The sequence below is a fragment of the Dreissena polymorpha genome, chromosome 4 (genome assembly GCF_020536995.1).
Source record: "Dreissena polymorpha isolate Duluth1 chromosome 4, UMN_Dpol_1.0, whole genome shotgun sequence".
Taxonomy (NCBI): Eukaryota; Metazoa; Mollusca; class Bivalvia; order Myida; family Dreissenidae; genus Dreissena; species Dreissena polymorpha.
In genome coordinates, this window is record NC_068358.1 from 108,600,264 (window position 1) to 108,853,061 (window position 252,798).

The 252,798-nt window shown below is 35.8% G+C and overlaps 11 protein-coding genes across 23 annotated transcripts; 7 read left to right on the top strand and 4 right to left on the bottom strand.

The window, feature by feature from the left end:
• The first annotated feature begins 542 nt into the window (after positions 1–542).
• Positions 543–28,379, top strand: LOC127880165 (calcium/calmodulin-dependent protein kinase type IV-like). 2 transcript variants are annotated; one of them, XM_052427399.1, is made up of 13 exons: positions 543–719; positions 1,813–1,891; positions 3,024–3,086; positions 3,844–3,926; positions 5,022–5,094; positions 6,055–6,093; positions 7,561–7,612; positions 8,447–8,521; positions 10,564–10,639; positions 12,144–12,261; positions 14,157–14,315; positions 26,812–26,909; positions 27,496–28,379. In XM_052427399.1, the coding sequence occupies exons 1-13, from the start codon at positions 640–642 to the stop codon at positions 27,521–27,523; spliced, it is 1,023 nt and encodes a 340-aa protein (XP_052283359.1). In that variant the 5' UTR covers positions 543–639; the 3' UTR covers positions 27,524–28,379. The 2 variants fall into 2 exon arrangements, with proteins under 2 accessions (XP_052283359.1, XP_052283358.1); XM_052427398.1 differs by lacking the exons at positions 26,812–26,909; positions 27,496–28,379 and adding an exon at positions 23,257–24,275.
• A 4,121-nt stretch (positions 28,380–32,500) lies between these two features.
• Positions 32,501–39,224, bottom strand: LOC127880168 (NADH dehydrogenase [ubiquinone] iron-sulfur protein 4, mitochondrial-like). The gene is made up of 5 exons (XM_052427401.1): positions 39,109–39,224; positions 37,736–37,829; positions 37,355–37,530; positions 35,485–35,558; positions 32,501–32,806 (listed from the first exon to the last, which is right to left on the bottom strand). The coding sequence occupies exons 1-5, from the start codon at positions 39,168–39,170 to the stop codon at positions 32,703–32,705; spliced, it is 510 nt and encodes a 169-aa protein (XP_052283361.1). The 5' UTR covers positions 39,171–39,224; the 3' UTR covers positions 32,501–32,702.
• LOC127880166 (ADP-ribosylation factor-like protein 15) lies at positions 39,219–46,484 on the top strand. Its single transcript, XM_052427400.1, has 5 exons — positions 39,219–39,377; positions 40,265–40,409; positions 41,318–41,377; positions 42,251–42,459; positions 43,686–46,484. The coding sequence occupies exons 1-5, from the start codon at positions 39,324–39,326 to the stop codon at positions 43,839–43,841; spliced, it is 624 nt and encodes a 207-aa protein (XP_052283360.1). The 5' UTR covers positions 39,219–39,323; the 3' UTR covers positions 43,842–46,484.
• Positions 46,485–48,963: 2,479 nt separating this feature from the next.
• LOC127879455 (enkurin-like) lies at positions 48,964–53,460 on the top strand. The gene is made up of 4 exons (XM_052426303.1): positions 48,964–49,142; positions 51,138–51,283; positions 51,490–51,719; positions 52,542–53,460. Exons 1-4 carry the CDS (start codon positions 49,075–49,077, stop codon positions 52,857–52,859), a joined length of 762 nt encoding a protein of 253 aa, XP_052282263.1. The 5' UTR covers positions 48,964–49,074; the 3' UTR covers positions 52,860–53,460.
• Positions 53,461–75,669: 22,209 nt separating this feature from the next.
• LOC127879975 (protein fem-1 homolog C-like) lies at positions 75,670–202,629 on the bottom strand. 3 transcript variants are annotated; one of them, XR_008049369.1, is made up of 3 exons: positions 201,960–202,629; positions 193,817–200,136; positions 75,670–75,767 (listed from the first exon to the last, which is right to left on the bottom strand). XR_008049369.1 is itself a non-coding variant. In XM_052427125.1 (2 exons), the coding sequence occupies exons 1-2, from the start codon at positions 202,501–202,503 to the stop codon at positions 198,812–198,814; spliced, it is 1,869 nt and encodes a 622-aa protein (XP_052283085.1). In that variant the 5' UTR covers positions 202,504–202,629; the 3' UTR covers positions 191,888–198,811. The 3 variants fall into 3 exon arrangements, 1 of the variants encoding a protein (XP_052283085.1); XR_008049368.1 differs by having other exon boundaries at positions 75,733–75,831; positions 193,736–200,136; XM_052427125.1 differs by lacking the exon at positions 75,670–75,767 and having other exon boundaries at positions 191,888–200,136.
• On the bottom strand, positions 91,836–101,083 carry LOC127879979 (uncharacterized). The gene is made up of 6 exons (XM_052427133.1): positions 100,314–101,083; positions 98,290–98,375; positions 97,920–97,995; positions 93,691–93,781; positions 92,934–93,013; positions 91,836–92,413 (listed from the first exon to the last, which is right to left on the bottom strand). The coding sequence occupies exons 1-6, from the start codon at positions 100,363–100,365 to the stop codon at positions 92,175–92,177; spliced, it is 624 nt and encodes a 207-aa protein (XP_052283093.1). The 5' UTR covers positions 100,366–101,083; the 3' UTR covers positions 91,836–92,174.
• On the bottom strand, positions 106,527–118,569 carry LOC127879978 (TCF3 fusion partner homolog). Its single transcript, XM_052427132.1, has 6 exons — positions 118,411–118,569; positions 112,229–112,299; positions 111,319–111,388; positions 108,857–109,150; positions 108,151–108,234; positions 106,527–107,681 (listed from the first exon to the last, which is right to left on the bottom strand). The coding sequence occupies exons 1-6, from the start codon at positions 118,492–118,494 to the stop codon at positions 107,535–107,537; spliced, it is 750 nt and encodes a 249-aa protein (XP_052283092.1). The 5' UTR covers positions 118,495–118,569; the 3' UTR covers positions 106,527–107,534.
• On the top strand, positions 118,694–142,992 carry LOC127879973 (E3 ubiquitin-protein ligase ZSWIM2-like). Of its 4 annotated transcripts, XM_052427121.1 has the most exons (15): positions 118,752–118,845; positions 118,989–119,094; positions 119,758–119,913; positions 120,879–120,996; positions 125,327–125,555; positions 125,793–126,032; positions 126,367–126,451; positions 127,482–127,609; positions 129,493–129,664; positions 131,114–131,238; positions 131,508–131,759; positions 132,902–133,044; positions 133,364–133,831; positions 139,240–139,418; positions 140,892–142,992. In XM_052427121.1, exons 3-15 carry the CDS (start codon positions 119,764–119,766, stop codon positions 141,102–141,104), a joined length of 2,502 nt encoding a protein of 833 aa, XP_052283081.1. In that variant the 5' UTR covers positions 118,752–118,845; positions 118,989–119,094; positions 119,758–119,763; the 3' UTR covers positions 141,105–142,992. The 4 variants fall into 4 exon arrangements, with proteins under 4 accessions (XP_052283080.1, XP_052283083.1, XP_052283084.1 ...); XM_052427120.1 differs by lacking the exon at positions 118,989–119,094 and having other exon boundaries at positions 118,694–118,845; XM_052427123.1 differs by lacking the exon at positions 118,989–119,094 and having other exon boundaries at positions 118,694–118,845; positions 139,282–139,418.
• Positions 143,928–154,202, top strand: LOC127879976 (uncharacterized). Of its 6 annotated transcripts, none has more exons than XM_052427126.1 (6): positions 143,928–144,235; positions 147,095–147,676; positions 147,988–148,084; positions 150,594–150,617; positions 151,922–152,064; positions 152,436–154,202. In XM_052427126.1, exons 2-6 carry the CDS (start codon positions 147,200–147,202, stop codon positions 152,604–152,606), a joined length of 912 nt encoding a protein of 303 aa, XP_052283086.1. In that variant the 5' UTR covers positions 143,928–144,235; positions 147,095–147,199; the 3' UTR covers positions 152,607–154,202. The 6 variants fall into 6 exon arrangements, with proteins under 6 accessions (XP_052283086.1, XP_052283091.1, XP_052283090.1 ...); XM_052427130.1 differs by lacking the exon at positions 143,928–144,235 and adding an exon at positions 145,957–146,082; XM_052427127.1 differs by lacking the exon at positions 143,928–144,235 and adding an exon at positions 146,048–146,133.
• LOC127879980 (kielin/chordin-like protein) lies at positions 165,415–171,031 on the top strand. The gene is made up of 6 exons (XM_052427135.1): positions 165,415–165,522; positions 166,078–166,252; positions 167,080–167,196; positions 168,394–168,522; positions 170,235–170,279; positions 170,646–171,031. Exons 2-6 carry the CDS (start codon positions 166,081–166,083, stop codon positions 170,783–170,785), a joined length of 603 nt encoding a protein of 200 aa, XP_052283095.1. The 5' UTR covers positions 165,415–165,522; positions 166,078–166,080; the 3' UTR covers positions 170,786–171,031.
• A 5,313-nt stretch (positions 202,630–207,942) lies between the features above and the next one.
• On the top strand, positions 207,943–237,047 carry LOC127879981 (HAUS augmin-like complex subunit 1). Of its 2 annotated transcripts, none has more exons than XM_052427137.1 (9): positions 207,943–208,049; positions 208,769–208,943; positions 214,044–214,176; positions 223,465–223,599; positions 225,059–225,182; positions 228,876–228,941; positions 230,824–230,895; positions 232,663–232,710; positions 236,046–237,047. In XM_052427137.1, exons 1-9 carry the CDS (start codon positions 208,029–208,031, stop codon positions 236,094–236,096), a joined length of 825 nt encoding a protein of 274 aa, XP_052283097.1. In that variant the 5' UTR covers positions 207,943–208,028; the 3' UTR covers positions 236,097–237,047. The 2 variants fall into 2 exon arrangements, with proteins under 2 accessions (XP_052283097.1, XP_052283096.1); XM_052427136.1 differs by lacking the exon at positions 207,943–208,049 and adding an exon at positions 208,158–208,268.
• Positions 237,048–252,798: the final 15,751 nt, after the last annotated feature.

Consider the following 252,798-nt stretch of genomic DNA (forward strand, 5'->3'; position numbering starts at 1 on the left):
GTCTGCTGATCCAGAGTGAGACGATCGCCGTTATGGCGGAATTGTCCGAGGAATCCCGATTGGTGAGAGAAAGGAACGACAACTCTGCGTGGAGATTGCAACGGCGATATAGAAACCGAACGATTTTACACTAGCGACGTTTTTTGGTGGAAATTTAGTTGGACTTTGTCGATTCACTATAGCTATAGGACTCACTTAGATTTATTTAGTAAATACCTTTCCGTTGTTGGTGATTTAAAATTCCCGTAAACTAGTTCCGATAATTTATAGCATAATTCGTTTTAGATAAACATAACAAAAATGTAATTGTAACGTTTCTGGCATTTGCTGAGGTGTATCGACCAAACTAGCAAAAATATTTAGTGATAATTTAGTTAAAATCTCATTGACTTATTCACTTATAGTAATAAATCGCATACTGTCAAAGAGAACCTGGGCACGTGACATAAGTTGCTGGAATTAAATATATATTTTGTATTAAATTATCATTCAACAAAAATAGTACGGAAACTAAATTTTTCAATTCGGCAAAAACAGCACAGTCTTTAATGCTTCCCTAATTGGGTCGAGTTGTGTACACTGGTTGTCAACAACTTTTTGTTATAGTTGCATTTATCTTTTTCTAAATTCTGCATAAAAATGCCGGAATTTTGGATAACGGAAAGTGTTAAAGATCGTGCATTTGAGGATATGTACACCGTCCAAAAGGAATTGGGCAGGTAAATAGATCAAATTATCTTGCTAATTGGCAGCACCTGTTTCATTCTGTTTAGTAGTACCGGTAACCAAAGTATACATGAACATGTCAAATATTGTTTTATTATTGGAAGTCGTATTTATAATTAAAAGAAAGAGTTCAGCAAAACATATTTTAATATGTTGAAAAAATGTTGGGTAAGTTTCTGTGTGTGCTTTAATGTTTCTAATGAGTTAAATACTAGTATCATGTGCTGATGTGTTATCATCCATCTAAAATACACAACTAATTCCTATTAAAATATGATTGTGCTCAAAAACACTCATGACGTTTAACTAATTCAGGTAATAAACTTTTCAAGTGATTTTGTCATCAAAGAAATCAATGCAGATTGGCATCAGTTTTGAATAAAAGATTTTTTATTTCCGAAATACTTTATGAATTTTCTAACCCTGGCTCCCTTTGGCTCAAAATTTTCTGTAGCAGAATTTACCTTTTTATGTCATTATTTTTTATTCTTATTATTTGGTCATTTTATGGGGGATGATGTAGAAAACCTTGTTGCCAAATTGTTTTTTGGTCACCAAATTTCTTTATTTGTAGCTGATAGCTATTTTGGCAGAAGGCAGAGTACTTAAGCCCTGCTAACACTACTTCTCATTGTGGATTTTTTTTAAAGGTATAATAACAAGGCAAATATTGAAATAGTCCATGCCCTTGTAGTACGTCTTTAATGAGATCTGATGGTAGTTTTTACAAGATGTTGGTAATACACTTGTTTGCCAAATAAACTATGAAAATGGTTACAAATGCTTTATTTTTTCTGATTTCCTATGAATTTGGTCCAAATGGGACCAACAAAAAACTGTCTTTGTTCTTAATTTTATAAAAAAATCAGTTGCTGACTTAATATTAATTTAAGAGTTTTACTTAATGTGCTATTTATTCTGTGTTAGACAAGATGTGAAATGTATGCTTACAAAACTAGTTCTTTGTGAATGCGTTGAGCTTTTATGAGTACATACATGCAACCCAGTGACCCAGCAGGTCAATATCTGGGAGTTGGATTATTGCAACTACTTACAAAACATACGCATAATATAAATCCATTGCAGTGGAGCAACTTCAAAAGTTTTCAAATGCACTCACAATGGAACTGGCCAGCCGTGGGCAGTGAAGATCATTAACAAAAAGGTATTCTGTTTTCTCAGTGAAGTTTTTTGCTGTGCATCAGTACATGTATATACACATTGAGCCACGTTCTGGGAAATATAGGCTTAACGCATGAGCAGTGTCAAATCATATATTAGCCTGTGCAGTTTGCACAGGCTTTTCAGTGACGTCAATTAGGTATTTAATTGTAAACTGGGGTTTAACCCTTTCAGTGCTGGAACCGAATTTTAAAGGCCTTTGCAAACAGTTTGGATCCAGATGAGACGCCACAGAACATGGCGTCTCATCAGGATCCAAACTGTTTGCTATTCTGATAGTATTCTTTGAAAAAAATAGAAGAAAATGCTAATATTAGAAATTCAGCAGACGACATTTTAGCAGACGACAAATTTCCCAGCATGCAAAGGGTTTAAATAAGAGGAGACTTCCTGTACATAAAAATATTCCATAAAAGCAGAAAGAGTCGTCACTTGTTAGCCTGTGTAGACTGTACTCGCTTATATGGGACGACACTTTAGGCACACTCTTTAAGCCCAATTTTTCTGTCTGAAGCATAAATTGAAGTTTAAAGCATTTTTTTTTTTTTTTGATGACATGTCAATGGGCAAGTATTTCATGATGTACACACATTTATAATCAATTCAACAATTGTGTATTATAATTATAAAAATTCAAAGAATAAACATCAGGCATTACTTCAATGTTTCTGGAAAACATATGTTTTTATAAACTGAAAAATTATTTAAAATTATTTAAGCGTATTTTTCTGAATATAAATAATTTCTTGTATCAGATTGGATTGTAGAGATGTATAATAACTGACAAGTCTTGCATAAGTTGTAATTTCATGCCATATTTAATTAAACATGTTCAGGATTTTTGTGAAAGCCAGTATTTCAAAGCTCACTAATAAAAGTATATGCTGGACAATAATGAAATGACCATCAGTGTCAGATTGATTATTTCATGCTTTTTAAATGATGAAAAAACTAGTACAAAAACATCATCAGCTGGTAAGTAATACATATACAAGTTGTGTTGTATGGCCTTGAGAGCGTATCTATAAGCGTGAGGCTTTCAAGGCAATCAAGCTAAAATAAATAGGTTTGAACTAAACTAAGTTGTGTTATTTGACATGGTTTGTTGAATCCAGGTTGACAGAAAGGTTGTGAGCACAGAAATTGGAATACTTCTGAAAATCAAACATGAAAATGTGGTAAGTACCAAGGAATGCTTTTGATTTAAAATTCATCTGGGACTAAAATATAAAGTACTAATTACTATTTTTGTCATTTAAAATGATTACAATAAATGATCAGTGGAATACTGTATTTGACTTAAGATTGATATTTTTAGCTTGGATGTTTTCGGAGAAAACCCAAGGTATTGTCATATCCAGCTCGTCCGCTCAACCCTTAGATATTGGTGAGCAGCAAACAGCATATAACCAAAACAGACTGTGAGTTACTATCAGGCTGTTCTGGTTTTATGCTGTTTGCACTTAGCCTTTTTCGCTTTGCTTCTGAGTGGGAAAGGGTAAAGGTGCGGGTCTTACTTCAAGGTCAAAAGTTTGAGGCTTCATGTTTGTGTCTGCTCCATATCTCCTATACCCATTGAAGGATTTTTACAAAAATTTGGCAAATGTTATGGTCAATATGATGTGTAAAACGCATGAGTTACTCACCCCTGCTCAATGTCCAGGTTATACTTCAAGGCAAAACATTTAAGCCCCTAATTTCTTGTCCAGTCCATATCTGCTTTACCCATTGAAGGATTTTCATAAACGACTTAAATTTTTAGATTTTTAAGCTGATGTGCTTCATCAGTCAATATCCCTGGCTCAAAATAAAAGCCACTACTTCAACCCCAAAAAATATCAGCTGGGCAAGTTGCTGTCTCTTTGACTGCCTTGTAAATATTGATCATAATTTATATTTATATACATGTACTATCAATTGTGCTTTTTCTTTCAGATTAGAATGAAGGAAATTTACGAGACCCCTACCCAGATACTGCTTGTTTTAGAGCTGGTAACTGGAGGAGAATTGTTTGAAAGGTATGTAATATATGCCTACATATGGGGACAAAAATGTTTACACCTAAAATTAAAAAGTGATTATTTACATCATGTGTGTGAATCATGTATTTTTCAGAATGAGTAAAAACAATCATATAGTTAATTATTGATTTCAAACTTATGTATATTGATAAACAATCTTAACCCATTTATGCCTAGTGTACTCTCCCATCCTTCTAAATTGGATCAATTTATTTCCAAAAATTAGGGATGTGTAGTATATTTATTTCTATATTTAGAATATTTTTTACAGACATTCCTTAAAGCAAACAGCGCAGACCCTGATTAGACGCTGCATCATGTGGCGTCTCATCTGGGTCTGCGCTGTTTGCCAATGCCTTTTTAATAGATGCTAGGCATAAATGGGTTAATTCACACAGTACCGTAATTACTCTATGTTTTCGGACACTCTAAGTTTTGGGACACCCCTTTTTTTAAATAGCAAAAATTATTATTTTTCGTGACTCTTAATTTTTGGACACACGAGTTTTCGTCCATAATTATCATCTCTTAGTTTTCGGACAGTTTTTTTTACAGCGATATTTTACCAAATTTCGGTCCTGTTTTCGATATCTAATGACACTTCGATCATGGGGTAAAACATAATTACACATCACTATAGTGACTCAATTGGAACTTAAATTTGTTTAATCAAAATGATCATGCTCAATGATCCCAAAGTTCCATAGTTATGTGCCTCTAAAAATTGTTATGAAATCATTGCAAGGTATATGTCAGGTATATGACAAAGCTTTATTGCAGGAAAACTTGGCTATATGCATGTATGTAAAATGTCATCTCTGATTAGCCTGTGTAGTCCACACAGGCTTATCTGGGATGCCACTTTCTGCTTTTATGGAATTTCTTGTTAAAGGGAAGTCTCTTCTAAATGAAAATTCTGTCTAAGCGGAAAATGTCTTCACTGATTAGCCTGTGCAGACTGCACAGGCCAATCTGGAATGACACATTACGCACATGCATCTAGCCCAATTCTTCCAGAGCAAGGCTCTATATTGACAAGTGTATTGACAAGTGTATTGACAAGTGTATTGACAAGTGTATGATCTGCTTCAGGATCGTTAACAGGGGGCACTATTGCGAGAGGGATGCTGCCTTGGCCGTTAAGGAGATGTTAGTCGGTGTCAAGGTGAACACACAGTTTTATCAGGGTTTCATGGTCTGCTTGGCTTGTTGCAGAGTGCTTTGTAATATCTGTTGGATTTTGTGAGGTTTTTTAATGTGTGTTTGTTTTTTTATCGCAAGCAAAATATATTTCTAGTTTGTTTACTGAATTAAAATACTGTCAGCGCTCCTTTTTACAGGAATATGATGTGTTCTAAATAATGTTAATAACCTGTATATGATAATTGTTTAAACACGGGTGAACATAATTTATGTACTTGGCTATTGCAAACTCATACATAATGTATATTTTTTTTAGTGTTTACATTGTTTCACAGAGATTTGTCCATTTGTTCCCCATTTTTGTTACTAATGTTAAAAACGACCAATAATCTGATATCAAGTAAGGTGTATTATAACAGTTTTATTATTTCAGGTAAATCCTTAATAAAACTGTCTTTGTACATGGATCCAAAATAAAGCTGTGAAGAAGTTAAGTTATTCAATAAGCCTTTATAGGAATTATTGATAAAATTGGTCAGTTTTAAACATTAGTGACACAAATGGGGAATAAAGGGATAAATCTATATGATACCTGATATAAGTTAAATGTTTGTCTTGAAAGTCCTCTACACAAAAGGCAGCTTTATGTGATAATCCTATTATATTGGATGCTCTATGTTTAACTTTTTCCCACTTAGATACGTATTATGATGCATTTGTAATCCTTAGAAAGTTCAATTTCATTAAAGACCTTTCTTTCTAGATTCAAGTTTTACAGGCTTAATTTCCTTAGATACTGATGAGCAGCAAACAGCATAAAACCTGAACAGACTGCAAGTGACTCGCAGGCTGTTCTGGTTTTATGGTGTTTGCACATAACCATTTTCACTTTGATTCTGAGTGGGATATGTTTAGACATACTTATAATTTACACTTTTGAATCAACATCACTTCAATCACATGATTTTGATTTGAATTTCAGTATCTGCATGAAAATGGGATTATTCACAGAGACTTAAAGGTATTGTTTTCTTATTTAAAAAAACATAAAGTTTTCCTCATAAAACCAATCTTATCAGCTCTAAGTGATTCATTAAAAAAAATCAAAATTTCAGATCAAGGTGTTCAATAACCTTCAAAAATTGTAAGATACATACAGTAAAACGCTGTGTATAACGTGCATTTATGTATAACGGGAATCTACTCTTTAAAGCAAAACAATCGGGGAAAAAAAGTTTTTAAAGCATAAAAATCGGGGGGAAAAATTCAGTACTGTAGGCTAACTGAAAATCGTTTTATTTACATTGCCGATCTCACGCATTCTTTTTGAGCATCTTTTCAAGTTTTTAAAATTAAATTTTGGGGTAAAAAAGTGCGAGTTATACACAGCGTTTTACGGTACACATTTGAGCCTGTCTCTGTGAAAACTGTTCCTATGCATGCGTGTAAAGTTTCCCAGATTATCCTGTGCATTACACACTGGCTAAGCAGAACCAACACTTTCCACCTCTGTGCATTACACACTGGCTAAGCAGAACCAACACTTTCCACCTCTGTGCATTACACACAGGCTAAGCAGAACCAACACTTTCTACCTCTGTGCATTACACACAGGCTAAGCAGAACCAACACTTTCCACCTCTGTGCATTACACACAGGCTAAGCAGAACCAACACTTTCTACCTCTGTGCATTACACACTGGCTAAGCAGAACCAACACTTTCCACCTCTGTGCATTACACACAGGCTAAGCAGAACCAACACTTTCTACCTCTGTGCATTACACACTGGCTAAGCAGAACCAACACTTTCTACCTCTGTGCATTACACACTGGCTAAGCAGAACCAACACTTCCCACCTCTGTGCATTACACACTGGCTAAGCAGAACCAACACTTTCTACCTCTGTGCATTACACACTGGCTAAGCAGAACCAACACTTTCTACCTCTGTGCATTACACACTGGCTAAGCAGAACCAACACTTTCTACCTCTGTGCATTACACACTGGCTAAGCAGAACCAACACTTCCCACCTTGACTGGATTTCTGTTTAGAAGAGACTTCCTGTTTGACCTACTGCACAGGCTAATGTGGGATGACACTTAACGCATTAGCATTAAGCTTTGTTTTACCAGAGACCATGTATAAAATGAGCCCCGCTCTGTGGAAAAGGGGTTTAATGCATGTGGGTACAGTGTCATCCCAGATTAGCCTGTACAGTCGGCACAGGCTAATCAGGGATGACACTTTCCGCCTAAACTAGATTTTTGCTAAGAAGAGACTTTCTTTAAACAGAAAATATCATAAAAGTGGAAAGTGACATCCCTGATTAGCCTGTGTGGACTGCACAGGCTAATCTGGGACGACACTTTACACATATGCATTATGCCCGGTTTTCTCATAACACGACTCAAATATTTATTTAAAAAATCTTCCGTGTATGATTACATATTTTTATGTGTATTATGATGTTGTTTATTTTACAGCCAGAAAACTTGTTGTATGAAAGCTCTGCAGCCGAAGCAAAGCTGAAAATCGGTAATCACTCTTTTATTACACGTAATATTCTGCACTGGTGAATGCTACTCGTGTTATTCTTATGACCCTTGCCCTGGGAAAACTGAGCTTCATTTGAGTCGCGTACATAATGCTTGTGCGTAAATTGTCATCCCAGAATCAGGGACAACACTTTCCGCTTTTTGACATTTTGCGTTTAAATGAAGTCTCTTCTTAGCAAAAATCCAATTTATGCAGAAAGTGTCGTCCCTGATTAGCCCGTGCGAACTGCACACTTTCTGCTTAACTGGATTTTCCCTTAGAAGAGACTTCCTTCATATATAAAAATAGATACAAGCGGAGAGTGATGTTCCTGGTTAGCCTGTGCGGACTGCACATGCTAATCTGGGATGACACGTTACTTACATGCATGTAGCCCAGTTTTTCTCAAATGTGGCTTTTATGTAAAGTAAAGTGTCTCTTACCATGTATACCAAATCACATAACTTTTCATTTAAAATTGTTTTGTATTGTTGTTGTCCCCTACTGGTTTCACCGGAGAGGACTTATGGTTTGCACTCTGTGTGTCCGTCAGTCCGTGAGTCTGTCACACTTTTCTGGATCCTGCGATAACTTTTCAAGTTCTTCATATTTGTTCATGAAACTTGAAACATGGATAGATGGCAATATGGACATTATGCATGTCATTTCATTTTGTACCTACATCAAAAATTCTGGTTGCTATGGCAACAAATATATATATATAAATGAAAAAAATCTGACAATGGTGGAGCCGGTAGGGGACATATTTTGCTTGGCAATAGTCTTGTTATACTTATTTTCATAGCAAAAAATACATTTCCATTTTCATTTCAGCTGATTTTGGGTTATCAAAGATAATTGGAGCTCAAGTAACCACGAACACAGTGTGTGGCACCCCTGGATACTGTGGTAAGGGTCTTCTTTCTTAATTTTGTCCTTGCTAGGCTGTTAGTTTAAACCTATTTATTTTAGTTCGATTGCATAGAAAGCTTAAGACTTATTTGAAACGCTCTCGAGTCTTTTTTCTGGGCCTAGAACCAATATTTGATGTCAATGGGGAAGATCTAAAGAACGCTCCCACAGTGGGAATCGAACCCATGACATCCCGGTTGCTAGGAATACACCATATCCACTAGGCAACAGCGACCTGTTGTGTGTACTAATGTTATGGATCTTGCCTGCTGGAATTTGGTTTGAATTACGTTTCAAGTTTTGAATGATCTCAGGGATTTCAATACGTTTCAAGTTTTGAATGATCATTAAAGGGATTTCAATAGTTTTTGAAAACCAGGAGTCAAATGACCTTGTGCTTGAAATTTTCAGGGGAAACTTTTCAGGGGTCAAAATACTGACATCTAGATATTTTGTTTATGGATATAAGTTGATTGCTCTACAAATATTGCTTTGTATAACTTTAAGTATATCTTGCTTAACAAAAAAAAAACTTTTGTATAATAGAACATACATTTCTTGTTAGTTTCATTGTAACATTTGCTTAAATATGATGCAGGGAAGATAATTTGGAGGCGTCAAAAGTGATAAAATTGTGAAAAGCTTGCATCAAAAGCATGATTCTGCTTCAATTGAAATTCCTGCCAGGTCTGGCAGAGTATAGGAGGTATCTACCTGCCAGGTCTTATCTGGCCAAGTATAGGAGGTATCTACCTGCCAGGTCTTATCTGGCCAAGTATAGGAGGTATCTACCTGCCAGGTCTTATCTGGCAAAGTATAGGAGGTATCTACCTGCCAGGTCTTATCTGGCCAAGTATAGGAGGTATCTACCTGCCAGGTCTTATCTGGCCAAGTATAGGAGGTATCTACCTGCCAGGTCTTATCTGGCCAAGTATAGGAGGTATCTACCTGCCAGGTCTTATCAGGCCAAGTATAGGAGGTATCTACCTGCCAGGTCTGGCAGAGTATAGGAGGTATCTACCTGCCAGGTCTGGCAGAGTATAGGAGGTATCTACCTGCCAGGTCTTATCTGGCAAAGTATAGGAGGTATCTACCTGCCAGGTCTTATCTGGCAAAGTATAGGAGGTATCTACCTGCCAGGTCTTATCTGGCCAAGTATAGGAGGTTTCTACCTGCCAGGTCTTATCTGGCAAAGTATAGGAGGTTTCTACTTGACAATAAATAGGTGAATAGATCCAAATGATGGGAAGTGGACTGCACAAGAGCCATAACTCGGGCATTTATAATTTCACATGAATTGCCCATGGGAATTTTACTACTGAATTTTGTTTATAGCTTATCTCAACTTCAATTTGAGGTATCAAGGGAAAATATCATAGGTTTGAAGCTTGCCCTATTGGGAAACTAGTTCTTAACTCTTTCCAATTCAGAAGCAAAGTGCAAACAGCATTCTGTTCAGGTTTTATGCTGTTTGCTGCTCATTAGTATCTAAGGGTTGGAAATGCAGCATTTAAAATTAGAATTTAGTCAGAAAGTTATTTAATTAAATGTAACTTTCTAAGGGACTTCAAATGTGTCAAAGTGTGTTTATAAGTGTTAAAGCGTTAAAATAAACTGTCAAAGCTGCCTGTCAAAGACGCATGATAGGGTATTTCAAACACTACATGGACAGTTTGTTTAGGGTATCAGGCTCTTGCCTTATATAAAAAGCAATTGTATGTAAAAACATATTTCTCTCATTGCAATGTTTTTTGGTCTGTGCTATGTGAAAAGGTGTCGTCCCAGGTTAGCCTGTGCAGTCCGCACAAGGTAATAAGGGACAACAATTACAGCCTAAACTGAATTTTTGCTAAGAAGAGATTTTCTTGAAACAAAAAATATCATAAAAGCGGAAAGTGTTGTCCCTGATTAACCTGTGCAGACTGCACAGGCTAATCTGGGAAGACATTTTAGACACATGCATTAAACTCCCTTTCACAGAGCACGGCTCATATAAATGCTTAGATTGCTCTCCATGTGGATTTCTGTTTCACTGATAGCCCCAGAAGTTGTGAAGGGCCGTCTGTACAGCACCCAGGTGGACTTGTGGAGCATTGGGGTCATTGCATACATTCTGTAAGTTTGAAAGGGACCTGCCTGCATGGACGTGATTTTTATTATGCCCCCAGTTGGGTTGCTTATAGCAGTCTGCTAGTCCGTCCATCAGTTTGTCTGTGTGTCTGTTTCCTGAATATAGCTATTAGATATTAACATAATTTTTTGGTGTGTGATTCCACCTACATGACTTACAAATCAAGTTCTTGTCCATGGATTTTTTACAAAGTTAAGAGGAATTTTCTTCAAAATAGCACTTTTTTCCTAAACACATTCAGATACTGACCTTACTTTTGGTCTACCTACATAACTAACAGGTCATGTTCGAGTTCCTTTCTGGCCCATCGAGTTTTCACAAAGTTACTGCTGCTGTGCGACTGCAAACTGCAGTAGAGGGCATTGTTTTTCTTAAACACAGCTTTTGTTTATTTGAAAACTATGGGTTTTTTAGCTCACCTGAGCACAACGTGCTCATGGTGAGCTTTTGTGATCGCCTTTTGTCCATCGTCAGTGGTCCGTCATGCGGCGTCAACATTTTGCCTTGTGAACACTCTAAAGGCAACATTAATTGTCCAATCTTCATGAAATTTGGTCAGAAGATTGGTCTCAATGATATCTTGGATGCGTTTGAAAATAATTATGTTTGCTTGAAAAACATGGCTTCCAAGGGGCGGGGCATTTTTCCTTACATGGCTATAGTAAAGTCTTGTTAACACTCTAGAGGCCACATTTACTGTCCGATCTTCATGAAACTTGGTCAGAAGATTCATCCTGATAATATCTTGGATGAGTTCAAAAATGATGCCGGTTGGTTGAAAAACATGGCTGCCAGGGGGCGGGGCATTTTTCCTTATATGGCTATAGTAAAACCTTGTTTTCACTCTAGCGGCCACATTTATTTTCCGATCTTCATGAAACTTGGTCAGAAGATTTGTCCCAATAATATCTTGTTATCTCAGGTGAGCGACTTTGGGCCTTTCAGGCACTCTTGTTTAAACTTCTTATTTGCAAGAGCCCTTTTATCCACCTCTGTAAGTTGCCCATGTATTATTATGTCCCCCACCACTATAGTGGGGGACATATTGTTTTTGTCCTGTCTGTTTGTTTGTTTGTTTGTTTGTGCAAACTTTAACATTGGACATAACTTTTGCAATATTGAAGATAGCAACTTCATATTTTGCAAACATGTGTATCTCATAGAGCTGCACATTTTGAGTGGTGAAAGGTCAAGGTCATCCTTCAAGGTCAAAGGTCAAATATATGGGTCAAAATAGCTAATTTAATGTACAATTTTGCAATATTGAAGATATCAACTTGATATTTGGCATGCATGTTTATCTCATGGAGCTGCACATTTTGAGTGGTGAAAAGTCAAGGTCATCCTTCAAGGTCAAAGGTCAAATATATGGGGACATAGTGTTTCACAAACACATCGCTTGTTTTTACTTGGTTCAGCTTTGCAGTGATGTTCTTAGAAAATGGTTATTTAAAAAAACAACTTTTTATATAAAATATTTTTGTCTAGGTTGTGTGGTTATGAGCCATTCTACCATGACGATGAACAACAAATGTACAAGAAGATTGTGAAGGGAGATTATGAGTTTGACTCTCCGTACTGGGACAACATCACCACCAATGCTAAGGTGAGACACTTGTCCGATATTCATTAACCCTTTACCACTTAGATATGTATTCTTACACTTATGAAGTTCCTAAGAAAGTTTAATTTGATTTAAGACCTGTATCACTAGATTCAAGTTTTAAAGGCTTCATTTTCAAAGGTAGATACTGATGAGCAGCAAACAGCATAAAACCTGAACATACTGCGAGTTACTCGCAGGCTGTTTTGGTTTTATGCTGTTTACACATAGCCATTTTCACTTTGCCTCTGAGTGGGAAAGGGTTAAGTTAACATAAGTATGAAAACCAGGGTAAAATTATATGCTGCACAGTTTGTTTCATTTGTACATCTTTAAACTCTGCGGAGTTCTTTTTAAGCTCTGTGCAGTATTTTCAGATATATGTTCAGTATTTGCACAACTGTTCAGTATTTTATAAATTCTGGTCTGTATTTTGTAAACAAACTAATGCATATGGGCTCTGCGAAAATTGGGCTTAATGCATGTGCGAAAAGTATCGTCCCAGATTAGCCAGTGCAGTCCACACAGGCTAATCAGGGATGACACTTTCCACCTAAACTTGATTTTTGCTAAGAACAGACTCTCTGTAAACGAAAAATATCATAACAGTGGAAAATGTTGTCCCTGATTAGCCTGTGCAGACTGTACAGGCTAATCTGAGACAACTCTTTATTTACATGCATCAAACCACCTTTTCACAGAGCGCAGCCTATATATGATAAGATGATTTTATTATAATTTCTGCAGGAATTGATCATGACCCATAATCCATGAGCTTGATAAAGAAAAGTTTCATCATAAAGTCCCATGGCGTTTCTTGTTAAAGTATTTTATATCACATTTTAATTTGATCAGTATCTTGACATTGGAGGCATACAGTGATGGTCCAGTTCAATTTAATTTTAATTTGTATTACCCTGAAAGTTTCCATTCACAAAAAAAGGTGTGTTTTTTTTGTTTTTCTAGATTAAAATATATGTGTTCTGAGAAAACTGGGCATAATGCATGTGTGTAAAGTGTCATCCCAGATTAGCCTGTGCAGTCCACTTTTTCTATTTGAAAGATCTTTCTCAAACTTTCACACTTGAATGACCTAAATGTGTACATGATTGTTTAGAAAGAAATTTAAGCTGTGACAAGTTTTGCCAGGATTATGGCTAATTGTTTGCTTTTATCAATAGAATATATAGTTCCAAGGTTTTGTGTTCGTAACACTTCTTTAACTTTCGGTTGATCTTGCTAGAACTGTCACAGCAGAATAACCTTTATGTTTGAACGATTGTTAATAAAGGAGCTTTGGCTGCAATGAGTTTTGGCAGAATTGTGGTCGTTTGTCAGTTTTTCTGCTTACAGTAGAATACGTAGTCCCAAAATTGTGTTTTTTAACTCCACTTCACTGGGTTAATCTCGCTCAACTTTCATAATTGAATAACCTCAATCTGTTTATGATTTAAAAGAAATTATTTTTGACAGCAATCAATTTTGGTTCAATGATGGCCCTTGTTGTTGTTTTTCGACAGCAATCAATTTAGGTTCAATGATGGCCCTTGTTGTTGTTTTTTTTGTCCATTGTAGAAAAAATACTCCCCAAATTTTGTCTTATTATTTAATTGCTTGGTGAAGGTTGTTAAACTTCCTCCTTTAAACTTATTCAATGTGTATATAATAATTCTGGGTAAACTGGGCCTAATGCATGTGCATAAATTATTGCCCAAGATTTGCCTGTGCAGTATTGAAAGGCTAATCAAGAACCTCACAATCTGCCTAAACTGGACTTTTGCTAGAAAAGACTTTCTTTAAACAAAAAGTTTTGTCCCTGATAAGCCTATGCAGGCTGCTTAGACTAATTAGGGCCGACACTCTAGGCATGTGTGTTAAGCCTGTTTTTCCCACGACAGGATCTGATCAGTAAGCTGCTGAAGGTGAACGTGAAGGAGAGGCTGACTGCCGATGAGGCGCTGCGTCACCCGTGGGTCCGGGGCATCGCAGCGTCGGGCGAACACATGGACTATGCACAGAACAACATCAAGAAGTTCAATGCCAGGAGGAAAATGAAGGTACTGTACAGTAGAGTCACGTCTTTTGCCCAACTTATGCACGAATATTGCACTGGCAGCAATTGTTTCTCATTTTTTAAACAGAGAGTTGACTGGTTCAGAGAGTTATTTTATCTTATTCATTTTATTGTAACATTGTAGAATTGTTGACTGAATGTGATTTATGATATATAAAAATCCAATATATTATGTGAATATGACTAGTGAACATCTTTGTAGTTAATATTTTTAGATTTAAATTAGGTAAACTTAATAAATTGAAATCCTTTACTGCAATTCATATATCATAAGGTCTGGTTATGTAGGCAACTGCATAAAAACTGATCTCGAAGAAAGCGTTTTATTGATGATGGCAGTGCACTTCAAATATTGCTCACCTTAAATTATTTAAGTCAATAAAATTACAATAAACAGTTAAACTGTCCAGCATGCTTATATGATTTGTGTATGTGTATGTGCACCCTTTAGTTATTCATTTTGTTTTGCTTAATTGTGTACTTTTGCCATTCTGATTTAATATTTCTACATAAAGAGCATGCAAATTCATCAGATTTTCAGAAACCAGTAAACTATTTAGATATTAAAAAACTGTACATACTTCAAATGATAAATTGTTTACCACTTAGACACGGAGTGTATATTGACAGGAGATGAATCGAGTATTTAACCCTTACTGTAGTAAATTCAATCTTATGCAAAAACTATTCATCCGATTTTATTGGTTTATACGTTATCTTGTTGCTTATTAATTCCTCTTTCAAAAAAATATAACTTTTAGTATATTCCCGTTGTTATTAATGGATTTATAGCGAGTTAAACACAAGAAATACACATTTTATGTTTTACCACCGCGCGTTTTAACGTGTTGTGGCTATCGATCTTTTACGATTAGCGTACAGCGAAGTGCGGAGGTTATACATTTTGATGTACCCACTCACGTCTTTTGTTAAATTATAGTTTCATTTCTCGGCCGATTTTGACAAATTATATATCATTAGAAAGCTTACGTTACGTAGTAAACAGATATATCAATATATATTAAGTTTTTCTTCTGATTTCGACAGCCCGGCGAGTTATAACTTAAACTTTTGCAAATATCATACCGTTTTGGAGTTTTAGAATCTAGATTTACGGTTGACATGTTCGTACTTAATACCAATTTGTAGCGTTTATATTTGGAGTTCAGTTTTAAAAATTACATCTTGCTTAGGAGAATAGAATTCTGTATACGATAGAAAAAAAAATTGTTTAAAAACGAAAGTAATTAAGGAATGAAGGCGGGAAAATGTAGCGCGCGTTCCTAACGCACTGAACTGATGCTACGGTCTTGGCGATTATGCTTTTGTTTAGAAACCGGCCATTTAATTTCTTTTGCCATCTTATATTTTTTAGGGAATATATTGTAGTATTTTGTTCACGAAACATATCAATAAAGCTTATTATAAATGAATCTTAATAAATTAACGATTTCAGCTCTTGTTTATAACACAGAAAGGGTGTAAAATTTATGATGAAACAGCGTATATAGCGGACCCTCTCGATATTATTCGGCTTTGCATGCATACTTGAAATAAAATGGGTGTCAAAAACATTTATCGTTTGCTGTTTATTATCAACAAGGTAATTATGTATAATTATTTGAAATGTTATTTACCTTAAATTATCAATTTATTAAAGATTCTTGAAAATCACGGTCCGTGTTACGCGGGTCATTTCGTATTTTGACATCAGGGCATCATGTCCAACTATTGAAAATCAGATTTTTTTCACCGGGACGATGACGGCTTGGATTTAGACAGGCAGACAGATAGTTTATTCAGACTTAAACAACAGTACATCGTCTTCAACTCAAATATATAAATTATTTTAAGACGAATTGTTAGGTGATTACACATATAGCAGTGATGATTCTGAGAATGTTGCCATGTTTTTTATCCGTGTAATCTAGAGTCCATGGTTTGAGCATTTTTATCGCGGTGTTCAATAAAAGATATCTCAATAATCTTGTTTATTGATAGATCTGTGGTTTTATTGCCCCTGTGTTCAGCACAAGCCAATTATCTCGTTATGATCAGATACTGTGCCGACCAATACTAAATAACACTATGGTGTCATACGCCACAGCAGGGACCTATACTTGTATATTGGTCCCTAACCACAGGTGGCAGTGTCTGGTCAGTTTACACTTTTTATGATACCTCCATGTCTTCTCGTGGTATTAGTGGTCATTTCTTGGAGTAATGTAACGCCAAATACTCAATTTTGCGTTTATAAGATATGTAGCGTATTGAAAACATTTAAAGTCATCTGCCCATACAGATTGCCATAAACTAAATACTGTATAGATGTCAGCCAGCTAAATCACAATAATTATAAGTGCTTAATACCTATACATGTACATTTTAAACATTTAAAAAATCTAATACTAAACATTTAACGTATTTAGCGGGTACCGGTAAAAAAACTCCGTCATTTCGTAGTCCTATAAAGAGTGTATGGTAGTGTACGGAACAACATAATTAAAAACAGCATTCTCATTTGACCACAACGGGGTTAAATAATCTTTCCGAAAAATACAAATAATACAGAGTTTTAATTTAGAATTCTATATATTTATAACTCTGTTAACTTATAAAGATATTTCAATATACATGCATAGACAGTTGACCGTGATTTTCAAGAATCTTTATATAATTTTAATTAATTGATAATTTATGGTTAATAACCTTTCATATAATTTTACATAATTACCTTTTTGATAATAAACAACAAACGATGAATGTTTTGACACCCATTATATTTGAAGTATGCAAAGCCGAAAAATATCAAGAGGGTCCGCTATACATTTGTATACGCTGTTTCATCATAAAATTAACACCCTTTCTGTGTTATAATCAAGAGATGAAATCGTAAATTTATTAAGCTTCATTAATACTTAGCTTTATGGATATGTCTCTAGAACAAAATATTTCAATATATTTCATAAAAAATATAATAATCATGGCAAAGGAAATTCAATGGCCGGTATCTAAACAAAAGCATAATCGCCAAGACCGTAGCATCAGTTCAGTGCGTTAGGAACGCGCGCTACATTTTCCCGCCTTCATTCCTTAATTACTTTCGTTTTTAAACAATTTTTTTTTCTATCGTATACAGAATTCTATTCTCCTAAGCAAGATGTTATTTTTAAAACTGAACTCAAAATATAAACGCTACAATTATGTATAAAGTACGAACATGTCAACCGTAAATCTAGATTCTAAAACTCCAAAACGGTATGTTATTTGCAAAAGTTAAAGTTTTAACTCGCCGGGCTGCCGAAATCAGAAGAAAAACTTAATATATATTTATATATCTGAAAACTACGTTACGTAAGCTTTGTAATGATATATAATTTGTCAAAATCGGCCTAGAAATGAAACTATAATTTAACAAAATACGTGAGTGGGTACATCAAATTTATAACCTCGGCGCTTCGATAGAAGATCGATAGTTACGACACGGTCACGTGACTTAGACACAACAAGATATTTGGCGTAACGGTCCCGTTTCATATCCGTGTAATCTAGAGTCCGTGACTTAGATAGGTATATTTACACATTTTTTGTCCCTGAGAAAGTTAAATTTAATTAGAGACCTTTCTTACTAAATTCAAGTTTAAAGGCTCAATAAAGGTGAAGATCAATAATTATTTACCGATTTTTAAATATTTTTTTCATATTTTATTTATAAAGGTTATCAAAAAACAATATATATATGCTATTGGACATTACAATAAAAAATAAGCAATACAACTTGTTTTGAGCTCAAAATGAAGTGTCCTCCAAGTCAATTGTGTTTACAAACAATCAGTTTATTTACATCGCTGTTTACTCGGAAAAGTGAAAGTGAAAGTGACTCAGGTCACCAAAAATATAACTATGATTTTTAACGTTTTCCGGTATCACCCACAAAGCAGGTCTCTTCTTAATGGTTAAAACGTTTGTAGTGATCTAATAAGTGATTTTCTGCTGGTTAAAAGTTTGTTTAAACAGAATTAAAATTGAATTTTCTTTCGGCTATTTTTAGCATATGTCACCGCTCTGAGGCTACACATCACAAATTTACGTTGCAAAAATGTAAACATTTCTTCCAATTATGAAACGGGTTTATCTTCCATTATTCTTGACAACGTTGTACCTAAGCTATTTTATTAGCAATTTTTATGCAAGAGTAACTGAAATCCGGTAAAAATCAGACCAGTTGATATGCATAATAATTGGATTTGTCACCTTTATAGAGCCTTTAAAAGGCTTAATTTCCAACTCTTAGAAACTGATGAGCAGCAAATAGCATAAAACCTGAACAGAATGCGAGTTTCTCGCAGTCTGTTCTAGTTTTTTTGCTGGTTGCAAAAGCTGTTTTCACTTTGCTTCTTATGGGAGAAAAGGTTAATTGTTAGTTCCAGAACACTGTGTCATAGCTTATACATATTTCATCCTGTTTTAATTATTTAATACTGTGCTTATCCACTCATTCCAATGGATTATTTACTTATTTTAACATTTGTATTAATTGTTTAGAATGACGAAATAGTTACTATGTAAAGCTTGTCATGGATATACGTGTCTTGTTCTGTGAAAACTGGTCATAATGCATGTCCGTAAAGTGTCATCTCAGATTAGCCTGTGCAGTCCGCACAGGCTAATCAGGGACGACACTTTCCGCCTAAACTTGATTTTTGGTAAGGAGGGACTTTCTTGAAACTAAAAACACCAATAAAGCGGAAAGTGTTGTCCCTGATAAGCCTGTGCGGACTGCACAGGCTAATTTGGGACGACACTTTACGCACATGAATTAAGCCCAGTTTTCTCAGAACAAGACACATATTATGTATTTATTATCATGCTCATTAAATTTAACTGAGGCGTATAACAATCCAGATTAAATACAGTTAAGTCTTATTGTCCCCTACGGGTGAAACTGGAGGGGACTTATGGTTTGCGCTCTGTCCGTCAGTGAGTCTGTCAGTCTGTCTGTCACACTTTTCTGGATCCTGCGATAACTTGAAAAGTTCTTCATATTTTTTCATGAAACTTGATACATGTATAGATGGCAATATGGAGATTATGCAAGTCATTTCATTGTGTTCCTACGTCAAGAATTATGGTTGTTTATGGCAACAAATATATATTTTTTAAAAATTACAATGGTGGAGATTCACCGGTAGGGAACAATATTGCTTGGCAATCTCTTGTTTATAATGCCTTTGGTGATAAAAATCTTACATATGTTCACATATGTTCATGTGATGCATTACATGATGTTGCAATTTTGCACACTGAGATCACAATAAAAGAGTAGTAAAATAATTATTTCAAAACATACTGTGTTTTTATTGTTGCACAATACACTTATTTTAATTTCAATGTAATAATGATAAATATATTTGTTGTTTAGTATACAGTTATATAGTTAACTTGAATATTGTTATTAAATCTAAAAAACAAAGTATCTACAGCTGTGAACTATGATATTATAATACCCCCCCCCCCCCCCGCCTTACATTATGAAGTAAAGGAGTGTGTAATGGGATCAGCATGAATGTATGTTCTTCTTTCTGTTGACACAAACTTAGAATCTCTTGAGTCATACAAGCTTCAAACTTGAAGGCATCCTTCCTCATTAAATGTTGTTGTGCATGTGCTTTTATTTTCTTAAGTTAAAAAGTAACAAAAGTTATGCCCTATTCTTTTTAAACTTAACATTGCTATGTATGACGTACAGAAAAATTCCTTGTCACTATTGCGACATTCTAAATTTATGCAATTTAAACTATTGTATAAATTTTTTGAACGGTTCTCTGTGAAGAAGCGGTTTAATGCCTGTTTGTAAAGTTTCGTCCCACTGATTAGCCTCTGCTTTTATGATATGTTTCGTTTCAAGAAAGTCTCTTCTTAGCAAAAATCAAGTTGAGGCAAAAAGTGTCGACCCTGATAAGCCTGTGCAGACTGCACAGGCTAATCTGGAATGACACTACCCACATGCATTAAACCCATTTTTCACAGAGCGCATCTCATTTATATTATTTTTAAAGAGCTTGCTGAAAGAATATATTTACCTTTCAGAGAATAGAACTACTGTGCATACATTGTACATTTTGTCACTGCAATCTGTCTCACAAATACTCAAAACTGCATGTATATGTTTTGAAGTGTGTAAAGCCTCAGCAAATTGATCAAATAATTGTCAGATTTGCAGTTCCTTAAGTGGGTAAAACAAAATTTTATAAAAATTACATCATTTTTACGCAATTTATTTTCCTTTTCCATTCATTTTGGTTAAGAAGACACTGTTTAAAACAAAGACTGTTTTATTTTTCTGTAAACAGTAAATGCAATGTAGTGCAATATGGCAGCATTTTTTAGCTGACTGTGTTAGACACAAATGTTCAACAAATATGTATGCAATATTTTGATTTGATTTTGCGCTTGCCATTGGTGATTAAGAAAATGGACTGAAAACATTTGAGCCTTGCTCTGTGAAAATGGGTTTTAATGCATGTCCGTAAAGTGCCGTCTAAGATTAGCCTGTGCAGTCAGCACACGCTAATCAGGGACAACGCTTTTTGCTTTTATTGTATTTTTTTTTAAAGGGAGACCCTTCTTGACAAAAATACAGTTTAGGTGGAAAGTGTTGTACCTGATTAGCCTGTGTGGACTTCACAGGCTAATCTTGGACAACACTTTATGCAGATGCATTTAACCCCCCTTCCACATGGCACAAATCATTTATGTTGTCATAGCCCTTGCTTGCTTGTCAAACATTTGATCAATTAGTTGTGGCATAAGGCATGTATATATTTCAGATGTATTGTTCATTATTAAATAGTCTTCTTAGAATGCATTATGGTGTATTGATATCTATTTATTTGCTTGCGGCTGCCTTATTTTATTGTAACTATATGAGTCATGTTCTGAGAAAACTGGGCATAATGCATGTGCGTAAAGTGTCGTCCCAGATCAGCCTGACACTTTCCGCCTACCGGTAAATTGGATTTTTGCTAAGAAGAGACTTCATTTAAACAAAAAATGTCATAAAAGCGGGAAGTGTCGTCCCTGATTAGACTGCACAGGCTACTCTTGGACGACATTTTAGGTACATGCATTATGCCCAGGTTTCTCAGAAAGCAACTCATATTTTAAGATATTAAACACGAGCCTTGCTGTGGGAAAATGGGCTCAATGTGTCAAGTGTTGTATGCACAGGCTATGTCAAATGTTGTATGCACAGGCTATGTCAAGTGTTGTATGCACAGGCTATGTCAAGTGTTGTATGCACAGGCTATGTTGTATGCACAGGCTATGTCAAGTGTTGTATGCACAGGCTATGTCAAGTGTTGTATGCACAGGCTATGTCAAGTGTTGTATGCACAGGCTATGTCAAGTGTTGTATGCACAGGCTATGTCAAGTGTTGTATGCACAGGCTATGTCAAGTGTTGTATGCACAGGCTATTCAGGAACAACACTTTCTGCTTTTATGGTATTTTTTTTTGAAAGAAGTTTTGTTTGCTTAATAATGTAAAGGGGAAAGTGTTATCCGTGATTAGCATGTGTGAACTGCACAGACAAATCTTGGATGACACTTTACAGACATGCATTAAGCCCTGTTTTACCAGAGTGATCTCAGGATTATAATGGTCATACATATTACACTATTATTGCATACACTGATGGACAGTTAAATAAAGACATCATCTTGGTAAATATGCCTTTGAAATATAGATTTTATAACGTGCAAAAATATGTGGCTTCACATGGGTATAAAATTACAATGCAGTATCAGTGATGTTTTAACTTTTCAGATGTTTAAAGCAATGTTTCAATCTTTGACAAAATAGTCTCATCTTCACATTAGGCATTCTCACTCTTGGTGAACAGAACTCATAGATTTCATATGTCGCTTATTGCTTCACTAAAAAAAAAATCATTAAATTAATATTGAACGAGCCTCGTTCTGGCTTATCAGAGACAACACTGTCTGCTTCTATGGAAGGTTTTGTGTGTAGGAAATCTCTTGTCAACAAAAATTCAGTTTCCGCGTAAAGTGTGGCCCCTTATTATCCTGGACAGTCTTATCAGGGACAAAAAGCCCAGTTTCCCAGAACCAGGGTCAAGTGTTAAAAAAGATCGCCGTGGTGTAATGGATATAGTGTCCGCCTAGCGACCGGGAGGTCACGGGTTCGATCCCCACTGTGGGAACGTTCTTTAGATCTTCCCCAAAGACTGGTTTAAGGCCCAGGAAACGGACTCAAGAGCGTTTCAATAAGCATGAGGCTTTCAATGCAATCGAGCTAAAATAAATAGGTTTGAACTAAACTAAGTGTTAAAATGAGTTGGTGGGGAGCTGGAAGTACAAAGCCAAAATTCAATGTTGGGCATGACCAAATAAGTTGTCTGGGGAAGGGTCAAGAAAATATTTCTATGATAAATATCCCTTTACTTTGGTACTCAAGTAGGGCAGTTGTCAGGTACTGGCAAAATTATGTGTTCTTAGTACTCGTAAACCAGCTAAGCTAAGCAATCTTTAATCCATGTGCAAACAGCATGAAACCGGAACAGCCTGCGAGTAACTCGCAGTCTGTTCAGGTTTTATGCTGTTTTTGCTCATCAGTATCTTAGGGTTGGAAATGAAGCCTTTAAAACTTAAATCTAGTAAGACAGGTCTTTAATTAAATGTAACTTTCTAAGGGACTACAAATGTTTCAAAATACATATCCAAAAGATTAATTACCGCTAGTTTCATTTACCACCTATTTGCATGTGCCTTTTCAACACCTACTTTCTCTTCTCATTTGTCATTCAGCTGGTTACCTAACATTGGGCTGGTGAACTAACACATCATGTTTGGATCTCTTACAGATTTTTGATTTTCAGACTTTCAGGTTTCAATCTGTTGCAGGCCCTGACCACTATAGGCCTGGTGCTAGGAGAGCATTTCGGGGACAACATCAGCACGATGACACTCGTGCCCCACTCCACCAGCGATATCTCGATGGATGTGCAGAGAAATCCTGAGAAATATATGGAAGAATAGTCACCATCAGCTATGGAAGAATACCCCCCCCCCCCCGGTATACATTTGTATGAGGTGTAATTATTGACTTTGTTATAGCAAGCTGAGATGGTTGCATGCATATAATTCTGATCTTCCACCCACATATGTGCTGACTGGTGTCAGTGATTTGTATTGAAATAGTTCTGTGTGCTGAACTTAAAAACAATTGATTGAAATACTTATTATGTAATTGTGAGACAGATTGTATTTATTTGCTTCATTTTATAACTATGTTGTTTTACATGCATAGATGTGTTTTCTTTTTTATTCTATCTGTTATGTGTGGTTTCAACATGCTGACATATTTCAAACAATTTTTAGTTCAATTAATAATAAATTATTAATTTTAATGTTGAATGTCTTTATATATACAAAATATATTGTGATACTTTTATTCACATCAACTTTAAAAATGCCCACTTCACATAAATGTTTAATAGGCTTTATGGAATTATTTTGGTTTCACACCAATTTTTTTGTAAAACTATTCAAAAGGTTTACAACATAGAGTTTGTGATTTTTGTAATTGTTTTAGATAATACAGTAATAAACAAATGTTGAAACTAAATTATTTCTTTTTCATATATTGTGCCACTTGTAAAAACTGTGATATTGTCATAATATGTTGTAACCATGTACCCAATATTTTGTAGTAATTGATTAATGAATGTATTACTTAATATGTAATTATGTTTAAAAATATTGTATGGTATTAGTTTTAAAATCTGAAAATTGTTAAATTTATAGTTTTAGTTACTACAATTGTTTCACTTTTGACAGCATTTATTACGTTATTTAGTTACTGGACATCACATGCTTGAGGTTTTATATAAATGTGTGATAAGCTATTTATCAGAACAGAACATGTGTTTTATTATGACTTGCACAACGTACATCATCAGTATAACACTCACACAAAAACAGTGCATGATTAAGAAGGTTAATTCAGTTTATTTCACTATTCAATATGTTACTCAAGAATAATTAAAACTTATGGTGTAAAAAAATAGGTGGTATCATGTAACATAACCACATAAATTAGGGATGAGATATATAGGGAGGGATTTTTTACCAGGTTTTCCGAAGGAAAAAACTGGTTATTTGATTGGCGAATGTCGGGGGGCGGGTGGGCTTGCTGGCGGGCAGGCGGAACACGCTTGTCCGGGCCATAACTTTGTCGTTCATTGTGAGATTTTAAAATCATTTGGCACATTTGTTCAACATAATTGGACAGTGTGTCACGCGAAAGAATTACGTCGATATCTCCAAGGTCAAGGTCACACTTTGATTTCAAAGGTAAAAAATGGCCATAAATGAGCTAGTCCGGGCGAAAACTATGTTGTTCATAGTGAGATTTAAAAATCATTTGGCACATTTGTTCACCATCATTGGACGGTGTCGATATTTCCAAGGTCAAGGTAGCCACAACTAAAAATAGATTGATTTTGAAACAAGGGGGTAACTATGAACATTATCAGGAACAATTCACATTTTTAGTTTGAGTTGTCTCCCTTTATCAGACTTTTTTTCAAATGGAAATCAAGGTCGCCAAGAGTAAAAATAGATTGAAATTGAAACAAGGGGGGTAACAATGCACATTTTAAATTGTCTCCCTTGATCAGACTTTTTTTTATTATTGAAAACCTGGTTTTGTGACAATTTTGTCCCTTGTTGTTCATTGAATTTATGGTGAACTTCAAAGGTTCCAAAGCGCAATGTATCTTGAAAACATTTTAGCATTATAATAAAACATTTTTTAAAGAAAATCAACAATAATAAAACTTTAATTCAAAAAGAATTAAATGCAATGAAAAAATCTGGACACTCATTAAATGTTCTAGGGTCGATTAATAAGGGCAGGTCACTGTTTCCTGAAATAGGAATCTTTTTACAACTTAGTTGTAAATGATTATCGATGCATATGAGTGAATAACATCACAAAAGGCTTTAATGCACCGACAAAAACTGGCTTGGTATTATTATTCTAAAAATAATATGCATATTTTCTTATCTAAACAGAAGATGACAAATAGATGAAAAAAACATCAAAATTACATTTCCCGTAATAGTATCCTGAATACTTGTAGTTGTATGTAAATTTCATGTTTTGGAATGTAGTTATATAAGCCACATCATGGGAAAACGGACCTTATGTGTTAATTGGCCCACATAGCTCAAGGCAAACATTTGCAGTTGGGCAGTCTGGTAAGGAGCTACCCTGTGCAGTCTGGTAAGGAGCTACCCTGTGCACTAATAGGACCACAAAATCTTGTGTGAATTTATAGTTTACAGGGAAGCTCCTCACCTGACTGTGTGGACACACAGGCTAGTCTGGAGCGACGTTTGTCGCATATGGAACAAGACCCATCTTTGCGTAACGTGGCTCATACATTGAACATTTACACCAGCCAGTGTATCACAATAGCTGGACCAGTTTGATCTGCTTATCATATATGGTATCAGATACAATAGCATCGCTGTTCTTTGCCTGAATCATGATGGCTCCTGCATAGCATAGCTCTAAACCCTTTCCTACTCAGAAGCAAGGTGGAAATGGCTATGTGCAAACAGCATAAAACAAGAACAGCCTGGGAGTAACGTACTGTCTGTTCAAGTTTTATGCTGTTTGCTGCTGATCAGTATCTACAGCTTTGAAATGAAGCCTTTAAAACTTGAATCTAGTAAGAAAGGTCTTAAATTAAATATAATTTTAGAAGGGACTACACGTGTCAAAATACCTTTCTAAGTGGTAAAGGGTTAAATACGTATCTAAATGGTAAAGGTTTAAATACGTATCTAAGTGGTAAAGGTTTAAATACGTATCTAAGTGGTAAAGGTTTAAATACTTATCTAAGTGGTAAACAGTTAAAAACATATCTTAGTGGTAAAGGGTAAAACACGTATCTAAGTGGTAAAGGGTTACACATTAACCTGACAAGGGTGTTGATACACTGAATATAAGTATTAGTTACCATTCTGGAATTTGGTAAAAATTGTCATCAGTTAAATATTATCACTGAATTACATAAATGCTTTCACCGAATTGAGCAGTATAAGCAGAACAAAAACCAGTATGTGTAAAGAAAACAATACAATAATTTCATTCATGTTTAACTCTTAACTTCTTAGATACACACTTAAACATGTGTGTAGTCCCATAGAAATTCACATGAAATTTAAGAACTTTTTATTAGATTTAAGTTTTAAAGGCTTCATTTCCAACACTTTGGTACCAATAAACAGCATAACACTTTAAACAGTCTGTGAGTTACTTGTAGGCTATTCTGGCTTTATGATGGTTGCATATAGCCATTTTCACTTTGCTTCCGACGAGTGCCCCAGTATCGGGTGAAGGATGGCGAGCTGTGCCTCTGTCATGTGCTGCATGACTGGTTTCAGGCTCTGACAGACGCTGCGGTGATGCTTGGGGATCAGTTTGTACCCATGACAACCAGCAACATAACCGTGCAGGTCTCCGAGGGGCCTATGCCTATGGAGTAAATACTTACCCACACTTTACACCATAGGGTGACATGATAATGTCTTGAAGACATGTTTGAATAACACGAACTTGCGTGGTTATTGTGCTACTTTTTGTGGTGATGATAATTAATTTTATTATTAATACATATTTAAGTTTAGCAAACCTTGGAGGAGTTCATTATTTTTGTATTTTAGCCTCACTCTTGGAAAACTGGGTATAAAGCATGTGTGCAAAGTGCTGTCCCAGATAAGCCTGTGTTGTCTGCACAGGCTATTCAGGGACGACACTTTCCACATTTGTGGAATTGTTTGTTTAAAGGCAGTCGCTCCTTAGCAAAACACAATTTAAGCGGAAAGTGTTATCCCCAAGTCTGCATAGGATTTATCTGATACAACACTTTACGCACATGCATTAAGCCTGGTGTTCCCTGAATGCCGAGTTTTAATATTCTCATTCTATTTACACATTATGCAACATACTCATTCTATTAATCTTATATACCAGCATCACAGCTGAAATGACCTTGCAAAATTTACAAATTTATATTGTCTTTATGCTAACATGTCATTGTGTTACCATTTTGGTTTGCTCTGTTGTAGTTGGAGTGGTGAACTTGGGGCCATGTGAGAAATCAAAAAGAATCCCCAAATCCATGGGGATGAAAATCATGATTGTGATTTAGAGAGTGGTGTTATGTCTGACATGAAACTAAATTAATTTTACAATTATTGTGTTACAAGATTTAATACTTTTAATGCATAGAAACTACTTAAAAAAATGCATTTATTGTAATATAAAGATTTGGTAAGCTTATTACAGTTGTATATGATTTTCTTTATATTAAATATGCAAGTCAAATTTGAAATGAGTTTCAATGTGAATAATTATAGGACAACATTTTTGAAATGTAGATCAGTTTTGAGTAAATATTTGAAAAGATTCTTTTCATCTTCTGTTATTTCATAATATATTTCCCCCTTATAGTATTTCCGTGACAATTATCCGTATCAGACATTGCAATATAACAATGCTGTTTATATGTAATAGTTATAAATATCTTATTTATTTATTTTTATCACTTGTAGATTTTTAGTGAACCTGTAAATGTTTGAATACACAAAATTGTCCAAATTATAAATTACAACTTCTGCAAAAGTTGTCATCAGTTTATGGGATAAACCTCAGGCATAGTTTGGTTACTTTCTTGGCAAGATTGTTAATGTATAAACACTAAAACAGTATCCTGTTATCAGACATGTCAATGATGTCATATATATAGATATATCTGATAATGTGCTGTTTATTAGATTACACAAGCAGCCCAATGTTATATCAGTTTTCTGTAGAAGTATTTCACTAATACTTACTTTTAACTTTGCATCTGGTTGTTTGTTTTGAAATATTTGAAGTGTAAACTAATCAGTTTTGTCTGTGATATATCTACATCTATGTGTATTTTTACTCCTTGAATACATTTGGCTGGAAATAACTTGGTTGCTTGTTTTTTAAATACTAAAACGGTAGCACTAGACATGCAAATCAAACTATTAAATTATTAATTATGAAAAATCAAAAACAAGAGGGCCTGAAAGGTCCAAAGTCGATCACCTGAGATACAAAGGAACTGACCTCTTCTGTGCACCCCAAGATATAATGTAAACAAATGTTCAGACCAAGTTTCATGAAGATTAAAATATAAATGTGACTTTTAGAGTGTTAACAAGGTTATAAGGAAAAAATGCCCATGGCAGCCATGTTTTTCAACAAACCAAACTATTTTCAAACTGGTCCAAGATAACATTGGGACAACTGTTTTGACCAAGTTTCATAAAGATCATACAATAAATTTGGCCTCTAAAGTGATAACAAGGTTTTTACTATAGCCATACATGTATAAGGATGAATTCCCCGCCCTCTGGCAGCAATGGTTTTCAACCAACCAGGACAAATGTTCTAACCAAGTAACATGAATATCAGGAAGTAAATGAGGGCTCTAGATTTTTAAAAAGGTTTTACTATAGCCATGTATATACCTGGCGCCAATGTTTTTCAACCAGCCGGAACAATTTTCCAACTAGTCCAAGATATAATTGTCACAAATCTTTTGACCAAATTTCATGAAGATCCGACAATAAATGTGGTCTCTAGTGTTAACAAGGCAAATGTTGAAGACGCATGAAAGACAAAAGGCGATTACAAAAGCTCACCATGAGCACATTGTGCTCAGGTGAGCTAAAGTCATTAAAACTATTCATGTCTCATTTTTAGTGTAGGAATACAAGTGATGTTCTAGTTCTATTAGCGCTCTGGGAAAATGGGGCTAAATGCATATGCGTAAACTGTGTCGTCCCATATTAGCCAATGCAGTACACATAGGCTAATCTGTTTAATGGAATTTTCATTTAAATTAAATTTCTGTCTAGACGGAAAGTACTGTTCCAGATTGTCCTGTGGTGACTGCTTAGTCTTATCTGGGACTACACTAAGCACATGCATTAAGCCCCGTTTTCCCAGAGCATGCTTATTACTATTTATAGTTTCGATGTAACTATGGCGTCATACCCAAATGTACTGAGACATGACTTGTGTATTAAAGTTGAAAGGAAGGCACCATATACATGTACATTACATCTAGAAGAAATGAAACAAAATTTACTTGGTATGCAAAAAAACATTAAGGAAATCAGCATTGAGTATTAAAATATCATTTGCCAGATAAAACTAGTAGTCCAGTGATCATCCTAGAGGGGGACGTAGGCGACATGGGCGCCCTACGATGCTTGATATCGCTTTCTGATTACATCAAAGCTTAAACAAAATCGCCGACATTTTCCAATATTTTCTGCTTTGATAATCTGCAGTGTGTGTGCGCAATGCCGTCACTAATACTGCCATTGTTTACGGTGTGCAATCATCGGTTATCTGATCTACTGATAGCGAGAGGATTTGCTAAGAATTACTGACCGCTGATGCAAGTTGCCTTGGTTTATTCCAGTCGAGACATTGTGTACACGCCAGTCTTACCGACAATAGTGTATTGATGTAACCATCTATGTATAGAATGCCAGTCGAGGCTCCCGACCTCGTTTACAGTTTTTCAATCGGCTCTTGTTATTTGTCAAGGCTGCCGGTAACCAATACAGCCATTGTTCACATGTTGGTCATTTTTTGTTATGCTTGACATTTTGTACAACTTAAAACAGTCCGAATCTCACTGCTTAATTTCAGTCATAATAAATTTGAGTACTGAGCTTAACAAATATCACAAACAGAATAACAGACTTACAAATTAAAAGTTTAATCCAACAAAGCAGTAAAAAGCACGCGGGAACATTCCATTAAAAGTCAATGACGTTATTCAAACATTAGAATTACCGGCACAAACACTCGGTTGGGAGAATTACAATTAAGGTTATTTCAGAATGTTATGGTGTGTTACATCAATTTTAGTATAATCGAACAAAACACAACAACAAATCTTGAAATAATTCAGCTATGGCCGGCATAGAACATAAACATGTATTGTTGAAGAATCTCCCACGAAATGTTCGGGAGGTTTTTAAGAGTACACGTTACTCTCTGCTGTAAGTCTAATTTGCAAATTGAGACTGGTGCATAATGCGGAATTAATTGGGATAAATTGCCAATTTAAATTCAGTTAAAAATGTGCATATGCAATAAAAATCGAAGAGAAATAACCAACTGCTTTACAGTGACTTATTGTGCGCAAAGGGGATAAAATATAGCATTAAGAAAATATAGTATTTGCATTGTTATTGTTATGTGTTTTATCATATCACCATGAGACATTACCCGGTCTTTTATTGATTGATTTCTGATTGGTAAGCGGCTGGCACTGACATGAGCAGTAACTGATGAAACCTCTTCGCTACTGTCCGAAAACCGTACAATCTATGAATGTTGCTAATGTCCGCCATCTTGCAATTTTAAACTTTCTATTAGCAAAGTAAAGCACTGCAATATTATATTTTAAAGCAATATGTCAACCAAATAATATATTGATTGCGTATTTGCTAGGTTACAGGTTACTGGTTTTCATTTTCTGCAGTCACACGATATGCATATTTTATGTCTTTATTTATATGATCATGTACTTGAAACTATTTTACCCCATGCATATGAAAATTAATTTTAAAATAAAGTAAAACATAATGTATCGTGAAAGCAGTTGCCATATGTTTTCATGGCTGCATCCATGCATTATTGAGGCCTAGTCTGGGAAAACTGGGCTTAATTCACATGCATAAAGTGTCGCCCTTTATTAGCCTAAGACGTTGGGTTCTCTCGGAGCTGGGTTGAATGCATGGGCATAAAGTGTTATCCCAGATTACCCAGTGAGTGCACAAATTATCATGGACAACACTGGATTTTGTTAAGAATACTTCATTTAAACAAAACAAGAGATGTGTTCGTCAGAAACACAATGCCCCCTACTGCACCGCTTTGAAATAAAATTTCTATTTATCATTTGGCAGGTATAGAAATCATCTCCCTTTAAAGCTTATTACTTCCCTTGGATTTTGTCCAATCCAACCGAGGGGTGGTCTGTAGACAGTCAAAAATGACCAAGTCAGACATCACTGACAACCAAGGCCTGTGGTGTATCAAAGAGATCATAGCCAGAGTTCATCATGTATCTTTGGACATAAGTCCACAGGTATGTAATGAACCCTACCATTCACAAATTAGTACAGGAAAGAAATGATAATTATATCATTTAAAAAAAAACTTTGACAAATCAATCATTTGAGTTATAAATAATCAAAATAAAAAATCTGTACAGTAACTGTGAAAAGAACTTAAATTCTTGGTAAGGAAATATATAATCTGAGATTTATAATTATATAAATTACTTCCCTTGAAAATAATTGTCTCTAAAAAATCTCTATTTTTAGTAGCAAGTAATTAAAAGCCACTACCGTGACTGTAGATTCACCACTCAAAATGTGCAGCTCCATGAGATACACATGCATGCCAAATATCAAGTTGCTATGTTCAATGTTGAATAATTATCTCCCTTTAAAGCTTATTACTTACCTTAGATTTGTATTTTTGACCTTAGACCTTGAAGGATGACCTTGACCTTTTACCACGATGTGTTTGTCAGAAACACAATGCTGCCTACTGCGCCGCTTTGATTTATTTAACAAAAAACAAAAATTTGGCAGGTCAGATAATTATGTCCATTTAAAGCTTATTACTTCCCTTGGATTTGTTTTTTCGACCCCGTGACCTTGTTTTTGACCCAGCATGACCCATATTCGAACTTGACAGAGATATTGTCTAGATACAACTTCTGACCAAGTTTTGTAAAGATCGGATGAAAACTATTTGAACTAGAGAGCGGACACGAAAAGTGTGACAGACTGACGGACAGTGCAAAAACTATATACCCCCTTTTCTTCGAAAGGGGGCATTAAAATCATAAAAGTGGAAAGTGTAATTGGCTGATTAGCCTGTGTGGACTGCACAGGCTAATCTGGGACGCCACTTTGTTTAACCCCAGTTTTCCTAGAAGGAAGCTCACATTCTGCCAGTATATCATCCCTGCTAATATCAAATCAATTATCACAAACACAAGTCTTTACAGTTCACTTGTATTCAAAATTCACAATGTAGAATATCATTTTAGAATATTACCATTGATATTCTTGACAAATATCATCAGAAATAACCACAATCATACTAATTGAAACCGATTAAAAACAGCAGCAATGCAACAAACGTTGTTGTTTTTTAATATTCAAACTATATTTTAGTCATTTATTGTTGTAGAGGCTTCAGTCTACTTGGTGGACACTCTTGTCTTCTTGTTCCAGCTGAAGTTTGCCCCGTAGGACTTGGGTTTTATTGTCGTCTTGATGGGTTCATCCACATAGCACTCCCAACCTGCAAGAGCAAGATTGAACAGTGTGCCTCCAGCAGGAAACTATGGTTTTCTTTAAAAGAGACAAATCGTTCCCTGCCCTGATGACACATGACCTAATATGAGCCTTGCTATGAGAAAATCCATGTGCGTAATGTGTTGTCCTAAATTAGCCTGTCCAGTCCCCACAGGCTAATCAAGAGAGACACTATCCGATGTAATAGAATATTGTGTTTAAAGGAAAGCTCTTCAAAACAAAAATTCAGATTAAGCAGAGAGTGTCATCCCTAATAAGCATGTGCAGACTGCACAGGCTAATCTGGCACAACACTTAATGCACATGCATAAAGTCCTGTTTTCCTAAAGCAAGACTCATGCACTATGACAGCAGATGTAAAATTCTAAGTTAAAACTATAGGATAATAACATTTGGTCATGCACAATATTATATAATAAGGAACGAAGCATGGTCGTTCCAAACAAATGTATCAATGTCAAGAGAAAATAGCTTATTATAAAACTAAACATTGTTGTACCATAGATAAAATATAGATCTATTATGTCCCTATACATTCAGTTGTCATTCACAGGTGTACATGTGATATAAGCAACAAGCGATAATATTAAAGTGAACATTGCACTTAACTAAATAGGCCTGGTTGTTAAATTACAATTAATGACACAGGGTTGTCATTATGATTGTAAACAAAGGATTATTTTGGAAAAGTAACCAATTCAGCCGGGGGTCAAGGGGGCCGCCTATGCCCCCTTGTAGGTCCAGGGCAAGGCCCTGGTAGGGAGGCCAGGGGCAAAGCCCCCCGACCGAAAACGAATTCTAGACATTTTAGGGACAAAATACTGCTATTCTCACAGCATAAAAAGTTAAAATGAGGTCTAAAAAGAATAGAAAATTTAAAGATTTTCACATGTTTAGTATACTGTACAATGTATATACATATAAACATATTATATTGATAGATCTTTGCATGTTCCAATTCAATCCATTACTCGATAATCCAGTATAATTACGATTTCTTTTTTTCAAAACCAAATTACGGCAAATATTGACAATGAATGTCATCCGCCATTTAACGCAAGTGCATATACAAATTGAATTGTGGGATTTGGGAATTCCCATTTAACATGCGTGAATCACGCGACGCGATTTGAGAGCATTGAAAACCGTTTATATTTAGTAATTACAACAAATCGACGACTCAATCTTAACTGTTACATGTACCTCCTTTCAGAAAAGTTTGCGAAAAGTGAAATTCTGAGAATAAAAACGCCTCTTTCTTTAAATTAAACCAAGTACTTTTCATTCCGGATCGTGATATAACTTGTCAGGTCATTCATGCATGTTGACCTATACTTATGCATAGTTTGGCAATCTCAAAACACGTTATTTACCTACTCATTACATTATGTGTTATGCCCATTTGTATAACAAAATGCATTATTTAATTGACGTATTTTCAAATGCGTATAATTTAATGTGTTATCCGTAATCATTTCCAGATTTCATTATTCACGGAAAATTAAGAAAATTCTAGCAACAGAGACACATTTATCGTGTTTTTCATGCACAGATGAAAATCATGCCAAAATTAGACTTCATGTATAACATCACGTCATTCTTCCTCGGGGAAAGAGTGGACTTTAATATTTAGATGCTGAATAACAACTTCGTAACGCAGAGGTCGCTAATATCTTTTATTTTGGTAGAAAATTGAAGAGCATTTTTTAATATGTGGAAACCTTTTCTCTAACTAAAAAATTTAGTTAATTACGCTCTACAGTGCTTCATTCGTTGAGATACGGTCAGTAATAATCTGTGAAATGTACAGCTATTTGATACAATTTCATGTGGGGTCGGCGTGTATTCGGCTGCCTGAGCGCTGATTGGTTGACGTGCTTACCAAGAAGAATTTGATTGACAGCTGGAAAAGTCAATATTGGCCACTTGCTGAGAGATTCATTGAAAACAGTAGCTCTTAGGCGGAGTTAATGAAATGACTAAATGGGCGTTGCTCTACTATACTACGGTTATTCCTCGTCAATTATTGTCGGTTTGCGTGATCAAAACATCTGATAGCAATTTTTAAGATTCAGGAAAAACAACCGATTTTCTGGCGATTTTAACCGATGAATTCGATCGGCAATCGGTTAATAATGACAACCCTGATGACATACAAATACTGAATTGTTAAATTAAAAGCACATGCCACTGTCAAGATTGAATAAACTGAACTAAAGATTTACTTTAACTGAAACAACAAGAGATGTGTTTGTCAGAAACACTATGCCCCCTACTGCGCCGCTTTGCTTTATTTTATTTGTCATTTGGCAGGTACAGAATTTTTTTACAAGGGAAGTAATATTTTTTAAAGGGATATAATAAATATTATTACTTCCCTTGTGATCTGTACCTGCCAAATGATAAATAGTAATTAAAGCATGTTACTTCCCTTGGATTATTTCAACCATGAAGGATAACGTTGACCTTTCACCACTCAAAATATGCAGCTACATGAAATACACATGCATGCCAAATATCAAGTTGCTATCTTCAATATTACAAAAGTTATGGCCAATGTTAAAGTTTTCGGACGGACGTACTGACTGACTGACAGACAGACGGACAGACAGTTGAACTGCTATATGCCACCCTACTGGGGGCATAAAAACCTGGTCAGCTTACCATTTCTCTCACAAAAGTCTACAGCGTCCTCTCTGTTTTTGAACTCCAGATGCATGTTGGAGAGTGGGTCACCACTGAAACACATATATTATTGAAAGTGTGAGGAAAAAAAAGTTTTCTGTTGGATAAAACTGTTAAGTCCGAGGCCTGTAACTCTGTCAAAGATCAATTGACCGGAACAAAACTTGAACATGATCTGTAGGTCAAGTAGGTAGACTTACTACCCAAAACTGTTATGGTAGAAAAAAAAGTTTGAGGCCCATAACTTCGACACAAATCAATTGACCAGAACGAAACTGAAACTTGATCTGTAACTCATGCAGGTAGACTCACATACTAAAAATCAGGTAAATATCTCAAAGAGTTTTGGGGGAAAAAATCCAGATAAGTATCATTTTTAAGAAATTCCTCTAAGTCCAAGGCCAGTAACTTCATCAAAAATCAATTGGTCATATGGACAGTCAAACTTGATCTGTAAATCATGTAGATAGACTCACAGGCAAAAAATATATGTAAATATCTGCAAGTGTTTATCAAAAAGTCCGGAAAACTGTTATTGTAAAGAAAATTTGCAAGGCCCATTATTTCGCAAAAAAATCAATGGACCGGACAAAACTCAAACTTGATCTGTTACTCAGGAAGGTAGACTCATTTCCAAAATCAGGTAAATATCTCAAAGCGTTGAGGAAAAACAGAAGGGCAGATGGAGTGTGACTGCTAAATACCCTTCTGGGAAGCATAAAAATTATTATGCCTTTTTTTATTTTGTTACAAATCCTTTATATGTTCAACAGTAGACAAAAAGGCACAAGGTCATAATTCCGCCAAAATTGTTACTATATAGTGAACCAATAAAAAACCGAGGGCCTTATTCTGCCTAAACTTGTCTAAGCCAAAATTCCTTTCTTAAGGAAGATCTGCACATTAAACTGTAAAAGTTTGAGCCAGATATGACCATTGTAGCAGATAATGGAAAACACACAAAGGTCATTATCCTGCAGAAAAACGTTGCAGCCTTAATTCTTTTCTTATTTCAATTTACACATGATCAACTGTGAAAGTTTAAGCATGATCCACCAAGTAGCTAAAGAGGAGTTCAAAACACAAGCTTCAACGTGTACAGACTGTCGGACAGACAAGTGCAATATTTTAAGCATCTCTTTCTGTAGAGGCGTAAAATTATCAATTTGAAGAGCTTTCAAAAGTAGATTTTTGTCTGGGCAATGTGGTTTAATAAAAACAATTACACAACAAATAATTATTATAGAACAGGAGAGTCAGTTTTCAACAAGAGCTGTGTTTGTGAAACACAATGCCCCCTACTGCACAGCTTTGAAGCCATATATTTGACCTTTCACCACTCAAAATGTGCAGCTCCAAGAGATACACATGCATGCCAAATATGAAGTTGCTATTTTCAATATTGCAAAAGTTATGACCAAGGTTAAAGTTTGTGACACATACAATGACAGACAATAACAGACAAACAGGCCAAAATCAATATACCCCCGATCATTTGATACGGGGGAATAAAAATAGATGTTCATAGCCATAAGCTCTGAAATTGCCTTTCTAAGGAAAGGGTCTATTTGAGCTGAAGTTTAAGTAAACGGGGCTTAATACATCTGCCTATAATGGCGTCCCAGAGTCGGAGGTGCAATCTGCAGAGACTAATCAGAAACAACACCTTCAGCCTAAACTGGAATTTCTTTAAGAGACTTCCTGAACAAAAAAATAATGAAAACAGAGAATGTCGTCAGTGATTAGCCTGTGCGGACTGCACAGACTAGTCTTGGAAGACATTTAACACACATCCATTAAGCCCTGTTTTCCCAGAGCGGGCTCAATTTCAAGATGGAAGGAAGCATACCTTGACTGCCAACCCATGAGAGGGTTCTCCCAGCGTTCCCTCGTGTCAAAGTCCATTCTCCACCTGTTCAGACCAAAGGAGCCGCTCTGCATCGAGTTCCTGGCAGGCATGTAGATTCTCACTCGCCTAGTTTTAATATGCTCCTCGGGTACACCAGTGATTGAGGCTAATACTTCCTTAAATTTAGTAAATAACTTGCATAAAGTTATGTACAAGTTCCAATATAAATGATTTATGGAATCTAACCATTAGGATTTTAACCTTAGTTTTAATATTTTCTTGACAAAATAATATAACCTGTGGTCTTTAATAATATTAAAAATAAAGACTTATAAATAACTAACAATTTTGTTCTAAAACGGTTAACAAAAAAAACCTTACATTTCTGTCAACAATAATGGTGTCTCTTTCTGTGTGACTTTCAACTATTTTTTCTTCATGAGGGTCTATAACTCGTGTTTCATTTGACATTGCTCTGAAAAAGATGAACAAAAGAGCATTTGACTGGTTGGCTACAAATCATTCTATTTTATTGTAAAGTGTCATGATTTTTTAGCAAATAAAATTGAAAACAGTACATTTTTCCGACAGGTGCATTAACATTTGGTACCAAAACAACCAATTTAACAAATGAATTTTTATCAGACACAAGGGCTGCCAGTTTCAGAAATAAGAAACGACCTGTCATTTCTTTTGGGAAAGTCCAAGGTTCAACTTCAAAGACTTTCGCATCTTGAAATGACGTTATTAATTGATGTGTAAGTCAACATTGTGCCCTTACAATGAAAATCAAAACAAAAAGTGAAATGTGATTTGTATGCCAGCAAATACAAGTCTGTTGTGGTCTTATACGTATATTAAAAATAATTGCAGCTTTCAAACACATAGTAGTATACAAGTTGGCTCCTTGTTATAAAAAATTACGACAGTTTTTACCGAATGGCATAATGGTGAAAAATGCCAAATATGTCCCATTGAATGCTACATGTCTCTTTATCGTGTAAGTACCTGTTATCGAACAGCACCTATTATCTGACGTTTTGTTTAGGTTCTGCATGCGCATGCGCAAAAGTGCGCATGAGGTCACATTGAAAAACAAATGGTCGTTCATGAAGTCCATGACCTACTTGCCTACTTAGTTTGAAACAAATGCGCTAAAAACAGGTTAAAGGAATGCATTTATTGTTATTTACATGGTTTTAAGTGTTTTTTGCTATTACTTTTTTAACGCATTTATAAAAACGTGCATTTACACACCAAAATGCATATTTCCGTTTGCAATTTTGATTGCAGCAGACGCAGATTTTTTTGCAGAGTCCAGGTCATGTGATTGTCATGTGACTTTGTATATACTGGAGTAGTATTTATGAACTGTACTGTAATAGGTCATGTTTACATCGGCCGCAATTTTGTTTCGCCTGCTAGAAGTGACAATAACCAGGGATTCATTGTTGGGAATTCTTGAAGGATATTTGCTGGACAACTTTACAGATAAGTTACTAAATGATTGAACTGTTAGTCATTTGTTAAACTAAATATTTTTGTTATTTTAAGTGTTTCAATTTTAACGTAATTTCTTAGGTGTTTGATAACTGGTTCGTCCACCATAAAATGAAATGTCCTTCAACTTCTTGCTCATATATTTTATGGTAAAACTGAGTTAAAAAGAAATTGCATGCCGTGAAATAAAATAGAAAGGGTCCGAAGAATATTTACTTTTTAAATAAGTAGTAAACAAAACAATCAAGTGATACCTCATAACATTTTTGGACAGGAAATTGCATTTATTTCTGAGTAGACGACAAACGGTCGCCATTTTGTTTTCTGGTTACAGGACACTACAACATTAGTGTTTTGTAGCCATTTTTGCATTTCCGCTTGTAATTTTTGTCCAAACAAGTTTTGTTTCAGTTCTTCATTTAAAATTGTGTATGTTTACATTTATTGCGTCTTGACAGCATCCGGAAAAATGTGTGAAAATATTCAGTTAATTTTTGCGGTTTTTCGTATGGGAGTTTATTCGGTAACTACTAAATAACTTGTTCATTTCAGAAAATTACTAAAAGACGAAAGACTCAAATGTGAAATGATATTATTAATAATCAATATAATCATTGTGGCTTTGGGAAGTTGCAATAATCTAACTCCCAGCTATTGACTCTCTAGGGCTCTGGGTATGTACGCAAAAATGCTCAAACCATTAAAAAAGAACTATGGCTTTGTGTTCACTCATTTCATTTATTATATTTCTTATAGTAACATATTTCTGTAATTTGTAAAGTACAGACTCCATGAAAAGGATCATGAAGATAGCTAGTAATGCCTGTAAACAGGCTGTTCTGATTTTATGTTGTTTGCTGCTCATCCGTATCTAAGGGTTGGAAATGAAGCCTTTAAAACTTGAATCTATTAAGACAGGTTTTTAATTAAATTTAACTTTCTAAGGGACTACAAACATGTCTAAATACATAGTGGTAAAGTGTTAAACGCAGAGACTGTTTGATGAACTAGATACATTTGACTAATTATATTTATTGAATGTGGTCTAATTCCCCCCTTAAGAGCTAAAAAGTTTTTTCCAAATCCAAACACTGTATATAATACAAAAGTACATCAAGTAACCTGCAGACTGTCATCCGATATCAACTCAAATTCCCGTTTGTTGAGAATATCTTTATGTTTAAGGCCCAGCCTTCCACTGCTCAATGCTATTCTTACATAATAATTTATTTTAAAAATTTGTGTTTGTTATATATTTCATGCCTTATATTTACGTTTTCTTTTTTCATATAATGCTTTGATAGCACCAAAATGGTATAACACAATTTCAGTCAGTCACTAAATTCCTAGTTACATTTAAAGTTTATGGTTTGAGACTTTTGAAAAGTAATTGTGCCTGTTTGTTTCCAGCTGTTCAGGCGGCTATGTTGTGGTGGACCACCTCCAGCCAAACCCTCCTTCACCGTGATAGGCCTGGGTATGGGAGGCTCAGGGAAGAGTTCCCTGCTGGCCACAGTTAGTGGAGAGGCTGCAGATGATATTCCTCCAACAGTAGGCATGTATCATGTGCCTGTGTTAATTTCTTTGCATTTGCCTTATAAATGATTAGATGGCCAGAAAAACTACATAATACAGCTGTTTGCAAAAGCAGTTTTAAGGATTTTGGATAAAAAGCAGTTCATACCATAATAACTGTTATTTTTGGACAGCCTAAATTTTCATACACACTCATGTTATCCCAAAAGTTATTTTTGTTGCCTTTTTTAGACATCTAGATTTTTGCCTATAAAAAAATCAAAATTTTCTGACATTTTATATCACATTCATATTTTATCAGAATCTTATTTGTTTGTGTTAATCCTTTTACATATGAAACTTAAGTTTTTACATAAAACTTGTGAACCGTTACATAAGCGTTAATAACCATGTACAATATACAATTGTTTCACTTGATTGGGTTTACTGAAATGTTCATTACTGCCAGTAATAATACTCGTGTGAGAAATCGAAAGCTATTGTGTACTGTTATCAATAACAATTTAAACTTTTACCACTAAGATATGTATTTTGACGCGCTTTTTAGTCGCATATAAACTTAAATTTAATTTAAGACCTTTCTTACTAGATTCAAGTTTTAAAGACTTTGTTTTAAACCCTTAGATACTGATGAGCAGCAAATATCATAACAACTGAACAGAATGTGAGTTACTCGCAGGCTGTTCTGGTTATAATGCTGTTTGCACTTAGCCTTTTTATCTTTTCCTCATTCATTGTTGGAAAAGCAGATTGTTTTGTATTGGTATTCATATGTAACTAAAAAGATGTGCTTAATTAACTGTTGTTAATGATACCATTATACTTTTACACACACACATGAATTTTGCCCTCATTTACATAAACATTTATAATTAAAAGTTACAGAATTAACATGTTTCATATAATTATGGAATCATATACTTTCAGGCTTTAGTATCAAGGCATTGATGTTTGATAACTGTTTCGTGGATGTCAAAGAGCTTGGAGGTAAGGAGATTATCAATCTTTATCCACATACATATCATGGGTTGTGTTCTGTGAAAAAGGGGTTTAATGCATGTGCCTAAAGTGTCATCCCTGATTAGTGGTATTTTCTGTTTAAAGGAAGTCTCTTCTTAGTGAAAATCTAGTTTAGGTGGAAAGTATGGTAACATACCTGATTTGCCTGTGCAGACTGCACAGGCTAATTTGGGAAGACACATTACGCACTTGCATTAAACCCCCTTTTCACAGAGCACGGCCCATGTCCGTTTTTTTGACTTCATAGGGGAATATCATACATTTATACCAAAACCTGTGTTCTGGATTAATGGAAATGGCATTTTACAATCAGCAGCTGTTCATTCTGTTTTATTAATTTTTCTTCTGAAGTATCCTACTTAAAGCAGTAAGATCAATACTTAAAATCATTATTTGTGTACCACTGTTACAATTCAAGTTAGCCTTGCTATTTGTGACATCATACTATTCATAAAACTCAGATGTAATGAAATTGTAATTTTAAAATCAGCTGTTCATTCTGTATCCTTACTTTGTTTACTTTGTCTTCTGAAGTATCCTACTTACAGCAGTACTCAAAATGTTCATACCTCTATTTAACCCTTTAAGCGCTGGAACCGAATTTTAAAGGCCTTTGCAAACAGTTTGGATCCAGATGAGATGCCGCAGAACGTGGCGTCTCATCAGGATCCAAACTGTTTGCTATTCTGATAGTATCCTTCAAAAAAAAAATCAAAGAAAATGGTAATTTTAGAAATTCAGCAGACAACAGTTTAGCAGAAGACAAATTTCCCAGCATGCAAAGGGTTAACTTCTACTAAGTGATGCTATGGGTCACTTCACACTTTTTATAAAACTCAGGTGGTGACAATGTGCGGCCTTACTGGAACAGATACTATTCTGGCGCTCAGGGTGTGATATTTGTGGTGGACAGTTCTGCGGATGATGTTTCGATGGAGAAGTGCCGTAATCAGTTTGAAGATGCCCTAGATGATCCAGACCTGGACGGCCTGCCATTGCTGGTACTTGCTAACTTCCAGGATAAGGCAAATGCCAGGAAAGAACAAGAGGTATACAGTTATATTTGAGACGCCCTCTGAGAAAAGGGGGATTAAGCAGTCCGCAAAGGCTTATCAGGGAGGACATTGTAATTTTGTTCAATGGAAGAATCTTCTTGACGAAAATTCAGTTTAGGCGATAAGTGTCGTCCCTGATTAGCCTTTGCGGACTGCACAGGCTTATCTTGGACGACAATATGCACATGCATTAAACCCCCTTTTCACAGAGCAAGACTCATTTAGATGTGTACTTGGTTTATTGTGGATGTCATATTTAGATTGAATATTGTCAAATACAACTGAGACATTAGAGTATTCATGAAGTTTTACCAGATATGTTCATGTCTAAGTATCACAAACAATATCATGACTCAACTTTGAGTTTTCCTCAATTTTTTAGATAAGTTTGATCATGATGCTAAATGTTTTTGTTCGCAGAACATTTATTTAGTTTTGAGTCAGACTCAACCCTGAGATTAAGGGTGACTGTGTTTAAATTGTTATTGTTGAAATTTGAGACTGCGATTAGTCAGGTGAGTAGAAACTCAGATTTCATCTTCTGAGGTGAGCTCAAAAATTAAGAAGGTTCATAAGACAAGGTCCTTGCCATCATTACATGTACTTTCCTTTTTTGAGCTTGGCAACTTGTCAATTATCAGGTGAAAAACAACATAGTGAGTACAACTAATATTTATAAGACTTACAATGATGTCAATAGTAGTCTTTGATATAAGAACCTAAATCTGGGAAATGTTAGCTTAATGCTTAAAGTGTAGTCCCATAGTAGCGCTGGATTGGTCATTGTTGGCTCAGGTACTACTTAAATGTACCCCACGTACTCTTAAGTATACTTGAATGTACCCCGGGTACGGAAAATAGTCACAGGCTAATTTGGGACGACACTTTCAGCACATGCATTTACCGGTAACCCCATATGTAAGAGTGAGGCTCAGATTTAACCTTTAACCCTTTCCCACTCAGAAGCAAAGTGTAAATGGCTTGTGCAAACAGCATAAAACCAGAACAGCCTGCGAATAACTCGCAGTCTGTTCAGGTTTTATGCCGTTTGCTGCTCATCAGTATCTAAGAGCTTAAAATGAAGCCTTTAAATCTTGAATCTAGTAAGAAATGTCTTTAAATAAATGTAACTTTTAGAAGGATCACAAATGCCTGAAAATACTTATTTAAGTGGTAAAGGGTTAATAAATTTAATTGCTTATAAATATCGTTAATTGCAGATTCGTGATATCCTGGAGTTGGAGACCTTGTCTAGGCCCTGGCTGATTCAGGCTTGCTCTCTGGCCAATAGAGACAGCATAATGGAGGGCTTTAAAAGGTTCAACAAGCTTCTCATGTCCTCACAGAGGGGGGCTGGGGAGTTTGACAAGATATAGCAGAACTGTATCAGGGAGGTGGGACCAGACATACCAGTTGAAATACCAGTTGCCTGTTGATGTTGCATTTCGATGCAGAGAAAATGTGCAGTCATCGTTGGAATTTGTTGATGTTTTGGATTGTACTGTTTTGTGCTGTTGATTTGTGTTGACTGACATTAGAAGCATTCAGGATTTTAAGGGTGGAGCTTGTTTTTGATGTTTGTAAATTGTGCAACTATTCACAATTATGTTTGGACAGGGCTTTTTATTTCTTTATAATAAAAAGTCCAATATAAGTTTACCGTAAGATAAGTTATCAAAATCAAGAACCATTTGAAATTGCATATCCATGTGTTATTGGATTTGCATGTAACTTGTTGTTGTGTTTCAGTTTACTGTAGATGCGGAAGATATAGATATTATATATGTTTTAAATTTTGTATTTAAGTGCCGTCCATTTAAAATTGTATTATTGATGCTTTAAACCAATTAACTAACTGTTACTTATATCTTGTTCTCTTTTTTGTACAAGTCATGTAATTCCTTATCATACCTACGCATAAAAATGTTTAAATATTTTATTAATTATTTTTAAATCTGCTTTATTGAAATCTTAGGACATATAGTTTACTCTTGAGGTTACTGAATGCCCATTGGTATTATCCCTACCCACATAAGAAGCAAAGTGAAAATGGCTTTTGCAACCAGATTAAAACCAGAACAGCCTGCGACAAACTCACAGTCTGTTCAGATTGTATGCTGTTTGCTGCTCCTCAGTATCTAAAGGTTGGAAATGAAACCTTTAAAACTTGAATCTAGTAAGAAGGGTCTTTAATTAAATTTAACTTTCTAAGGGACTACAAACGCGTCAAAATATACGTTTCTAAGTGGTAAAGGGTTAAGAGCAGCTCCTATATGTGTATACAAAATAATTTGAGCCATATTATTTGAAAATGTGTGTAACACTATATGTGTGCATGTCAGCAGTCTGTTCAGGTGCTATGCTTCTGCTAATGAGACCAACATACCTTTCATGACTTTTCACCAGACAGCATTTCTCCTGACCAGATTGGGTGACTGCGCAGGCTTTTCTGGAGCTACATTCACAGCATATGGCATAAGACCCACTTTTGAATGACATGGCTCATGTATAGTTGTTTTATATATGGTTCAAAATCATTCCATCTTAATCAACTACAGCTTGATTGTAAACATTGTGTGATTAAAGTACCTGTGTTTATTTGCATTTATACTTGATGTATGTTTTACATGGAATCTTTATTGAGTTTATCAATCTTTGTGCTGTTTTTTTCTCACTTAAGAATTTCTTTTTGGACAATCTCTCAATAAATTTGCACCAGGAAGCTTTTTGAGAAGACATATCACAAGCTTTTCATTTCCATTTCATGAAACAATTGCTGTTGGTCCATATTCAAAAGAGAATGCATAAAAGAAACTTTACCAAGAGTTGAAGTGTTAAAACTTTGATTAAAAAGTTTAATATTAAACATGTCTTTCAAAGACACAGATTGCAGCATAATATATCTTAAAGCATCAAGTGCCTTAATGTTTTGTTATGCCATTCTTTACACGAATATTTCAGTTTGAACAAAAATATATAATGTTTATGGCTTACATATTCATAAACAAAATTTCTCTTATAACTACTTGTAAATACCAAGTTCATAAAATCTTGCATAACTTCACAAAATCATTTTAACTTTTATGAGTTTTCATTGATGTTGTCTGTGATATTTGTTTACTTTCTCATGTCTCATTGTAACTTCATTATGTGGTTACTTTGCAATTGTTTTGCAAAGACTCCATTTAATAATCTCAAGTGTGTATATACATGTACATGAAATAACATTTACTTTTTGACATAAAACTTAATTATTTTTACATTATTTATATGCTTCTGTCTTTATAAGTATGCATATACCTGAAGGCTGTACATCTGGATTACTAACATGTTTCCAGTTAACTTGAATTCATTAAATATGAGAAGTGTAACAATTAATAATTTCAAGTATTAAACTACTGGTAATGTATATATACATGTATGTGGGATAAATCAAATGCATCAGTAATTTAGGCAGCATATATGGTTACTGACTCTGTATAACAATTTGCTTTTTAAATGTTGGTGTTTATGTATGATGTTATTTGAGCCACTCTCTGGGAAAACCAGGCTTTATGCATGTGCATAGAAAAACTAATCAAGGGCACTAACTCTTAACATATGGAAGCACGAGTTAAGGCTCTTGTGAATGTAATATCTCCTAAATGGGCAATACGTACACAAGTTTCAAGTTGATAGCAGTTTTAGTTTTCCGGATATGTTCCAGATAAAATTAAAGTACAAACATGAAAAATGGTCAATAACATGAATGTTGAACGATGTTAAATTAAAAATGTACCAGAATGCTTCTGGGCATTTTTTAAGAGACAGACACATGGACAAACTTTCTCTGCATTTCCAGTATACCGTCCTTGTTAATACCTATAGTGGGGGTATGACTATGAAACCAACTTAAGTTATGAACCATGTTTTACAAGTTTGTTGATGATTTTATGTTTTATATGCTATTGTGCAGACCAATTACATTTTAACAGTTGATAAGGAATAATTTATGGAATAAATATTTGAGAATTTTGGTATTTGTGCTGTTGTTGTTGTTTTTTATTTAAAACTGAGCACATTATGGGAATTTGATTTGCGTAATCCTTCTGGACGTTTAAATTCTAGTCAATTCATTGGTAAATGACGAAAAGCTTGTATTTAGCATGGTTACATTCCTTGTTTGAATGTATAAATGTTCAGCTTTAAATTTACATGAGATAATGAATTTTAAATATGTCTGTGTGGTCATTATAAGAGGTGACTTGACAGTTAAAAAAGTACACCGTTGAAACGGGAAAATAATCAAGCTGTTTTGGGACAGCTGTTGTATGATGTCGTTACATTTTTTTAAAGTAAGTCAAAGATCTATAAATACACAGATAGATCTGTGAGTTAGTGAAGAACGTCCTAAGAACAGAGCAGATTGCACCATACATGCACTTGCAAGTATTACAAATCACATTATGAATGTTGTGCATGAAGGAATCGAAACATAGGTACGTGTAAGAATTATCAAATGTTCGGCATGAAGATTGTTTCACCCGATTCAACAGTTTTCAGTCAATTTATCTGAGTAAGCAGGTTTATCAGTGCAAGTGTTTCTTTAACCACTGGTTCTGTCTGGAACACAAATCAAGCAATCAATTGACGGATTACAATCAGATCATGTTTCTTGGCGATGTATTGAATTGTTCTACTTTGTAATATGGAAGTTTGTTATACTTATATAAAAATTTAAACCAAATGTTATTCACACCTCCAATTACAGAAGACCACAACCAATCCGTTCCTACTTCACGCTTAGATGTCTTTGCTTCACGTGACAAACTCCTTTTCGTCCCATTATTTCATGAAACTTTATTTGTCTCTACAACAAACGCACTACCATAAACACATATGTAAGGTTATACCACCTATAATGTACTTGAGAAATAATTCGTGTACGTTATAGTTTGTTGTCGAATAACCCACGGCCGGAAGTTTAGATGCGTAAGGATTAAATCACGAGTGGGAAGCACGAGTGATTTGAAACCAGGCATCTGACTATAACGTTCACGAATTATTTCGATTCTAAAACGTTTTTTACTCAAGATTAATACTATGTATCTTATTTTTCTTGTGTTCTATTTTATGTGAAGTTCTTTCATAAATACGCCCATCGTTTGTTGTCGAATAACCCACAGCCGGAAGTTCTTTGTTTATATAAAAATTTGGCACGTGCCGTGTTAGAATTATTTATACACTTTCGGAATCAGTTGCGACAATTTGTGCGAATTAATACCATATCTTCCCAAAAAGTGGTTTGTCTCAACTAACCCGACCGATCTCAATAGTTAGAGGACGACCGTATTTTTGTATCCTCGTTTGAATGGGATCGTTTTCGGTTAGTTTTTTTTATATCATGGACATATACACACAAATTATATAGGTCCCCCTGTTTAAATAAATTATGCGAATTTATTTTGATTCCTATAATTGCATATCCTGTGTAAAGTGCGAATACCGGTAACTCGGGTTTAATAAACAAAAGTTAACAAAAACGTGGGCCGACATGTGTACTTGTTGTAATACCAATTTGGCAGATACCAAATTTTGTAAATGTTACCAGGGACCTATTTTAGCTTGTATTGGTCCCTGCTGTTACCGCACTTCATAAAGATTCAGCATATGTTCAGCCTTCATTATTAATTACGAATATACGTTGTCTTCGGTACACAGCTAAGTGTTTTAACATCCTGTGAAAATGTACAAAATGTAAAGATTATCTCTTCTGACATATTTAAATTATAAATTTACTGATTTAATTTGGTGATTATTATTAAATAAATATATTTTGTCATAGATAGTGCACACATTGCAAATATAATAATAGGCGAATCTTTATGATTCTTAAATAGCAGCCCAACATTATACGGACCTATCATGGTTCCCCCAAGGTGTTCACTGTGGAGGCAGTGTGATGAACCAGATTCAATGACTAATTAAATCTAATATTTGTGGTATAATTACCCCCCACCCCTCAAATACTAGGATTGTTTTTCCAAATGCCAACACTGGATACTAGTATGATACATATATATCAAGTTACACGCGAACAGGATATCAGCTCAAATGCCCGTTTGTTGAGTATATCTTTGATGTCCAGCCTTCCGCTGCTCGATGATATTCATCTATAATAATTGATTTTAAAACGTAAAAATAGATTTTAAATGGGTATAATAATTAAAAGGTCGTCGTGGCGTAGTGGATATGGTGTACACTTAGCGACCGGTAGGTCACTGGTTTGATCCCCGCCGTGCATGGTAGCTTTCTTTAGACGCCAAATACTGTTTTACCCAGGAAATGGAATCGAGAGCGTTTCAATAAGCCGCAAGCTTTCGATACAATCGAGCTAAAATAAATAGGTTTAAACTTAGCTATGTTATCACTTTCTAGCCTAAGGACTTACGACGCCAAGTTGCCGATCGGATCGATTTAGAATATAGTTCTTTGTAACCGTCACAAAAATATATCTTTACACCGCTTACGTACTTCCTGGATACCGTTGCTTTGTTTACCTTTCGTGTTTGATAGTGGGATATAAATCGTCTATCAAAACCGTCTATTGGACGTCAACAAGCTGCAAACATGACGGAGGTTGGAAGCATTTATAACCTCATCCCACAAGAAGAGGTTAAGGCACAAAAACAGCCGAGGTAATTTTGTGAATTATTGAACGCTTCCATTTTCAATGATCTTTAAGTTTAATTGTATTCACCGAGTGTGATCATCGAGTATCATTGACAAACCATCTTTCGAACCTCTTAATTTTTTACACTTCAAATATAGTGACGATTAAGATTGAAATATATTAATTGGAAATCTTTTTGATAAATATCTTGTTTCTACATGGCTGGCAACTTAATTTGTCTTAAAATGTTATGTTAATCCTCTTTTGATAACAGATTTTTTGCAAGTTTCCAGCACCACCATATCATGTAAAATTTTCAATGCCGCCAAAAGAACGAGTACCTGCTTTTGAACCCTTCAGTGTACACCATTAAAAGTTAATTTGCCCCATGATTTGACCATGGTCATGTGACTTATTAAGCAGCCTATTTGTGTAAATTGTCAAGCAAAGTTGAGATCAGAAAATAAGACCATGTTTTTATAAGTTTTTTTTATGAAAATCATTACATATGTAAAAAGAATTAAGGAATACTACGATTTGTATGCTTTTTATGATTAATCTACTTAGTCTACAGGTTTTTGACGCATTTTTGTTGATTTGCCGCTACATGCGAGTCGGCGTAAACAAATTACTTATACACAAAAAATGGTGCTGAAATGCCTGGGCGCGTATGCGTATCAAAATGTAAACAAATGAAGGGTTCGAAAACAAATTCACTGAGAATGTTATTTTGTGTATTTCTTTATGTGCTTATCTGTAATTTATTTGAATGTTCTCCAAGCATTCCTGTTACTAATGTCTGACACATTTTATGTTACTTTGGACGAAAAGTGCATAGGTGCAGGGCCCAAACTAACAACCTCATGAGCTCTGGCATGGCACTCTAAATACCAAGTGTTTGGTTTTTACAACACTAAATAATACCAATATGTGGAGGATGGGGCATACAATTCTGCATGTAAATCTCCAAGAGCTTATAAAAAGCTCAAATATCCCTGTTAAACTTTCTATTAATCCAGATGCCTATACAGATGGCCACTGTCAAGTAAATAAATTAAACTTAACAAATCACATGAACTTGTTAAAATAATTTATAAGTCCTGATAAGGGTATCTTTGTGATTCACAATGCAACAAAATGTTGTATTGATGCTGATAATTTTCTCCCTCTTTTCCAAGAACTCAGATAGGAAGGTGAACAGTTTAATAATGTGTATAATTTAAAGGGGCTGTCCAACAGATTTTGGCATGTATTGAAGCATGTCATTAAATGCTTTATATTGATAAATTTAAACATTTGACCTAAAAATCTCCAGTAAAAAAACAAGAATACAATTTAAAAAAAGGGAAAAAAGTAACCCTCAACAGGGCTCAAACCACTGAACCCTGGTGTACTGGAGTAATAAGTCTACTGCCAAACCACTTGACCATCCATGCTCATGCTTAGAGCGGATGTATTTTTTACCTCTGTAAGCAATACTCGTAATTTCCCAAAATATAACTACACCAACAGAACTTTCCAAACTATTCAATAGATTTGCGTCGCACAACGCTTGATAATTTTCAGGTTTTCAAATCATCAAAAGATGCATATAATGGATATTTAAGAGCATGGTAAATGGTCAGTATTACTATTTCCGCAAAAATATCATTACAAAAACGAAAATTTCCGAATCTGAAACAACTTTTTTTAAATTTTGTCAATTTACCAATCTGTTGGGCGGTCCTTTTAAATCACTGTTTTCTGGTGCCCTTTAATCAAATTGTCCTTCTGGCCATTTAAGTAATAATTAAAATTTGCAAAGACTAACCTTAAATATAAGTTAGAAGGTCAGAGCATTGGGTCAGTATTAAACACGCATCTTGGCTTAATGGAATCTGGCTATAAACTCCCTGGCCTCGTGTTGCACCCAAAAAAGTGAATACATAAAACCCTTCATCACAGTGCCGCAACAAACTGTACTGGGGCTTTTCACTTAAAAATTGTATTACAGTTTACAATATTATTTTTGTAATTTCAGGTACATATCAAAGTTCAAGGAGCCTGTAAAGACTGAATATGTATCAAACAAAGCTGACCATCGAACCATGGGCCAAGCTAAAGTTCCAGTTCCAACAACAGACAACTTTCTGAAGAAGCATTCCAAGGAACCAGTTCTACCTAACAGTAAGTATTGTCAAATTTATTATTAGGGAAAAATGTCTGTGCTGTTTTGAAGGATATTTTATAATCATTCTTATCTGCCAATAAACACAATTAGTTATTCAACCAGGATTTGTGTTACCATGCAGCTTTAGAAAAACTGAATATATTTCAATTCAATGTTGTGATTTAAAAAACACTTTTCAAGATGTTTGTGCTTCTTATTACAGAAAACGAGTTTCATTACCCCGATGAAGAAAGACGAAGACCCAAAGTACCAGAGAAGGAGGACCCTCCACTGATGGGCCTTAAGACTACAAAGAACTTTCTCACCACAAATGCTGTGCAAAACATAACATCAGTACCTAAAAAACCCGAGAAAATCTATGTGGATACACGAAAGGGTGACAAAAACTATCTAGAACCATCTGGGCTTGAACCAGTCTTCATTCACAAAAAGGTACATTTCTTAGTGCCCAAACTGTATCTCTCATTCACTAATGAATATCAGCTATTTACTAATTAAAGATACCAATTAAACTGAAACAATTTGAGACAAACATATTGAATTCACATATTTCTATTTTTCAAGAGAACAAACTGTTTTTATCTTAACATTTACATTGCTGTAGTAGCATATTTCAATCTTATGATAATTTAATTAGCTGAAACATGCCCTCATAAACTTTGTTATTATATAACAAAGCAGTCAGTTTTTATGCTCCCCCAAAATTTTTGGGGGGAGCATATAGTCGCCGCTTTATCTGTCTGTGTGTCCGTCCGTGCACAATTTTTGTCCGGGCTATTTCTCAGCAATTAATGACCGAAATTCAATGAACTTTATGGGAAGCTTCACTACCAACAGGAGATGTGCTTATTATCAGCCGGTTATGGTCGGATGATTTTTCACAGAGTTATGGCCCCTTAAAATTCTATAAACTGTACATATAGTGCAATTCTTGTCCCCCCAACTACTGACTGGAATTCAATGAAGCTTTATGGGAAGCTTAACTACCTTGAGGAGATGCGCATGCTATTTGTGGGTTCTGGTTAAATGATTTATTTAAAGAGTTATGGCCCTTTGAAATTTTTAAGTTGCTAAACCATCCATCGTATTATTTTGTCCAAAGTTATGCCCCTCAAGATGTTTCCTTTTATCTGAATATATAGTGCAATATTGTGACAAAAAAATCTTTGGGGAGCATCACCCGTCTCCGACGGTTTCTTGTTTTTTAATTGAGTGTAACCAAAGTGTAAGTATTTTTTCATTTTTTTTTTCAAGGAATATGGATCAGCACCCAAGTATTTGGTTAGAAGAAAGGAAGAAATGCAGAAAGCTCAGGAGGAATACAATGCCTACGTGGCAGAGCATTTCAGACGTGGGGCCATGCAGCAGATTTCAGACTCCGAGAGGCAGTCAATCTTGAACGGGCTCAAGAAAAACTGGGAGGAGATTCATGATCAGTATCAAGGTCTGTCAGTGGTGACCGATACGGCGCCCAAGAAGAACAGAAAAGAGCGAATGGAAGCCGAAATGAAGCAGTTGGAAAGGGACATTGAAACCATTGAAAGGCACAAAGTGATATATATTGCTAACTAAGGCTCTTGAATCTCTGATGAAATAACTGAAAATTATTAATACCAGTAAAAAATATTATATTGCTTTGTTACCAAGAAAGTTTCTGATAATCAACACTGTGAAAACAGTCAGTAAAGTGTTATTTGATTTCATAAATACTGTATATAGCTTTCATTTTTAGTTTTGTTTTTTATTTCAATTATCTGAGTATGTTCTCGATGAATTGTAGGACAGTAATCTAACATGTCATATTGTTTTTCTGGTGTTTTTTGCTATTGAACAGAAAACAACGTATTTGTTAATATTATTCCACTCAGTAAAAGATGTAAACAAAATATAATAGGAACTTTCAGCAAGTCTAATTGTCACGAGTCTATTAAAAAGGTAGACAGTTCATGGTGAAATAAGAATCCAATCATTCTAAAAGCACTTTGCATAGTTGCTTTTTAATAATTCTTTATCAAAAAATCACATGAACAGTTGCCACTGTAACAATAGTGTATAAACAACTTGTTAAAATTCAGTTCCTTCTATTCTTTATTAATTCAGTTTGTGAATATTTATAGACTTATGTATTGAAATAGATCTATATTTTCAAAAATATATGAAAACACAAGGAAAATGTCTTTGTTGTATTTGATATTAAATCAAGCAAGTGAATTGTGTAAAAATGATAACATTTACAATATATGTGAAACAACCATTAGCATCAAATGATAATGATATACTCTAATTTATTATACATTGCAAATTAATGAAATACCTTTGTTTGTATTCACACATCTAAAAAAAATAACTTTAGTTGTACGTAAATTAAACTTTAAAATCAATTATGTTATATCAAATTACAATTATTCTATTCAAAACACAGTGTTTTCTGTATATAAAATCAAACCACTTATCAGTTAAGCAGTTTGTTTTTTCTAACAGAAAGGCCTAGGCAAAAATAAGTCTTAGACTATCAAGGAATTTGAGGAACTTCTTTTGGTATTGTCTGCAAAGCCTTATGAATATTTTGCAGCAAAATTTGAATTTAAAACTGAAGGTTCCCTCTAAACTGTGAAAAAATCATCTCTTGAAGATTGCTTTTATATTATAATAGTAATGCAGTAAATGTATTGTGACTGTTTTACAACAGTGTGCAGACTGCACAGGCGAATCTTGGACGACACTTTACGCTCATGCATAAAGATACTGTTTTCACAGATTTAAGCGTTAGCAAATTATTTATTTTAAAATGTATAAATTATTCAATACTGATTGCTTAAACTGAATGGTACAATATACATACTAAATTCTGATGATGAAAACCACATACAATAGTGTTAAAATAACACATAGTTACATAAACACAGCAGTTTGTTTGTTGTGTGTTTGTTGTGCTTCTTGCAACATAAAACTTTTTTATATTAATGACATATGTGCTTTAAAATACACTCAACACAAGCAAGATACATATGATAATTCTTTTTATACGCCAGTTTAAAACAAGAGTTTCGCGGTCGGAGACATATGCCCCCAAAACAGGGCTTTGAACTAGTGACCCCAATTTCAATTGGGGTCATCTACTGTCCAAGGCCAATACCCATGTGAAGTATCAAGCCAATCGGTAAATTCGTTGATGAGTTATTGATGCGAAACAATTTTCACACTTATTGTGACCTTGACCTAGTGACCCCAATTTCTATAGGGGTCATCTACTGTCCGAGGCCAATGCGCATGGGAAGTATCTAGCCAATGGATCAATTCGTTGATGAGTTATTTAACAGAAACGCTTTTCCCACCAAGACCTTTGACCTAGTGACCCCAATTTAAATACTGTAGGTCTATTCTACTGTCCAAGGCCAATGTACATGAGAAGTATCAAGCCAATTGGTGAATCAGTTGACAAGTTATTGATCGGAAACGATTTCACATTTAGTGTGTAACAGTGACCTTGACCTTGTGACCCCAATTTCAATAGGGGTCATCTACTGTCCAAGGCCAATGCACATGGGAAGTATCAAGCCAATCGGTTAATCAGTGAGTTATTGATCGGAAAATATATTAATATATATTAAATATATTACGCATATTAATATGCAACAGTGATTTTGACCTAGTGACCCCAATTTCTATGGGGTAATCTGTCCAAGGTCAATTCACATGTGAAGTATCAAGCCAATCGGTTAATTCGTTGACGAGTTATTGATCGTAAACGATTTTCACATTTAGTGTGAAAGTGACTAAGATCTTTGACATAGTGACCCCAATTTCAATAGGGGTCATCTACTGTCCAAGGTCAATGCACGTATTAAGTATCAAGCCAATCGGTCAATTGATGGATGAGGTATTGATCGTAAACGATGTTCACAGTGATAGTGACCTTGACCTTTTACCTAGTGACCCCAATTTCAATACGGATCATATACTTCCAAGGCCAATGTACATGAGAAGTATCAAGCCAATCGGTTAATTCGTTGACAGTTATTGATCGGAAACGACTTTCACACTTAGTGTGATAGTGACCTAGACCGTTGACCTAATGACCCCAATTTAAGTAGAGGCCATCTTCTGTCAAAGGCCAATGTACATGTGAAGTATAAAGCCAATCGGTCAATTCGTTGACGAGTTATTGATCGGAAACGATTTTCACACGTAGTGTGATAGTGACCTTGAACTTTGACCTAGTGACCACAATTTCAATAGGGGTCATCTACTGTCAAAGGCCAATGTACATGTGAAGAATCAAGCCAATCGGTCGATTCGTTGAGGAGTTATTGATCGGAAACGAACTGGTCTACCGACAGACCGACCGACAACCAACAAAACAATATAAGTGTGATAGTGACATTGACCTTTGACCTAGTGACCCCAATTTCAATAGGGGTAGTCTACTGTCCAAAGCCAATGCACATGTGAAGTATCAAGCCAATCGGTCAATTCGTTGACGAGTTATTGCTCGGAAACGAACTGGTCTACCGACAGACTGACCGACCGACATCCAGCAAACAATATACCCCTTCCTCTTCGAAGAGGGGCATAAAAGGGTCATATTCTGGGAACAGCTGTGGTACACGGCAGGCGGGTGGCATACAGGGAAACAATGTTCACTCAGTAACTCAAACATTTTAAATGGGATCACCATGAAACACCTGATACTTTTTGTGGGCAAGATATATCGACCAAGTTCAATAACCGACAAGATCGCTTGTGGCAATTCGGAATTATGGCCCTTGATTTATAAAAAATAAAGTCACATCAACATTGTCCAACCTCTATCTCAAACCGTTAAAATAAATCGGATCATCCAGAAACTTGGTGATTTTGTTTGTGGGTATGTATTAATCTCTACAAAATTCTACAACATCACATATCGCATGAAACACTTTAGAATTTAAGATATTGGATTATTCAAATATTATTTTATATATAACGCACATAATATGGATTGACAATGCTCAGTCGTAAAATAATATGACATGCGGATTCACCATGTACGATTAATTATTGCAATATACTACAATTCGATGTCTTATAATAAATAGTTTACTATTCTAATTGACATACCTCCGACATATCTACATTGTGTAACTGATGCATGACTTTGATATACGATCGAAACATCACGTACCTTATAAAGTCTAGATGAATACGTTCCGATTCCTTAAAAAATTAGCATATTATTTGTCTGGTGGGACGTATGTGCTTAATGATGTTCTCATAATAAGATTAATAAGCTTAGTCATAAGATAATATGACATTCGGATTGACCAATCGTGTTGCTGATTGATTATTGCGATTTGTTAAATGTCGAAATCAGACAAATTCCGGCGTTTTTAACGACTCATAAACGACAGAAGTTCCGTTTAAGTTTGTTTGTTTTTTTCACATTTTTATGCTTAATGCGCATTGCGAAATGACATTGGCATGTTACTTATTCCATACTAATGAACTTAAATCACCAAAAACTAAACTACTTTGGTTTTTGTTTTTGGTTGTCACTTTTTCCAAACACCATTTGCTAGATAATGAAGAGGTGTATTTCCTCGAAACGTAAACGCATAACGAGCACATTGGGTAATCTTTGTTTAGCCCTATATTTTTCTGAAACAAAAATCACCATGGCTAAATTTCGGCCATTTTGTATAAATATAGTGTTTTTTAAATTTAATCTTCTCGTTTATCACTTAACATGAAATCTCCCATATTCGTAACGGTTAGTAAATTATACTATACAATATTTACTATAAAATAAGGATACGAAAACATATTAAAAAATAGAGTAGTCCAAAAATTTAGATACAAAAAATAAATGTGATCGATTATTTTCTGACGCTTTACAAATATTGCGTTGACGGTCGGATACGGGCATGCACTTCAACGAATAATAGCAATTGATCGTAAAATACCACGCCATATAGATAACTCTTATACATGTAAATGTTTCAAATAATGCCGTTTGGTGAAACCATTGGTGCTTTGCTTCTCCGATTTACTGTTTACATTACTAGTTCAGCTTGTTATCGAATTGCCTTGGTTTCAGCATTTCCACATATGCATATTACTCATGATTTCAATTACGAAACCTTATTGCGCAGTTATAAGAGTATAATATACACTTTTTCTTCACACCAATCCGTTCACAATGCACAAATGAACTATCAAAAATGAACAGGTAAGAATTTTGCCATGTAGCCTAATTTGGTGAAATAAAGACGCAAACAATTCGAGGAACGTTTTCATTGTGATTAAAACTGGAAACATAAATCCAGGATTGCCCTTGCAGGAGCCCCAACTTAAATAAGTATGATCTTTCGAACTGTCTGGAATGTTCTGTCCTCAATGCTTTATTTCAACCAGGATATATTCTTAAATACTCAAGGGAATTGGGAAGGATACAGCGGAAATGTGACGAATGCAACGAAGATGAGACGAATACACATCAGAAATAAATTCATGTAAACACAAATGTATGTCGATGTGTGTGTATGCGTGCGTGCTTGCTTGAGTTTGAACGTACGTACGTGCATGCATGACGAAATAACGTAATAACAAACACTTAATGTCATACTCCACGAAATTGCGACCTTACGAAATTTCTCATACTTATATGTTGACAAGACTGCGAAGTATAGATTGTAAAAAAAATATTTAAATATTGCAATTACTGCGACGTGAATATTAAAACGTTTTTGGTGTGAATATTTCAAAGACTGCGATGTGCATTTTCGAAGATTACAATGAGTATATTGCAAAGTTTGCGACGTGTTTATTACAACTACTGCAACAGTCCTAAAAGATAACATACATTGTATATCAATCAAGCCAATTCAACAACTCGTGACTTTGGAACCATCAAACGCCATCATATTTTTTCCCCAAAGTGTCCGTGATAACACGAGAAGTAATACATGTATATGCTGATTTGTATTTTAGCAGCAGCAGTAACAGGTAAAGCTTTTCGCATACCTACACACACATATATTTCACTTCTGTGATTTTAGATTTTGTTGGACAAGGATCCGATCCAAAGAAATAATTGCTACTAACTACTGAACAACTTCTACGTCCTTCGCAGGTCGATTGGATTGTCTGAAAAGCAGACGGATCACTGCAAATGCCACTTAGTCCATAGAAAGCAGCAATTATTTTGATCTTTCCCGTCAAGCACGATATTTCCTTTATTTCCCACTCTGCAAGCCTGATATCGACAACTGCGTGGAAATATAAATATAAATTCATTTTAGCAATAAATAAGCAAATCGCATTAAATGTAGAAGATTAGTGTTTTATGCGAAACTTCAGTTATATGTTGTGAATTTAACAAATAAGAATTCCTTCAAGTTTAAATTTCAAATGCGTATTACATTATACAGAGAATGACTTATGCTCAACTTGCATTCGAACCATGTAATGCTGATATTATCAAACGTATGCAGTATGCTTAAGACCTAAATAAAAGTTGTTTGGTTACATTTACACGACCGAACCACCTTTTTGGTCGAGACCCTTAAAGGGATCTTTTCACGCTTTGGTAAATTGACAAAATTGAAAAAAGTTGTTTCAGATTCGCACATTTTCGTTTTAGTTATGATATTTGTGAGGAAACAGTAATACTGAACATTTACCATGGTGTATTATAGCCATTATATGCATCTTTTGACGATTTTAAAACCTAAAAATTATAAAGCGTTGCAACGCGAAACGATTGAATAATTTGGAGAGTTCTGTTTTTGTCGTTAAATTTTGTGAAACTACGAAGATTGCTTATATAAGGTATAAAATACGTCCAGTATGTGTACTCGGCGGAATAGCTCAGTAGGCTAAAGCGTTTTTACTTCAGGACTCTGGCAGGACTCCAGGGGTCACTGGTTCGACACCTGCTCCGGGCAATGTTCTTTTCCTTTTTTTAATTTTATTCTTGATTTTTTACTGGAGCTTTTACGATCCAATGTTTACATTTATAAATATAAAGCATTTAATGAATAAGTTAAAACATGCCAAAATCTGTGAAAAGGCCCCTTTAAATTTTGTGTGATCGAATTTTCGATCATTTGTTGCAACATTAACTTTGCTTTTAAACATACAGAAATTATTGTTTTCAGTTGTAATTGGAAAGAAAAATCTTATTTGGCCTAAGTGAACTAAAATGATTACCGTAGCACTTACTTGCTGTTTGGCATTCGACATCTGGAACCCACGCTCCGTTTAGACATTGTATAATAGTCACGTCATCCTTGGCAACATACCTTAATGCAAATACAGTGGTTTAGTTATAGCAAAACACATTTCAACAAAAACTATTTCCCTCAAGTAATGATTTCCATACAACAGAGTTGTCATGGTCGTATGGTCTTTAATACGAGTGATAACATACTTTTAACTCAATCGATGATATTAAAATGGCAGATTAGTTAACGCTTGCGACAAAACTGCATGTAAGCATATATCTTCGTAATACGTTTAAGAAAGAGGCATATGCAATTTAACATAAGTGTTTGCATGCCCAGCTTCATGAGACAAGATGGAGCATTTGAAATAATGCTAAATTACAGTATAGGGTGTTCGCTTAAATTAAAATTTCTGTGTACATGGGCTGACTGATTGAATGGTACTTTTTTGCATCAACTGTAAGTAGATTGCCATTGACCTGCACCAAGGTAAATACTCGATTCGCAAGAAAGAGGTTGGATTTCACGATATTATTTTTAAGCAGTGGTACTTTGTATATGGCTCGGGACACAATTGTATTACTTCAAAGACTGTAACACAAAGTAACGCCTTAAATCAACAATAATATAAAAATGTTTATTTACTAGATGCATTGATTTTCGTTCTCATGTATATCGAATAAAGAGATCAAATTCCAAAAAGTTTTCCTCTTACGTAAAAATATTCTAGACATAACTTTAAATTAATTGCAGTGATAAACGAGTGCATCCATCCTTAAGGAACGCTTAGAAACCGGAATGAAAATTGTCTGAAAATAATTGGACATTTGAAATAAATGTTTGGCTTTAGTTGTAATTTCAATCATGCGAATATTATAATTGACAAAAACAAAAGTATTCGAATTCAAACACATTTAAGTTGTTGAAAAAGCTCTGACTTGCGACAAGTAATAAAACCCTCTACCCTAGACACGTTTACTCTCTGGTGAAGCATTACTGAAAGTGAAAATCGAAGCATGCTAAGGATAATTATGATTATTTTGGAAGCTCAAACGAGTGTTGTTTATTTCAGAGTGTTTTTGTATTAAGACAATTACCCTGTGTTGCATTTGAGTTGTCGTCTGTTCAAATGCCTGTTCATGTTCATGTTCCCCAGAAGTTGGCCATCTTTTATCATAATGTACGGTGCGCATTCTACAAAATATAGCATTTTCACCTCAAACCGGAACTCATTCGTTTAGAAAAATGTATTTTCTCGAAATATTACGTTCAAAATAGCTTCCAGTGCCACAACACGACTTACTACCTACTTAACAAATTCATGCTAATAACGCTGTTTATATTTGAGCTTCGTTCAGAAGGGCCGGTGTTGATCTGATGCGTTTTGTTGTCCGCCATTCTTGGGTATATTGAGATGCTTGTGAATCATGAAGTAGATTGTTCAATTGAGTTCGGGATATCTGACATTACTGAACTATAAGCGTTTGTACCGCTAAGACCAGCATTGGCTGTTGGCCTCAGTTCAAAAGGTTAAATAAATAAGGAGAACAAGTAGCAATACGAAGCCTTTATTAAACGTTCCGAAGATAACTCCATAGAAACCCGATTCTTACAAAAATCTTGATAAACTTTCAGGGATGTCTGGCAATCTTAAACGACTGTAAATGTCCATATTGACGAAAGCGACCAAACTGCAGTGTTTTAAGGATTACTTGTGTTTCAAAAATTTACGGGATATCCCCTCTCCAAAATATACACGTTTTCCTATTCTTCAAATTTTCTTTCCGAATTATAATCTTTACCGTATATTGTGAAAACTAACTCGACCAAACATCGGACAACAGGTGAATACGAGTAATGATGTGTAAACAATCCCATAATAACTCCGCCAATGACGGTCCCAATCAGTGCTGAAAAAGATGGAGGGTTTGGCGAATGCCAGCTACACTACCCTGTGAAAAATCCGCTAGCAACACAAACGCTAAACAGACACGATCCTGGGTGAAAATAGACCTACAGCTGGAGGTCAAATGACGACGAGCGGTGAAAACAAAAGTCAATTGGAAGACCATCATCTCCACCAGGACCACCACCACCATCGGTACATGGATTGTGCGAACAATGTGCGAGACCGGGAAGTAAGCACAAGCAGCCGCAGAGATGAGAACGTTTAACCTCACCTCACCATTCTGATCATCACCGAATCAAGATGGACTGGTGCTGGGTAGAAGCGACTGACATCCGACGAGTTTCTGCTGTTCTACGGGAATGAGCAATACATGTATAAAGGACGCAGCACAAACCAAGAAAGTAGCCCTGAAACGTTCCAAGTCGGAACAGAGAGCGCTAATCGGGTGGGAGGCGTAAGGACCACGGATCATGACGGCCTCAAAGAAGAAAAGGATCAACGTGGACATAATCCATTGCTTCGCCACGACGAACGACAGTAAAGATGATGAGAAGGACTGCTTTTGCAATAGAATAATCATAGAAGAAGGCTTAAGCGGAACATCATCATTTCGATGATTGGCTTCAACGCCAAGATCGGATGTGACCACCAATAATATAAATGGGTAATGGGGCAGAAATGGCTAGGCAAGATAATGAACGAAAACATAGAGAGATTCGCAGACCTGTGCGCCACAAGTAATCTGTTCATCGGGAGCGACATGTCAAGGGAGAACCAAATAAACTACATTGGGATAAAGTTTCATCGCTCTCTTCAGGATGCCCTTAAGACGAAGAGCAGACGTTGTTTCGGACCATCATCTCCATGTCGCCCTATTGAAACTGAGATTGAAGACGAGTTGAACAAGGCGGGTCCATCCAACATCAGCGTTAAAATACCTCTAAACAACTGTCAATAACAGAAGAACAACAAAAATAACACAAGAATATTACACAGTGAAGAATATGAATGTCAATGAAAGTCAAGCAAAATTTAAGATCAGATAATTGGAACTCCCTAGAAACGCTTGAAACAGAAGCGAATGGGGCAGCACACCAGAACAGCACCAATGACATGTACTCTGTCACCAAGATTATAAACGTAACGTAAGCCAAGCCGGAGAGGCCAGTAAGTGTCAGAAATGAAGAGCGATACCATAGTTTCAGCTACAATTGATCTTCAAATCAAGAACCGCGCTGCCCCGAAGAATGAGATCTGAGAATAAGAATAAGAAGAATGGCAATTCTGCAGAAAAGTAAAAATAAACAAAGCGGAAGAGGGCTACCTGATCAAGCTCCCAGAGAAAGGTGATCCCATTTTCTGATCATACTACCAATGGATACCCTATCGACTATCACAAGAAAAGTGTTTAATCGCATCCTACTTAACCGAATGCAAAACACTATAGACCCGCATCTATATGACCAGCAGGCCGGCTTCCAACAGGAAAGATTGTACAAGGATCAGAACAATCATGCGCATCATTCTGGAACAACCCAAAGAGTGGAAGTCACCTCTTTCCAACAACTTCATCGAATCTGAAAAGTCGATCGAAAGCGTTTCCCTGCAGTTCCGTTTAAGACTGCTGAGTTACTGCGTTGAGCCAGAAAAGATAACCAAACATTGGGAAGTCTTATGAGGGGATGACATGCAGAATCTTTTCCGACACACATCTCACCAACAACTTCAAGAACCTCACCTGTATCTACTTGCAATAGACTAGGTCATGTATTCCTAAACGAACCAGAACCAAACCGAATCCAGTTGAGTCCGTATACACAGTCAGGCGACCTCGACTTTGCCGAAGATCTGGCTTTCTTCTCCCAAACCTAACACAATGTGCAGGAAAAGACCATCATTATTGCTGACAATTCAGCTAGACTGGGCCACACTGTCAACAGAGGGAAAAGCAAGGTGTTCATGACAAACGCATTTCATTCCAAAGCGAGGCGCTGGAAGTGGTGATAAGCTTCATCGATCTCGGCAGCACCCATGACAACCATGGAGGAACGGATGCAGACGACAGAACCTGCATCGGTACAACGGAGCATGCTAACATCAACAGAATATCTTGGAATCAAGTGCGATAGGATTTAAAACCGAGGCTTTTTAACCTTCGTGAAGCAAATAATTCTGTATGAAGCAAATAACTGGAGAGCTACCGTCACATACATGAAGAAAACCCTGGTCTTCATCAATACCTGCCTCAGAAAAATCCTTAAGATCCGCTTGCCAAACAAGATGACCAACAAAGAATTATGGAGAAGAACAAAGCAGATTCCCGTTAAAGAAGACATCCTTCAGAGACGATAGCGATGGATCGACCACAACCTTCGCAAGCCTGCGTCCAACACAATATAAAGAAGTGAAACTCCAGCTGCTGGAAGACCTGTTGCCGAGATCTGGGTACAGATGATAAGCAGATAGACAAGACGCGGGGACAGCCGATGAGATCTGCCCCGAATCGAAACACCTGGACGAAGAATGGTTTGCTCTAAATTATCCATTTTATGCACCTTTTGACTATTTAAAAACAAGAAAATTAAAAAGCATTGCAATGCAAAACGATTGAATAATTTTGTTGTTGTCGAACATCACTTATTGTAATAGCACGGATGGCCGAGTGGTCTAAGCATAAGACTTTTACTCCAGGGATCAGTGGTTCGAGTTGAGGGTTACTTTACTTATTTCTTTCATTTTATTCTTGTGTTCTTAATGGAGCTTTTAAGTTCCCATGTTTACATTTGTCAATATAAAGCATTTAATGACAAATTAGTGTTAGTGTATCGTATGAATAGATATCGTTGTGGGAAATTAAAATGGAATATATTGTGCACAAAACATAAAAAGAGTTTTATTTATCTCTTTAAATATATGTTACCATACCACATATACTGTTAAAATGATGGCCACTGCTATAGCAAACACTGATTTTAATGGCTTAATTTTATTTTACGAAATATTTTGCTAAATATTTGTTGATTTTGTGTATTTATGTTACTTTAAAGCGGGCGTTCTACCATTTTAGTCAACGCACATTGATTGCACTTATTTGAACATCACAATAATCTTGTCTCCGACATTAATGCTCAATTCGATTGCTGTTTCAACATCGGTCTGACGTTAAACAACGTTTGACGCATTTATTATATTCTTGCGACGGCTTGACCATAGACCTAAGAAACAAGTGTTGATGTGGTACCCAAGGTATTGCTAGATACATGTAGTTCCCGATTCCGTTCTGATTGGCTACGGATAAAATCAAACATAGAATAAGTATTTGGTGCTAATTGTATTTTGTTGTATATTTATCTAATAAGGCAAAGGTTTTACCGTAATATTCGTCCCATTATGATCACGCGATCCACTTCACCAGGGTGCAGGATCACGGTACTTTGTGGGGTTCACAATTAAACTTTAATGGATGTAAACACAACGGTAAGTGGTGCTTTATTTCAAATATCTTTTTAAAGCATTTTTTTTTAAGAATATCAACAAGTGCATTAAAGACAGTTTTTGTTTTATGCCGCTTATGGCAATGTGACAAACATCAGAATTGCTTTATTTAATAAGATTGTGTCCTTGGCCAAATATTCGATCTATACTGTATTCCTGTATACAGTTATGCGGCATGCAACGTGAAAGTCGTATTCAAGGATTTATTCTTTAATCTTAAGATATCGGCCCAAAGTGCAAGAAAAACTGTTTTTAATGCACTAACGATTTTTGCAAAGGCATTTCAATAACTCTAGATATTTGCAAAAATGAAGTTCTTTACTGTTGTATTTTGTTTTAATTCTTTCCAGCCCGTTTGAAAAACCCTGAAACCCCCGTTGATCATGCACCCCATTTACTGATACTGCCGTCTCCAATATTTAAACTGCGCAGAAGTTTGGCAACGTAGAACTAATGTTCTTGAGTTAATAAATCAAGAATGAGGTAAATGATGGTTTTGTGTGAGAATTATGATTAAAACTAAGCACATGTAATGATGATGTATTTATAATTAGTGTTGTTATTTTTATCAGAATCAATATTTTTTAAGTTAGTATCAGAAGAAGGTAATCAAACAAATCGTTAACACGTATTTGTGAACAATCAAATCATTTTTCCGCAGTATCGATGGCAATATTTTATCTCTCCTGTACTTTATTATCATGACATGAGACAAGTACTGATTTGCGTTATGCATTATACAAAATAGCAATTAATTGATAATGTTTCTAAATGATAAAGTTGAATTGAATAATCGGTCCAACTAAATGTGTTCATGTCACGTTATCTAGAGGAATATCATTATGATTCTAGTGTAGATTTTTTTCTTTATTTGTTAAATATGTAGTATGTCGGGATGGTAAATATCTTGTGGTGATGTGACGTTGGCGTTATAGAATGCGCTGATTCACATAAAACTTTTTTTTTAATATTTCAAACATTTATTACGATTACCTTCACCCTTGCAAGTCACATTTCCTTCTTCAATGTAGCAAACATCATAACTTGAACAGTTACATCGGCTTGCGAGCTGTAAATTTAAGATTAAAGCATGATGAATTCGAATGTATGCTTTGTTAAAATAAAAAATAACAGTAGTCTTTTTCATTTTAAATGGAAATTCAACAAAGAAGAAACCATTTAATTTTTGTAAATGTGATTTTGGTAATATAATGGTAATACATTTATTTGGTAATAAATGTTATAAAAATTACATTTGGTTAATGTAAATAATGGTATTTTTCTTAATGTAAATATTATAAGAAGTTAAGACTGGACGCATCCTACTGTAAATAAGAATGATATAATACCAACATGCATGTAATTACTAAGTTATAAACATACATTTGACAAACCATCTTGAAAGTCACGCTTCGTAACGTAAATGCAATCATTCCTCTGTTTTTCTGCGATTTCCAAATCTGTAATATTGAAAAGGCTCGCATAAGTCTCGGGGGGGTTAACTTCCTATATACGGGTATATAGGGGTGTGCCGATTTCATGGGGTGTGTTTTCGACTAAAATTATAGATATGGGTATGGTTTTGAGCATCTAAGTATAGATATGGGTATTGAAATCAGAAATTTGCTTGTATATAAATGCATATAGATTTGAAAGTATCAGTATCAAAATGGGTATGATAAATGTCATTCTTGTATATAAATGGGTATCAAAAAGTAAATTTCAGTAGCGGGAAAGATATAATAGCATACTAGTATTCAATAAGTATACTGTATTGATATGAAAGACATTAAAATTCTAGTATGAAATTTGTCCACTTTATCAAATTCTAGTATTTACTAGTTAATGGGCCCAGTTTATCAAACTTCTTGTATTGAAATGGGTCCACTTTCTCAATGGTATCGTATACAAATGGGTATGCTTTTTCAAAAATCTTGTATCAAAATGGGTCTACTTTATCAGAGTTCCGGTATAAAAATGGGTCACATTTTGGAAGTCCCAGCGGGACACCCATACCCTAAAATTTGGGAAGTTACCCCCCCCCCCCCCCCCCCCCGGGACATAAGTGGTAAGTTACGGTAGTGTAAAATGCTTATGGTTTCATCCTACGTCATCGTAAGATCGGAACAAAATCACTATTTGTGCCCAGCGTGATATTGAATGCCCCGCATTTTATAATGTCGACGTTATATGGTTAAAGAAATATACTTTGTATTGAGACCGCAATATTTGATTTGCACGTGATAACATTTTTTCCGAAAAGCTGTGTTTACACATCCTAAGAAAGCTTGCATCCTATACGACAAGGCAATCTCTCACATGGAACTAAATATACGAACTTAATGAAAAATACAGCTACTTTTTCATCAAATGGCTAATGGTACACGATGGCAGCATAAACTTTTTTGATCGCATCATCGAGTAAAATGTCGTGTACCTAAAGTTGCTCAATAACACTATATAGATATATCACCGAACCAGCTTAACGTGCTTCAGACGCTTCTTGTGTGACGTAATTTCTGTGACGAAACACGCCAGTTTAAGCTCGACTCTCTGGAGATACATGGTTAGCATGTTCGCGAAAATAGATGACGCGTGGCAAAAATTCGAGTTGCATAGGTGTCCGTCTAAAGAAATGTCATAAACTTAAATGTAATAGCGGTCAACCACGCCGGGTATGCGGATACTTTGATAACAGATGGCACTTCGATAACAGAGAACAACAAAAGCCACGCATGAGAGTTAAGTTCTTCAGCTTTTTTGCATTTATGTTCTGTTCATTTGGTTTTCAGACACGTAAAATTGTTTGGTCGATTAAAGGTATAGTACTTCGTATTGCGGAGCAAGAAAGTCGTGAAAAAACAGTGGATTATAAAAACAAGAGATAATGCTTCATCGATAATCGTCATGAATTCGATGATCAGTACGTATTTCAACATAATAAACATACTTGGAAATAAATCAAGAACGTGCCAACTAATCGAAATAAAAGATCAATATGTCCATTAATGTTACATGTTAATTTTAGTTGAATAACGTATTTGAGGAAATTCAAATGTTTTAAGAGTCGGATGCCAAATTTTCATGGACACTTCTTTTACCGTTCATCCCAAAGACATTGGCATTTCGATTCCAGATAACTCAACATTTTTTACCAGATATAACACACTGTATTTACTGAATCAGAAATGCAGAATTCGCTGTGGAATACTGTTATAGTAAGCAGGCAATCAATTCAAATGTATGTACTGACGTAAATTAAAAACGAAATACCGAAACATGTTCTTATCCCTTTGGAATATGATAATAAAAGGAATAAGGGAAATGTAAAGCTCAATATAAAGGGAATTTTCCAATCTCTTTTACATTTTGTGGCTACGCATTAGTATCTTGATGATACGATTCTAATGAGCACCAATGACAAAGGATTTTATGAGGTGTATTGGCCGCTCTAAAACCCCTTGGTCCCCTTATCTAGAGTCCTGCTATAAGTTCAAATGAACACAGGCGTGTTGATCCACATGATCCGTTGTGTTTTTAATTCTCTTAATCTCAATTTACCACTTAAAAAACAAGTTTATTATTTAGACTTTTATTTTTGGTCGTCACTTGAAATATATTACTTCAGAAATAATTAAAGCATTTGACTGTGAGTTAACGGCTGGACAGATTTTTTTTAAGTGAACTTTTTTTGAAAGGTTGTCCAATTGTCCATAGGAGGATCAATGAATACTTTTGATTAAAGCTACTTTTGACATTTTTGCAACCCGCGAAGACAGGTCTATGATAAATTCTAGTTAATGACCTTGTTATGATTCCAATATCAGAGGGTGGGGATTTTTTTCATGACTCTTTGTCAAATTTTTTCTCATTAAACATGATTTTATATATTTATTTGAATATATTGGGCTCCTAAAAAAATAAATATAAAAAATACTTTCCTGGGTACGTTACTTCCACCTGTGGTATCGAAATGCCGTCTGTTATCAAAGTATCCGCATACCCAGCGTGTCAACGACCGCCACTACGCGGTGGGCTTTTTTCCCGAATTATTTGTGCAGCGCGAATGGTTTAAATGCCAAACAAAAGGAAACTGGATTGTCGGTATAGAGGAAAAAATAAAATTTGCACAAAAAGTACATGGTAAACAAATTAATGATCCTTCAAAAATGTCGAACATATGTATTTCAGTTATGTAAGATAACAGAATGGAAAAACTGGTTGCTGAACTATAATTGTTGTCCCTTAACTGACATTCTCGGTTCATTCTTTTTAAAGACGATTTTAGCACGGAATCTTATTGTCTGCTAATTATGTCAACGTATCATCGGGCATCATTTAGTAAATTCCGTTGTGGTGTAGCGCCTCTGCGAATACAAACCGGGCGATACGAGCGGCTGGACGTACTAGACCGGAATTGCCCCTTTTGCGATAATGTTGAGGATGAGAGCCATGTTATTCTTGATTGTTACTTGTATCATGACTTAAGACATATGTTATTTGACAAAGCTGTAAGTGTAAATCCTAACTTTCTATCTATGTCTAAAAACGAGCAATTAGTTTTTCTCTTCACAACCCCATTCATGAAGAGAAGTTGTGCCAAAACCTGTTATGATAATTTAAAACGTCGTCTTTTATATGCTTGCAAATAATGTTTTTTCGTTGTTTTAAGTACCAATAATGTATTTTAGAGGCTTCTCAAAAGTTGTTGCTAATCAGGTCATTTACGATCTGATCGGGGTGATGCCCGATTTTCTGAACAATTTCTTAATTTGCGCAATAGTGCTCGTATTTGAACTCAATATTTTAAATCAATTATTTTAGCGATGTTTTAAAAAAGGATTAGCAACAGCCTCTTAGGTATATAATGTAATATAGAACAGATATGTGTACAGAATTGGAACTCTGGTAATTTTATACATGAATACATATGGGTTTACATGATAAGAAATGCAAAAGTCTCTGATATTTCTAATTTAGAAAGGTTACATACAATTGTCTATTGTATATATATAATTGAATGTTTGTATTGTTGTATTGTAGGTATTTGAGACAATAATAAATAATAAATATTATCAAATATTCATATTTTAAGCACAACATATTGGTAGTTTGTAGCGATCACGATATTCAATGACAGCGTTTATGCTGTAAGTTACTTCCAATATGAAAACGTTTGCAGTTAAAATTTGCAAACGGTTTTATTAAGCGTAAAAGATGTTATCGAAGAATTAAAAGTATTTTGATATTTCGCTGCAATTGTAGGGGGCAAAAAATACGCCGAACAACTGATGAACTTGCTGTTGACTAATTTGAAAAAAAAAAACAACTTTTAATACAGTATCAAAATAATCAAAGCAACGCCTTATAATGGGGTTCAAGAGCAAAAGTCTTTGGCTACAGTGCAGACGAGTTTTTTCTTCGTTACAAATTCATCTTAAAACTTTTATTACAGTCTAGAAATAACGAGAAATATACCTTAATTTCTAATAAAATGCAAGTTTATGTTAGAGTATTATACTAACGCAATAAATAAAATTGTCAAAATATTAACATGTACCGAATACCTGTTTTCGTATACAAATCACAACCGAGAATCAGCCGGCGGTAAGCGACCATTTGACACCATGACCTCCTAGCACACAGCTCCATACATGACTGCAGCGTGGACCCAACCTCGAACATGTACATGTGCTGGTCTTTATCCAGCGACATCGCCAGACAACTGTCGAAACGATCAACCAGTATAGCCCCTCCAATCTCGATACAAAACAACGTTCAAGCGAGTAAAAACATAGTTTTTGAATAAATACGATTCATTTTCAAACGCTAGAAATGCAACAGCCGTTATATTGTGATCACTTTTCATTCGACCTCGTAATATTTAAGTTTTATGGTATTCATAACGTATGTATCTCCAGTTTCTTCTTTTATGCATGTATATTTCGTTTATTAGACCTGTAACAGAGCTGAACTTAAATTAGAAATGAAATGCGTGGTATCCTCAAGTAAAAATCACATTAAATACTCTCATAATACCAGCTTCCAATCAAATTCTAATCGATATTAGTATTAGCAAATCAGCGCGCTGAATTGGGTATCCTTATCGTAACCATGAACTGTCTGCAATTTCCCTCGAAAAGGTATGAATCCTTTTAATAAATACATTATTTGCTCGTTTTCGTAAATGATGATTTTTATCGGCGCCTTCAAAAGAGTCAGGCAATTTTCCATTTATTATGAAATTATCAAATATCCGAACGAAGAAATATATTTTCGTTATTAATATTGTTGTATTAAAATTATACTCTGAGATGCTAGTTTATGGTAAAGAAACTTATCGAATAACAAACATTAAGAGTGTGCAGAGATTTGCAAAGACAAATATTTAGGTTTTGAGCGCATTAATTGTTTTGGTTTGATTCGTTTCGTACCCACGGAGATGTAATATAATTTAAACACTACTATTTCTCAACTGATTAAATCCCAGAGTTTTACATCCATCTGCTTAATCGCTTTGGTTTGGTTTCATTTGCATACTCAATGGCGCTAGATTACAATTTTGAGTGAAAGCATCTACCAATTTTAAATATACATGCTGTTTGTAAGAAAACATAACCCTAAAGTAAACATGAGCATCTATCAAAGCTGGTCTGAAAATGTTTTGTGTTTTTTTCTAAGTTCTATCTCAGGCTTCTGCTGCATGCAAGCTACATGAACGAATAATATCCGTGTAGCACATCCTTAGAAACACAAACACTCGACATAAGCTTTGCCCTAGGTGTACCCCCTACCAAGCTACTACCACCTCCAAAAACACAAACACTCGACATAAGCTTTGCCCTAGGTGTACCCCCTACCAAGCTACAACCACCTCCAAAAACACAAACACTCGACATAAGCTTTGCCCTAGGTGTACCCCCTACCAAGCTACTACCACCTCCAAAAACACAAACACTCGACATAAGCTTTGCCCTAGGTGTACCCCCTACCAAGCTACTACCACCTCCAAAAACCATCAAAATTGTCCATTTGTGATACACAATAACACAACAATCAAAAGTTAGATTTCCTTTACTTAAATATATAAGTACAAATGTTTCGACGACAAGTTTTTGCTTTGTTATTGTGTATAACAAATCGACAATTTTAGGGGTTTGGTGGGGGAGCAGCAGGGAGGAGGGGGGTGTCAACAAATGCCGAGTTCATGTGCTTAAAAACTTAAGTGCTTGAGCGGGAATCGTTAGTCCATTTTGGTATCTTTGACCTTGGCCTGATCAGCCCAAAATGCAATCACAAGCCTTCATTTAATGCAATCACAAGCCTTCATTTAATGCAATCACGAGCCTTCATTTAATGCAATCACAAGCCTTCATTTAATGCAATCACAAGCCTTCATTTAATGCAATCAAAAGCCTTCATTTAATGCAATCACAAGCCTTCATTTAAGCTTCCCACTCTTAACAAATGATATCTCTTGCTACTTTTTGAGCGCATAATATCTCGACCAAGTTCAATAACCACTAACCAGCCTGATCGCTTGTGGCAATTCGAAATTATGGCCTTTGATTTATAAAATAATGTCACAGTAACATTGTCCGCCCTCTAGCTCAAACCGTTTAAATCCGATCATACAGAAACTTTGGTGATTTTGTTTATTGGTATATATTAATATCGACAAAATTCAACATCACAGATCGCATGAAACACTTTAATTTGATTTAAGATATTGGATTATTTAAAAAAAAGCAAAGTTAACATTGTACGGCCTTTCACAAAATTAGATTAAATCCTATCATTATCAAACTTGGTCACATTGTCTGTTGGTTCAAAATCGTTGGCAAAGTATGGCGAACGGCCAGACCGTCTGAAGCTCTTCTGAATTATGGCCCTTAAATAAGCCAAAATTTGCTAACTTAAATTTGATCGCTCTCTAACTCATAAAGATTTGATATTAGCAATACATTTGGCATTACCGAAAGTTTTGGAATGAAGTTGGTTAACGAAATTCTTCCAACCAAGAGAATGGACATAGAGTACAAATGCCTGTGGAGGTACATGTACAAAAACAATACACGAGTGATTTACAAGTGGAAACTCTTATAAAATGAAAAATGTGTATTATTTTTTTAATCGTCATAGACGCAGAACGCTTTTATTATAAAATTACATATTCAATTTTGAATGCAGTATTTATTACTCTAAGGTCTGTTTGTCTTAAAAATAATTATTGCTAATTAGCCCCACATTGAAAAATCGGAATACCAACTTAGGCAACTGTATCTAAAGTACTTGATGAACTACTTAAGTGCACCATTTTATCTTATTAACAGTTACCTGAGCGTTGATATCCAATGAAAAAATAATTATTGTACAAATGTCATTATCCTCAAATTACCGTGTATATGTACTACTTTTTTACGTGAAACACCAGTAAGTGACTGATAAGCCATTTAACACACCCGAGCGTGGTGTAATCACAAATCGCATTGCTTATCTTGACTTTGCTCATTAGTAGGCATTATGAACAAACATATTCATATTTCAGTGTTAAAGGTCGACACAATTTATATGACACTGACATGTATGCTAGAATGTATCGAAGTAACGTTATATGTTCGTGTAATTTATGCATATATATCCTGATATATGCAAATCTTGCTGATATTGTATTTACAGCAATTTTAATTCTATCTTGAAAAGGAAGGCCATTATATCGAACTGTTTACTTCGATTGTATTGACATTTACGGTGCAAATTTGTTTGAAAATTATATATTTATTAAGATTATTTTGTTATCTTTGCTAAACTATCCATACGTACATGAGTATACAATAAAACATATTGCTATGCGCATGTGAAAGTTGCATATAAAAACAAGCCTTAGAAGTCATTTCATTTTCCTTCCCTCGGACTCCGAACCGCCTCCTCCACCTCCCCCTTTAGTATGGACGGACTTTGGTAGTCGGTTTCAGGTCTTGCATCGTTCTCAAGAAGACTGGGGTCTGGTTGAACCGGGAAGTTATAGAGGTCGCTGCAGTATGAGGTCTACCTGTTCAGGACTGCGACACCCTCGGTCATCTCTGTGTTAATGTTGATAGATTGCTCCTTAATCCATTCTTCGTTTGCCACTTTCGTCTTCCTTTCCTCTGCTTTATGTTTAGTCTCTCGTATTTTGTCCGAGAGTCCAGACTTGTGTAAGGTATCTTCTCTATTTGCCGCCGAAGTCCGTTAGATCGATAGATATCCGAGGTTTGTTTTAACTTCTCTTTCCCAGTATCAAATTTAATGTTATTTTTCATAGTTTATTAAGCATATGACGCAAGCGTTCGATTTTAATTGCCGTAAAATCCACCGATTCTTTTTTCGTTTTGCAGCAACTGTTTTGTTTTATTTTTTTAATAGAAATTACAATACATTAAATCACAGTATCGTTTATTATTATTAATTAATTTATTGATTCGATACATATCTTGGAGGTTAGTAATAGTACTGACATTAATCTTTAAAAAAATAACATGCTATGTTTGATATAATGCGCGCTTTCTATAATTGGATAAACACAGCATAATTTAAAAATTATGTGTAGTAAATTGTCATTTAGAAAAGAATTCATATATGGTACACGTTATTAATCAGACTAGGTGCTATATATTTTGGAGAGTTCATGCAAAAATACAAAAGTGACGAATACATGCTCGAGTCTGTCGTATTTGCGGCAATCTGGCTTGTTAAGTACATGTTATTTTACGGCGTTACAGTCGGTTAATATCACGTACTTTTTCAGTACGTAGCGCAACAGGGTGCAGGATCACGTGACTTAGTGGGAATCCCAATTTAACTGTAATGGATGTATACACAACGGTAAGTGGTGCTTTATTTCAAATAACTTTTTAAAACAATTTTTCTTAAGAATTTCAACTAGTGTATTAAAGACGTTTTTTTTGTATTTCAATAACTTGAGATATTTGCAAAAATAAAGTTCTTAACGGTATTTTTACATTCTTTGAAATCATGAAATAATACGCAAAGGGATCGTAAATGGAATGTTGCTGTACGTACGTATTGTCTTTATTTTCAAACGATGTACAAACGTTTCATTTTATGACATCCGGATTCACCATGAATGTTGCTGATTGATTGTTGCACCATACTACAATACGACGTCGTAAAATAAGTATGGCACTATTTGCATTGACAGTATTACATACCTTAGGCATATCAACATTGTGTAACTGACGCATTACATTGATATACAGATAAGTATTGATGCAAAGCATCAAAGGGCGTCGGTAATTTCAGTGTAAAAAGCACTCAATGAAGTTACATGGAACGATTTTTTTCTACTGTAACAAGGGCTGTTTGTAAAACATGCATGCCCCCCATATGGGCTGTCAGTTGTAGTGGCAGCCAGTGTGTGAATACGTTTTTGTCACTGTGACCTTGACCTTTGACCTAGTCACCTGAAAATTAATAGAGGTCATCTGCCAGTCATGATCAATGTACCTATGAAGTTTCATGATCCTATGCGTAAGCATTCTTGAGTTATCATCCGGAAACCATTTTACTATTTCGAGTCACTGTGACCTTGACCTTTGACCTAGTGACCTGAAAATCAATAGGGGTCATCTGCCAGTCAAGATCAATCTTCATATGAAGCTACATGATCCTAGGCGTAAGCATTCTTGAGTTATCATCCGGAAACCATTGTTCTATTTCGAGTCACTGTGACCTTGACCTTTGACCCAGTGACCTGAAAATCAAAAGATTTGCGAGTCATGATCAATGTACCTATGAAGTTTCATGATCCTACGCCTAACTATTCTTGAGTTATCACCAGGAAACCATTTTACTGTTTCGAGTCACTGTGACCTTGACCTTTGACCTAATGACCTGAAAATCAATAGGGTTCATTTGCCAGTCATGATCAATGTACCTATGAAGTTTCATGATCATAGGCCGAAGCATTCTTGAGTTATCATCCGGAAACTATTGTACTAATTCGAGTCACTGTGACCTTGACCTTTGACCTAGTGACCTTAAAATCAATAGAGGTCATCTGCCAGTCATGATCGATGTACCTATGAAGTTTCATGATCCTAGGCCGAATCGTTCTTGAGTTATCATACGGAAATCATTTTACTATATCGAGTTACTGTGACCTTGATCTTTGACCTAGTGACCTGAAAATCAATAGTGGTCATCTGCCAGTCATGATCAATGTACCTATTTAGTTTCATGATCCTAGGCCTAAGCGTTCTTTATTTATCATCCGGAAACCATCTGGTGGACGGACCGACCGACATATGCAAAACAATATACCCCCTCTTCTTCGAAGGGGGACATAAATATTAATATATTGGCAGATTATTTTAAACAAAATAGAAAAAGATACTGGTATAACCATTATCTATGATTTTGTGTTATAACCCCCAAATAACCATTATCTATGATGTTGTTTTATAACTTATAACCCCCAAATAACCATTATCTATGATTTTGCGTTGTAACCCCCAAATATTTCATAGCTCATTTTATTTAGATTGGTTTCCTTTTTTTTACTGGCATCCTTGTGCAGTTTTCATTAATGGAACAGAACTGTGTAGGTTTTAAAAAAAGTGCTTCATCTTGTAAGCGTAATTCCATTTTTTTTTTCAACTTCAAGAGGAGATGATTCTGAACTTATTCTTACGTTGCTCATTTACGATAGGGTTTGAGTACTCATTGATATGAAAACACTGTAAAAGTTGTAATATGTTTACGACCCCCCCCCCCCCCCCACCCTCTCACACATATCTTTCATGGGCATAATAAAAACAAAAAATGGTTACAATAAAACTGCATATTTATTTAAACTAAAATGTATACATCAAAACAAAAAGTTAACATAGAACACAATAAAATAATTTGATTCTACTGGGGCTCGAACCGTGGGCCTCTCACATGTGAAGCGAGCGTGTAACCACCGCACTAAGGAACCGCTTGAAAAATCACCTTCTAACTAAAATATAAATAAGTTATTAATAGTCGGTTTAAATGTAAACCCGGAAGTTTTAACGCTGGATAGTGAGCAGGGTTAAAGGTCCATATCAAAGGGTCCATACCACTGGCAAGGTACGGGTCAGGCCTGCGGCCTTCTATATGTGGTTCTTAAAAAAAATTGTAGGAGGACTTGATAGTAATGAGACTGGGGTGTGGTGATGGTGCTCCTTATTGATAAGCGGCTGCTTCCTTTATCAAGAATCATTATTACAATTAATAATACGTGTCGCGCTTCGCGCTTTTTAGCGCCTTTATTAGTAACTAGGTGGTTGCTAGGATAGTGGAACAAAGAAGGTTTTAATGTGTTTACGAACCCCCCCCCCCACCCTCTCACATATATATTTCATGGGCATAACAAAAACTAAAAAAAATGTTACAATAAAACAGCAATTTATTTCAACTAAAATGTCTACATCAAAACAAAAAGTTAACATTGAACACAAATAAAATAATTTGATTCTACTGGGGCTCGAACCTTGGGCCTCTCACATGTGAAGCGAACGTGTAACCACTACACTACGGAACCGCTTGAAAAATCACCTGCTAACTAAGATATTAAGGTAGTGGGAGCCTTATGGGTACTTTTCCAGAAACACTCTTTGTTATTATATCCACAAAGTAAATTGTATATCACAATTAATTGCAAAATGTTAACTTTTTATACTTGGTTGAATACACCTACCCCTTGACTCGGTTGGGCGTTTTCTATGGATTTACCCTATATCCAAAATATGAAGTTTTTTGTAATGGGATATACATATATTTTGACAATTAACTTAATAAACGTACTTGACTGGATTTTGTTAGTAGATACAGAATTAAAAAAGTGTCATTAAAAGCGAATTGTGCGTTTGATGTATATAATATATGCACTTATCTGGATAAAATGGCAAAAACGACAACAAATGGTTCAGTGACAAGAAACTTTAATTACGTTTTATGTCACTTGTAGTGTGATGAAATGCATATATTGTACATATTTATTTAAAAAAAACAACAAATTTTCTACACACTGAATGAATTTCAGGAAGTTTTACCTTGCTTATCTCAAGAAATTTTACTTTGAGTATGCCTATCCCAATTCATTTTCACGCAATGAATTTAAGTATAAATGTGTATATCACTTCTTTTTGGGGGTTTTCTAGTTGCTTATTAAAAGCTACAGTTATAAACCATGACATGTGAAGAAATTTAGCTAACTTTGATATAATATTGATATAATAATACATTAATAATACAATCTTAAGGTCACCTAAAGTCAAAAGGCTACATATGAATACAGGCGCAGTTCACCACAAAATGTCAAAGTTGTCCCAATATTACGTAGCATTAAGATATATAAGTTATCATGTTTCTTTAAACATGTAGCACAATAATATACAATTTATATTTTAATAAAAACAGCCAGATTAATGACAACTAGATGTACATAATTTAGTATCAGTATAAAGCCATTGCGTGATTTTGACTGGCCGCGTGTCATTTGAAAGCCATATTATCTCGTTCCCTCACCTTTCGTCACTGAAAAACTGACCGATTTTAGGGACCACTTCAGATAAAATATTTTTTTGCTTTTGTGACTTGCGGTAGTCCCACATTGTTTTTAGCAATGTAAGTATCTCTAAAGTCATCCTCTCCGGAACTAGAAAATATGGCTTTCAAATGACACAATGCTAGTCCATATCCCGCAATTTTTCTCAGCTGTTGGTCGCTTTGGAGTTCTTCTATGCAACAGCACATCTAACAATCTAATGTTCTTTGCCTTTAAGGCTTTTCATGACTTAAACAAACTGAATTATGGATTGCAGTAACAGTAAAGATGTGGGTCATATTGTCAGTAATTTTACATGTTTTAAGCAAAGATCCCAGTGCTTCAACATCATCAGGAGCACCGTGGGCGTTGCAGGTTGCCTAGAGAACACGTTAACTAGATCTTCCTGTTTGTGTGACTGTCCAGGATACGATTTTTGAAACCCGGCAAAGAGACAACAAAACTGCTTACACAATTACAAAACGTTTCAAAACAGTGTGTGTTCAGTAATGCACTAACCAAAACCGAAAAATCAAACCTGCGCCCCTTATGAGCAACAAAAATGACTCTGGGAAACTTTGCAAGCAACATCATACAATCATGTAGAGAAGTTTAAATTGATACACTATCAACACTTCCATCATTTACACGCATTATGCCATGATCATCAACAGAGATGCCAATCACTTTCTGAGCTTCGGAAGAAATTGGCACTGTTGTCTTAACATATGTCGAGAACTTAAAACCCGTCTTCAAATGCACAGCAGCAATCTGAGTATTATCAGGCATTACTGTACCTCGAACTGAAATACAAAATTAAAGTCACACAATGCTTATTTCATGAATTTTATAATTCCCCTTTAAGTTTTATTCTGACGCCTTATATGATCGTTGGTTATGAGAAAAATCAATTTTCAGCACAACAAGCACATTACATATTGACAAGTCGTTTAACTCAAATTATCGCTTGTGAAAAGAATTCACCATTTATTTGAATAGCTCAGAATTTAAATATACCTATGCTCCTTCATAAGATTTATTACTAAAAGTAATGAATTTATTTTTAAAAATTGTAATATTTGGAATATCTTTTAATATTTTTTATAACAATCACAAATATTTTTAATAATGTGCCTGCCCTGGGGTTCTAATCTTTTAAAAAATGTAATTTTACCAAACTATGAACACAGTGCCTTTAATAAAACAATTATTATTAATATGTTTCATATTCATCTGGAATAGGAAATAAGAAGACAGTTGATAAAACAAATTCTAAAATTTGGCACCAGAATACTAGTCAATAACATTGTATTAAAAGTTAGTTTTTACACTAACTCCATTTCTTTCTCATAATCATCAATTTCAGCCTTGTTAGACGACGCAGTTGAGATTTTCTTGATGGCCTCCCCAGCTCGAGCCTCCATCTTCTTAAGATTTCTATTTGCAATAAGCGTTATGTTTAGAGTGGTTAGGAAGTTATTTACCTTCACTGGCCTGCCCAAACTGACTTTCATTGCTGAAAAGAGAATTGAAACTGATAAGAACATGAAACGAAATAAGGCCGTAGTTACTTAATAATGACGTCACAGTGTATTTTCATAGAAATCATTCGTATCACCATTACATTATTAAATAACATGAATGAGCAATCAATTGACATGACGCCTTATCTATGATCGCTCCGCCCACTAGAATTGATCCACCAATCAGCGATCGATTAATCGGGCGCACTCGTTAGCAACGACCTTTCCGCCATTTTCTAGACAAGCTACATGTTTAGGTTCACTTTTATTCCAACGAGTTTCTTTTGTTTTTCCTCTTTAAAAAAACGATTAAAATGGTTAAACGGTGTCACTCGGGATTATGTAACTCGGACAATCGATATCCTGACAGATAAGTTGGTGACATTGAATTTATTTCGAGAAATTCACGGTATGGGGATTCTCTCCCTTTCGTTGACTTCTGAAAATACGGGATTTGACGTCGATTTCATCGTTATTTCCCATAAACATTCTGACAGAGTCAATGTACGACTCATTAGCAAATTTTCTTCCTTGAATTCGTTGACGTAGAGAGCATCTATACGGCAAAAATGTTCACCAAAATCATCGGGTATATCGCTTAACCGTATCATAGACATGTTCATCTGCATTACTTTACGAGAACTGAAACCCAGCATGAAGCCTAATACATGCTGTGTTTTATTACTCTGATAGTAATGCACTTCATTGACATCATACATGTTATTTGAAGGTGACATGTGATATATTATCTTATTAACGGTATCTACACATTTGCAGTCATGTGGTGTCACCAATAAACGCTTTTAATCCACACTAGGAGCTCGAATGCCTAGATCTCATTTTTTAAACGAGTTTCGTTTATTTTGTTCGAATTAAATACGGAAATGAAATATGGCAAAACGGTGTAAAAAGGGTTAATGCAACTCTGACATTTGGTATCCAGAAAGATAAGTTAGATGAACTAAATTTATACCATTTCCAACGCGGCAATGCGGTCTTGACAAGAGCGAGTTGAAGCTTCAAGAATTACCGAGATCCCCTTTATAGAACATTAATTAATTTCACAAACTTGAAATGTCATATAAGCAATAACTAAGCATTATTAAGTATGTATTATGTCACGTGTGCATGTAAAATAATTGAGAATTTTGGTACCCAATTCGTGTAACTTTACGAAATCCCCGTTAAAAATCGCGTTTCTGTGTGTGTCAGAAACAAGTGAAAACCATTTTGTTATTATTTTAATAAAGACGTATGGATAAATGCTATTGTAAAAGAGTGATTATTACTGATATTAGTTAACCAATAAATGCGGTAACTTCGGGGAAGTCGGTATACCTGCGCGAGCGTCTGATATTGGTAGCCTTATTAATTTATAATAGCCAGACCGTATTCCATTTCGTACAACGCTAATTTTATATTAGACAATGTCCAAACTTATTGTGTTGTTTTTGCGCTTTAAATTATAGTGATTGATAAATGTCCCATAAGCAATGTTTAATATGATTAATATCACTTTTATACGCAATAACCTGTGGGATTGAGGTACCCACCCGGCGTCAGAAAGCGCGTAAAACTTCACCGAATTCCCAGTTATAAAGCGCTATTTCGTGTCAAATACACGGGTAGGGGGGAATGTTTCGGTAATAATTTTGTTAATAACACGGGTAAATACCGGCGAAGTGTTAATTTATTGCAAATACCACCATTACACGTAATAACGGGTTCGATTTCGGTAAGCGCGCAAGCGTTTGAGAGCGTGTTTAATGTACCGATTTACCCGTTATAAATAGCTGATGTTCTCTTTAATCGTATATTTTTTGCATTTGCAGAATAACTAAATGGCATCAACCCCTTTACAAGTGTAATATGGTGTTAAACAAGTCCAAAAAATCATCCGGAATATCGCGTAATTCTATATGCAGTCTAAATGCAAAGAGGCCATTTTGGTGTTAGCTTGTCTAGGTTTTCTTCCCGCTGAGCCACGTGATTAAGTGGGCGGAGCGATCACTGATAAGGCGTCATGTCAATTGGATTTAACAACACAAATGCAAAACTAAATTTGAAAACTGAATATCATGGACACCGGATTGTTTCCTTATATATTACACGATAAACAAATATTTACTGGGAATGACACTTGGAATTTTAAGGGGTCTGAAAATGTGTAAGAAGTCCAAAGATCAATGGCAATTGTAAAATGATTAAACATCGATAGAAATGGCAGGTTGAAAAATGAAGACATGCATACCTGTTCCAAGCTTGGTATTTACGTCAAAGCATGGCATTCCCCTGATCTTGAGATGGTGCTGCTTTCCATAAGCAACACGGTTGACAGCGATCACTGATAAGGCGTCATGTCAATTGGATTTAACAACACAAATGCGAAACTAAATTTGAAAACTGAATATCATGGACACCGGATTGTTTCCTTATATATTACACGATAAACAAATATTCACTGGGAATGACACTTGGAATTTTAAGGGGTCTGAAAATGTGTAAGAAGTCCAAAGATCAATGGCAATTGTAAAATGATTAAACATCGATAGAAATGGCAGGTTGAAAAATGAAGACATGCATACCTGTTCCAAGCTTGGTATTTACGTCAAAGCATGGCATTCCCCTGATCTTGAGATGGTGCTGCTTTCCATAAGCAACACGGTTGACTTCTCTACAGTCAGGGTTTTTACAAACAACGTACAAATAACCACTGAGGCCATTTTGTAGTTCGCCAACAATGTTATATATTGTCAAAGGAATGGGGCACAGATTACAAAACTGACCATACTGTAATTTGTTTAGCAAAACCTCCAGCTCAACGTGTCAATCAATCTTTCTTCCATACCCCCACCCACTTCTGCTTACTCTTTTCACGCCATTTAGCAAATGCGAATAGCTTTTACGTTAGTCATTTTCACACAAATCGCCATCGCAGAGTTTGGTAAATGAATAATTGTTATCGAACACAACGTTGTCGATTGCTGTTTGCTTCTTTTTCGATTTTGCAAATCGCTCTCTTTTATTTCTCACTTTCATTTTGCTAAGAAAATGTCAACAACCGTGACGTCATGAACACAAATATTTTATGAAACGAATTAATTTAACTGATATTTGTATAATATAGTTATTAAATCTTAAAGAGATAAGCAAATTTAACTCTTAAATAAAAAAATACAAATTTATTTCGTGTATTTAGTATATTTTCCGGACTTTACCGTAGATATCGCTTATAGCCGAAACGCTTTCCGAATACGGCGATATCGACCGACTATTCCCGATCTCATTAGGCACCTACTGCCTTAATAAGTGACTGTAGTGTAACGGTTATCAATAAAGCAATAAACCGTGTAATCGCTGTCGTCTTGTAAAATTGAAGAAAATACGCGTTAACCAGAACTCGAACAGCAAAAGTCTGCGCTATTGTTAGAAAAAAACACAAAATAAATATATTTTGATTAAGTTTTGTTTTTATACAAAACAAGAAAGTTTCACCGGTTCGCGTATGTGCCCAGTCCCTGTGATCTTTTATTATTGCCCAGTCCCTGTGATCAGTTATTAATTAAAAGAATTAGCTTTGTATTATTGGCAATACATGTTGTAGTAAATGTAATAGGCACAAATGCAGTACTTATTTACACTAATTTACACAAAAAAATCACCACTATGCAAGATATTCTTAAAACAAAAATATATACATTTATCCGTATAATAACTTCTCCTCCCATAAGCGAAAAAAAACGTATTACATACTAGTCGCCGCACTTCAGTGAATAATTATTATTTGTATGCCGTGACGCATGTGTTTTACGATTTTCTCAAAATAAGAATCCTAAGCACAGTCATAAGATAATATGACATTCGGATTGACCATTCGTGTTGCTGATTGATTATTGAGATTTGCGATTTGTAAAATGTCGGCATCAGTCAAATGCCGGCGTTTTTAGCGACTCGTAAACGACCGAATTTACATATAAGTTTGCTCTCTTACACATTTTTTTAGCTCAATACTCATTGTGAAATGGCATTCATCTGTTACTAATTCTTCATTGATGAACTAAAATCCCCCAAACCAAAACTGCTTTCGTTTTTCTTATTGCTTGTAACTTTTGCGAAACACATTTGCTAGATAGTGAAGAAGTGGATTTTATAGAAACGTGAAACACATAACGAGCACAATGGATTGATCTTTTTTTAAACACCATATTTTCTGAAACAAAAATCACAGTGACTGATTTCGTCCATTTTGTATAAACATAGGTTTTGCAATTATCTTCATTTCTGTGACTAAACATGAAATCTCCCATATTCATAACGGCTAGTGAAATATATTATACAATATTTACTCTAAAATTAAGATACGAAAACATATTTAAACAAGAGCACCTTCTTGCGGGTGCAGACCGCTCATCTATTTTTCTTTTTAAAGGTGTAAGGACCTATCTCAATTTCAATCACAAAGGATGGAGGGGTGGAGTGGAGAGGGGTGTATAGTGTGGGGGTGTGGTCATTTATTACATTATCTTCCAAAAATTGAAGAATGACCTTGAGCTTGAACTTCCACCACTCAAAATGTGCAGCTTCATGAGAACGCCGCTTTGATTTTTTATATAAAAAAAATTGACTTTTGACCTTGAAGGATGACCTTGACCTTGAAGGATGACCTTGACCTTGAACTTCCACCACTCAAAATGTGCAGCTTCATGATAATGCCGCTTTGAAATTTTTTATTTGTTTTTTGACATTTGACCTTGAAGGATGACCTTGACCTTGAAGGATGACCTTGAACTTCCACCACTCAAAATGTGCAGCTTCATGAGAACGCCGATTTGAATTATTATTTTTTTACCTTGAAGGATGACCTTGAAGGATGACCTTGACCTTGAACTTCCACCACTCAAAATGTGCAGCTTCATGAGATACACATGCATGCCACATATCAAGTTGCTATCTTCAATATTAAAAAAGTTATGGCCAATGTTAAAGATTTCGGACGGAGAGACGCCATATATTTGACATTTGACCTTGAAGGATGACCTTCACCTTTACCTTTCACCACCCAAAATGTTCAGCTCCATGAGATACACATGCATGCCAAATATCAAGTTGCTATCTTCAATATTGAAAAAGTTATGGCCAATGTTAAAGTTTTCGAACGGACAGACACCATAAATTTGACATTTGACCTTGAAGGATGACCTTGACCTTTCACCACTCAAAATGTGCAGCTCCACGAATTACACAGGCATGCCAAATATCAAGTTGCTGTCTTAAAAAGTGAAAAAGTTATGGCCAATGTTAAAGTTTTTTTCGGACTGACAGACAGACTGACTGAAATACTGACGGACAGTTCAACTGCTATATGCCACCCTACCGGGGGCATAAAAATATTTTTTTGGGGGTGGGGGTGGGGGCAGGGTATAGTGTGAGGTTGTGGTGGTCATTTATTAGATGATCTTTAATTTTAAAAAAAATAATGGGGGGGATTGAGGGGGGATTGAGGGGGGGGGGGGGGCGGGGGGATGGTTTGGTCGGAGTCAATTGTGCTATGTCAGGTAAGAGTTGTTTTGTCAAAGTATCAAACGAATCTAATCATAAATAAAGAAGTTATGGCAATTTAAGCAAAATTTATTAATTTGACCTTGAGAGTCAATGTCATTCAAAGGTCAAGGTAAAATTCAATTTGCCAGGTACAGTACCCTTATGATAGCATGATAGTATTTAAAGTTTAAAAGCAATAACCTTGATACTTTAGAAGTAAAGTGAATCTAAACACAAAATGTAACCATATATTCAAAGTTACTAAGTCAAAAAGGGCCATAATTCGGTAAAAATGACAACCAGAGTTATGCAACTTGTCCTTTACTGTCCCCTTATGATTGTTTGCGAGTGTTCCAAGTATGAAAGAAATATCTATGATACTTTAGGGTTAAAGTGGACCAAAACACAAAACTTAACCAAATTTTCAAGTATAAAGGGCCCATAATTCCGTCAAAATACCAGTCAGAGTTACATAACTTTGCCTGCACAGTCCCCTTACGATAGTTAGTAAGTGTTGCAAGTATAAAAGCAATGGCTTTGATACTTTAGGACAAAAGTGGACCTAAACACAAAACTTAACCGAATTTTCAATTTTCTATGTATAAAAAGGGCACATAATTCTGTCAAAATGCCAGTCCGAGTTACATAACTTTGCCTGCATAGTCCCCTTATGATAGTTAGTAAGTGTTGCAAGAATGAAAGCAATGGCTTTGATACTTTAGGACAAAAGTGGACCTAACACAAAACGTAACAAAATTTTCAATTTTCTAAGTATAAAAAGGGCACATAATTCCGTAAAAGTGCCAGTCAGAGTTACATAACTTTGCCTGCACAGTCCCCATTCGATAGTTAGTAAGTGCTACAAGTATAAAGCAATGGCTTTGATACTTTAGGAAAAAAAAGTGGACCTAAACACAAAACTTAACCAAATTTTCAATTTTCTAAGTATAAAAGGGCACACAATTCTGTCAAAATGCCAGTCAGAGTTACATAACTTTGCCTGCTTAGTCCCCTTATGATAGTTAGTGAGTGTTGCAAGTATGAAAGCAATAGCTTTTATACTTAAGGAATAAAATGGACCCAAACACAAAACTTAACCAAAAATTTTAAATTTTCTAAGAATAAAAAGGGCACATAATTCTGTCAAAATGCAAGCCAGAACTATCTAACTTTGCCTGCCCAGTCCCCTAATGATAGTAAGTAAGTGTACCAAGTTTGAATGCAATAGCATTGATACTTCATAAGAAAAGTGTACCTAAACGCAAAACTTAACCGGACGCCGACGCCGATATCGACGCCAAGGTGATGACAATAGCTCATAGGTTTTTTTTTCAAAAAATAGATGAGCTAAAAATAGAGGTGTCCACACAAAAAACGTAAATGAAAATTTACAGACGCTATAAAAATATTGCAATGACGATCGGATACGGGTATGCACTTTGTATGGCGAAGATTGTATCGACTGAAAACTTAGATAGATAGATAATTATGCTTTATTTAGTAAAAAAGGCAATATGCCCATCCGTCCACATATAGCACAATACAAAGAAATATATAATATAGGTGAGACATGTCACGTCATGTTAGGTATCTGTACATACATATTGTAACTTAAAGATACAGCAATATGGCAAGCGAAATGCACATTAATTCCTTAAACCACGGTTTAACAGTTAACTATATAGTTAAGAGACTTTGAACCCGGGTTCAAAGTGCCGTTTGCACATTAAATCCTTAAACCCGAGTTCAAGAGTTTGAACTGCAGTTCAAAGTCTCTTAACTCTATAGTTAAGAGAGGACCAATGAAATCGCGGCATTTACCTTCTATATTTAGCTAATTGTGGTTTAAGCTCCGCTGATTGGTTGTCTCTGAATTATGTAGATAAGAGATTTGTATCTATTTATAGACACACTTTGAACTGCGGTTCAAACTCTTGAACTCGGGTTTAAGGATTTAATGTGCAAACGGCACTTTGAACTCGGGTTCAAAGTCTCTTAACTCTATAGTTAACTGTTAAATAATTAATGTGCATTCCTCGCGTATTAACCCCAGTTTAAGACTTTGAACCGCAGTTTAAGACTTTGAAAAATAGGTTAAGACTTTTAGGTGTTTGGTTGTCTTTGCACATTAATTATTAACCAATTAACGCCCGTCCATTCGTCATGTGATTTGTTCCTGGCGCATTTCTATCAAGATGGCGGCAGATGAAGTTAGTGAATTATTACGCACGTTTGAAACAGCATTCCAAGATATAGAAGGAAAACTTCAAAGTGGTTTTGCAGACAACGCAGACTTCGTCAAAAGTGTGAGGTTATTGCAGCAAATAAGGTTATATTTATATATTTTCTTTGTGATCCTTTTATGGTATAAATCTGATAGAAATACCCCAACCCGAAATACAGTCGATTCGGATTGGTGTACAGTTTGTCAATCAGCTCTGGAAAATCAGCAGTTTCGATAAATTTGTATTTAATTTTCCATAATGCCCCAATAAAAAAATGATAATTGTCTAAGGTATACATTAGGTAAAAGAATAAAGTAACAAAGTTTAAGTAAGAAAGCTTTTGTATTATGCTTACAGGGGGGATAAATGCAGCAAAAAGTTAACCAGAACTGATTGAATGAGTAATGTTTTGAAATGCGCATATGGAAATAGAAGGCTTTATTATTTTCAAATACAAAAATTGCTGATTGAAAAAAATGCCTTGATAATGTTTTGAAATACTAATTCTGTAAGTTGAATGATATTAAATAATTTTCCGAAAAGGTGAACTTTAATTGGCTATTTTTGACAAAAAACTGCATTTGCAGTCTGGCCTAACCTGTTATCATACAAAATAAATTGTACCCTTTATTTTTACATCATCTCACATTGACACTAAATTCCGAAAGAAACTATTGTGGACTGGACTTGTGAATTAACGTTTTTTGCCAGGTTATTCTAAACTGGTTGACTGACTGTACAGTCAAGTTACTATTACCGGATCATTACCCATAGCGGATCACTTTGATGTTCAGGACCATGCGTATCGCGATAAATAGTTGACATTTTTAGATGATATTTTGCACACAGCATCACCAAGGTCGCTTTTTTTTCAAACGTATTGATTGAGTCGTAATCGGAGCTATTCGTTTTCAAACATTTTGGTATGTTTTGGCGACATGTATATACGACTTTGTTGACTTCCGTCTCGTTTCCAAATAGAGGTTTAACATTATACGCGGCCACATTCTAAAGCTCTGTTGGAAAGTAAAGAGTTTACGCATTAATTTAAAGGCCATTTAGTAGTCTTTCACCCTGCAAAAGTCCGTTTCAGTTTTGATTCGTGTTTAAGATTTTGCAACACCTTAAATGAAATGAAGAATTAGGGCAATAACGGATCAAGCGTGATAATATGTGATTGATAATATAATATATTAAAATATATGCACATCTTGTTGATTCTTTCAATAAATGATCTCACTCGTGATGTTTTATTTATGTTCCATGATCAATACCGATGATTAGATATGATTAAAACAATTAACATTGTTTATAAGATGCCCATCTTTTCGATCTATTTAGGTTTTTCAACAGATAATTCACACAAGAACACCATGCGAAACGTGTATATAAAAGATCACATATAGAAAACAATTCAAAAAATAATGAATATTATTTATAACTGACAATGTAACTTGGTCGTTGTAAACAACACAGTTCATGTTTCGATAATTCAAATAGCATATGTTAGATGCCCCTGGAGTGGTTTCGATCGCGTGATCCGTTACGGCTACAACTGATCCGTTAATGCATGAATTCTGCGGCAAAAAAAGGTATCACAAATACATTTTGCCTGCGATTAAAAATAAAACTATGTGCTGAATCAGTAAGCAAAGTAATATTTAATCAAACTGGTGTAAAAGAAGTCTCAAACGTTTATTGCTTTTCATCAGAACAACTTTATTACGCAAGGAAAGTGACATAAATGAACTGTACCACTCAATGCGACCAACGGTTCCTGGAGTACTTAGTAGAATTAAGTACGAGTTCAGCGACCATAGCATAACATTGCGGTGTGCTGAAGAGCGCATCAAGGAGTATCTGGAGATCTTCATAGAAGACCATATTGGTGACCTGGGTTTACCTAAACTCTTACAATACTGGACAGCTTCAAACATTCTAGTGGTGCCAACGCTACATGTTTCCTTTACTTCTCAGGAAGGTGCGGGAAGGTGCCCCTTTGTGAACTCGTGCATTGCACAACTCAACCTGAGTAGAATGTTTGTTTCTTGTGAGGAATTTGTGCATGAGTTCAAGTGTTACTTGAACAGTGGGGAAGCACAAGAATTTGACAGTATTTGAGTGTGTCCAAGAGTATGAGATAGCTGAGATCACTCAAATACTGTCAAATTCTTGCTTTAACCTACTAGTATATTCTTATGGGCCCGCTTCATCAAACATCGTACGACAAATTTAGCATACGATACGAATTTCAAAGAAACATTATTTTAACAGACCGAAGCATATTTTTGCTTATTTCTAGTAAAAGTATTTATTTCATCATTTTCTTACCAATGCCTTTTATCTTGCGGAGCTATTTATCAACAGCTTGTATATTTTTAGTTTTTAAATTTAAGTTATAAATTAAGATTGTTGTACGATCTTTGATGAAACGGTCCCATAAAAATATACGTTAAAGCAATCGTGAAAGAGAATGTGGGAAAATGTAGCTAGAAATGGTTTTGAACATGCATAATTGTGTCGTGTTCTGAGAAAACTGGGCATAATGCTTATGCGTAAAGTAACACTTTCCGCCTTATCTGGATTTTCGCTAGGAAGAGACATCATTTATACGAAACATTCCACAAAAGCGGAAATTGTCGTCCCTGATTAGCCTGTGCGGACTGAACAGGCTAATCTAGTGTAATACCCTGTATCCGAATACTATACACGTCCGAAATATGTACACTTAAGAATGCCTTACCTGTTTAACTTTAATAATCCAAATTTTCCTTGTTGTTATCTGGTTTAACAACCATTATCAAATGTTTGTTAAATCCAGTTAATGCTTTCTCCATTATTGAATATCCATTACTTGTAATTTGAATCGCCAGCATTGAATCGAACGCGGGTTAAATGTTCCAAAATGTCCGCCATTTGCAATGTCGAAGGTTATGACATAGCAAGTTAATTCTACGCGAATAAGTTATATCTTATCGAAGAAATGTGTTTTCCCAATGTTCATGTGTAGTATTATGACCTGTTAACTGTTTTATTGTTACAATGTTACTTATACAGTTAGTAGTCCTGTCAGATATTAATGCTGGTGGGGAACTATTTCAAGTATTTTCGCGCAATGCTTTCGCATTGCTTTCACTATGTGTTAGATGAAATATTATTATTATGATTGAGAAATGTAATGAAAGCATTGTATAGTTATGCATAATATTTTCTGAGCTTTTTATTGATGTAATGCTTTCTTGTTAGACTTGCAATGCTGTTAATGCAAATGTTGTTAATGTTGCTTAAACCGTTTTACATAGTTAAATACTTTCATGAAAGTCTGGCTCTGATTGGTCGCCAGCAACGCCCAGCCTCAGCAACTGCTTATAAATAGAGCTGTGGTTGATGATGAAGTCAGTCGTAACTCACTAGTCAGTAGTGACTTGACCCAGAATAGTCGCTCATTACTTAACAACCCATTTAAGATGTCAAAAGCCAACAAAGGTAAACACTAACATATACGACTCACTTACCTACGTTTAATCTACATCTGTACGTCATAGTTCTGACTAGTTCTAACTGACATTTTGCATCTGCATTAAATACTATTTAGAATAACTATAAAGAGTGACGACTGATTTCATCGCTTTATTTAATCTGAACTGCTGTTCAAATAGTTAATATCATACTTGTTGTTTAATTAACCACTCATAGTACTGTTTATATGGCAAACGTTAAGCTTCTGCCCTAATAAATAAATAGTTACAGAAACCATCCTGACTTCTTTTTAATGCGTTTGAGTTCTGAATAAATAAAATGCAACATCATCGATACCGCTCGGCTTACACTGGGATGACAATTTACGCACAAGCATTATGTCCAGTTTTCTCAGAACGCGAGACAATTATGTTTATGATTCATTGCATAGTTTGTTTATTTAATTTACTACAAATTTGTATTACATTATGTCTACCTTGAGGTTGTTGTACATCTATAATTATGTTACAATTATAGTATTTTCTGTTAACGAACAAATGCGTTTGTATCGAATACAAAATTAAATTAAATTAAATGAATGCAACTGATAAATGACGAATACATTATATTGCAAACAGTGCTCATAGAAGACAACATGTATCAAACAATAAACATTTTCAGACGAACACGCCTTATGAAAATAATAACAACTACGGAATTTCATATTCCATAACATTGCAACCATACGAAATTTTGTCAAAATTATATATTGTCAAGACTGTGACATACAAATTGAGAAGACAACATATATCAATCAAGCCAAATAAACAACTCATGATTCTGAAAACATCAAACGCAAGCATATGTCTTTTTTCCAGTTAATAGACATGTAGTAATAAATGTATATGCCGATTTCGTATTTGAGCAGCAGCAGTACCGGGTAGAGCATTTCAAAAACCTAAACACAAATGTATTTCACTTCTGTGATTTTTGCTATTCCTTGACAAGGATCCGACCCAAAAAAATCATTGCTACTAACTACTGTGCAACTGCTATGTCCTTCGCAGGTCGTTTGGATTTTCTGAAAAGCAGACAGATGACTGCATGGCCCTAGTCCATAGAAACCAGCAATGATTTTGATCTTTCCCGTCGTGCACGATATTTTCTCTTCCTTCCCCTCTGGAATCTTGATATCGACTGATGCGTGGAAACATAAAACGAAGCTCATTTCAGAAATAACAAAGCAGAATCCCTTCAACGGTAGATTAGTGTTTTCTGTGCAACTAAAGTTATATGTTGTGTATTCAAGACAGTCGAGCTCCTTCAAGTTTCAAATGCGTTTTAAATTATACAAACATACTGATGCTCAACATGTATTTGAATTATTTAAAAAGTAACGTACCAAAAAGCTGATGTTATCAGACGTATGCAGTATGCACGAGACCTAAACAAAAGTTGTTTGGTTCCATTTACACGACTGACCCACCTGTTTGGTCGTGACCCTTAACTTTTTTGTGATCGAGTTTACGATCATTTTTTGCTACACTTACTTTTTAATACAAGAAATTAATGTAAATCAGAGATTCGGAAGAGTTCTGTCATTGATTGTTTTGTTATTTGTGAATTCAGTGAAAAAGGTTTGGCAATTGTTTTGAGTTGATATTGGAAACAAACAACTTTGTTTTCCCTAAGTGCGCCTAAAATGACTAGTACTTACTTTCCGCTTGGCATTCAACATCTGGAACCCACTCTCCGTTGAGGCATTGCATAATAGTCACGTCATCCTTGGCAACGTACCTTTATGCAAATAGAATGGTTTAGCTCCAGAAAAAATACATTTAAACAGAAACTGTAGCTCTAAAATAATTGTTTTAATACAAAAGAGTTTTCATGGTCGTATGGTCTTTAATTACAATGTGAAAACATACTTTTTGCTCAATCGGTGATATTGAAATGGCAGATTAGTGAATGCTTGCGACACAATTGCATGTACGTGAACATCTTCGTAATGCGTTTAAGAAAGAGGCATATGCAATTCAACATAGACGTGTCTGCACGTCCAGCTTCATGAGAAAAGATGGAGCATTTGAAATGATGCTAAATTACAGCATAGGTTTTTTTGCGTCAAATCTAAGTAGATTGCCATTGACCTGCACCACGTTAAATGTTCGATTCTCAAGAAAGATGTTAGATTTCACAATATTATTTTAAAGCAGTGGTTGCGCATTAGCTGTTGCTTTTTATAGGGCTAGGGACACATTTACATAACTTCAAAGACTTAATCACAAAGTAACGCTTTAAATCAACAACAATATAACAGTGTTTATTAATTTAATGCATTAATTTTCATTATAATGTGTATCGAATAAAGAGATAAATTTCCTTAAAGTTTTCCTCTTACGTAAGAATATTCGAGACATTTCTTTAAATTAATTACAGCTCAAATCAATACATGAATAGATCAGACAAATTACCCTGTGTTGCATTTGAGTTGTCGTCTGTTCAAATGCCTGTTCATGTTTCCCAGAAGTTGGCCATGTTGTATCATAATGTACGGTGCGCATTCTAAAAAATATAGCATTTTAAAAACAAACCGGAACTCATTCGTTCAGATTGATACATCAGTAAAATGTATTTTCTCGAAATATTACGTTCAAAATAGCTCTCAGTGCCAAACACAACTTACTACCTACTTTACAAATACTATTACATGCTAATAACGCTGTTTATATTTGAGCTTCGTTCAGAAGGGCCGGTGTTGATCTGATGCGTTTTGTTGTCCGCCATTCTTGGGTATATTGAGATGCTTGTGAATCATGAAGTAGATTGTTCAATTGAGTTCGGGATATCTGACATTACTGAACTATAAGCGTTTGTACCGCTAAGACCCTCAGGCCTAAATTAAAATTGAGTTTGTTTGCCCTTTACCGACCGACCCACTTTTTACCCCCCGACCCAAAAATTTTTATTGCGATTTCTGAAAACGTATTTTTTTTATTTTCGTTTTTTTTCGACGATCATAAAAGAGCCGACAGCAATATTTATTCGTGCGCGTATTTATATCCCTGTCTATTATTATCGCCCCTGACCGATCTAGGTCACTCCGATGGTTGGAATTTCATACGCCACAATATAGGCAGTAATGCAAGCGTCTATAACCAGCATCGCGATCGGCGGTGTTCCGTGAAAATGACCGAACGACATCATACTTAACTATTGGTTCGCGAAAGTAGTCGGACATATACGAGTTTACGTTCGTTGTACACATGCTGTTAACATGATCTAACTCTAATACGGCGGACAATGAAAAGAAATAACGATGCTCAGCGAGGACAAATGACTATCGAATTTACGACGGACATCATATAAATAGTATGGATTAATGAAAAGAGCGTGTCATTCTACGATGGAGCATACGTTTTAGATACAAATAAAACTCTTTTTTTGGAAATGTATGAACTGAATGTCACAGAACAAGTGTTTGAAAATTGGAATGCAGTCTACTCGCAAGGAAAAATACATCAAACAGTTACAGGATTATTGTTCGAAAATGCAAAATAAAAGACAAACATGATTTGATTTATATGCAAGTGGATCTGTGTTTAATCAGATTCATGTGCATATTCTGCTTTATTATGTTTGCCACACTAAACAGTTTACTGTAATGGCATGTTAGTGAAATGGATATGTAAAGGTAAACTTATTTAAAATATTAATGTCTCTTAGCTAAATACATCGACAACACTCAAGTATATATGTTTAAAGCGTTAATATATCCACAAACTGAATCTAACACCCTTAATTTATTTCCCAAAATCAAGTTTTCATGCTTAAGTATATATGTTTAAAGCGTTAATATATCCACAAACTGAATCTAACACCCTTAATTTATTTCCCAAAATCAAGTTTTCATGCTTATGTTAGTTGCAATAATACAACTTTCAGCTATTGACCCTCTGAGCTGTACGTTTGTTCTCATAAAAGCTCAGAGCATTCAAGAAGAAATAATGCTTTATAATAATGTTCAGTTTGCCCTTTTATGAATTTACTTTGCCATGACGAGACTATGCACTAACCGGTCAAACACTTAAAATTGAGGCCTGTAAAAATTTCAACTGGCCTGTGAATTGTTTCTCCTGGTAGGCAAGTCTGGCCTGTAAAATGTGACGGTCTTTCGCCATGTCTGAATTTTTCCATTAAAGGCTTTGGGCTGTCTTTCTACACTCCTTCAACGCTTGTTGCATGCTAATTAAGCGCAATTTAAGGGAAAGGTTTAAGTTAAAAATAAAAGCTGTCTGGCTGTTAAATAATTACAAATGCATTTGATCAATTAACATCTTATAATGAACAAATATTTAATGTAATAACACACAAACATGCATTTGATATTAATATATGCAAGAAACAGCAAACAAGATAATGTTAAGCTACATAGGGCTTCGTACACTGCAACAGTGCTTTAATAACAGTGTTTTAAATATTTATAGACTATTAGTGTATAAAAAATATAATTTCTCAAATAAAATAAAATAATTTTCCTACCTACCTACCCACCTGTAAAATTTAGGGTCGGTAAAGGGCAAACCAACAATATTTTAATTGTGGCCTCATCGGTTTTTGGTCTCAGTTCAAAAGGTTATTTATGCTAGACAACAAGTAGGTCTATGAAGCTTTTATAAAACGCTCCGAATATAACTCCTATAGAAACCAGATTCTTACAAAAATCTTGATAAACTTTCAGGGATGTCTGACAATCCTAAACGACTGAATGTCCATATTGACGGAAGCGACCAAACTGTAGTATTTTAAGGCTAATTTCAGTAATTTGTGTTTCAGCAATTTACGGGATATCCCCTTTCCAAAATAAACACGTTTTCCCGTTCTTTAAATTTTCTTTTCAAATTGTAAGCTTTATGTTGTGAAAACTAAATCGTCACAAAATTGGACAAAATGTAAATATGAGAAATGTGTACACAATCCCAAAATGTTTGTTTTTCAAACGTCAAGCCTATTTAATAACCTCACCTATGACGGTCCCAATCAGTCCTGAAAAAGAAGGAGGGTTGGGCGAAGGACCAGCTACACTACCCTGTAAAAAAACGCTAGCAACACAAACGCTATTATCTTTCAAAAATAAGAAAAAAATGGGAAAAAAATGTGTTTTTTTGGTGGAGGGGGGGATTCTGGGGTTGGTATGGTGGATGGTTTGGGTGGAGTCCATTGTGGTGTGTCAGGTAAGTGTTGTTTTTGTCGAAGTATGAATCAAATCTGATCATAAATAAAGAAATTATGGCAATTTAAGCAATATTTATTAATTTGACCTTGAGAGTCAAGGTCATTCAAAGGTCAAGGTCAAATTCAACTTGCCAGGTACAGTACCCTCATGATAATGAGAAAATATTCGAAGTTTGAAAGCAATAGCTTTGATACTGTAGAAGTAAAGTGGATCTAAACACAAAAATTAATAAAATATTCAAAGTCAAAAAAGGGCCATAATTCCGTTAAAATGCCAACAAGAGTTATGCAACTTTTCCTATACAGTCCCCCTTATGGTATTTAGCGAGTCTGAAAGCAATTATAGTTATGATACTTTAGGAGTAAAATGGACCAACACACAAATCTTAACCAAATGTTCAATAATCTAAGTATAAAAGGAGACATAATTCTGTCAAAATGCCAGTCAGAGTAACATAACTTTGCCTGCACAGTCCCTGTATTATAGTTAGTAAGTGTTGCAAGTATGAAAGCAATGGCTTTGATACTTTAGGAATAAAGTGGAGCTAAACACAAAACTTAACCAAATTTTCAATTTTCTAAGTGAAAAAAGGGCCATAATCCTTACAAAATACTCGATACAGTTGTCTGCTCTTTTTTATAGATTGGGGTCATGCTGGTAAAGAAGTATGCAAAATATGAAAGCAATATGTCAAGGGATATAGAAAATATTTGAGGTGGTACGCAAACTTTAACAAAGATTTATAAAAAATATGCATATTTTAAGTGAAAAAAGGGCCATAATCCGTACAAGATGATTGATACAGTTGATTGCTCTTGTTTATAGGTTGGGTTCATTTTGGTAAAGAAGCTTGCAAAATATAAAAGCAATATGTCAAGGGACATTGAAAATATTTGAGGTGGTACGCAAACTTTAACATTGTCCAACGGGAACGCCGACGCCGGGGTGAATAGGATAGCTCAACTATATATATTTATAATAATTATTGTTATTTTATTATAATAAACATGTTTCATTTAAAATCAGAAGTAGGTAATCAAACAAATATTTAGCACGTTTTTGTGACAAATCGTTAGCACGTTTTTGTGACGAATCGTTAGCACGTTTTTGTGAACAATCAAATCATTTTTCCTCAGTATCGAGGGCAATATTTTAACTTTCACATACACTATAATCTTTACATGAAACAAGCGGTGATAAAAATTAGCAATTAATTGATTATCTTTCTACATGTTAAAATCTTGAATTGAATGGTCGGCCTAACAATATATATTCATATAACGTTATCTACCTTAATGTCATTGTGACTTTAATGTTTTTCTTTGACGAGTGTAGTACTGATGTTAAATAAGTAGTTTCCAGGGGTGGTAAATGTTTTGTGGTGATGTGACGTTGGTGTTACAAATGGCGCTGATTCGAATTAAACAATATTTAACTTCAACTACTTCAAACGTTAAGTAAGATTACCTTCACCCTTGCAAGTCACATTTCCTTCTTCAATGTAGCAAACTCCATAACCTGAACAGTTACATCGACCTGCGAGCTGTGAAATTTAAGATTAAAGAATGATGTATTAACAAATAACAGTAGTCTTCTATTATTTGTTTATGGTAATTCAACAAAGAATGAGCCAGTTTTTGTAAATGAAATTTTTGGTAATAAAATGGTAATACATTTATTTGGTTCATAAATGTAATAAGAATTACAATTGTTTAATGTAAACATTGTAAGTTTTTGCTAACGTAAATATTATAAGACGTTTAGACTGCACGCAAACAACTCTTAATAAGTACGTTATAATACCAAAATGCATGTTATTACTAAGTTATAAACATACATTTGACAAACCATCTTGAAAGTCACGCTTCTTAATGTAAATGCAATCATTCTTCTGTTCTGTTTCTGTATCTGCGATTTCCAAATCTGTAATGTTGATAAAGGTTGATATAAGTTTTTAGTCAAGGTAGTGTAAAATGCTTACGGTTTCAGCCTGTTTGATCGTAAGATACGAAAAAAATTAATCACTATTTGGGCCTAGCGTTATATTAAATGCCCCGCCTTTCAGAATGTATACGTTACGTAGTAAAATGTTGCTATAACACGTTTTTGTTATACCTTATGAAAAATAATATGACCTTCCTGCATTGAAATAACAGCAGTTAAAATAAACAAATTGTTTTTTTCACCGGTGAAAATAACACATTTTCGGAACTACTTTATATATTTTTGGATTATCATATCAAGATTTACTTCAAGATTTATATATATTTTTTATGATCACGAGTGAATTAAAAACGACATTCCATCGAATCCAACACATGTTCTTGTTATTTTATGCTTTTTCACCGTTTATTTACATATCAGAAGAGTTTAACCGGAGAACTTCGCTGGTATAATGACGTTATTTTGTGTATTGAAATGTATTAAGGCACGCCACGGGAGGAAGGGTAACTTTTGAACGAAAGGGAAACAGCTGTTAATTATTTTCTTGAAAAAGGGGCATAAAAACAACACAAAATGTGTTCATGTCAGTGTACGATCGTTTGTTATTTCACTCGTGAAATAGCAAACGATCTTACACTGACATGAACAAATATCCCCTATATGTTACTTTAATAACGCACGGCAGAGCTAGGCCAGACGTCTATAATCGACCCGTTGACAAAATAAGAGCCCGATGGCATTTTGCCCGAAATCCGTAATGCGGCCAGGGCCGATTATAAACATCCGACCAGGCTCTGTCGTGTGTAGTCTTTTATATTACTTGTCATATTTTTGTTACTTCACTAAGATATATTACCGAACAAGCTTTCCGTACTTCTTTTCATTCAATGTGATAACGCATCTCGTGTGACGTAATTTCTGTGACGAAACACATAAACTCGACTCACTGGAGATATAGAGGACATTTGTTCATGTCAGTGTAAGATCGTTTGTTATTTAACGAGTGATCATAGAAAATATATTTTCACGAGTGGCGTTCTTACACTGACATGAACAAATTTTCTGTTTCTTTCATGCCCATTTTTCAAGAAAATAATTAACAGCTTTTTCCCTTTCGCTCAAAAGTTACCCTTTCTCTCGTGGGTGAAAAAAGCAAAAAATAAAGAGAAAATTTGTTGAATTCGGTGGAATTCCGATTTTAATTCACTAGAGACCATAAAAAATTTGATAATCTTGATATGATAATCTAAAAATAGAAAAAGTAGTAACGAAAATGTGTTATTTTCACCGGTGAAAATAACCATTTGTTTATTTTCACTGCTATTATTTCACTGCAGAAATGTCACATTTTATCATAAGGTATAAAAGAAACCTTGTTAGCATATTCGCAAAAATAGATGACGCGTGGCAAAATTCAAGTTGCATAGGAATTGTCTACAGAAATGTCATAAATGTACACATAACAGCGGCTTTTGCCCGGAATATATTTGTGTACATTTATTTCGCAGTGCGGTCAATAGTACAGACTTTAAAGTGAAGCGCGAATGGTTTTAATGCAAAAAATAGGAAACTAGATTGTCGGTACTGAGCAAACATTTCGGATCGATATTTCTCTGAATTTTTGGGGGTAAAAAATTCGTCGAACAACTGAACAATTTGCTGCTGACTAATTGGAAAAAACGTTTAATGCAATATCAACATAATGATATCAACGCCTTATTATGTGGCTCAAATGCAAAAGTCTTGGGCTACAGGGCAGAGGAAGATTTTTCTTCGAAATAAAATCATCTTTAAAACTCTTATTACAGCTAAATCGACATAGCGAGAAATATACCTTCATTTGTAATAAAATGCAAGTTTATCTAAGAGTATTATACTTCAGCAATAAATAAAAAATGTCAGAATATTAACATGTACCTGTTTTCGTATACAGATCACAGCCGGGAATCAGCCGGCGGTAACCGACCATTTAACACCATGACCTCCTAGCACACAGCTCCATACATGACTGCAGCGTGGAACCAAACTCGAACATGTACATGTGCTGGTCTTTATCCAGCGACATCGCCAGACAACTGCCGAAACGACCAACCATTAGGCCTAAATTAAAATTGAGTTTGTTTGCCCTTTACCGACCGACCCACTTTTTACCCCCCGACTCAAAAAATTTTATTGCGATTTCTGAAAACGTATTTTTTTATTTTCGTTTTTTTCGACGATGATAAAAGAGCCGAAAGCAATATTTATTCATGCGCGTATTTATATCCCTGTCTATTATTATCGCCCCTGACCGATCTAGGTCGCTCCGATGGTTGGAATTTCATACGACCCAGAATAGACAGTAATGCAAGCGTCTATAACCAGCATCGCGATCGGCGGTGTTCCGTGAAAATGGCCGAACGACATCATACTTAACCATTGGTTCGCGAAAGTAGTCGGACATATACGAGTTTACGTTCGTTGTACACATGTTGTTAACGTGATCCAAGATGGCGGACAATTAAAAGAAATAACGATGCTCAGCGAGAACAAATAACTATCGAATTTACGACGGACATCATATAATTAGTATCGATTAATGAAAAGAGCGTGTCATTCTACGATGGAGCATAGGTTTTAGATACAAATAAAACTCTCTTTTTTTTGCAAATGAATGAACTGAATGTCATAGAACAAGTGATGAAGTGTTTGAAAATTGGAATGCAGTCTACTCGCAAAAAAAAGTACATCTAACAGTTACAGGATTTTTTTGTCGAAAATGCAAAATAAAAGACAAACATGATTTGATTTATATGCAAGTGGATCTGTGTTTAATCAGATTCATGTGCATATTCTGTTTTATTATGTTTGCCACACTGAACAGTTTACTGTAATGGCATGTTAGTGAAATGGAAATGTAAAGGTAAACTTATTTAATTTATTAATGTCTCTTAGATAAATACATCGACAACACTCAAGTATATATGTTTAAAGCGTTAGTATATCCACAAACTGAAACTAACACCCTTAATTTATTTCCCCAAATCAAGTTTTCATGCTTATGTAAGTTGCAATAATACAACTCCCAGCTATTGACCCTCTGAGCTGTACGTGTGTACTCATAAAAGCTCAGAGCATTCAAGAAGAAATAATGCTTTATAATAATGTTCAGTTTGCCCTTTTATGAATTTACGTTTCCATGCTGAGACTATGCACTAACCGGTCAAACACTTAAAATTGAGGCCTGTAAAAACTTCAACAGGCCTGTGAATTGTTTCTCCTGGTAGGCAAGTCTGGCCTGTAAAATGTGATGGTCTTTCGCCACGTCTGAATTTTTCCATTAAAGGCTTTGGGCTGTCTTTCTACACTCCTTCAATGCTTGTTGCATGCTAATTAAGCCCAATTTAAGGGAAAGGTTTAAGTTAAAAATAAAAGCTGTCTGGCTGTTAAATAATTACAAATGCATTTGAGCAATTAAAATCATATAATGAACAAATATTTGATGTAATAACACACAAGCATGCATTTGATATTAATATATGCAAGAAACAGCAAACAAGATAATGTTAAGCTACAAAGGGCTTTGTTCACTGCAACAGTGCTTTAATAAAAGTGTTTTAAATATTCATAGACTATTAGTGTATTAAAAATATAATTTCTCAAATAAAATAAAATAATTTTCCTACCTACCTACCCACCTGTAAAATTTAGGGTCGGTAAAGGGCAAACCAACAATATTTTAATTGTGGCCTTATAGCCTCTCCAATCTCGATACGGAATAACGTAAAAGCGAGTAAAAACATAGTTTTTGAAAACATTCGATCCACAAACGTTAGAAATGCAATAACCGTTATATTATGATCTCTTTCCACTCGACCTCGTAATATTTAAGTTCTATGGTATTCGTTACGTATATAACTCCAGTTGCTTCTTTTTGCATATAAATGTCTTTTATTAGACCTGAAACAGTGCTAAACTTAAATTGGAAATAAAATGTGTGTTGTTTTACCTACAAGTCTCATAACGACAGCTTCAAATCAAATTCCAATCGATATTAGTATTAGCAAATCAGCGCTCTGAACTGTGTCTCCTAACCGTAACCATGAGCTGTCCGCAATTTCCCTAGACAAAGTATGAATCCTTTTAACAAATTCATTATTTAAGTCAATTAACCTTAAGGATGATTTTTATCAGAGACTTCAAGAGCCACGCACTTTTCAATTGATTATGAAATTATCAACTATCCGAACGAAGAAATATATTTTGGTAATTAATATTGTTGTAATAAAAATACACTCAGAGACGCTAGTTTATGTATAAGCAACTTATAAAAAAAAACATTAAGAATGTGCAGACATATGCAAAGACTTCAATTTAAGTTTTTAGCGCATTAATTGTTATGTTGTAATTCGTTTTGTACACAAAGAGATATAAGACTAAGAGCATTCAACCACAACTATTTCTCAACTGATTAAATCACAGAATTTTGCATCTGCTTCATCGTTTTGGCTTGGTTTTATGTGCATACTCAAGGGCGTTAGATCACAATTTTGAGTGAAGGCATTAAAAAAAAAAATAGACATGTTGTTTGTTAGAAAACAGAATCCTTAAGTAAGCATGAGCAGTTATCAGAGCCCGTATTCGCTAACCAATTCTAAGACTAAGGTATAAAAATAACGAATATTAGGGATCTTTTCACGTTTTGGTAAATTGGCAAAATTAAAAAAATGTATCAGATTCGCAAATTTTCGTTGTAGTTATGATATTTGTGAAGAATCTGAAATGGTGAACCTTTAACCATGCTGTAAAATATCCATTATATTAATCTTTTGACGATTTAAACATGAAAATTGCAACGCGAAACGATTGAATAATTTGTAGAGTTCCGTTGTTGTCTTTATACTTTGTGACACTACGAGGATTGCTAATATGAAGTATAAAATACACCTGTCACTGTATGAGCACGGATGGCAGAGTGGTCTAAGCCTTAGACTTAAACTCGCGGGGCCCGTGCTTCTAGTCCAGTTGAGGGTTACTTTTTATGTTCCACAGTCTATAACTTTTGCAATATTGAAGATAGCAACTTCATATATGGCATGCATGTGTATCTCATGGAGCTGCACATTTTGAGTGGTGAAAGGTCATGGCCATCCTTCAATGTCAAAGGTCAAATATATGGGGGGGGGGACATAGTGTTTCACAAACACATCTCGTTTACCTTGCTTTAATTTTATTCTTTTTTTACTGGAGCTTTTAAGATCCAATGTTTACATTTATCAATATAAAGCATTTAATGACAAACGTCAATACATGTCAAAATCTGTGAAAAGGTCCCTTAAACAAACATTTTTCACGGACATGCAACAAATGATCATAGCCTTTATAAATCACCATCTTAGTCTTCATTTTACTATGAAATTGCGGTAGGTTACAGTCTTTTATTACAAATGTTATTACAACCATGCTAGTACTTACTAATCATAAAGCCATTAAGTACATCTGTTTGTACTTCATTTTCAATTCGGTTTGTTGAGTTTTCTGAAACTTAGTAGAAAGTAACCTCCAACGTAACGGCTTCTGCAAGCTTTTTCTCCGGCCTCTGAGACTTATTTCTAGTACGGACGGATGAAGCGTATTAACAAATAGCAAATATCAAAGCAAATGTAATAAAACATTTATATGGTCTTAACGCTTTGTAATCTCTAATGGCTTCGAACTAAATCTGGGACTTATACAAACAAATATAGGTCCCTGACTAAATGCTTCGATTTCCACTTGGACGAGTTTACTTTAGTGCGATGAATTATGGAGCTAAATTTCTCCGCAAAGAATTCTCAAGCGAGCAGTGTTTCAACGATTTAACGATTAAAACATACGGAGAACTTGAAATTATTCCATCAAACAATGAGGCCTATAAGAATCAATGAGCACACAAAAGAGTTCGATGGAACTGATATTAAGCACAGGAGGGAAGCCCATTTTTTTCATATATATTCAACAACACACTTATTTAATATTACCAGAAGACTTGAGTAATCATTTTAAAAGCTTGACTTGATTAAAAATATAAAGCGCCATCTATGTTGTGGTAAAGTCAATCCATTTATGCTGTACCATTCCGAACCGCTATGGCGAGTTTAAGATCGTTTCAATATCTATTATGGGTCTGGTGTATCGATAAATAGAGCGATAGGGACTATCATCGAATTCTACCGTCCGTTTGAATTGGTATACGACACTGAACAATGTCAATGACATAAACAATTGGTTTTTTACAATTATAGAACAATTAACCGGGGCATACTTGCTTAAACCTGTCGTACGTAACGCGCAAGGTTGTACCTCACGGTCAATTTACCATGTCGCCAAGTTAACTATTCACCTTAAACTCGAGCAATCTGTTAACGTTCCTTTCTTACGATGTAATGTATGCAACTTGCTCAAATCAAAAATCTATTTAGAACAAAATCGCTCTTAGTAAAATCATATTTTGATTTACGGACTGTTTGTTCCCTTTAAATAAATAAAAAACAAGAACCGATAAATAATGAGTCATTCGGTCAAAACTTTCAAATAATAAGGAACTATGTGTTATTAAACGTTTCAATGTTCTGTCAGTTATTGTTGCAGAATTGCTGTTTTACTGCCACCGCGCTTGGGTGCGTTGTCACAAACGTATCAGAATCCTTCCGTCATGCCATCATAGTGCTCTTGATGACTATAGTTCAACCCTTTGAACAATAGACGTCACATTGCTTGTCCAATCTCTATGTAACTTGCTCAGAACATATTTCCCGATGATATCTCGGCCGGGTTTTAAAATGAATCCGGTGTATTTTAAAACATGCCGACAAGTGGGTGGGGATGTTTTTCTTACACGCCTATAGTGAAAACCGTGTGAGCACTAAAACATAAAATGTTTTCGCCAAATAAGCATTAAACATTATCAAAACACGTGTTCTTATAATATCTTATCTGCGTTAAAAAACAATTGCATGTAAAAGGTAAAAAGCCAGGTCAGAAGAACATTTATTACGCATACATAATAAAAGCTGCCTAGATGTGTTTAGTTAAGTAGGTTCCCGGGAGAGCGACATTGAACCTTTGGCCTTCTTGTTTGTCTAATCTGCATAAAACTTACCAACAATCTTTGTTCTAATAACAGCATGGCTGAGTTCCAAAATGCTTCCGTTCCATTGAAAACGATTTTCAACATGTTAAACTCGGTCAAGATATCATTTTTACAAATTTTTTGAAAAGTTTATTACGATTAAAGGGACCTTTTTACAGATTTTGGCATGTATTGAAGTTTGTCATTAAATGTTTTATATTGATAAATGTAAACATTGGATCTAAAAACCTCCAGAAAAAAAGAATATCATTGAAGAAAAAAGTTATCCTCATCTGGGCACAACAACTAACCCCTGGAGTAAAAGTCTAACGCTTAGACCACTTGTCACGCTTTTAAATCGTCAAAAGATGCACATAATGGATATTTTAGAGCATGATTAATGTTCAGTATAACTTTTTCCTCATAATAACAACGAAAATGTACAAATCTGAAACATTTTTGCTTTATTTTGTCAATTTACCAAAACTTGAAAAGGCCCCTTTAACAACAAATGTGGCCTCTAGGGTGTTCACAGAAAATGACGATTCACGACACACATTGCACAACAAACGACGCCAAGTATCAGTACAAAAGCTCAACATGAGCAAGTTGCAATCAGGTGAACTAAAAATGTGACTTCTATAGAGTTCAAGGATTCACTATGAAAACTGCCCTTCTGTCTGGCCGCCATGGGTTTCAGACTTTTTTAAAACTTTGCTAAAAATATCATTACAAGAAATGTTCTACACATGTTTCATGAAGATTTGGAAAAAAGTATGACTTCTTCATAGCTTAGAAACGTTTTCTTTAATTTGATCGCCTTACCTTGTTGTTGACGAGGCTCAGTTTACAAAATTGCAAATATATCAATGAACATGATGAGCAAATGTTGTGAAGTTTCATCAAGCTTGGGCAATATAAATGTAGCATCTTGAGTGTCACAAGTAAATGTTGATGAGAAAAGACGGACAATAGGTGATCACTCAAGGTCAACATAAGCATGTTGTTTTCATGTGGCCAAAACAATTGACAAAGAAATCTTCAAAGCATCTTCATTTATTGAAACACTTTTCTAACAAGTTGCTTATGATTTTGATTTATTGTGCAAGGAACCATAACATGTTGTTTTTTTCGACAACATGTCCATACTGTTTAGAGATGTTGTTTTAATAAAGAAAAGATAATATTAACACAACAGATAAAGCAACATCATAAGCTGGCTGGGAATTTGCCAGTGAAGCTACAAATGTTACCAAGTCCAGGCACTTCTTGAATTTTCGAGTCTATATTTGTCAACTCAGGAGTGGGTTGATGCTTTGTGCCTTATATTTCAGTGGTAAAAATGAGCCCTAAGTGTCAACTGGTTATAAGGTTGAAGACATATATGCAGTGCACTTCCCATTAAATCTTGCTTTACCAGTAACTGAAACCCAGTGGGGAGTGAATGATTCTACTCAAAGAGTACTGTTTTTACATCAATAAGGTACTGGCTAAATGAAGTGGCTAGTTTAACTGAATACCCCATCCACTAAATCTAGCTTGACCACTCAATTGACCACTGCCAGTGACGCTCAAGCGATGGATCTTGCACACAGTTTACACCAATGAATCACTGGCTTTGTAGATGGACTATTCAATAAATTGTTACCAGATTAGATGTATTCTGGGAAAACTGGACTAAATTCATGTGAATTAAGTCTCGTTGAAGATAAGCCAGTGTTGTCTGCACAGACTAATAAGTGAACACACTACCACCTACTTCCACCTACCTAGATTTTCAAGAAAATTCTTTTAAACAAAAAAACCCATTAAAGCCGGAAGTATTGTTTCTGGCACAACCACATACACATATGCATTAAGTCCAGTTTTCCCTGAAAGAAACTTAAATTTTGCTTGACCACACAACTTCCCACTGCTGGTCAATAGATGGACCTCACACCCCGCATAAATCAATAAAGTACTGGCTTTGTAAAATGGCTGAACATGCTGTCCATAAAATCCTTCTTCACCATACAACTGCCAACCTTCAGTCACGGGATAGATCTGGGTCACATGTTGCCAGGGGATGCAAGAAGCGAGCTGACCGCTGTGTCCGTCTCCATGGTGATGATGTCCAGCTGCTCCTGGTCAGTGCTGTCAGTGGAAACGTCAAAACCACGGCCTCGCCGACCTATCTCCACCATGTCAAAGTAGATCTGCAGATACAGTAACACATATAGAGTAGACAACTTAGAGTGGAAAAGGAAGCAAAAGATCAAATGACAAGATTGCAATTATGGCCCTTAAGCACTCACGTGAGTTCACGAATTATAATTGTTGAAGAGTGAATAAGGAATCTTTTGTTATTGAAAAATGCTTTGATCAAACAATCACAAAACCAATGATATATTTGCCTTGTGAAGAACGTACAGTTCTATTTGACACACATTTATTGTACATCAAAATTAGTATTTACAACTGTGAGATTTTAAAATTGAACATTTACATCTGACAAAATGATGTGAGCATTATTAAAGGTTACAAAGAAAGTGTGAAGCAATACACGTATATAACATTAAAAAAAATTCATGAGAAACCTATGGAAAACAGAAAATATTAACATTTAAAACATGTGGAAAAAATTACAATTCCAGTTCATACTTTTTATTAAGTTAAACAAATAACCTGTTTGTCTTCTGCTGCCAGGGAATTCCATTTCTGAGACAATCTTTTTGCCAATTCCTGTTGGCTGATCACTGTCTTTTTTTCCTAAAATGTATATAAGCTTTGCTCTTAAACAAACAGGCTTAACCCCTAACCACTTAGATAGTCCCTTAGAAAATGAAATTTAGTTAAAGAACTTTCTTACTAGATTCAAGTTTTCAAGGCTTCATTTCCAACAATTATATACTAATGAGCAGCAAACAGCATAAAACCTAAACAGACTGCAAGTTACTCGCAGGCTGGTCTGGTTTTGTGCTGTTTGCACATAGCCATTTTCACTTTGACTCCAAGTGGGAAACCATTAAACGAATAAGGTTTCTGTGGGGTAGTGGATATGGTGTCAGCCTAGAACCCGGGTGGTCAGGAGTTTGATCCCCACTGTGGAAAGTTCTTTAGAACTCCCCCATAGACACCAAGTACTGGTTCTAGTCCCAGGAAACAGACTCAAGAGCGTTTCAAATCAGCCTTTGGCTTTCATGGGCGTAACATGTCATTAAATATACGCCTGTGCAGTCTGTATAAATCTGATTAACTTTCAATTCCATTATCTTCATAAATGTCCTTTAAATTCAGAAGTCCAAATATGCATAATTTGATGGCAAAATAAATATTGTCCTAAAGAATTGGTAAACGCTAACAGTTTTGAATTTTGTTTAATAATACCTACCCGAATGTAGTCGTTCTGAATCGATTGTCGATACTGGTCACAAAACATCATAAAAGCATTAGAAGGTTGAAAGGAGGATTCTATTTCTCGACCAATGGGATGGCGGGATGGTGATGTCATAAGACCATGTGACTGTGCAGGTGTACTCTGATTGGCAGATGCAGTTTCTGAAGGCTTCTGAGAGGTCTTTACTTTCCTGACAGCCTTGGGTTTGGCTGGTAATGGTGTACCAGGAGATTCTTGCACTGGGGTAGCACTTGGCTGAGGCTTGAGCAGATTAAACATGTGATCCTCCTGAAAAGTAACAAATATTTTAACCCTTTGCATGCTGGGAAATTTGTCGTCTGCTAAATCTGGATCCAAATTGTTTGCAAAGGCCTTCAAAATTCAGTTCCAGCACTGAAAGAGTTAATAAATTTAGCCTCGTTCTGGAAAAACTGGGCATCATGCATGTAGGTAGTGTTGTCTAAGATTAGCCTGTGCAGTCAGGGATGACACTTTGGGCCTAAACTGAATTCCCTTTAAGAGACAAACAAGTGTGTCGTCCCTGATTGGCCTGTGCAAACTTCACAGTATAATCTGGGTTGAAACTGAACGCACATTCATAACCAGGTAGGCCAAGTTTTCCCAAAACAAGGCTCAAGACTACATAAGCCTTTATATCAAACACTGCAATAAAGAAATTGTAAACAAGAAATATTATTCCCATCTGATTGAAGCAATACTAAATAAACACTATTCTAGAATATACATGTACACATAACACTTAAAGCATATGATTAAATTTAATTAATACATTAAACAATGAAGCAATGCCTTGGGAGTTTTACGTTTTGTTTGGTGAAACCATTTTTATTATGATAAAATCAATTAATATTAAAAACCATATAGACGTGGACAAAAAAAGTACATTAAACAATTTTAGATAACAGTCCAGATACATAAAGGTGTGGAAAACTGTTATTTTCAGTGTTTTGTTTTAAGATCACAACAAATGAACTATTTTCTACAAGGGTGCGATTGTAGCAGACAAACGACCATCAACATACATGTAGTCTGTTCTGAGCTAAAGATTGGTCAGACTCAGACATAGTCTTCATAGTTTTGAGAATTGCTCTAGAAAAATGGGGCTTTATGAACGTGTGCAAATTGTCATTCCAGATTAGCCTGTGCAGTCTCCCACAGGCTCATCAGTGAAACATTCCCTGCCTATACTAGATATTCGTTTAGAAGAGACTTTCTTTGAATGAAAAATTTAATTAAATAGGAAGTGTCATGATCATCTCTGATAGCCTGTCGGAACTGCACAGGCTAATCTGAGACGACGCTTTATGCACATGCATTAAGTCCCATTTTTCAAGAGAGAGGCTTATTATCCCCCCCATAGGCGGAAGGATATTGTTTTGGCGTTGTCCCTCCGTCCGTCATTCCGTCCGTCCAGCCGGCACTTTTGTGTCCGGAGCCATATCTTGGAAGTGCTTTGGCGGATTTCATTGAAACTTGGTATGAGTATATATATATGGATAAGAGGATGATGCACGCCAAATGGCATTATACACCATCTAATAATAACGGAGTTTTGGCCCTTTGTATTTTGAAAAAAATGCTTTTTTTGAGTGTCCGGAGCCATATCTTGTGTCCAAAAGTATTATGGCGGGGGATAAATATTCAACGAATTTGCTTGTTTCTTATATTTTTCTCGTGATGACATTGAATTGTGACCTAGGTCATGGTTCATCAGCGCTTCCTCTGGCTCAAAATTTTCTGCAGCCAAATTTACCTTTTTATGTCTTAATTCTTATTATTTTGGATATTTTATGGGTGATAAATGTAGAAAAGATTTTAGCAACATGGAGTTTTTTGTAACCTAACTTCATTGATTGTAGCCATTGGCTAATTTGGCGAATGGCAGAGTAAGCCATGTCCATGTGTAAAACAATTCCTGCAACGATTCCTAACAATTTATGACATCTAATTTGAACATCTATCCATACTGTAAAATGTTATGCTTCTGATGAACTTTTAAAGATCAAGGATGAAATAATATTTGACCTGTGTTACCAAGAGATTAGACCGAACTTTAGACCCGATTCTTGTAGTCACACGTCTCATATTCATAACTTCTGCTAAGTTGTTTGAAAATCCATCCATGGTGGACAAATTATTGCTGCAAACAAAATTTTGGGCTGCCACCACCTATGCCAAGTGTAAAGTAGGTAAGACAACTGAAATGATTGTTTTCGGAGTATATATGCTCTGTGAAAAAAAGGGGTTTAATGCATGTGCATACAGTGTCGTTCCAGATTAGCCTGTGCAGTCTGCACACTTTAAGGCGGAAAGTGTCGTCCCTGATAAGCCTGTGTGGAATGCACAGGCTAATCTGGGATAACACTACGCACATGCATTAAACCCCCTTTTTACAGAGAGCGGCTCAAATATTGGCAGCAACCAATGCACCTCACCTCCCACATGACAGGGACCTGGGCATCTCGGTAATTGTCCTTATAATTGTCCAGCCTTGCCTGCAGAAACCTGGAATGAGACAATGATTTGTGACCAGTCATATAGAAAATTCAAAAATACTTTTAAGCTTACATAAACTTAAGGATATAAGGCTTAACTTTCCACACTACATCTTGATGTATTTACCAGGGCTTTTTTTCCTTCTTAGAGAATTGCCGTGGACGGCCATTTCACAATTTCGACATGGACATTTCATAAATCTAGCAAGGCCACAATACTTGACAAAAACGGTCATTTTTAACTGTGAAAATCAGACTTTTTTGGCTTAAAACTGTCAAACATGGAAATTTCACAATTCAAAATTACAATATGATTTAATATTATACATAAGCAAGACAAGATATTGACAGGCGATAGGCTTTTCTATGGATTTAGATAGAGTTTAACAGTCAGAATATTGTTGATCTAAATGTATGTGGTTACATGTATTTGTTGAAAGCAAGTGTCAAGACAATTAAAATAGGATTTAAATGCATTATTTAAAGACATTTTAATACGATGCAAGTATTAAATATGCTTTTACTTAACTCATTCTTAACCAACTTAATTTCATCATTTTAACAAGTTCACGACTCATTTTTTCACAATTTTTAGAAGTTTATGACTGATTTTTTCACGATTTTGAAAAGTTTGTGACTCATTTTTTCACAACGTGATCAGGCCAGTGCCGCTTCACAAAATCAGGAAAAAAAAGCCCTCTTTGCATTTCCATTTGGCTGAGCTGAAGAGCTAAACAGATATCATATTAGAAATTAAAGGTTCCTGTAAAGCACATGTTTTTCTTGATCCTTTTATGCGTTTTATAGCCTTTGGTTTTGTAACTAAGCATTTAATTACGGTAAATCTAACCTTTTCTGTCTGTTGTACCGCTTTATCAATTTTCTCACATGCTGTAGTCGATTCACAAGTCTTTCGTTGCCCTAAAATACAAAAATACCACATTATTTTGTTTCTTCGTTGTATATTTGAGTCAATTGTGTATAAGTGCGTATTAGTGCAATTTAAAAACAAGAGGGCCTGAAAGGCCCAAAGTCGCTAACCTGAGATTCAAAGGAACTGACCTTTTCTTTGAAGCCCTAGATGTCATTAGAACAAGTGTTCTTACCAATTTTCATGACTAGTGAACACCCTGGCAGCCACGTTCTTCAACAGACCAGAACCATTTTCATACACATCCAAGATATCATTTAAACAAATATTCTTACAAAGTTTCATGAAGATTCATGAAGACATACAAGGAAAAATGCCCCGCCCCCTGGTGGCCATGTTTTTCAAGCAACTGGAACCATTTTCAATCTTGTCCATGATATCAATGAGACAAATCTTCTGAACATATCAGGGTTACACTGATATAAAGATATTGCTTTAGTCCTTATGTATTTGAGGTCGTTCACATAAATAATAAAGAAGTAATTTTTTACAGCTTTAGAGATTTTTTTTACAATAAATAACTCAAAAAAATGTTTATCAGTTACAGATTAATGATTGATTTAACATAGAATAGCTTAAAGTCTTCCTTTGTGATGTTTAAATGCTAAAATTTTCAATCGACCAGTATTGACCAATTATGACCAGTATTGACCGGTTTTAACCGGGTATTGACCACTGGCCCGGTCAATACTCAATTGACCGGTCAATATGCCAACCCTGGAACATATTTCATGAAGATTGGACAATAAATGTGGCCTCTAGAGTGTAAACAAGGTTTTACAAAAGCCATATATAGCCATATAAGGAAAAATGCCCCGCCCCCTGGTGGCCATGTTTTTAAAGCAACCAAAACTCGAACTCATCCAAGATATCATTGGGACAAATCTTCTAACAGTTTCATGAAGATCGGAAAATAAATGTGGCCTCTAGGCTCTAGAGTGTTAACAAGGTTTTACTTTAAGGAAAAATGCCCCGCCCCCTGGCGGCCATGTTTTTCAACCAAAGGGCATCATTTTTTAACTCATCCAAGATATAATTATGATGAATCTTCTCACCAAGTTTCATGAAGATTGGACAATAAATGTGGTCTCTAGAGTGTTAAGGAGATTTTACTATAGCCATAAATGGCCATATAAGGAAAAATGCCCCACCCCTTGGCATCCATGTTTTTCAAGCAAAGGTTACCATTTTCAAACTCATCCAAGATATCATTGGGACAAATCTTCTGACCAAGTTTCATGAAGATCAGAAAATAAATGTGGCCTCTATAGTGTTAACAAGGTTTTACGATAGCCATATAAGGAAAAATGCCCCGCCCCCATGTTTTTCAACCAACCGACATCATTTTCGAACTCTTCCAAGATATCATTGGAATGAATCTTCTGACCAAGTTTCATGAAGATCGGACAATAAATGTGGCCTCTAGAGTGTTAACAAGATTTTTACTATAGCCATACATGTATATAGCCATATAAGGAAAAATGCCCCGCCCCTCGTCAGCCATGTTTTTCAAGAAAAGTTTACCATTTTTGAACTCATCCAAGATATCATTGAGACAAATCATCTGAGCAAGTTTCATGAAGATCGGAAAATAAATGTGGCCTCTAGAGTGTTAACAAGGTTTAACTATAGCCATACATGTATAAGGAAAAATGCCCCGCCCCCTGGCGGCCATGTTTTTCAACCGACCAGCATCATTTTCGAACTCGTCTAAGGTATTATGGGGATAAATCTTCTGACCAAGTTTCATGAAGATTGGACAATAAATGTGGTCTCTAGAGTGTTAACAAGATTTTACTATAGCCATATAAGGAAAAATGCCCCGCCCCTTGGCAGCCATGTTTTTCAAGCAAACATACCTATTTTCGAACTCATCAAAGATATCATTGAGACCAATCTTCTGATCAAATTTCATGAAGATTGGACAATAAATGTGGCCTCTAGAGAGTTAACAAGGAAAATGTTGACGCCGCACAACACACAACGGACGACGCACGACGGACAAAAGGCGATCACAAAAGCTCAGGTGAGCTAAAAAAAAAAAGCATAGAATATGCAAAATATCAGCTTTGACAAATAAATGTACTGCAACCAGAAAATACACAAACTGACCAGCTTTCATTCATATGAGGTGCAACAAATTTCATGCAGATCTTGTCTTAATTTCCTATTTAACTCACATTCAAACATGTTTTTTACATAATTGTCAATATCAATTACAATATTCAGTATGTTACAACAAGACTTTTGATATGCATCCTATGAAAGATACTGCTACAATACTTCAAGCTTCACTCAAGTGAAGTTATGTTTTTTGCTTTGAAAGTCTATCTAAACATTTCTCATTTATTTTGAATATATCAATTCTACATCATTCTACATACAATATTACATGTACCAACACTACTAGTCTAGTCACCTAGAGCCAATTTTAATCCCCGTGTCATGATTTTGAACTGAACTTCTGACTGGATGCTATTTTCACGGCCGTTAATCACAGGCGTCATTTTGGCGATGCATTAATAAATGAGCCAATTCTACTTCTGAGGTGGCGCTAAGGACCTGATATTTTGCAGGGTGCATAGATTGTATATGTTTTTTTTTAAATTGGGTAATGTAGTGTGATTAAGCGAAGATTAATTCATCCATAAATTGTGTACCAAATATCGTTTTGCAACACAGTCATGTTTCTTCATAATTATGTGATTTTCTTAGCCTACCAATCAATTTTAGATTGATTCAGATATACATGAAAACAAAATGATGTCACACCCAAAAAGTTGTATTCACGCTTTCTATCAATTCACTAAATGACTGTTATATAAAAAAAAAGATAGAAAAACTTATTTCAGTGTGTGCCAGCTTTACTTATTACTGAAATCGGTTGAGGAAAAATAATTTAGTTGAGCCATTTACACAAAGTCGCTGATTCTGCCATTCAAGCATTTAAGGGATACAAAGCATGTTGATGAATTACTGTATGGCCAATGAATTTGTTTCAAAGCTTGGATTACAGATTGACACAATGACATGTGTTTTAAAATAAAAGAGTGGTATGAAGAATAGCAATAATCAACCCGTATTTTATTCCAAAATAGAACAAGGGACAAAATTGTCACAAAACCAGGTTTTCATTGTGAAAAAAAAATCTGATAAAGGGAGAAAACTCAAACTGAACTTTTGAAATGAACAAACAAAATTAACACCCTTTGTAAGTTTGTTTTTTAAAAAAAATTATTTTTAGTCGTGGCGACCTTGACATTGGAGATATTGACGTGATTCTTTCGTGTGACACACCGTCCCATGATGGTGAACAAATGTGCCAAATGATTTTAAAATCTCACAATGAAAGACATAGTTATGGCCAGGACAAGCTCATTTATGGCCATTTTTGACCTTTGAACTCAAAGTGTGACCTTGACCTTGGAGATATCAACGTAATTATTTCGCGCGACACACTGTCCAATGATGGTGAACAAATGTGCCAAATGATTTTAAAATCTGACAATGAACGACATAGTTATGGCCCGGACAAGCTTGTTCCGCCCGCCTGCCCGCCAGCCAGCCAGCCAGCCAGCCAGCCCGCCCGCATTCGCCAATCTAATAACCAGTTTTTTCCTTCGGAAAACCTGGTTAAAAATTTCCGCTATTGGCAACTACATGTAGAATGTACAGCAATTAGCATGTACCGAATATTAATCATCTGAGTGTTGTAGTTTCAGATAATTAAGTTTCCACTTTTAACAATTATTACAGGCCTGGTTACTTTGATGTATAAAGTTTAGAAAAGATTTGAACAGGTTTGAAATAGGGTAACCAATGGAAATTATTTGTAGAAATCATTCCTATGAAGTTTTGTTAAAATCCTTCTAGCAGTTGAGGATGTCATGTAGAGCAAAATGTTGATGACAGATGACACACGAGCATGGAAGAGGTATAACTACCAACCACAATAGTTTACAATGAGTATGAGTCTGGTGAGGCTGTAGTTATAATAGTCTTATTTATAAGACGCGCAAAGAATTTAGAGATACTTTTCATATGGGCTAAATTCTTTGGAACATCTTATCGGCGAAGGACCAATTATGTGAAGGAAACCAGAAAGTTTAAATTTTCATCAATTTGCAAAAAATTGCAAAATAACATTACCAACTCATGATGTTTTAGTTTAGAAGTCCATTTTTACCTCAAATATCGTCGAATTGAAGTTAGAAACGCATAAATTTTTCAGTTAAACTTCTGCTTAAATCGCAATTTAATCACAAATCTCTCGCCATGTTACATTTGTATGAAACAGATTTACAGTAAATATGAACCAGGGCTTAAATATTTCTTCAGCTTTTTGGGAAGATACCCCATGGCTTTGAAATAGGGAATTTTATCGGCATTTTCAAAAAATTGGGAAAATAAATTGGGATTTAAAACTACATTGATGAGTTCAGCATTGATGAGTTCAGCATCTTTAATCACAAACACCACCTTTATCAACAGTTTTCCACATAATAAGCTCACACAAAGTCTTCAGACACATCAGGCACCATTTTATTAGGAGGCACTTCATTTTCTTCTGAAAAATTACTGCTTTCAACATGTTGAATATCAGTCAGCACTTGGCTTTCGGAAATCAATGATGACGATGCAAAAGAGTCACTTGTTATTAAATAACTATCGTTAACAGTGGAAGGAGTTTCAATGGGAAGACTTGTATGTATTTCTTGACCTAGTTTGTTTATTTAATGATGCTTGCTTAACAGAATCAACAGTTTTCGTTTTGCTGCCAGGGTTTTGCTTAAGAATCCTTTTCACGTAATATTTCCAATTGCACGACATATTTGTTTTCCATGCTGCCAAATCACAAAACGCTTGAATTTCATCGCAAATATAAGTGCCTGAACAACACGGAGCATATCATGCGCAAGAATAATGCCGAGGTTATCCAAATCAAGTTATAGTCTAAAACCCATACGAGACTGGATCGGACAACGCTTTGTTCAAAAGCAAAACAGCTGTTGTCATATGTGATTTTTTTCCAAATTGGGAATTTGTTAGCAAATTTTGAGAAAAAAGTATACTTTTTGCGATAAGGAATATAGCTGAATTTCGGCTATAGAATTGGGTCAAAAAAGCCCTGTATGAACCAATCAGAAGAAGGCATTAAGGTGTAACGTGTGCGCATAATTTTATTTAACATGAGCTTTTAACACTGCTTTTACCTAAGTTACTAAGTAGATCTAGTATGCTCATCTTTGTCGATTTAATAAGCATATGTTCAAAACAGATATGGTACAGTTTCTATTCACTCTTCTTAGCTACAGTAACTTTTTATGCATGTCTTTTTCACACCTCTGTCTGTGTTGTTATATGTACTTACATTCTACATTACATAGGAAGGTATACTGTACTATCTGTATCTCTATTATTTATGTATCGTATAAAAATAAAAGATTTCATTTACTTCAGAACTTGCAAATTTTTCATTGTCACTTTAGATAAAAACAATGCTCAATTAATCCAGAAAAGTATAATAACATCGCTTTACTATATAACGCTCTGCACCACAACAAACGAACGCAAACTGTGTTTTCCGCCATATATTCTTCACATTTAAACCACATGGTTTACATTGAGGCTCCTTTATCGATAAATATCTACACAGCGAGCGAATCGAGAGATATTGAAAATTTGAATAGTGGTTGGATTTAAATTGCTCAGGCGCGCAAAATTCAAAGTGTCATAACATAATTCTTGCGGAATTTTCTCGAAAAATGAATTATCTACACAGGTATGTAAATATTATTGCAATCCGTTGATATTAAATGTCTGATATCGGGGCTTGAATGTTGCACACAAAATACTTGCGCAACAATACAGACAAAGAAGAAAAACTTTCCACCATTGTTTTGGTCTTTCCCCCGTTGTACGCTCCAAATATTACCAATATAAAAAGTAGCTTAATATTTGAGAGCGTCAACAAGTTGGAATAATAGTTATAATATCCGAAATATAATTGAGTCCGAATATGTTCACTTGTTATTACATTTTTCTTTTAACCCTCTTTCATCTTCCATGAACTTTCAATAAAACATTTAATGACATACAACCTGTTGAATTTGTTCACATTTGTTTCGTAATGCCAAATACTTTTTCATCAAAGTATTTTCTTTATATTCCGGGTCTTCGGACATGTTTATTGCCGAACTGTTTTTACAAAATGATGACCCATGGTAAAACCGGATTAAAATGTTAAACAGCAGCTACAAAAATTGCTCATATGTAATATTAAGTAAAAAGCGATTTTGGAATGTGTAATGATTGGGTTTTTAATCATCAAATATCTATTTACTGAAATCTTAATTCTCGATCCAATTTTAGGTATTTCATTTTTACTTTAAAATAAATCAAACACACCTCCCTAACAATATGAAAACGAGGCTGTAAACAACATGGCGTCAACAGGAGCAAAATATTTGTCTATTTAATGTATTGTTTTGTTAACCTTTGTTTAAGAAATAACACTGTGCTTAAACAGTTGTAAGGTACATTATGTTTTTGTTGTATACATTTGTTAATGAAATACATCAGGATATATGTAATGGGATTTAAATACAGATATTACAAAATTTTATGTTGAAAATGAATTATTTGTGATTTGAACATTTCATTATAAATATTCAAGCAGACTTCCAGAAACTCCAGACCTACGGACATGCCAGGCATAAACATTCAAGGGCTGATCGAATTTCATAACTCCTTAGCCAGAAAAAGAGATAAGCCACTTTTGACTGGTATTATATCATTACGCATAAATCAGGATTATCAGCCTGTGTTTGTTGCAGAATTTTCTTAAGAAAATACAAATATTGGTGGTTCTATACATTTGCCACAAGTCAATAGGTGGGTGGGTCTAGCCAGGCTGAGTACATATGACATTCAACCAAGTTTAATTCGCAATTTTTTACAGGAAACAAAAGAACAGCTGGGAGTTAGATATCAACAAACACGCACATATTGTTTTGTCCATTTTTTATAACCAGTTGATATCGTTTTCATTTCCCGTCTTTTAGACATTTTATCCATAATGTGGAAATAAGTAAATATCTTAAATCCTGAACATCCCAAAGAAGATGATTTGCAAACGCCACTTAAAGAGTTTGAGAAATACAATGATAAGCGTCCTACTGGTAATTGTTGTGTCATGAAAGACAGACAGACAATGGTTGTCAATTATTCCAAAACATGGTAAAAGGACATGCAAAGTCTGGAATAAAACACTATTTCTGTACTTCTATTTTTTACATCTTTTATCAGGATGTTTTCAATTTAACAAATTTTTGAAATGTCTGACAGAAGGCTGTTGAGTTTTTGTCAGTCTGTTCAAGAATGTAACTGTTCACAGCAATAGACAGTGTCACAGAAAACCATACTAACTATATTCGTGCATATTTTAGATAACAATGGCGAGAAGTGTTCCCTGGCGTCGAGAGTGCAATGATGTGGTGTTCTGGAGGCAGACAGAGGCTCAGAATGCAACCATCTACATTCTCAGAGAAACTGGGCCCACGGGTTTTCTACTAAAGGAAGAAGGAGAAACAAAACCATGCAAGGTATGAAATTATATTCACTTTGCTAGTAAATATTTCTATATTTGTTTACAATCTACAGAAGTATTAGCTAAAGGAACATCAGGTGTTTTTTTACTGACTTGATCTATTCACTTAAAGTAAACCAGTATTGAAAGTCTACCAGAGTCCTGACATACACTTCAACACCGTTATTTCGAACACAGATAATCCGAAGTCACCGTTATTTCGAAGTATTTTTCTGGTCCCGATTTTGATTCTTGTTTGTTTAATGTAAAATTTCATTGTTAATCCGAACTTCGTTAAACCGAAGAAATCGTTAATTCGAAGTGATTCTGTCGGTCCCAACACTATAATTCGCACCTAATTATCAATCTTTAATCCGAAGTCAAAACTGCAAAATACTGAGCGTAATTTCACACCTTTGTCATGGCGCGTCAAAAGCCGATAATTACACATTTGTCGTCTGCGCGAACGCCGTTGTTCAGAGAGACATCGCCTATTATTTAAAAAAGGTTAATTCATTTCCGAAAATGTATGCATATGTATGTATGTCTGATAATTTGTGCTATTCGTTTTATGTTATATGTTCTGTAATTAGAGAAAAATAAAAACAACAAAAAGAATCGTTTTATTCCCCCGTTTGTTACGAGTAGAAATATTTTGCTATCTGACCAGTTTACGTTTTTAAGTAAGCGTGTTACAGAACCATGCGAATCCCAAAAGTTTTATTTTTAAGGAATCAAAGAAGTCTTCTGTCAAATGTTTATTTCGAATTATCGTTAATCCGATGTTTTTTTAACGGTCCCGACGACTTCGAAATAACGGTGTTGAAGTGTATTTATGTTATGCTTTAAATCAATAATGTTTATAAGTTTAATATGGAAATCAATGTATATACAAGTACATCAATATTAATTCTTGACATTACAGAGTAATTGGCCTATGTGTATACCTATTTCACCAAAAAATATCGCTTTTGTTTGTAGGCATTTCTTGGCGACCCTCATAGCTGTACCTGTACCCAGTTCATGAAAGATAGAGATCTCTGCAAACACATTTGTTGGTTGCTGCTCAAGAAGTTCAGAGTTCCTCAGACTAATCCAAGTAATGTCTCCACAATGTCAGAGTGTCTCAGACTTACCCAAGCAATATCTCCTTACTATGTCAGAGTGTCTCAGACTTACCCAAGCAATATCTCCTTACTATGTCAGAGTGTCTCAGACTTACCCAAGCAATATCTCCTTAATATGTCAGAGTGTCTCAGACTTACCCAAGCAATATCTCCTTACTATGTCAGAGTGTCTCAGACTAATCCAAGCAATATCTCCTTACTATGTCAGAGTGTCTCAGACTTACCCAAGCAATATCTCCTTAATATGTCAGAGTGTCTCAGACTTACCCAAGCAATATCTCCTTACTATGTCAGAGTGTCTCAGACTTACCCAAGCAATATCTCCTTACTATGTCAGAGTGTCTCAGACTTACCCAAGCAATATCTCCTTACTATATCAGAGTGTCTCAGACTAATCCAAGCAATATCTCCTTAATATGTCAGAGTGTCTCAGACTTACCCAAGCAATATCTCCTTACTATGTCAGAGTGTCTCAGACTTACCCAAGCAATATCTCCTTAATATGTCAGAGTGTCTCAGACTTACCCAAGCATTATCTCCTTAATATGTCAGAGTGTCTCAGACTAATCCAAGCAATATCTCCTTACTATGTCAGAGTGTCTCAGACTTACCCAAGCAATATCTCCTTACTATGTCAGAGTGTCTCAGACTTACTAAAGCAATATCTCCTTACTATGTCAGAGTGTCTCAGACTAATCCAAGCAATATCTCCTTAATATGTCAGAGTGTCTCAGACTTACCCAAGCAATATCTCCTTACTATGTCAGAGTGTCTCAGACTAATCCAAGCAATATCTCCTTAATATGTCAGAGTGTCTCAGACTTACCCAAGCAATATCTCCTTACTATGTCAGAGTGTCTCAGACTTACCCAAGCAATATCTCCTTAATATGTCAGAGTGTCTCAGACTTACCCAAGCAATATCTCCTTACTATGTCAGAGTGTCTCAGACTTACCCAAGCATTATCTCCTTACTATGTCAGAGTGTCTCAGACTTACCCAAGCATTATCTCCTTAATATGTCAGAGTGTCTCAGACTAATCCAAGCAATATCTCCTTACTATGTCAGAGTGTCTCAGACTTACCCAAGCAATATCTCCTTACTATGTCAGAGTGTCTCAGACTTACCCAAGCAATATCTCCTTAATATGTCAGAGTGTCTCAGACTTACCCAAGCAATATCTCCTTACTATGTCAGAGTGTCTCAGACTTACCCAAGCAATATCTCCTTACTATGTCAGAGTGTCTCAGACTTACCCAAGCAATATCTCCTTACTATGTCAGAGTGTCTCAGACTAATCCAAGCAATATCTCCTTACTATGTCAGAGTGTCTCAGACTTACCCAAGCAATATCTCCTTACTATGTCAGAGTGTCTCAGACTTACCCAAGCAATATCTCCTTACTATGTCAGAGTGTCTCAGACTAATCCAAGCAATATCTCCTTACTATGTCAGAGTGTCTCAGACTTACCCAAGCAATATCTCCTTACTATGTCAGAGTGTCTCAGACTTACCCAAGCAATATCTCCTTAATATGTCAGAGTGTCTCAGACTTACCCAAGCAATATCTCCTTAACATGTCAGAGTGTCTCAGACTTACCCAAGCAATATCTCCTTAATATGTCAGAGTGTCTCAGACTTACCCAAGCAATATCTCCTTACTATGTCAGAGTGTCTCAGACTTACCCAAGCAATATCTCCTTACTATGTCAAAGTGTCTCAGACTTACCCAAGCAATATCTCCTTAATATGTCAGAGTGTCTCAGACTTACCCAAGCAATTACTCCTTAATATGTCAGAGTGTCTCAGACTTACCCAAGCAATATCTCCTTACTATGTCAGAGTGTCTCAGACTTACCCAACCAATATCTCCTTACTATGTCAGAGTGTCTCAGACTAATCCAAGCAATATCTCCTTACTATGTCAGAGTGTCTCAGACTTACCCAAGCAATACCTCCTTAATATGTCAGAGTGTCTCAGACTTACCCAAGCAATTACTCCTTACTATGTCAGAGTGTCTCAGACTTACCCAAGCAATATCTCCTTACTATGTCAGAGTGTCTCAGACTAATCCAAGCAATATCTCCTTAATATGTCAGAGTGTCTCAGACTTACCCAAGCAATATCTCCTTACTATGTCAGAGTGTCTCAGACTTACCCAAGCAATATCTCCTTACTATGTCAGAGTGTCTCAGACTAATCCAAGCAATATCTCCTTACTATGTCAGAGTGTCTCAGACTTACCCAAGCAATATCTCCTTACTATGTCAGAGTGTCTCAGACTTACCCAAGCAATATCTCCTTACTATGTCAGAGTGTCTCAGACTTACCCAAGCAATATCTCCTTAATATGTCAGAGTGTCTCAGACTTACCCAAGCAATATCTCCTTACTATGTCAGAGTGTCTCAGACTTACCCAAGCAATATCTCCTTACTATGTCAGAGTGTCTCAGACTTACCCAAGCAATATCTCCTTAATATTTCAGAGTGTCTCAGACTTACCCAAGCAATATCTCCTTACTATGTCAAAGTGTCTCAGACTAATCCAAGCAATATCTCCTTAATATGTCAGAGTTCCACAGACTGCCCCAAGTTATGTTTCCTTACTATGTCAGAGTGTCTCAGACTTACCCAAGCAATATCTCCTTACTATGTCAGAGTGTCTCAGACTTACCCAAGCAACATCTCCTTACTATGTCAGAGTGTCTCAGACTTACCCAAGCAATATCTCCTTAATATGTCAGAGTGTCTCAGACTTACCCAAGCAATATCTCCTTACTATGTCAGAGTGTCTCAGACTTACCCAAGCAATATCTCCTTACTATGTCAGAGTGTCTCAGACTTACCCAAGCAATATCTCCTTAATATGTCAGAGTGTCTCAGACTTACCCAAGCAATATCTCCTTACTATGTCAGAGTGTCTCAGACTAATCCAAGCAATATCTCCTTACTATGTCAGAGTGTCTCAGACTTACCCAAGCAATATCTCCTTACTATGTCAGAGTGTCTCAGACTTACCCAAGCAATATCTCCTTACTATGTCAGAGTGTCTCAGACTTACCCAAGCAATATCTCCTTAATATGTCAGAGTGTCTCAGACTAATCCAAGCAATATCTCCTTAATATGTCAGAGTGTCTCAGACTTACCCAAGCAATATCTCCTTACTATGTCAGAGTGTCTCAGACTTACCCAAGCAATATCTCCTTACTATGTCAGAGTGTCTCAGACTTACCCAAGCAATATCTCCTTACTATGTCAGAGTGTCTCAGACTAATCCAAGCAATATCTCCTTAATATGTCAGAGTGTCTCAGACTTACCCAAGCAATATCTCCTTACTATGTCAGAGTGTCTCAGACTTACCCAAGCAATATCTCCTTACTATGTCAGAGTGTCTCAGACTTACCCAAGCAATATCTCCTTACTATGTCAGAGTGTCTCAGACTTACCCAAGCAATATCTCCTTACTATGTCAGAGTGTCTCAGACTTACCCAAGCAATATCTCCTTACTATGTCAGAGTGTCTCAGACTTACCCAAGCAATATCTCCTTACTATGTCAGAGTGTCTCAGACTAATCCAAGCAATATCTCCTTACTATGTCAGAGTGTCTCAGACTTACCCAAGCAATATCTCCTTACTATGTCAGAGTGTCTCAGACTTACCCAAGCAATATCTCCTTACTATGTCAGAGTGTCTCAGACTTACCCAAGCAATATCTCCTTAATATGTCAGAGTGTCTCAGATTTACCCAAGCAATATCTCCTTAATATGTCAGAGTTCCACAGACTGCCAAGTTATGTTTCCTTACTATGAATTTGTATTTAAAATACATGGATACCAGAGCCATGTTTCATGTATTCATAATTTCCATCCTATGCAGCAACTATTTAACAAACATTAAGATTATCTTCTAGCACAATTTCTAGTTGACTATATGCGTTTAATTATTTTAATAGATGAATAATGTTAAAAAGCACACACAAATTACTGTAGGTTAAAATAAATTATCACCTTCATATGCTGTAAATATATTTAGGTGTATTTCTAAATGTACATCTAGTTAAACTGTTTCATTATTTTATAAGATTTACTTTCATGCCCAAGCATTTGAATGTTTTTAGTAAAAAGAACATTATCAAATTAGTTCAACTCAACTCAAGAATTGTTTTAATTTCCTGTTTCAGAAATGATTTTTGCCAACATTATTGAAATTTAGCGTTTGTTAAATGCATTCGGTGTAAACAAATAATTTATGTACCAGATTGTGTGAAAACAAATCTCTTGTTTTATCATTGACCAGTATCCTGGCAAAAAGGCTTGGTTGAGAGAGAAATTAACGAGATCCTACGCGGTCTCACTCAGCAAATGAGGAAGAAGGTTCCAACTGCAGTGACCCGCTGGCGACGTCCCATGTCCTCTGACAGTGATGCAAGGGAGGTCATTCCGCAACGAGATATCGCAGAAGATGATGTGTGCCCGATATGTCAAGATGAACTGTTAAAGAAGCGACTTCCAGTCACCTACTGCAAGTAAGAGTTGTGTAGGACAGATGCATTAGAAAGGTTAATAAGTATCACTTTATCAAATAAGCATGAGGCAAAATGTAATGCAGAAAATATAAAATGTGATTAACTAAGTATTGGTATATATGGGATATTGACATTTGCATTTATACATTTTTGGGCCATTTGTTCAAGGACAGAAATCAAATGTATTCAATAACTAATAAATGAACAAATTATGCAGTATTTCATTTTCCCCGGCAGATTTGGATGTGGCAACAGTATCCACATCAAGTGCATGAAAGTCTGGGCCGAGCACCAGAAGTCTCAAGGGGAGACAACTGTGAAGTGTCCGTTCTGCCGGGAGGACTTTGGTCCCTTTGAGATGCTCAAGTACGAGAACCGGAACGCAGAAGGTGTGCAGCAAGGGGGCCGGATGGACCGACACCTGGGCACCACCTGTCAGAGCTGTAGGGTCTCTCCTATAGAAGGAAAATGCTACAGGTAACATTAACTATTTAACATTATACAACTTTTGTTAAAAATTAAGCCTTGTTCTGGGAAAATTGGGATTATATTAATGTGCTTAAAGACAACACCTTCGCTCTCAAGATTCTTCTTCGCCATCTAGATTGAATGTACATAACCAGTAAAATCTCCGGCTGCCATTGCTTACTGAGAACACTGTTATTATTTTCTGTAAAGATATTAAAAGGCATACTTCAAAATAAGCAAAATCTGTGAACACATTTTGAACTTTTCTTAAATTTTTAATTACTAATAATCTATCAGTATTTGTGTATATTATAGCCTTTATATTTCCAACATAATTATACAGATGCAGTAGCTGTGCTGATTTCCACCTGTGTCAGTCATGTTTTAACACGCCCATTCACACTCAGCATGCCTTTCAGTACAGACATGTAAGTTCATGAATGCTATGTAAACTTTTTTTTACCTTTGCAAGTTCTTGTGCACATGCCTGTGGCACTATCATGATATAGTAAAGTGTCAATAGATTTTGGAGGATAAGGTTTTAAATGCATATCTGTTAAGTTAGTAGAGAATTGGACTGACAATCTGGGTTTCACAAGTTCATATCTATGTCCATCCTCTTAACCCTATGCATGCTGGGAAATTTGTCTTCTGCTAAAATGTCGTCTGCTTAATTTCTAAAATTAGCATTTTCTTCGATTTTTTTCAAAGAATACTATCAGAATAGCAAACAGTTTGCAAAGGCCTTCAAAATTCGGTTCCCGCACTGAAAGGGTTAACTTGTGTGGGGGATAGGTCATGGAATGGAATGAGTCGTTCTCTGTGAGAATGGGGTTTAATAAATGTGTGAAAAGTGTCGTCCCAGATAAACCTGTGCAGTCCGCAAAGGCTAATCAGGGACGACACTTTCCGCATTTATGTTATTTTTCGTTTCAATAAAGTCTCTTCTTAGCAAAAATCAAGCTTAGGCGGAAAGTGTCGTCCCTGATTAGCCTGTGCACAGGCTAAGCAGGGACAAAACTTTCCGTCCAAGAGCAGACTTCCGTTAAGCAAAACAAAAAATTCCATAAACGCAGAAAGTGTCATCCCTGATTAACCTGTGCAGAATACACTGGCTGATCTGAGACAACACTTTATGCACATGCATTGTGCTCAATTTTCCCAGAATAAAGTTCATAAAAAATATCTACCTAGAATTATTAAAGATTAAAGATTTATTTACAACATTTCCCATAGGCCAAATTCCCTTACTGAAGCAATTTTAGTATATGCAATATAATATAAATATTGATAAAATGTATACATACTTATGACATGCACACAAAATTATGATTGAATGTAGGAAGATGGAAACTCCACAACAATCATCAGGAGAAAAATTATTTTTACAAGTCTTTTTATTTAAGGAAACTGACTAATTGCCTATTATGACATTGAATATATCTTCTATGCATATAGAAGCGTAACCAGCGCTGGACAGCTGCAGGCAGAGCATATGGTGCCGTGTTACCCCAGGCCATCGTAGACGACCTTGTGAACAGGGAGATATCTGAGAATGATTATGATCTACTCACACAGTTGGACGCGTAAGATCTACATATTGAATAAATTGATTTCAAGTGAAGTGTTAAATTGAAAGATTTCCAGTCAAGTGTTAAGAAAATATGTTTGTGTTAATTTGTTTTTAAATAATAAGCATTTATTTATGTTTTTCAGTTTTATATATATTTAAGGGTGTTTAAGCTGGTGAGCTATTCTGGTCACCTTATTTATCATTTTATGACGCTGTGTTATGTGCGTCATGTATAGTGCGTCCTAAACTATTAGCTCGTTAACAGACTAGAGACCACATTTTTTATTGCAATCTTGATGAAACTTAGTCAGAATATTTATTATGACAATGTCTAAGCCAAGTTGAATCTGGGTCATGTGTGTTCAAAAACTAGGTCATCAGGTGTAATATAGGAAAAACCTGGTTACCAATCTGTAGGCCATTTATATGGTACAATTTTGATGAAAATTGGTCAGAATGTTTATCTTGACAATATGTAGGCCAAGTTTGAATCTGGGTAAAGTGGGGACAATAAGTATCACAAGGTCAATTTTCAACAATTGGTGTACTGTAAACTCAATTACTGCGAGCACTTAAGGGCCATCATGGCCCTCTTGTCTAATTTTACCTCTAAATAAAAGAGATTTTATTTCTTTTTGTATGACATAGATTGTCTCCCTATGACATAGATTGTCTCCCTCTTATCATTATGTTTGAAAACTTGAATAGCAAAGTCATACACAATTCAATGTTGGACATTTATTAATATACAGAAAATGACATTAAATTTAGAAAAAATGGTCATCTTAGTGTTGTTTATTGTGGTTATATTCAACAGTTTTGAGTTTTGATGCGCAAGAATCAAACCCTGAGGGCAAAAGCCTGAGTGGTTTGATAACAAGCATCGGAACGACAAACCTTGGGATATCACTCCATAAACCCTTGGTTGTAAATTATTTTGATTCTACCACAAATATTTGGGCAGTGCTCTGTGCGCCCTGGTTTAATGCATGTGCAGTCTGCACAGGCTTATCAGAGACGACACCTTTCGCTTTTATGTTTTTGTTTCAAGAAAGTCTCTTCTTAGCAAAAATCCTGTTAAGGCGGAAAGAGTCGTCCCTAATTTGGGACAACACTACGCACCTGCATTAAACCCCTTTTTCACAGAGCACGGCCCATTTATGCAATTTTGTCTGTACAATTTTGTAACTGTTTTTACAATTCGCTCTTCTTCTGCAGAAAAAACATACTTGCGCTTTTCCGTGACCTCAATACTTCAAAGTGACATCATAGGCATTGTTAAACTCAGTAAAGCTATTATGCTTATAGCTTATAAAAATAAAATAATTACACAAATAGCTGATCATAAAAACATTTTTTGGTAGCATTAAATCTAATGACTTCACTGCATGATGGAAAATGTATAAATTTTGTTTGTCAAAGTTTTGCTTGATCATGTACTAGTATTTAAGTACACGTACTTTATTTAACAATTTTGGGGAAAGGCCCGGGGTCGTATTCCCCAAACAATTCTTCGACTTAAATCTAAAAACAAAGAATTTTCTTTGAATTAATTTATTAAAGAATGGCTTGAATTTTGAGTCACCTCAATCTATATCATTCTTCATGTATAACGTTTTGTAAATGACATAATCACCAGTGGGGGCCTGTATGTATTCAAACACTGCACCCATTTTACTTGGTTCCAAGTCTATTCTTTATTCTTAAATTTAAGAATGGGTTGGTGAATACGGGCCAAGACCTTCTTTCACAACATTCAGCTCTGTCCATGGTTGCTGAATAGCAGACATTTATTTTCATTCATTCTTTGTCTTGAAAAAAGTTTGTGTTGAAAATGCATATATAGCAGATTCCAACCACATATTCACAAGACCGTTTAATCTCCTCATTTTCCAGCAATGCAGGCACCATAGGTAGTGATATCCCAGAAGATGTTGTTAATGGTTTTCCCCTAGAGAAGGTTCGAGGCACGGGTCCGTTGTTACAACCGGGGGTCCAGTGCCGTATATGTCTCCACGGTTACCAGGTCGGGCAGTTCGTGCGCAAACTGCCTCGCTGCAAACACAAGGTAGGAAGTGAAATATTTGGGATGCATTCTGTGAAAAGGCGGATTGAATGCATGTGCGTAAAGTGTCATCCCAGATTAGCCTGTGTAGTCTGCTTTCAGGATATTTTTCCTTTAAATAAAAAAATATTTTCTTAGCAAATATCCAGTTTAGGCAAAAAGTGTAGCCCCTTATGAGCCAGTGCGGACTGCATAGACTTTTCTGGGACGACACTTTATGCACATGCATTAAACGTGCATTAACCCTTTCCCCCATAAGAAGCAAAGTTAAAATGGCTTTTGCAAACAGCATAAAACCAGAACAGCCTTCGAGTAACTCGCAGTCTGTTCAGGTTTTATGCTGTTTGCTGCTCATCAGTATCTAAGGGTTGTAAATGAAGCCTTAAAATCTTGAATCTATCAAGAAAGGTCTCAAATTGAATATAACTTTCTAAGGCACTACAAATGCGTGAAAATACGTAGCTAAGTGGTAAAGGGTTAAGCCCCTTTTCACAAAGTGAGGCTGATTTATAGAGAAGTGTCTTGTTGTCCATTTTAACTGCCTTTAACCCCTGCAGGGAATATTAGAGTCACTATTACCGTTTGTAGAGGGGTCTGCCTGTCTATTTATTTCTGCATAAAATGTTTTAAGTTTGTGAAGTGAACTACGTCATTATTATTAAATCAAAACTTTAAATATATGATCGCCATGAAGTGTAGATGTACAAGTTAATTAGATGCCCTAACGTTCAACTGTACCTGAGTTATGTGCAATAAAGCATGTACATTACGTGTTTTATATATGAGCAATCAGTAATGATTGAGGTATTCAATGAATGGAAATTATTCCATTTAACTATAGCTGGGTAGGAGTTGGAACTATTGGTGGCAGAATGTGGGTCCGTCTCTTGTACATATTCTGTCAGTTTAAGGTCAAATTGAAAAAGTATGCATCAAATTCGTGTGTTGATTTAAACATGATTTGAAGGTCTCATTTCATTTAATGATGTAACATGTAATCATTAAATATATGTATGTTGAGAAACAAATCTGCAGACTCTAGATTGATGGCCTACAATGCTTCTTATAAATACTTACTCAAATTTATGTTTAATTTATGTTTGAAAGGCACAACTTTGAGGAAAAATGAGAATACAATTTTAATTGAATACCTTATTAACCCTGGCATTTCATGCTATACATTAGAGCTTCACTCTGTGAAAACAGAACTTAAAGCATGTGCGTAAAGTGTCGTCCCACATTAGCCTGTGCAGTCAGCAGAGGCTAATCAAGGATGTCACATTCTACCATTATGAAATTTTCCGTTTCAATGAATTCTCTTCTAAACAAAATCAAGTTAAGGCTGACAGTTTCGTCCCTGATTAGCCTGTCCAGACTGCACAGGCTAATCTGGTATGACACTTAGTCACAGGCATTAAGCCCATTTTTCTCAGAAAATGTCTCTTTTTATAGTTCCACAAGGACTGCATAGACAACTGGTTGCTGCACTCAAGGCCCACATGTCCCATTGACGGGCAGGTGGTCTGGGACAGGTTTTCTGCTCAACTAGACGGAGAAAGCACCAGAACCAATCGCAAGTAGGAAATTACTTGGTTAACTCAAAAGGAATTTAGTTGCAGACATTGATTTTTTTTAATGTTTAAAATAGTAATTGGCAATAAAGATATGATACAAATGTCTTTTTTCTCTCAGAAATCAAATTTAACTGTCAAATAGTGACTTCGAAAGCTAATCTGAGATGAACTACGCACATGCATTTAGCCCTGTTGTCCTATTAGCACATGCATTTAGCCCTGTTGTCCTATTAGCACATGCATTTAGCCCTGTTGTCCTATTATTGTTTCAGACCAGCAAACAGACCTTTGCAGGACTCATCAACACAAAATAGAAACGTGATAAACTTAGAGATACCTGGAATGGGGATTTCTTTGCGGACCCATGTACCTTCAGAACCTTGTGTCCAGGTCCAAGAAAGGGCCCCCAGGGTCAGACCAGGGGTCAGGAGAGGTCGGGAAAGGTCCGACAGAGAAACAGAAAGGTTCCTGAACTCCATACAAAACAATTTTTCTCTGAGTGGAATTGCTATTGGTGCTGATGGGTAAAAACTATTTATGTTAAAATCATTTTAAATTGTTTGCACTTCAAATTCATCGTATGTTTAGATGCTTAATAAGAATTACATGATGGGGAAATGTTTTGAATGTATGTTAATCCTTAACCACTTAGATACGTATTTTTACGCATTTGTAGTCCACTAGAAAGTTACATTTAATTACAGACCTTTCTTACTAGCTTCAAGTTTTAAAGGCTTCATTCTCAACCCTTAGATACTAATAAGCAGCAACAGCATAAAACCTGAACAGACTGCGAGTTACTCATTTTCACTTTGCTTCTTGGGTGGAAAATGGTTAGGTGATGCTTTGGTTAGGTGATGCTTTTATAGTAAATGTTTGTTAAGTTTGAAATTGTCTGGTAAAAGTTATATAAGTTACTTAGTGTTATGCGTGATAACTGTTAGTTTTAATTTTTTCCCCATTTACCTTGCTTGTATGAAGAACATTTAAACTAGAATGTCATTATCAAAATTAAACATTTTAAAGTATAAAATCCAACAGAAATAAGATAAACATACGCTTGGAAACAGTTCCTTGTTAAAATATACCATGGAATGAGAAATTCAAGTCATTTTATAGCCCTAGATAGATCAAACCAGCCAGTCATACAATTAAGTGTTATCCCAGATTAGCCTGTGCAGTCCACACAGGCTTATCAGAAACCACACTTGCCACTTTTATGGTATTTTTTGTTTAAAGGAAGTCTGTTCTCAGCTAAACTCAAATTCATGCGGAAAGTGTAGTTCCTAATTAGCAGTCTAATCTGGGACGACATTACGCACATACATTAAGCCCAGTTTTCCCAGAATGTGGCGCATAGATAAAAGGGGTTTAATGCATGTGCGTCAAATGTTATCCCAGATTAGCCTGTGCATTCTGCACAAGCTAATCAGGCACGACATTTTCCGCCTATACTGGATATTTGCTAAGAAGAGGCTTCCTGATAAGCCTGTGTGGACTCCACAGGCTATTCTGGGACGACACTTTACGCAAATGCATTGAACCCCCTTTTCACAGAGCACAGCTCATATGTATTGATGCCATAAATCAACAGCTAACATTCATGTTCCAATGCCGTGTGGGTTTTCTTTTCATGCGCTATCACCTTGAACTTGTAACATTCCAGTGATGATGTTGGACATGACCGCCATGTCCAGCCAACATTTGGTGGCAGACAACTGCATGCTGCTGCAGTAGACAGGAACACTGATGGAGGTCAAAGGCCATACGAATCTGACCCCCCAGTGGCAATCACATCATCACAAATAGGTACATTCTTAGAGCTTACGGCAATTAGATTAATTCTGAAAAGGAGGTTGAATCTGCTTGGCATTGATAAAATATAATTATTAATAATAACAAGTTAAATACTGATATTCCCTTCAAATAATGGTCAATCTGACAGGATACATTTAAAGATCATAAAAATTATGATAAAATCATTTGTTTAATAATTCTAAATGTATATGTAAGATACAATTTTATTCTGACTTTTCAAACACTGATGGAAACTCATTTTACCATATTTCAAAAATGAATGTTAAATCTGGACTGTAAGCTACAGCCTGTATACATATATATGTTTTAGGTCAAGAAAACGATGACCCTCTTGAGGAGGTTGTAGCTGCCAATCAGAACAGCGGCAGATCACAACATAGTGGTCACCATGGTAACAACTTCCATGGCAACCCTTTGATACCAAATTGTCGAGCCCAGAATCCTGGGTCAGTATTTGGCCAGCAGATTACCAGGCAGCACAATGCTACTGCAAGTTTGCTTTCAAACGCGGAACGACTAGACGCATACACTGCACTGCCAGAAATATCTGCCCATGATTTTGTAAATGGGTTTTCAGAAAATAGTGATCATCTACATAGTCCTGCAAGAACAAATCAAGCCAATGTGTTTGCGGATATACCCCCAGAGCACCGCCTGTTTTCCACTATGAACCCCAGTGAGCAGGGGTCCAGTTCCCATGTGATGTTCCAACTTGACGGTCCTGCACAGCGCAGGCAATATGGTGCCACCAGTAGTGCTCCAGCCTCGGTGAATGGAGGTAAGCTGCTTGATTATTTCAGGAGTTATAACAGTATAGAAATATCTTGCTTGAAGTTTATGAGCCTTGTTCTGGAAAAATTGGGCTTAATGAATATGTGTAATCAGGGACAACACTTTCGGCCTACAGGCCATACACTGTGTGTAATCAAGGACAACACTTTCGGCCTACAGGCCATACACAATGTGTAATCAGGGACAACACTTTCGGCCTACAGGCCATACACTATGTGTAATCAGGGACAACACTTTCGGCCCACAGGCCATACACTGTGTGTAATCAGGGACAATACTTTCAGCCTACAGGCCATACACTGGATTTTTGTTTCTAAGAGACTTTCTTTAAACGAAAAAGTTCTTTAAAAAAGGAAAGTATCTCCCTGATTAGCCTGTGTGGATTGCACAGGCTAATATGAGATGACACTACGCAATTGCATGCCGCCCAGTTCTCCCAGAACGAGGCTGATATGACAACGGTATTAAAGCTCCCATAGTGTGGGAGGCATTCAGCATTGCACTTAACGAGGCTGATATGACAAGGGTATTAAAGCTCCCATAGTGTGGGAGGCATTCAGCATTGCACTTAACGAGGCTGATGTGACAAGGGTATTAAAGCTCCCATAGTGTGGGAGGCATTCAGCATTGCACTTAACGAGGCTGATATGACAAGGGTATTAAAGCTCCCATAGTGTGGGAGGCATTCAGCATTGCACTTAACTAGGCTGATATGACAAGGGTATTAAAGCTCCCATAGTGTGGGAGGCATTCACCATTGCACTTAACGAGGCTGATATGACAAGGGTATTAAAGCTTCCATAGTGTGGCTGATATGACAATGGTATTAAAGCTTCCATAGTGTGGCTGATATGACAAGGGTATTAAAGCTTCCATAGTGTGGCTGATATGACAAGGGTATTAAAGCTCCCATAGTGTAGGAGGCATTCAGCATTGCACTTAACGAGGCTGATATGACAAGGGTATTAAAGCTCCCATAGTGTGGGAGGCATTCAGCATTGCACTTAACGAGGCTGATATGACAAGGGTATTAAAGCTTTCATAGTGTGGGAGGCATTCAGCATTGCACTTAACGAGGCTGATATGACAAGGGTATTAAAGCTCCCATAGTGTGGGAGGCATTCAGCATTGCACTTAACGAGGCTGATATGACAAGGGTATTAAAGCTCGCATAGTGTGGGAGGCATGCAGCATTGCACTTAACGAGGCTGATATGACAAGGGTATTAAAGCCCTCATAGTGTGGGAGGCATTCAGCATTGCACTTAACGAGGCTGATATGATAAGGGTATTAAAGCTCCCATAGTGTGGGAGGCATTCAGCATTGCACTTAACGAGGCTGATGTGACAAGGGTATTAAAGCCTCCATAGTGTGGGAGGCATTCAGCATTGCACTTAACGAGGCTGATATGACAAGGGTATTAAAGCTTCCATAGTGTGGGAGGCATTCACCATTGCACTTAACGAGGCTGATATGACAAGGGTATTAAAGCTCCCATAGTGTGGGAGGCATTCAGCATTGCACTTAACGAGGCTGATATGACAAGGGTATTAAAGCTCTCATAGTGTGGGAGGCATTCAGCATTGCACTTAACGAGGCTGATATGACAAGGGTATTAAAGCTCCCATTGTGTGGGAGGCATTCACCATTGCACTTAACCAGGCTGATATGACAAGGGTATTAAAGCTCCCATAGTGTGGGAGGCATTCAGCATTGCACTTGTATGTTCCAAAGCTTGATTCCCCTTTAATAGCTGGGTAGATTTTGCTACCCATCTAGTTTTGGCAGAATGATGGCCCTTGAGTTTTATTTTTGCAAAGCCCAAACCATTGTGTGCATGTACTCCTCTGTAACTGTTTGCCAGATTTTACTCAATCTTTCATGGCTGATTTACCTTATGTGTAGACGATTTTAAAGAAAGGAATTTTTGGTGTTTGTTTGTATTTACACTATATAATATATGCATGGTCCCCATTTTTATAAGCACATTAATATTATTTTTATGCCCCCCTTCGAAGAAGAGGGGGTATTTTGTTTTGCACATGTCGGTCGGTCCGTCGGTCCGTCCACCAGATGGTTTCCGCTCGATAACTCTTAGAGAACGCTTAGGCCTAGGTTCATGAAACTTCATAGGTACATTGATCATGACTGGAAGATGACCCCTATTGATTTTCAGGTCACTAGGTCAAAGGTCAAGGTCACAGTGACTCAAAATAGTAAAATGGTTTCTGGATGAAAACTCAAGAATGCTTAGGCCTAGGTTCATGAAATTTCATAGGTACATTGATCATGACTGGCAAATGACCCCTATTGATTTTCAGGTCACTTGGTGAAAGGTCAAGGTCACAGTGACTTGAAATAGTAAAACGGTTTTCAGATGATAACTCAAGAATGCTTACGCCTAGGATCATGAAACTTTATAGGTACATTGATCATGACTGGCAAATGACCCCTTTTGATTTTCAGGTCACTGGGTCAAAGGTCAAGGTCACAGTGACTTGAAACAGTAATATGGTTTCCGGATGATAACTCAAGAATGCTTACGCCTAGGATCATGAAACTTTATAGGTACATTGATCATGACTGGCAGATGACCCCTATTGATTTTCAGGTCACTAGGTCAAAGGTCAAGGCCACAGTGACTCGAAACACTAAAATGATTTCCTGATGATAACTCAAGAATAATTAGGCCTAGGATCATGAAACTTCGTAGGTAAATTGATCATGACTGGCAGATGACCCCTATTGAATTTTAGGTCACTGGATCAAATGAAAATGCAACTAAGGGGAAACGTGCCTTGAATAGCATATTATGGACCCTGTATAAATATGGCCAACTATCTAATTCAGTCTTTTTTAAACTGTTCGACAGCAAAATAGGTCCTGTTTTATTACATGGCAGCGAAATTTGGGGTTATCAAGAATTACCATGTATCGAATCGGTCCACCGACACCCCTGTAAAAGGTACCTCTGTGGCGGTGAAAAAACATCAAATATTACAAGTCTCGGAGATTGTGGTCGATACCCTATTGTTATAACGTCACAAATTTGATGCATTAAATATTGGCTAAAAATAATAGGCATGCCCGACACCAGATACGTAAAAAAAATGCTACAATTTCTTATTGAACACAAACATAAATCTCTTCTTTAATTGGGCCAATGAAATTAAGGACTTACTAAGCAAAAATGAATTTCAGTACATTTGGATGAACCAGCATGTCTCAAACCCACTTAAATTTATAAATGAATTTAGAGAACAGGTTAAGTCCCAATACTTACAGAACTGGTGGAGTATAGTACATACATCTCCCAAATTGGAACTTTACAAACATATTAAGTCCCAATACAAACATGAAGCATACCTAGACATCCTATCTGTGCGTAAATTTAGGCGCAGTTTTGTACAACTTCGTTCCAGAACTCTTCCGATAGAAATTGAAACGGGCAGATATCGCGGTATAACTAGAGAACAACGGTTTTGCCCAATTTGCAATACTGGTGAAGTAGAAAACGAATTACATTTCATATTAAAGTGCCCTGCATTGCATGACATCCGAAAAACATATATACAACGTAAATTTTTCATAAACCCAAGTATACTCAAATTGTGCATACTGTTGTCAAGTAAAAATGAACAGACAATAAAACAAACTGCTTCTTACAGTGTTAACGCCCTTGAAACGCGAACATTAATTCTTGAGCTTTGATATAACCTAGAAATGTGGGTTTCCACAAGACTTGGCTCTGTGTTAAATAATTGTAAAAGTGTACTTATGTTTAAAATGTAGTTCCTACCGACAAAGTCCTATATTTTGTTTCGATAGGGCCTACTACTCGGTATACCATTGTGTCAATTTATTATAGGCCCTACCCATATAACCTAAATTCCGCTATACATGTTTTTAGAATACTATTCGAAAGTCTCTTCTATTGGGGTAGGTTATATGCAGGGACTATAACTTTGTATATTTACTTTATAACATGTATATATTTCTATGTCTGATATAAATAATTATATATATATGTGTATATGTATGTATATGTATATGTTTGTGAATGTATGTGTATATCTATATATAATATACATTTCCGCTCTACTAAATGCAAATGTTGTACAATCTTTTAGCATGTTATTGTAAGAATCGTTTACCACTTGATTATATGCTTACATGTTATGCCAACCAATTGTGCACACACCATTGTTTTGCATGGATTGTAATATATATGTGTCAGGGGCCGGAGGCCTATATCACAAATAAACATACTTGACTTGACACTAGATCAAAGGTCAAGGTCACAGTGACAAAAAACGTATTCACACAATGGCTGCCACTGCAACTGACAGCTCATATGGGGAGCATGCATGTTTTACAAACAGCCCTTGCTTTATTATTATTTTTTATAAGCACAGGCTTATTAGGGACGACACTTTCCGCCTTAACTGCATTCTGCACAGGCTAATGTGGGATGACACTTTACGCACATGCATTAAACCCTCCTTTCACAGAGCATGGCTCATATAGTGGCTTTGCCTATGTCCAAACATGCATCATGCTGGCATCAGTAACTGTGACACATTTCTAGTTAATTGTTTTACTAGTGCGTTTTGTCCCGATGAGCTTGTCCTATGACAAGTACAGTACCAAGATTTGAAAATGATGTTTAAGTGTTTATTGAAAGTATATTATCATATCTGACATGATATAATTTGTTTACATATATATTATGTTTAAGTTATAATGTACTTAGAAAATAATTAAGTGAGTGTCAATTAAAAACTGTTTTAATTTGACTTTTGACTATAACTTGCAGGCAAGTTAACTTTTGTAATGAACTTGACCAAGGATAATGTTCCAATTTTGTTCTTTGTACAATGCTGCTTATTTTATGGTGAAACTTGTCTTCATAGAATTGCTGGTCAACAATTTCTTTATATATAAATAAGTTATGAATTATGTTTGAATTTCAGCAGTCCAATATACATATCTATTGACTGATTGACATATTTATTGTGGTATGTTTGTATTATGTTAATAATACTGTTTTGTTTATATTTTAGTCTGGTTAATATTTTTTTGTTTATAAGAAACATTCTCAGAACAATTTTCTATTTATTTAAGGTGTATTTTATTAAAGTCATGTTTATTTTTATTATGTTCATTGTTTTTTCTTCTTTTCCATTCTGTTTCACCCTCGTGCTTTTGCCCTGCTGCTAACCATCCCTTGGCTATCTAACCCGCCCACCTGCATGTACTGTACAACCCCTGAATAACCTGGGATTGCCATCTTCACATCCCGTGGAACCCGTACTGCATAATCCTTGAACACCTACATGTAATTATCGTCTACATTCATTGTGCTACACCTATGGTGTTGCCATATGGCCACAGCCCTGGCTTTCTCATACAACTTTCCTCCCTTCACCCTGCTAGAGAGAGGTCGAGCCGCACAAAGGGGCTGGAACCAGGGGTCAAGTGTCACCCGCAACCGTAGCAACAGCAGGGAGAGGGTTCAGCCTGTATCAGGACAGATACCCAAAGAAGGAGAACATTTACTGGAACGCTTAACGGTATTATATACAATCCTTGTGTTCAATATTAGTCTATTATTTGTTTAATTTGTTTAAGACTATCTTTTAAAGCTCACCTGAGCAGATATTTCTCATGAGAAGATTTTAGGATACCATGTTGTGCTTTGTCCTTCAGCCTGTGCTTGAATTTTTGCGTAAACATCTTCTAAAAACTTCTCCTGAATCACTTGTCAGTTTTTAATGAAACTTCACATGAATGATCCTTGGATGACCCTCTTTTTGTTTGCTATTTGGCATGTAACATTGTATGGAGGTCCATTATTAAGTTTGTTCAAGTCATGTCCCTGGGGTCGACCTTGGGTTTGCCCTGATATATACAGGTATTTAAAAGCCTTTATATGGGGAATGATGGACGTTGTGCCCTGTTCTAGTTGCCCTCAGCTTTACCCTCCTCCTCATCAAACTCTAGCAAAGACTTAACAAATTTCCCCTGAAATTTCAAGACCCAAAGGTATTAGGAATGGACAATTTTAGGGAGGTTCTCTTTCAAAATTTGCTTCATTTTTTAGGTACTTTTTATGCCCCGGTAGGGTGGCATAAAGCAGTTGAACTGTCCGTCAGTCAGTATGTCAGTATGTGTGTATGTCAGTCTGTCAGTCCGTCCGTCCGGAAAAAAACCTTTAACGTTGGCCATAACTTTTGCATTATTGAAGATAGAAACTTTATATTTGGCATGCATGTGTATCTCATGAAGCTGCACATTTTGAGTGGTGGAAGGTCAAGGTCATCCTTCAAGGTCAAAGGTAATTTTTTTTATAAAATGTTCAAAGCGGCGTTCTCATGAAGCTGCACATTTTGAGTGGTGGAAGTTCAAGGTCAAGGTCATCCTTCAAAGTCAAAGGTCAAAAAAAAATAATTTCAAAGCGGCGCAATAGGGGGCATTGTGTTTCTGACGAACACATCTCGTGTTTTAAATATGTGCCAGGTTTATAAGAGGTTGTAGTCTGTTTAAAAATATGGCCACCAAGGACGCAATATTCCTTTTATGGGTAAAATTACACTTGTGAACACTGGAGGTTGCATTTGTCCAATATTCATAAAACTTGTTCAGTTCATATGTTCTCATGATACCTTGGCTGATTTCGAAAATTGTTTTGGAAAAATCACAATAGTTTGTCAGAATATTTATTTTCTGCAAAGTCTTAGACGGGTGAAAAAGAGCTTATTGTGCTCTTGTATTCATAATTGATATCAGTAAATCATTGTGAATGTTCATAAATGTTATGATTCAATTATAAGCAAAAAACAACATATTTAATGCCATCTTATTAATTTTGGAGATATGCTCTTATGCTTACATTTTTAGGTTTTATTGGTGAAATATTGCCATATTTTTTCTCAAAATACACTGATGAAAAGTTTATAGAAACAGTCTGTTTTTATTTGAAGCTAAACATTGATACAAAAATTATTTTACTAGTATAAAGCAATTATTGTTCCCTGCATTTTCAGCTTTTCACAGACCTGTATCTCGGCAACCATCCCCGGACCCAGGCCCCCGTGTCCAACAAGCCGCCCCTCAACGGGCTCCCCCCACGTCCCCAAAGACGGGCCAACCACCTGGCCGCCCGCCAGCGACGCTTTGAAAATGAGCGCAGGAGAAACGACTTCAGTCTTGAAGGGAACGCATGCTCCGATGTCACACTGAGAGATTTATTAGGATAAAAATAATAGTTAATAGTTTGGATCTTAGGCTGGAAAAATGGGGCTTAATGCATATGCCTAAGTGTCTGCACAGGATAATTAGGGACAACACTTTTCATTTTATTGATTTTTTTGTTTAATGGAAGTCACTTCTAATATAAAGAAGTGAAACTCCAGCTGCTGGAGCAGTATTGCGTTCTCATCATATACAATTAGTTGGTCCTTTATTTAAGGCAAGTGACCAATTGCCAAAACAGTACAAAACAGCACAATACAAAACAACATAATCAAATATAAGAATAAAGCTTGGTTCACCGCCTTGGAACTGTCAATGCAACGCAATTAAATTAAATGAGGTCTTGGCAGAAAGTGTTGTCCTTGACAAGACTGTGCAAACTGGACAGGCTAATCTGGGACGACATTACGCATATGCATTAAGCCCTGTTTTCCCAGAACGCATCTCAGTTACATTTTTTGGTTAGCAGTTTGGCTAAACTATAGCACTTAAATTGCATCATCTGTGTTATATATTTTGTTTGTGTGGATGTCTCTTGAAGAATAGACATGATGCCCTTTGAACATGCGAAAAAAATTGTGCAACTGAAAGAGGCTAAGAAATTAATAAAATAGATAATTGTGTTTGTGAAAATCACAGCTGCTCTGCCATCAGTGATTTAATGCTATGGGAAAGAGACTGGTGTTCTAAGAGTGTCTTACAGAATGTTTTTCATGTAAGAAAATCATTATTGATATCATGAGCGTATTAATGTGTTTGATTAATAAAACTGGTATTTGTTTGTGTTTGTATATTTATTCCATTGGTTATGTGTTACTGGTGATTGTACTACGAACGCACTGGTAAAAGGTATATGGTTATTCTTTGATGCAGAATTTCATAGTCATATTTTTACTGGTATTTTGTGATAGTTGGATCTGTGATATGAAGGTTTTAGTATATATTATTTGTTCAGTAATTCACAGTGTTATAGGATGAACAATATTATTTAATGATGCGTTATACAATGGTGAAATATCTATGTGTTACTACTTGTTGTTCAATTGCTCAATGTTGTTCAGATTTCAAAATCCAGTAATAATTATTCATGTTGATTGAATTTTACATGCAAGTTTTCTTACAAATGCAAGAATGACTTTGTCCTTACATATAATGTGCAATTGTTAACTTCCCTAGTTAAAGGCTCATAAAACATGGACGATGTTTTGAAAAGTCACAACAAAGGTGCCTTATAGAAACCTGGTTAACAGGCCAGTACAGAATATTGTTAAGTCTGCACATGTCTTTTAAACTGACACTGTAAAGTGACAATAGTTGTGACTTATTATTAATTTCATATTCTTATAAGTTATAAATACAAGAAACTGATGTCCCTGTTTTGATTATGATTTTGATAATGTTGCTTATAACTTTGATAAGCACAGTGATACGATATATGGGGCAAGTATATAAGTTATAAATATATTTGAGTTTAATTTGGATTATCTTTATAAAAATATGATTTTAATTGTATAGCAAAATTATTAAGTTTGTTACTGCTTTCAAATATTTTGAAAAATCCTAAAGAATTTACTCTATTTTTAGCCATAACATTCAAAAGCATATGCATATTGTTGATTTTTAATAATAATATTTCAAACATATTATCAAGGGTAAAATGGATTTTAGAAAATCTGTACTAACTTGATATGAAAAACAAAACAATGTTTTTAATGAAATGTTTAAAGTGATGCTTTTAAGCTTCCGTCCAACTATTTTACTTCTGTTTAATGCATTCAAATTAACTGTGATATTTATGCAGTTTGCTTGTATTATGTATTGACATTGCTGTGCAGTTTAGAGCTTAAGCACTTTGTTCATTGCTTGCAATAAAATAAATATCATTTTCATGAACGTGCGTTGGATTTTGCAATTTATTTTGTCAAATGGATAATTATTTTTCTGCATTCCGACACTTTCCAAAGCAGCCATTTTTACGGATTTACTAGGTTATGTTCTTTTCAATAGGGCACTTAATCAGGGCGCCTTATGTGTCGCATAACACCTGATATTCTACCGCAGACGGAACGTGTTTTTTTCTATCGTTTACTTTAAAATAGATAACTTCGACATCCACACCGTTACAAAACTGTTTTTCAACACGGTTAAACTGTTTAATGAAATCGTACACAGCAACATAGATTGTCATTCGAATTATTTTGGCCAACAATAATATAGAGTGACTCTGTAATATTATTTATGGTTAATTAATTACTGGGATGATTGCAATTTATTCCCGCTTGGCGTGTAAAATTAACAAAGTAACGTTTTCCTGTTTTATTATATGTTATGATAATCTTGGTATGTGCAATTGATTGCGTCCAAAACTATCGTATTGTTATTTATTTGACAATAAAACTATCGTGTTTTCAATTCCAGGTAGAATGTAAAGCTTTAAACGAAATTTACGCTCACATTCAAACGAGTATCGTTCTGGGAAAACAGGGCTTAATGCATGTGCTTTAAGTATCGTCCCAGATGAGCCTGTGTAGGCAACAGGCTAATCATGGACGACATGTTCTCCCTTAACTAGATTTTCGCTAAGTAAAAATAGTTTTCGTTTAAACAAAAAATACAAAGCGGAAGAAATCGTCTTTGATAAACTTAGTATGCGGACGCAAATGCATTAAGACCCGTTTTACTAGACCGAGGCTTAATTAGCGAGAGCTCGTGTTTTCACGCTGCGTTGCCAACATTAGTTTCCTCTGAATAAGAAAGCCAATCGCGTTAACCTTCAGTTTTTGCCCCGTATTGACGCGCCGCGGTAAAGCACATCCATTCAATAACCTTTACAATCTCGTCCGATAATATGCCTTTTGAAAATTAATCTTCGGAATGAATTGAAAACATTTCAATAAGCATTAGCCTATTCAGAAAAGGCAATTTATATCTACTATGTTGGCGCACGCGCAGTGCGACTTGGCAACTATTAACACTATTACTGTAACATGTAATTACACTATAAAGGAATTAAAATTTCACTCGCAGTTTTCAACAGTATTTGGACTTAATGTTTGTAGCGAATTAAATTTAAATGATAACTAAAATATATTTTCAACGTTATGGTGATTTAAACTTGGTGGATATAGACTGATCGGTAAGTTCATATTTCATATATTGTGAATTTATCAATTTTTTATTTCAATCGATCAATGTTTTGGCTCATAAGTGTTTAATAAGCACGCGATCGTATTGTTTTAAAGTGTCGTTTAAATATTTTTATATTGTGATTTATGAACAGATTATGAGATATCTACCCAATTCTAATCGTGATCTATTGGTGATTACATAGACAAGTTTTCGACATATATGTAAATGATATACTTGTCCGTTTTTTGTATTATTCATTTACATAAATTCGAAAATAAGTAATAGCAAATATATTGTATATACTGAATTCGCTTTAAAAATTAATATTTTATGCGTAAGTTCTTAACGTAGTATTTGAGGAAAACGAAATGAAGTCGTAATTCAATTATAAAAAGTGCTGTTTTTATCTATATATTACCGTCGCCAGTTAAAGCCTTTGTACAGTAATTATCATTTCGAATGACTCATGTAATCAAGTTTCCATAAGTTTCCTTGGATATGAACTCTGACAGTTCATTGTGCTTTTACTAACGGGCCACAACAATAGCTTGATAAAAGTTAACGTTTAGGGGAAAAAAAGAAAATCATATTAACAACATTAAAATGCTTTATTTATCTTAAATGTCCTTTTTCGAACATCATGTTGTTTTTATGTTGACCCATTTATGCCTAGCGTCTAGAAAAAAGGCCTTGGCAAACAGCGTAGACCCATATAAGATGCCGAATAATGCGGCGTCTCATCTGGGTCTGCGCTGTTTGCTTAAAGAAATTTCTGTAAGAAATATTCTAAATATAGAAATAAATATACTCGACATCCCTTATTTTGGGAATAAATGGACCCAATTTAGAAGGATGGGAGAGTCCACTAGGCATAAATGGGTTAATTCTGCACGCCTATGGTTGGTCCCTCAGGGGAATCTTTTCAGGAGATATCGCTTTTTAAAGTACTATTTATGCATTTATAAATTCATTTTAACGACATTAAACGGAAATATTATAATGAAATGAAGATATAAACGCCCTAATGGTTCGGTTATTTAAAGATTACGGACCGACCATGTGTACAGCTTCGATTGAAAAGAATTATAACTCCAATTGAAAATATTGATTTCCCAGAATTACTTGATCTAACCTTATCAGTATTTGAACCATATGTTTGCATATCTAATGGTAGCCATGCTAGATTGGAACAATGAGAGTACGGTTTTGCTTTTGACGCTGAATGCAACATACGTACGTTTTCTGCAATCCCATCTCTACTTGAAATTCAATGTCGTTGGATTCAATTGGTAACGGTTTTGTAGCATTCGAGTTTAGATTTTCAAATACGTCTAATGCTTTGCAACAGAAATATCGGTATATCGGTTTTCTGTCGGTTGTTATTTTCATAAATAGATATATTGACATGTACCTTTTTATGTTTGCCGAAATAATGTGTTTTTTGTTTTATTTATACATACCAGGACTTCGATTTTAAAACATTATTTTTTAACGTATCATTTATACTCGTTTAACAAAAACTAGTTTTCATCGAGTTTTAACAAAAAAATTCGGATATACATCGGCATAGGAAGTTATCTACATGTTTATATACAAACTTTTAAGCTCCGACAAATAACGCGAATGTAAGTATTTGCTTTCAGATAAAACATCTCGTACAGTTATGATAAAAATGCTGATTTTTTTTACGTGTTGTATATGAAAGACATTCGCGTCAATCGCTTATGATTCGGCACGAAATTCTGACAGCCAAGTGCAACTTTTATCAAAACATTTAATTGAACGCTTACGAATGTTTGCCGAGGTACTTGAAATGCAGTAGTAAGCCATTCTCTACCGGATCAGTTTACTAGTGTAAGCCGTATTATCGGACTTAGTGGAATGGTTACCGAAAAATAAATATTGGTAAAATAATATCTGTCTGTTAATGATTGAACGTATTGGTACATTTTTGAAAGGATCTATTTAAATATCGGCCGACATAGGTACATTTTCGTCTATTCATCTTCATAAATAGGTGTGTTGGTTGATACATGAACTCGGTAAATTACATTTTAACGGAAATCAGAAGTATGGCGAGACATTTTGTAATTAGCACGTACACGTTATTAACGTCGGGTAGGAATAATGGAAGAGCTATAGTGGATCAGTTCAGAGTATATTTGCTTGTGTTAGATCTATTTGTTCAACTCGTATAGTGTAATGTATATGAGCCTCGCTCTGTGAAGAGGGGGTTTCATGCATGTGCGTAAAGTGTCGTCCCAGATTAGCCTGTGCATTCCACACAGGCTAATCATGGACTACACTTTCCGCCTAAACTGAATTTTCGCTAAGACGAGTCTTTCTTTAAAAAAAATACCATACACGCGGACTTAACAGTCTAATATGTGACGACACTTTACGCACATGCATTAAACCCCCTTTTCACAGAACGAAGCTCATATTTATGCTTTCAGAATAGCGTCACTGTGTGTTTTATGCTCACATATATAATAAGGAATCGTTGCAGAATAGCTGCCATATATACGATGTGATATCTTAACATAATGATCGAATCACTGAACAAATTGTTACTACGTACTATTTTAACATGAGAATCATTCTGGGAAAACGACTCTAATGCATGTGCGTAAAGTGTCCTATGAGACTAGCCTGTATATTCCGCACATACTGTGTAGGGACGACACTTTCCGCCTACATAATCAGGCACGACACTTTCCGCCTACATAATCAGGGACGACACTTTCCGCCTACAGTCTCTTCTTAACGAAAAACCAGTTAGCACCGGCTAATCTGTAACGACACGTTACGCACATGCATTTTGCCCGGTTTCCCCAGAGCGCAACTAATATTGTTTTCCTTCCAGATACTCGAACTCCAAATGTACAGTTTTCAAAACGCACGCGTGTATGAGATTTGTAACATACACCCGCGCCGTTAATTATCCAAGAGTGCGAATTAATCACCAGCCATGAGTCAACTGGACTTTCTCGATTTCTCCTCCCCCTGCCGGTCGGGCAGCTCGTCGTCAGTCGGCGCCATACCGTTCGGTTTCAACTCCAAGACAAACTACGACGCCAACGAATCGCTCATTCAAATAAGGAGCGAAAACTTCAACAAGCATGAGCCCATGAAAGAGGAGGACATCTGGACGCGCCCGCCGCCCGACTTCCGGCCGCAGAAGTTCGCACCGAGGCCACCAAAACGCAATTCCCGAGAATCTCAGCGTCCCTGGCTTTACGGGACTATTCCGGGTCAGCGGGAGTTCGTAAAGCGGGATCGAACAAAGGTCGTTCCGCATCTGTTGCAGCCAAAGAAGGAACACTACCGCGGGTTAGTTACGCTGTTTCATATAGACCGGCCTTTCACGGCGAAAAAGAAGTTTGTAGCAGAAGGGATGAACGCGCCCGGAGAGTTCAATGATCCCATGCCGCATGACTTTCGAGGAGTAAGTAGGACATTTACATTAGTATAATAATATATAAACAATCGATAAACTATCTTCGGTAAAGTGCAAATAAATGCAGTGTCATGTTGCTTGTTTGTGAACAGGCTGATGCTGTGTATTGTTATAAATTTCAAGACAACAACTGGTTAAGTGAGTTGGTAATAACATTTCTCTGTATCGTTATATCCTAATAGTTTGCTATCATAGTAGCATCCTTCCCGAGGTCAATTGTGTTTTATATTAAAACAATATTGCTTCATGTTGATAAACGAACATATAGACTTTTTATATGGACAATCTTTGTATTCCAGTATCCTCCATTGAAAACCTTGGGGTTACCAGAATTCTTACAAAAGACAGAGAAGGATCCTTTTAATATCAAGTTCCATACAGACAGACTCAATACCAGTAAGTAGAACGAGAACGGCTCGTATCTGGCTTGAATGTTTTGGTAAATAAGTATTGCTCTGGGAAAACAGGACTACATGCTGTGCGTAAAGTGTCGTCCCAGATAAGCATGTGAAGTCTGCACAGGCTAATCAGGGACGAAACCTTCCGCCTAAATTGGACTTTTGCAAAGAAGAGACTTCATTTAAACGAAACATGTCATAAAAGCGAAACGTGTCGTCCCTGATAAGCCTGTGCGGACTGCACAGGCTAATCTGGGACGACACTTTACGCACATGCATTATGCCCAGTTTTCTCAGAACGCGACTCAAATGATTATTGCTCTGGGAAAAAAGGCTTAATGTTGTGCGTCAAGTGTCACGCCGGGTATGCGGATGCTTTGATAACAGTTGGCACTTCGATACCAGATAACAACAAATGCCACGCGCGAGATTTGAGTTCTTCAGCTTTTTTGCGTTTATGTTCTGTTCATTTGGTTTTCAGACACGTAAAATTGTTTGGTCGATTAAAGGTATAGTACTTCGTATTGCGGAGCAAGAAAGTCGTGAAAAAACAGTGGATAATAAAAACAAGAGATAATGTTTCATCGATAATCGTCATGAATTCGATGATCAGTACGTATTTCAACAAAATAAACATACTTTGAAATAAATCAAGAACGTGTCAACTAATCGAAATAAAAGATCAATATGTCCATCAATGGTACAACATGTTAAATTTTTGTTGAATAACGTATTTGAGGAAATTCAAATGTTTTAAGAGTCGGATGTCAAATTTTCATGGACACTTCTTTTCCCGATCATCTAAAAGACAATGGCACTTCGATTCCAGATAACTCGACACTTTTTACCAGATATAACACACTCTATTTAGTGAATCAGAAATGCAGATTTCTCTGTGGAATACTGCTATAGTAAGTAGGCAATCAATACAAATGTATGTACTGACGTAAATTAAAAACGAAATACAGAAACATGTTCTTATCCTTTTTGAATATGATAATAAAAGGGAAAGGGAAGTGTAAAGGGAAGTGCTTCCTATAAGTACAGCTCAATATAAAGGGAGTTTTCCAATCTCTTTTAAATTTTGTTGCTACGCATTAGTATCGCATTCATGATGCGATTCTAATGAGCACCAATGACAAAGGATTTTATGAGGTGTATTGGCCGCTTTAAGACCCCTTGCTCCCCTTATCTAGACTTCTGTTATAAGTTCAATTGAACACAGTCGTGTTGATCCACATGATCCGTTGTATTTTCAATTCTCTTAATCTCAATTTACCACTTAAAAACAAGTTTATTATTTAGACAATTATTTTCGGTCGTCACTTAAAATATATTACTTCAGAAATAAGCATTTGAATCTTATTTAAAATTTGCACTTATAATATTAATTATATAAATTAATAGTTAGACGATTTATGAAAACGAACAACGCCATTGGTTACATTTAAATGTGTATGCAATTACGTTTTGCATAGATCCCCAATGTGTCGGGCTTGACAATGCAAATTGATTCGTACTTCAAAATGGTTGGTAAGAATAGCCATAATCTACATAAATACATTTCAGGTAGAAGAATAAACTCGGTTATCAGAGTGCCCAATTTGTTGAAAGTCTCTGTTATCCGAAGTGCCCTATATCGGGAATCAAAGTATCCGCAACTTAATGAATACCACCTATAAAAACATGCTCTATCTTCGTTTATATTTCATTGAATACTATCAAAATTTCAGTATTTGAAGCACAGTGATTACTCTACATGCTGGAATATCAAACAATTTCTTGCAATTTTTCTAAGTAGTTTTATTTTGTTGAAATGTTTACTGTTCTTCCAGTTAATGCTGTTTTCCGACCGAATTTTCTATTTTTTGGGGAAAAATCTACCATTCTTCCGTGATGTTTTTCTTTGCAATAGAAAAGGATACACTATTTATTAACTCGACCATGCGCCTTGTCTAAAAAACTAATCTTTATGATATAACTTAAAAAAAACCTGATAAACTTACCTCTCGCGCGTGGCTTTTGTTGTTATCTGGTATAGAAGTGCCATCTGTTATCAAAGTATCCGCATACGCAGCGTGAGTGTTGTCAGGTACGACACTTTACGCCTAAACTGGATTTTATCTAAGTACACGGGATACTCTGCGGCGACACTATACGCACATGAATTAAGCCCCCTTTTCCCATAGCGTTTCACAAACGTAAATAAATTTGCAGCAGCTGGTCATTATTTAACATTATTATTTATTATCAGCTGAAAATTATATCCGTTCTTGTATCTATGTATTCGAACGGTTAATTTGTTATGCTTTTAAAATGAAATGACACTCAATTTGCTGAACGCAGATACGGAATTCATATTGAATCATTTTACATTTATATATGAAAAAACAACTAAAATTGTTATTGGCAAGGTTTCGTAATTCCGTCTTTGGTATCGATGTATTTAAATGATTGTCATCAGAAACGCTACAGTGTATAACAATATCATGTTTCTTCATATTCAGTATATGAACATCTTCTCAGGCAAGGTTTGTATGTCATTGTTGGGACGTCTGATGAACAGTAATATAACGTAATGCTTGATCACATGTTGGTGGCTCCATCCATTACGTGTTTAGAAAACACGCGGTTTTGACGTCATTTAGCATAAAGTCATAATAGATTACTAAAAAGCAAAGAACGACATTATTTTAAATTCATTAAAAGAACTTCAAATCATGTTTTAATTTGGTAATTTAAATTAATACATCTAAATATTTCTGTTTGCATACATTCTATTTATTATTTACGTTCAATGACGTCTTTTCTATTGGATTGCGACAAGCTAATTAAATCAACCATCGGAGTCATTACGTTATGTAGATTGTAAACGCAGTTAACCTTACATTTTACTCATTGTTTGTGAAAAGGAACTTAAACATTAGACGGTACAGTTTTAGAAATTGTTCGATTTCATTTGTAATAAACAACTTTCAAAGTAGTAGTTGTGATCAGAAATGCATGAACTTTAAAACCTAATGAAACACGTGACATTATACTAATTTTAATATTTAATGCAGTATAACGCATATAATTTAAATAATTCTATAATAGCTATATGCGTGTAATTATTATGAGAGAGTTTTTTTCACATTGTGGTAATCGGCATTTTGTTTTAATCTTCCATTTAAGAAACATAGAACAATATATATTCTCTTTTCTTCTCAATTTATACATTTGACTTAAACAGATATTATAAAGTAGAAATTATGACATATTTTATAATATTATTTCATTTTATAAACGTGTTTGTCTTTTTTGGTAGCGGTGTCCATCTGTATGTACGATAAAAGCGGCATGTTATACTCTTACAACGGTTATTGTGGAATGCTAGTGATATTGGATAATATATAAATAATAAAACTAGCAGCATTGTTATATAAACATCGCGTCACATTAACTCAAATATAAGCTTAGACATTTAAGAAACGAGACGTGTACATATATGCCATGAAAATATCAACACATCGCTTATAAAATTGCCGAAAAGGTAAACCTGTTATAGTACCCATTAATGTTTTACATGTTATATTAAGTAATACATTTGTTTCTTTTCATTCCCATGCAAAGAAATATAAGAATATTAAAATATGTTATTTACTTATGATATATTTAAGATAAAATACAAACCATATCAGATTACGTTACTTAATTTGAAAAATACTTGAAACTATTACGCACAATCATTCTTGTGTGTTTCGTTGCACAGATCATAGATAAAAGTACTGAAAATAGTCAGACGTCAATTAAAAACATTTAGAAGTAAATTTAATTTATTTATTTTAAAACTCAGTCCACGGTAGCCGGGTTGACAAGGCGACGGACCGCGACATCCGGGGACTTCAGATGGCCCCTCCCAAGTCCCCGCCGCCTCTGCACGAGTGCCATCTGCTCATAGACAAGGGGCCGTATCCGGTCAAGAACGAGCAGTTCACGGTAAAGCGCTATATTCAATGTGATTTGATGGGATCTCCTACATCTTAAGTTAACTATAGGCAATATTCAAATCGCGTGTATTTCAAAATGATCTTTACTGGTGAATCATTAATGAGGAAAATGTGTGTTTTCTTGTACAATGAAACACACTTTATTAACAAACCATGGTCGATACTGACGTATTGTTTATGTAACAAAACAATGACTGCAGAATAAGAAAACAACTTGCATGTTATATGCAATATTAACAGCTAATAACGTTAACTCTTTTTTCGCAAAAACATATCATATTATTTGCTAGGCATTTTATTCTACAAATTAAAGTTTGCAAGGTCACGCTTAAATTCAAACCGTTCCTTTCTTTCTTACAGAGGTTCCGGGTTCGACACCGGCCAGCGAAGAGCGCTTTTATGGAGCGAGCCAGTCGAGTGCTGGAATCCACGTGGGCCAAAGAGAAATACGAGAGGGCGCTGCGAGAGAACGCAGACGCCAAGGAACAACGCAGACTTTATCACTCAATGATCGCGGCGGCCAAGTCGTGATCTTGCTTAACATAGTGGTGGTTTATCTTAAAATTCATATCTACATTATGTGGTTAACTCCCTTGAGTGTTAAAATCGTCACAGTGGCCTCCCTTCTTTTAACACAAGAGGTGTAGTGTTGCGTTTAATAACTCGATTCAAATTCAAAACCAACTGGTCGACAACGCTGTGATCTACCTTGAACTGTGTAGGTTAACCTAAAAATAGAGTAGTTACCTTCCCATGAAATTAATTTTAACAATGTGGTTTAAGCTGTACGCTGTACTCAGTGGTCTCCCCTGTAAGGCCATAAACGCACTCCAGAGTTAAGTCCCCTGTCTCCTTGCATAGTAAGTGAGCGCGGCTGTGTGAAGCGATCGATTGAGATTTTTTGAAATTCGTTTTAATAATATATCCCTTTGTTCGCGCATGAATGTCAGGACACGTACTAGTAATTTCGTATTTTATTTATGTATTGTAAGAATGTATTTTCGTTTTCTTTCGTGTATTTATGGAAACTGAACGGCATTATAAAACAAATCGTGTGTGTAAATTGTTCATGACCAACATTTATATATTTTAATGGTTTGATTTACATTACATCAAAATTGGACATCGGACTTACGGACAAAGCGAAGTTATATGTTCCCCTTTTGGAGAGATTATGTTGGGATTAGTTTATGTTGAAAGCTTAAACAATACACTTAACGCATCATTAGATATGTGGGTTACATAATGTTTGCTTGTAAATACAATGCTTATTCAAAGCTTGGCGTACAAGAAATGCTGTTAATCTTATAACACAATAATGCACCGTCAAGGACTTATTAATTATTATCAATGCGGTACGTTTTAATAAACGCTTTGTACGTTTTAAAAACTCTTTTCGGAAATCTGAATTAATATCGAATAGCAGGATGTCAATTATAGTGCATTGATATCTTTTTTGTGTAAACTTTAACCCATTTATGCCTAGTGGATTCTCCCATCCTTCTAAATTGGATCAATTTATTTCCAAAATTAGTGATGTCTAGTATATTTATTTCTATAATCAGAATATTTCTTACAGAAATTCATTGAAGCAAACAGCGCAGACCCATATGAAACGCCGCATCATGCGGCGTCTCATCTGGGTCTACGCTGTTTGCAAAGGCCTTTTTTCTAGACGCTAGGCATAAATGGGTTATATATTTACTTATTATATACTCACGATGGATTTGAATACCGTCCCAATAAGATTCAATGGACCCACCACATCTATAATATTTAAAAACTGTGTGAAATGCTAAATTCTTAAGTGCGTGGAGTAAACAATCGATAAATGTTGCGTGCATGTTTCCTTAAAAATATTATTATTTGAAAGTATCATTTAGAAATATATAATATAATTACAAAGTAACAACGAGTTATTAGAAATTCATTTACAACCTATGGAAATAAAATGTTATGATATTTACAGATGTAAAGCGACTTACTCGCTTACTTTTCATGTTTGCTCATTAATCAACTAAATCATTTATAAATTGTAAGATGTTGCTTATTTGTTAAACACGTTGTTAATACGATTTCTTAAACTATGTCACCAAATTACATATTGAAAAAATCCAACGAAAGTGATCTCGACTTTTCATGTTATTTTCATACAGTTATGGCAAAATTCTCTTCACGAACATTCGAGTATCTAAGGTGAATACTATGTGTTGCCTATATTGTCTCGGATTGTATTCGCCAAACACAACAAGTTGCATTCGCATTATAATACATCTGTGGTATATGGTTATTTATTGTGTTACAGGGATTAACACAAAATTGCTTGCAGCATATTTGAGCTGTTACATATTTGAGCCTTGTTCTGAGAAAACTGGGTTCAATGCATGTGCGTAAAGTGTCATCCCATATTAGCCTGTGCAGTCCGCACAGATTAATCAGGGACGACACTTTCCGCCTAAACTTAATTTTCGGTAAGGAGGGACTTCCTTGAAACTAAAAATACCATAAAAGCGGAAAGTGTCGTCCCTGATTAGCCTATGCGGACTGCACAGGTTAATCTGGGACGACACTTTACGCACATGCATTAAGCCCAGTTTTCTCAGAACGCGGCTCACTTATTAAGCTTTTTAGCAGCTATATGTCACTGCATTAAATTAGTTTAGTCTCCGAACAGTCACATAGGCGAGTGTCGTCAGATACATGTAATGTAATTAAACATTCATGGATTAGTTCATAAAGGCATAGTTTAAGCCTTCTTTATTTGACTACCACCAAAGCCAGTGTTTTATATTCGTGTGCACTTGCATCCAGCTGTGGACACAGCAAAGTGATCAATACACAGATGCAGTGGAACCAATTTAGTAAAGCGCCGATAAATCAGCTGAGAAAAAATATTTTAGAAAAAGGTAATATTTTAATGGTAGAACAATACACTGAGTGGAATAAATCATGAAGAAGCCGAATAGTCCTTAAACCAGATATTTAGCATCCATAATTACTACGACCTCGGAAAGTGGAGCGAATATTTGACAATGTTATTTCTATAAAATCAAATGAGCACAAAACCGTTGGTATTTTGTCGTAATTGTAATATGAATATGGTCATATTTTCAATATATGTTGACCTTTTACAATAGTCATACACCATGTTCACTCAAATACGCTGCTTTTTGATCAACCGTGGCAGATTAGCCTAGCAAAATTTCGTAGTCATGAATAATTAATGAGACCTCTCTTGCTTCCCGTGCTCAATTCTGCAGCGTATGTCAAGAAGTTGCACGAAATGTAATTTATTTTGGTTAAAACCTGACGGCCATTCAGTCATTTATGTTTGTGTGTTAAACTTTTACCTGATTGGTAACGATATTGCTGCATACCGAATGACTGTGGGGTTATTTAATTCAAGTAAATATTGTTGTCGTAAAAAATTCGTTTACATGTGGAGTGCAACAAGCGATTTTGCATTACTTCTTCTCACCCTTTTCGGGCTATCGCGCGCTTTACTCTCAGGCTGCATTATTCGACCGTTTGTCTTTGAAATGAATCTGTTATTAATTGACGCTTTACGCTTTCTTTTACTTTTGTCAGGGGATATTGAGTTAAATCCAGGACCGGATCACAAGGCACTCAGTGTCTTGCATTTGAACGTGCGGTCAATACGTAACAAACTTGATAATGTAGCAAGTAATCTGTGTTATTTTGACATTTTATGCTTTACGGAAACTCATCTTAACTGATGTTGTTCCCGATAATGTTTGTTATCATCTTATACACTCGCATTCACACTCTGATGTGATACCAACCCTAAAATCGGTCGACATACGTGGAAACGTAACTATATATACTTGTGAAGAAGAAAAAGCAACGTGCTTAAACAATTATTTTGTTTCCATTTCAACTTTATATTCATCTTTGGGAGTTCTTCCAGTCCCTACTCAGTTTCCATTTGCCTGTTTGCAAATGTGTCTATTACTGAAACTGAAATAATCGATTTAATCCAAATTTTAATAACTAACAAAGCTGTTGGTGAAGATTTAATTAGTCATCTTGTTCTTAAGAGTACTAGCGAGTCTATTTAAAAACCATTATGCCTTTTGTTTAATAAATCATTACAAGAATGCACATTTCCTTCATTATGGAAAAATGCAATTGTGATGCCCTTATTCAATTTGGGGGACTCGAACATACCTTCAAACTATCGCCCAATCTCTCTTTTAAGCTGCATATGAAAACTTATGGAGCGTGCTGTATATTGACACTTGTATAATCATTTTATTGCACACAATTTAATTTATTGCAAACAATCAGGATTTCTATGAGGGCATTCACCAGTCTATAAACTTATTGATATATTTGATCAAATAGCTCGATCTATTGACGACAAGAAACATAATTGTATGATATTCTGCGATATATCCAAGGCGTTCGACCGAGTTTAGCATCGAGGTCTTTTATTCAAACTTAAACAAAATGGCATAAGTGGAAATATACTACATTGGATAGAGAGTTACTTGTCTAACCGTACCCAAAAAGTATTTGTTGGCTCAGCAAAGTCGCAGTCATTAAAAGTAAATGCCGGTGTCCCCCAGGACTCAGTATTAGAACCGTTGTTTTTCCTGACTTACGTTAATGATATTGTAGAAAACCTTTTAAGTATTACCCGACTGTTTGCTGATGATTCTTCATTATCATGTACCACATCTGTATCAGCTGATCTCGAGGGTATTTTAAATCATGGCCTATGCCTAATTAACGTATGGGCAAAGCGTTGGCTTGTTGATTGTTATCCCCAAAAAACTGAAGCTATTCTATTCACCACACAAAAGAATATTCCTTTTCCCAAGTAAATGTTTGGTAATATATCCGTAACATTTGTTGATGAACACAAACATCTCGGTCTTACGTTTAGCAGCGATGGAAAATGGAACAACCACATAAATAATATTCTAACATCCGTGTCGAAAATCCTCGGCGTTATGCGTCAAGTTAAGTACAAACTCTCAAGAAAATACCTAAATCAAATATATTTCACACATTTGCGGCCATTATTAGAATACGCGTGTATTGTTTGGGACGGTTGTACATTGTACGACAAGGAATTACTTGAAAAAAAATCCAAAATGAAGCCGCGCGTATTGTCTCAGGCCTAACCAGATCCGTCTCACTTAGAAACCTTTACACTGAAGTTAAATGACCAAGTCTAGAAAAACGACGAAGTTATCTTAGACTAATTAATATCTACAAAATGCATAATGGCCAGTGTCCCAATTACCTTACTAACCTTCTTCCACCAACAGTTCATGAACAATCCTCTCGAAATCTTAGAAACGCTGAAGACTATACTATTTTATCAAGAAGAACTTTACTTTATTCACGCTCGTTTTTACCATCTGCCATTAATCTATGGAATTCGTTACTCATTGTTATACGAAACATTGAAACCATTTCGAATTTTAAAACTTCATTGAAACAATTATTTAATTTGTGCGAAGATAATCTCCAATACTTTTACACTGGGGATAGACACTCATCAATTTTACATGCCCGTTTAAGAAATAATTGCGGCAACCTTAACTCGGACTTATTCATTAGTCATTTAAAAAATACTCCCCTATGTGCGTGCGAAAATGATGCTGAAAATGTTGAGCATTACCTCTTTCAGTGTCATACATACCGTTTGCAGCGAATAGCTCTATTCACTGCACTCAATTGTATGTTAAAACTATCGCAAGGAAAAGACCCCCGATAATGTTGAAGAACTTCAGGTCTAACACTTTTTCCATAATGTATGTACGGACCAATGTATATATTTGTACAATGTCATCATTTCGAAATAAAATGTATTTAAAGTAAAGTAAAGTTATTCTGCAGGGAAAGTCAACCAATCAAAAGACGCAATTTCAAAACAGTTACTTTGTCGTAATTGTAATAAGAATATCTTAAATACCCAGTATATGTTGACCATTTACCATAGTCATAAACCACGTTCACTCAAATACGTTGGACCGTAGGAGATTAGCAATCGTAAAATTAAGTAGTCATGAATAATTAATGAGACATTTCTTGCCTCCCGTGTTCAATTCTGCAGAGAAACTCAACCAATCAAAGGACGCAATTTGAAAACAGTTACAATGCAGACGTGTTCGCCTTAACCCATTTATGCCTAGCGTCTAGAAAAAAGGCATTGGCAAACAGCGTAGACCCAGATGAGAAACCGCATCATGAGAAGATTAAGGTGTCAAACATTAATATAAAAACAATATGATGTTGTAGTGCACATTTTTAGAAATAAAAATGTATACTGACGTTCAACTAAATGTTAGGAACATGTCAAATTTATTTTATATCACATATCGTTACTATAAATAGTAACAAAATGACGTCGCGAGCGGGCCGTTATTCGTATCTAGCGGGCCAATATAAATTATATCGGCCCGCTGAGCCGGGCCGATTTTTCATATCAGAAAAGAATGGGATCGCGCAGCTTATACTGAACAAAATGGCGTCCACATTCAGTCTCAGCCAACGGTGATCAATAAAATTAAGCCACAACTCAACGAAAGAATCGAACATAATTATAATGACACGTAGCACACAATTTGGATAATACAAATATCGATTGAAACGGAAACTCATTTGTACATTAAATGGATGCCTCTATTTGTTCTTTAACAAGATTCGTCAAACACTGAAACAGCAAAATTTATAGAAAAAGACACACATACCTCGATGACAACATAAATCCGGTTCTTATAATAATAAAATAACAAAGATTTTTAATCCCATTTTCTGTTATTTCTTCCGTTAATCTACTTTGATTTTAAATCACACTTTTGAAACGATTGCATCAAATGCTTAACACTGTCACCATAAACACGATTTACGAATTCGAAAGTCGAAGCAATGATAATAATTTTATTTCTATCGAAGCTCCCAATTATGCATGACAAACACAAAATCCGAAATACATTTTGGAATCGTTCGATGCTTAAAAAATATTTAACTGTTAAATATAAACCCTCCATGTTCGAATTGTTGTCCTAAAATCCAGAGAGTCTAGTTAGTTTCGTCATTGAAATTACGTCACACGAGTAACGTCATAAATTGCGTAATCAATAGAATAAAAATAAAAGTACGAAAGGCTGGATCTGTATTAATGTTATTGAAGGACCACAATAGTATGATATGTGATATAAACGATAACACACGGCAAAGCTGACCGGACGTCTAAAATCGGCCGTAGCTGCATAATGGCCCTCGGGCCGTTATGTCGGCAGCGGGCCGATTATAGACGTCCGACCCAGCTCTGCCGTGTGTTATTGTCTAAATATTAATGTGTTTATATATCAGTTTGCACATTTGCGAAGTAAATGTCTTCATGTTTTAAATTTCAATGAATAAATCATTGTTTGCACAAATTATGAGTGAAACAATTTTCCTGACAAGCGTTTTTTATTAATGTGTGCATTTTCGTTGACTTTTCAAGTGCATGTCAGAATATCTCTAGAATGCTATATTTCAAATGTTACAGTTCGTGTATTTACTAGACAAAATACGACAACTAGCGTTCATTATTTATTAGAGAAGCGCCCACACGGTGCCTATACCACGTGACTTTTTAAGATCTGTGTGGGGAGTTAAATGTCAACAAAAGCACGACAAAGGTAAGATTTTTAAGTATAACTTTTTAAATATGTCATCATTTTCAATGGGATAAAGTGGAGAGCCCGCTAATTCATGAGAGTTTTCTTTAGGTATCATGATTTTGTAAAACAAATGAATATTTTTTCAGTAAAGTGCAACCGCGCGTTTGAACGGTTAGAAAAAGGTAGGATCAGTGTGGGGACATTATTTTATTATGACACAGAAACATCACCTCTCGTGAAAAAAAGCAATAAACTTTATGGGCGGAGCTTACACCATATCATTTTGCATTCTTTTTTCAGGTTTCTTTCATATATTTATGAAAACAAAATCAAAAAAAATATTCTAACAGTAATATGATCTGTGTGGTATACGTGTTTAGAAGGATCTGTGTGGTATCCGTGTTTCTACAATTTACGGATAAATTGAGATAATAACGACAACATATATATTTTTTGATTAATTTCAATTATTTCAATACAACAATTACTACTACTACTACTACTACTATTACTACTACTTCTGCTACTACTACTACTGCTACTACTACTACTACTACTACTACTACTACTACTACTACTACTACTACTACTACTACTACTACTACTACTACTACTGCTCGATTGGTCATTGTCGGCTCGGGTACTACTTACATGTACCTCGGGTACTCTTAAGTATACTAACATGTACCCCGGGTACGGTAAATATACATAATCGTACCAGGTCGATATTAGACTGTACCCGCGTCGTAATCCCGCCTAAAATCCGATGTCGTAAAACGCGCTACCGATTATCTTTAACAAACTTCTCTTTAAAAAAAAATTGTGTCAACATGCTTTGTGAGTATGAGTTTCGATAATATAGAGGCCTTTTTACAGAAAATTTACATAAATGTGAATATAATTAATTTCAAAGTAATAGCCGACAACGACCGATTTAGCGTTAAATTTCCCGGGTACGTTTTAGTATATTTACCGTACCAGGGGTACATGCAAGTATACTTAAGAGGACCCGGGGTACATGTAAGTAGTACCCGAGCCGACAATGACCAATCGAGCACTACTACTACTACTACTACTACTACTACTACTACTACTACTACTACTACTACTACTACTACTACTACTACTACTACTACAGCTATTACTACTACTAGTAGTAGTAGTAATAGTAGTAGTAGTAGATCTATTATTATTATTTAAAAATTCATTCATTTTAGTAATCACCTATTTGGCACTAGTGAGCGGACAAGGGGTAAGGGAAGAAAAAAACAGAGGAAACAGTTTCACGAGACAGGAATGCTAAACAGAAGGGGACACTAGGAGTAAGGTGGGAGCGGGCGAGACGAAACGATAGCAAAATGTTGCCAACAATAAGAATGCGGATAGACGAACACAATGGACATTTTAATTCTGACACAAATTCTGCAATAGAAATTGTGTCAAATATTACACAGGTTGACAAAAAGCAAAGGCATGTTCTTTCCGGAGTAATACGTATGTTTTAACATCAAATTTGGAATACAAACTGATAAAACAGAATCCACTAGACGTATTGGCTTGTCATTTTGTTGTTATTTAAAGTTTAAGGTAAACAGTATGTTTATTAAAAACAAAATACTCGTCATAGTAGAAACATATATATATGTGTGTGTTTGTGTGTTTTATTTCATATATGGAATTCATATTGTTGCATTAGTTTATTACATAGTATAGATATTGACAATCATTCGCCATGTGTTGGTGATAATGTCATATTATAAATTATGTCGTTGTATTCAGTGTAACAAATGTATGCTTATCTTAAGCGTTAATTATTTTGAAGAGAATATAAAAAGTAAATGAATAAATATTATATTATATGATTATATATGTACGATTCTCCTCTTGTGTTGTGGATGGATGCAGCTCTGAAGAATGTCAAGACGTATTTCGAATAAAGGAGTATTGTATTGTATACACAACCACATTGCATACATTGTTTACTGTCAATTACCACGGCCTAGAGTAATTATAAGCAGGCAGTTAATTATGTAAAGCAATCGTGAAAATCCCTAGTATTAGAAACCCTGGCTGCTTATAATCGAACTAGCTCGTGACAGCGGTATTTAAAATTGAAACCAACGAAAAAACATCGCAAAACTTTAATCAAGTTATAATTAAAAAAGAATCACAGATTCGATAATACAAATCACAGATGCGATATATTAATGAATAACGTAAATCCAAATTATTGCACAATTATTTGAGATGATTTCAAACACACAAACGAACTAAACGAAACCTAAAAATTAATCAAATTCGGATAACTTTAGAATCATTTTGAAAAGTAAAGTAAAAGTAAAACAACGAATAAAATAACGTAAAACGATAATGAAGTTACACAGACAAACTGTAAACTATTATGATTTTTAATCAGTATTCACGGATTTATGTGAAAGCCTCACGTATCGAGAAAGGTTTGTTTTGCGTTTGTACGTTTTGAAACACTCCTCACTACTGTAACACTTGTCATGCATGTGGGTATTGACGTGCTCTCTGAGGTCATTCTCACTCCTAACTGCCAACCCACACTGGTAACATTTCACCAATCCCTCTTTCTTGCACTTTTCTCTCTAGCCACGAGTAGGTACTTGTCCGCAAAGCTCCTGCCGCACTGTACACACACGTGACATTGGGGTCCTTTGTTCGTTGAAGCCTTCTAAGATTGTAGGCATCCTGAGAAAAAAACAACATATTTTATTCACGTGATATTTCAATGCGTAAACACGCTATTTCAAAAATGTTAGTATCTGAGGACACGCGTTCGTTAGTTTTAAATTACAAACGATTTGACGATTATTGAGTTATTTCAAAATATATGAGATATGAGATATATTGTATATTTGTGTTGTTTCAAGAAAATCCGTTCATCTGTTTGATAGCATAACTGTATAAAAATGTAACTATTTTTAAGGTATTTAATCTTACCTGAAATGCTTTCCCACAACAGTTATAGTTTCCAGAGTTAGCGTGTCCCCTAATGTGGCGCAATAATCCAGCTCTGGTCTTCGACATTTTCCGCATTCGGAGCATTGAGCCATACCTTAAAGGGATCTTTTCACGCTTTGGTAAATTGACAAAATTGAAAAAAGTTGTTTCAGATTCGTAAGTTTTCGTTTTAGTTATGATATTTGTGAGGAAACAGTAATACTGAACATTAACCATGCTCTAATATAGCCATTATGCATCTTTTGACGATTTTAAAACCTAAAAATTATAAAGCGTTGCAACGCGAAACGATTGAATAATTTGGAGAGTTCTGTTTTTGTCGTTAAATTTTGTGAAACTACGAAGATTGCTTATATAAGGTATAAAATACGTCAAGAATGTGTACTCGGCGGAATAGCTCAGTAGGCTAAGCGTTTTTACTTCAGGACTCTGGCAGGACTCCAGGGGTCACTGGTTCGAAACCTGCTCCGGGCAATGTTCTTTTCCTTATTTAAATTTTTTTCTTGATTGTTTACTGGAGCTTTTACGATCCAATGTTTACATTTATCAATATAAAGCATTTAATGAATAAGTTAAAAAAAATGCCAAAATCTGTGAAAAGGCCCCTTTAAAGCAAATATAATATCAAAAATAATATACGATACATTACGTCACCTGACAGTAGTGTTTGGCGCCAAAATAAAAATGGAATTTGATACAATAACATAAAGCATACACTTATTTAAGGTAAGCATGGACTTGTCATCGATTTAAGATGCTCCATCGTAAGATTTTAATATTATAATGGGGATTGTACAGCATGCCTGTAAATCATAATTATGTATTATTTTAACAAGCGGTGCAAGCGTAGTGTATAGCCATTATGTGTTTTACATGCTAGCGCATTTGACAATTCCGTTTCAAATACATTGTTGACAAGCATTTTCTTAAACAACTAAATAGAACTGAAAAACTTAAAAACAGTATACCACATAGATCCGTTGAAAAACGTATACCACACAGATCATATTACTGTAAGAATAGTTTTCTTGATTTTTGTTTCGTAAATAAATAAAAGAAACCTGAAAATGGATGCAAAATGATATAGTGTAAGCTCCGCCCATAAAATGTATTTCTTAATTTCACCAGAGGTGATGTTTTTGTGTAAAAAAAAAAATGTCCCCACACTGATCCTACCCTTTTCTAACCGTTCAAACGCGCGGTTGCACTTTAGTGAAAAAATACTTATTTGTTTTATAAAATCATGATACCTATAGAAAACTCTCATGAATTAGCGGGCTCTCCACGTTATCCCAGTAAAAATGGTGACATATTAAAAAAGTTATCCTTAAAACTCTTACCTTCGTCGCGCTTTTGTTGATATTTTACTCCCCACACAGATCTTAAAAAGTCACGTGGTATAGGCACCGTGGTCCATGCAAAGGAAGTTATTAAAGTTTTGTAAACTCGTTTCCGCGATAGTTTTAGAAAGAATTCAAACGTATTATGAACATTTGATGATTTGCCATCTGACGGTGTGTTCTATGTCAGCTAGAAACGACAATGGTTCTAATAAGTAAAGTTTTTTTAATATAATTGTTTTATAGTTCACAAAACATTTAGTGTAAACCTTAAACAGCGCATCGATAACATGCTTATAATAAAATAGTCATATATTACATAATATACATAAAACGTGAGGTCATAAACTAACGTTTATTTAAATGTAGTAGATGCATAACAACACGGTATACATATTCATGTTGGATTTTAAGGAACGTATCCTTGCCAAATATTCAATTGGTAATCATACTGCTGATGGTTTTTAGTTGTTGTTTTTTAACATCTCGTCAGATTAAAAAAATATTAATTCAGTCTTTTTCAAATGATTTTTATACACATTTATTAATCATCTTTTATTTAGTGGCTAAATTCTATTGGAAAAGAGGGTATCGTGCGTTTACACACTCTATATGAGTCGCGTTCTGAGAAAACTGGGCATAATGCATGTGCGTACATTTTCGTCCCATATTTTCCTGTGTAGTCCGCACAGGCTAATCAGGGACGACACTTTTCGCCTTAATTGGATTTTTGCTAATAAGAGACTTCGTTTCAACGAAAAATGTAATAAAAGCGGAAAGTGTCTTCCCTGATTAGCCTATGCGGACTACACAGGAAAATCTGGGACGAAAATGTACGCACATGCATTATGCCCAGTTTTCTCAGAACAAGACTCATATAATGTTAACATGCTGCATTCAAAATATGTATACAATGAATATTACTGAACACACATTTAAATCGGTTACTTTATTGCGAATAACTTGGTGCAGTCAGTGTATGGTTTTAATACATAAATACTTGACTACTCATGATGCAAAAACTGTCTATACAAGGGGTTCCGCGCTTATACATGTTTATTCATACATTGCATTATTATACGCACCTGTGCAACCACAGCAGTGTCTCGAAAAAAATGTCTACATAAGCACATTTACTGTAACAAATTTAATTTATTCTTCGCAATCATCTTTAATTTAGACAGACAGACCGAATAGTTTATTAACGTCTCACTTTTGTACATAAAACACAGTGAAGCAGTACAAAATCATTATATATATGTAAAAAACCACTCTAAAATAGTTACGAGGGACGTTAAAACTTGAATGCACAATGCATGCAGTGTATGATTAAATGACAGAAGTGGACAAATTTAGATTGAACATTACAAAAAATGATAAATCTGACGTTGCATTTGTCAAGATAAACGTATAAAAAGAGTTCAGAAATTAGAAGTAGCTGGCATATGATAACTTCACCAAAGAGCTACACAAGTAAGCATTTATTTATATCTTGATAGTCTTTGCAATATTACTGCGGCATGAATCTGGATATACGTGTTATCAATGTATCGGCTATTGGAAAGAAGCCACTTTTGCATTCTTACTTACAATTTACCGCAAATGCATTTTCGTTTTTCCATACGCGTATAACTTTTTCTAAAAGAATATTTGTATCGTGTGTGTGTACAACTACATCGATTGTTGCGTTCATACGCTGTGTACTACAACTAATTAATATTTAACATTCAATTAATTATCACTTTTGAAATATAATGCACAGGAAATACAACCCATTTATGCCTAGCGTCTAGAAAAAAGGCCTTGGCAAACAGCGTAGACCCTGATCAGTCGCCGCATGATGCGGCGTCTCATCTGGGTCTGCGCTGTTTGCTTAAAGGAATTTCTGTAAGAAATATTCTAAATATAGAAATAAATGTACTACACATCCCTAATTTTGGAAATAAATGGATCCAATTTAGAAGGATGGGAGAGTCCACTAGGCATAAATAGGTTAAAATGTATGATTGACCAATTGAAATCTTTCAGACAATGCTCCTTCGGTGGGGAATATTGTTTACTTGTGGTCTTAGTTACAACGTATTGGCTGATACGGGTGGCCCGATTGTTCCAACACGGTCATGTGACATCGTCCGCTGCAGGCCTGTTACTTGCAGGGACAGTTTCACGCCACCCTGGGAATGTTGCCCCGTATGCAGACATGGTGAGTCATGCCCTCGCATTTTCAAATTAACAATTGTGCCCGGATAATGCAATTAATTATTAATAAGAACATAAATATAATAATTACTATCTCGGCACTGTACAGCGCTTATTTACGATCTCATTACAATTTCAAAAACAAACCAAACAATACAAAATAAATTCAACAAAATCAAAAACAACAACAAAATTAACCACACAGATAAACATCCGTTGAGTAATAAACTGGAATAAACGGGCAGAAGTATTGGTATCAGTAAATGCTTGAAGTCTTTTTATGAATAACAATAAAATACCTTTTGAACTCCAGTCGAAGCCCACATACATGTGAATATTACATAGTCAAATGTATAAGAACAGTTTAGGGGTTACTGTGTGAGACGTAAAATTTGTAGTTTTATATTCAAACTTAGTTATCAATATTGTTAATTCGTTTCATATTTATACTTTAATTCTGCTGGTTTTTCAATTTCGAGATCTTCCATTTTAAGAAAAGAAAATGTTTGACTTTCATAAATTGTTTAACAATAACAAAAACTCTATCTTGTATTTGGCCATCGTGATTTTTGAGGTGATTGCCTTCTGCAATTCGCCCCATAGGTAACATTATATACGTATACCGAAGAATGTAGTCCGTTACTGCATATAACCACTTTGCATCCAGATTCTTCATTCGCAAACAAAATAGCTCCGATGAGCGCGTTTCATCCATGGAAACGCCTTTTCACTGTGGCATTAGCACCCGAGTAATACGCAGTCCTCATGGAAGGTGTATACAGCGACGAACAAAGTTTTTATATGACAATTCGCCCGTGCTTTTTTATTTAGATCGGTCCTGTTATTACAAAGGAAGAATCTACCGAGACAGGGAACGATTCCGTGATAAGTGTAACAACTGTGTTTGTTCAGACGGAGCTGTGCTATGCTCAGAAATAAACTGTCCTGGTGAGTTTCATTTATTAGTTTAATGTTTGTCTTCAATGATGCATCATGATTAAACTAAACTATTTAATTTATTATTAGTTTCATGTTTGAATCTGTTTTGTGTGGCGTGTATTTTGAAATTTACGTTCGCACTTGTTATATTGTATTAAAATTATTTAAAATATATATTAAATAGATTAAGGGCAATGCGTAAACGTTGTTCCGAAGGTTATTTATATCAATCACAAGTGTCAGAATGGTCTCTGGTGTTTCTTTACGTATACTCGCATTAAATTCTATTTAACCCATTTATGCCTAGTGGACTCTCCCATCCTTCTAAATTGGATCAATTTATTTTCAAAATAAGGGATGTCTAGTATATTTATTTCTATATTTAGAATATTTCTTACAGAAATTCCTTTAAGCAAACAGCGCAGACCCTGATGAGACGCAGCATCATGCGGCGTCTCATCAGGGTCTACGCTGTTTGAAAAGGCCTTTTTTCTAGACGCTAGAAATAAATGGGTTAAGTAAAATTGATTCGATACTTTTTAATGACTGTTGAAGTAAGAAATGCATTGTACTGTTTATATTTTAAAACATGAATTATGCGGTGTCTAATGTGCAGTACCTGTTCATGTCTTGAAATTATACCACACATTCGTTGTGTATTGGGAAATATAATGCACATATCTTGCCTTGATTATATGAGTCGCGTTCTGAGATAATTGGGCATAATGCATGTGCGAAAAGTGTCGTCCCAGATTAGCCTGCGCAGTCCGCGCAGGCTAATCAGGGACGACATTTTCCGCTAAACTAGATTTTCGGTAAAAAGGGACTTCCTTTAAACAAAAAATACCATTAAAGCGGAAAGTGTCGTCCCTGATTAGCCTGTGCGGACTGCACAGGCTAATTTGGGACGACACTTTACGCACATGCATTTTACCCACTTTTCACAGAACAAGACACACATATTCGTCTTATGATTTCATTATTCATGGTATATTCTTCGGTTTTCAAATACGCCTATATACCGTGCAATTTTCCTGAAACATTAACATTACCATATTGTTATCACATGACATGGAATCACCCCCATACAAGTCCGGGCTTTCTGTTCAGATAACTACGGTGCCCATTTATTATGGTCATGCGGTCGGTAAAAAGAAAAAAATGCAATAAGGCTTAGAAAACACATTGTTTTTTCGACCTTTGCAGACAAGCCAGGAATATGCCCCAGGCGGACGATTGGAACGTGTGTGGACCTCTGTTTCTGGGATTACGATTGCCCTGGCGAAGAGAAGTGCTGCTCAAATGGCTGTGGACACGTGTGCTCCATTCCTCAAGGTACCACCAAACCATTGTACAAACAGTAACATCTAACATTATACCACAAGTCTAATAACTTTAACTGTTTAGAGGTGTTGCCCCAGACTATTGGTTTGTTTAATGTAATGTTCTGTATCTTCTATAACTGATGCTGGTAACACAAATTTCTCCCCTGATTATTTTTCTGATAATGTTTATGAAGTTTTACAAGATAAGTATATATGCAAAGCATCAAAGGGCGTCGGGAATTTCAGTGTAAAAGGCACTCAATGAAGTTACATGGAACGATTTTTTTTCTACTGTAAATACTTATATATGTGCCGATTATTTTAATCAAAATAGAAAAAGATACTGGTATAACCATTATCTATGATTTTGTGTTATAACCCAAAAATAACCATTATCTATGATGTTGTGTTATAACCCCCAAATAACCATTATCTATGATTTTGTGTTTTAACCGCCAAATATTCCATAGTTCATTTTATTAACATTGGTTTCCTTTTTTTTTACTGGCATCCATGTGCAATTTTCATTAATGGAACAGAACTGTGTAGGTTTTAAAAAAATCTGCTTCATCTCACAAAATGCGCATTGATAGTGTCGCCTAAAAAAGGGTCCATACCACCTGGATAGAGCTTCGCGCTCTATATGTGGTTCTTAAAAAAAACAACTCCGAGGAGTGCTTGACTCTAGGGAAACGGGTTGCTGGGACACAGCTCCTCCTTGATAAGCGGCTTCTTCCTTATCACAACTCATTGTTACAATCAATAATACGTGTCGCGCTTCGCGCTCTATATGTGGTAGGGAAAGTACTTAGGGCCTTTGATAGACAACCATAAACAACAACAAAAATACATGCAAAATAGATGTGTTGTTTGCATTTATTTGTTAATATAAAAACACGTGTATTTTTTATAAGATATTTATAAGATGTAGGAAATATTAATTAACGTTGTCACCACGCGGCATCCATTAATTTTAATTAAAATGTGCAACGTTGTATTTAGGTCGCATTAAAACGCAGTATTTTTAAATTCTATTTAAAATAATAATAATAATAATAAATATATATATATATGCGAACAAAAATGCATTACATATTAGTCGCCGCTCTCCAGACCGAGGACCGAGATATATGTCATATATATAAATAAAATAAATAATATATAAAAAATGCGCCCCGCCTGGGAATCGAACCCACCAGCTCCCGATCGCTAGGCGGACACCTCATCCACTAAACACGGCGACTATTAAAGTTTCAGACAAAAATGTTGACTATATATTTAAAGTTTCACTGGTTCGCGTATTTGCCCAGTCCCTGTGATCTTTTATTAGTGCCCAGTCCCTGTGTTTAGCTATTAATTAAAAGAATTAACTTTGCATTATTGGCTATAAATGTTGTAATAAATATAATAGGCACAAATGCAGTACTTATTTACACTAATTTACACAAAAAAATCACCACTATGCAAGATATTCTTAAAACAAAAATATATACATTGATCCGTACAATAACTGTTCCTCCCATAAGCGAACAAAAATGCATTACATATTAGTCGCCGCTCTCCAGACCGAGGACCGAGATATGTTTATTAATCTCCATTTATTGTGATTTGCATGCGTAATCTTAAGTTTTTATTTTCAATTTAAAACGAGGTTCAAATCAACGTCAAAAAGAGAAATAGGCAAGCACAATTTCATGAATTCATGAATTCTTTTGTTTGCAGACCCAGACACCGTATGCTACGTAAATGGAGTATACTACTATGAAGGTTTGAAATGTGTTTCAATATGTATGATAATTAAATAAATGCCCAAAACGTATTTAAAGTATGTTGCTTACCGTAAACGCAATCATTAGAATGTATACAATTAGGAATGTTTTATTGTTGTGGGTAAAACGCATAATGAAATGTCGTCATTGTCTTAACGCGTGCATTGCTTGCGTACGACTCATTTTGCCTATCATCAATGGAAAGTGTAGTAATGGTTTATAATCAACAAGGTGAAAATGGTTAATTAAAGCAAATGAGCCTAGTATGTATGTTTGTTGATTTTAATGGATGCTTATGTCGTTTTGTTATGGATTACAGAGATATAAGACTATAAATAATGGCACAGTCGTGTTTTTTAAACAGGTGAACGCGTTCCAGTACAAACTAGTCACCCGTGCGAGACCTGCTACTGTAGAAGGGGATCCGTCACGTGCCAGATGAGTTTGTGCCCTGTATGTGACGGCCCAACGCATCCCGGCGAGTGTTGTCCGAGATGTGACTAATGAACCGGCACCAATATGCCTCCACAACTGCATTTGCGCTGTTTTGCAGTCCCACTTTGTAAAGTCAACTTTATTATAAAACAAGCGTTTTGCCATTTGGTATTTTGTGTCAATAATATAAATATAGCATGTTCTTCTTTTAAATGTGCAAGTACTTTCATTAAGCATGAACATGCAAAGTGCTTCGTAAAAATAGATACGTGAATTTATGACTTTGCATTTAGCTACAATAAAGAAATACATTTATCACCGCGTTTTTGAATATGTTGAATGTTAACGTGTCAATGCACATAAAATATTCTCAGTTTTCGCTAATAAACGCACACTTAAAATTATGCAAAAAGTTAACAACGCAAGACTATCTTTGCAGTTTACTAGCTTATATATTACGGAAAAAGTGCATGCATTGATGTTTTATTATTCCGACTTTAATGTAATGAAGCTATTTGTCAGAAAATTTAATTAAACCATCCCATAATAGCTTACATTTTCATTTTCACACATGACATTGATAATAGTTTATATTTTTATATAATGGAATGCCAGTAAGCCTTAACTGGCACGTGAATTGTTTGTCATGCATCTAAAATGACCCGCGCGGTAGTTGTCGGCATTTTCTTTGATGACATGTTTGATTGAAAACACCGCATGAAGACATAATCCACTTTGAAGTTAAATGAGTATGCTTTTCTCACTTTTATATGAGTAAATCCCCAAATTACTATATAAATGCTTTGCATTAATATCTTAAACACAATACGGACTCTGTGTTTCGTGTCTTGGACTTAATGTCATTTATTGTTTATTGTGGATTATAATGTATAAGTGTTTTGTTTACTTAATCTTCATCATCATGGATGAGGGAGATAGTGACTGTGTTTGTGTTGTTTGTGGATATATTGTTTCAGATGAGTGTAAGGCAATTATGTGCGAAGAATGTGATAGATGGCAACACAGACACTGTAAATCTGGTAAGTAATCCCTTTATTATTTTTTAATTAGTTTCATTCTAAAAACGGACTTTTACGGAAGCTTACAAATGAGAAATACAAACATATTTTTTTTATAACTGATGGTATTTACATATTTATAATATATAGCGTCAGTACATACGTTCCCGTAGATTTAATTGTGGGGACATTTTATGTATTTGTTTTAGTTATATAATTGTGGGGTCGTTTTGTGTATTTGTTTTAGTTATATACTATTATTTAATATCAAGTGCTTATATTCTGTGTTCAATAAACATGTATAACGAAATGCATACTAGTCATGGTCTTAAAATGTATACATAATAAATTCAGAAACAAGTATATAACTAAATGTATGCAGGATGCCTTATTTTGTCTTTGTATTTGTACATAGGGATGTATTGTAACGGCTATAAATATTTGTAAACATTTTATTCTAATAAAACTATTGTCATTTGTCTGTCCGTACAAACAACGAGTCGAAAGTAAATATAAATGTCAATTATTTCATTGTTATTATTTCATTGTAATGATTAAATTCTCCTCACTTGAACATTACAGCAGATCTTGAAATAACAGATGGATATAAACTGACGTTGTTAAATATAAGAGATGAATCCGTCATTGCGCAACCAGTTTCAATTACTATGTACAAGATGGAGAAATATTATATTTTACTGCTTTTTTGATGTTATGACAATAGTTTTTTCTTATTTTCAGGGTGGCACCGACGCCTCAACCACAAGGCCAACGACAGCTGCCCGCCGTTCTATCTTCTGACGAAGCTACTGCATGATGAGGCCGTCACCGCTGCTAGAAACCCGGAGCTCGTGTTTAATGTTTTACTAGAATTTAAGGAAAAAAAATCATAACGTTACTGTCGTTTTTTTTTCATTTTAGTTAATGTCATCTTACTTAATCATAAAGACAACCTGAAATGCTAAAGAGAACCAATACATATTACGTTTATATATCTTCAATAAGAACAACAACTCGTACCCTCAAGGGGAAAAATAACCAATACCATGCCGATGGACACGAATTGGTCAACTCATAGTCATGTAGAATGCCCATGTACACAAATTGGTCAATTCATAGTCATGTAGAAACACAAGGTATGTTAATTTATGCAATAAACAACTTTAATTAGTCAACTCATACCCAGTCAAAAAATCCCATAAAATTGGATCAATTGAATGTGTTCATTTATGCAATATTATATATATACTAAGGTAATAACTTTAATTAGTCAACTCGTACCCTGGTAAAAAACATACAAGTTATGTAAGTTTATATCAAAATATAACTTTAATTGGTCAACTCGTACCTGCAATAAACATAAAAACATCTAATGTATGCAAACACCCATCGCATTTTTTTTCCATAAAGAACACAAATTTAAAAGGTACGAGTTGACCAATCTGGGAGATGACTAAAGTACGAGTTAACCAATTGGGTACGAGTTGACTAGGGTACGTGTTGACTTAGGTACGAGTTGACTCGAATTCGAATTATGGTACAGATGGAAGTATTATCGCTGTTCTTTTGCCATGTGGTATGTAAAAAGCTCTGACTAGTCTATTTTCAAAGATTTATTAATACTATACTCATAAAGATGGTACTGTATATGCTCTTTTGATCATAGTTCTCGTTAAAAGTTTAATAATCACTAAATTATCCAGTTTCTTGTTTTCGCTACAAAGAAACACGAGTTTTTCTCTTTATTGCTGTTTTGTTTGTTGTTGTTTTCCTTTGATGTTTTTTTCCCAATATATTTGACAAAATTAGAGATAATACACAAGTATCAGGTTTTTTTAATCTCAAATAGACATTATAAATTAGAGATAATACAGAGATAAGTACTTATACTTAATAGAGATAAGTATCAATTAAATAATATATCTTTAAAAAAGATTACAACAAAAGCAACAAAAAAAAACATAACAGGTTTATATACACATTATACCTTTAACTATAATGTTCTTATGTACATGGAAAAAACTGTAACGTTGAATTAACTCTTATCGCTGTCGCATCTCTGTCTGTAGTATGAATAAAAGATAAATACGTAATACATTCGAAAAGACCTCATTGGTTAAACGCTGACTGTAAAAAAGCATAAGACCTATTTTATAGATCGAAACATTTATTTTAAAACGCGTGTATTATTTTTTTTTTTTGAAGCTAGGCGGTCATACTTGTTTGTAAGTGAAAAGCCACATATAATTACAATAACTTTGAGAAACGTCGTCTTAAACATATGAGTAAATCCGATTATCGAAAATTTTGGAAATACATTAAGAAATTCAAAGGCGGTAATAAAAATCAAACCAATATAAATGTAAATGAATTTGTTAATCACTTGAAACACATGTCGGCAACGACAAACGAAAATTGTTTTAGAAATTGCAATTATGCAGATCCAGCCGACGGCATTAACATTGATTTTCTCGATGATCCATTTACGACCGATGAAATTATTAAGACGATATCTTCGATGTCCCGAAATAAAATCGCTGATTTGGACGGTATAACGTTGCGGACTTTTTTTATTGATTGCAAAGAATGTATTGCCCCATACCTAATTAAAATATTCAATTATTTATTTGGTAGCAGCGTATATCATGAGTCCTGGACTAAAGGCTCCATTGTCCCATTGTTTAAAAAGGGCGATAAATAATAATAATAACAAGATAAGTATTGATGCAAAGCATCAAAGGGCGTCGGGAATTTCAGTGTAAAAGGCACTCAATGAAGTTACATTGAACGATTTTTTTTAACTGTAAATATTAATATATTGGCCGATTATTGTAAACAAAATAGAAAAATACACGAGTATAACCATTATCTATGCTTTTGTGGTATAACCTCCCAAATAACCATTATCTATGATTTTGTGTTGTAACTCTCAAATATTTCATAGTTCATTTTATTTACATTGGTTTTTACTTTTTTACTGGCATCCGTGTGCAGTTTTCATTAATGGAACAGAACTGTGTAGGTTTTAAAAAATCTGCCTCATCTTGTAAGCGTAATTTCATAATTTCTCAACTCCAAGGGGAGATGATTCTGAACTTATTCTTACGTTGCTTATTTGCGATAGGGGTTGAGTACTCATTGGTATGAAAACACTGTAAAAGTTTTAATGTGTTTACGAACACCCTCTCACACAAATATTTCATGGGCATAATACACACAAAAAATGGTTACAATAAAACAGCATATTTATTTAAACTAAATTGTCTACATCAAAACAAAAAGTTAACACAGAACACAAATAACATAATTTGATTCTACTGGGGCTCGAACCTTGGGCCTCTCACATGTGAAGCGAGCGTGTAACCACTACACTACGGAACCGCTTGAAAATCACCTTCTAACTAAGATATTAATAAGTGACTGTAGTGTTACGGTTATCAATAAAGCAATAAACCGTGTAATCGCTGTCGTCTTGTAAAATTGAAGAAAATACGCTTTAACCAAAACTCGAACAGCAAAAGTGTGCGCTATTTTTAGAAAAACCACAAAATAAATATATTTTGATTATGTTTTGTTTTTATACAAAGCCAGAAAGTTTCACCGGTTCGCGTATTTGCCCAGTCCCTGTTATCTTTTATTATTGACCAGTCCCTGTGATCAGTTATTAATTAAAAGAATTAGCTTTGCATTATTGGCAATAAATGTTGAAGTTAATATAATAGGCACAAATGCAGTACTAATTTACACTAATTTACATATATACATTGATCCGTAAAATAACTTCTCCTCCCATAAGCGAAAAAAAAACGTATCACATACGAGTCGCCGCACTTCAGTGCGACGCCAATAATTATAATAATAATCTCTTTATTTTCCGAAGGTAACTCATTAAAACAACACATTGATACAAAGTCATGCAACAGTTTAACAATGGCAATCTTATTTTCAATGAGGCCTTCAAACAACTATGGTATGTATAATGCATTTTTGCATTATCATGCGAACATGTATATATTTGTTGATATATACTACTCACAATGGGTACAAAACAACTGAATAAACACAATAAATAAATACATTAGTAAGACTTTCACGGACATAAGAGTTCTGTAATAGTGTAATAGAAGTGTCATAAAAAGCAAGTCTATCACACGACTTGTCTTATATTATTAATTTCTCTTCCAATATTGAAATGATCTCAATGAACAATTTTTTATTTACAGTAAGTATTTAAGAATATTAATTAATTTCTTGTTGATTACATTTTCCCATATGCACACACTCGCACGCATAAACACACATACATACACACACATAAGCAAACACATACAATTACCATATCTTAATTAACACGACAAATAACAATAACAAGAAGTTAACAAGAACAGCCGCGTACATTATTGTACAAAGTCAGAGTTTAAAAACGAGAAATACATTATTCTTGAAATAGTTTACGATTGACAGAAAGTGGCTGATATACACAAATATTATAATTACAGAAAACAACATTTCATGACCAGTGTTCACAATAGGATAAGAAATAACACAACTGTTATGAAGAATAGCCTGCACCTCCTTGCGCAATAAATAGTTAGAAAAAGCAGTATGTATATATTTGTTTGCAGAAATTAAATCAACAGTAATCATTACGACACTCATGGAGTATTTGACTTTTTAATAAGAGAAAGACAGAAAATGTTACTACGCGTGAGACTCATTTTGCGCCTCAATAAAGAAATATTTCTTAAGCCTATGTTTGAAAGTGGTGAGAGTGAGAGATTTTCGAATACTTACCGGTATGTGGTTCCATATTTCCATACCAGTGTATCTAAACGACTTTTTAAAAAGGTTTGAGTGAGGCGTTTTATGGTCAAATCATTGTTTGATATCGATCTTAAATTGTAAATATTTGTTTGACCAGTTTTATCAGGTCGTCGATATATGTGGGCGTTAAATTATGAAGAGATTTGTAAATAATTTTACTTGTGAAATATTTACATCTGTTTTCAAAAGAAAGCCATTGATTTTTTTGTGATAAATCATAATCATTGATATTTAAATCATTACGTAATATTACTCTTAAAAACCTTCTTTGCAGTTTTGATATTCTGTTTATGTCTCTAGTATTTGCATTTTGCCATGTGGCACATCCATAATCAATAATTGGTATTACGTACGCATATAGAACATAATTTTCATCTCAGGTGTTAGAAAATATTGTATACGCCTGAACAGTGATAATTTCGAAACAAGTTTCTAACAAGTTTTATCAACATGGGCCTTCCGATTTAAATGTTTATCAATATGGATACCTATAAGTTTTTTGGTTGCAACATGTTTTATTTTTGAGTTATTTACAAACACATTTAGATCTTCTGAATGTTTATGTTTTCGGCGCGATCCTATAGTCATGCAAGTAGTTTTTTCTGGGTTGATTCCCATATTATTTATCATAGACCAATTTTGGGACCTTAGTAAGTCGTTTTGAAGTCTGCAATTTATCATCGTTATATTATTCCCTTGACAGTGGATTTATACATCATCGGCATACATGTCAGATTCTGATGTTAGTTTTAAGGGTAGATCATTCACGTAAAGTAAAAATAACAAAGGTCCTAAAATGGAGCCTTGTGGTACACCGGAACTTATCATGCAGAAGGCTGTAAAGTAACCTTTTTCAAAAACTAGGGAAAAAAAGGAACTACTTTTGCAAAAAAAGTAGGAAAAAAGTAGAAACTTTTCCCTCAAAAGTAGGAATACATAATACAAAATCTTTAGACACAAGTCCAGGAAACACAGCTTGATACAGAGCAGGAGTGCCATCACATGTTCTGTATGGATACCCACTTGAAGCTACCTTAAGGGCACAGAGGATTGCAGCCTTTTGTACCTGTTCCTTGTGTGATGTATGTACTTGCACACAGATAGATTTATCCCCACCACCCTGAGAGCTGATTGTCTTTGGAGCACTTCCAAACAAACGCTTTTGTGAATTATCATGCATGTATTTCATGTTTTTCTTGTGTTTTTGTCCGTCTGTATGACTTATCAGTTGATTAGCACCAGAATTACTACACGAGATGGACTTCATGCAGGCAGTACAATATCCTGCAAACTCATTGCCGGTATCACTCATGCACCACGATCCAAGTGTTTTTTCCACTGTTGTCCAACTTCTCCAGCCATGAAGGGTTAAACTTTGTTTTCCCACTAGGCATTTTAGCACTTATAGTGTATCTATTATTAGTGATAATTAAGTTTCAAGCCAAGCTACCCTGTTCAGGAAGTATAATTAGATGCTGTTCATTTTGGTGTATCATCAAATAAGTGGTTAGAGGTCTTCTGTGTATGGATATAAAAATGTTAATATATTGTGCATGTTAAATCCTTAAGCAGAAGACCAAATTTATTTAGTGATACACCAACTTGTTGTACAAGATTAATACTAGTATATAAAGCAGTGTTAATGCTCTGCTACAGCTACATTTTGAAACCTTTAAATTGACAATAGGGTGCAGTTATAATGACTTAAGTTACATTCAAAATGACTGGTCATTGCAGAGCAGATTATGCAACTGGAGATAGGACCTTATCACCTGACACCTTTTATGACATCATGGATTGGTCAATGAAACTGTTGCACTACATTGTTATTCCAATTTCAAATAATGGATTTTACATCATCGATGACGTCGCGGGAGTGTAATAATGTTGTTTAATATTTTTAATACTACACTGTAACACCTTGAAGTTACCTCACTAGCTATGGCATCATCAGAAAATGTATCAGGGCATTTAAGCTCTGTGCATTTATTTTTAATTACTTGACATTAATTACTAAACATGATGTACCTATGATATCAATAGAACATCATATCTGTTGTCATGTAATACGGAATGTATTACATTATATTTGTAAATGATAAAAACTCGGCCAAGCATCAGTTTTATCTTTTTCAAATAACTTGTGTAATAAATTCCATATTACATATCCACTCATACAATACATGTATCTCTCTATCTCTACATTCCAAACAGCAATATCATGTAAACATGCATTAGGTTTGGTCAAATTGTTGTCAATGGAAACAAAACAAGGGCTGTTTGTAAAACATGCATGCCCCCCATATGGGCTGTCTGTTGTAGTGGCAGCCATAGTGTGAATACGTTTTTTGTCACTGTGACCTTGACCTTTGACCTAGTGACCTGAAAATCAATAGGGGTCATCTGCGAGTCACGATCAATGTACCTATGAAATGTCATGATCCTAGGCAAAAGCGTTGAGTTATCATCCGAAAATCATTTTACTATTTCGGGTCACTGTGACCTTGACCTTTGACCTTGTGAACTCAAAATCAATAGGGGTCATCTGCGAGTCATGATCAATCTACGTATGAAGTTTCATGATCCTAGGCAAATGCGTTCTTGAGTAATCATCCGAAAATCATTTTACTATTTCGGGTCACCGTGACCTTGACCTTTGACCTAGTGACCTGAAAATCAATAGGGGTCATCTGCGAGTCATGATCAATCTACCCATGAAGTTTCATGATCCTAGGCGTATGCGTTCTTGAGTTATCATCCGGAAACCATTTTACTATTTCGGGTCACCGTGACCTTGACCTTTGACCTAGTGACCTCAAAATCAATAGGGGTCATCTGCGAGTCATGATCAATCTACCCATGAAGTTTCATGATCCTAGGCGTATGCGTTCTTGAGTTATCACCCGGAAAACATTTTACTATTTCGGGTCACCGTGACCTTGACCTAGTGACATCAAAATCAATAGGGGTCATCTGCAAGTCATGATCAATGTACCTATGCAGTTTCATGATCCTTGCCCCAAGCGTTCTTGAGTTATTATCCGGAAACCACCTGGTGGACGGACCGACCGACAGACCGACATGTGCAAAGCAATATACCCCCTCTTCTTCGAAGGGGGGCATAATAAAACTGGAATAAACAATTGGTTCCCTCAGCTCTTGCATCACTGGGAACTGTGTAAGGTAGTGAAGTCTGCAGTGTACAAATGCTAAGGAAGCAAACAAGGCACTATTGTTACTTAAAAAAACACTTTTGTCAGTATTTCAAAAGTTACATAATAAATAAATAAATATCTATGCTTCCTGAAGAATTGCTAGCAGACAGTCAGCATCGGTTGTCAGGTCTCGTCTAGATGAATGCACCTTAACAGGGATACAGTCAAGCCATAGATTAATTCATCCTGCAAGTTTACTAAATAAACTCTTAAAAAAATATTATTTTTTTCCTTGGAAAATGATAAAGTAGGAATTATAGGAAGATTTGGTTAAAAAAAAATAGGAAAAAGTAGGATCCTGATGAAAAAGTAGGAAAAAGTATGACCGCTTGACAGCCTGCATGCAGGTGTGTGATGTTACTCCATCTGCCCGCGAACGGCTCTGTAGATATGATTTAAAAGAAACTTTAAAGACGAATCCGAAAAATGATATAGTTTTAATTTGTGCAGAAGAATGGTGTGGTCTACTAAGTCAAATGCTTTTTTGAAGTCCACAAAAACAGTTCCTATCAAATAACCATCGTCCATACAATTTAACCATGAATCAACGAGTCCGATTATTTTGCAGTTTGGCATGAGTGGTTTTGTCTAAAACCCGATTGGTGTTCATTTAGTATACAGGTTTCTTTTAAATATTTATTCAATTGAATTGCTACATGTCTTTCAATTATTTTAGAAATTGTAGGTTATAAAGAGATAGGTCTAAAATTATTAGGATCATGTTTATCTCCTCCTTTATGGAGAGGTACGACACTTGCTAATTTAAGTAAGTCTGGACAGATTCCAGTTGAAATTAAAGTATTACTTAATGTCGTTAGAGGCTGTACAATATAATCTTTGCAAAGTTTTAGGATTCTGTCTAAGCCACTACTTTTATTAGGATTAAGTTTATCAATTAGTGTAAGAACTTCCACAGTCGATATATATTCTATTTTGAACTCTCGATTACCCAATCTTTCATTTAAGAAACATTTGAAATAAATCTAATCCGGCAAATTATAGAGGGATAACTCTAGTTAATATTATGGCTAAAATATTTTCTTTAACGCTGCACAACCGTCCTTATAATTGGTGTAAGAATGAATCTATTTTTAATAAATGTCAATTTGGTTTTAGAAACAATCGTATTAAGTCAGACTGTATATTTATTTTACATAGTATAATTCAGAAGGTTTTAGCGAATAATTTAAAACTATTAGTGCCTTTGTAGACTATGAAAAAGCATTTGATACTGTCATTCATGATGCCCTATGGATTAAACTTGTGAACTCAGGTATCAGCTGTAAAATGCTCAATATGCTGAAATCCATATATGCAAATGTGAAATAACGTGTCCAAGTTCAATGTCATACTTGTTTGATGATTCATTAGGAGTCAAGCAAGGCGAGCCATTGTCACCTCTTTGGTTTATTTTGTTTATAAATGATATTGGTGAACACTTGAGTTCTACAAACATATGTACTAATGATGTTGATATGTTATCTATTTTTATGTTAATGTTTGCCGGTGACATTGCATTTTTTTCAACTGATCCCCGTAGTCTACAATACCAATTAAATTGTATAAATGAATATTCTTAGAAGTTGGGTCTCAAGATAAACGTAGGGAAAACTAAGGTATGTATATTTCAAAACTATGAATATAAAAATATTCACAAATGGGAACTCAACGGCGACAATATTGAAATAGTAGATGTTTTACGTACTTAGGTGTTACATTTTTCTATAACGGTTCACTTAAACGCGCAGTTGAAGCCCTGAATGAGCAGGCTCTCACAGCATATGATCATGCTATCTCATTATTTAGCAGAATCAAATTATATAGATATTAAAACTAAATTATTACTTTTTAGCGCAATGGTAGCACCAATTATCACGTATGTCTGCGAAGTCTGTGGAATTTACGATATTCCCGAGGTTGATAAATTGCATTTCGAATTCTGTAAACAAATACTTGTGGTTCGTCAACAAACATCAAACGCGGCTGTACTAGGTGAACTTGGTCGCTTCCCATTATCAGTCACATGTAAAGAACTAGCCTTTAACTAATGGTGTAAAATCAAGAAAACACAGAATACCTTGTTAAACAGAGTATTTAATACATTAACTACTGACGTTGCTTGCATGAATATTGATAGCAAACTGTGTTGGCCAAATGCTGTTAAAACTACACTTGATTTACTTGGTTTCAGTAATTTATGGTTGCATCAGAATCACGAAATCAATTACATTTGTATGCTTAAACAAAGAGTCCGTGATGGTTACATTCAAACCTGGTTTGAATGTATAGAGTCTCAAAGTAAGCTTAAAAATTATAACATATTTAAAAAAGAATTTTGTTTTGAAACCTACTTAAAGCGGGTATATACGATTTTTATATGTGCTGAATTGTAAAATATTGATACAAATATGTTATAATAACACACAATATGCAAGAAAAATGATACATTTAAGACGAATTTCATAAAATGCAGCAAATACAAATTAGCGCCCCGAGCCGATTGTGACGACGATAATTCGTAATTATTTTCCTACAATAACCGATGCATTCGTCTTTTTAGTAAGTGTTCGTGTGTCGTATGAATCCATTCTATACATTGATGGTGACGTCACTACGTTATTGTCACCTCTATGCTTAGACGCATCACATTCCCCTGGTTTGGGGAATTATGCTTCCGCCAAAGTAGTTCTGCGTACGAATGAAAATGTTAATAATTAAAGAAAAATCGTTATTTATTGTATGTTTTAAACGGAATGTTGTTTAAAGAAATGTTATTTAATTATGTTTAAATGTGATTTTGAATCTCTATTAAGACTGATAGCGATTATCAGAAGCACGATTACCTGACATGCTTTCGCTTTCACTTTTCAATCGTAAAAGAATCGCTACTCACAGTTCCTTTCGCATTGGTACACAGGTCAGTAAGACCGGTGTGTACACAATGGTATGAATCGATATCGCTGCCATTCTATACATAGATGGTGACGTCACTACGTCAGTAAAGACCGGTGTGACACAATGATATCGCTGCAGGAATTTCAAATGAACCGTTAAACTAAATTTAGATTCACATCGTATATGCATGATATACATGCTGGCGAATTCGGCTGTAACAGCCTTTTTTGATTTCAGAATTAAATATCTGGCTTATTTAGCATTTTTAGACACATGTTCTTTTTAACTTTTATTTTAGTTTATATTGAAATATATGTATAATAAGTTTTTTACACATTTTATATTAATTAATAAATATTTGACAAGATCGTATATACCCGCTTTAAATTGTGTAGATAATGAAAAACATAGAATTGCATTGAGTAGATTCCGATTGTGCTTGCATCACTTAGAAATAGAAAGAGGAAGACTTGATAATATTAACGTCAATGATCGTAAGTGTAAAGTGTGTACAAGTGGTATGATTTAATCTGAATTTCATTTTCTATGTATTTGTCCAATTTATTAGATCTTAGGTCAAAATACACCATAAGGCTGTCATTTAACACATTGAACTATTTTGAAAAAAATATGTCAACACATTCTGTAAAACGTATCCGCAAAGTATCGAAATTTATCTATTTTGCAATGTTAAAACGAAAAGATGTCATTGATTCTTCTGTTGCTTCCTAGTTGCTTAAAATTCCTTCACATTGTTGTTATACCCCCACAAACGAAGTTTAGGGGGGTATATAGGAGTGAACTTGTCTGTCGGTCGGTCGGTCGGTCGGTCGGTCGGTCTGTCTGTCGGTCCGTATTAAGTGTCCGCTCTCTAATTCAAGTAGTTTTCATCCGATCTTCACCAAACTTGGTCAGAAGTTGTATCTACATGACGTCTAGGCCAAGTTCGAACATGGGCCTTGCCGGGTCAAAAACTAGGTCACGGGGTCTCTTAGTGCGTTTTAAACATTCAGCATGTTGTCCGCTCTCTAATTCAAGTAGTTTTCATCCGATCTTCACCAAACTTGGTCAGAAGTTGTATCTAGATGATCTTAAGGCCAAGTTCGAACATGGGCCTTGCCGGGTCAAAAACTAGGTCACGGGGTCACTAAGTGCGTTTTTTAACATTCAGCATGATGTCCTCTCTCTTATTCAAGTAGTTTTCATCCGATCTTCACCAAACTTTCTCAGAAGTTTTATCTAGATGATCTGAAGGCCAAGTTCGAACATGGGCCATGCCAGATCAAAAATTAGGTCACAGGGTCACTTAGTACGTTTTACACATTGAGCATGGTGTCCGCTCTCTATTTCAAGTAGTTTAAATCCGATCTTCACCACACTTGGTCAGAAGTTGTAACTAGATGATGTGTAGGTCAAGTTCGAACATGGGCCATGCCGGGTCAAAAACTAGGTCACGGGGTTATTAGTGTGTTTTAAACCTCACCATGTTGTCCGCTCTCTCATTCAAGTAGTTTTATCCAATCTTCACCAAAATTTGTCAGAAGTTGTAACTTGATAATGTCTAGGGCAAGTTTGAATATGGGTCATGCCGGGTCAAACACAAGGTCACGGGGTCACTTAGTGCCTTTTAAACATCACAATGTTGTCAGCTCTCTAATTCAAGTAGTTTTCATCCAATCTTCACGAAACTTGGTCAGAAGTTGTATCTAGATGATGTCTAGGTCAAGTTTGAATATGGGTCATGCCGGGTCAAAAACTAGGTCACGGGGTATCTTAGTGCGTTTTAAACCTCACCATGTTATCCGCTCTCTAATTCAAGTAGTTTTCATCCAATCCTCACCAAACTTGGTCACAAGTTTTATCTAAATGATCTCTAGGACAAGTTTGAACATGGGCCATTCCGGGCCTAAAACTAGGTCACGGGGTCACTTAGTGCGTTTTTTAACATTCAGCATGGTGTCCGCTCTCTAATTCAAGTAGTTTACATCCGATCTTCACCAAACTTGGTCAGAAGTTTTATGGAGATGATCTTAAGGTCAAGTTAGAACATGGGCCTTTCTGGGTCAAAAACTAGGTCAAGGGGTCACTTAGTGCGTTTTAATAATTGAGCATGGTGTCCGCTGTTTTTTGTGAAGACGACATGCAAAACATTTTGAGTCAATGCGGCATGTGGGGGTATTCGTCACGTCTGTGACAAAGCTCTAGTTTTTCTTTTTTTGGATACATTTTACTGTTTCTGTAGCCTTTTTTGGCTTTATTTATATCATCTATCGACATTATTTATATGTTATAATTTACTTCCCTATACTTGTGGAATAACAATAATTAATATTGCATACAATAATTCTCTGTATAGCCGAACTTCTTCTCATTGTGTATATGTATTAATGATATTATTAATTTTGCCAAAAGCATGTATTGCTGCTTATGCGAATAAATAAACCATAATGAACCATCAATAATATTGATAAGCTGCCAGATTTTAATAACAACAACGCAACAGATCAGGTAAATCTTCTCACAAATTTCATGCATGGGCAAGCAACACGGGTTTTCAGTAAAACACTGAAAACTTTCTCACACAGTAACTCGCACAACCGTAATCCACGAGAAAAACCCCCGTGGTTCCACAAAGACTGTCATGACGCAAAACACGAATTTAAAACTGGACGAAACACCTTTAACCGTAATTAATCAAACGAAAACAGAGTATATTTTTTCGAAACGGAGAACAATTTATAACAAAATAAGAAATTTCGCAAAAACTAAATATAAAACAAACGAAGGTATTAAACTAGAAAACATCGCCAAATCACAACCTAGAAAATTCTTGAAATCTATTTGAACACTTCAAGTCCCTGCTAGTAGAAAATCATGATGAAAATGCTGCTGAAAACCAGGCAACAAACAATCATAATTTAGATTGCGAAATAACGTTAAACGAAATACAGAAGGCAGTTTTTTAAACAAAAGAATAATAAAGCATTTGGACCTAATGAAATATCAGCAGAATGCATAAACAGCGCGTTTGATATCATATCACCTTACTTACACACACTATATAACAACCTATTTCAAAATGCTGTATACCCTGAATGCTGGGGTTTGGGCTACATTATACCAATATTTAAAGGCGGTGATCCAAACCTAGTACACAATCACCGAGGAATAACACTTAATAATATATTAGCTAAATATATTCACAAATTCTCTTTAATCGTCTTTTAATATGGACAGCAAATAATGAAACGATAATATAAACTCAGTTTGGGTATCAAAAAGTTAAAAGCACTGCTGATTGCATTTTCTTAGTTCAGGCTATCATATCTAAAGTAATTCACAGCGGGCAAAAAGTTTACAGCGCATTCATGGATTATGAAAAATGCTATGATAGAATTAATCCTCTATTCTTATGGCAAACATTTGTCTCACATAACATAATCACCAAAATGATTAACGCTATTAAAGCGATGTATCCCACTGTCAAATCAGTAATTAAAAATAATAACCAGATATCAGACATCATATACTCATATCAAGGAATTAAACAGGGTGACTGTGGATCATACTTACTGTTTATGGTATTCGTAAACGATATTTTAAATAATATTAACTCGAATATTAACGATGTAATTTCAATCAATGAGCTTAAATTATTTTTGATACTTTATGCGGACGATCAGGTTCTATTCGCAACATCACAAGCCGCTTTACAATCCATGTTAAACGATATCGAGTTATACTGTAATACATGGAAATTAAAGATAAATACAGCAAAAACAAAAATGATATTTTAAAAAAAAGCACAAGGCACACAAATATCGACATATTCCTATATGGCGAAGAGCTTGAAGTAGTTTCATACTTTAAATATGTAGGAGTTTTTTTTTCAAACACGGAAACTGGAACAGAACTCAGAAGTGCTAATCAGAACAGGCTTCGAGGGAGACGCATAAACTCTTTTCCGTTTTTAATCAGTATGAATTTCAAACACAAGAAAAAATAAAATTATTTGATGTATTAATAAGCCCAAATCTAAACTACTCAGCTGAAGTGTGGGGTCAACATAAAGCAAAAGAAATTGAGCAAATCCATTCGAAATTTTTAAGAAAATTACTATGCGTTAAAACATTGTCTAACCTTATGGGTCTGTATGGTGAACTTGGAAGGATACCGTTGAATGCGCACCGAAAAATTATTATGTTTCGATACTGGATAAAAATTCTTAATTTACAGGAAAATAACATAATAAAAAAGGTTTATTTCATGCTAAAAACGGACGCAGAAAATGGAATAGATTACAATAAAAATAACTGGGCGCCACACATTAAAGAAATGTTGGAACAAATGGGTCTTGCGGATTTATGGATAAACCAAGACACTACTAAACCATCACTAGCTCTTCCAGTGCTGGAACCTGTAAAAGACTCGCTCACTAAGACTGCTCGCTATTTCAATAATTTAATGCTCCCTCTCTGTATATATAAACTAAATTATCAAATAACAATTGATTAAACGTATAATCAATGTTTATGATGGTATGAATTGACTCCTGTTCCTTGAAAGGCATCAACCATAAAGCCATTTCCGATCAAGTCATAACATTTGCTGATATGTTGAACGCTTCTTGTTAAACTAGATCTGGATAAGCTGTGATCCGATTCATCAGAAGATGAAAAGTCATTAATTCTTCTTTGTCTTGTTCCTCTCCTTTGCATGTTGCTCTTGCCTGGTACTGTATTCTCGTTATGATCGTTTTCAGCAGATTTACATACTTTGGCTATGTGGTGCCACTTGTTGCAATAATAGCACCTTTTCCCATAAGCTATACAATGCTCCTTTCTTGCATGCACTTGATTTCGTCCACAATATCCACACTGTGTGTAATTTCTCTTTGCTATTTTCTGTCTTTGCACATGCATTTTGGTCCGACTCCTGACTGAATTAATAAATTCTCTGGATTCTTCTTCCGAACTGCTTGAAGCTTCACTATCTGTGTCATTGCTTGTATATCTAACTTCTCTCGATCCCCTGTAAGGTGTAGGTCTGTATCTGTTCCCATGATCTTTTGATCTACAAACCTTCGCAAAATGGTTCAATTTACCGTAAGCATAACACTTTTTTCCATAAGCTGGGCATTTTTCTTTCTGAAACGGGTGTTTCCTATCGCAGTATCTACAATTAACACCTCTGTCGCTTCGCGAATCATTAGTAGCTGTAAATGATTTCTTCTTTTTGCTTACTCTGGCAATGTCCCATTATTGGTGACCCATCGCCCCAATCTGGACAGATGTATCCTCGTGGATTTGAGCATCGCTTAATGCTTCTTGGAGTGGCCATTGTTTATGTAATACTTTTCTTACAAACTCAGAATTACTAGTAGTTTGTACAAGATCTTCAAGTATTCGATCATCAATGTCCAAAAAATTGCATGAAAGCGCCTTGTCCCGCAGCCTAGCAGCATATTCAATTGTGCTTTCTCCGCTATTGGGACGCATCTTAAAGAATAAATATCTTGAGTAATGTTTATTCTTTTTAGGAGAAAAATAATCCGATAACTTGCTTGACAGCTTCTCATATTTTGTGCTTTTCTCCGGATTATAATATAAATAGAGAAGACAGAAAATGCAAAATCTGTAATTCACATCTAATTGAAAACGAATATCATTTTATCCTAACGTGCCCCTTATATTCTCAACTAAGAAGAAAATACTTAAAACCTTACTATTGTAGATGGCCAACTATAACAAAACTTAAGATCATCATGTCTACAAAAAATAAAAGTGAACTAATTGACATAGCAAAATATATAAATTACGCAAACAATTTAAGGGAAGAACTTATAAATGATTAATTGAGCAATCACTCATCACAAACTCTAGAAATTATATTTATAGACTTACCATTATATCCATCTTGTTTGTTTTTTTTTATTTTGTAGATTCAATCAATTAACAAATAAACACTTTCATTTTTAGATTTCAGACTATTAATCAAAGTCATTGCGATTTATGATGAATAGTTTACGTCCTCCTTTATCAAATAATAAATACCATCATCTGAACCAGAGACGTGTATATTTATATTCACCAGTGTAGGCTAGAAGCTGTATTGTAAGCTTTATTGCTGAATGAAAGTTGTTGTTGTTGTAGTTCTTAAAAATTGTGTAATATACCTATGCATCGATTTATAGTGGATCCGTCCAAACTTCAACACGTCAGGGTCAGAAAAAAATATTAAGGCCGCGCTCTATGAAAAAGGGGTTTAATGAATGTGCGTTAAGTGTCGTCCCAGATTAGCTTGCGCAGTCCGCACAGGCTAATCAGGAACGACACTTTCCGCGTTTATGATATTTTTCGTTCCAGGAAAGTCTCTTCTTAGCATGTCAAGTTTAGGCGGAAAGTGTCGTCCCTAATTATTCAGTGCGGACTGCACAGGCTAATCTGGGACGACACTTTACGCACATGCATTAAACCCCCTTTTCACAGAGCGCGGCCCATTTATATATAACCTTTCGACATTATCAGGGCGCGAGGGATGGGACTAATTTTATTTTCATTGGTTAGATTTGAAACATAGTTTCCCATAAAAGAACATGTGAATCACAGGCATGATGTTTGCCAGAAGAAATCCCGTTACTATGGGAAATAACGTTTCCATTTCAGGGTTCGTCCAAAAAACTATAAACTTTGGTTAATAACATTAGTACAATATAAAAGAAAACAGGTAATTGTTTCTTAGATAATTGACTTATAAGTGGTTTCATATGTATCAGTATAATTTAAGTTTGTAAATACATGTAATTGATTTAAATAATTGATTTTAATGCTCGAATAATGTTGAAAATACGTCAGAGTCGGCCCTCAACATTACTAGGTTAGAAGAACAATGTTTCATGCACAGCATTGGGACGGGGCGTAAAATAATTATAACACTGTAAAAAAACACAGTTAATGGTTATACATAAATTATCAATTAGGACAGTGTACATATATACCCAGACGCGTTCTGGGAAAACTGTGCTTAATGCATGTGCGTAAAGTGTCGTCCCAGATTATCCTGTGCAATCCGCATAGGCTAATCAGGGACGACACTTTCCACCTTAACTGGATTTTCGGTAAGGAGGGACTTCCTTGAAACTATAAATACCTTAAAAACGTAGTGTCTTTCCTGGTCCGCACAGGCTAATCTGGGACGACACTTTACACACATGCATTAAGTCCAGTTTTCTCAGAACACGACTCTATTGTTTACGATGTCCACAAAATCAACTGCTTTCTTCTCTTAAGTGATACATGCTCATTAAACCTCAATGACACAAATCAACAACGCCAATAGTACCGAGTCGGTATATTAAGAAGCGTGATAGAACATTAAAGGGGCCGTCCAACAGATTTCACGTTTTGGTAAATTCACAAAAATTAAAAAAAAATTGTTTCAGATTCGCAAATTTTCGTTTACGTTATGATATTTTTGAGGAAATAGTAATACTGACCATTTACCATGCTCTTAAATATCTATTATATGCATCTTGTGATGATTTGAAAACCTGAAAATTATAAAGCGTCGTGCGACGCGAAACGATTGAATAATTTGGAAAGTTCTGTTGTTGTCGTTTTATTTTGGGATACTAGGAGGATTGCTTATATAGGTTAAAAATACATCCGCACTAAGCATGAGCATGGATGGTCGAGTGCTCTATGTGGGAGACGTTTTACTCCAGGACCCCAGGGGTCAGTGGTTCGAGCCCTGTTGAGGGTTACTTTTTTTTCCTTTTTTTAAATTGTTTTCCTGTTGTTTTTTTTACTGGAGATTTTTAGTTGAAATGTTTAAATTTATCAATATAAAGCATTTAATGACAAGCTTCAATACATGCCAAAATCTGTTGGACGGCCTTTTTAATACTGCGTGGTTGCACAATATGTATGTGGTACAATTTGAAAGGTATTATTCTACTTTATGACTTTGACTATGTTCGCTGACCTACCGGTAATCACTGCGCAATTTAATGACAAACAAATGTGTATTCTGCTTATATTACGGCAACAGTCCTCTAGTATAAATTCAAACTGACATATAATGGTACTAATAAGCATATGCATATCGTAAATATAATTAAGCTTTTGCTTAACGTAGTACGGAAAGGCTTACGACTTTTAATGTCAAAATACAGAACTGAGTTTGACTTGATGATGATGTTTATAAATGACATTAGTTTCAGTGAAGACTTTCTGTATTGGGGAAGTGGGTAACTCCCATATGCACGCAAAAGTAGAATGCTGTACCTATGTCGCTCCCCAATGAAAGTGTGCGCTAATAGAAGTTCCCCCCCCCCCGCCAAAGCCGAAGGGATATATAATTGGAGTTGTCCGTCAGTCCTTCGGGCCGGCTGTCACAAACTTTTCAGTGCTATATCTCAGAAACTATATGATATCAACATGAAACTTCATGGGTGCATAGATATCAATGAGAAGTTCCATGCACAAGAACCATAACCCTACACTTTCCTAAATAAGAGTTGCCCTTTGTAGTTTTTGTATGATGTAACTTTACAGGGCTTTATCTCAGATACTACAAGATTTCAACATGAAACTTCATGGGTGTATAGATTCATTGTATCAATAAGGGTATTGCCTTGCACAAGAACCATAACCTTACACTTTCCTTCATAAAAATTACTTACATTTGGTGTTGTTTTTTATGTAACTTTTCAGGGCTATATCTCAGATACTTAACAAGATTTCAACATGAAACTTCATGGGTTTATAGATTCATTGTATCAATAAGGAGAATTAACTTGCACAAGAACCATAACCTTACACTTTCCTTAATAAGAGTTATTGCCCTTTGTTGTTTTGTATGATGTAACTTTACAGGGCTGTATCTCAGATACTTAAAAAGATTTCAACATGAAACTTCATGTGTGTAATTGCCTTGCACAAGAATGATAACCCAACACTTTCCCTAATAAGTGTCATTGCCCTTTGTTTTTTTTTTATGATGTAACTTTTTAGGTCTATATCTCAGATACTATACAAGATTTCAACATGAAACTTCATGGGTGTATAGATATAAATTAGAAGAATTGCAATGCATAAAATCAGTTCCTCACCTGTCAACAAATAAAATATATATTTGGCGGGGGATAGAAATTCAACTAATTTGCTTGTTTTCTTATGTTGACCGTTATTACATAATATGAACACATGAGCATACCATAAAGATTAGGCTTTATTATAACATAACACATCATATATTGTAGGCCAATACTAAACAATTGGTAAAACAACCCCTTTTCAAAGAGTCAAACCAACACACACACAATTCAGGATACTAACAGGCAGTGTTAGAACTTACAGAAAATGCAAAAAGAAAAATATATCATATATAATGAAGCCACACTCAAAGAAAATAGGGCTTAATGCATATGTGTGCAGTTTGCACAGGCTAACGGGGAAAGACTCTTTCCACTTGTTGGAATATAATTTTTCCTATACATGTTGTGAAGAACAATTTATCGGTATAACTTGCTTGATCAAATCTGTTTGTATCAGATACAAAATTTCATTTTTGCACTCTACTGACGTAAGAGATTGCTCTTAATGAGGTATACTTAACAAATACTAGAATTTAAATATTCAAAATATTGATCAAGTTTTGTTTTTAGATTTTTTTAATGTTTAACATCTTAAGAAAAAAAATCTAGAATAAACATTGAAATTATAAGGTAAAGTATTTCATTTTATTTTTTATGAAAAAGCATAAACTTTATTAAATATACAAAATTAAATATTTGTTAAATAGAAAAGAAACAACCCATACACCCAGTCCTGTTGCAATTCAAACCTTGTTGCTATTCGATCTTATAAAAGAATATTTGTAAAAATTTGTAACAAGATTTATAAAATGCACACTGGTACATGATTCACTCATAGTTTTACTTAACAACTGTAGTTGTGTTAATTTGTCACAACATAAGTTTAACAAGACTATTGCCAAGCAATAAAAGTCCCCTACCTCTCCATATTGCCATCTGTCCATGTTTCAAGTTTCATGAACAAATATGAAGAACTTTTAAAGTTATCGCAGGATCCACCATTTTCAGCAATATTTCTAGTCTATTTGTTGCCATAGCAATTAGAATTCTTGACATAGGAACAAAATGAAATGACATGCATAAATATCCATATTGCCATCTGTCCATGTTTCAAGTTTCAAGAAAAATATGAAGAACTTTTAAAGTTATTGCAGGATCCAGAATAGTGTGACGGACTGACAGACTGACGCACAGAGCGCAAACCAAATAGTCCCCGGTAGGGGACTAACAAGGATACAGTACACCCTTTTTACACCTACATTTTACAATTACATGTAGGTAAGTAATATACATGCATATACATGCATGTCTATTAAAGGGACCTTTTTACAGAATGAGATGTTGGCATGTATTAAAGTTTGTCATTAAATGCTTTATAGTGATAAATGTAAACATTAGATTTAAAAAGCTCCAGTAAACAAGGGCTGTTGCATGCCCCCCATATGTGCTGTCAGTTGTAGTGGCAGCCATTGTGTGACCTTGACCTTTGACCTAGTGACCTGAAAATCAATAGGGGTCATCAACCAGTCATGATCAGTGTACCTTTGAAGTTTCATGATCCTAGGCGTAAGCATTCTTTAGTTATCATCCGGAAACCATTTTACTATTTCGAGTCACTGTGACCTTGACCTTTGACCTAGTGACCTGAAAATCAATAGAGGTCATCTTCCAGTCATGATCAATGTACCTATGAAGTTTCATGGTCCTAGGCGTAAGCATTCTTGAGTTATCATCCAGAAACTATTTTACTATTTCGAGTCACTGTGACCTTAACCTTTGACCTAGTGACCTGAAAATCAATAGGGGTCATCTGCCAGTCATGATCAATGTTCCTATTTAGTTTCATGATCCTAGGCGTAAGCATTCTTGAGTTATCATCCGGAAACCATTTTACTATTTCGAGTCACTGTGACCTTGACCTTTGACCTGAAAATCAATAGGGGTCATCTGCCAGTCATGATCAATGTACCTATGAAGTTTCATGATCCTAGGCGTAAGCATTCTTGAGTTATCATCCGGAAACCATTTTACTGTTTTGAGTCACTGTGACCTTGACCTTTGACCTAGTGACCTGAAAATCAATAGGGGTCATTTGCCAGTCATGATCAATGTACCTATGAAGTTTCATGATCCTAGGCGTAAGCATTCTTGAGTTATCATCCGGAAACCATTTTACTATTTCGAGTCACTGACTGTGACCTTGACCTTTGACCTAGTGACCTGAAAATCAATAGGGGTCATCTGCCAGTCATGATCAATGTACCTATGAAGTATCATGATCCTAGGCCTAAGCGTTCTTGAGTTATCATCCAGAAACCATCTGGTGGACGGACCAACGGACGGACCAACCGACATGTGCAAAACAATATACCCCCTCTTCTTCGAAGGGGGGCATAAAAACAATAATAAAATTAAAGAAAGAAAAAAAAAGTAACCCTCAACTGGACTCGAACCACTAACCCCTGGAGTAAAAGTCTATTGCTTAGACCACTGGGCCATTCGTGCTCATACAATGAGTTATATATTTTACACTTTATATAAGCAATCCTCGTAGTATCACAAAATATAATGACAACAACAGAACTCTCCTAATTATTCAATCGTTTCATGTTGCAACACTTTATAATTTTCAGGTTTTTAAATCGTCAAAAGATGCATACAATGGATATTTTAGAGCATGGTAATTGTTCATTAGTACTGTTTCCTCACAAATATAACTACAACAAAAATTTGCGAATCTGAAACATTTTTTTAAATTTTGTCAATTTACCAAACGTGCAAAGGCCCCTTTAAGATCGCATTCATAATTTCAGATATGTTTACACATGTTTACGTTATATTTTAAATGTCCTAAACAATTTCTGCTCAGAATTTTTTTATTATTCAATTTGGGCAACTTCAATTATAAACAGTTTTACAATAAAAGTTAACAACAATATTTCTTATAGAGTGTGTTATGCATACAGTTCAACCATAATCACAAAGAACAGATATTAGTTTAAGTTTTCATTTGAGCCCCACTCTAGGGAAGCAGGGTTTAACCCTTTGCATGCTGGGTTATTTGTTGTCTGCTAAATTGGTGTCTGCTGAATTTCTAAAATCATCATTTTTTTACTTTTTTCAAAGACCACTATCAGAATAGCAAACAGTTTGGATCGTGATCAGACGCCACAAAACGTGATCTTGATCCAAACTGTTTGCAAAGGCCTTTAAAATTCGGTTCAAGCCCTAAAAGGGTTAAACCATTACAACTGCAGTACTTTTTTTTCCTCAGAAAATTAATTTTAATTTTCCCTCAGAAAATTAATTTTAATTTTCCCTCAGAAAATTAATTTTAATTAAAGACCTTTCTAATTAGATTCAAATTTTAAAGGCTTCATTTCCAACCCTTAGATACTGATGAGCAGCAACCAGCATAAAACCTGAACAGACTGTGATTTACTTGCAGGCTGTTCTGGTTTTATGCTGTTTGCCAATAGACAATTTCAATTTGCTTCTGAGTGGAAAAAGGTTAATGCGTAAAGTGTTGTCCCACACAGACTTATCAAGGATGACACTTTCCGCCTACATTGGACCCTTACTAAGAATATCCTACCGTATAACGACTTAAATGTACCATACACAGCGGGAAGTGTCAACCTGATAAGCCTGTGCAAACTGCACGGGCTTATCTTGGTGACATAGAATGCACATGCATTAAATACTGTTTTCACAGAGCAAGGCTCATAAGCATATAGACATACTTAAATGTAGTGTGCTAATACACTGGATTATACCTCTAACCAGACACTTACACACACCTCATTAATTTATGGTAAATTTGGGCATGATTTTGCTTATTAACTTACATTTTTCTTTAGCAAAATTTCATTTGCACATTTTAAAATGAGTGTGAATATAAATAATCAGATTTAATCATTAGTGTACACTGTACAATGTATTTTGAAAGTGTTAACAACTTTAACCTTGTCTGTTTTAGGCCATGTGTATGAGGCAAGTGTTTGAACAAATATCAAATTTCTTATTTTACCAAAATTGCAAATACTTTTTTTTCTGTATTATTTAATAAATCACCGTCAAAATTGATTAAGTTCACCTGATGAATAGCCATATAATGAGCTTTGTATAGGTGTTAGGTTGGAAGTGTTCCAGTGTAAACGTATATGATGCAGTCATGATTTAACATAAAAACAACAACATAAACTAGTTGGCACTGATTTAAAGCATATATTTATGTCTAGCACAGTAATACTGCATACTCTAAATCTTAAGTTTTTTTTGTTTTCGAAAAAAGAGCATATACACAAACTCAAAACTAAGGGCATACACATCTAATTAGTACAAACAGATGTGATCCAAACAAAACATGACTGAAGAAACCCAATATAACAAGGGCTGTTTGTAAAACATGCATGCCCCCCTATATGGGCTATAAGTTGTAGTAGCAGCCATTGTGTGAATACGTTTTTTGTCACTGTGGTGGTGGTGGTGGTGGTGGTGGGTGGTGGTAGGTGGGTGGGTGGTGGTGGTGGTAGAAGTAGTAGTGGTGGTAGTAGTAGTAGTAGAAGTAGTAGTAGTAGTAGAAGTAGTAGTAGTAGTAGTAGTAGTAGTAGTAGTAGTAGTAGAAGGAGAAGTAATAGTAGTAGTAGTAGTAGAAGTAGTAGAAGTAGTAGTAGTAGTAGTAGTAGTAGTAGTAGTAGAAGTAGTAGAAGTAGTAGAAGTAGTAGTAGTAATAGTAGTAGTAATAGTAGTAGTAGTAGCAGTAGCAGCAGCAGTAGCAGCATTACAATACCAATACTTAAGAATGATCAAATGGGAAAAGGTAACCTAGCACTGGCAGTAAATATGGGGCTCATTTACAGGTCAGATTTGGAATCTCTGATGTAAAATGAGATTGTGAATGAATTAAAGGGAGGCAAATCTGTAATAAAAAGAACATGCATAAACCGTAGTTGTTTCCCTTGTTTGAACCATGCTAAATCCTTATAAATGTATAATGCCTATTTCCAGTAACTGTGACCTTCACCTGTGACCTAGTGACCTCAAAATAAATAGGGGTCATCTGCGGGTCATGATCAATGTACCTATGAAGTTTCATGATCCTAGCCCCAAGCGTTCTTGAGTTATCATCCGGAAACCACCTGGTGGACGGACCGACATACCGACCGACCGACCGACATGAGCAAAGCAATATACCCCCTCTTCTTCGAAGGGGGGCATAATAAATTACAATGTTATTGTTGAGAACCACTCTGGCAATATTTAGATCTTCTTCTTCAAACATGATTGTAATTATATAAGGACCTCACTTTGAATGACTCAGTCGGTAATCCATGTACATGTACGTACATATCATACGGCTGTAAGTTAAACGAAAGAAAAGTGATAAACAAACAAGTTTTGTAACATTCTTAACACTTATTCATTCAAAATAAACATTCTTCCTACATTGGACAACAAAATCGAAGTTTATACTGCAACAAGAGGGTCATTATGGCCCTTAAGCGCTCACATGAATTTGGGAAAATCTAAAACCTTTGTGTTCAGCAATTTAGCTATTAAAAGGTAATAGATCTTCTAATCCTGCAATAAAATTGTTTCGGTTTTTCTACTGAATTAACTGGGTGTGTGCTGCAAAATATGTTTGATTACTTTAAAGTAACATAAGCACTCAAAATCAACAAATACTTTGTAAAATATTTTATAATTAAGTTCACCCATAAAAAGAACAGTGTTCCATATAGCAAAAGCCAAAATTTCAACGCTAGATGTGGTATGTACTATGGTACATGTATGTGTAACATAGATTTAAGGAGATACAAAATGCTCGTTTTTATTTTTTGTGGCAAGATATATTCCATTTTAATTTCAAGCAACAATATCTATTCATACAACACATGAAGAATAACTTAGTGCATGAGCATGTGTAGAATATTTTGTCCCACAAAAAAGGAAAAAAGAGCATTTTCATTTTTCCAAATATAGAACGAAATATTTGTTGATTTTGAGTGTGTATGGGCTTTTAACCTTCAAAAATATGTAATGATTATGATATAGATTGTTAATTAAAAAGCAACAACTAATAATGTATCAAAATGACTCATTTACACGAAATGTTTCAATAGGACACTGATACCAACATATTCCACTTTTGTCTTAACCCATGTATGCCTAGTGGACTCTTCCCATCCTTCTAAATTGCATCAATTTATTTCCAAAATTAGGGATGTCTAGTATATTTATTTCTATACTTAGAATATTTCTTACAGAATTTCCTTTAAGCAAACAGCGTAAACCCAGATGAGATGCCGCATCATGCAGCGTCTCATCTGGGTCTACGCTGTTTGCAAAGGCCTTTTTTCTAGACGCTAGGCATAAATGGGTTAACCTTTTCCCCCAGAAGAAGCAAAGTGAAAATGGCTTTTGCAACCAGCATAAAACCAGAACAGCCTGTGAGTAACTTGCAGTCTATTCAAGTTTTATGCTGATGGCTGCTCGTCAGTGTCTAAGGGTTGGAAATGAAGCATTTAAAACTTGAATTTAGTAAAAAGGGTCTTTCATTAAATGCAACTTTCTAAGGGACTAAAAATGCGCCAAAAGACGTATCTAACTGGTAAATGGTTAAAATTGATCTTAGACCTCTAATTGTGACAATCACCATGAGGTAGGGAGGTCCATGTTACCACACATGGTCTTATGCTGGTTTATATTTGTGCAAAGTTATTTTTTTAATCCATCAATTTACATATGTACCAAAAAATAATTGCTGAGAAAGGAAATTTTGCACAGGCATACAAATGTATGGCGCAACAACTATATTCTGCCTTCTTCTAAGGGGGTCATAAAAACAATTATTGAAACACACATCCTTATATTACTTGCAGAAAGGGGATTGAAAGTAGAAAGTTGTAAGCACCCATCATCCTTAATTATGGATACCCATCCGCACAAATAAAAACAGGTAGCTTCAACTACAGACAATTGGATGCATATCATTTTTTGGTAAGTAGGAACTACCAGGAATTGGTTACTATGAGTGGAAACATTAGTGCATTTCAACAAATTTTTCTAAACGCTCTGGAATAAAACCCTTGTAAGGGATGCCACACTTTACAATCTTCCTCGCAGCAAGACACTGCAATGTCGTAAATTGAAGTGGCGACACAATATCATATATGGACACACCTCGGATCATTTGCATTGGCGTTATCTTTTCTGCATTGCATGCATCAATATGGGCACCATGCTTAAGGAGCAAAGTAAAAACTTCCGGTCGACATGGTTTGTTACTGGCAGCCACATGCAAAGGAGTGTTCTTTTCTGCATCCAGGGCATTAGGGTCAGCCCCAACTTCCAACAGCAAAGATATAACAGGCATTGAAGGGAATGAGCACACTGGGTAACGCCCTACGTTGGTGGTTTCTCTGGTGCATGCTAGATGGAGTGGTGTGTAGCCCTTTGCACCGAGAGGCTTGAGCTTCACTAACCTGTACACATGAAGTTTAAAATCTTTGTCCGTGTCGTCAGAAAGATTCTTTTTTAATCTACAAATCAGACACAGAATATGCATAATTATCACAAGAAGCCTATTGATGTGTGTAAGGTCCTTTTCAGCAGATTCTTGCTGTGACAAATGTTTTCTACCGCGGTCTAACTCGTTCACAGCTTTCAACAACACATCCAGGATGTCTTTAAAAGACACTGGATGAGCAGGTCTATTCCTCCACTCAGTAGTCATAAAAGAAAACAATTCTGCGAAAGACAAGAAACTGCTCTGAGTCATTGGACTAAGGGGTTCTAAAACAGACTGCTGTAGATCTAAGGCATAACGCCATAGCTGAATACACCTGTCAAAGTTACCCATATCAGCATAAAGCGCACCTCTGTAACGAATATAGTAAGACGTATCTGGATGAGCAGGGCCCAGAATCCTTTCTCTAACCAGCAAGGCCTGCATTCTCATGGCATCGGGATCAGCAATCAACTCATCTAACTGATCAACAGACGTCACTTCTCTAGCATTCTCATAAGCTTCACTTAGCACCGGTCTGGACGGTTTCCACACGAGGTTGTGAGAGTCTGCGTAGCGCTCATCCATGGCTTGGCGCCAGAAAGCTATCGCTCCCAACATGTCTCTTTTCTTATCAACGTATGTGGAGCCAAGAAGCTCCAAAGCATCTATTTTGTGCTGTTTAGAACAATCTGGTCTCTGGATGAGAAACTCCACAATATGAGAGAATCCAGCCACAGCAGCCGCTAGTAGTGGGGTCATACCATACGCATCTTTGTCCATTCGAGCTTTGAAGTCGAGCAAAAGTTTCATTATTGCTAAACTTCCGGACTCTGCACAATCATGAAGAGCTGTGTTACCTGCAATTGACAAAAACATACCGATATAAAGTGTACAAAAATATCAATAAAATGAAACAAGTTTTACCTTCTAATTAAATAAGAAACAAGAGATGTGTTCAGGGCTTTTTTTCCTTCTTTGGGACCCGCCGAAAATCGGCCCTTTCCCCTCAATTTTTTTTTCCCCTCAGCAGGTAAATTTTCCCCCAGACTTCATTTTTTTCCCCTTAAAAAAAAAAAAAAATTTTTTTTTTTTTTTATAACTTTAAATACATAAGTTAGCCTGACCCAGTGTAGAAAATATAACATATTGCATAATTAAATTATCTGTTGCCTTAATTTTGTTTTAAAAACAGCAAAATATGTTGAATTGATTATTTAAGACTTTCCTTATTTTCCCCAAAATCCGGCGTTTCGCGTGATTTTTTCCCCCGAAATCCGGCATTTTGTGCGATTTTTTCCCCTCAAAAAAGGCCAGGCCCTTTCCCCAAAATCAGATAAAAACCCCTGGTGTTTGTCAATAACAAAATACCCCTTACTGCACCATTTTGATTTATTTTATCATTTGGCAGGTTCAGATAATTATCTCCTTTTTAAGCTTATTATTTCCCTTGGATTTGTTTTTTTTTACCTTGGACCTTTCACTACTCAAAATGTGCAGCTCCAGGAGATACATATGCATGCTAAATATTAAGTTGCTATCTGAAGCGACAAAGCAGTTCTGAGCATTTTTCAAAACCTAAACGCAAAATGCGATGGAAAGACGGACAGTTCGATCACTATATGCCCTCCTTCGGGGGCATACAAATCTTTTCTATAAAGCCATTTTTTCCACAACAAGACAGTTCACTGGTCCTGTTAATGAAGGGGATCCTGATCATAAGAGAATGCAACAAAACATTACTGTTTTAGGTTATTAATTAATGAATAATTTGTTAAACGGCTTTACGTGTAGAAAATGTTTTTAAAATATTATTAATGAACTGCACATTTTCCATGAAGATTACACAAGAATGCCATAATCAGTCTCCAACTTAACTGGCCACATTTTTTTTGCGGAGAAGTACAACGTAGGTTGATTAATGCCATAGGTAAAGCAATGCCAACAAACTGCCACACAACCACTGAAACTATCCATTGATAGTGACACTGGGTTATTCACACATATTAATTAACAAATGCTCGCATCTTCTTCAGTGCCATGGAGCCATACTCTTAAAGTTATACTAGTCATTAAGTAGTATGTAACCAATTTCAGTGTTAAATGAAAAAAGCCAAACAAATTACAGATACTGATTATCAATCGCGCATGTATACAATTCTGACTTTTAAAAATAGGGATTATGTATTAAATATTGAGTCCAGTGCATAGTTGCCAGACAGTATACAGACGCAAACCTGGTTCATTCAGAGGCAGGTTATCTTATGAAACATGAGTCCCAGTAAAGACATTTGATACTTTCAAGCTAGTCTTCAGTTAAAAGATTGATTCGTTTAAAATAAACTCGTTCAGTATTGATAGAAACAGGATTTCGCAGGAAATCATTGATCACTTTGACATTAATAATTATGAAACTAATTGTTTTTATTATATGTATGTTTTATAAAGTTTTCATAACAATTTCCCTAATTTGAGTGAAAACTGAAAACGCCACAATTTTACCCTATTATATGACATGACACATGATTTTTCACAAATTGTTTTGATGTTTTAAAAGACAGTTTTCTTAATTTATATAGAGGTCTTTTTTAACTATTGTCCTCCACCAGTATATGAAATTTAAGGTTAAAGATTAGATCACGCCAGACATGGCCGTTAGTATAGGAGGCAAATAAAAATGCACCTTTAACACTCTTTCTGTTGACATCTGCACCTTTTTCCAGTAGATATTTAGCAATCTCATAATGCCCTTTATAACAAGCAATCATCAGACATGTGTGTCCATGTCTGTTAGCAATTTCAATGTCCGCACCATGCTCAACCAAGAACTTCACTATATCTAAATGACCATCAAATGAAGCTGCTCTTAAGGGTGTTGAGTTTGTTAATGTTGTTTTGTTTACAGAGGCTGTTCTTGTAACCAGAAACTGGACAATGTTCAGGTAACCAGCAGCCGCTGCGCACCAGAGGGGCGGGGCACCTTCAATAGTCTCCCCATCAAAGGTTACTGATCCAGGCTGCTCTAAATCAGCGCCACACTGCTCAATAAGATACTTGGCAACGTCAAAATGGCCATTTCTAGCAGCCATAATAAGTGGGGTGGCCCCATTAGTTTTCGCTTGGACAAGTTGTTTGACAACATCTTTCGATTTGTGGTCTAAGAATATTTTCAGACGGTTCAATTTCCCGTCTCTTGCAGCGTTATATACCACGCTTTTATATTCCATTTCCTGACATTTTCAGCCGAACTCTACATCCTTTTACGTTACAAAATCTACAAAATATTTCCTTTTCCGATAGATGTCTCTCTCGGTTATCTGGTTTCTGTATTCGAATAGTATTTTGATGTAACATCACCGTCAAGCCGGAAAACAATACTAAAATATTTCATACTTATGAAAGTTGTAAAAGGTCAAGACGGCATGACACTATACAAATACAAATACATGTCACTTATATAACGCAAAAATTATTATAAAAATATTCTAATGCGCTTCACAAACACTGCACATTGGTTATCCGTGAAAAAAAGTGAACAAATGAGTTTTAAGTCTTGATCTAAAACAGCCCTCATTGTCAATGGTTTTTAAGTGGCTTGGTAGATTGTTCCACCGCTTCGGGCCAACAACAGCTAAATATCTATCCGCCATCTTAGTTCGCATCCTGGGAATAACAAGATTACAGTCACTTTGTGATCGAAGTCTATACCGACTGTTAGCTGGGACAAACATTTCTTGCAAGTAACCTGGAGCATAACCACGGACAACACGAAAGACCATAACCAGGACTTTGTACATGATTCTAGCTTTTACTGGTAGCCAGTGGAGTTGTTTCAAGAGTTCAATACTTGGTTGATCAAATGACGCATTCAGGGCCACTCTTGCGGCATGATTTTGAGTCTGCTGAAGCTTTTGAATTTGGTTAGCTGGTAGATCGGTGAATAAACCATTGCAAAAGTCAATATGGGAGTGTACAAGACCATGCACTAACACCTCTGCTGACTTTTGTGTCAAATGCCTGCGTATAGCTTTTAAATGACGCAATTGCATTTGGGCAATTTGACACTTCTTCCTGATGTGAAGGTCAAGGTCAAGAGTGTTGGTCATTGTAACACCAAGATCTCTCACGCGGTCTACTAACTTAACTATGCATCCTCCAACACTCAAACTTGATAAGGACATTTTAGATAATTGTTGCCTTGTTCCGTATAAAATGACTTCTGTTTTTGATTGGTTCATTTTCAGCTTGAAAGCTGTCATCCAGTTTATAATATCCTTGAGACACTTATCAAGTTGATGTAGAACGTATGCTTCATTTTCATGATTTCCTGCCTGAATCTTGAAGGCAATCTTGTGGTCGTCTGCATTGCCATACAGATCAGCTGGATACTTCTGAACCACCTTGTTGAGGGCCGATATATACAGAGGGAAAATCACTGGTCCAGCACATTAGCCTTGGGGGACGCCGAATCTCATTACAGCTTTTGCAAAGAGATGTGCTAGAACAAAGATCTATAAATTAACAATATCGATTAGTTCTATCATATCTAACCACATTTTCACCCCACATAATAAGAGTCGATTAAAATAATAATGTATTTTATAAGATTTTTATTTATTTTATTTCATCTTACATTGTGGATTGTAAAACACACATAAAACGTTCGATTCGGTCGGAAAGTTCCAAACTAGACATCATTCCAGATCAAACGTACATAACTTATGTAGGTTATTATAACTGTTTTAAGTTTTCAGTACATTTGTTCATAGATTAGATGCATAAAATGTAAGTATAAGTAAATATACAAATTATAAGTAAATATACAAACGTCAGCATGAAATTAGAAGCAAAGAATAAAATTAATTAATGGTTTGTATATATTCATATGTATAAATAAATAAATATATAAATATATATATATATATATATGTGTGTGCTGTGGACAACGAGTTATTGACTAATGTCCTCATCTTGATCATTCACCTTGAACTGTGCCTTTAATCGGGTACTTCCGCTTCAGCATGCTAATTACCCCGTACGTCTGGTAAGAAAAATGGAGCTTAAAAAAATATATATAAATGTATTTTTTGCAAGTCCTAGCTACCCCAATCTGTTCCATTCTTATGCTTAGGTGTATCTCAAGTGCTTTAACGATTGTTTAGTTATAACACGAGGGCAAAGATGTCCCTTACTAGGGCCAAGATGGCCCTTACTTAAACTGGTAATGCATCTTTTATCTCACTTGACACAAATCCAAACATGATCTTCATGGTGTAAAAGTAAACATTCTGACCAAGTTTCATGAAGACTGAGTGTTACGAATATGCCCTCTAGAGTAATAACAAGTGTTTTAACATGACTCGGTGACCTAGTAATTGGACACACTTGACCTAGATTAAAAAGTTATGAATTTTTGTCGACATTTTAACCAAGTCTAATCAATATAAAGAGGTGAAACTCCAGCTGCTGGAGCAGTATTGCATTCTCATTATATACAATTAGTAGCTAGGTCCTTTATTTAAGGCAAGTGACCAATTGCCAAAAACAGTACAAAACAGCACAATACAAAACAACATAAACACATACAAGAATAAAGCTGGGGCCACCGCCTTAAAACGGTCAATTCAAAGCATTGAAGGTTTAAACCGGTTTTAGAGCGCTCAACCTCACACTTGGCCCAGCAAGCCTGATTCCTAAACATTTTCCCTAGAGTGCTAAGATTCTGGTTAATATTAATATCTCGTGAGCTAGTTTCGAGGCGCAAGTGACCCAGATTCGAGCTTAGCCTACACATGTTCAAAGAAACATAAGTAAACAAGTGAGTGTGCTTCTATAGTGATAGCCGCCTTCATATTATCAAGTTAAACATATATGTCCTTAAAGGGGACGTTTAACGTTTTGGTAAATTGACAAAATTAACAAAAGCTGTTTCAGATTCGCAAATTTTCGTTTTTGTTATGATATTTTTTAGGAAATAGTAATACTGACCATTTATCATGCTCTTATATATTCAATATATGCATCTTTTGACGATTTGAAAACCTGAAAATTATAAAGCGTTGTGCGACGCGAAACGATTGAATAATTTGGAAAGTTCTGTTGTTGTAGTTATATTTTGGGAATTTACGAGGATTGCTTATATAGGTAAAAAATACATCCGCTCTAAGCATGAGCATGGATGGTCGAGTGGTTTAGGCGGGAGACTTTTTTACTCCAGGACTCCATGGGTCAGTGGTTCGAGCCCTGTTGAGGGTTACTTTTTTCCTTTTTTAAAATGGTGTTCTTGTTTTTTTTACTGGAGATGTTTAGGTCAAATGTTCAAATTTATCAATATAAAGCATTTAATGACATGCTTCAATACTAATACATGCCAAAATCTGTTAAACGGCCCCTTTAAAATGGTTACGTGCTAAAAATTGAAGACGCACACCACTCACCGCAGGACAACGCAAGTCGGGAGAAAGGGTGATTACAATAGCTCACATTGAGAAATTAGTGTCGTGATTTGCGTTCAAGAGAACGACTACAGGTCGTTTCCCTCACAAAAGTTGTTCTCTCCGTCGTTCGTTCGACCTTAGGAAATTGCTGGCGGTTATTTTGCTCCAATTTATCATAACGTTTGCTTTAAACAATACTGTATACGAGTTACAAAATTACAAATAGCAGAAATATTATAGATTCTGTATAACAGCCCCAATAAAATGTCATTACCGGTATATCTACTCAACCGAATATTTCGTGGTTAAATATAACTAGAGCAAAACGACCAATGGGCCAATATACTTGAGGCGAAAGTAGTTTGGAGCAAAATAATCTGATACCCCGTGTTAATAATTGTGTGCACAGCGTACCGTACAGACCTGTGTCATTTATTGCAAAGCATTTTGTGTACTGTGACGAATTATGTTAAATGTTCAACATAAAATGTGACAACAACTTTTACTTTTGGTTTGAAGCATTAAGACACAAAATTGTTACGCACACATTATATTATGTGTTGCATTGTGTAGATACAGACTATAGATAGCTGCATCCTTGAATAACTTGACTATTATATTGTACAGTGAGCTGATAAGCCAGTCTCACTTGAGCCAACAACGTAGTAACATCATTAAATAGTATAGCGCACATAAGTGTTAGTTATTTTTATGATTATTAACATGAATAAAATAGTACACTGAACAAAAGTTCAATATAAACTACACATACAATCAACAAATGAAACATTATGTACTAAATCATTTTGCCATTTGGTAGAGTGACGGACTAGTATACGGATTCGGTATACAATACCATAATGCCATCAGGGCCAGTGTATAGCATGATGTGGAAAACACGACCATAAACACAAGACATAGCAGGAAAGTACCCTCTCCGTCCAAGCCACGTTGGCAGACAAAAATGTGATTACAGAGGCTGGTGAAATAGAGCAATGTAAACGCATTCATTTTTATACTGTTAACACACCTATGATTTTTTTGCACTTCTATTTGCGCAGATGCATGCCAAAGGTATAGAAATATACATCGCATTAATAAAGACAAACAACAAAGATGCTTAGCATGCTCTATATGCTTTATTTACTTAAATGTTATATGCTGTTAGTGTTTTTCTTATATTTGTATGCTTTGTGTGCTTTGCATGCTCTGTATGCTTTGTAGGCCCTATATGCTTTATATGCTTTGTGTGAACTGTGTGCTTTGTATACTTTGTGTGCTTTGCATGTTTTTGTGTGCTTTATATACTTTGCATGCATGTATACTTTGTGTGCTTTGCATGTGTTTTTTGCTCTATATACTTTATATGCCTTGTTTGCTTGGTGTATTTTTGTGTGCTGTGTATGCCTAGTATATTGTGTATGCCTGGCATGCTTTGTGTGCTTTGTTTGCGTTGAACGCTATGTATGCTATGTATACTTTGTGTGCCTTACGCTTTGTATACTCTGGTTGCTTTTTACGCTCCGTACGCTTTGTATGCTCTGCATGCTATGTATGCTCTGTATGCTTGATATGTTTTGTATGCTCTGCATGCGGTGTCTAGTTGATATTTTATTCTTTCTCTTAATGTAGACAAATCTAAACTTTTTAGTACCATATCTGATGTTGTAATATCATGCTATATATATATATGTATATCTGCCTTTTAATTGTATAACACATTGTTTCCAGTCTTTCAGCTTTTATACACTTGTTATTTCTTATTCATCATGTTTTATAGTCGGTTGTACAAGCTGTCTGAGCTTATGTTTGTTGTTTAACTCTTGCCGACTCAAAATAAATCTTATCTTATCTTATCTTATCTTATCTTATCTTAAGACTGTATAACGAGACACAAGATACGACTCTACACATTGAACAATGACAGTCGTACATGACTAACGGAACTCAATGTACATCCACTTCTCTTTCAAATTCTTAACTCAACAATCTAACAATCACATTGTCTTATGCCTCTGTTTGTCGTTTATTATTGTTGAGAGTTTCAACATCGACACGGGACAGACGACATTCAATGTTGCATTAACCAAATCCCATACACAATAATTGATAAATAAGAAATAAAAAAAACAGGAATTGATCACCATTACGTGGTTAATCATGCAGACAGAAATTTGTAAAGAGCTGTGCCTGGAGCCAGTAAAAAATGTTGGATCTGGTGTTTTATCCCGTACTGGTATGCGTAAAGGCCACTTTGACTTAAGCAGAAAAGCGCTGAATGTAAAAACTGCAATTTAGAAATACAATTTTAATAAATGGACAAACCACACCAAGAAGTACGTTGCTTTCACACATTAGTTATTTATTTTTAGTTTGAGTGTATCTAAATGTACAAACAATACTGGATTAAGGTCTTTGGTTCTTCTCACTTGACTGTACTCCATGTAAAACGTAAAGAGCTCCCACTCCCAGACATGCCAGAGGCAGAACCTTTGATAATTTTTGCTATGGCGGCACTGGAAGTCCATGCGCATCCCTTCATGAACATAATCGCAGTTAAGCGCATAGATTCCTTGCACTACACTTAACAGACGTCGTCCCTTACCAATTAGGAAAGCGATGAATAAACTTGAAAAACACATTAAATTGAGCTGAATGACAGCTTACTGTAATGTTAATGTCAGTTAGCTCTTCAGTGGGTTCGTCTACAATAACACAACCGCTAGCAAAGAATGTTGTCAGCGTAGCTCCAGACCAGCCTTCTGATCAGAAGCAACCCTGCCTGCTTTTAAATGACACAAGGGTTCATTAGCGGACATTATGAATCCTGACCTGGCCCTGTGTTCACAAAACGATTTTGCGGTTTTCATTTTTGCCTATTAACTACAATGGAAATCCATTTTCAATGTCAAGCAAAATTGATTTTCGATTGCAAAAAATGTTTTGTAAACACTGGGCCAGGTTATACAGGATGTAGACTGAGCTACACTGTTTAGATATGTCTTAATGCCTATTTTCACATGACAAGGCTTTGTACATGTGTCGATTGTTTCAGGTTCAGATGTGGCTTGAAAAGATTTTTGGAGACAGAAATGTTCCCGCCTATGAGCTTAACAAGTTTACTGTAGAGACATTGACAGATTTAATGCAAAGAAATGTTCGTCAAGAAAAAAACACTCAGCTTCTTATAGAGGACTATAGACAGAAAGCAGAAGAATATGGAGCTGAGAGTATGCACACGCTCTTAACTTGTCAGTTGTATATGCTTGGATCTGCCTAGATTTTTTAAGTTTATTATTTATAAATGAACTGTATGATATTCTCAGGCACAGAATAAGCTGTGGGATCAAGGAAGAGATGTGTTTTTTAGCTCACCTGAGCACAACGTGCTCATGGTGAGCTTTTGTGATCACCTTTTGTCCGTCGTGCGTTGTGCGGCGTCAACATTTGCCTTGTTAACACTCTACAGAGGCGTCAAAGTTCAGGATTATGCCTGAAATCGGGATTTTGGCCCTTAAGGACAAATTTTGATATTGATGTAAATCAGAGGATTTTTTTCTGGAATTGTAAGATGATTGTCACAAAATGTCATCTTAAACACAAATTATTTTACATTGACAATGTTTACAAAGTTATATACACTAGTAAACAAAGTTACATAAGTTATATACAATAGTAAACAAAGTTACATGAATTATTAACCCTTTTTTGCTCTGGCCCCAAAAGGATAGGCCTATTTTCAGGATTTTAGATTTTGGCCAATTGACACCCCTGACTCTAGAGGCCACATTTATTGTCCAATCTTTATGAAACTTGGTCAGAAGATTCATCCCAATAATATCTTGGACAAGTTCGAAAATAATGCCAGTTGGTTGAAAAACATGGCTGCCAGGGTGAGGGGCATTTTTCCTTATATATATGGCTATAGTAAAACCTTGTTAACACTCTAGAGGCCACATTTATTGTCCAATCTTCATGAAACTTGGTCAGAAGAATCATCCCAATAATATCTTGGACGAGATCAAAATTATGCCCTTTGGTTGAAAAACATGGCCGCCAGGGCGTGGGGCATTTTTCCTAATATGGCCATAGTAAAACCTTGTTAACACTAGAGGCCACATATATTTACAGATCTTCAGGAAACTTGGTCAGAAGATTTGTCCCAATGATATCTTGGATGAGTTCGAAAATGGTTTTGGTTGCTTTAAAAACATGGCCACCAGGGGGCGGGGCATTTTTCCTTATAAGGCTGTATATGGCTTTTGTAAAATCTTGTTAACACTCTAGAGGCCACATTTATTGTCTAATCTTCATGAAATATGGTCAGAAGATTTGTCTTATTGATATCTTGGATGAGTTCGAAAATGGTTACGTTTGCTTGAAAAACATGGCTGCCAAGGGACGGTGCATTTTTCCTTATATGGCTTATATATGGCTATAGTAAAATCTTGTTAAAACTCTAGAGGCCACATTTACATTCCGATCTTCATGAAACTCGGTCAGAAGATTCATCCCAATAATATCATTGACAAGTTCAAAAATGATGCCGGTTGGTTGAAAAACATGGCCACCATGGGGACGGGGCATTTTTCCTTATATTGGCTATGGCTATAGTAAAACCTTGTTAACACTCTAGAGGTCACATTTATTTTCCGATCATCATGAAACTTGGTCAGAAGATTTGTCCCAATGATAACTTGGATGAGTTCTAAAATGGTTTTGGTTGCTTTTAAAACATGGCCACCAGGGGCAGGGCATTTTTCCCTTTATGGCTATATGTGGCTTTAGTAAAACCTTGTTAACACTCTAGAGGCCACATTTAAATTGTCCAATCTTCATGAAATTTGGTCAGAAGATTGGTCTCAATGATATCTTGGATGAGTTCGAAAATAATTAAGTTTGCTTGAAAAACATGGCTGCCAAGGGACGGGGCATTTTTAACCAGGTTTTCCGAAGGAAAAAACTGGTTATTAGATTGGCGAATGCGGGCGGGCTGGCGGGCTGGCGGAACAAGCTTGTCCGGGCCATAACTATGTCGTTCATTGTCAGATTTTAAAATCATTTGGCACATTTGTTCACCATCATTGGACGGTGTGTCGCGCGAAATAATTACGTCTATATCTCCAAGGTCAAGGTCATACTTTGAGTTCAAAGGTCAAAAATGGCCATAAATGAGCTTGTCCGAGCCATAACTATGTCGTTCATTGTCAGATTTTAAAATCATTTGGCACATTTGTTCACCATCATTGGACGGTGTGTCGCGCGAAATAATTACGTCGATATCTCCAAGGTCAAGGTCACACTTTGAGTTCAAAGGTAAAAAATAGCCATAAATGAGCTTGTCTGGGCTATAACTATGTCATTCATTATGATATTTTAAAATCATTTGGCACATTTGTTCACCATCATGGGACGGTGTGTCGCACTAAAGAATCACATCAATATCTCCAATGTCAAGGTCGCCACGACTAAAAATAGATTTATTTTAAAACAAACTTACAAAGGGTGTTAATTTTGTTTGTTCATTTAAAAAGTTCAGTTTGAGTTGTCTCCCTTTATCAGATTTTTTTTCACAATGAAAACCTGGTTTTGTGACAATTTTGTCCCTTGTACCTTATATGGCTATAGTAAAATCTTGTTAACACTCTAAGAGGCCACATTTACTGTCCGATCTTCATGAAACTTGGTCAGAAGATTCATCCCAATAATATCTTGGATGAGTCATTGTCTGATCTTTATGAAACTTGGTCAGAAGAATTATCCCAATAATATCTTGGATGAGTTCGTAAATGATGCGGGTTGGTTGAAAAACATGGCTGCCAGGGGGCGGGGCATTTTTCCTTATATGGCTATAGTAAAACCTTGTTAACACTCTAGAGGCCACATATATTTTCCGATCTTCATGAAACTAAGAAGATTTGTCCCAATAATATCTTGTTATCTCAGGTGAGCGACTTGGAGCCTTTCAGGCCCTCTTGTTTTCACTATTTTGGGAATGGGGCCAGGTCCCTTTGGATTCGGAAATAATGTGTACTTTAGTATAAAATTGGGAAATTAATGTTGTTGATTTTATGCTTACAATTAATAAAAATTGATAATAAAAGTCAGGGGACAAAAATATCACTCGTCCGCTCGTATTGACGAGTGAAATCTTGACAGGACGAGTGGATTTTCCTGAAGCTCTCGTCCTACAGGACGAGTGAAAATTAGCTGATAATACAATATGTATTTACTGACAAGTAAGACTCGTTTTCATTAAATAAAATCATTGTCTTAAAGCATATCTATTCCGAAAGTAGAACGCGAATGAACAGAAATTGCAATTGTAAATTTCATACAGCAGGTGCTCGTTGTTATGCAAAACTGTGTCCCGAGTAAATATTGACTTTTTGGTGTAAACTTTGCGCGTCCATGTTGACAGGGAACCATCCGACTGCATTCACTGTAAGTATTGATTTTTAAAGAATTATTTAACCCCGAAGAACGGCTTTAAACCAGTCTGAATATCGTCAGAAAAGGACTGACAAACGAGCGTTCTTTAAAGTTGGCGGGAGCGATGTTCAAACGTCCGAAACGGAAAGCACACGAGCATTAGAAAAAAGGAAAACACAAAATTTTCTTCATTTATTAATTTGTGTTCCACATAAATAAAGTAACTTATTTCACTGCTTTTGCGATCAGCTGGCATGAATAACTGAGTAAGCAGCATTTCAGCAGTGATATAAGAAACTTTATTAGTCATATCAGCCTTTGCAATCTTTATTTCACACATATTTGAAGGACAAGATCATGTGTTTGCAGGACGAGTGAAAAATTTTATGCACTTGTCCTGCAGGACGAGTGCAGTTTAGAAATATTTTTGTCCCCTGAAAGTGATTTCAATATTATATTTTCTAAGGTTCTACTTTAAGAGCTACATATGGAGATAATTTGACATGTTTAGACTTATTACAAAATATATATTTTGTGAAACTTCCAACTAGGAATTTTTAGGTCCCATTTGGGAAAAATATATACTTTTTTCAATTGGGAATAGGTCCCCCTACCGGATCCAAATTGGAACGAAAAAAACTGAGCGAGAAAGCTTATAAATTTTCTCTAGAGCAAGAAAATGTTTTCCAACCTTTTAAACATATGAACCTCATTTTAGGAAAATGGGTTTTAATTGAGTCGTGTTCTGAGAAAACGGGGCTTAATTCATGTGCCTAAAGTGTTGTCCCATATTAGCCTGTGCAATCTGCACAGGCAAATCAGGGACGACACTTTCTGCTTCTATGACATTTTTGGTTTAAATGAAGTCTCTTCTTAGCAAAAATCCAATTTAGGCGGAAAGTGTCGTACCTTATAAGCCTGTGCCAACTGCACAGGCTAATCTGGGGCAACACTTTACGCACATGCATTATGCCCAGTTTTCTCAGAACGTTTGTAAAGTTTTGTCCCAGATTTGCCTGTGTAGAAAGCAGGCTAATCAGATAAGACACTTACAGCCTTAACAGGATATTTGTTAAAAAAGACTTCCTTTCAACTTGGAAATCCTTACAAAGAGAAAGTGTTGTCCTTCATTAGGCAGCACAGACTTCACAGTCTGATCTGGAACGCACTAAGCACATCTGTTAAGCCCATTTTCCGAGAGTGGATATAATGTCATGTGCTGCCAGCTTATCTGCAGGTGGATATAATGCCATGTGCTGCCAGCTTATCTGCAGGTGGATATAATGCCATGTGCTGCCAGCTTATCTGCAGGTGGATATAATGCCATGTGCTGCCAGCTTATCTCCAGACTGAGTTTGCCTTTTGGCAGTCTGGTGAGGAGCTACCCTGATATCTATCAAGGCTTACCAGTCTAGTCAGGAGCTACCCTGTAACCTATCAAGGCTTACCAGTCTGGTCAGGAGCTACCCTGTAACCTATCAAGGCTTACCAGTCTGGTCAGGAGCTACCCTGTAACCTATCAAGGCTTACCAGTCTGGTCAGGAGCTACCCTGTAACCTATCAAGGCTTACCAGTCTGGTCAGGAGCTACCCTGTAACCTATCAAGGCTTACCATATTTGTCAAGAATGGGACTAGGGTGGTCATTAAAATGGGAAGTTATTATAAAATATGTAGCGTAAACAACTTAAACAGAGTCTTTAAAATCATCATTTATTGTACGAATGATTTTACCTAATCATAAAAACGAGGCTCTATTAGTGCCATACAGTTAAGTTAAATAAACACCTTTATGTCCAATTCTAAATAGATACCTAGTTGCAATGCGCTCGACCATTTTGTATGTCTTAATCATGATAGCTGAAGAATATTATTATCTTATGAGCCTTAAATGTTTCAGATCGCCGTCTGGAAGGTATTCTGGACAGCCTGGGTATGACCAGTGGGTCCCTCTCACAGTCTGGTGTGATGAGCCTGCGCACGCTGGCCAACCTTGCCTTGACACTCAACACAGCCGACGCAACAGACACCAGGTAAACTGGCACTGAACATTCTTGTAGTGCTAGTAGTTTTATTGCTTACTGTTATACATTCTGATATTGTATTATTAATTTATTTATGCAAAATAAACTTTAGCAAACATTTTCCAGACCCCCTGCCCTGCAAGTTGAGAAGGCCTTACAATTAGAGCTGCAATGATTCACCAACAGCTCGATTCGATTTCGATTTCAGACAGTCCGATACCGATTGTTTCGATTTGATTCATCTTTCAACCTAGTTTTTTAACCAGGTTTTCCGAAGGAAAAAACTGGTTATTAGATTGGCGAATGCGGGCGGCGGGCTGTCAGGCTGGCGGGCTGGCGGAATAAGCTTGTCCGGGCCATAACTATGTCGTTCATTGTCAGATTTTAAAATCATTTGGCACATTTGTTCACCATCATTGGACGGTGTGTCGCGCGAAATAATTACGTCGATATCTCCAAGGTCAAGGTCACACTTTGAGTTCAAAGGTCAAAAATGGCCATAAATGAGCTTGTCCGAGCCATAACTATGTCGTTCATCGTCAGATTTTAAAATCATTTGGCACATTTGTTCACCATCATTGGACGGTGTGTCGCGCGAAATAATTACGTCGATATCTCCAAGGTCAAGGTCACACTTTGAGTTCAAAGGTCAAAAATGGCCATAAATGACCTTGTCCTGGCCATAACTATGTCATTCATTGTGAGATTTTGAAATCATTTGGCACATTTGTTCACCATCATGGGACGGTGTGTCCCACGAAAGAATCACGTCAATATCTCCAATGTCAAGGTCGCCACGACTAAAAATAGATTTAAAAAAAAAAAAAAACTTACAAAGGGGGTTAATTTTTTTTGGTCATTTCAACAGTTCAGTTTGAGTTTTCTCCCTTTATCAGATTTTTTTTTCACAATGAAAACCTGGTTTTGTGACAATTTTGTCCCTTGTTCATATATACACTCTTCTGCCTCAAAATAAACATTTCTGTTCAAATGTGTTGCATACCTAGATATCTTGGGCATTTGTGTGTTTGTTAGATATAGTTTGGTTGGTTCAACAGTGTTTTAAAAACTGTTGAAAGTGGGTTAAATTAACATTTGTAAGAAATATTTAGCAAGAAACTGCCACTCTTCTGACAAACTATGTCAATATTTCAATAAAACACATAAAAAAGAATAGCAAATTAGGAACTCAATATTAATATCAATAAACTTATGACTAGAAGATTGTGTTGGCTACACAATAATAAAATAAATAAATAAATAATAATAAGGCTGGCGACTTGAGTAGATGCACTGGTGCTACCCCTTGCTAAATCAACGTTATACCCTTCTTAGGCGCATCTGATAATTTCAATTTGTCGGCCACAACTTTTTCAGCCATTTTGACTACTTTTTCCGAAAGTAGACCATAACGCACTAATTGATTGGACCACTAAAGTAATAAGTAACCAATCGCATGCGTGGTAATTGCAGGTAAAGATAAAACCTATACCTTCCCGTATCAAATAGTACAGCGCGCTTTACGTATCTATGTCTATATGTTAAAGAATCGAATGGAATTTGGTAGGGTTGGTATCGTTATCGAATCGACACATTTAAAACCGATTTTCGATTAATCGGATCGAATCGTTGCAGCTCTACTTACAATCCACTCATTCTGGAGTATAATCTCCTTGCCCTACATTTGTATATCAAAAAACATTATTTGTGTTAAAAAGGTACCAGAACCTTTTTCAGCGTTGTGCTCATGGTGAGCTTTTGGGATCGCCTTTTGTCTGTCGTCCGTTGTGCAGTGTCAACATTTGCCTTGTTAACACTCTAGATGCCACATTTATTGTCCAATCTTCATGAAATTTGGTCAGAAGATTGGTCTCATTGATATCTTGGATGGGTTCAAAAATGGTTGTGTTTGCTTGAAAAACATGGCTGCCAAGGGGCGGGGCATTTTTCCTTATATGGCTATAGTAAAATCTTGTTAACACTATAGGGGCCACATTTATTGTCCGATCTTCATTAAACTTGGTCAGAAGATTCATCCCAACAATATCTTGGACGAATTCAAAAATGATGCCAGTTCGTTGAAAAACATGGCCGCCAGGGAGCGGGGCATTTTTCCTTATATGGCTATAGTAAAACCTTGTAAACACTCTAGAGGCCACATTTATTTTCCGATCTTCATGAAACTTGGTCAGAAGATTTGTCCCAATGATATCTTGGATGAGTTAAAAAATGGTTTTGGTTGCTTTAAAAACATGGCCACCAGGGGGCGGGGCATTTTTCCTTATATGGCCATATGTGCTTTAGTAAAACATTGTTAACACTCTAGAGGCCACATTTATTTTCCAATCTTCATGAAATTTGGTCAGAAGATTGGTCTCGATGATATCTTGGATGAGTTCGAAAAAGGTTACGTTTGCTTGAAAAACATGGCCACCAAGGGGCGGGGCATTTTTAACCAGGTTTTCCAAATGAAAAAACTGGTGATTAGATTGGCGAATGTTGGCGGGCGGAACAAGCTTGTCCGGGCTATAACTTTGTCGTTCATTGTGAGATTTTATAATCATTTGGCACATTTGTTCACCATCATTAGACGGTGTGTCACGCGAAAGAATTACGTCGATATCTCCAAGGTCAAGGTCACACTTTGAGTTCAAAGGTAAAAAATGGCCATAAATGAACTTGCCGGGCCATAACTATGTCATTTATTGTGAGATTTTAAAATCATTTTGCACATTTGTTTACCATCATTGGACGGTGTGTGGCACGAAAGAATTACGTCAATATCTCCAAGGTCATGGTCGCCACAACTAAAAATAGATTTATTTTCAAACAAGGGGGGTAACTTTGACAATCAATTCAGTTTGAGTTGTCTCCCTTTATCAGATTTTTTTTCAAATTGAAGACCTGGTTTTGTGACAAGTTTGTCCCTTGTTCCTTACATGTATATGGCTATAGTAAAATCTTGTTAACACTCTAGAGGCCACATTTATTGTCTGATCTTCATGAAACTTGGTCAGAAGATTCATCCCAATAATATCTTGGATGAGTATAAAAATGATGCCGGTTGGTTGAAAAACATGGCCGCCAGGGGGGCAGGGCATTTTCCTTATATGGCTATAGTAAAACCTTGTTAATGCTCTAGAGGCCAGATTTATTTTCCGATCTTCATGAAACTTGGTCAGAAGATTTGTCTCAATAATATCTTGGATGATTTCGAAAATGGTTCCGGTTGGTGGAAAAACCTGGCTGACAAGGGGGCGTGGCATTTTTCCTTATATACTATAGTAAAACCTTGTAAACACTCTAGAAGCCATAATTATTGTCAGATCATCATGAAACATTGTCAGAAGATTTGTCCCAATGATATCTTGGACAAGTTCGAAAATGGTTCCAGTTGCTTGAAAAATATGGCCACCAGGGGGCTGGGCATTTTTCCTTATATAGCTTCATGAATCTTCATGAAACTTTGTCAGAATATTTGTTTAAATGATATCTTGGATGTGTATGAAAATGGTTTTGGTCTGTAGAAAAACGTGGCTACCAGGATGTTCACTAGTCATGAAAGTTGGTAAGAACATTTTGTTCTTATGGCATCTTGGGCTGCACAGAACAGGTCAGTTCCTTTGAATCTCAGGTGAGCGACTTTGGGCCTTTCAGGTCCTCTTGTCTTAAACTTTCATCTGACTTATCTAACTGTAACCAATAAGTTTTGCCTACTCTCTGGATCATTTTTAACCAGGTTTTTAACCAGGTTTTCCGAAGGAAAAAACTGGTTATTAGATTGGCGAATGCGGGCGGGCTGGCTGGCTGGCGGACTGGCGGAATAAGCTTGTCCGGGCCATAACTATGTCGTTCATTGTCAGATTTTAAAATCATTTGGCACATTTGTTCACCATCATTGGACGGTGTGTCGCGTGAAATAATTACGTCGATATCTCCAAGGTCAAGGTCACACTTTGAGTTCAAAGGTCAAAAATGGCCATAAATGAGCTTGTCCGAGCCATAACTATGTTGTTCATCGTCAGATTTTAAAATCATTTGGCACATTTGTTCACCATCATTGGACGGTGTGTCGCGCGAAATAATTACGTCGATATCTCCAAGGTCAAGGTCACACTTTGAGTTCAAAGGTCAAAAATGGCCATAAATGAGCTTGTCCTGGCCATAACTATGTCATTCATTGTGAGATTTTAAAATCATTTGGCACATTTGTTCACCATCATGGGACAGTGTGTCCCACGAAAGAATCACGTCAATATCTCCAATGTCAAGGTCGCCACGACTAAAAATAGATTAAAAAAAAAAAAAAAACTTACAAAGGGGGTTAATTTTTTTTGGTCATTTCAAAAGTTCAGTTTGAGTTTTCTCCCTTTATCAGATTTTTTTTTTCACAATGAAAACCTGGTTTTGTGACAATTTTGTCCCTTGTTTTTTCCATATATTGATAATGAAACTAACTTTGTTAACTTTCAATATCATTGATACAAACGTCCCCTTATAAATTCAATTTTTCTCAGAAAGACGTGTTTTGTGGTCTTTTTCACTATATGAATGCAAACAAATCCATTATGCTTAAAGCAGCCTGATCCACAAATTAAGTGCATTCAATACAACTGAATATGACCAATATAATATTTAACCCATTTATGCCTAGCATCTAAAAAAGAGGCCTTGGCAAACAGCGTAGACCCAGATGAGACGATGATGCGGCGTCTCATCAGGGTCTGCGCTATTTGCTTAAAGGAATTTCTGTAAGAAATATTCTAAATATAGAAATAAATATACTAGAATCCCTAATTTTGGAAATGAATTGATCCAATTTAAAAGGATAGGAGAGTCCACTAGGCATAAATGGGATAAAGTGCCCCATGAACTGATATTGACAAATTGAAAGCTCTGTTTCTTTTTGTTCAGTACATGTACTTGGTTTATTTGGAAATTTAGTTTTTTACAAAATGTTTCTTTGCATTAATGTTTCTGATTCAAAAAGCACTTTAGTGGCAGTATTTAAAAACCTAACTTTAGCAAATGTTAACTTCACTGGCACATTCATAGAGCAAATGTTAACTTCACTGGCACATTCATAGAGCAAATGTTAACTTCACTGGCACATTCATAGTGTTGAGTTGTCACTGGCACATTCATAGTGTTGAGTTGTCACTGGCACATCCATAGTGTTGAGTTGTCACTGGAAAATTCATGGTGTTGAGTTGTCACTGGCACATTCATAGTGTTGAGTTGTCACTGGCACATTCATAGTGTTGAGTTGTCTCTGGCACATTCAAAGTGTTGAGTTGTCACTGGCACATTCATAATGTTGAGTTGTCACTGGCACATTCATAGTGTTGAGTTGTCACTGGCACATTCATAGTGTTGAGTTGTCACTGGCACATTCATAGTGTTGAGTTGTCACTGGCACATTCATAGTGTTGAGTTCTCACTGGCACATTCATAGTGTTGAATTGTCACTGGCACATTCATAGTGTTGAGTTCCCACTGGCACATTCATAGTGTTGAGTTGTCACTGGCACATTCATAGTGTTGAGTTGAATTGTCAATCCCTGGAGCGGACTGGTTTATATTGTGTAAAGTCAGATAACATTTAAAGCAACATTTTGAGTTTACTGATTAAAACAATCAAGGATTAGAACTTAATATCAAGCTCCCTCGAGGTTTACAAGACGCATCTTAATATAGCTGTTCAAGTCATGCAAGTATTGAAAAGTATGAAAGGCTGATTTTTCTGATAAACAATAATTGTTTAAGGAAGTTTGTGTTTATTTGTTTATTTAGAATTTGTTTGCTTGTTATAAGAAAATTAATATCTCACACTGTAGAGTGTGATGCAACTTATTGTCAACCTAAGAGTGGTAATGTCAACCTAAGAGTGGTAATGTCAACCTAAGAGTGGTATTGTCAACCTAAGAGTGGTAATGTCAACTTAGGGTTGATAGGATGAAACCTTGTGAATACTGAATGCTCTGATAAGTTAGATGCATTTGTTCTCAGGTAAGCGCCTTTTGTGTACTTGTGCGTGAAAGCATTAGGACAGCCTGGACAATAAATGAGCCATGTTTTGGGAAAACTGACCTTAATGTGTGTGTGTGTGTGTGTGTGTGTGTGTGTGTGTGTGTGTGTGTGTGTGTGTGTGTGTGTGTGTGTGTGTGTGTGTGAGTGTGTGTGAAGTGTCATCCCAGAATAGCCTGTGCAGTCCACAAAGGCTAATCAAGGATGACACTTTCTACCTAGATTTGATGTTTGTTTAGAAGTGACTTCATTGAAATTAAAAAATCCTTAAAAACAGAAAGTTTTGACCTGGATAAGCCTGTGCTAACTGCACAGGCTAATCTGGGACAACTCTTAATGCACATGGATGAAGCCCAGATTTTCCAGGATGCGGTTCATATAGCCTCTATTTACCAGACTGTTGCTGGCTCATATTGCCTCTATTTACCAGACTGTTGCTGGCTCATATTGCCTCTATTTACCAGACTGTTGCTGGCTCATATTGCCTCTATTTACCAGACTGTTGCTGGCTCATATTGCCTCTATTTACCAGACTGTTGCTGGCTCATATTGCCTCTATTTACCAGACTGTTGCTGGCTCATATTGCCTCTATTTGCCAGACTGTTGCTGGCTCATATTGCCTCTATTTGCCAGACTGTTGCTGGCTCATATTGCCTCTATTTGCCAGACTGTTGCTGGCTCATATTGCCTCTATTTACCAGACTGTTGCTGGCTCATATTGCCTCTATTTACCAGACTGTTGCTGGCTCATATTGCCTCTATTTACCAGACTGTTGCTGGCTCATATTGCCTCTATTTACCAGACTGTTGCTGGCACTTGGTTGGCTCATATTGCCTCTATTTGCCAGACTGTTGCTGGCGCTTGGTTGGCTCATATTGCCTCTATTTGCCAGACTGTTGCTGGCGCTTGGTTGGCTCATATTGCCTCTATTTGCCAGACTGTTGCTGGCGCTTGGTTGGCTCATATTGCTTCTATTTACCAGACTGTTGCTGGCTCATATTGCTTCTATTTACCAGACTGTTGCTGGCTCATATTGCTTCTATTTACCAGACTGTTGCTGGCTCATATTGCTTCTATTTACCAGACTGTTGCTGGCACATATTGCCTCTATTTACCAGACTGTTGCTGGCTCATATTGCCTCTATTTACCAGACTGTTGCTGGCTCATATTGCCTCTATTTACCAGACTGTTGCTGGCTCATATTGCCTCTATTTACCAGACTGTTGCTGGCTCATATTGCCTCTATTTACCAGACTGTTGCTGGCTCATATTGCCTGTTTGCCAGACTGTTGCTGGCTCATATTGCCTCTATTTACCAGACTGTTGCAGGCTCATATTGCCTCTATTTACCAGACTGTTGCTGGCTCATATTGCCTCTATTTGCCAGACTGTTGCTGGCTCATATTGCCTCTATTTGCCAGACTGTTGCTGGCTCATATTGCCTCTATTTGCCAGACTGTTGCTGGCGCTTGGTTGGCTCATATTGCCTCTATTTACCAGACTGTTGCTGGCGCTAGGTTGGCTCATATTGCCTCTATTTACCAGACTGTTGCTGGCTCATATTGCCTCTATTTACCAGACTGTTGCTGGCGCTTGGTTGGCTCATATTGCCTCTATTTACCAGACTGTTGCTGGCTCATATTGCCTCTATTTACCAGACTGTTGCTGGCGCTTGGTTGGCTCATATTGCCTCTATTTGCCAGACTGTTGCTGGCGCTTGGTTGGCTCATATTGCCTCTATTTACCAGACTGTTGCTGGCACTTGGTTGGCTCATATTGCCTCTATTTGCCAGACTGTTGCTGGTGCTTGGTTGGCTCATATTGCCTCTATTTGCCAGACTGTTGCTGGCGCTTGGTTGGCTCATATTGCCTCTATTTGCCAGACTGTTGCTGGCACTTGGTTGGCTCATATTGCCTCTATTTACCAGACTGTTGCTGGCTCATATTGCCTCTATTTACCAGACTGTTGCTGGTGCTTGGTTGGCTCGTATTGCCTCTATTTGCCAGACTGTTGCTGGCGCTTGGTTGGCTCATATTGCCTCTATTTGCCAGACTGTTGCTGGCGCTTGGTTGGCTCATATTGCCTCTATTTACCAGACTGTTGCTGGCGCTTGGTTGGCTCATATTGTCTCTTTTTGCCACACTGTTGCTGGCGCTTGGTTGGCTCATATTGCCTCTATTTGCCAGACTGTTGCTGGCACTTGGTTGGCTCATATTGCCTCTATTTGCCAGACTGTTGCTGGCGCTTGGTTGGCTCATATTGACTCTGTTTGCCAGACTGTTGCTGGCGCTTGGTTGGCTCATATTGCCTCTATTTGCCAGACTGTTGCTGGCGCTTGGTTGGCTCATATTGCCTCTATTTGCCAGACTGTTGCTGGCGCTTGGTCGGCTCATATTGTCTCTATTTGCCAGACTGTTGCTGGCGCTTGGTTGGCTCATATTGCCTCTGTTTACCAGACTGTTGCTGGCGCTTGGTTGGCTCATATTGCCTCTATTTACCAGACTGTTGCTGGCGCTCGGTTGGCTCATATTGCCTCTATTTACCAGACTGTTGCTGGCCAGACTGTTGCTGGCGCTTGGTTGGCTCATATTGCCTCTATTTGCCAGACTGTTGCTGGCGCTTGGTTGGCTCATATTGCCTCTATTTGCCAGACTGTTGCTGGCGCTTGGTCGGCTCATATTGCCTCTATTTGCCAGACTGTTGCTGGCGCTTGGTTGGCTCATATTGCCTCTGTTTACCAGACTGTTGCTGGCGCTTGGTTGGCTCATATTGCCTCTATTTACCAGACTGTTGCTGGCGCTCGGTTGGCTCATATTGCCTCTATTTACCAGACTGTTGCTGGCGCTTGGTTGGCTCATATTGCCTCTATTTACCAGACTGTTGCTGGCGCTTGGTTGGCTCATATTGCCTCTATTTACCAGACTGTTGCTGGCGCTTGGTTGGCTCATATTGCCTCTATTTACCAGACTGTTGCTGGCGCTTGGTTCATATTGCCTCTATTTACCAGACTGTTGCTGGCTCATATTGCCTCTATTACCAGACTGTTGCTGGCGCTTGGTTGGCTCATATTGCCTGTATTTACCAGACTGTTGCTGGCGCTTGGTTGGCTCATATTGCCTCTATTTACCAGACTGTTGCTGGCTCATATTGCCTCTATTTACCAGACTGTTGCTGGCTCATATTGCCTCTATTTACCAGACTGTTGCTGTCTCATATTGCCTCTATTTACCAGACTGTTGCTGGCTCATATTACCTCTATTTACCAGACTGTTGCTGGCGCTGGGTTGGCTAGAGGAGGAGACCGGGAGGGTTGGAGAGGCACGGCGCACACAACAGAGGCTTCTACAGCAGCTGACCCACGACATACAGGCCGCACGTATCAAACACTCCACACTCAGCAAGTAGGAGGATTAGGGAAATCACTTTGGTCAAACTTATGGGCTTTTTGCAACCCTGTAGTTGCGGAAATCAATGACCACCGCAAATATTTACAATATTTACTGATTTTACCTTTAGTCACATTTTCAGGTGACAATTTATCTACCCATATACATGTATAGGAGTTCATTGTTCTTAAAATGTCCCTCTTGTTCAATGTTAAAACTTAAAAGTAATGAAGTGATATCTTTGTATTTTAAATATTCAATTAGATGTTGACGTTGACAAATAACGGATTAACTCTTTACCACTTAGATACCTATTTAACACTTTACCACTTAGATACGTATTTAATTCTTTACCACTACGATACATATTTAACCCTTTACCACTTAGATACATATTTATCCTTTACCACTAAGATACGTATTTAACCCTTAACCACTTAGAAGCGTATTTTGACACATTTGTAGTCCCTTAGAAAGTTAAATTTTATTTAATACCTTTCGTACTAGATTCAAGTTTTAAAGGCTTCCTTTCCAACACGATACCTATGATAAGCAAACATCATTAAACCTGAACAAACTGCGAGTTACTTGCAGGCTGTTCTGGTTTTATGCTGGTTGCAAAAGCCATGTTCACTTTACTTCATATGGGGGAAAGGGTTAAGTAGATTTTTTTCAAAACTGAAATTGAAATTGCTGGAAAGTAAGACTGCGTGAATATGTAAGCAATTGAAATATGAAGATTGCAAATTTACATGCTTTTACAGTAGTCAGAGAAATTTAGATTTTCAACAAGCATGCCGTAATTATTGAAGTATTAATTGAGACCAATAAAATGTCAAAAGTCTGCCCTAATCAAACCAAGATTAATAGAAAGCCCATTTCAATTTTTTACAATGCATGGCTTGTGGACATATGCTAATGTTGGTTACTACATTCACAATTGTATTAACTTATTTCATGAGTTCAATGAATGTGATAATCTTGAATTGTAGATAATTGTGAGCAAGTAGGAGTCCTGACACAGTGTTTCTTAATCCTTTACCACTTAGATACATATTTTGACGCATGTGCAGTCCCTTAGAAAGTTTAAATTTAATTCAAGACCTTTCTTACTTGATTCAAGTTTTAAAGGCTTCATTTCCAAACCTAAGTTACTCCCATGCTGTTCTGGTTTTATGCTGTTTGCCATTTTCACTTTGCTTCTGAGTGGGAAAGGGTTAATGCCTTACTCTTGGATAATTGGGTTTAATGCTTGTGTGTTTAGCGTTGTCCCAGATTAACCTATGCAGTCTGCACCGGCTAATCAGGGACGACGCTTTCCGCTTGAACAGGATTTTGTTTAGAAGATACGTCCTATTAACAACAAAATCCCTAAAAGCAGAAAGTGTCGTCCCTGATAAGCCAGTGGGGATTGTGGGACGACACTTTACGCACACGCATAAGCCCAGTTTTGCCAGAAATGGGCACATTTTAGGGCACTAGAGGACCTGGAATCAAAGGCCAGTGCAGAGCAATGTGAAGTGGAGAAACAGGCCCAGAACACGCTGTTCATGAGAAACAAGGCCAAGGAATACAAGTCCCACACGCAGAAAATGGAGGTATGGCATACGTTTACTTAAACATTCGTACAATTACCATTTGTTTTAAAGCCCCTGACAACTACAAATAATTGTGCACACTTTGAAAAAAATAGGCTAAATGCATATTTGTAAAGTGTCGTAAGTCTGCACAGGCTCATAAGGTTGACTCTTTCCACCTTAACTAGAATTTCTCTAAGAAGAGACTTCCTTTAAACTAAAAGTACCATTAAAGCCCCACACTTTACCTCTGACTTTGAAATGAAATACATGTAAATCAATACATATAGATGCAATTTGAAAGTATGCAACATTGTCATAAAATCTATAGCTTAGTTAGCAAGTAATTTATTATTTTTCAAACGGTACTGCTTCATTTCGACAAACGTGATTATTTTTAAGTTTTAAAGCGCAAAAATACGGATTTCTACCTTGTAACCACCAGATATATTCTAATTGGCATAGATAAAATTAAATCTATAGTCTAGTTAGAAAGTAATTTATTATTTTTCAAACGGTACCGCTTTTAAAACCGAAAGTAGGATTTCTAGACGTATGCGTCCATTTCAACAAAAGCGATTATTTTAAGTTTTAAAGCCAAAAAAGATGGATTCATACCTTGTAACCACCAGATATATTCTAATTGGCATAGATAAAATATGTTTCTTATTTATACTTAAATTAACTATTCCAAATAAGGTGTGTGGCTTTAAAGGGCCAAGTGTTGTTACTGATAAGCCGGTGCAGACTGTACAAGCTAACTTGGACAACATGCACATGCATTTAGCTTTGTTTCCCCCAAGTCAATTAATTCTTAACTGGCAACAGTGATGTAAATATAGGGCACTTATTAGAGTAAAAACTGGTTGGCTCGCTATGAATGTATTATTATCCCCACGCTTTTTGAAAAAAAGGTGGGGATATTGTGGTTATCTCCGCCGTCCGTCCGTCTGTCTGTCTATCTGTCTGTCCGTCCGTCCTGGCCACTATCTCCTCCTACACTAAAAGCACTAGAACCTTGAAACTTACACACATGGTAGCTATGAGCATATGTGCGACCCTGCACTATTTGAAATTTTGATCTGACCCCTGGGTCAAAAGTTATAGCGGTTGGGGTGGGGCCGCGTCAGAAATTATCACTCATTTTTTTAGGTTATTTTACATTGACTTCTTTATTTCTACACCGATTCACTTCAAATTGATACTGGACCTCTCTTATGACAATACGGTCAATCTCAACCATGCATGGCCCCATTCCCAACCCTGGGGCGCCCCGCCCACATAGGCCACACCCACCAAATATTTCCATTTACTATAATTTTTTCATTTCTACACGGATTCAGTTCAAATTGATACTGAACTTTTGTTATGACATTAGGGTCAATCTCAACTATGCATGGCCCCAATCCCAACCCTGGGGCGCCCGCCCACATAGGCCACACCCACCAAAAAATTCCATTTACTATAATTTTTTCATTTCTACACGGATTCACTTCAAATTGATACTGAACTTCTCTTATGACATTAGGGTCAATCTCAACTATGCATTGCCCCATTACCAACCCTGGGGCCCCGCCCACATAGACCACACCCGCCCAAAATTGCCTTTTACTATAATTTCTTCATTTCTACACCGATTCACTTCAAATTGATACTAGACTTCTCTTATGACAATACGGTCAATCTCAACTATGCATGGCACAATTACCAACCCTGGGGCGCCCTGCCCACATATGTCACACCCACCCAAAATTGCCTTTTACTATAACTTCTTCATTTCTACACCAATTCACTTCTAATTGATGATGAACTTCTCTTATGACAATACGGTCAATCTCAGCTATGCATGGCCCCATTACCAACCCTGGGGCACACCTAGGTCAAACATTCGGCGTGGGGATAAGCGTCGGCCTCTGCCGCGCCATTTCTAGTATACTATACTGTTTTGTTGACTGATCTTTTAAGCAGTTTTAGTAAGGTAGACACATATTACAATACAGTCAAAATGATGCAAACAGCATATTGCCATGCAACAAAATTATGTCTGGTGTCCCTTTAATATTAAAAAAAACACTTTGTATAGAGAAGGCAAAAGAATGAAAGATGCTATCTGTATTGCTGAGTCTCTTATTAAGTTACCAATTACAATCTGTCACAAAATAACAAATAAGTTAGCAACTGTGACATTTAACGAAGATATTTACATCTTACTCAGATTCATTTTACAGCAACAGCTCATTAATGGGTTCTTTACCTCAAATAAATAGTTAACCTCATACAAAAAGGCTAGTAAAAGGCCTCATCACAATAAAAAATATCGTTAAAATCATGCAGTTTTTCCATAAATAAAAACTTACACCAGCTTTTCCATTAGTGAAATAAGCTATTTAAGCGATGTTTACAAATTAAATAGGTTAGGGCTTCTGCCCAGCTCGAAGAGAAAAAGCCTGTCATTGTCAATGAGTGATAACAGCCTATCAATTAACCCTTTACCACTTAGATACGTATGTAACCCTTTACCACTTAGATACGTATGTAACCCTTTACCACGTAGACACGCATTTATTTTTCTTACTAAATCCAAGTTTTCAAGGTTTCATTTTCAACCCTTAGATACTGATGAGCAGCAAACAGCATAAAACCTGAGCAAACTGCGAGTTACTCGCAGACTGTTCTGGTTTTATGCTGTTTGCAAAAGCCATTTTCACTTTGCTTCTTATTGGGGAAAGGGTTAAAAAGGGTACAAGTGTTTATTAAAGTGTTAATTATTATGCTTGTTATTTAAGACACTTACACATTGCAAATGTGTGCAAATATGTATGGTCTGTATATTTGTACATAAATATTGATGTTGTTTTAAAATTATTTGAATAAAAAAATAATATTATGATGGAATACATATTATTGAGAAGGTTTTCTTGATTCACAGTACCGGTAATAAATCAAATAAAAAAGCATTCTCATGACAGTTAAGTTGATATGAGCCGTGCTCTGTGAAAAAGGGGTTTAATGCATTTGCGAAAAGTGTCATCCCAGATTAGCCTATGTAGTCCGCACAGGCTAATAAAGGACGACACTTTCCGTCTAAACTTAAATTTTGCTAAGCAGAGACTTTCTTTAAACAAAAAATATCATTAAAGCGAAAAGTGTCGTCCCTGATTAGCCTGTACAGACCGCAAGCTTATCTGGGACGTCACTTTACGCACATGAATTAAATCCCCTTTTAACAGAGCACAGCCCATATATTACAGCATGACATACACGTTGCTTCAAAATATGATGTGGCACTTCAAAAATACGAAGAATTCCATATTTCACAGAACATTCAATATCCTGTGTGTATACTGACTCTGTATTTACTATATAGTGTTTTATACTAGCAAAACAAAGCCTTAATTAAATAATAGAATTATCTTCTTTTTTAGACAAAAGGAATTAACTTTTGTCATTGATTTGGAAACAAAACTTTTACTACATACAAAATCGATTGAGTCACGTTCTAGGAAAATAGGGCTTAATGCATTTGTGTTATTTATTGTCCCAGGTGAGCCTGTGCGGTTTTCATGTAAAAGAAGTCTCTTCTAAATGAAATGTGGAAAGTGTGATCCCTAATAAACCTGTGTAAACTGCACAGGCCAATTTGGGACGACACTTTCCGCCCATGCAATAAGCCCAGTGTTCCCAGAATGATGATCAATTATGTCTTTTCCACAGGTGATGCTTGAGAAAACACGAGTTGATCCCTCTATCTACCACCAGACACTCACACAGAGAGCGCAGGTAATCGGGAACCAGCAAACTTATACTGGTTCCATGTAACCATTACTGGAGCATTGTTATGAGAAAGCTGGGCTTAACACATGTGCGTAAAGTGTCAACCCAGATTTGCCTGTGCATCCCAAAGAGGCTAACCAAGGACGATGCTTTCCCCTGATAAGAGTTCTCCCTGATTAGCCTGTGCGGACTGCATAGGCTAATCTGGGATGACACTTTTGTCACTTGCATTTAATCCTATTTTCCGTGGGTTGACTGTATTCATGTTTTGAATTATTTTCAGGAACCATTGGTTGATTTACTTCCCTTCACCTGTTTAGCAGGGTTTTGATAGATAGAACCATAAAGATACAAAATACTTGAATATTTTCCTATGCTTGTAAAGTTGTTATAACATTTGCACACATTCAATATCAGATTATTTTTTTATAATTTAAAATGTAGTTCACTTTTGTTTGGCGTATTTCACATCAACATGTTAACTTTTAATTTGTGGATGTATTTATGATAATAATTTATGTTCTTCCACATGCTTCAAAATCTTGTCTCGACTGTAATTTTAACTTAATTATTTATCAGGTAATTTTGAAAGAATAAGTAATCACGGTGCTGGGGCAGTATGTTGCATGCTAACCTGGGGTCACTGCATCAAAGGTCAAGTGCACAGTAAGAGGTCAAAGGTCAAATAGGACCATAATACAGCTTGTCCAGATTGTAACTTAATGATTTATTAAGCAAATATTGCATAACAAATGACCACTGTGTTCAGAAAGAATATCACCCTTCCATGTCAATATGTCCATAGCACAGCTTGTCGGCACTTTAAATTGATCATATAATAGTATATTTTACTATGCCACAAATGGTCATTGTGTAGACAGCATATCAGATGCCTTACTTGTTAAACAACACTCATCCTGTCTTAACCCTTTCAGTGCGGGAACCGAATTTTGAAGGCCTTTGCAAACAGTTTGGATCCAGATGAGACGCCACAGAACGTGACGTCTCATCAGGATCCAAACTGTTTGCTATTCTGATAATATTCTTTGAAAAAAATCGAAGAAAATGCTAATTTTAGAAATTCAGCAGACGACATTTTAGCAGACGACAAATTTCCCAGCATGCAAAGGGTTAATTGATGTCTGTAAAGTGCTGTCCCAGATAAGCCTAAGCAGTCTGCACAGGCTACAAAGGGACACAATTTTCCGCACAGGCTACAAAGGAACACAATTTTCCGCTCTTATGGTATTTTTCGTGTGACAGAAGTCCCTTCTTAGCAAACATCCAGTTTAGGCTGAAAGTTTTATCCCTAATTAGTCTGTGCCCAGTTTTATCCCTAATTAGTCTGTGCCCAGTTTTATCCCTAATTAGTCTGTGCCCAGTTTTATCCCTAATTAGTCTGTGCCCAGTTTTATCCCTAATTAGTCTGTGCCAAGTTTTATCCCTAATTAGTCTGTGCCCAGTTTTATCCCTAATTAGTCTGTGCCAAGTTTTATCCCTAATTAGTCTGTGCCAAGTTTTGCCAGAGCCTGGGCTATTTGTTTTCAGTCACACCACTCTGAGAGTTTGTCACATGCATCCTGTCTTGTCATCTTAACACTTGAATTCAGTTACTGATGTTGTTAACTATGTAAATGGGAAGTGGCCAAACAAGTCAATGACTTCTAAAACGTTTCATATAATCTGGAAATGAGGCAAAATATGCATAGTTTGTGGGATATCATGTGAAAATGAGATGTACCTGACAAAATCATATTAAAAAAACACACAATGCTAATGCCTTATATGTATACTTAAAACCGCTAGTGGCTACATTGTAGTATTTTTAATTTATGTCACCGGATGTTGTAAGTTTCAATATCCACCATGTTGCAATGTCTGCTTACAGGAGCTGGATAGACTGAAGCAGCAGATTGTACCCCTGAGAAAGCAGCTGGAGTCTTACCATGGCCTACCCCCAGTAAGACACTGGGATGGATATTGGGGTTGTTAAACTGTGCTGTCCCCTTTTATGATATTTTCTGTTTAAAGAAAGTCTCTTCTTATAAAAAATCTAGTTAAGGTGGAAAGTGTCATCCCTGATTGGCCTGTGCGAACTGCACAGGCTAATCTGGGACGACACTTTACACACATGTATTAAACCCCTTTATCACAGAGCACGATCCATTTATATCAGGATTATGACTCCATTGTTATACCCTTGGTAGGGTGGCATATAGCAGTCTGTCCGGTATTCCCTTTTCCTGAGAGTTTTTTTTACACAATGCGTTCAGATATTGAGCTTATTTTGGTACGTGAGTCTACAGATTGGACTAACAGATCATGTGTGAGTTTTTTTCTGGTCCATTGATTTTTGGCGAAGAAAAACGCACATTATACTATCAAAGGAGAGAATAATCAAGCTCACTGTATTGGGACAGTTTCTGTTTTAATTGATAGAGTTTTTTAAAAGGGAATGTTAGTATTGTGTTAAATACTGTCTAAGCTTTGTTGCTATAAGCATTAAATTGTTCAGTTTAATTCAATGCTGCAAAACGCTTTTAAATAAACAATCAGTAATGTGAAGAAGCACAACCTCAAAGCATTTTTATGCGCCCGTTCAAAACTGGACTTATTATATAATCATCCTTGGCAGTCGGCGGTGGGCGGGCTGGCGTCGTCCACAGCAGTGTCCGCTCTCTTAATTCAAATAGTTTTCATCCGATCTTCACCAAACTTGGTCGGAAATTGTATCTAGAAAATATCTAGGTTTAGTTGGAATATGGGTCAGGCCGGGTCAACAACTAGGTCAAGGGGTCACTTAGGGCATTTCAAGGATTTAGCATGGTGTCCACCCTGTAATTAAAGTAGTTTTATCAGATCTTCACCAAATTTGGTCAGAAGTTGTGTTAATGATATCTAGGTCAAGTCCAAATATGGGTCCTGCCGGTCAAAAGCTAGGACACGAGGTCACTTAGAGCATTTCAAGCATTTAGCATGGTGTTTGCTCTGTAATTGAAGTAGTTTTCATCCGATCTTCACCAAATTTGGTCAGAGGTTGTGTTTAGATGATATCTAGGTCATGTTCAAATATGGGTCATGCTGGGTAAAAAAATAGGTCACAGGGTCACATAGTGCATTTTAAACAATCACCAACTAGGTTACGAGTTTGTATAGTAAGTTATGCAGATAAATGGTTAGTTATGTAGTTGTTTCTTAATTTTCAAAAATATATCACTTTGCCTCTCAAAAGGTTAGTTATGACATAAAAATATATCGTTTTGCCACTCAAATGGTCAAGTAATGTGTTGCTTAATTTTCAAAAATATATCATTTTGCCACTCAAATGGTAAAGCTATCAAATTGTCCAAAACCTTCAAACGGCGTATCTTGTGACATTTGAAGACTACAAAAATGGTGTGTAGGCAGAAAGTGTCATTTCTGATTAGCCTTCACAGACTGCACAGGCTAACTTGTGACAAAGGTTTACACACATGCATTAAAGCCTGTTTTCCCACAGCTATAGTTTGACTCTTTGATATGTAGGAAAATGGTATATCCCTCTGTTGTTAGCCATTCCTTTAAAATAATAATTCCATAAAGCTGGTCACAAATGGTATTTGTTCATGTCTTCTATGTATGACATTGACAATATTGACACTTGATTTAGCTATTTCGGTGTAACTTAAGCATTTGTAGATATTTTTGTCAATCATATAAAGGTACAATGACCTTGTGTGTTTTTCAGGATGCTATTCAGGCCCATGTGAGGTTAGAGGAATTGAAAGAGACAGTGGTAATGACATTTTCAAATAAAAAAAATTATTTATTTCAGTACTTAAAAAATAATATGCCAAGTTTTTTGCTGTTTTTTTTAAATATTATTTGTTATATTAATGTACATGTGAGAAAATGAGAAAAGACAAGCATTGCATTATTATTTTTATTTTGTAAATGTATTGACATACAATACAAGTTCAGTTTATCAGAAGGGTTATGTAATTTTAAAACTGCAAGCTGAACTCTACACTTTTTATGCCCCCTTTTTTTTGAAAGGGGATATAGTGATCGGACTGTCCGTCTGTCCGTCCGTCTGTCTGTCTGTCCGTCTTTTCGTCACACTTTGCGTTTAGGTTTCGAAATATGTTCATAACTTCTATGTCCCTTGAGATATAACCTTCATAATAGGCATGCATGTGTAAATGGACAAGGCCTTTCCATACGCTCAAAAAAAATTTACCCCTCTGACCTTGACCTCTAACTTAGGGTTCGCGTTTAGGTTTCGAAATCTGCGTTTAGGTTTCTAAACATGCTCATAACTTCTATGTCTCTTGAGATATAGCCTTCATATTTGGTATGCTTGTGTATATGGACAAGGCCTTTCCATATGCACAAAAATATTGACCCCTGTAACCTTGACCTTGAAGATAGGGTGTGCGTTTAGGTTTCGAAATCTGCCTTTAGGTTTGGAAAAATGCTCATAACTTCTATGTCCCTTGAGATATAGCCTTCATATTTGGTTTGCATGTGTATATGGACAAGGCCTTTCCATATGCACACAAAATTTGACCCCTGTGACATTGACCTTGGACTTAGGGTCTGCGTTTAGGTTTCGAAATCTGCGTTTAGGTTTCGAAAAACGCTCATAACTTCTATCAAGTGTTTATAGGGGACATAAGTGATCCTATGGTGACAGGTCTTGTTCTGAGATATAAAGTGGATTTAAATGGTATACCGTAATTACTCTATGTTTTAGGACACTGAAAAATAATTAAAAAAAATCGTGTCCGAAAACTAAGATATGAAAAATATTCACAAAATACAGGTGTCCGAAAACTTAGAGTAAAAAATTTAAGTGTCCGAAAATAGCGTCAATTGTAAAAATTACAGTTATATATGTATGCACTGCATTTTAAATGCTAAATTTATTTGACAGAAAGTTACTACAAGGTTGTACTTTAACCAACGAGTTCAAAGATGAGCATGTGATGTACTGATACTCGCTAGTATGAACCTGTAATTAACGCAACAAAAAAGCAATGAATTCTTTGTTTGTTCATTTCCGATAGTTGATGTCTAATACCTTCCATTGTTCGTAAAACTTGCAATAGGGTGTATCACACTTTGAAGCGTTTATTAATATGCCCCCCTTCGAAGAAGAGGGGGTATATTGCTTTGCTCATGTCGGTCAGTCGGTAGGTCGGTCGGTCGGTATGTCGGTCCGTCCACCAGGTGGTTGTCGTATGATAACTCAAGAACGCATATGCCTAGGATCATGAAACTTCATAGGTAGATTGATCATGACTCGCAGATGACCCCTATAGATTTTGAGGTCACTAGGTCAAAGGTCAAGGTCACGGTGACCCGAAATAGTAAATTGGTTTCCGGATGATAACTCAAGAACGCATACGCCTAGGATCATGAAACTTCATGGGTAGATTGATCATGACTTGCAGATGACCCCTATTGATTTTGAGGTCACTAGGTCAAAGGTCACGGTGACTCGAAATAGTAAAATGGTTTCCGGATGATAACTCAAGAATGCAAACGCCTAGGATCATGAAACTTCATGGGTAGATTGATCATGACTTGCAGATGACCGCTATTGATTTTGAGGTCACTAGGTCAAGGTCACGGTGACCCGAAATAGTAAAATGGTTTCCAGATGATAACTCAAGAATGCATACGCCTAGGATCATGAAACTTCATGGGTAGATTGATCATGACTCGCAGATGACCCCTATTGATTTTGAGATCACTAGGTCAAAGGTCAAGGTCACGGTGACCCGAAATAGTAAAATGGTTTCCGGATGATAACTCAAGAACGCATACGCCTAGGATCATGAAACTTCATGGGTAGATTGATCAAGACTCGCAGATGACCCCTATTGATTTTGAGGTCACAAGGTCAAAGGTCAAGGTCACGGTGACCCGAAATAGTAAAATGATTTTCGGATGATAACTCAAGAACGCTTTTGCCTAGGATCATGACACTTCATAGGTACATTGATCGTGACTCGCAGATGACCCCTATTGATTTTCAGGTCACTAGTTTATTCTGTTTTCACACTGTCCAGTAAAGAGACTTACAAATTGAATTTTTGACACATGTTCATTTGTCACAGTTATTTTACTGAAAAGGGGTAGTACCATTGCAGTAGATAATTGAACATGCTATCAGGCGCAACCATTGTTTAATACCGGTTTACAAGGTTATTTACCCAATAACGCAAATGTAATGGTCCGTTGCTCTCAGGCATGCACCTGCCATGTTTTATGATCTTAATCTGGTTGTAAAACCCCATGATCAAAGTGTCATTAGATATCGAAAACAGGACCGAAATTTGGTAAAATAGCGCTATAAAATATACTGTCGGAAAACTTAGAGACATTAATTATGAACGAAAACTCGTGTGTCCGAAAATTAAGTGTCACAAAAAATAATTATTTTGCTAAAAAAAAGGGTGTCCGAAAACTTAGAGTGTCCGAAAACTTAGATTGTCCGAAAACATAGAGTAATTACGGTAATACATGACAGAAGAAACTTCAAGGGATGTTACTATGAACATTCAACTCTGAAATGTGTAAATTTATTATTTGTTTGTTTAGTTTTTGCGAACAATTAGTACTTTTATTTTCTCAATTTGGATGATGCAAATATTGGTATTGGGTGATGGGGTAATTTTGCAAAAGCTTTGTACATTAATTGGGAAATTGAGAAGTATTGCAGAGTACACAAACTACAACCCTCGTAACAGTACTTTGTTTTTAGTTATTGCCTTTATTTTAGTATAGTCTTTTTTTTAGTGGAAAGTAATTCAGCAAGTATTGCCGGTATTCAAAAAGTGAGATGAGTGAAATGAGTCTCATTTTGTAAAACTGGGCTAAATGCATGTGCGTCAAGAGTTGGTCCGGATTTTTGCTTAGATTTTCATTAAGAAGAGACTACCGGTACCTTTAAGCAAAAGAAAAATAATTAAGCGGAAAGTGTCGCCCCTGATCCACACAGGCTAATCTTCGAGGACACTATGCACATGCATTAAGCACTGTTTCCTCAGAACGCAGCTCATTAATTCTTGTACATGAACTTCTGAAAATGGTTTGAGAAACTTTTGTTTTTGCACTTTCTAGTCTACATTGGAGGAGGAGGTAAGAAGAAAAATAGACGTGATGCAGATTTGAGTCAATGGCGAGCCTTGCTATGAGTGACATGTCTGACCTTCCTAGAGAAATGTCATGCCTTGCTAGTGTAGACATGTTAAATGTATTTGACATGGCAAAAGTCTTCAAATTCCAAGTCTTAGACTCAAGTGGTGAACTGCTTGGTGTAGAAAAGCTATTCAGTGAGGACACTTTCAGCTTTTATGAGTGCGGCTCAGTGGATAGGAATTGTATTTTGGTTGAGCTTGTGTTATATTAACTGAGATAGTCAGGATTACTGTTAGTTCTCACAAATATTTAGTTATACATGAGAGAACATTTCATGTTACATGCATAGATAATTTGTGATTCTTATAATGGACTTGAGTTGAGAACATTTGGTTCAAAATTCAATTACTTTTTAAGTGTAACAAAAACAGCCATGTTTTGGTTTAACCCATTTATGCCTAGCGTCTAGAAAAAAGGCCTCGGCAAACAGCGTGGACCCAGATGAGACGCCGCATGATGTGGCGTCTCATCAGGGTCTGCGCTGTTTGCTTAAAGAAATTTCTGTAAGACATATTCTAAATATAGACATAAATATACTAGACATCCCTAATTTTAGAAATAAATTGATCCAATTTAGAAGGAGGGGAGAGTCCACTAGGCATAAATGGGTTAACATCATTGATTAAATGATCATGTTGATGTTTAACGTATTGCATTTATCAAATATGCATGTTGAGCTAGATACAGCCTGTGCATATGCTTGCTAATATACTCATACAAAATGTTTTAATATGTCTTACATTATAAGGATAATTTCAATTAAATGTTTATTGTTAGAGGTTGCAAATTAGTTTGAACATTAAAAAACTCAATAATTATCTTTAATGGCTTGGAAGGAATATTTTGAGCATTATATATTATGACATTGTTATTCGTAAACGGCATAAAATATTCATTTTATGAAATAAATTACAATTATCTCTATTGTTTGTTATAGAATGTGTATTGTCCATGGTATTTGTATTGTCCATGGTATATATTAATTTAAAACAGTGTGAACAATTTGTTATAAGTTTTAAATGAAGAAAAAAATCTGTTTTCATCCAGTATGTTCTAATCGAAAAACTATTTTCAAATATCTGTTCGGAAACTTAACGAACAAATAACTTGTTGTGATACTAGTTTAAACTACATTGTCAATCTGTGAATGTTTCAAATAAATGTTTATATCTCTATTTTAACAGTTTCCGTTTTAGAAACGTTGAAAAAGAAAACAAACGCTTATCTAATCCATATATCTAAAGACATACACGAGATGGGCAAACATATTATAATTTAAGAAAATATTCGTATTAAGCAATTTATATCCATTTTTTATCCGACTGTGAATAATACAATAAAATCTGTGCTAAAATGCCATTCTTGTTTGAAAAAAATACGCTAATTCAATTGTCCTCACCAGTTGTTAAACCTTAAAAACAGCGGCATAACGTGCTTACCTCCCTTACACTACATGAACCAAAATACCGAATATAGTCCTTATTGCAAGGTGTATACAGGCAGTACTGGACTAGTATATGTGTGTTCACTTTACTGTTTCGATTTTCTTTAAAAGTGCAAATTTACAATTCTTATGTTTTCAACAATCGTATAATAAAGTTGCCAAACTGCTAAGTGTATGATAAATCATGAGTTTGCCGATTTCGTGCAAGGTTGTCAAAGTACCAGTCAAAAAAATGGATACAAAAAGGATATTACAAAATTCTTAAATAATATAACATCGGATATGTGATAGTTTACATGTGAATAATGCGTATAGTTGTAACGACCACTCCGGTACAAACCCGTGGCTATGTTAGGATTCAAATGTGTTTTGCACATAGACTTATATAGAGCAACAGACTAAACTTCTTAACCATTTGCATGCTGGGAAATTTGTCGTCTGCTAAAATGTCGTCTGCAGAATTTCTCAAATTAGCATTTTCTTCGATTTTTTTCAAAGAATACTATCAGAATAGCAAACAGTTTGGATCCAGATGAGACGCCACGTTCTGTGGCGTCTCATCTGGATCCAAACTGTTTGCAAAGGCCTTCACAATTCGGTTCCCGCACTGAAAGGGTTAATGTATTTGATCGTATGTCATACCCAACGAAACACCATCCGTCTATACCTCCCAACAGCTTATAAAAATCATTTCGAAATAAATCAACACAACAAAGCAACATCTTTCTATACCTCGAAATAGCTGATAAAAAGCATTTAGAAATAAATCTACCGTAGGTCATAATTAATCAAATGCTTGAGACAATTGTTTGTTTATATGTACTCTGAGAATAATTTGTTAATAAAATAATGTCATTTATGCCAGCTTCGCATTACCACATCTTTCTGGAAAGCGCCCGCCAGGGACCGGATCTTTCTTCTATCATTTGCTTTAACGATCTTTATATTGATAGCCCATTATGGAAAGTAAATCGAGTATAAATGGCGGCAATTTGTTACGATTTCTTGGCTATCAAAAATGTCAATTAAATGCGCATGCAAACCCAGTCTGGAAATAAATATCTCGATTATCAATTACGAGAGCGACCCAAAGGAATTCGGGATATTTGCTTGTGACATTGATAATGGAAAATTCTTGATCTATTTTGTAATTCAGACTTGAGTGCGAAATTTCTGGAAGGCCCAATAGCGTGTTGTGGAAATCAAACTTGCATTTTCAAGTTAAAGGGTCAAATATTTTCATTTTGCTGGCAAGAAAAGGCAACGGCCCCACGGGATATTAAGTCCGTCATAAGAACATTATCAGTTGATACTCTTATTTCAGCGATGATACACATTTTATCTTGGGACATACAATGATGTTTTTATGTCGTGACAGTGTTTCCAATTCGCGAACACCCCATCCATAGGGGACGGGATATTTAGATTGACCTATTACGTTGAGAGCCTCTTGTCTGCGCATTCATAATGCGAACAACAGCGCCGAATAAATTCGTCTGACGATGTTTTCACAGAGACAAGTATTTCCTTTCATGAAGTTATTTTATTATGGACGGGTCGTTTATTGCATATTTGTTCGATCTGGTTGAGACTAAGAGGTATTCTTGCAAACAATATCTTAACTCATTTATGCCTAGTGGACTCTCCCATCCTTCTAAGTTGGATCAATTTATTTCCAAAATTAGGGATGTCTAGTACATTTATTTCTATATTTAGAACAATTCTTACATAAATTCCTTTAGGCAAACAGCGTAGACCCAGATGAGACGCCGCATCATGCGGCGTCTCATCTGGGTTTACGCTGTTTGCAATGTCCTTTTTTCAGGACGCTAGGCATGCATGGGTTAAAATAATCTTTTCTGAACGAGAGTACGTACAATTTGAAACTGACATAATATTTTCAAATATTTGCCATTTCTCTATTGTTTGTTGGAAACAGTCCACGTTAAATCGAAACAATCTGCATTCTATTCTGTGACTTTAATATTAGAGCAACTGCAAGGACTTGGTTAATCGTAAGTTATCGCGTCATTATGGGTCTCTCGCCATTTGCAACCAGCGTAGCTCAAGACCAACATGCGTGAGGAGAAACCTTGCGTGACTATAGCGGAGAGGGTAGCTCCAGATCAGCCTGCGTGAGAAGAGACCTTGCGTGACTATAGCGGACAGGGTAGCTCCAGATCAGCCTGCGTGAGGAGAAACCTTGCGTGACTATAGCGGACAGGGTAGCTCCAGATCAGCCTGCGTTAGGAGAAACCTTGCGTGACTATAGCGGACAGGGTAGCTCCAGATCAGCCTGCGTGAGGAGAAACCTTGCGTGACTGTAGCGGACAGGGTAGCTCCAGATCAGCCTGCGTGAGGAGAAACCTTGCGTGACTATAGCGGACAGGGTAGCTCCAGATCAGCCTGCGTGAGGAGAAACCTTGAGTGACTGTAGCGGACAGTGTAGCTCCAGATCAGCCTGCGTGAGGAGAAACCTTGCATGACTATAGCGGACAGGGTAGCTCCAGATCAGCCTGCGTGAGGAGAAACCTTGCGTGACTGTAGCGGACAGGGTAGCTCCAGATCAGCCTGCGTGAGGAGAAACCTTGCGTGACTGTAGCGGACAGGGTAGCTCCAGATCAGCCTGCGTGAGGAGAAACCTTGCGTGACTATAGCGGACAGGGTAGCTCCAGATCAACCTGCGTGAGGAGAAACATTGCGTGACTGTAGCGGACAGGGTAGCTCCAGATCAGCCTGCGTGAGGAGAAACCTTGCGTGACTGTAGCGGACAGGGTAGCTCCAAATCAGCCTGCGTGAGGAGAAACCTTGCATGACTATAGCGGACAGGGTAGCTCCAGATCAGCCTGCGTGAGGAGAAACCTTGAGTGACTGTAGCGGACAGGGTAGCTCCAGATCAGCCTGCGTGAGAAGAAACCTTGAGTGACTATAGCGGACAGGGTAGCTCCAGATCAGCCTGCGTGAGGAGAAACCTTGAGTGACTATAGCGGACAGGGTAGCTCCAGATCAGCCTGCGTGAGGAGAAACCTTGCGTGACTATAGCTGACAGGGTAGCTCTTGACCAGACTTCACAAATGCACTGGCTAAGCTGGAGCTACGCTGGTCGCACATGACGTTAAGATCCATATTCACATAACATGGGTCCTTTATGCGTTAACAATAAGACTTACACGACGCCAGTGTTTGTACTGCAACGGTACTGTTAGTCACATATACAATAACGCTCTTAATATACATACTTTTACGCAACTGAACCCTTTCCCACTCAGAAGCAAAGTGAAAATGACTATGTGCAAACAGCATAAAACCAGAACAGCCTGCAATTTAAGTAGCTCGTAGTCTGTTCATGTTTTATGTTGTTTGCTGCTCATCACTATATAAGGGTTGGAAATGAAGCCTTTAAAACTTGAATCGAGTAAGAAAGGTCTTTAATTAAATTTAATTTTCTAAGAGACTTTAAATGCGTCAAAACATGTATCTAAGTGGTAAATGGTTAAGATGTCGTCATTTTCAACCACCGGACCTTGTAATGCACGAGAATGAACATCTATATGCATCGACTAGACGTAATTGCCGACGCCAATACAAGCGTGATCAGCTGGAAGGGTGTTAAAAAATTGGCCGCATGAATGTAAGAACTGGGCCATATAAATTGACTAAATGAAAAATTTATTTGTCTACTAATTTAATGAAAACTTTAAACGCGCTGTTGATTTCTACAATTCACCGAAATGGAAAGCCATTAATGCCAATATAGTACGCGCGGATGTGTCTAATGTAGTTAATCTGTGATGATCGCGGAATCAACGTCGTATCACATATTCGGGGAATCCATCTTTGAGGCTGGTGATCATTTGATATTCCCGTTAATTTATCGAGTCTTGGTAGCATTCGGCTCTAGCCGTAATAGTTTCCAGCTTGATCCGGCTTTTGACCTAGCTTTTATTTCTTAGTCACGTGCTTCTGTCACTCGTGGAGACAATTTTGAGACAGATTTAAAAATGAGTTTTCACACAATTAAAAAAATACAGATTGAAATGTAATTGTTTTTATGTCGGCTTAAAATGACTGACAACTGTTTTCGCTGCATGCAGAATCTACTTGCTAAGCATACAAGAATGTTTGCTAGAAAATGATGACGATGCATGTACATGGATCTTTTTTTACTCCTTCAGGGTTTTTCTCAAAATGAGGAAATAAAGCCATTTTAAATATTTTAAGAAGATTATCGAATAATAAGGAAAACTGTTTGGAAAACAAATCAACAGCCAACATTTTAAGTTTTTTTTAAATAAACTTTTGTAATGAAAGGAACAAACCAACGGAATGGAATGCAAAAACAAAAACCGATCTAGCTACTAAATTAACACACATACCAAAATTTAGAATGTATCCCAATTTATCTGATTTCTCGTTCATCACGCAAATAATATAACAATCTAGCAGCATCGCAAAGTTATCTACAAACTACGTTGATCCTCGTTTGATAACACAGTCCTGGACCGGACATCATGTCGGATAGATTTCAAAAGAAGGACATAAAAGATGCCAGTAACATTTTCAGCTTTCTTAACTCATAAATAAAAATAAAAAGATTTTTCATTTAAACATGTCTCCTATTGTTTTAATCTACGTTCGAATCGCTTAACAATGAAGTTAATATGAAACAGATCATCTCAAATGTCTTCTGAGTGATATAGGATGTCTATCACATGACGAGAGACGCGCGACACCCAGATATTGTATTGTTTAAACAGGAAAAAACGATTCAATGGTTGTTTACATTCCAAAGTGCGAAATTGGTATCATGTTATTTCAGTTACATTTTATTTTCAGCGAAGGGAAATTATTGTTCTGGTAGGCATCCTGAGGTTACAATTCAAGGCGAGCGACACCTGATCACTTCAAAGATACTAGTAGGTGCAACACAAAGGCTGAATCTCATGTATTTTAACATAAACAGCCTCTGTCGTACTTAAAAAAGTTTAAATTCCCGCAATTCATTACCCAATAGAAGAAACGTCTTAATACTAATACAACCACCATTGACATAGTTATCAAGCAGATACTTGCCCTAAATAACAAAGATGGCCGATCTGCTCATTTAAGTCACTTCAGAGACCACAGATATGTAGGTTCCCGCAAAGCAAGTTTCGCGGACACAATAAGAAAACGGATCGATACTAAATTAGTACCTCATTAGTAATAACTGTATCGTTAATAAATTGTATTCACGAGTTGCACATAAATAATGCTACTATATGCTACTATTTTTACGGCAACATATTTTTATGTCCCCCAATCTATACTGGGTGACATATTGTTTTTGCCCTGTCTGTTTGTTGCTTTGTTGGTTTGTTTGCGTCAAACTTTAACATTTGTCATAACTTTTGCAATATTGAAGATAGCAACTTGATATTTGGCATTCATGTGTATCTCATAAAGCTGCACATTTTGAGTGGTGAAAGGTCAAGGTAATCCTTCAAGGTCAAAAGTCGAATATATGGGGGCATAGTGTTTCACAAACACATCTTGTTTTACATGAATTTACCAGACAACTTGTTCAATTATTTGCGGGATGATTAACAATTATTAATATCAGTGTATATACAGGTATAGCATTTTTGTTCAATAGTTAACGAAACATATTCGTTAGTGATGCAACTACTTAATTCATAGCAAGCAACGACATAATACATAATCTTGTACAAATGCATAATACATAAATATATAATAAATAGATTAAATCTATTACACGTAACGCATTTAGTGACACAATAGAAAGGGTGCCGTGACGCGAGCCCAGTTAATATTGTGAACGTTGGTCAACGTGGGCCGCTGCCAATTGATGTTTATGTGGCCTAAATTTGTAGTACTAAGTAGAGTTTCGTTATTAGCCGCGTCATGCGAAAATAGGTATTATGCCATTTGCGGACAGCGTAGCTCCATACCAGCGTAGCTCCATACCAGCGTAGCTCTATACCAGCGTGCGCTTCGGACAGTCTGGTCATGAGCTATCCTGACTGCTCCGAGACCACGAAACCTCGCGTAATTTCATAGCGGAGAGGGTAGCTCCTAATGCGCTGACTGGTCTGGAGCTACGCTGGCAGCATACAACATAAGACCCATTTTCGCTTGACGCGGCTCTTATGTCGTTTCTCTTCAAAATAACGAGAAATCGAGCACAAATCATCTTAGGGTGATTAATATTTTCTAATTCTTATATCGGTTGAAAAAAAAACGCTACTTAATTTATGTACTCAGTTTACACCAGGCTGTTTGTTTCAAACATCGAATGATAAACTTTTTGGCCGCTAACAGCGCAGTTCTTGTATATGGTTTACGTGCATGATATGTCAACTTATTTGCAAACGCAAACACACGTGATACAAATTCTTTGTTATACATCTTGGGCGAAATTGATCAAATCGAAACTAATGTCTCAACAAAAACGGGTATTTGTTAAATTGATCGAAAACATGGAAAACTTCACGTTAAAAGCAATTCTATGATATATTGTTTGATAATTCGATTAAATTGTAACATCCCAATAATTGTGACAACATCATATTTGCCCACTTTGACGCGCTTGCTCTCTGAAATCGATCTGGGCCATTTCTCGAACTGCACATGTGGGTATGGAACGGGAATTATCTGTGCACACAATGCCGCGTATTTTCATTCATTTGCAATTTATTACATGCTATAATCGTCGTTCCATTTAAGCTTGGATATTTGATACGCATAAAAATGTTTAAATATCAATATTTATTGCCATCAAAACAGTGATCTTCCATTACCGAAACGGGCAATACAATATTCACCATTTAACTCTTCTGTTTCAGAAAGGAGACGCAATCTTGTATTAACGTTATTGTAATTGTAATGGACCATCAAACATGATTGGAATTCAGAGCAAACACACACACACATAATAATACATGCACAAGTGTCCATATAAGATGCGCAATATAAGCAACCGCAGTTACGATATAATAATAATAATATTAATAATAATAATAACTTTATTTCATGAAGAATTCACATTAAAAAAAAATTCTTAGGAATACAATATATATTTCGCATGCAGTCACATGATAGCGACAGTTTCAATCATTATTTCCGGTTTTGTTTTTCTCAAACTTCGTAGTGCGTCACCAGGTGGCTGGGCCCACATTCAAACAATCAACCAAACAAGTACATAAATGTGCCTTGCTGTTTAAAAAATTGGCTAAATGCATGTGCGTAAAGATTCGTCCCAGACAACACTTTCCGCCTGTTGGATTTTCGCAATGATGAAACTTATTGGTTCGTGCGACACTGTTCGCACATGCATTAACCCATTTATGCCCAGTGGACTCTCCCATCCTTCTAAATTGGATCAATTTATTTCCAAATTTAGGGGTATTTATTTCTATATTTAGAATATTTCATAAAGAAATTCATTTCAGCAAACAGCGCAGACCCAGATGAGACGCCGCATTATGCGGCGTCTCATCTGGGTCTACGCTGTTTGCAATGTCCTTTTTCAGGACGCTAGGCATAAATGGGTTAATTCTTTCCTCCATAAGAAGCAAAGTGAAAATGGCTTAAAGGGTAAATGCCCGTTTACCCAGAGCGAGGCTCATACACTTTTGCTATTCCAGTTATTTGGACTTAAGTAGCTTAAGTCGTACCATAATAAAGGCATTAGATAAAACACCCTAAATTTGACGAGTTTAATAAATCTTGGATGTGGATGTGCACATTTAAAAAAAAAGCTTGCATACAATTGTTTCGCCTTTTGCTACTATAAAACGTGGGCTAGTAAAAAAGGAACATGTACATGTATATAAATGCATATACTAATTTAAGGAACATACTTGCATATAAAAAAATATTCTTACCTATTAAGACAATGTTTTATATATTGTATTCCTAAATGATAACTGACCATGCAGTATGGCAATCCAAACTATATTAATTGTTATTTAAACGGTCTATAAATCATGATATTGGCGGATGCAATAATGTATAATCAAATACTGCGCATTAAGCATCAGTAACATCGACTACAGTTGTTTGCCGCTGATAAGATAGATAAATTACCGGCGGCCTGTAAGAAGTGTACATTTATTATAACTATTAACACAACTTTTACTAAAGATAGTCAGTATTTACAAGCCCCAACACTATGACAGTTCAGATAATTAGCGCGCTCATAGCAGTACATCATAAGCTGGGTGGCATGGGGCGACTGGCTCGGGTTTCGTGCGCGCGTTACTTGCTTAGATATCTATCGCTGTAAGTGAAATTATAAAAAACTTGAATTAAGCGATTTGGCCCTAACTCGCAAGAGCAACCATGATCAGTGATTCATAGTTAATTAAAGACGAGACTTACAAGTGTGAACGAGTCAATTTCAGTCTTTTACCGACTGAAAGATTGTCATCTTTTGAACTAATCGCTGTCCAGAGATTAAGATGTTATCGGCTCTGACACAATTTGACTCAAAACAGTTGTATTGTGTTTAACTCACCATTTCGCATAAAGAGAAAAAAAGTGGTTGAAACGCCGTCTTTTTATCCTGGGTACAAAGCAGAATTGGCTAATATCGATGAATCAGATGCGTTTCACCTTTAAGATAATTAACCCGCAAAATGCAGTACGTTTCGAAGTTGCCCAAAAGAATGCTAAAGGTTCTGACATTAAACATTTTAAGGTAAAAGAAGACGTTAATTATTGTGGCATTTTCGATTATTAAGTAATCATATCAACACCTCGAACGTGTGCAAGTTACACATTTTAAAGGCCCATGCTGGTGACTAATATTTAAACGCTAAGATATCTAACAGATAGCAATTACTTGTCTTGTAAAATAATCAACGGCATTAATAAGAATGTGAGTTGTATTGGATTTTCTGAAATTCCAAGAGTGTTTGTATTTTTGTACATTTCATTTTTTCCTCCTAACAGTGATTGACTTGCGAGTAATTAAGACAGTGTTGAATCATTCGCAATTGTTACATGAGTAAGCGTAAATGGCCTTTACAAAACGTGCTGACCTTCGTAATAAGTTCTCAAATGGACAGACAAAAGATACATTAGACAAAACAAGATAAAACTTAACAAATAGCAGGACACGCCATAATATGGTATTTATCATGAATACGTTTTTTTATGAACATCATTTGAATAGGACACACCTCTTGTAAATAAAAACTCATCATGTTGAAAAAATGAACGTTTTTGTTGGCGATCTTTCGATCACGTTGAAACCGAGATCCACCGGGCTGGAATCTAATCAGGTTCGAACCCGGATAGCCTGGATGATACACGAGTGCAGCCAATAGATCGAGCCTCGTTCTTGGAAAACTGGGCTTAGTACATGAGCGTCAAGTGTTGTCCCACAATAGCCTGTGCAGTCCACACAGTCTAATAAGGGACGATCCTTTCCGGTTTATGTTTTTTTTTCGTTTAATGAACGCCCCTTTAAAACGAAATTCCAGTATAGGCAGAAATGTCATTCCTTGTTAGCATGTACGGACTGGACAGGCTTATCTGGGAAGACACGAGTCATTCCCATTCAGCCAAATTTTCCCAGAACGAGACTCGAATATACTCGACAGATCTCGGAAATACTCGGCTGATCTCGAAAAGCCGATTAAAGTCCGTTTGTCGATAGTGAGCCTGTGATCTTAGTGGAACGCATCTATCAATCTCTCCTTTTTGCACTTGTACCGTAAAATGTTCCATTGAATAATAAACGACAATTTAATATTCAAGCATACCATCTTGTTGGTAATCTATGAAAACATAAGATTAATAAATAGATGAAAGTAAAACGTGTAGAAATCATCCATAAATTATTACAATAAAAGTGTTGACTGCAAACACAATCAATACCTAGTTAAAAATTCTCCTTGCAGAATCTACACTAGCACTTTATACAGATACAAGGTCGCATGAGCCGCGCCATTTGAAAACGGGACATAATACATTTGCGTTCATGGTCGCCCAGATTAGCCTGTGCCCTCTAGTCCGCTTAGGCTATTCAGTGACATTTTTTGATTTCATGGAATTTTTCGAATTACACATTCTTTTTTAGACGAAAATTTAGTATACGCGGACAGACTGACAGTGTGGTTCCTGATTAGCATGTGGATTGTGGACTGAACAGGCTATTCTGAGACGACACTTTACGCACGTGCATTAAGGCCCGTTTTACCAGAGCGCAGCTCATGTATTCGAAGTCACGAGTCTAAAGCCGATACTCCGACTCAATCATCCATACAAAAATAATAGAACGAGTTTTAGATCAGACGCAAAGTATATTTTTATATGCACGCGCGTTTTCTCATTTTGAGAAATGTAATCCCGTTTTTCAAGATATTCTTTGCTGTTTTACATCACTTAACTAATCTTATGTTAATACATGTTTTCATATTTTAATAAAAAAAATCGCTTTAAGTGTTGTGAACACTTAGAAATTATATCGAGTGGTATTATTGAATGAAAACGTTACTTTTAGTTATCGGATGTGTTTTTCATAAAGATATTATATCGAGTGGTATTATTGAATGAAAACGTTACTTCAAGTTATCGGATGTTTTTTTCATAAAGAAAAACAACGGTTTGTTAAGAAAATTTGGCAATGGAGTTCTTGTACAACACTCAGAGGTGAAACTACAGTAAGTCATTCTTATGTTAACTGTTACCAAAAAGTAACATTGTTTTCACTTTGTTATTGTCGCCTATTTGAAGCCGCGCAGTAATAAGCATCTTGTGATCCGTCCAAGCGATGGACTATAATATGGGCGTTATACGGACAACAAAAATCCCATATGTCAAACTGCACTGAAAATAAACTAATCACACGATACCAATATCTCCCCAACCCATAGAGGCGCCAGGGAGGTGTCAACCCCGCTCTCTAATTTAAGGGCTGATTTAAATATGGCCCTTGCCTCAATGATCATTTTATGGGAACCTAATCCTATTCGATAAAGGTCCTTTCATTGCGGCTGGGTTTGCAGTGAAGAAAAAATCTGATCTGACTGATTTTAAAATAAGTGAAAGACTATGGATTCGGTTTAATTTGTTTTGTTTACAAGATTTCTCTCTTTCATTGCGATTAAACTCGTTGACGCAGTAAACCATTATCGGATAATCTGATATGCATTTGTTTCTTGATGGACAGATAGGGCTGTTCACTAACTCGAAACAATGGCTCGGCAATTGAAGTTTTAATAGGGAACTTGTGCGTCCTTAACCCATTTATGCCTAGTGGACTCTCCCATTCTTCTAAATTGGATCAATTTATTTCCAAACTTAGGGATGTCTAGTAAATATTTATGTTTATATTTAGAATATTTCTCACAGAAATTCCTTTAAGCGAACAGCGCAGACCACGATGAGACGCCGCATCATGCTGCGTCTCATCTGAGTCTACGCTGTTTGCCAAGGCCTTTTTTCTAGACGCTAGGCATAAATGGGTTAAAGTGTTTTCTTTTCGTATCTTGGGTTTGAATATTGGTTAAAAAGTAAATCGCTTCAAAGTAGTTGGATACACTTGCGTAATCTTATTTAGGCACAAACCATGAAGTATTTGAAAACACGCGTTTCCATTACACAATCAGTTTAAAACGACACATTTGCCGTGTGTTCATGAAATAAATAGCAATTGTTTCTTAGCATGTATGTAGACAAGTAAGGCGCCAAAAAGAGTATTATGCAGTCACCTCTAAATACGATAAGTTATTTATTCATTTTATTTCATGTATTTTTTATTTATCGATTAAAACAACAAATAATTATAAATTCAAATAAATAAATAAATAAATACTATGATTGAACGGAAAATCTCTCTATATATGCTGATACGAACGTGCATTTAAAACTAATGTTTACTATATAATTGAGACATACATAATTGTCAGTGCACAGCGAATCTGGTGTGACTGTCTCCAATTATTATATATTTGTCAACTCAAGGGGCCCGACCCCCATCACAAAGCCATTTAAACGCAGCCAATCGAGACATTGCCGTATAAAGTCCGTTGACTTTCTTATCTAATACAATCTGTAATATAGTTTTAATTTGAACAATGTGTTCACATTTTCGTTTCGTACCGGGTGGAAAAGATTTATCACAATTTTTTTGAGTTGAACCCAACGCGATTAATCGAACGGAATTTGATTTTCTGAACAAAAGAGGGTACAGTATTCGCCATTTAAAAAACGCGATGCCAAAGGATGGCATTTCCACCGGAAGGTCAAAATAAAATCGAATTAACAGCCATTTTCATTGTGAAGCCAGATGTCTACCACTGATAACAATCAAATAAATGTAAAATATGTTAAATTGTGAGATGCCATTTCTATTTTCGGGCCTACGATTTATTGTATTTGATTTGTACACAGATAACGGGAAAAGTCTGTTGGGGCACAAATCATTTGCTACCTCTTTTTTTCTAGACGCTAGGCATAAATGGGTTAATTGACTCACATGTATTCTTTGCAAATCAAATTCATATAAATTATTTAACCAAAATATTAAATCTTCTGACATCCACTATCGAATATCGCTCAGCAATTAATGAATTAATTTCGAATTTCGGTTGAATATTTCCAACAATAAGGTTTTGTGATGAGAGATTATGATAACACAAAATCGTTTAACTAGTCACGATATTCCGTGTCCATTTCAACGAAAATCGAAATATTGTTACAGAAAGCGTTTGTATATTTTTATTCTACTGAACCATAAGTGGTGCAATTGGAATTCTGAGTCATAATAGATGAGCAACGACCAGAGGTAGTTTAATCTACTTATATTTTAGTGACTTAAACGATAATGGTTTTATCATTCTTTTAAGGCCATGATTGATTCGATCCTCTATGACCATGTAAATAAAATTAATAAAGAATTCGTCTCGTTAAAATGACGAATAAAAAAAATGCTTCGCGCTAAAAACTCCCAACAAAACTTGTTTGGCAATTGACAGTAAAACGCCACACTAAATTTATTTCGTTGGAATACATAAAACAATTCCTAAAACTTAAAAGATCATAATATTGCTACACAAAAGGTCAACGTTTGGATATACTTGTTCCGTGCAACAAGTTAACGCGTTACAAGAGAACAATTTGCGTTCTTCTGACCCGGAACGACCGTCAATAATGAACATTTCCTACCAAGGAAAATCGGAAGCCCATCCTGGTCACGGGGACTTTTTGCGAACTGTAGCATTATCATCTGTGTAAAATAATGGTCGCATGTCAGGGTATTAGTGGTATATCTGAAATAAGGCAGTGCTTTCCTAATCAAAAGACAGTCGCAAACACTTCGACATTTACTTGATTAAGGTCGAAGTTCTGTCCATAATTACGAGATACAAACTTATTAAAATAATTATTACTTTCTCTTTTAATGCACTCGAACAATACTATTCGATACCTCCATAATAAGATTAGCAGGTAACTATTGTGTGGCATTATTTTAATTGATCCACTTTAATCAGTGTGGGGTAGTGTCGTAGCTAATTTCACTTTTTATCGGGTATGTCATTTTATATCAGTGGCGAATAAGACATTGTTTAAATAACTTTAATGTTTTTTAAGGCCATACTAAGTGTAGTCAAGTTTTTCTATATAAATCCTGATTATACACCAAGCACACCATATATTTGCATCGTTGGACCAAAATAGCAGGCGATTTGTTCGTTTCAAAAAGATGCCATTGATAGGAAAAACTTGTTTTTTTTTTGTCTCGTTAAAATGCCATATTAATTTACAATAAAGAAAATAATAACCGTTTATTTCCATATACACAATAAACAGGTATACAAATAAGACATAAAACTATCACATCAATACATAAACCCAAACGCCAGTAATGGCATACGCAAACATTAGTCGGTACAAAGTTTCGCACATAGAACTTGCGCCATTTTCTAAATTGATCCTAACAGCAAGATATGTCGAATTTGATTGTGTAGATTAATAATAGTTTAATTGTGTCTTGTTCTGACAAAACTGGGCATAATGCACGTGCGTAAAGTGTCGTCCCAGATCAGGGACTGCACAGGCTAATCTGGGACGACACTTTACGCAGATGCATTTTGCCCATTTTTCACTGAACACGACACAATTAATTGCAAACAGCTTTTCGTAATTAAAATGCATTACACTGCTACGATTATTTTATTCACATAACATAATTTAGAGAGCATTGGATATATGGATTAAAAGATTTTACTCGTTCTTACAAAAAGCAGAAGTGTACATTCCAGTGGTCTCAATGTATGGCTTTCGGTGAGTCAGAAGTAATTGCATACGAGCAGACGATAATGCCCAATTTCTTCAGTCATTGTCATCAAGACGTATCCTTCAAAACGTATCAGGTTATATTATACTATTGTTTTAATACAAGTTTTATACGACACAAAGGAGATTTGAAAATAATGTTCACCAATTTTCATTGTGGTTAATTTCACCGTTAATCAGTAGAGAATAATACGAGTTATGTTAATTGCAGATCTTCAATTGTAACTAATATTTCAGAAGCATTCCGTGATTGATATTGGTTTGAATACATAGACATTGTTAATTGGGTTTTAATTGGTAAAATGTATATGAATCACGTAAATATACTTTGGTTCGCATTTTAAACAACTGAAAGTACTTATGAAGTGGTAATTTTGAGATCTTAACATCTAATTAAAATGATGAATTGTTATTATAGATTTGCTGACAATGTCTGCCCCCTATTGTTTCTCATCTAAAATGGAATAAACTTGAGCCGCGTCATGCAAAATGGGGTCTTATGTCATATGCGGCCAGTGAAGCATTCCCGCAGGCTGGGCAGGAGCTACACGGACCAAAAAAGTGTTTGACTTTATTGCGGACAGGATTGCTCATAACCAAACTGCGCTTATCCCTTTAACCCTTATAAATGCATTTTGACGCATTTGAAGTCCGTTAGACAATCAAATTAAATGTAAGTCCTTTCTTAAGGTAATACAGTTTTAAAGGCTTCATTTCAAACCCTGAGATATTTATGAGTAGCAAACAGCATAAAACCTGAACAGGCTGCGAGTTACTCGCAGGCTGTTCTGGTTTTATGCTGGTTGCAAAAGCCATTTTCACTTTGCTTCTGATGTGAAACATGTTACAGCCTTGATACTAGCGAATCGCTTATGTTTCCGCACGCTACATGTTGGGTATTCTTTTTTCGATAACGTTTTGCAA

What these genes read in the sequence shown, in the direction of transcription:
- LOC127879455 (XM_052426303.1), top strand. Translation starts at nt 49,075, where the DNA reads ATGACGGAGGTTGGAAGCATTTATAACCTCATCCCACAAGAAGAGGTT. An exon ending in AAGGCACAAAAACAGCCGAG is followed by an intron (nt 49,143 to 51,137) that starts GTAATTTTGTGA and finishes TTGTAATTTCAG; the next exon opens with GTACATATCAAAGTTCAAGG. An exon ending in GGAACCAGTTCTACCTAACA is followed by an intron (nt 51,284 to 51,489) that starts GTAAGTATTGTC and finishes TTCTTATTACAG; the next exon opens with AAAACGAGTTTCATTACCCC.
- LOC127880166 (XM_052427400.1), top strand. Translation starts at nt 39,324, where the DNA reads ATGTGTGAAAATATTCAGTTAATTTTTGCGGTTTTTCGTATGGGAGTT. An exon ending in TGATATTCCTCCAACAGTAG is followed by an intron (nt 40,410 to 41,317) that starts GCATGTATCATG and finishes ATATACTTTCAG; the next exon opens with GCTTTAGTATCAAGGCATTG. An exon ending in ATGCCAGGAAAGAACAAGAG is followed by an intron (nt 42,460 to 43,685) that starts GTATACAGTTAT and finishes CGTTAATTGCAG; the next exon opens with ATTCGTGATATCCTGGAGTT.
- LOC127879975 (XM_052427125.1), bottom strand. Translation starts at nt 202,503, where the DNA reads ATGGAATATAAAAGCGTGGTATATAACGCTGCAAGAGACGGGAAATTG. An exon ending in CAACAGAAAGAGTGTTAAAG is followed by an intron (nt 200,137 to 201,959) that starts GTGCATTTTTAT and finishes TGTCAATTGCAG; the next exon opens with GTAACACAGCTCTTCATGAT.
- LOC127879980 (XM_052427135.1), top strand. Translation starts at nt 166,081, where the DNA reads ATGCTCCTTCGGTGGGGAATATTGTTTACTTGTGGTCTTAGTTACAAC. An exon ending in TTGCCCCGTATGCAGACATG is followed by an intron (nt 166,253 to 167,079) that starts GTGAGTCATGCC and finishes TTTTTTATTTAG; the next exon opens with ATCGGTCCTGTTATTACAAA. An exon ending in CTCAGAAATAAACTGTCCTG is followed by an intron (nt 167,197 to 168,393) that starts GTGAGTTTCATT and finishes CGACCTTTGCAG; the next exon opens with ACAAGCCAGGAATATGCCCC.
- LOC127879973 (XM_052427120.1), top strand. Translation starts at nt 119,764, where the DNA reads ATGGCGAGAAGTGTTCCCTGGCGTCGAGAGTGCAATGATGTGGTGTTC. An exon ending in GAGAAACAAAACCATGCAAG is followed by an intron (nt 119,914 to 120,878) that starts GTATGAAATTAT and finishes TTTTGTTTGTAG; the next exon opens with GCATTTCTTGGCGACCCTCA. An exon ending in ATGCCTTTCAGTACAGACAT is followed by an intron (nt 126,452 to 127,481) that starts GTAAGTTCATGA and finishes CTATGCATATAG; the next exon opens with AAGCGTAACCAGCGCTGGAC.
- LOC127879979 (XM_052427133.1), bottom strand. Translation starts at nt 100,365, where the DNA reads ATGGTCGGTTACCGCCGGCTGATTCCCGGCTGTGATCTGTATACGAAA. An exon ending in TGTGACTTGCAAGGGTGAAG is followed by an intron (nt 93,782 to 97,919) that starts GTAATCTTACTT and finishes TATATTTTTTAG; the next exon opens with AATGCGCACCGTACATTATG. An exon ending in CAACTCAAATGCAACACAGG is followed by an intron (nt 93,014 to 93,690) that starts GTAATTTGTCTG and finishes ATTTGCATAAAG; the next exon opens with GTACGTTGCCAAGGATGACG.
- LOC127880165 (XM_052427398.1), top strand. Translation starts at nt 640, where the DNA reads ATGCCGGAATTTTGGATAACGGAAAGTGTTAAAGATCGTGCATTTGAG. An exon ending in AAATCAAACATGAAAATGTG is followed by an intron (nt 3,087 to 3,843) that starts GTAAGTACCAAG and finishes TTTTTCTTTCAG; the next exon opens with ATTAGAATGAAGGAAATTTA. An exon ending in CGAAGCAAAGCTGAAAATCG is followed by an intron (nt 7,613 to 8,446) that starts GTAATCACTCTT and finishes TTTTCATTTCAG; the next exon opens with CTGATTTTGGGTTATCAAAG.
- LOC127879978 (XM_052427132.1), bottom strand. Translation starts at nt 118,494, where the DNA reads ATGTCCGAAGACCCGGAATATAAAGAAAATACTTTGATGAAAAAGTAT. An exon ending in AGGTCCCTGTCATGTGGGAG is followed by an intron (nt 109,151 to 111,318) that starts GTGAGGTGCATT and finishes GTTACTTTTCAG; the next exon opens with GAGGATCACATGTTTAATCT. An exon ending in TTCAGAACGACTACATTCGG is followed by an intron (nt 108,235 to 108,856) that starts GTAGGTATTATT and finishes TATACATTTTAG; the next exon opens with GAAAAAAAGACAGTGATCAG.
- LOC127879981 (XM_052427136.1), top strand. Translation starts at nt 208,188, where the DNA reads ATGCCAGAGGCAGAACCTTTGATAATTTTTGCTATGGCGGCACTGGAA. An exon ending in AGAAGAATATGGAGCTGAGA is followed by an intron (nt 208,944 to 214,043) that starts GTATGCACACGC and finishes TAAATGTTTCAG; the next exon opens with ATCGCCGTCTGGAAGGTATT. An exon ending in AAACACTCCACACTCAGCAA is followed by an intron (nt 223,600 to 225,058) that starts GTAGGAGGATTA and finishes GGCACATTTTAG; the next exon opens with GGCACTAGAGGACCTGGAAT.
- LOC127879976 (XM_052427126.1), top strand. Translation starts at nt 147,200, where the DNA reads ATGAGTCAACTGGACTTTCTCGATTTCTCCTCCCCCTGCCGGTCGGGC. An exon ending in TGCCGCATGACTTTCGAGGA is followed by an intron (nt 147,677 to 147,987) that starts GTAAGTAGGACA and finishes TTTGTATTCCAG; the next exon opens with TATCCTCCATTGAAAACCTT. An exon ending in TACAGACAGACTCAATACCA is followed by an intron (nt 148,085 to 150,593) that starts GTAAGTAGAACG and finishes CTTCATATTCAG; the next exon opens with TATATGAACATCTTCTCAGG.
- LOC127880168 (XM_052427401.1), bottom strand. Translation starts at nt 39,170, where the DNA reads ATGGCGACCGTTTGTCGTCTACTCAGAAATAAATGCAATTTCCTGTCC. An exon ending in CTGTCCAAAAATGTTATGAG is followed by an intron (nt 37,830 to 39,108) that starts GTATCACTTGAT and finishes CATCTTTTTCAG; the next exon opens with AGCAATGTCAAATGAAACAC. An exon ending in CCATTATTGTTGACAGAAAT is followed by an intron (nt 37,531 to 37,735) that starts GTAAGGTTTTTT and finishes ACTAAATTTAAG; the next exon opens with GAAGTATTAGCCTCAATCAC.